Raw genomic sequence first — 220,000 nt, forward strand, 5'->3', positions numbered from 1 at the left:
AGCAAGAAAGACAGCTCAATTTATCCTGAGTGATAACAGTAATCATGACCAAAAACAAAAGTGGTCCCCCTCTTATACTGAAAAAAGGCCACCTGGAGACCACACTGGGAGCAAGTTACAGTCGAGATGTGAGCTGCTAATGCCACATCATCCCCAAAAAAAAAGAAAAAAAAGGGGAATGGTACATTTTAGGTTTTCTGAAAATGAGAGACTATTTAAAGGTGAGGAGGACAAGAGAAGTCGTGTGTCTTACCTCTCGCTGTCAGCTTCTTCGTGTTGATAATTTTAGCAGCGTATTCCTGCCCAGTTGATTTCTTCACACATCGCCGGACGATAGAAAAGGCACCCCTGTTTTTGGAATAACACAGAATGACACGCAGCATCAAAAAGTGTCGGATCTCATGTTCTGGAAGAAGCTGAGTAACAGCTTGGGGTATTTCACTCAAGGTGACATTAGTTACTAATATTAACCAATATCAATGTGTTTAGTCAGTCTGTTCCTGGTTTCATCCGCACAATGTGGATGACGAAACACTGATCAGGCATAACATTGACATTATAACATTATGAGCGGTGAAGTGAATAACACTATCTCTTCATCATGGCACTTGTTAGAGGGTGGGATATATTAGGCAGCAAGTGTTAGAAGCAAGAAAAATGGGCAAGTGGGTGAGTTTGGGCCAAATTGTGATGTCCAGACGACTGGGTCAGAGGACCTCCAGAACTGCAGCTCTTGTGGGATGTTCCTGGTCTGCATTGGTCAGTATCTATCAAAGGTAGTATTAAGAAGGAACGGTGGTGAACATGTGACAGGGTCATGGGCGGCTGAGGTTCATCAATGCATGTGTGGAGTGAAAGCATGCCCATGTGGTCTGATCCAACAGACGAGCTGGGGGACCAACCCAATATTAGGCAGGTGGTCATAAAGTTATGCCTGATCTGTGTATAACCCCAATACATATAGATGAACAGAATATTATGCCATTTTCTTTCATTAGTAGAATACACAATACCCATATACCCAGCACATCTTTGACTGGTGCTGATGTCTATGACAGGGTTCTTTTTCCATCATCTTCTACGTCTACGTGAACGACTTACATCTGATTAACTTTTTAATTGACAACGGGGCATCTTTTTTTACTCGTCGACTCGCGCTGGTGTAAGCTGTCGATCAATTCAACGTTCTCAAGAACAAACGACAGTGCAGTGTAAACGAGAACAAAAGTCCTTGAGAACTTGACAACAAAAACACGGCTAGGTTAGAACTTAGCTTACTAATTTGACAAAGTCAGAAACGGCTATGCATATAAAATTATTGATGGCCCCAATAACAGCTCTTCCATTACCAGTATGGAAAAATGCCATTATTGATCAAACTTATTCCATCGCATCATTGTACTAACTGTAGTTTTATTACTATATAACACATTTATAAGCAGTCACCTCCAAAAGTATTGGAACATCAAGACCACTACTTTTGATAAGCTACACACTAAAGTCACATATTTAAAAGCAAAAGAATGACATGAACCTGGTACCCTAGCTACTAGCGATTTGAGAGATATGAAACATACAGATATCTAAAATGTGTACTGACGGTTTAAACCCTTTTTTTCGCTTGAATAGAATAAACCAACATGAACTAAGACAACAATTTAGAACGTTCTGGATATAAAAACAAATCACTGGTGTACTAACAATCAGACATGAAACAGGTCAGCCAAGAAAAAAAAAAACGAGACAGCTGTGCAAGACACCAGTCTGTGACATCAACAACTTCCAAAGGACAGGTCCAAAAGCTTCAAGCTTGTTAGTCAGCATGGTGGAAATAATGTCCTGGTTTAAGCTTGTGTGGCACCTTCTGGCTCACTTTATATATCTTTACTCATGATGAACACATGAGGATAGCAGCAACATGATCTCAAAGGTCTACAGAAATAGTTAATCCGCCAATTTACAGAGAAGTTCGTCTATTTGGAAGGGACTTCCAAATCAATCACCAAGTCAATGACTGGCCAAGTCAATCACCAAGCCTGAATCCAACCGAGAATTAATTTCAACTCCTTAGGGGGAGACTGAGTAGGAAATAAAAACAATACCTGAAAAGAAAGTACACACCTCGAAAAACATCTCTCTCACACACACACACAAATAAACATGTAACTGTTTGGTGATGTCAGTGGGTCTCTAGATTGATGCAGCTTTTGCATGCAAGGGATCTGAAATCAGATATTATTCTTTTATTTCCTTCAAGGCTCTCTGTTCCAATACTTTTGTTAAATTAAAGATGTGTTGGTTTGCCACCAAAAGCTGCAATTCTGATGCATTTTCTTATTTCATCATTTGACGTCAAGCCAAACACTTGACCGTATTTATCCAAAAAACACAACTTACAAACAACAACCTGGTCTTGCTGTCCCAATACTTTTGATGTAGACTAATATCCATCTCTCTCATTCATATACATACATTATATATATATATATATATATATATATATATATATATATATATATATATATATATATATATAAAATAATCTCTTCAGAGACACGGGTTTCTGAGATATGGAGCCCTGGTTTAATTCACGTCCAATTCGAGTGACCCCGAACGTGCAAATGACTACAAGAACTCAATAATAAATTAAATGGCTTTGATTTGATTTGGGATTTCCTTCACTGTAACAGCACACACACACACACCCCTGACAATAGAAGACTCCTCAAACAATGTTCTAGTCTCCATGTTGTATGTCACTGAACATTTCGAGGGTGAGGATGAAGAGTGGTGCAGTAACGAACGCCTTGGAGAGGCAGGAAGAATTTCGGAGATGCAGGGAGAGCGGGGAAGAGCCTGCAATCTCACTGCAAAATGAATGCAGAGATCGAGGAGGCCAGGCTGAGTGGGCAGCAGGGGCCTTCTCCACCTCCACTGTGCTCCATGCTCAATCCCTGCATTCATCTCACTCAATAGACATCCCTCACACACACACACACACACACACACTCGTCTGTGTGTGTAGATAGATAGATAGATAGATAGATAGATAGATAGATAGATAGATAGATAGATAGATAGATAGATATAAAGAATGCACCCCCTCATCACTTTTCCGTATTAGACAAAATACCGCAGATGTGTCTTAGAGACCACACACACGCGCGCACGCACACACACACGGGCGCGCGCGCGACTCCTAGCTGCAGCACGAGCTCGCAACATTTTCCGCTTTACGGCTAAGTTAGCTACAGTTAGTCCGCAGAAAGCCCCCGTGTTGTTCCCCTCACAGCCACCTCCAGCTACCGAAAAACGGGGGGAGAAACAAAGGCCGTATATCTTAGAACGAACTGCCCGCGAGGTTACTTAACCACAAGCGGGGGTTTTTTCACGTTTGTACCGCGTCTCTTTGCTAGCGAGAGCGCCGAGCAGCACAGCCGATAGCAGGACGCGTCAGTGACTAGCGCGTGTGTCTCAGGAGCGGTGCACTGTGGCATTACGGGGGTGATGTCCGGAATTATGAGGCGCGTTATTTTTGTATTATTATTGCTATTATTATTACTAATAATAAAGCGTAAAAGCATATGCCCCGTGCTGGAGCGGGCTGCAGTCTGAGCCTGTGGGGAGGGTTTTGACAGGTGAGGCGCTACACGACCGCGAAAAAAAGCCTAACCGCCGTTCAAACCCGAGCCGCAGCGCCCGCTCGCCCTCGCTTACTTTCCGAGCTCTTCGTAAAGCTGGTATTCGTCCGTAAACCGGGTCGAGGTTGGAATTGTAGCCATGTTGTTCCGAGAAATCGCCTCTCCTTCTTTCCTCTCGTCTCTTCTCAGTGACCGCCTCACTCACTCTCACTCTCTCACACACGCACGCGCGCACACACACGCTCGCGGCTTTCGGGGGTTGGTCTGGTCTGGGGCGGGAGTGCGCACTGGCGCGCGCACATACACACCAAACTGTTCCTCCCCCTTTCCCCCACATACACATCCGTATTCAATCCAATCCCGCCCCCTGCGCTCTGATTGGCTGTCTTTGACAAAGACCGCTGCTCGCTTAGCCAATCCTGAAGCGAATCCTGCTTGGCGCAGCTCGTATGACCAATCATACTCCGGAAGGCGGAGTTTTTTGTTATAAAGCAGGAAAAACGGACCAAGCGCTATTGGGTGACGTTGAAGTGAAATCACGCGAGATTTCAAGCGGCTCGGCGCAGTTTTCATGCACGATGGTCCTTCTTCAACACCCACACTGGCAATCAGGATTCTAATCTTGAGAAATAATCAGTCTGGCATGGTTTATAGATTCAGATTAGATAACTGTTTTTCTCTCTTTTTTTTTAAACCACATAATTTGCCACGTGATTTAATTTTGTATCTGTTTAATCTTTTATCTATTCTATTGACGGTTTTCTGTCATTACGAAATGGCATTTTCATTCATTTACCATATTCGCTTTATCAGGGTTTTGCGGAGGATCTGGAGCTCATCCCAGTGGAAACTGGGCACAAGGAGGGATGTGGACATAAAACCAGTCAATAGTGACACATCGCTCTCACACAAACTTAATCACACTTTGCTGCAATTTAGGATCAATAATCTACCCACTGATATTTTTTGGAGAGTAAGAAGGAAACCAGAGAACCCTGATGAAACCCTCACCGATAATGGAAAACATGCACAAAACCTGCAATTCAGTAAACTCCCAGTTATTCCCATTAATTCCCATATATTTCTGCTATTGGCCCATATACATCCTAGCTGTAATCCGTCCATGTATACATTTCTCTTATGCTACTGATAGTAATGTACTCATATCTGATACTGTGCGTATCAGTGCACATAATGAACACCGACCCTCTATAGATAACCTTAAAGGCCAACACACTCAGGCCTCTGATGTTCCACATACCTGTTCCCTATCAGATCAATATCTGGTATCAACTCTCACTCACAAATGGAGAAAAAAAAGAAAACGCTACACTACAGTATGTGTTTACACATTTTCCGTGTTCACCACAATCCTATATTAATGAAATACACGCACAATCCCAGAGCTGCCCCTGATAGGTGTTTCTCACCATTCTAGCCAATGCCAGGTTTGTTTTATTGACAGTGGAGATGCATTAAGTATTGCATTGTATATCTGCATTAGTATATTGTATAGATGCATTAGTATATCTTTTTTACTCCATCTGCATGTTTATCTATATGTATCTTTATATCCTTACTGTACATTCTGCCCAACATTTCACATACATGTATATATGTGTATATAATGTGGATGGATGGATGGATTTGTTCATTATTAGCTTGCACATTTCTTAAATGCCATAATCTTATAACCTTCCACTTCTGCACATTCCCTCTTCAATGCCATAGCCTCAGAACAATTTATCTGTACTTCTTAACGATGTCCACACATCTCTGCACTGCTATAGCCTTTATATTTATTCACTGTACAAATGCTTACATATCACATGCTGTGAATATTCTACATATTTATCTGCACTATTGCTACATTTTGCACTTCTGGTAGATGCCAAACTGCATTTCGTTGCTGTGTACCGGTACAATGCAATGACAAAGTTGTATCTCTCTATTAAAGTAAAGAACCTCGCTGTGATCTGTGAGGGGATACTCCTCTGTTCTTTTTAAATAACAGGCGCTGCATGTTAAAGAAGGAAGGCACTGTTTCCCATGGGGGGGGGAGAGAGAGAGAGAGAGAGAGAGAGAGAGAGAGAGAGATGCACCTATAGGCCTAATTGTAAAAAATGACTTGTCCCACAGGGCTATAGGTTGAGCAAAAATCTGATCCATTTTAAGAAAAAAAGAATATAATGACCTCTTATAACCAATATGCTTTGTGTAGATCTGAAAGGTTTGTGTTTTATTAGCCGTCAGTTCATCATAATGCTTCTGATTGTACTGACAATGTTTCTTTGGAGGTTTTGCTGTGTGTGTGTGTGTGTGTGTGTGTGTGTGTGTGTGTGTGTGTGTGTGTGTGTGAGTGTGAGGGAGAGAGAGAGAGCAAGAATGTGATTGAAATAGATTAATAAGAAAGAAGCAATATCTACCACACCTCCTCAGCTGTTAGACAATGAAAGTGCTTGTCTCTGCAAATGTATACAGATTTTGTAAATGATAAACAAGTAAATAAATCAACAACAGATGATGCTTTTATTACTGTACTAATAATGGAAACACAAAGTTTGTGTCATTGTGTTGGTAAGTAAAAGTTTGTGGTTTGTGCACGGCCCCAGCACTCAGTGTCAATCTGGAAGCCTAATTAACACTGAGCAGTGTTTCTATGGCACTGTGTGTACTGTGTTTTGGAGCTGTGCACTGCTGATGGGTGGGAGGGAGCAGGGGGTTGTGCAAGCGTGGGCAGATGCATGCTGGGATGGGCCACGCTCACATCTCTGCATAAGCTAGGCAGCAGGGGGGCTCAGCGAGGGTGGATGGCTACCTGCCAGCGAGCATCTACTCCGCAATTCCACTGCAAAAGAATTACACTTCAGCCTTCACACGGTTTACTGCGTATCCCATCTGAATCCACAACCTTAAAGTGAGCAGGATTTATTTTTATGGCTCGAAGCTGCTTCAGTGCATCTCGTACACCATAAAAGGGATGGGTAGAGCATAAGAAGGATTTTTTTAAACGTGCTATTAACCTGAACTGTAACTGTAGTTTTACCAGCAGAGGAATCGAGCAAGTCATGTCATACTATAAATCAGCAGAATTAGTCGACTGTGTTAAATCCCACCTGTATATTAAAGCACGGTCTCCTGTTTTATTCCACAAAATTAATGACTGTATATATTGGGTGTGACTCCTGTTCAGCTGGAATGCAAGCTTGCAGCCACACAGGCCCTTTGCAGATATAACCAGAATCCCCTGCATTGAAGATACTGTCATTTGGCAGAAGTAGACTAAAGCTAGCAGTTTTGAAACTTCAAATCGATTGAACACAGCCCTCTGGAGACATTTCCATTTGAAATTTTTACAGATTGCCAGAAAAGTTCTGAAACAAAAAAAGCTTCAAATGTTTAGATGACTCATCCCAAAATAGTCTTGTTTGTTGAATGAAACGCTCTTGAGCTCGTGAATGCCCCACCCCTTTAAGCATGCTTTAAACAGCAAACAACATCTGTGTTGTTTTGGCCAGGCTTCCCCCCTGAAACTGTTCCCCTTTTTCTAATAATGTTTTAGTTCCCCTTTTTCTAATAATGTTTTAGTTTAGAATAAATTTGGTTAAGAGTTGATTTATCTAGAAAAAAGTTGGAATTTGAGCAAATTCAGACTCATTGTAAATTGTTCAGTGATTCACTATCAGTAAAAGTAAGTAATATGTTATCTAAACATTCAGACACCTCAATAATGGTAAAGACCTCAGTGCCCTCCCTCGAGAAATCTGAAGAAAAAATTTATAATCCCTTCAAATCCAAAAACATTCGCCATTTTATAATCCTCGATAAAAGCATCCACATTTAGCTAGTTCACATTAAGATAGTTCACTAAGTTACTGTGAGCTCGAACGCTTTTGGCTGTCGGGTAAATCAGTCTGGGAAATACACCCAGAGCGAAACACTTCTCAGGCCATTTTATTGGGTCATTAATGACACTGACAAAAACCACAATCATAACACTAAACCTCCTCTGCCCTGAATGTTTGGAATGATCCTGAGAAAGGTGAGGGATCAGTCTAGAACTACACAGGGGGACCTGGTCAATGACCTGAAGAGAGCTGGAACCACAGACTCAACGGTTACTATTAGTAACACAATACACCGTCATGGATTAAAATCCTGCATGGAGCGCAAGGTCCACCCTGCTCAAACCAGCACATGTCCAGGCCCATCTGATGTTTGCCAAAGACAATCTGGATGATCCAAAGGAGGCATGGGAGAAGCTCATGCGGTCAGATTAAACCAACTCGGAAAGATGGATGAGAACAATCCCAAGAACACCATCCCAACCGTAAAGCATGGGGGTGAAAACATCATTCTTTGGGGTGCTTTTCTGCAAAGGGGACAGGACAACTGCACCGTATTGAGAGGAGGATAAATGGGGCCATCTATCACAAGATTTTGGGCAACTACCTCCTACCCTCATTAAGAGCATTGAAGATGGGTCATGGCCAGGTCTTCCAGTATGACCATGACCCCAAACATACAGCCAGGACAACTAAGGAGTGGCTCCTTAAGAAGCATGTCAAGGTCCTGAAGTGGCCTAGCCAGTCTCCAGACCTGAACCCAATAGAAAATCTATGGAGGAAGCTGAAACTCTGTGTTGCCCAGCGACAGTCCCAAAACCTAAAAGATCTGGAGAAGACCTGTATGGAGGAGTGGGCCAAAATCCCTGCTGCAGTTTGTGCAAACCTGGTCAAGAACTACAGGAAACTTCTGAACTCTGTAATTGTAAACAAAAGTTTCTGTACCAAATATTATGTTCTATTTTTTAATTGTATCAAACACTTATTTCATGCAATTAAATGGAAGTTAATTATTTAAAAATCATACAATGTGATTTTTTGGATTTTTAAAAATATTCTGTCTCTCACAGTTGAGGTGGACCCACGATGAAAATTAAAGATCTCGCCATTCTCTAAGTGGAAAAACTTAAAAAAATCGGCAGTGTATCAAACTATCATACTAATTTGCCCCACAGTATATAATATATAATTTTTTCTATATACTTGTACTATGTATAAAAAAAAAAAAAAAAAAAAAAAGGAAATTGTGTTTACAGTGCCTCTTTATGTTTATATCACTTTATATCTCGAATTACGACCTGGTGGACTTATGACCGGTTTTTCAAACCCTATACAAGTCGTGAGCTGGGGTCTACCTGAATTTTAAAAAGTGTTGAGTTCAGTATGGCCCTTTTTGCTGCTTAAAATCATGTTCTTGTTTGACTATTTACTGTCTCACATTGTTTGTGGTGTATTTTTTCCCTGGTGAAGCACACGCCACTTCTGCACAGCTGCTTTTTAAGTTCTCATTGTGCACGTAATGCTTTTAGACTAATGCATTAGGAGTGGCTCTTCAGGATAAGTGCCAGATTCTACAAGCGTTCCAGGATGATTCATGCAGTTGGAAATTCGGTATGCGGCGTCTCTGCAGACTGACCTGTAGGAGTGGTATCCAACACGTTTCACACCAAGCATCTCATTATCGAGCTTTATTTCCTCCCAACAATCGACCCGGGCTCAATCAGTGTGAGTTATTTCATTAGTTGACTGGAGAATATGCTTGATATGATATACAATAGCAAGCGAACGGATGAAGCATGCAGTCATCGGGATTGGATTCTTCTGAGGAAAGGGGCCGGTATAAGGAGAACGGAGCAGAGATAGAGGAGAAGGCGAGGACAGGAGGTGAGAAGTGGGATGACGTAGGCAGGTTTGAGCTGATGAAACTCATTCATGATGCAGTGTGGAGCAAGTGCTGTTCTCAAACCATTTGCAGTGGCTTTTAAGGAAATAATACAGTTATAAGGCACTTACTAAAATGACACAAATCAGACTTGCAGCTTGTACACCATTTCAGGATGCTTTACATTCTTATGTTTGGGAGTGAAGGCATTAATCATGAACCACAAATCTTTACTGAGATTGATCCAGAGATGGTCAATGATTTTCTGGTGTTTTACAGTCAATACGAGTGCTGGATATAAACAAAATAAGAGTAAAATTAGGACCTGACAAAAAAACAATTACCAGATTTGACCAGGTCGACCAAAAGCTCCTGCCTTTTGTGGTGAAGGTTCTTCGTTTTTATTTTCCCCTTCCATGGTATTAGATGACAAAGCCAGATTACATGCATGAAATCCCCAAGGAAACAGGACATGGTAACAGACAACAAGATCGGGCCTGGGGACTGAAAACATGCATAATTATTTTACAGACCATTTTCTTTGTAATCATATTTTTTTCTGAAAAAATGCATAAAACGAAATAGTTTTAATCTGATTTTTTTTTTATTAGAAAAACATTGTTTCTCCTTTTGTTTAAGAGCAAAATATGTATTTTTGTATGTTATGTTTAAACTGCACGCTGTATATTCTAAAATACAAACCTTTTATTTCTTGTAATTGTCAATTATACAGCATGGTTAAAAGTAGAAGTTTATACAGTAATATTTTTTGGATTTTATCGATTCCAATTATTAGACGATCTTTTGCTGACTGTGTTATTGTGCTGGTACCTTATGGAGGTGGATAAATCTGACTCGAAATTTTTTTATACTATTTTTACTTCTTTTTTTTGTGTGGTGGTCAGTTCACGGTGACAAAGAACTTTTTTTCAAGTGTGCATCATCGTATGAGTCAAATTCTTGCATTTAATCAGTCAGTTAGAATAATACGACATTTTGGATGTTACCAAGCAAATACAATGAAAAGCTAAATTTTTTGAGAGAAAAAAACAAGTACTTTTCGTGTGATATTAATTCAGTATATGTAATGATATAAATTTACTCATTTTCTGCCCACATATCTTGAATCTTGTGATCATTCTATATGCATTTTAAAAGACTTTAAATGTGCACAAATCTAATCCAGAGATGGGATTTAATGAAGTACAAATACTTTGTTACTGTAGATTTCTTTCCCTGTATCAGCACTTTACAACTTTTTACTTTTACTCATTACAATTTTCACACAATTATCTTCACTTTCTACTTCTTACATTGTAATGTCAATATGTTTTCTTCTCACCGCTCCGTTTTCAGCCCATTACCCTGTTTCCTGTCTTTGAGTGGCTTTTTCAATCTACCACTGGTGTATCATTTCCTGGCTCTCACACATCACAGATGTAGACTAGTTTACGAAGCTCACAATGTGCAAGACAGAAGGCAGCAAGAAGTCTGGGGGTAAAGTGAATGAGACAGAGGGAGTCAGCGATGTAAACATGACTGAGAACAGACACATTCCTGATCACCCGATCGTCATCTTTTCTCTGCTTGTGTTCAATACGGTGGATGTTCAGTCTGGATACATTCATTATATAACAAACTTTAAATTCTTTTGTATTAATATATTAATATGATGTGAGGCCCAGTTACCAGCGTGACACTAAAACGTAGTAGTAACGACTACTTTTTACTTTAAAATGAGTATAAAAGTGTAGTCAGTACTTTTACCAGAGTCTTTTAAAATATGAGTATCTACACTTCTACTGGAGTAAAGAACGTGTAGAGTTTTACTATCTCTGGTCTAATCTACTAGACATCATTTAATGTACGTGTGCTTTAGGTGTATTTTGTTTGAGTTTTGCTATTATACTCAATAATGTCAAATCGCACATTGTTAAAACAATGATTATGATATTATTGTAGATGATGTAGTGTATATCGTACACCCCTAGTAATGGCTACAGAATTCTTTAAGAACCCTTATGGTTTTTGTACCATTTGGCATTTTCAGATTTTAGAACATCGTTCAGCATGGTCAGCTTTGCTAAAATTCTGAAAGAAGCATTATCTAAAATATTTTTGTAAAAAAAAATGGATTTGTACATAATAAATGGCCGTTGGACTGAAAATTTGGGATTTCTGAGCTAAAGTTTTATATAGTTTTTTGTCTCCATCCATGTATTTTTAGTAAACAGCATTATCGTTATTGCCATAAACAGTTTTGCATTCAAGTGTCCATCAGTGAACAGTTAATAACATCAACAATGATGGAACTTTAATGAATAGACATTCGGCTTCACCCAGATAAGAACGGGTTCCCTTTCAAGTCTGGTTCCTCTCAATGTTTCTGCTTCATACGTCTCAGTGAGTTTTTTTCTTTGGCACTCTCACCACTGGCACCATCAATACGAATAAACTTAGGGGTATTAATTTTATTATGGTAAAATATAACTGTAATCTGTTTATTTCTGTGGAAAGCTGCTTTGCAATGATCGAATATTCCCCTTATTTTTGGGACCGTAATCCCAGTCTTGAGAAGAAAATGCCCGTGTATGAAGGGAAAGTTCTACATCATTGCTCCATGACTGATTCGATTTAATAACAGACTCGTGAGGAGGTCAGAGAAGGTGACAGCCTGGATAGCAGCCAGCTGCACAGTTAACAGCACCATGACCTGGTTTGTCCCTGTAGGATTAGTTCATCACGACACAGGTCTCAGTCAGAAGCTTCTCATCATTAACTGCTTTTTAGGCTCCAATATGATAGGGAAGAAAATCTCTGCTTTAAATACTGAATATTTACAATCATTCTGTAATATTCATATTCCCAGAATTGGAATTCCTTAAACTGATATGCATAGAACACAGCCGATATAATAAGTTATGTAGGATGCAATGCATAAAATGGATGCCCTGTTTACAAACTGCACAAATATGGTTCATGATTTAGATTTAGACATGCGTACAAGCTCCACAACGGCCTGCAGCCATACAGCAGCTTTACTCCAGGGAGATCTTCACCATCCTCCTCATCTTTTCTCATTGTTGTGTAACAGACCGCCGCTCATATCTCATTCTCTGGCCTGATCTACTCACATAATCAAAAGAAAAAGGTGATGATAGTGGAGAAAAAGTCAATAGGCTCTGCAATATTCCTGCTAAGGTAGGCTTTATCAGCCTACAGTCAAAGACAGCGAAAGAAAAGCGGGTGAATTAGAGAGGCGTGAGGAGGAGTGCTAAGTGCCGAGTCATGTAAAGTGTGGGAGAGAAAACTTTAGGAAAAACTTTTTCCAAGCATTCCACTAACTGATTTTTTTTTTCCTGGGGGAAAAGCTTTTACTATGCTAGAAATCAATTCAAATTATTTTTTTCAACCCGACGGAGCCATCAGTAGACTGCTATAACGATGTGTTAGTTGTGTGTGATGTGTGCGTCTGACTTGTGAAGTTTAATATGAGTTCCAACCCAAATCTCAGCTCAATGTAGGATCGCTTGTCCATCCTGTAACTGTGAAATAATCCAGTCAGCCAAAACATGACAGAAAAGTAAAAAATAAACATCCTCCAGCATGCTAATGTCATGTCTAATGTCTAGCATTCAAAAAGTATACACCCTTTACCACCCATTCCCTTTACTAATATCAGAGCTGACTATGTATTTCAGGCAACAGCAGAATGAGCAAGCAAGCCCCTTACACAACCCTGTGAGCTTGAGACACATACACACACTGCCCTTTATCATTAAACAGAAAAAATTTCCTGGTTAAGCAAAAGCCAAGAGCCAGCTTGGAAGATTTTTGCCTCCCGTTCCCTATCCATTTTTGCCTAAAAGTAAAAAGCTGCTCTTTGTAGCCGTGTTCCCACCTTTCTAAATAAAGCTCTCAGTCTGCACACTTTGCAGGTTTTGAATCGAAGCTTCCATCTGCGCCTATCCGTCGCTCTTTTTCCATCTCTGCCCTCCTCATCGTTCTTTGCCAGCCATGGCATCCAGACGCCTCCATGAAGCTGAGGGTCAGCCATCGGATCATCTGGTGGGTTTCTTGGAGGCACAGCAGTGCGGTTATACTCAGCAATCCTCGAGAGCAGAAGCTTTACCACCTCAGGCCTAGCTTCAGCCAGATCGCGCCTCTCAAAAGGGTCAGCGCTAATGTTGAAGAGCCACACGGACTTCCCACGCTGGTCCTGCCTCTTCTCCATGTCCTGCCAGTGCTGTCGAGTTCCAGGCAGGATCTGCACGGGGAACCAGTCTCCATCTCCCACGTTCCCCGTCAGGAGCTTCCATTCACCCACTCGAATTGCTGCACGCACTCCCGTGTCCCAGATCCCGAAGCCGTTTACAGTCAACTGTGCGCGATCATGTTCTCCGTGGCGCCGTGAAACCGGGTCGATGTTAAACAGGATTTCGGTACGAGGGCAAGGTAGGCCCTGACTAATAGCCCCCCACACGTTACACCCATCTAAACGCCGAGGCTCGGGCTCGGGAGAACCTGCCAGATACAGCAAAGTCGGGTACCAATCCGAAACATGTATTAAAGCACGACTGATCTTCTGCTTCATTTTCAGCAGAGGGCTGTGAACAAAGCCCACCGCTCTGACTCCTCCCTCCCAGTATGAGCCTTTTCCTCCACGCAAGGGCCAATTGCAGCCACCTGACAAAGGCTGGCCTCCGTTATCCGAAGAGTAGATGAGCACGGAGTTGCGATAGTAGCCTCGATTACGCATCTCCGCCACAATCTCACCCACAGCCTGGTCCACACCAGTCAGCATGGCGGCGTAATGGCGGCGCGGCTGATTCCCAAGAGATGCATAACGCTGGAGGAGATCAGCAGGAGCCTGCAAAGGAGTGTGAGCAGCCTGGAGTGCCACATAGAGGAACAGAGGCTGGCGACGATCATGAGTCCGCAAGATCGTTTTCACCCTGAGAAGTGTGCAAATTAACCACTGATTAAAAACACACAACACACTATAAATCCATAAAATAAAAAAAATGAAAAAAAGAAAAAGAAAAGAAATCTTGATAATAATTACTAATTAAAAAAAAGTATTGCATTTAAGCAGATTGAGTTTCACTACATCAAATTAACACAGTAAGTACATTACAAAAAAGCAAACTCCCCAATGATTTTGTCACTAAACACATCATAATCTCAATCATTGCCATGATGTAAATTTTGTTAGAAGTTAATACACTAAATTAATTAAATTAAAAAACTTTCTTTCGGCTTCTCCCATTAGGGGTCGCCACATCGGACCATCCACATGTTTGATTTGGCACAAGTTTTTACGCTGAATGCCCTTCCTAACGCAACCCTCCCCATTTATCCGGGCTTGGGACCGGCACTAAGGCTTGTGCAACCCTAATGGCTGGGGTTGGTTCCCTGACCGGGGATCGAACCCGGGCCGCAGCGGTGAGAGCGCCGCATCCTAACCACTAGACCACCAGGGAACCTACACTATATGAATTAAATTAAAAGTATGAAAGTATTGTGAACACTTGAATTTTCCAGCCATATGTGCCTTTTCCTCCAAACTGTTAACACAAGTCAAAGGCACATGATTGTACAGGACGTCTTTGGATGCGCTAGCATTGCATTAACCATTCAACTGAACTAGGAGTCCCGAACCTGTTCCAGCATGACAGTACCCCTGTGCAGAGAACCAACTCTATGAAGATATGGTTTACATTGGTTAGAGTGAAAGATCTCCTGCTACAGAGCTCTGACCTCAGCCTTACTGAACACCTGAATCACCTTTGGGATAAATTGGAACGCTGACTGCACCCCAGACCTCCTCACCTCAGCCTACATCAGAACCTGACTTTACTGTGTGGCTGAATGAATCTCCACTAAGCTCCACAAGCACACTACAAAGAGTGGAGGTTATTATGACAGCAAAATAGGGACTAAATGTGGAATGGGATGTCAAAAAAAGGACATAGGAATCTCATTGTCAGGTGTCCACAAACGTTTTACCAACAGTTGAGCAAATACGTCATTATATAGGAAGAAACCTGATTATTGGGTGAGTCATGTAGGTTCAGTTTTCCTATAATGCAAGAACATGTAAATGTAATTAAACTGTTATCTCAAAATCTTTTGAAATCTGGTGACCTTGTAGTTTAGCATAGGGCTATTCTTAACCCTTGTAGTTATAAGCCAAACGAGATAAGCTTAAAAGATCATTTTATTCATCTATACATTTATGTAGAAAGTAGCACTTCAAGGTAATACTACCACCAAACTACGAGGGCGTTTAAGTCAAACTGGGATTTGAGTTTAAAAAATAAAAAAATTTCAGAAATAGAAACTGCACTTATTTTCACCCCCGCTACATTTATACACTTATCCCAGCATTTAATTAACGGCAGGAAAGTTTCATCACAGGAATGACCACTGTGTGCAAAAAAACACTATGACTGGTTTGACTTGAACACCCCTTGTATAATTCTTTGAAGACAAAGCACTGATAATTCTAACAACATAAATAATCAACCAAGTCAAATGAAGTGTTGCATCACCTCTGTGCATAAAGCCATGTAGAGTAATTCCCGCTCAATTCCCAGGCCGGCCGTTCCCCGTCGTGCAGGTCAAAGCCACAGGTTTCCGCTCCGTCACAGCTCTGGAAGTTATAATGGTCTCCGCTGCCAGTCAATGAACCCAGAAAGCTCTGGAAGCCTCGGCTAGTGGGCAGACACTCACGACGGCAGAAGCCCAGGTGCCACTTTCCCACCATGTGGGTGCTGTAGCCGGCCTGACGCAACCTTTCGGGAAGCGTGGGCGTGTCGAAGGGCAGACACAGGGGCTGGCGTGAGCGGATGATGGAGTGTTGGAGGCCCGTGCGAATTTGGTACCTGCCACATCCACGGAAGTGTTTTAATGAGACTGGAGCAGTTGCAAGAGGAATAGTTTTCGACTGAATAGTTTTCGTCTATAAAATATATCATCCGCAAAGAGTCGGAGCTCCCGCTGCTTTATGGTAACTTAATATTATCCCCTTAAGCTGTAATTGTTTCACATATTCTGGCATTTTTTCTTATAAATAAACAAATAACAAATCAAAGCATCTCATATATCAGCCTCTTAAGTTTCTGGATAATTATATAGAAAAATACACAGAATAGTACTCACATGCATACATTGCAGGTTTAAGGACAATCATGCAACAATTTTTTCTAATAAGCAAATACACTCACCGTCCGGTCATGAGCTGACTACGAGAGGGCGAGCAGATTGGCTGGACGTAGTAGTTCTCCAGCTTCACCCCTTCAGCAGCCAGCTGGTCCAGTACTGGAGTGTGGATGTCCGAACCATGATAGCCCACATCACTGAAGCCCTGATCGTCCACCATCACAAAGACGATGTGTGGAGGGATTTTAGCGTCGCTAAGTGGTTTCAGGTAGGTCTTGCGCTCTGTATTGAGTAGCAGTGCTGGTCTCAGGCATGAAAGGCAACCGAGTGCCACCCAGAATGTAGGCAAACCAGAGATCCAGATCATGGTCAAATCCATCTGACAATCCTGTGTGAGCCACTGTGGTTCGAATATCCTTCCACCTGACAGAAAGAAATACAGTGAAATCCCATTCAACTGAGTCACAACATCTGAGGATGCAGAAATTACTATCCCACAGCAGATTTGTCTTGAATGCATCTACTCTGACTAAATGAATGCTTACAGACCGTTAAGCAGAAACAAGCTCTCCCTAACAGCAGCCTGCTACATTCCTCACACAGACCAGGCGCCTCGACAGAGGGCCAACAAGAACAGGGCAAACAAGCAGGCATGGCCACACACACACACACACACACACACACACGCCACAGGTAAGAGATAAACAAAGCTACAGTTTCTCAACCTCGAAATGTTTTGAGAATAAGAGATATTCAATACATGCACTGTAAACACTACAAAAACATGACATGTGTAATGCAATATTCAGTGAAACCGCATATCAGTTCAGATGTCTAATGTGATATGGATCAGGTGAAAGGTTTCAGCTCAAAAACATTTCCCAGAAACAGAGCAAAGGAAGGCAGGATTTCCAGCTAGATATTTTATATTGCTTGCACATTATGTTAACATACAATAGACTGACCACCAAGCGTCTGCAAGTCTTGGAAGCTGAGAGATGAGACAATCAAACATGATGGGAAGATTGATGTTGGGAGATGGAAGAAGCAGATATTTTTGAATGAGGTATAATGCCCTCAGTTGTGTAGTTGAGGATTAATGGGCTCAAGGGTCCAAAAGTGGCTCATCAGACCTGGACATTTTCGATGAGCCTGTGCCCACTGTAGCCTCAGATTCTTGTCTTTTTGACTAACAGGAGTGAAACATTATCTTATTGTGGTTGTAAATCGTATGCTTCAAGGTTTGTGTTCTGAGATGCCTTTTTGCACGTTTGTAAAGAGTTCTTATGAGAGATTGAATCCTTCCTGCCCTCTAGAGGCACTCTGTTCAATCTTTGACTATACTTTCTCAGCAGCAAGGCCACCTTAGTACTAGTCTTTCATTAGTAATCTCGTTTGTCCATGCACCACTGACCTGCCAATTAATTGGCACATTTGGTTTATAAATGTGCAGTAAAGGATCTTTAACTTCAATACATCTTTCTTTGTGTTTATTCTCAGCCAGTGGACCTGCCAACAAAAGTTAGTAAGACTGCAGGAGTTACATTAGATTTTTTTTTTCTATATTTCATCTTCGCCATCGTCTTCTTTCGGCTTTTCCCATTAGGGGTCGCCACAGCAGATCATCTGTCTCCACAACCCCCTTTCCTCTACATCTGCCATTTCAACCCAACTACCTGCATGTCTTCCCTCACCACATCCATAAACCGCCTCCTTGGCCTTCCTCTTTTCCTCCTTTCTGGTGGCTCCATCCTCAGCATTTTCCTACCGATATACCCCATGTCCCTCCTCTGCACATGTCCAAACCATCTCCCTCACCTTTTCTCTAAAACCTCCAACATGCGCTGTCCCGCTAATAAACTCCTTTCTAATCCTGTCCATCGTCACTGAAAATAAAAAACCTCAACATCTTCAGCTCTGCTACCTCCAGCTCCACCTCCTTTCCTTTACTCAATGCCACTGTCTCTAAACCATACAACATTGCAGGTCTCACCACAGTCCTATAAACTTTTCCTTTCACTTTTGCAGATACTCTTCTATCACAAATCACTCCTGCCATTCTTTTCCACCCACTCCACCCTGCCTGCACTCTTTTCTTCACTTCTCTAACACACTCTCCATTTCTTTGCACTGTTGACACCAGGTACTTAAACCTTCTCCACCTCTTCTCTCTGCAACCGCACCACTCTCGTGAAGATTATGGACTTTAAAGAAGTAGATGCCGAACTCGCAAACATCCTGAACCATCTAGAGACGTATCAGTGCCAAATGGATCCCACTACATGTGTGGAGTTTTGACATTGGACCTCCTGGAGTGTTTTAAGGCTCTGGCATGGAGAAGCTGTTGCTGGATCTGTGACGATAGCAAAAAGATTAATGATCAAACTCTTGATGTCACCCAAATGAGGATGGGTTCCCCTTTTAAATCTGGTTCCTCTCAAGGTTTTTTCCTCATTACATCTAAGGGAGTTTTTCCTTGCCACAGTCGCCACGGCTTGCTCATCAGGGATAAATGCACACCATTCACCTTGACTGTTGATTTCTGTAAAGCTGCTTTGAGACAATGTCTGTTGTTAAAAAACGCTATAGAAATAAACTTGACTTGACTCCTCCCTCGCATTCACACACATGTACTCTGTCTTACTCCTACTGACTTTCATTGATATTCTCTCCAGCACGTCTCTCCACCTCTCCAGGCTCTTCTCAACCTGCTCTCTACTCTCACCACAAATAACAATATCGTCCGGAAAAATCATAGTCTATGGAGACTCCTGTCTGACCTTGTCTGTCAATCTGTCAATCTCCACTGCAAACAGGAAAGGGCTCAGAGCCGATCCTTGATGCAGTACCTTTCTAGCGGTCTCCCTTATCACTTCTGCAGTAGTTGCCCAATCATCCAGCACATCTTCACCACCACTGACCTCTTCCCTGAATCTCACACTAGTCTTCCTCCTTCAGTTTCCACCATCCTCTTTCAGTCTTCACTCTCCTCCTCTTCTTCTTCACCTCCAAAACCATCCTACAGACCACCATCCGATACTGTCTAACTACATTGTCCCCTGCCAACACCTTACAGTCTCCAATCTCCTTCAGGTTGCATCTCCTACAAAAAGAACATAGTCCAGCTGTGTGCACCTTCCTCCACTCTTATGTCACCCTTTCCTCCTCTTTCTTCTTAAAATAAGTATTCATCACTGCCATTTTCATCCTTTTAGCAAAATCTACCATCATCTGCCCTTCCACGTTCCTCTCCATAAGGCCATACCTACCCATCACCTCGTCACTTATGTTCACTTCATAAGATTATAATCTGGCCCAATCACCAAGCTTTCTTTCCTATGTACCCCATCTACCTCTTCATCTAACTCACTCCAGAATTTTTCCTTCTCCTCCATCTCACAGCCCACTTGTGGCGCATAAGCACTGATGACATTTATCATCATCCCGTCAACATCCAGCTTCATGTTCATCCACTACACTCTTACTGTACTCTTCCTTCAGAATCACTATTTACCTACACCATTTCTCTTTCCATCCACACAGTGGTAGAACAGTTTAAACCCACCTCCAATGTTCCTGGCCTTACTCCGTTTCCACTTGGTCTCCTGAACACACAACATATCTACCTTTCTCCTCTCCATCATATCAGCTTTTGCTCTCCCTTTACCAGCGGACGTCTTCCTCCTCTCCTTCTCCTCCTTCAGCTAACAGTAGCCCGATTTCCACCGGTACCCTGTTGGCTAACGATACCTGTGGCGGTTGTTGGAAACCCGGGCCTCGACCGATCCGGTATGAAATTCTGGTTCGTAATCCGCATATTTAATTTGGCACACGTTTCAACGGAACCCTTTCCATTTATCCGGGCTTGGGACCGGCACCAAGAGTGCACTGGCTTGTGCAACCCTAATGGCTGGGTTTTTCTATATTTCATACAATATATAAATCTGGGTTAATTGATACTTGACAATTCAAACAAAACTGTTATTAAAAAAAAAAATAAAAAGCTGTTGATCATTTTCTTTTCGCTAAGAATAATAAAAGTGGTCTGCAGCACAGTGCCATTTACTGAGACAAAACTGGAGCTGGTACTTACAAACTTTACAGACCCCTGCTGTATATGAGAACCAGTGACAGCAAAGGCTAAACATCGTAAATCATCAAGTTACGTAACAATGTTACAGGGCCTGTGACTGCTGAAATACACTTTTGAGTGGCACTAAACGGTCATAACCACAGATTATTTCTGTTTTCTATTTGTGCTGGGTTTAAGTGCTGTAAATCCAAACTCTGGGGCAAAAACAGTGAAATGAGAGACCCCACCTGTGAGAGATGTGCAGCACATCCGGCGTGCAAGAAGCCATCGGGGCCCATCGACCGCACCTCAGCTTTCCCCCATTGGTGTTGAGAGAAATCGATCGGGGGGGATAGAAAACAAGTCCATTTCCTACATTAGCCTAAAGTAGATGGTAAACTCAACCATTCCAAAACTGCCAGAGAAAATGAAAGAGGGACAGAAGAGGATTAAGAAGAAAATAAAGAGAGGAGGGTGAGAGAGAAATGATACAAAACCCGGACTCATTCACATTAAGGATTGTATCTGAAATTGGGTTTCATAGAAGTGGATGGATTCTAATGAGCCATCAATCTTCTCTTCTGTGGGAATAAAGCATCAGCTAATTCACCTAAGCTCCTGCTAAAAAGCAAAGCATACCATATCATAGCACTTTAAAGCACTGCAGCAATGGAAACACTCCCTCTTAAACAGTACACACCTCCCCTTGTGTAGCAAAACCAAACCAGAGTCTATTAGCAATCTGACAGCAAGATGTACCCAAGTGGACAGCACTGCAAGATATGACAGAATATAAGGGTTCACATTCGTCCCCAGTGGAAGCTTACATTGTAAAACGCAATAACCTGGCTGCTGAGTTTCTCTCCTGCACAAGACCAGATATCCATCTCTGTCACAGCAATGGCTAAAGAACCAATCGCATGAACAGAATAGTGCTGGGAATTATTCAGTCACCAGACACTCATTGAAAGCAATAAAGCACTATCGAGTGGCTTCCATGTCAGAGTAGACTTGACGTTCTAGTGGGACTGTTCGCTCGTAAGAGCCCACAGGAGACCCTGGAGACTGATAAAATAATGGGTGCCTGCATGAGAACTCCAGGACCGCCATCATGTGGACAAAGAAGGTAATACATGGAAACATGCAGTAGTACAGAAATAGTGTCCAGTTCAACAAAAACACAAATTATAAAACATAAGATCAAACTTACAGGCAATACACTTACACATTTTTTTTATACAACCTTAAAAGAGAATTATCTGTGTAAAGCAATGTCCATTGTAAAAAAAAAAAAAAAAAAAAAAAACATTTATTGAATTAAATCATTCATTCCTATGTATGAATTTTTACTAATTAAAATTGTCCAGGCAACACTATGGTCAACATTAATGAATTAATTCACTGATTCACCTTCAGATGTGGGACGACATGCAGGTAGTTGGGGTAAAAGAGGCAGATGTAGAGGACGGGGGGGGGTATGGTGAGGGATTATCCACTGTGGCGACTTCTAAAGGGAGAAGCCGAAAGAAGATGATTCACCTTCAGAAGTCAACTCTATGCTGGTTCAGGACATAATGGGTCCAGAGACTGTCCTGGGAACACTGGGCATGATGTGGGGACATTTAGATGAGACTGTGGATGATCTCAGGACACCACATTTACACTTATTACACTGAAGAGCATTTTAGAGGCATTTATCTATTTACTGGAATACGTTTAGGAGGGTTCTGAGTAAACCTGGAGAAATGATTTCAATATGGATAAAGGAAGAACTGATATTATTAAAGAAATACAGGAAAAACTTAAATTATGAAACATTAAATTATTATTTTTTTTAAATGATTGTTTTCAAGTTGTTTACTATAACGTACCATTTTTTAAAATGTATTATTTTCACATATTTCTAGCCTCCAATCAGAAGGAAGTATCTCAACTGTACTCCTTTGCCTTTATAGTATTTTCCCTCCAAATGGTGACATGTAATTGTCAGTAAAATGCAGGACAAGCCCCTTTTTATCCATTAAAAGATGAAAGCCTAATAATGGGGCACTGGTTTTGCAGCTGAAGTAAAGATATAACTGTAGCACTACAGGCCTCATTCTAAGTTTAACACCAGCATTAACCAGTGTGTCAACACCAGCAAGGACTGCCTTTCACAACGGCTTCTCCACAACACGTCATTCAACATCTGTGTAAACACAGTAGATATAGAAAGCAGAAAGAAAAGGAAACAGATGCTTTACCAACCTCTCTAAGAGTTTATTAGAGATGATACAGTGTTGGGTGTTTTAAAAGTTTTTTTCTTATAAAATAAAAAATAAAAGTAGACAGTCACTCATGTTTGCAGGGCACACCACAGGTTCATTATGCAGCCCTTCTCCTCTCTCTTCCCCTCTCTTCCTCTCCACTCAGAGCTCCTTACATAGAACAGGACAGACTTGACATTTGCATGAGCAACACTGCACCTGATCACATAGTGTACACTTAGATTCGAGATATTTAAAGTGTGTTTAAAATGTGTGTGGGGATTTGCCCGAAAGCTCATAATTCAATTCAGATGGACACTTTAGTCAACATTATGAAGGGACAATAGACTTTACATCAACTTCTTGCATAAGTTCTAAACACCTCATTGTGCATAGTCCGTGTGTGAGGAGAAGAGAGGAGCTGCACACCGGCGCTTTCCGCACGCCCTGCTTAAACTTAGCTCTGTCCTGTACAACGCCTTTGCTGAGATCACGTTCGCTCCGTCGAGATCCCATCAGACTCAATCATACCCAAAATATACAACACTTTAAAATGTACAATGTTTTACAATCATTCCATTGAAGAGATGAGCAAGGCTAGTGTGAGTGTGAATAATTTATTAGTCCCACACTTTTGAGAAACCCAACTCCTGATGAGTAACGTCTGGATTTAGTTAAAACGAAACTGCATCCACAGAGTGAAGGATTGCCAGAATTTTTCCTCATTCTTCCGAGTCCGGTAGGACCGATAAGACAATGTGTTACCATCACGTCAAGAGGATGGGCTGATTATGGCAGTCCACATGTTCCCTCTGTAGCCATGATCACACACTGCAGCTCACGGTCACTATAGAGTAGTTGTTCCTATAGTGTTGTGAGCAGTAGCAGGCTTTGACTCAGCCCCTGAGTGTATGACACTCTCAGTCCCCTGGCTCCTGCCTGTTGAGTGGGTTTGGGTACGGCAGAATCTTCTCAGCTCCAGCTGCTGCTCTGTAACTCCTCTCTGAGCCAAGAGGGAAGTGTCAGGCCGAGTCGGTTCAGCAGCCGGAGTAGCTCCACGTTATGCTCCCGGTAATAGTCGGTCAGAAAAGCACGTGTCTGTTACAAAACACAGACAAAACAAGCATTGATAGGGTTCCAACTGTTTTATTTCCTGAAAAATAAAAATCATTAGGAACAACACATGGCAACTGTTGCTCATTGACGATTATCCAAAATGTAACCCTTAACTAGAACTCTCACTGAGTGAAACACACAAAGCATTCCTCAGCTACCAGAGTACAAACTGGAGATGGGACTGACCAGGATATTACAGCTGAAGTGTACAGACCAATGACTGGTGAAGTTTGTAATGATGAAGTTATATATGAGTATGTATGTATGTATGTATGTATGTATGAAAGTTGGACAAAACATATAAACAAATTTCAAACTTAAGTAGTATTAAACAATGGCATTGTCTTAATGAGCCTTTCCCCCCCAGAAGTCTAACATAATTATTATGCTATTAAAAAGAAAGTAAAATGTAGGTACACTGACTAAGCCGGAAGCCGAAAAAAAAAGTTTGAGTAAAATTATCTTTTTTAAATATTTTTTCCTTCATTTGTCCCAAACTATTTTAAATGCCTAAAGTGCAAATGTGTAGGATGCATGGGAACCAAGAGCCTCTGAAATCACAAGCTGATCAAACTAAAACTCAGCCCTACAGCCACTTTTTAATTAATGTACTAAAGTGAAATAATATATTTAATAAACGATGATGCTTGGAAATATATGAAGGATCTAACTCCATTCTGATGGGTCTGATGTTTTGTGTATGCACGTTTAAGACCATTAGAAATATATATCCAAATAAATGTCGCCACTGCTGCACCTCAGGAGCCATTTCTGGATATTTCCTGCCTTTGCTCTTCCCAGACACTTAGGACGACTTCCATCTGTCCTCTGGCACCAGAACCCTTTACCCTCATCAAACCTGCACATACAGAGTATTCAATTTCTGTTACAGTAGAACATCTAATGTAGGGTTAAACATATATCAGATCTGAAACATGATGTATGCTCTGGATATATATACAAGGTAGGAAGACTCACATGAGAGCCTGGGTGTAGTTAAAAATAGGGGTGACTCCAAGAAACCTCTGGATGCCTTCCATCACCAGGGCAGGATTAGAGCGCAGCATCGCTCCATCCACTATGTGTAGCTGTGCACAATAAGAAAGAGATACATCACACGGTGATTAAACAACTGCATATGCAGTTTAAAGTTAAGTTTTTCTTGATGGGGTTATAGTTAGATTATATTCTTTTGATGATAAAAGTGGTAAAAAAAAAAAAAGAAAATTAAAAAAAATTAAAAAGGTTTTTAATTTGACTTGTATTTTGTATTTATTATTATTCTATTTGTCATTGATCATAATTTGGTGTGCTCTGTTTAAACAGGAAAATTACAGTATGTTCGCCACAAATATACGTTCCAGCAAGAGAGTGCCAGCAGGGGGCGTAGTTGAAGTTCTGTACCCTCAGAACTATTTTGATTAGGGATGCACCGAAATAAAAATCCTTGGCCGAAACCGAAAACCGAAAAAGGAGGAAAGCAAGGCCGAAAACCGAAACACCGAAATAAATTATGGCAATTATTATTACCATTGCATTAATGTCTATGACTGTGTACTAACCTTACTAAAATCAAGGCATTTCAATTGCATAAATTAATATTAAAGTTTCAAAGAATTAATCAATTACAAATTATTAAAATATTTATTTATAGCACATTGCAACAATGCACAGGATAAAATAAATTAAAATTTAGTCTTAAATGTTTAACTTTAATGCACTCATGTGCACATTAAATAATAATGTACAGGCCCTCTGGCCTGCTAAAAGGTTGTACAATTAAATATGTTCTTTTATAAAAACAAAGTGCACCACAGACGGAGTGCGCATGCTCGGAGGGGTTTTGCTTTTCTGTGCGTTCCTCTCATATTCAGCATAGCGATCGGATGTTTGGATTTCAAATTAAACCCGACGTGGAGAAAGTCTTTGCAGACGAAATCTCGGCATTACATGTTTTGCAAATCGCTATCCGTGGGTCTTTCTCAGATATACTGAAATACGTCCACACCGCAGACATGTTGTTTTAGACATGCATGTGCAGGCCGCGGTTTCTGTTTGCGTCATCACAACAAACTGTTTCGGCCGTGTTTTTTCGGTGATCAAAGTCTTTCGGTGGCCGAATATTTGGTGCATCCCTAATTTTGATTCTTAGTAGCTCAAAAATATATTTAAATATTAGTTTGAAATGCATTTTACGTTAAAAGTTGAAAAAGAAATCACTATTGTGATTTGAGTCAATAATATGCTGTGACTTATAGCTTCTATGGACTAAGTCTCCATCATGAAGATGAAGAGAAGGAGGGAACACCTGTATGGGTGCCAAGAAGTTTTATACTGTGTGATATATTTGACAAAAATAAAGGCAAAATGGAAGCATTGTGTGTAAAAAACTAAGTATAGCTTCACTGCTTTTAAAGGAGGTGTGTTAAAAAAAAACAACACGACTTAGAGAATCAATTGTTGTGCCCCTCAATCTGGGAAGGATTTTAAGGCCATTTCTAAACAACGTCCCTCATTCTTCAGTAAGAAGTGTCACCCCAATGTCAGAGAAATTGCAAAAGCTTTAGTTAATGTTTATGACCGTACAATTAGATAAAGACAAGTATGGTTCATTTGGAAGGCTTGCCAAAAAAAAAAGCCTCTATTGCAAAGTGACATCTAAACAAACTTCTGGAACAACATTGTAGTTATAAGGCTATACATGAATATATAAATGTCTTGGAAAACTTACATTAACAAAACATGAGCATTAACCAAAAAGCATTTTGTGAATAAAACAGTTTATTATCTGTTTCTAACCAACTGGATTATAAAGCAATGTAACTTCATAGAAACTGAAAGGTCTGAAAGGAGGCACGGATACAGATTGTGTGTATGTATGTGTATGTTTCAGCTACAGTGCACCTGTTTGGACTGAAAGTGCAGTAGCCAGTTCTCCAGGTGTGTGGCGTACTCTCCAGGCTTGAGGCTACGGTTCTGCAGCACCAAGATCTCTTTTGAGGACGAAGGTCCTGCTGTCACCACCTGATGGAAGGTGTAGTTTATTGCAGATGGGTCTTGATGAGCCCGCTGGTGCTATAAACATACACACACACGCACACACACAAAAACACCCTGTGGTGAGCTTTCAATAATGTAATGCTATACACTTGTGCAGCACACTTGAGGATGACGCAACACTATGACACTGAAGAATGCAAGGTGAATACGAAGTGACAAGCTTTCTGGCTCTAGACCAACACAAATCCTACATTATGACAGACACCTCGCAGCAAAAAAATATAATTGATATTCATAACGCAAGAAAAAAAACAAAAATTCAAGGTTGCAAAGTTTGGGAGATGTGCATGTTTTGTTGCTCATCTACATTCTGTGTGAGACAGAAAGGGCGGGCTGTACCTGGTACCAGGAGTAGGCTCTGTCGGCTGGGTTGATGAGCACCGCAATGATCCTGGCTCTGGGCAATAAGGCTGCAGCCCTCTTGGGAACAACCTCTGTGTCAAAGTAGTTAGCACTTTTCTCAAACATGAAGTCTGTGCTCGCGTTCGAGGGGAAGGGAAAGAATTCCATGTACCTACAAATGATAAAGAAAAGTCAAATCTAAAACTGACATCATATCTTAAAGACGGTAGACGAGGTGAAATAGGACAGATAATCTAAAACATTGTAGGCTTTCTTAACAGTAGGATAAAGTAACTTAACATGTAACCATTCGGTGGACTGTTTACATGAGACATTATCTAATCCGATATGGTGTTTACGGCACGAACATTAGCTGAAATGTCCTGTCCTGTCAACTTGGAGTTCTAGTTTTCTTAGGTGTGCTTTTTTTATGTAAAGTGTCGCTCTTAATCAAGCAACAGCGTGAATTTGTAGGAACTGTGCTTCTCTGAGGGGCATCTGAATCCCACCCCTCCCTCCTCTGAAAAGCAGAAGCGTGTGAGTGAAGGTTCGCAGTAAAGATTTGTGGGAACGGGTTTTACTGCTGGAATTTAGTGACCTGGAATGGAAACTAAACTTTCGCACGAGTCGCCGGTCATTTACACGTTTGTATGTACTGGTAGAGGGAGTTATGGCCCTAAAAGAAGAGCCCGTCAGAAATCCAATTCCCTTTAATTATGCGCGTCGCGGTTGTTTTATACAAACTCGGAATCTACGTGGAAAATCACGTTGTGGCAAATCAATTCGGTGTTCACGAGAGCACAGTAAAAAAAGGTCGTGTATATCTTCTGCAAGGGAATGATGAATGGGCCGTTATAAAATCTGATACAGATGCAAGGTGAAGAGGAGGCTTCTGAAATCGCACGGAGGTTTGAGGAAGCGCATTTTGCCGCTCAAGCAATGGCTCTCAACAACGGCAGTATTTGGTTTAACTTGTTTACGTGGCAGAATTTTTATTTGTTCGGTTTATAGAAAGGTTTATCCCACCCATCTCAAACCGATTACAGTTTCATTTGGTTTGGGCATTTTTATTCTGATTGAGGTGTTAATATTGAGCATTTGCGTTCTGAATTAACTTTTAAACCGATTACAATGTAAACGCACCTACTGTTAGAACAAAGTCTTTTAAAATTTTTTTACATTTTATATATAAACAGCATTCTCTCTTTAACTGAAACTGATTTGGGTGTAGGATTTTTTTTTCCATTACTGTGGAACCATGAGATGGTTTTTCGCTCTCTAAGTAAATGATTTTATGGTCATACTGAATCTATTGCAATAGTTAGAAACAACTTTTTACTGACCTATGCCAGCAGTTGGTATCGGTGTACATGTTTGCAGATATACGTAAATTATTTCATAGTTAATTTAATATTCAAGTCATTTGTAGGGTTTTGTTAAAATTTCATGATCCGCTGACATTCTATATACTGTATAAGCAACCACACTTGGTGATCATTTAGTGGTACTTCTGATTGAAAGGTTGCCAGTTTAAATCCCAGTTCAGTGTTTAAGGCTCTGGGTCACTGATCAGAAGGTCTGGGGTTCAAGCCCCAATATCTCCAAGCTGCCATGCTTGGGGCCCTTAACCAAAGCCCTCTGTAAAACAGTAACCTGCGCTCTGACCTCAGCTCCATAACATCGCTGGGATATGCTAGAAAGAATTTCACTTTGCTGTAAAATACATGTGCTAAGTGTCAAGCACATTTCTTTCTTTTCTGTCCTTTTACTGCTCTAAGGTCCTTAAACAAAAAGGGATTTTACCCTAAACTGTTCAGATGTATAAAGAAAGAGAATTGTAAGTCACTCTGGATATGTTTGTCTGCCAAATGCCATAAATGTATGACAGCATCATACCAGTCAATGCCATTGTGATAGTTGGGACCATTGAAAAACTGGATCTCCTCAAAAGTGATGGGGCTGGGGAAGCTGCTAGTGATCGCTGGGTGAAGGGTGAGGAAAGAGTGCAAGGCTGTGGTCCCTGAGGCAGACAACCAAACAAAATATTGTCAACAAGCTCAAAGTATTCATTGAAAAATAGACTAAACAATTCTGAATTAAAGAAACATTCATGTAGACAACCAACTAAAGGACTTCAAATTTCTGGCAACAACATTTTTTAATAAAAATGACTTATGATCTTACCTGTTTTCTGGGGGCCAATAACCAGAAATTTGGGCAACCTATCGCAAGTCTTCTCTTTAGACCAGATGTCTTTATGCCTCTTATCATGACAGGGATTCTGAAATAATTTAAGGGTAGGCAATGAAAAAAAAAAAATAAATAAAAATATATGTTTTGCTTAATCATTGAAGCCATATGTATAAACAAATCTAATTTACAAATTGCGGTTGGCCATTTTAAATTTTTTTTTACATTTTTAAACAAAGCCATAGATGCACTACAGTATATCCTCGAACAGGGAGGATATTTTATATAATTGCTTACATCAACAATACTTTCATTTCATTCAACACTTTCCATTAGGATTTATTTATTTATTTATTTATTTTTTTACTGCAAATATTTAAATCTTATAATTTAGGAATTTCTAAGTAAAATTTCCTCTCAGCAGTTTTGCACACTTTTTTTTTTTTTTTTTTAATAAGGAATTATAACTAGGGTTAGGAGTATAAACTTGTAATGGTAGGCTACAATCTCTTGCTAATAAAACCCCAGAGCTTTAAGCTCCAGCATTTACAGATGTAAAAAAAAAACCAACAAAAAAACCATCCTCTCTTTAAGGAACATGCATTAACAATAAATAAAGTGGCAGGCTCACCTGCCAGAGTGGGTCCCTCTCCTCTGGAAAGATTTGGAAGTACTTTTCTGCTAGCTGAAGAGGGGGCAGAGTCTGAAGTCGTAAGTTGGTCCAGCACTGTACAAACTTTACTAAAGACTCAAAGGTGTACAAGCCCAGGCGGTCATTTCCATAGTTAGACAGGTGAGTCATAAAAATGCTGATCTGTGAAGAGATAAGGGGGGGGTTCAAATAAAACTTGCACAAACTTTTATTAAGGTGTCTCAGCGGTATCACAGACTCAGAAGCAACAGGGAAACTAATAGAGGCAGTACTCATTAGTGTGTTTAAAGGACATGCAGGACACACACACACACACACACAGCGCACTCACTGGGTTGAGAAGAACAGTGAGGAAGAGCTCTCCTCCACGGATGCTTTTGTCCAGTTCACGAGAGCCTCCGGGGTACTCATTATAAAAGATAGTGTGTGTGAAGAGACCACAAGTCTGCCTGGGCAACACCTGCACAGAGAACCAGAGCAAAGCCTTCTCTCATTAGTAAGAATATTCTTTATTTTGTTGAGCATCTCTAATGGACACAGAATGCAAGCAGAGCAGAAATATTATGAAACTCAGAGAGAAGTGAAGTCTTGATTACAGGTACAGAAGCAGTAAAAGTTTCAGAAGAGTGTGGTTAGACTCAAACATTTATCAAACCTATACAGGGAATAAAAACTATTTTTACAAATACTTTATTCCTTTTTTTTGCTTTAACTATTACATATTAACATTTATTATTATAAACACACAGTCGGAACTGGTTCCCAGTTCACATTTTACACCAACCAGGCATAACATTATGTTAAGACATTATAACATCATGACCGGTGAAGTGAATAACACTGATTATCTCTTCATCATGGCACCTGTTACTGGATGGAATATATAAACCAGCAAGTGAACATTTTGTCGTCAAAAATTGTGAGTTAGAAGCAGGAAAAATGGCCAAGCGAATTCCAACGGACGTGCTCCTGTAGCTCAAATTGCTGAAGAAGTTAAGGCTTTTAATGCTTGATGAGTCAGGACTGTTTTGGCAGCAAAAGGGGACCAACACAACGTTAATCAGGTGGTCATAACGTTATGCCTGATCGGTGTATATGCACTAATTGGGGTAATGATTTTGGTGTGGTCCAAATTTACATTCCATGAATATTACACCATGTTATTCCCCACAGCAGATCATAAAAATGTGTTTTCTTCTTTCGGCTGCTCCCATTAGGGGTCACCACAGCGGATCATCAGATCATAAAAATAGGTGCTATCTGAATTCATGTGGACATACCATAATTCATAGTATTATCTAACAGTTCGAAATGTACTTCTCAAAATGAATACTGTATCACACAACTCTGTAAATGTTTAATAACCACTGATGCAACCGACCTTACTTTGAAATGTATTCAATACAGAAAGGAGTGTTCAGCATGCTCTCTGTTAGATATATCTGTAATGTGTCAGTTACAGAAATTCAGGACATTGATGTGTTTCCAGAGCACCTAATAGTAAATGAAGTGGTGTCCCTTTTATTGCTACCCCCTGTAGACGAAATAAATGAGTGACAAAGAAAAGTGTCCTTTTTGTGGCTGTTGGCAAAAACATTGGGACACAGGCAAGTTGCGAGGACTCCATCTAATAAAAGCGAAAAACTTTAATAAATAAAAAAAATAAATACAAAATAAAAAAGTGATGCTTGCCTGACCTTGAGTTGAATAAATTGTTTTTGTTCTCAATTTACTGCTTACTAAACTGACGCTCATAAATAATTCATTGGGAAATGTATTTATTAGGTTCAACATGTACGCATTCGGCAAAGCAAAAAAAACAAAAAAAAAAACCTTAGCGTGTCATCATCAAGAAATCCTAATCAAAAATTCAACACAATATTTCACAATAAAGTTTAAGATTTTTACAGATATTTTTACAGATCTCACCTGTATACCGTTGTGTATGAAGCCCCTGCGATGGCGGGCAGGTCTCAGGTGAGGATACTCTTCCGTGCTTGTCACCTGAATTCCCCAAATGTTCTTCCAGGCTTCATAGAGCTGGCTGTGTACAGGATAAACCCCGGAATGGTGTGGTGACACGGCGTAGCCCATATCTGTGGGGATTCCATGCTCCTAAAGATGGACAAAAAGAAATCTTGCATGGGTTTGGTGTATTTATTATGATGTCTGCAGCATAAAACAGGCATAGCTGCCCAGACATGGAGCGAGATAGAGCTGTAATGTATTTCATATCGATCCTTTCAAAGAAATAAATTAGTCCCAGCAGGATGCAGAAATATACCACACAAACATGACTGTGACAAACTTGGATAAAATGTGACTATTTAATACCAACAGAAACTGAATACCAGTTCAACACTTTCTCTTTCTTTCTCTCTTTCTCAGCATTTGACCCAGTCTGAGGACAGCGAGTGTGAGCGTGTGAGCGTGTCCTAGTCAACGCCCTTGCTAAGGAGACCCGTTTGCAGGATCATTAAGCTCTGATGAAGGAGCTTAGCTGTCTTCGGTGACCAGCACGGTGGAGAGAGTGCGTGTCAGTGTCTAGTGTAAGGCCGGGATGTGACAGGAGGATTATGGAGTGGAGGGGTGGCCTGGTTTGTATTCACAGCACACTCCTGCACTGTCTGCCTGTGAGCCATATCCCACTCCGACAAGCACCATTACACCAGGGTGGCCTTAATTTCAACACGAGATTCTCACAGTCTTGTCTGCAGCCAGAATAAACAATGTCTAGTGTAAAGGACGAACCTACAGATAAACAGAAATACAAAGTGAAAATGCAAACTCCATGTCAAGTTTATTTCTATAGCGCTTTTCACAACAGACATTGTCTGTGAATGGTGTGCATTTATCCCTGATGAGCAACCATGGAGACTGTGGCAAGGAAAAACTCCCTCAGATGTTATGAGGAAGAAACCTTGAGAGGAACCAGATTTAAAAGGGGAACCCATCCTCATTTGGGTGACATCGACTGTGATAATAAATCTTAAAACAATACAGAACACTTTGTTAATTGAACTCCATGTGTATTAATTGTAGGCTGAAGGCATTCAGGAAAACAAAAGCTCATACAGAATTTACATTGCCAAAAGTTTGTGCTTTTTGACCATTGCATTCCACATTTAATCCCAATTTGCTCTCAATTTCCTCCACTATTCTGGGAAGATGTTCCTCTAGATTTTGGACTGTGCTTGTGGAAATTTGTGCTCGTTCAGACACGAGGGTGTTAGTAAAGTCAGGTACTGATGTAGGTGATGTGAGCAGGTCTGGGGTGCAGACAGCGTTCACATTCATCCCAAAGTTGTTCAGTAGGGTTGAAGTCAGAGCTCTATAGCAGGAGATTTTCCACTCCGACCCAGGCAAAGCATATCTTCATGGAGTTTGCTTTGTGCACAGGGGCATTGTCATGCTGAAACAGGTTCGAGTCTCCTAGTTAAATTGTGGGAAAGATTTCACCAATTTCATACTGCATCCAGACACCCTATTATATTGTGTGCCTTCAGCTTTGCGATGACAGTTTGTGGAAGAACCACAAATTGCTAGGAAAGTCAGGTGTCCCAATACTTTTGTCCAATTAGTGAATTTCTAGATATATTTTAATTGAGTTGCTTTGTTCATGTTGTTCTGACTGATGCATTCTTTCTACAAAAATAAAATAAAAATGCAAGATTATGATGTTCCCTTAGAAAAACATGGCAAAAATACAACTCTACATGAACAGTTGATCAGGGTGTTGTGTGCTCACATGGTGGATCATTTCAAACATATTAAATCAAAAGTAGCTTAATTTTTGCTGAATATTTCCGGAGGTTAAACGCATACTTTGCGCCAACTTCGCACACACGGATCAGACCCAAATGACTTTATCATAAAGCATAAAAAATTAATATTGTTGTTGATGCACAACTGTGAAGCAGATCCAAGTCAATTTTTGGTCTCTCTGAACACACTGAGGGCTCCTGAGGGTTCTGCCGCTGTCGTATTACTGACCTGTGCGAAGAGTTTGTTGAGTCTCATTTGCTCGGACAACACGCTGACATTGTGAAAGAGGTGCGGCTGCATGTGGCTCCACATGTGAGGAAACCACCAGAACTCCGCCTTGTGTTGTAGTAACATGTCATCCCCTTCATCCTCCTCTTCAGTACCTATAAAAACATGCACCCGTACACACGTTAGACTCGCGCATCAGAAGACAGGGAGATAAGCTTTTGTGAAATTAAAATCTCATTGTCTTTACCTGCGTGGTAGAACTTTCCAGAAAAGCCGAGGTTAAAGGTAAACTTTGGGACTAGTGTGCGTAGTTTGGTTTGTGTGTTCAGGAGAGCCTAAAATTAGAAAAGCACATTGGCAAGTCAAGGTTTTCTTATCCACGTTCTTATCCAGTACATCAAGAACCATAGTGAGATGTAGCTCTACACGATTCTAAAGGTCAGTACTTAATTCAATGGGTAATTGAATGAAAAAGTGAAACTAAAATCAGCAAATTCATTATTATAAATTATAATCATATAAAATCAATAAATTCATTAGCTATATCCTTGAGCAAGTGAATGCTTCAATGTGTTTGTCCAGCCTTGCATTTTGGTCACTAAGAAACTGTACAGTTATCGCTCCCGAATACAGAAAAATAGCAGTACATTTAAAAACATACAAACAACTGATAATACTTTTTACTACCACTATTAAAAAAAATCTGATTTACAAAACCCATATTTTATTCAAGTTAGCAAGAAAATATTAAATATACACACTATACCAATAGTGATAATAATAATAATAATAATAATAATAATAATAATAATAATAATGTTACCTTTATTTATCTACACTAAATGAGCCAGTGAGCAAAATAATATAATGTGACTCAATTTTCATATCAGCATGCACCTCCACTTTGGGAAGGAGTGTGTGTGTTTGGGTGGGTTTCCCTCTAGTCGATTAAAAAACAAAAAACAAAAAAAAAAAAATACACCTTTTAAAATCTGCTGAAGGGGGGTGGGGGGGGCTAGAGAGATAAAAACCCAAAGATTTTATAACATTGACAAACAAGAACAAAAAAATAAATCATAAATATTCCAGACACACCATTTTCTTGGCTCGAAAACCTTGGCTAGAAACCTTTCTCTCTCCTTCTGATTCCACTGAGACGTAGTAAAAAGTTATTGCAACCTTAAAAAAATAAAATAAAAAATAATAAAAAATCCTTGATAAGCTATTTTACAGACACGACCAACAGATGGCAATGTGGATCTGAAACGGAGCCTGCTACAAAGAGCGTTTGAACGCTTTGCGAAAATCTACAGCGTTCTAATATGGATCTGCATTCGCATGTGTTCTGTTCACACGCAGCTGGTCGAAATACACACAGATTGACGAAGGCGAGTGTCTTCCATCAAAATAATCATGCCCTGAAGCAGCAAAAAAAAAAAAAAAAAAAAACAGCTGCAGTGCAAACAGTTGCACAGTGAGGCTTACAACACAAAACAATCTTGCCTTCAAGGTTAAAATATCCGATTTGAAAAGTGATCGAGAGTGAGTGTAAGCGAAGAAGAGCATTAAGCTGGCGCAAATGATACAGCGGGGAGAGATAGCTACGAGCGCCAATACAAACCTCGCACGCGCGCAAAGAGAAGGCTGCGATGGCAACGCAAATCGGGCCATGCTGAGTGTGAGAGACGTGGCTGCATGACAGGATAAGAGCCTTTGTTGCACAATGATTTAAGAGCCACAGTGTCCTTGAGCATGTCTGTTTGCTCTACCTCGAGTGTTTGCTCAGTAAGTCTGTATAATCCTCCAATTTGTGTGGCAATCGTAGCTCTAAGCAAAATCGGCAAGCACTGGGTGGGATTGAGAGATCCATTACTCCGCTGAATACATTTGTTCAAAAAGTACATTTGACTTTGACACAGACCTCTACACTTTTGATAACGTTTGCTAACCTGTGAGGCGGATCATTACGAATTTAGCGCTTAGAAAACATTTAACTGATCGAAGTAATGAATCGGAAAAAGTCGAACTTATGTTATTAAACGAACTGCATTGATTTAAATGCCTGAAGTATTAACAGTTAAAAAAAAAAAAAAATGATTAAGTGCCTTACATGTGCTTAATGTATTTGGGGGAAAAAACCCAGCTCTTAATGACTAAGTGAAACGAAGAGAGGGTGGGAGAAGCAGTTGGGAGGGCTCAGAGACAAAAATTAAGAATGAAATAGAAGCTGTAAACCTGAGGCCAGGGGTCAGAGCCCATCCTCAATCGCCATAGCAACTTCATCTGTCTCTAGACAGAAGTCAGAATCATGTAAGATCCTTGAATGTTGTATGAATGAGCAAAGGTTGGTGGACGATCACGTTCTAAAGCTTGACACAAGACTTGACACTGTCTTCTAGGGCAGCATAATTAATTGCATTTTAACCATGACTAGAATTTTCGCCGTGCTCAATTAATTAAATATAGTCGACTGATATGGCAGCAAAATGAGCTAATTGGCAGTCATTAAATCATTTTCAATTATCTTTGGCACATTCTTGATTTAACTGTATAGTAGTTACTTATAAATGCTTTTGACTTTCACATCCAAACAGTCACTTGTTTTATTTTGACAAAATGTCAAGGCGCAATAATTTTACAATTAATTAACTGTGACATCACCGGTCACAGTGGTTATTTTAGGCATAACCCCTGCCAGCCCTGCAGATATAAGCAGGGCCCTCGAAACAAGAATGATAATAAAGGAAACAATTACAGAACCGAGCAGAACATAATAGCCATTTCATACGCATAAGCAATAATCCCCTGCTGCATTCCTTTCCATCATTTACTTTTAACCACATTAGCATTCTTGGAGTAACTGTCCATTTAAGAAAGACAGAAGCTCCTCTTACCTGTCTGTCAGCACACCTCACAATAAGCCAGTGCTATAAGCAGGCCATTAAGGAAATCCTCAAAGTTAAAATCCTTGACTATTTATCACTAATTTTGGATTTCAGACTCGGCTAGCTGGCAACAGACGAGCATAAACTGTCTAAAAATAGTTTGTTTTTTAATTGGGTTTGATGCTTCGCCGGACACAGTTCGGGTTCTGCCCCGTGCAAGCGTGAGATCTGGAGGAATTCTACTTGGGAAATGGATGTGAGGAAAAGTTTCTGATTAACATGCATGCCTATAAAATCGAGTGTAGCTATAACACACACACACACACACACACACACACACACACACACACACACACACACACACACACACACACACACACTTATATATATAAAAAAACAGTTAAGACTTAAAAAATGCACACAGAATTTATATATATATATATATATATATATATATATATATATATATATATATATATATATATATATATATATATATATATATATATATATATATATATATATATATATAATATATATATATATATATATATATATATATATATATATATATATATATATATATATATATATATATATATATATATAAAATATATATATATGTGCATTTTTCAAGTCTAAACTGTAGCTGACCTGCCAAGAAGTTTTGGCTTTCAAGAGACTGCAATGTTATCTGCAATGGTATCTTGGCCACAGAGGATTTTAGCCGTTAAAGTGCATTTCACAGAAGTGCGTCTAACATATACAGTATATACATATTATATATATTTTTTTGCACCAAGTACGAAATGTCCTGCGTGGACGGCAGAAAATGTCTCCTTTAAAAGAAGACAATAAATCAAGCACTTTTGTTTAGGAAAGAAAGTTTTGACCTCAAAGGCCAGCATGCGGACCATGTGTGGTGTGAAATGTGTGCGAGTGGGTGGAAATCAGCTTTAGTGCTTAAGAGTCACTGCTGAACCAGCACACAGCGAAAACAGACGCGATTAGGCCTCCATTAGACAGGCTTGTTTGTGAATGCTACGCTGCTCCACTGCTTGAGCACTGATTACAGCCCACTCCTTCAGCATCGAGCAGGTGGCAGGGCACACACTGCTCTTTTCCCTTCAGCAAAGTTTAATGAAATGGAGCATGAAATCCAACAACAGGTGTAACATTGTTTTCCTTTATATCCTTCACCTCTTTAATGCAAAGTAATTATTCTCTGGAGCAATATCATAAATAACCAAGCTACACACACACCTACACCTACACACACACACACACACCTTAAAGGTCAAATTTCTGTTTTCTATACAGCAGGATTTATATGCATTATATCCTAGTGTTCATTGAACATATTAACAGAAGTCTCTGTGCAATGAGGTTTCCATAATTTTCAACCTCCTGAACTCATAAGACTAAGCAGAGGCGCTTGATAGATTTCAACTTACAGTACACTTAATCTTACTGTCATCATTCTCTCCCACAGACATACACAAAGGACCGGTCACATGCCTCCATCTCCAAATCAAGCAGCTTCACACGTTTTAGCCAACACTAAACACTGCACACTGTGAGGCTCATAGAAAAGATCACATTCATTACCATTAAGCCAGTTAAGTCGTGTATTTTATACACACTACACCATCAGGAATGAGAAACAGTCCGCATTTCTCAAGGTTGTCCACAGCTTGTTCTGATCTCAGTTCCACTCTAGCAAACTCCAACAACAATGACAAAATTATCTCAGAATTAATCCAACTGCATAAAGTGAATTTAACACACTATGCACTTTTGAAATTCAAGCAGCCTCTTTTTCACATGTGTAAACTAACCAGTGAGGCAGAAGCAGAGTTATAAGGAGCATGATGTAGCGCTGGAGAAATTCCATTATAGATATCTAAGCAAAAAAGATTAAAAATAAAAAATATGGATGTGAGGCACAGAAAGTATTACAGTATTTATTTATATACTTAAACATGTATTTAGATGCTTTCAGACTAAAGAAAGATTAATTGGTATGAAAGGGAAATCTTTGCACTGTGTTAATATAAATGCATCGTGAGGTTCTTCAGTGAAATGACTCCAGTGGAACCTCCTCGATGCTGCACACCACCGTGTCTCTTGAACTATATTTGGATTTATTTTACAAAGCATTGAAAAATGTCCAGAATTTTCATGCAGATGTTGAACATTTTCATACCAATGGAGACCCAGTCAACAAAGGGGACGTACTTTCTTTTGGCACAATTCCGCCTAGCATTTTCGAAATCTGCTGGATATAGTGAAATTGAACTCTGCGTAGTACTTCTACACTTATCTTCCCCAGCCAGATCTAACAGCTCTGACCACTATTGATCTGACATTTTCAGCAGATCGAGCTCTATAAATTGGACAGACTCAACATCAATTAACAGCCTAAAGTCAGCGTAATAACCGAGGAACTTTGTTGCATCCCCTGTGTATGAAACACACGGTGGTGCCAACTTAGTCAAACTTAATTGACGTCGGGATAATTAACTGGCTGATTGACTCAAGAAGGCTCTCATCCCACTCAGTGGGAATATAAGGGTGCATGAAAGCTGGCAGACAGCCCTTTTTCGCTGAAGCAACAACTTCCGTTCTCTTCCTTCTTCGTCTTGCGTCTGTTATATTCTGAACAATCGTGTTGTCAATAAAAATGCCTAATTAATTTACCTATATTTCTCATTAAAAAGGCATTAAGGTGTAATGACCTGTCGGAGACGGTAACCTTCAGGTGAAGTCTCTCCTGGCGTTAAAGACAAAAGCAGGCATGTTCGAGTGCTTCCCTAACGTTACGTTGTTAAAAGCCAACAGCCCCCTCAAGGAATTTTTTTAGACGCTGTTGACTTATACTTTTACAAATGATTAAAATACCTGTTCCTTTTCTTGCTATGAGGGAATCGTACAGCAGGACGCAAATATACTACCTTATCTGTAATCACGCAGAGACGGCAATAAATAGGAGGTTAATAAGGACCGTAACCAAATCAGCGTATTGTCCCTAGGGCATGTTTAAACAAGTGTAATCACTGCAAACGTTTGCTGTGTGGCTCTTTATACCCAGTCACATGCTGCTGCTCAGTGGCTTCAGCAGCTTAACCTACTGTTCTACCAATGATGTAGATTTTAAGCAGTATTGTGCGAGCAAAAGAGTAAAGTTGTACTGACTATTAAAATTTACATTATCCTGATAATTAATACAACAGTCTTATTGAGTTTTTTTAAATAGCAGTTCTGTAAACAGGATAATTATATTGTAATTTCAGACAATGCATTTGATGGTTTAATTTTTTGCTCATAAATCAAGAGGAAAAAAAACTCAAAGAAATCACTGCTAGACAGAGAAATGCCAATGAGCAGACTGACTAACAGCTTGTAGGAAGCGCAGTGATGTTTTGACTATAATGAATAATTGCTCAAATTGAAATTGTATGTACTGTACACATAGGAACGGAAAAATCAGCGCAGTGAAACGCACTAGTGCTGTTACACCACACATCAGCCTCTTGGAAATTCATATACAAGAAATTACCATCCTACATTTCATGCGTGAATGCGCTGAAAAGCAAATATCGACACTGACCTTCACATCCGACACCTTCATGCGCGTTCCTTCCTTTCCCACAAAGATGTCGTCCACATCCACAAGTATGTGTCTCTCCAGCGACAAGCATAGTCTTTTTCCGGTTAAATAAGCGATAGCATCTATAAAAATCAGTTTGTGCAGCCAGAACGAGAGGTTGTTGCCAAACAAAACTCTCTGGATTCCGTCGTGAAGGCCGAGATCCTGCACCACGGTGGCGTGCAGGACTCGCTGGGGGCCGAGGTGAGCCAGGGCCTCTGATGACTTGGTGCTGGCCAGTAGTACAGGTTCATAGGTACTGTGGTTGGATTGGAAAACAGTCCAGTCGTCACCTGGCAGTGGACCCTGCTCCACTTCGTTGGGCTTGGTGACATAGAGCAGTGGTGCAGCAGGATTTATTCTGTAATCCCGCAGGCCCAAATTGGAGTGCAGGAAAAGAGGAAAGCCCTTAAGTTGAGCGCTAAGCAGCGAGTTCTCGTTGGCCTTAAAGAAGCCGATAATACCCACACCGAACTCTGAGCAATACTTATCGAGTAGATCACGGTTCCATGCGTCCAAATTGACGTATTTAAGGACATTTTCGTAGATGACTAGTGCGTACCGGCCCCGATCACGTTCCATCAAAGTGGGCATGTCGCCCTTGCTAGGGGCAATCTCTGTGTGGTAGCGGAAGCGACTAGATTCTAGGATAGCCACGATCTCCTGCCCCAGCTGGGAGTAGATGCTCTCTATAAACACTAGCACAACAGGTTCTGTGCGAGAGTTGTCTACTACTTTGACAGTCCGCTGGCGGGCAACAAACGGAGGCAGAAAGAGAGGTACCCGCTGCACGCCATCCCCCGCTGCGACCACTTCGCCACAGTCACTGAAGGGCAATGGAGGTGCCTCCTTTATCTTGGGGCTGTTGCTGACATAGTAAGCCAGGAGTGCCATAGAGAGCAAGCAAAAGATAATGAGCACCAGGATGAGGCGGTGGAGCTCCAGCTGCCTGATGCCCCGCAGGAGCTTCCACAGCCCCATCGCCACAGAGGGAGAACAGGAGCCAGGGAGCGATTTGGGTATGCAGACCCTTGCAGCCAGAAGAAAAGGTAATAGAGGGGGAACAGAGAAAGGAAGAAAAGGGTTGAGCAGCACACACTGGTAAACACTTTAAACAAAGAGGAGCCATTTACGCTAAGTCACCATGGCCCCCATAGCCCATGACTAGCCTCCTTTCTGTAAGGTCCGTCTCTGGCCACCACAACTTAACGCGTTTGCTTTACGATCAGGTTCCTGGAAACCAACACGTGTACGCTCTTTAGCAGACACAGTGTCTCAGCTTTCTCCACAGCGTGGCATAAGACAAATGGGTTTCTCGGTCTTGTCTAATATGATAGTACGCTGCCTCTACTGCTCCCCAACGTATCTCGCTCTCTGCTCTCTCTCATGCCTCTTTGCTGCCCCAAACAGGTACGATTCGATGCGATGCAGCTCTTCTTTTTTTCCTGGTAACAGAGAAGAGCTCCTGACGCTTCTGCAGCTCTCAGCAAAGGCCGCTTTGCGGATGACCACGACACGACCAGGATGGTGAATAGTGCCCCCTGCAGAAACCCAGCCAATCCATCATAGGAAAGAGAAAATGCTGTTGGAAATAGAGAGAGACAAAGATTTAGAGACGAACACAACAGAAACGTGTAGTGCATGAAATTATAAGGTGTCTAGTGTAAGGAGCAGACTGTATCCAGCATTGGAGTTTCTCTCTCACACACACACACACACACACACACACACACACACACACACACACACACACACACACACACAAAATAAGGTTTTAACTTCAACAATAACAATGAGCAGGACTAGTACTTGTGTTGTGCGTGGGTGGACTTGGCCACCAATGAGCACGCTAAAATGAGACACTGAAAAACTCAAAGGCCTTAAGAGCTACTTTTGATCACCTGATTCTAGATTCTTCCATGCAGCCATGTGAATTTTCCATTAGGGCCCCTCCTGACACCCACCAATGTACTCTCAGTGGGTCAAGAGGGCTTTCTCATGACTCAAAATAGCTCACCATAACCTCCGTGTGCTGCCAGCTTCCTGGTACAAAGATAGCATTACAGGTAAGAGAGGACAACTCTGACCTTAGAAATCAGTGAACAAGGGGATTCTATTGGCCAGCTCGAGCTACTAACATGTTTTTGTTTACGCACAGAGCCGAGGATGGACAGTAACCCAATGCCATGAGAGACACACGCTGTAGTCCTGTTGGCAAACCCGAGAAAGGTTTGCAGCAAAATGCCAGCTGTTAAAGGGTTGAAGCTGTATGATTTGGGCTAAGCAAAGTCAGTCAGAAGGTCAGAAGTCCATCAGTGAAGTTTACAGCCACCTATATGTCTGACATGATCGATGCCAGCCAGCCAGCCTTCCACTGTAAACCAGCTCAAGCGCTTAAAGGATCAGTTTTCTCACAGATGAACAAATGCAGCAAAGCCTTCTGGTCCGGTCACCTTGTCAAAGACAAAAGAAAGTGCGGGGAAAAAAAAAAGCTGAAAAATCCACAAGGTCAGGGCAGAGGGAATCTTTTTGCATCGCTCTTAATGTGCCTGCTTACAGGGGCAGAGTATTACTGCTGTTACCTGACAAGGGAGTGCAAGGGAGTAGGAAACAGGGGAGAAGGATTCTAGAGAACCTAATTTATCAACTGCATGGCCCAGTCTAGTGAAGAGAGCATCCTGAAACTAGAACCTGGACTATTATTAGCTTGAGAAAAGCTCACCTCACTGACCACTTCATAGCACTATGAGGGCACAAACATATGACTTAATGATGAGAGGAAAAAATGCATTCAGACCCAGGGGCAGTCCTCTGTTATTTTTGATTATGATTGCATTCTGATGTTAACCTTTGGCTTCACAGATGTTAAATAACTTATTACAAGATGTGTGGGGTGTGTTTGCGCACGCACTATGATCTTTAAAATGAATCTTTTTCTTTTGCTGTTCGAGTTTGTACTGCTGTGGTTTCACACAAACCTGGCCTCTGTGGTTAGAAGTGAGCTTTAATCTCAATTAAAGAGCTTTTAATTTCCACGCTGCTATTTCTCTAATGATATTGTAGCATCTGGCCAGCGGCAGGCTAATCCCGATTTATTTTTGATAGGAGCCAGAGCAGGAAATGATCAGTAGGCCATGCATATCTTTTGCTTATTAAGCTGCAGCCCCTGGTAAACAGATACTTGTAGTGCGCATGAAGAAGAGCGGAAATTAGTTGGAGAGGAAAGAAAGAGAGGGAGGAAAAACAACAACAAAGAATGAGGGCGTGTGTGTGCATGATGTGATATGACAAGTAGAAGAAAAACAAAATCTCACCCGAGTCCAAGGTGGGAAGAGAAAGAGGAACACTTGGAAGACATAGGAGTACGTACCATATACAGGATTTTAAGTCAAAGCAAAAGAAAACTCAATAAGACTGTCATTTTCCTGGAGGATACCATGTGACCTCCACACATAGCAGTGTCTCCCAGTGGTCTCAATAAGATATGACAGCAATTAGAGATAATACGAGTTTAAGGGACTGATGCAGAGACTAAAGTTGCACTACTCTGGCATACTGACAAGATGATTGATTGCTCTCTTACACATCACTCTGCACGAAGATTTGCCTACAGAGCCAATCAGGTAGCCGTTCTGTCTACATGCAGCTCCACTTCTGGTCTCTGAGCTGAGTCAGACATTGCTTCCGTTATGCGATGTTCACTCCCTTTGCACAATGCAAGACAAACCCTATACTTCCTGTAATCAATAAACTATCAGACTCCCTTCATTTCCTTCTGATTGCCTGCCTCCAGCAGCTACACACAACCAGCCTCATGGAAAGTCCCCCATGGCTCACACGTGGAAATGAAGGAAATGAACATCAGCAAGAAAATGTATTAAAAGAACACAGAGGAAAAGCAAAGTTTCCCCCTCAGCAGTGTGTGACATTCGATTCCTCGGATATACAGCGGTGCTAATGATTAAAAGTCAGAGAGACGGACACAAACACAGGTGTGTGTGCGCCCACAAATGCACAGAGCGCACTTTCGAAATCACTGCATCACGTGCAAACAGATTTAGGTCCCTGAGTACAGGGAGGTTCAGCTGCGGACCTCTATAAATGGCCTTGCGCACCACGCGCACATCACTTACACGTTACTCACACCACCTCTCACCTTCAGTCCAGCCTGGCGAAACTCACGGGATGTGTATCGTCTCAAATTGCACAGGCTCCAGTTACTAGCACTGAACATAGCACTGAACATTCAGCGCTATTCCGTGCAGCGTCGTGAGGACAAAAACCTGACCTCTGACCACAGAAATCTTTATTACATTGATTACCAATAGTCCAAAGCAGTGTCACAAATGGCTAGCTACTAGTGGGAAGTTAGTAAACATTCAATGTTGTAAATTATTGTACAGTCGAATATGTAACAAAAAGGTATTTATTTTGCTGTGCTTCTATTTATACACTTACTAACAATTAAAGAGTGTAGATTAAAGCCTGTGCTATAGGTTGATCTCTAGAACGTTAACACGGTTTCTGCAGGTTTCACAAAATCTAATTTAAGACCTTTTTAAGACCAGCAAGGATGAAATTTAAAACCTATATCACGACATCAGCAACACGCAAATAAGTTGTGAGCAACTGGCCTTAAACAAGCCCTAAATTCAAGCCAAGTATCATTAATACTTGCACTCCCTCATAGCTGAAAAAATCAAATCCGTTCTCATGTCTGTGGTACAATCAAAGAGATTCGCACCATAACAGAAAGCCGATTGGCTGTTGCATGTTAATCTCATTTGTAGTCGAAATATTATATTAGGATTATTGAAAGAAAGAACTGCTATACCAAGCAAACAAACAAAAAAACATTCTAAAGTTCAATGAGCATTAGAGGTAGAGTTACATAAACATCGGAAGATTAAGACCTGCTTAAAATGATTTAAGACCTAAAACAGTTTAAGATCTAAAATTTCGATTTATTTTTTTTTGACTTTTTAAGACCCAGCGAAAACACTAGTTAACCATAATATCGGTTCAGGACGTCACGCACAAAGGCACAGGAGGCACATGGACCACCCTATTGCAAATATTCCTGAGAGCTCATTCAATGCAGAGTCAAGAAGGAACTGCGAGGTTGAATTTAACTGAATATAACTGCGCACACACACACACACACACACACACACACACACACACGACAGGTATTTTGCAGCCTGACATGTTAGCTGATACTTGATGGACAGTGATGAGCAGTTACGATGCAGAAAAAAAAAAAAAAAAACATCCTCAGCCTCATTTATTCACGTTTCACAGCAAAACAAATGTGACCTAAAAACATCAGCGAGGATGAGGGGGCTCGATAAACGCGCACACCCACACACCAGAAGAAGTGCTTGGACAAGTTAATCGTATGAAGTTTGGTCCGTGCAATTAGTTAAGTGGCACCGACTACAATTAGCAGGCATACCTTTTATTTAACAGCATTCCATCTGCACCCAGCACTTATTAGTTACAAACAGAACAATGCATCAAGTTAATGTTCTGGCAAGAGGCTAAATTGGATGTGCTGTAGGAGCGTTCCTGCAAACCTCACACGACGTTCTGATAAATGAAAGCTAATTAATAATCCTCCGCCTTCAACACGTTTTTATAACCGTTTATTCTATAGGAAATGGCTGCAAGCTGCCAGTCTTGTTTCTTTTTTTTTTTCTCCCCTCCATCAAAGTGTTTCAAAAAGTTCTCATGAAGGTGAGAGAGTGCTTTTATACCACAGTGCAGCGGAATGATCGATTATGACCACAAGAGGAACATTCTTTTCATACCCGAGCACAGCTACGACAGAGGCTTCAGCTTGAACATGAACAACAGGTTCATTTCAGAGCACTCGTTCTACTGCGTTATCGTTTCTATAGTAACAACTTCTACACATGTATGACATTCAATAATAATAATAATAATAATAATAATAATAATAATAATAATAATAATAATAATACAATTAATAAAAATGTTTGGAATGTAGTTGGAGACCTTTTTCTTAGATGGATTTTTTTTGGCATTTATGAAAGGATCCCTATAATCTCAGAAGATTATAGTTTCTGTAAGACATTTAACCAGGTGTCTGGGAGACTAGCGGAAGAAAAAAAAAAAAGAAGAAGAAACCCCAAAATAAAGCACCGTACATCAGGAGATGAATTTACTCCAGGCCCAAATGATGCACTGTGTAGTGTTCACTTTTCAGTCTGATTAAATATTGACAAATTTCCTCTTTGATGTTAACTGTTCTAGGTAGAAAAAGCTTAAATAGAACGAGGTACGGCTGAAAAGCAGGAGCAGTCGCGGTGTCGTCATGGTTACAGTGTGCATGTACACAATATGAACCTCTTTTTTTTCACATTGGCACAAAGGGCACATCGACCAGCGCATTCAGGGGGAAGAAACGGCAAGTGTGAAAGCAGCATGAGTCACTGTGTTCTATGCACTTGGTTCAGCACGGTTACAGAGATATTGCACACACAAGTGAGGGAGAGAAGGACACCTGATGCAGAGCCACAGGTGTGAGTGGTACTAGACGTTGGACTTAGATATGCCTATCACGTGTCATGTGCATCTAATAGCGTTTCTCAGGATGTACTTCGGGCAAATAAAATTTCACGGATTGCACTGTAAAAGAGGAAACCAAAGATTACTGCTGCTGTTGTGAAAATAAATTCAAACTCTACAAAAATCCAGCATTTAATTGCCATCCAGACATTTGCAAATTTGACTAAGCTTCTAAAAGACATTCTAATTTACATGCAAATTCAAACTGCGCATACTGCTTACAAATACATTTATCTTCAATCTATTAGAGATAAAGCAGAGAAGGTGTTTTATCCTAAAACCAGAAACATTAACCAAAAAAAAAAAAAGGAGGGAACTGATAAGAGCGATTGTTGTCTGGGGTCAAGCCCTCACTGCCCAAACAGCACAAATGCTGATCACAAAAATTCCACAAGATCCCCCCCCCCCCAACCTCGCCCTGTCATTCACCTCCCATACACACCATGCTAAATAGACTATCTGCACTCCACTGAGCAGTACACACACACACACACACACACACACACACACACACACACACACACACACACACACACACACAGATAAAGATAGCTCCTGCCAAGACCACAACTGTATTTCACATCCACCTGAATCCATAGGCAAAAGAACCCTGTTTTTTAAATCATCATCATTATAATTATAAAATAAAGGAGGCAATTAAAATTAAAATTCCAGTATAATGTTATGAATTATACATTTCCAGCTGTGTTGCTATAGAATGGTAAAAGCACTTCACAGCATGAGTCAGATGTTAATGCTCTACAGGTGGATAGAGTCTCGTTTAAAAAAGCTTTTTTTCTAGTTTCATGAGATCAAGAATCATCCGGAAAACAGAGACACTCAGGGGGTCAATAATTGTTTTAAGATTTTTATTTATTTATTTATTTTTAGATATATATATACACACACACACACACACACACACACACACACACACACACGCACACACACGCACACAAGGTGGTCTCAAAAAGTTTAGAGACAAGTTTTGTTACACACCAACAAATGGCAGCACACGGCTGCATGCACAGTCACAGGGAGCACCAACCTTCATAAGTAAGTGTGCCACACGGAAAAAGGAATACTTAAGAATTTAACACCCTGTGAAATCAATAGGCCATAGGTGCTGTGTTTAAAGAAAAGTAGATTAAATAGCAAACATCTGAGAAGAGCTCCTTACTTCGAGGTAATGTTGGCAAAAAAAGGAAAAAAAAAAATGAAGCTGCTCTATGTTCAGGAGGTTAACCCATCTCTAATTAAGGCTGAATCAATGGTCAATCAGTGAAACTGGCACTTCATTAAACACTACTGTCTGAGAGCAATAAATGGTCACCTAGCACACTAGTAGGAGAGGTGATCGACAGAGCCGTCCAGAACGTCAAATTAACGTGACCTGGCAAAAAATAAAAAATAAAAAATCACATATGTATATATAAAAATACATAACTGGAGAGCAACAGCATAGTGCATGAGTGAAGGAAAAGGTCATAGGCTTAGAAGAAATATGTGCTGTGAACAGACGGGCAAACGATGATATATCAGCATTGAGCATCTTGGGAAGAAAGAAAGAAAACCAAAATCCAGCTGAAAAAGCACTGATGACAGGTCATTACACTAAGGCTTATGTAGAAGGAGCGAGACTAAGTTTGTCCAAACGGTGCAATGGTTTTTTGCCTACAGGGTAAACCTTTCCCACCCACACCACAGAGGCTGTTTAGACAATAAACCAACAGGATCCACAGCAGGCCACCCACTGCGTGTGTATGCACGTGCTTGTGTGAGAAAAAGTTTAAAATAGCTGAGAGCATGATTTCTGGCCACCTGTCTGGTTTCTTTCAGTGACCTCACCAATATCATGGCCTGTAGTGTGCAAATAAGACCTCTAACACTTATACGGACAAAGATCCGTCTGTATAAGTGCAGATGCTAATAAGATGAGCATAAGAGCTTAAATTACTGCATTAGCAGGGCAGAGAGAGAGCGAGAGAGAGCCCAGAGTGAGAAGCTGTACTACTGTACATTACCATAAAAAAGCTGCTGGAGAGGAAATGAATGAGAAAGGAAGGGTGGAAGAGAAGTAATGTGGTGCTGGTACCTCTGGCACTGGCAGTCACTAATGAGTAACATTGAGCTCATAGACTGCACGGTCTGAGAGGAACCTTGGGCTACTGATTGACAGAGCTGATTTTCAAAGACAAGACTGCTGGTCAAACAGGCATCGGACCTCAAGGCTGCTGTATATGTAATGTGCTCAGACTGCAGCTAGTTGATGTTGGTAGGAGCTTTGACTACCGTAATTTCCGGACTATAATGCGCACCCATATATAAGCCGCACCCACTGAATTTGACAAATATTTTTATTTGTCTACATTGAAACTAACTTTATACAGGCTTTAACGAAAGACAGTGTCTGTTACACGGTGTAATATGTTGCGCTTCCTTTAGGAGCATAGCGGTATTTTGAGAATAGCCTGCGGCCCCATTTTTCCGCTATTACTGCACGTGTGGAGACCGAGGAATATGTCCTTATTATTTAATAATAATAAAAAAGCACGAGTTTTGGAAACCTGTCTGTGCTTATATGATTTCTGTTGCAACTGGAGTTAGCGAGCTCTCCCTTCACCCAGACTCAACGCGCTACAACAGCTTGTATCTAAACAGTAGCCGACCAAGAAAGTCATTGTTCAATGTCTTCCTTCTTCCTTTCACAACTATTTTTCTCTGGAGTTTATCTTTTGGCATTGTAGTGCGTTTAAAAAAAACAACCGTTTTTTTCCTCCCGATGCCGTGCAGCTCAAAACACAGCTGAGGTGCGTTTTTTCCGTTTCCATTCGGAAATTTTATTGGTCTAATGTTATGGGGTTCAGTTTTTTGGCTTTAGGTTTGTGAAACCAGGAAAAACCCAGGAAAAATTCATAAATTAGCCGTTCTTTGTTTAAGCCGCGGGGTTTAAAACGTGGGAAAAAAGTAGCGGCTTATAGTCCGAAAAATACGGTATTTCTTCTTAAACTCAAGAAGATTGTGAGGATTTGATTTATATTACTATTTATTTGATCAGTATGATGGTCTTATATTAAGACAACGTCGTGACAAGTCAACTTGGGAGTCGTTTGGAATGTCTTCTTAATTTGTCCTCAAATAAGGGAAAACAGGTCACACCTGACTACTTATTAACCTGTAAAATGGAGGGAATTATTAAAAAATTGGCTGGAATTCCTAAAGAATTCATGCTAAATGGTTGTAAACAGCCTGAATTAAAGTCTACACTTTCACATTTACATCCTGATTGCTTCTTTTTTGACGCCATAACAGGGCTCTTTTCAGGACACTTGACTACTGCCGCTGCAACCCTGGCAAAGCACGTCTTCATCAAGCTTAATGCACTGGGCCATTGTCATGTTGGTTCAAGATTTACTGTAGGACTTTTAGTACCTGTGAAGGGAAATTGAAAGACATTCTATACAATTGTGTGCTTTCAAGTTTGGGGCAACATCCTGGTGAAGAAGCACTTAACCGTTTATTAGTATTCGTTAATTTATTGAGTACCGTAGTAAAAATAGCTTTTACTGAATATATTCTTGTTTAAAGAGTGGAATGGAGCTAGCAGTGTATTAGCAGGAAATATGACCTTACTGGTGTGTGCAACATTCAAACTAACATATTAAGTAAAGATGCTTGATTCTTTTACTAGTTGGTTGGTAATAAAATAAAGAAAAAATCTGATAGTCTAAGTCACAATCATCTTGTCCCAAGTGCCCAGATTTGTGATTTGTCCCCCTTTAAAATGCGATTTACATTGCCAATATTTGTGCTGCATTTGAGTATTTATAGTCGACGCCTAGTATAAGATTCTGCATACATATATGCCAAGGGTATATCTGGGTGAATAGAGCCCCCTCATACCAGTACTGGACAGAGTGAACAAGCGGCTCGAAAAAACAAAGAAAGTCCATCAGGCTGAACATGCCCTCCGGCCCTATTCCTTTGAGATGTCTTCCTCAAGACAGCAGTTACACTGACCCTTCTGCCCTGGCCGTAACTTAAATTACTATTCCTAACAGACTTCGAGTGGACATCACAGACACATACATCCCCTGTTCTATTCAGGCTTGAATTGAAATAAGTTTTTCTATATTATTTATTAGTATTTTTACATGGAAATCATTTTTTTTCCAGATGGCACGCTGTATGGCCATGTGATCATCTGCTGCCCAATTCTTTTTGTAGCCTAACCACACAATTCCACCCAACGATGACAGTTTTTGATGTTTGGTTAAACATGGAATAAAATAAATAAATAATAAATCAAAATTGGATACTCTATGGGTAATGTTTTCGTCATACTTTAGCTTTGGATTCAAATTTCCACTAATATCTGAAGAACTTTGAAATCAATACTTTTAACTGATATTTAATTGCTTAACGCCCCGGTTTTCATTTTGTTGCAAGTCCCTGATATAGGTGTTGTGTCTCTCATGACGTGCATGTGTTAACGCGGGTTACAGAATCTGTGTTCCCTGATCTCAAGCTGGGCTTTCACACCACACTAACGCAACAGATGAATCACTCTCGTTCAGTTTGCCCAGACGACGCATGCACCATGTCCGGATGATGGTAAATTGCCAAATAAAACTCCTCCACAACAACTGCTGTGGTCTCAAACACGTACTTTATTGACCGATCTGAACCGGTACACTTAGTAATGGGAATGAAAAAACTGCTCCAGAGATAAAGTAGGTCTCTACCAAGGAATCTTATTGTACTTATTACATCAGAATTGTAAATAATCTATAGAAGCTTGAAGGAAGTCTTGGTATTAGCTGACCATTAGACAGTAGTGTGAAAAGCTTGATCCACTGCTGGCCATGTTAACATTTGTGTTGAAAGTGTAAAAGCAGTGCTCCTAGCCATAGCATTTTGTACACCCATTTGTGAGAAATCCACAAAATAGCGTGTGCAGTTTATGAAATGTTGTGGCATGAAATATGCACCATTGCAATGAAAAAAAAAAAAAAAAAAAAAAATGTTTTATATATATATATATATATATATATATATATATATATATATATATATATATATATATACACACACACATACATATATACATATACACACACTATTAAAAATTTCGAAGGGGTGTGAAATTTGACAGCGTGACACCAACAATCTGGCTTAAATTCATGGGAAATTAAGGTTATAGTGACAAACTACAAGAATAAAATGTTGAATGTGCAAATACTTTTACAATAAAATATCACATGGTTCTACACTAGGGCATGAGTAAGGAACAGGGTGAGATGTACAGAAGGAAACAAATACCTGGAATTCAAATACCTGACAATCTGCTTGAGCATTAAACATTGAATTTGTCAAAAAATCTATATGAACTCTTCTGTGAAAAAAAATACAGAAAAAAATAAAATAAAAAAAAATTATATATATATATATATATATATATATATATATATATATATATATATATATATATATAATAATAATAAGCAGAAATAAGGCAGCGTTTCGGTGTAGCACATCTCGATTGCTCCAAAATGCAGTGTGTTTTACACTAAACTCTGCACCTGCATTAGTGTTTTTACAAATTGGTATAATACAGAGCCCAATCCCAAATATGTAGAAACTAAGACTATTGTAAACATGCATGTTTACTCGATACCACTCATGTGCTGCTCCTGCATGACTGTAGGCCAAAACTATCGAGTGGAATATTGCTGTGCACTCTTTTTGTGTTATTGAAATACCATTTAATAGCAGTGGAAAATTATACTTGATTACAGCACATTAAAGACACTTACCTCTTTTAATGCAGTTATAATTTTTTTTTTTTAAATCATTAAGCAGTTCAGCATTTATGTGAATTACTTTAATAAACAAACATAAATCATAAATAAATAAATAAATACAAAGAAAAGAAATTAAAAACCACATTGAAATGCTTTAAAAAATAATAATAATTTCAAAACTAAAGACAAAACCCTGCACTAGATCTAGCGCCACCTGTACGTACATGCCTGCAGCATACTTGCATTAGAAGGCTAAACAGATTTAGCATGGTTAATTGGGTAAGGTACGGTTCTCTGGGCAGGCAAAATAGTGACGACAGGTTCATTTGCAGCTCTGAGCTGCAATGCCCAAAGGACGAGCACTATTGGTGAGTTGAGAAACAGAGTCAGGGCCAGGCAATCAGTCTTCACATTAAGGGAAAAGGCCTCGAGAAAATAAACAGAAAACCAGAAAGCAGAGTAGATAAACCAATTAACACATCATGGAGATGCAGATGAGTGCCTTGTTTGTTTGAGCATGCAACCATATTGTTCCAGATGTCATTGCAGTACTGCTGCAATAAGTCTGTGCGTTAGTGAGACTCGATTAAGTTTCACTGAAATTAAACACAAGACACTACGAGCTTGCAAACAAAACACGCCTGGTGTGTGTGTGGAGGAGGGGAGAAAGAGAGAGAGAGAGAGAGAGAGAGAGAGAGAGAGAGAGAGAGAGAGACGTTTATAGACTTAGATTGCACTACTATTGACAAGGGTAACACTGAGACGCCAAGATAACACTATTGTTATTTTAAACAGAGCAGATCACACTGCCAGAATGATAATGAGAGACTTTAATGTAGCATCACAGCGAGAGAACACAGCTTCCAGAAAAAATTTGCATGTATGACTTCATTCTTGGCTTTATATATGCTTGTACACTGTTTGAGAATAGGGCGCACGGTGCACCAGGGATGAGAGTAAAGGAAAAAAAAAAAAACAACAAAACCCCACAAAAACTAAAAGAATTCAGTGGCCAATAACGGCAAGTTCTCATCACCAGCGCCGTGGCAACTGTTCGGAGCTTTTTAATTGGTTAGGGACTACAGCTGAGTGCATGCTGAAACGCTTAAAAATTACAACAGCAGAAAAACAAGCCGACAACGAAGCTGCTCTGGCTGCCGAACAGAGTGTCTGTCTACAAACCCCACAATCCGTTCTGCTTACATACTGCTGAGATGCACAAATACAAACTGAGCCTTCACACAGCCTGTACCTCTCACACATCTCTCTGGATACAACGGTAGCGATAGCAAATCAATCGCAAAGCCTGTGTTCATAAAATAAAAACTTCCGCAGGCTCAACACGTATGAGAAGTGGCTTTACTAGTACGTGGGGGAGAAAATCAGGAGAAAGAAATATATTCAGGGAGGCCCTGTATTCTGTATTGTTTTCAAATACAGGCTTCCCACACCCACCTCCAAACAAGTACGCCTCTTCCCTCCAATTAAAATTTCTTTGGCACCGTTTCTCCCCTGATATCTTTTCACTCTTTCTGTCATTGGAAGGCCCTTCCTTTTCACCACCACCTCTGCTTGCCAGGCTTCTCAATTCGTTCTATGAGACATTCCTCCAAGCACACAAAAGTCCCAAAGGACCCCACAAGCACAAACTCTCCCTAATACACACACACACAGACAGTAGAGACAGGCAGAATGACACACCAGCTCTGAGGAAGATGCTCATGCGAGGCCCGTGTGAATGCCAAGTTGTTCACTAAGAGTCTGAAGGGAACATAACATTTCCTCTGGTCCAGTTCGCCATAGAACACTTTTCTCTCCCAAACGGACAATGCTATATCTTTAGACTGCTGTTGTGCCTGCATATCCCAAGTTGAATGAACATGTAGTAGGTCTTTTTTGGGCCTATGTGGAGCTGGCCTAATTAGAACACAAAGGGTAGAGGGAAGATGTAGAGGGGAACGCTCATTTTTCAGGCAGGACTGAAAGTACTGTAGCTCCGGAGCTGCACAAGCGTCGAGGCAAGGATGGTCAAGTAAACTTTATGAGACTCCAATTGAACAAACTTCCTAACTTGATAATATCTAGATAAGCATCTAGCATGGCTGTGTGCTGACATCAGCTACCTTTTACCACTTAACAACAAACAAATAAGACAATCTGATGTGGTTTTGTTTTTGTTTCATAGTAGCACTTCATCTCGACACACTTACTAAAGCCATTCATTTGCAGAAGTGAGAAAAAGTTCTTGTCCACTGATTTGTTAAAGCCATTGCATCACTTCGAAAGCAGAGAGCGTCTAGAGAGGTTTGTAAAAACCTGCCGATTTCTGAGCTCATGTTTCTTGCTCTGTGGTCAGATCTTCAGCTAAATAATTTACACAAACACGTGTGATTGGAAAAAACTACCGAGTATCTGCTACAGAAACCAATTAGTTCAGGTTTTAATGACTAGAGTCGCAAACTAGATCCAGCGCTTTTCCTCTATACGATTATCAGTTCAATCTCCTGAAACACTTGGATCCAAACCTTTAGTCATCTCAAGATCTAGATTTCACCTGCTATGAGGTCAATTCCTACTGGCAGGGCTGTTGCAACAACTAAACAGGTATCGCACACGAGTGAATAACGACGTACGCAGTACTACTGCTACAAATTCTAATACTACTGCTACTGTGGCCAAATTCTCTCTCTCACACTCTCCCTCTTTTGTACACACACCTGAAAGCTGTGATCTCAACAGACAAATCTCTTTGCCTGTTACTCACACTGACATACCCAACAACAGTGCTGTCTCAAACCCCCTGCAAAGCCACATGTGGAATGACAATATCCATTTCAACATCCAGAAATCAGAATCTAGTGTCAGGGAGTTTTTCTAACCTCAGCATTACTGGCATGTCACTCAAATCGAAGAATACGATAGGGAAACATTTTTTGACAGCTCTTCGTCTGGGTAAAGAAGCCATCAAGCATGTCAGGTGGACCTACGGGAAGCTCCAGTTAGAGTTGCACTCAGCACTTCTGGCTTCACCATGGAGGTTGAGAGGCTAATGGTGCTGTTAAGCAGCATTACTACTCCACTTGGGCCCCTTATTACACCTAAAACTTCACCATTTAGATCCATGTGCAGGCCAACGTTTTTTAACCAGACCTGCAGAAAACACCAAGCTGTTAATAGATACTTGGCTTTAGTCAGCACAACCAATTTGAATTTCATGGATTTATTTTAGCCCATGACGATCTGGACACACAATCACCACTGCCATTAACACATACTTCAACTGTATATTAAACATTTTCAACAACTCCATTGTCAAATGTAACACTGTCCTGCTTTAGTTACTGCATAGAAGTGAAACTCTAATGCTGGTGGCTGTATGAAATTTCAAATATGGCGAGTTGGAAATCACCAGACTGCAGCCAATTAAGATGTTACACAAAAATGTTTTTTTTTATTGAAATAAAGGATTTGACAAAAATAAATGAACATTAAAGAAAAATAATCGTTTGGCTCAGTTTTTTTAATACACCAAGCAAATGCCACACGGCTCACCTCAACGTAACATCGGTGAACTGTTGGTTGTTTCTCCTGAACATGAATAAATACACAAATAAATAAATCTCATTATCGAACTGAAGTTGACAAAACATGAACCCACGAGGAGGTACACCACTAGCAGTCATACCAGTGGCATAGACACTGTACACTTCCTGCCCAAATCAGAATACACACCTATTATGTTGGTCTGTCTAACTAATATCAGTGTCCGTACAGGAAGTCCCTGGCTCACGACGGAGATACGTACCAACGAGCCCAATATAACTTGAAAATATCGTTGAGACATGGCCCAGCCTACACAGGAATCTTGAGGAATGGTGATGAGTATGGAGCAGTTTACTGTAGCTTGTTTATAATTCAGAAAATTGCATTACACAATTTAGCAAAACAGAACAATTTACAGTAATGTATAAACTTTAGAGTATATATGTATGTGGCAGCGGATGAGACCAATCAGTGCGCTCTGTTTCAAAGTCAACCAATAAAGAGGAGAGAGAGAAGAGCTCAAATTGGGCTTTGAAACACCAAAAACACCAGCACACATAAAAAAAAACAACAACAACATGATAACACCAAGACAACTGAACTCTGTCATCCCGGCAGCTTCCAATCATATCACATAGACACTACTACGTTTGCCTGCCGCACGGAACATAAAATCTTTTTCGGTCGTAGCGCTATCGTCATTGCAAACACATTATACTGTATGTAAACCCATACAGTGTGGTTCCTGCCCAGCCAAATGTTGACTTGAGGCACAACATTCGATTTACATGCTTGAGATGAGTATTTTGGGAGCCTACATGTGTACCTTGTAGCGCTACTGAGTTAGGGACGACTTCTCAGAGAGATAAGAGCTTAGTAACAAAGAGGCTTCCAGATTAGAGGTTAAGTGAAATGTTTTGCCACCGACAAATTAGCAGACTGGAGGTCTAGGTAGTTTTTTTTTTTTAAAAGCAAGGGTTCCTAACAGCTCCCAACAAGACCAGACTGATGAGAGATACCACATGAATAACAGTGAATCAAGCTAGCTTTTATCGCAGGCGACCCTATCAGTGTTTGCTGGCGGTCTTTGTATGGCCTGCACCTTTAAAAAGCCAGACAGCAGCCATAATAAGAAACAGGGTTTACTGAAGACAAAATGAATTAAGGGAAATTTCTTTTGTGTTGCTCAGGTACGAGTAGGAGTAATTTCAGGTAAACGACATGGGCAGCGTTGGTGTTTGGGACTTGCGGAGAACACAGACTGCTCCCTGCATGTCCACACGTTTAATTGTCTGAAATGTACTTTGATATAAAAGCACCACAGGAACCACCACACAATGGGCCTCATAGAACTCGCAGTGCAGACAAATTGTTCTGCTCGTCAAAAAGCAATTCTGAATATATATATATTTTAGCCCCACTTTCTGACAATTTCCACAAGCTCTCCTCCATCACATAACGGCTAGGAACAAGGGGGGGTGAAGGCTAACGCATACTTCGTCTGAAACGCACAAAGCCAGCAAGCTGCTGTTCATACTGCGTCACAGCGCGCTAAACACAAGGAACAAGCGCTACCTCTCCCCTTCTGCACAGATGCCCAGAATGGCTTAGTATAGCTCATGATTGACAGGGGAAAGAGTAATACATTGCTTTACCTTAGTGTACACGGCCAATTGCTCTCTGTTACACTACCAGTTTACAGAAGAGGCATCATTAGGATTTAAAGTAATGAATGTTATATTGGTTTTCCATCACTCAGAAGAGTTCAATAATCATGAATAACATGAATGTGTTAACCTGTATTTAGAAATAAACCCAATTTAAATCTAAGTAGGGAAGTGGATAAGATGTTGGATTTCGAAAGTTTAGCAGCCAATTAGAGTTTGAAAGTTTGACTGCATTATTATATATAGTTTTATCACTACAGTCCAACTTATACACTAACAATACAAGCTATAAGTGAGATACCAACCATTAGGAATGCCTGAATGAACAAATCCGCTCCATGGTTGGCTCAACCTTCTTCAGAATGATTCCCTGTTTAGGTTTAAAGTTGCGTCACAAATCCCACCGCTTCTCAATATCGTCGATAAGCCTTGCTCAGCCATCATCATCTTCTTGTTCTTCTTCTGGCTTCTCCCATTAGGGGTCGCCACAGCGGATCATCCGTCTCCATACTCCCCTGTACCCTACATCTGCCTCTTTCAACCCAACTATCTGCATGTCCTCCCTCACCACATCCATAAACATCCCCCTTTGGCCTTCCTCTTTTCCTCCTCCTTGCTCAGCCATCATACTTTACTCTAATAGGGCAGCTGATATTCCATGTGCTGGAGTAGAGGTCGACCAATTGATGCTAACTACCTGAGTGGAGAGTCTTGTGTTGTTCAATTAATGTTTAATTTAAACAAGTTTTTTTTTGTATCATGTCTTAATAATTAACTGATTTTATGAGATTAAAGGGAAAAAAAAAAAAAAAATTGGCCAAACATATCGCCTTCATATATCATCCATCGGCTGCCCTTGTTTCTAAATGTGGGCATCAGCCGGAGAAAACTCTATATCGCTCGACCTCTAGGCCGGAGCTGGTGGCATCATCCAAAATGTATTTTGATGGGGAAGGAAAAGTCTGCCTCTGACAAACAGGCATCAAACTACATTGTTCACGTTTACACATAAAAGTCACATCAATGTTTAATACGCACTCCAACTGGTGCCTTCCATTATTAGTTTTGAGTAAAGTGGCTTTTCATTCTTTCCTCAGTAATGTATTTTTCCAATGCAATTTCTCACACAAAGTAATGGATAGCACTTCGGCTGATAACTGCTACTGAGGTTTATTTATTTATTTTTATATTTTTTTGAATGAAAAAAAAATTTCAACCTCCACAAAAAAACTGGCACCTGTCTGAATGTTAGTCAATATAAGAGACAAAGTACAAAGCTCAGCTCGTCGTGGAGTTACGCATGAGCCCGGCTATAAATATATATAAATACACACACACACACACACACACACACACACACACACACACACACACTGCTGCTGACTGATGACAAGAAAGATCAATAGACACATAATTCACTGAAAAAGTCAGAGAGAGCATAAAATATCCTGATCATCATCATTATGGCTTCATCAGGTCTGAAAGATAAGGGACATCATTATTGCCTTAGTCATCTATCACATGCAGATGGAACAATGATGAACAAACACACAGGGGTAGGAAAGGAAAAGGGCAAGTACATACCAAGTCACAAAAAAAAAAGAGACTGAAAGACAGGTAGGTAAACATCAAAAACAAAGAAAAGATATAAGAAGGTAAACCTTACTTCTTGTTGTGGACGGGGCTTCCTTTCGGTCAGTCACTTAATCTGTCAGCCTCTCCTCTAATTGTGTAAAAATGTGCAATAAATCCAGGTTTCTGTAATGAGGACAGAAGGGACGGCAAGGTTAGGCTTTGACGGATGACTCTCTGTGTAGCTGTGCCACCAGGCAGTCAATATTTGCTCTCTCCTTCATTTGGGAGGTCTGTGCGTGTGTGTGCGCGTGTGTGCTTTTCTCTCCTAGACTCTGACCTACAGACAAACATACCGGGGCAAAGTGGGTAACACTGGGTATCAACTGAGAATTAACACCAGCCCTCTACACCAATTAGACATATTGAGGTCATTGTTGTGCTGTATGATCCAGAGCACGCACGCACACACACACACACACACACACACACACACACACACACACACACGACGGGCCCAAGAGAGTGAAAATTTATTGATGGGAGCGTGAGAGTGTCGGAGCGATTTGTCTGGGACTTGTGATGGAATTCTAGACTAGTTAAAGCGCGCACACACACACACACACACACACACACAATTTCCCATGTAAGAGAAAACGTTCCAATGAAAGCAGAAGTATCGACAGAGGATGTGTGAGCATGTTTGAAGACATTGCTGGACTGAGAAAAGCTTTCAGGCACCTCCATGGTACGAGTGCACAATACCCAGCTTGCATCTGGTGTCCTAGAGCTCCATTAGTGCTAGCAGGTTTATTCTACAGAGCACACGGTCATGCAGAGGAAGTGGAGACAGGGGTACACGCAGAAAAAAAAAAGGGGGGGAGGGAGCATGGCAGAAAACATGACAAAGGACCCACAGGAGGGTCCTTTGTACTTGTTGATGTGGAATGAGGTTTTAAAGTTTAATGGAGCTCAGGGAGACAGTAGATTTTTCCACGGAGGACAGAGGAAGGGAGGAATGAAGGACATGCTAACAGTGCACACACAAAAATATGAGGAGGACAACAACCAATCATACACACACACACTTCCTAGATTTGTAACTTTTAGATATCACCGTCAAAAGAGCATCATTGCTTATTACTGCAGATAATGAATCTTATTTACATAAAAGCTGCAGTTTTTGTGAAGAAAAATGAGTACTTTTTATTAGGAAGAAGCCAGCCAATGGTTAAAAGCCTCACACATTCTTATTCATGCGAGAATATCTGGTCGTAACCAATGTTTAAACACACACACACACACACACACACACACACACACACACACACACACACACATTAAGCACTGTCCGAATCCCAGTGAAAGCTACGTTCCACCCTCCAGAGGCTTATCCTAATATTAATAGTGAGGCAAAACAAACTGAGGCTATCAGCAGTGCAGAACACCTAAACAGTTCCTCCTCACCCTCTTCCAATCAGTCTGTCCTGCACACATCTTATTCTTACACACAGTGATCTGATCCTCTCTCGTCAATGCTCAACACAGGAGCTAAACTGCACTCCTTCTCGCCTGAATTCAGACCTGTACTCAGCTTCAAGTTTATCAGTCGAGCCACGGTGGACTTGATTGCCTAAACTGAAATCTTTTAGCCACCAGAGTGCCAGACTGATTGGATAAATGAGCACAAATGGTGCCTATAAATCAGATATTAAAGCTTCAAATAGCTCGGGATCGATATGCTCTCGGCATCGGGGTTGCCACAAGTGCACTATCAAGCTTTTGACATTATATTGTTAATGTACTCAGACAGGCACATGTATAGGAATTTGTCTGGTCACGCACACGTCTCTAGGAATAAACACTTGTATTGAACACCTGACACATCCTGTTAGCGCAATAGGATTCCTATTATTGACACCAGCACCGGTGGACACATTATTTTTTTCTTTGTTTTTTTATATTTTATTTACAAACCAGTCGATGGGTAATTTAGGCTTGGGAGACTCTTCTGGGGCTGTCATTTCTTTTTTTTTTAAGCACTGTCTGTTGTGGAGCAGCTGCAACCCATCGTGAATATACAGATAAACCACTTAAGTCTGAATTTGTCTCTAAAGCACTTTTCACATATTGTAAGCTGTCTGATACTCATTAGTGCGTTCTGATTCATGTAAGAACATCTGTGACTCAGTAAATCTGCAGCCAGATTAACTCATGCAAGGTTGGAGCTAGTAAGCGATGCTGTTAAGTCCCTTTCCTGTGAACATCTTGTGCCTTAACAGAAGCAGAGGAACACTAAGTAAGTAACTTTTACAGAAATTACACAAATGGGTCACTTCTCCTAACTATATGTTGGGCATTTTGGCAGGCAGAGTTTACTGAATAGCGCCTTTGTATTGCTGAAACCCTATTGTTATTGTAAAGATTATTATTTTGCCGTGAAACTGATTGTGCAGACTAAAACGTAAGACCTAGAAAGTTGAAACTTCGCCAGATGGTTGAGCTCATTTTGGGAAAAGGTTGACAAAGTTTCAACCCAGTTGACCAAAGGGGGGGCGCTACAGTCCAAAAACCGTTATTTCACACATTTCTGGCCATAGCTCGTACAAGGTTTATCGTATCGACTCAATACTTTCAGATGCTTTGAAAAACCAACGAAAATGCCTATTGAGGTATTTTCTCTACGAAGTTCACTTTTTCCATAAAACTGAGTTACGTTAAATACATACTTTTTTTAAACTATTTTTTTCCTAGGTTTTTCACGCACTCGGAATGAACCCAGTTCAATAGACAGTGATTATTAATAATCATGGAGGCTCACTGAAACGTTCGAAGTAGGCGGAAATGGCTATAACTCATGAACAGTATGATATTTCCTTAGTCAAATTTAAAAACTGCATAGCTTTGCCACTTGGTGGCGCTAAAAATGGCTATAAAATACCTATAAAAGCTATAACTACACAACCGTTCATCTGATCGACTTGATACTTAGCACGCAGTGTGTCTGTCCAATGTGCCATAAGGTTTCATGAGGATATTTGCGTATCTCAAAAAACATGGTCGCCATCCACCAATGACCTTGGAGACCTGTTTGACAAGGTTAACGGAGGCCAACCAAAACGTAATTCGGTAAGCATGTTGTACCCATGGCCCTTAAAGTCTGTAAGAATTTTAAACAAACTCGGCCTCTAGGGGGCGATATGTTTTTCAAGTGTATAAATGATTGTATATTGCGCGATTTTTCAAACATACACTCTGGTATGTTTGTGAATACAAGATTCGTCATGCTGAGCAATTTTGCCTCAAGTACCACTGCTGTTAATCAAATCTTTCATTAATTATTCTTAATTTGCTTAAAAACAGTTTTATTAACTAGTCCTGGGTTTTTTGTCTGATCGGAACCACACTAGTGCAGAAATATTCGCTGGTCAGTGCATATCAATAATTATAAAAAAAAAAAAAAAAAAAAAACATTGCACTTTCTACTTACTGTTCAAAGGGTGAAAAAATAGCTCTAACTCATGAAGGGAATGAAATATCTATGAGCTCAATCTTTGATCAAATAAAAAAAATGCATGGCTTTGCCACTTGGTGGTGCTAAACAAAGGAAAAATATAACTACGCTATAACTACACAAGCATCATCTGATCGATTTGATACTTGGCACGCAGTGTCTCTGTCCAATGTAACATAAGATTTCATGAGGATATTTGCGTATCTCAAAAAACATGGCTTCCATTTGCCAATTACCTGTGTGCACCTGTTAGATAACTTTACCAGAGGCATGTTAGAATGGAATTCGGTGGGCATGTTCCTAAAGTCTTTTTCCTTATGACTGTCACTACCTTATGTGTTTGAACCCCACTAATCGCTGCTTGAAGCTATATTTATTATTATTCAAATAATTATTAAGTACAGTTTGTTAGTGCTGAGTCCTGGGCTGCCTCTGGCCTGGCCGAAAGTCTCGATGGACGGATACTGTGGTATTATATGAACGAGTCCGGTACCACAACCAGACAGGAAACATCAGGGGATAAAGAAAGTGTAGCGCAGCTCCAAGTCCAATGACAGAAGAGAAGATTAGAAAATGATTATATTTACTGTGGCCTGTGCAGGGCCAGGAGCCTGCGGCTGCCCTGTTGGCTACATCAGACCATTTCTCACCAGCTCATGAAAAGACTAGCGGACTGGGAAAAGCAACAGGAGAAATTCCTCTTAAATCGTAGCAGTCGCAGTGACATGTTATTAGCCGCGCACTGGCTCCAATCTGATCCAGGGCCATGTGGGCAGACCGTGCACAAGACTAGAGGGGGGGTGCACTTGATGGTGCTGCCAATCACAGCAGGACTAGCCAAAAGCATAGAGAGCAGATAAACACCCCAAAGGCACCAACGTTTAAAAATAAGGCATGTTTAAATCCCATTTCTGAGCAGATTGAGGAAAGAGTTCTACCTGACAGACATACGAGTGTCTGCTAGGCATCAGAAGGGAGAGATAAGATCTGTAATTCTATCAGATCCCCAAAGAACCAGTAAACCTCTCAAAAAGCATTTCATCATCCCCCAATACAAAGACAGAAGTCTCTTGAGACAGCGTCAACAGACAATCCTTTAAAAGTGCAGCACTGTTTTCATCTCATCTCTTAATCCCAAAAACCACTCTGCATCACTTCAACTCTATTCCAACTGGACAATCAGACATGTTTCTCAGACTCATCTGTGCCCATGATCTATTCATTCCTACTGCTCTACTATGCTCAGTCAGAGGCAGTAGCAACTTTTGTTTTTCAGCATGGGGGTCTTTAGTACATTGAAAGTTAAAACAAACAGAGCTTCCATGCCTCATGACACATCAAACCAGATTATCCCAAATATCATAAGGTTTGTTTACTTCTCGGAAGAACAGGGATTTGTTTTTCCTTTTGGCTGCCAGAGAGAACACAAGCACCACCACATCCACTGTTGCCAGGAAGCTAAAATCTGCAAATAGATTTTATGCACTTCAACAACTCCTTGAAAGTAACAAGGCAAAAAAAAAAAAGGTTGTTTAAGTTTACCTCCTTTACTGTAATGGAAAAGGGCCAAGATTAGTTTGTTTTTCCACTCACAAAAGCTGAGGGTTTATCAAAGACCTGAAGCATCACTCAAAGAGAGAGCATTAGTGTGTGTGTGTGTGTGTGTGTGTGTGGGGTGGGGGGAATACACAAGGAATGATAACGAGGTATAAAGAAATGCGTGGCGTTAGAAGGAGCAAGCTTTAAAAGAATAGACTGAAGTGCAAAACTGCTAATTAGAAAATCTTAGGAGGTGAAGAGAAAGAAAAAAAAAATATAACCACAAAAGCCCTCATGCATTCCAACAAACAGTTTTTTTTTTATTATTATTATTCTGTTGTGATGGAAAAAAAGCACGAATTAATGGGTCAAATTTCATTTGAATAAAGTTCAAATCAAAAGTACGGCTAGCGGAATAAACTCTTCACTTTTTTTGTAATGAGTGTAATATATTTGCGGGTATGAGCGCTCATTTTTCTGGAAAGCAAAAAAAAAAAAAAAAGCGAACAAAAAAAAAGATTATTGTATAATCAAAAATAGTAAATGCATGACTAAAATTTTTCTGTTTATACCCGTAATGATTCCATCAAAGTCTTAGATGTCTATCCAGGAGCTTCAATTTGAGAATCATATAATATAAAATAGCCTTCATAAAGCAGGACGTGCCTCCACATAAGGGTGTGCGATATTGACAATTCTATATCAATATTTTTGGATTTTCTCGATAACAATAATTAGACGATCTTTTGCTGAGTGTGTTATTGTGCTTGTACCTTAAGGACCGCTGGCTACTAAAATGTTTGATATTCGTCATATTCTGAATTGATTTTTATTTATTCATACTTCACATACTTATATTTAATCAGTCAATTAAAATAATGTGGCATTTCGGCTGTTATCAAGCAAATAATTTTTTTTATTATATTGTAATATACATATAATATAGATTTTATAATATATTTTATAGCTTTTAAAATGTAAATTTTTGTAGAAAAAATAAATCCAAGACATGATGGAAAGGATTTAGTCATTATGCAACTGAACACGTTACTCATAACCCAAGGCTTTTCCCGAGGTGGTGCAACTTGACCCATTTGCCGCTTTCCAAACTTGGCACATTTAGAAGAAAGCGAGAAGAGGTCTATGGTCAGTCTTACTGCAGATAAATAAAGGTTTAAGGACGTGCCATCAAATTGATGGCCTTCCTAAATCCTCAGCTCAAGGGCATCGCAGTACAACCCACAGTCCATAAACTGCCTGCAACACTGTAAAGCCAAGGAGTACATCGTGTGCGAGGCTTCTATCCTGCATTTACGATACCCAGCGCTTCAGATTCTATCACGATACCTGCAGTTTTTTGCGGTACACTGTACTGTCTTGCTGGTGGACAGGAGACATGTCAACATACAGCACAACTGATAAATAATAGAGCACAAGGACGAGACATTAAACCCTGCGTCATTTTGACAGCCAAAGGCGGCGCGCCCCGTCAGACAAAATTCCCACAAACTACTCGGGGAGGAAAAAAAAAAAAAAAGAAAAAGACAGAAGCATTCATCAGAAGACATAACAATAGCTGACCCCCTGACCCCGGCTGTCTTGATTGACTCTATTAAGTTCCTTCCAGAACATTCTTTCGAGGCGAGTGCTTTCAACCCTTCAGCCACATTTTACACCTTCCAAAGCATAACAAAATTCTTTTGTAAGGAACAGCTGTGGGATGACAGCTCACCAGCCAACAGACAACTTCTTTAACAGTCCTGACCCACACAAACAAGTTATTGCTCTTGTGACATGTTTAAGGTCCATAAATAACCATATACTAACATATAACCTGAACCTCAGATGGGAAATGAAAATAAAATGCTTCCTTGGGGGCTTTGGTCAGTAAAGTCTAAGGAGACCAGGAGTGGTCTTGTGGTCCCCATAAGTTTAAAACTGTCAGTGTGATGTGATTATAGGGACATTTGTTCAGAAAAAGCTAAAAACACACACACCCACAAAAATATTTAGAGACAGGGATACTTGCACATAATCTGTGATGCAGCCACAAATTTAATTTGCAGAGAAGGAAAATAAAAGGACAATTCAAGAGATAAGGCTAATGGCACTTTCTGTCTATATGTCCGTGTGTGGACGTGCCGAGACTACAGCCGCTCAGGGGGGTAAGGGAGGGCTTTGTTGCCTGGTGGACGATTCAGTCCAGCAGAAAGGCGCTCTATTCATCCAGCACCATGTAACTTCTGGCTTTAGTGATTATCTGGAAAGGAGCATCAAAACCCAAATGTGGACATCCACACTGACGTTTCCCTTTGACTACCATCAGTACTTCCCAATCCACTGTGTAGAAGAAATGTGGTGCAAAGAGCTGAAACATGGTCTCAGGGATCTAAGATATTCGAGTGGTTCAGTCAGTCAGTGCTGCAGCACAGCCACATGACACCTGGCTCTATAGTGAGCTCCTGCGGGAAACTTGTCCTGACTGCTGCAGTTTGGAATTAGAATAATATGACAATGTTGGATGATCTGCTAAAGTGGCTGGAAATGAAGTGAAGTAAATTTCTTTACAAAGCCTGTCCTGTAAAATTGATTCACCAGTTACTGCTCTCAAATGCTTTCAAACTTTTTTTTGCAGCATTTGCAGACATATGCTCTAAATTTTTGAGGTATAGATGCTCTAAAGGTACAAAGCATACCGGTGCTGCAAGAGGGCCCAGTTCATTTAGTGTTTAAGAATGAATGAATAAACGAACAAACATATACATATATACTATAATAAAACCCAAACGGCACAGAACAGTTTTCTATGCAGCTGGGTTTAACCAACATACAAACCCAAAGCTGCATTCAATAAGCAAATCGAATGCAAACGGCATACTTCAAAAATGACTCATTCGTTTCTGCATATTTTGCGAGAATGCAGCCACCTGGTGTTACTGATGAAAACATTTTTGCCAGAAATGAACAATGCGCAGTACAACGTCACAGCCAGTTTTAACCGACAAACCACAAGCAGCATAAATGACACCTTTGTTAAAGAAAAGGAAATGCATATACACCAGGGTTATTAACTGAATATAGACATACTGAATTGCTCAAACTGTTCCTGACATCAAACGAGCTGAACACTCCCTGAAAAACAACAGTGGACAATTTACACATAAACTTGCACTGACTGACAGTGCTGATAAACTGTGCCTAATGGGAACAAAAAGTTTCTTTTAGGTCTTTTATTTATATTCTGTGTGCTAGTTTGCCTTCACATACAAATATGACATTCGCTACATCACTGGCCAGGCTGTGCATTACCTGAAAGAAGATTTATACCAATTAATAACATACAAAAACACAGTAGGGTTGATCTCTGTGTGCAGGTGTTCTTTTTCAAAGCTTTTAAATCTTTGCAATGTATGTGTGATTATATATGGTTAGGTCAATTGATGAACATCTGTTTCATTAAATCACTGCCCTCGTGCAGATAATATAGATGGAAAGAAAAAAAAACAATTTAGAGGTGTCTGAACTGAATGCCAACAGCAAAAAGTATACACAGAGCCCACATTTTGAGACCCTATACAACACAGCAAGGACATTATCTCAGAAAAGTGTGTACACCCTTAGTGATAACAGCTGTACGTCATGTAACCATGCAAAGCCACATGTCATCATGTTCATGTTTTTGTCTACTTGACAAAACCATACAAATTTGTGTATCTTGTATTAGAGCAGTTACATTTTGGCACTTAGAATTAGAAGTGTTGCTCTCCACAAAGATGCAGAGGCTATAAGAAGATCTTTAACACTCTGAAACTGAGTTACAGTACAGTGGCCAGGGTCCAAGACGGGTTCATCTAGGAACAGGCCGCACAAGGGTCCATCAATGAAGTTGAGTCCTTGTGCTGAATGTCAGGTGCAGATGCTGCCTTCAAAAAACAGACGCATGAGTGCTGTCTTGCTTTAGAGGTTGCAGAAGCAGAAGGTCTGCTTGTCAGTGTTCAGACCATACGCCACACACTGCAACAAGTTGGTCTTCATGGCCGTCGTTCCAGAAGGAATCCTCTTCTGAAGCTGGCTCACAAGAAAGCCTGCTAATGGTTTTATATAGACAACCTGTCCAAGAGCATGAATTACTGGAACCATGTCCTGTGGTCTGATGAGACCAAGATAGATTTGTTTGGCTCAGATGGTGTCCAGCAGGTGTGGCCACACCCTGGTAAGGTGATTGAGTGGGCAAATGTGTCTCCAGACCTGAATCCTATTGAGCACCTGTGGGGCATCCTCAAGAGGAAGGTGGAGAAGCACCATGTGTCTAACATCAAGCAGTTCCATGATGTCATTATGGAGGAGTGGAAGAGGATCCCAGCAAAAACCCGTGCGGCTCTGGTGAATTCCATGCCCAGGAGGATTAAGGCAGTGCGAGAACAATGGTGCCCACACAAAATATTCACACATTGGACACAGTTTTGACGTGTTCACTGAGGACAGTAAATCTGTATTGCTGTACAAGCTGCACACTGACTAAATATATATCCAATTTCATTTCTATAATATTGTCCCTTGCGAACATATAATAAAATGGTTGCTGAAATGTATACTCACTTTTGTGAGATACAGTAATCTCACTCGCTCGCTCACACACACACACACACACACACACACACACACACACACACACACACACACACACACACACACACACACACACACACACACACACACACTACGTTTCTGTACTTGAGTTCCAGCTCATTTGCTTCACATTCATTTAAGCTCAACACTCACACACACACACACACACACACTGCGAGCAGGGACACAGCAACCGGAAGAGGTAAAGAGATGCAGGTAGGGGAGTGATGGAGACAGAGATTAATAGGAGAGGAAGTTTCCGGAGCACATCTGTTTGTGACCGCGACAAGGCCATTCAGGTGCTGAAAAATGTGCCCTGCCACGCTGCAGTGCCTGTGGCCAAACACACAGACAGCAATATATCTCAGATGAGTGGAACAAACACACACACACACACACACACACACACACACACACACACACACACACACACACACACAAAAAACGACACACACAGCGTGACTCTGCCACCACAACAGATGAGGCCCAGAGAATGGCTTTGTGAGCTTTCATTACTGCAGCACACCTTAATTTAGCCTCCTGGTTCAGCCAGACAATGTTCCGAGATGGAGAGAAGAAGAGTTAATACTGAGCAATGCACAAGCCCAAAGAAATAGAAAAGACTGCACCTGGCTTCTTAGTCTCCAAGGAATTTCTGTCCAAGTGACATTTGACCCTTCAAAGCCGACGTGGACTTGCACTCCCCAGACAGACCCTCATTAGTTTGGGTGGTGCTCTTAACTAATGCCACATAAACAAGGTCGCGGTCTTCTCAGTCGTCCCGTTCAAATCATGCCCCGAGGCTGCAACACCAGAGGAGCCCATTTTAGCATATAAGCAGTGGCGGGGAAGAGAAAAGGAGACAGGCAGGGAAAGAGAGCAGGCAGGATGGACTGACGTAAAGCAGTGGATGTATGTGACAGTCTTTCTGCGAGAGCTCCAGGCGGGACAGGAAAGTGATCCAGGCAGCTCCGGCTGTTGCAACAGGCCCCGTATAAACCACGAACAGAAGGAGAGAACAGCCACAGGCTGTGGAGGTGCAGCAGAGCAGAACCCAGGGGATGGAGGATTACCTAAAATATTCATTGAGGTTTTGCCCCTTCCCTATGCTGCACAGCACAGTAAATACTGGCTCCCAAAGGCCTGCTGCTTTACACACAGATTAATGCTAATCCATCTTAAAGCTGGAGGCAGCACATACACTTCCCGATTTCTCTGTTAGTATGTGTTCCTCGGAATTGTGATCAAGCACAGAACAGGGGGAAAAGTGAGACACTAACCACAAGGAGCACCAACGTCTGAATCATGGGTGTTCGTTAAACAAGTGAGAGGGGAATAAACAGAAAGCTCTAAGTAGCTGCTTCTCATTTTGATGTGTGCGTCAGTCTCTGTGGATCTGTACGACATGAATGCTGCCTGAGGGATAAAAAGTGGGCGAGCATGTACGAGACCCTTGCAGTGTGTGATGCAACCCTATGCACGCAGTAAACATTGGATTTATGCTCCATTTCTGAAGCGGTCACGCCGATGCGGTCCGTAACAGTCATCTGCGTCAGTGTCGCTGGTATTTTCCCACTGACCATTCGCTATTACCTGAACTGCGTTCCCCAGTGACAAGGTAGCAGCTTGAAGGCTTTTTAATCAAGTAGTTGTAAAATTTTCAGCTTGGCAACATCAAGGTATGTTTTTCACTGGTTAGATGGAGACACTTTATCTTTCAAGACAACATAAGGGAGTTGTTTCTTATGAAGTCTTCTAGTTTAGCTACAATATCTTTTTTTAAACAGTCTGCACAGAACTTTCTCAGCTTCAACATATGGTGCATTCTTGTTATTTTATCAGAAAACAAGACACTCCGTATTCACTGTATGCAACTCCTGAGATCAGCATTAAAATTATAGTGCATAAATGTACCAACATACCACAATGCATACTGTAGAAAATGCTATTGTAAACCCTTTTCTTCCAGGATTCCATTAATTTTTCTTACTCCAGTTGCACAGCCATGTTTTGTTTACTGGATTCAGCCAAAATTAACATTTAAAGTTCAGAAGTACACTATATACACTATAGTATTGAGACACCTGACTTTCCCAGCCATACGTGGTTCTTTCTAAGGCTGAAACGGTTCCTCGAGTAAGTCGAGTAATTTGAATAAAAAAAAAACTGCTTCGTTTAATCCATTGAACTACACATGGATCGCCGTGTTCTTCCACGGACCATAATTACTGACGCACCACCTGCTAAAATCTGAAGCGCTCTGGACAGGTGAACACAGAAGATGCAGCAGAATGAAAAACAATGGAGGAACGGGGAGAAAACAGGGAGATGCGAGGAGAAGATTCAGGCCAAATAACTGAAAGTTTGGGATCCTTTCAATAAATCAAAAAAAAAAAAAAAAAAAAAAAAAAATATATATATATATATATATATATATATATATATATATATATATATATATATAAAATCCTACAGTGCGTTTACGCTTTTTCGAGTAATTTAAAATGTATTTATTTTTATACATTTTTATTTACATTTTGATGTAAAATATCGCATTTAAATTCACTAAATGGGTTTTTCCACAGGTATTCTTAAATGCAATTTTAGCAATAAAAATGTAAATGTTTCCACAAATGACTTTTGTCTTAATTTCTCTTGTATATTTAGTGTTGCTTTTTATTAAAGAAAAAGTACTTCTTATCCGATGACTTGATTAATTCATGTGCACAAAGCTAGCTCCATGAAGATCTGCTTTTCATGGGTTGGAGTGGAAGATATCCTATCCTGCTATAGAGATCTGAACTCAACCCTACTGATTAGCTTTGGGATGAATTGGAACACTGTCTGCACCACAGGCCTCCTCAACACACATACATCAGTACTGACTTTACTAACACCCTTGTGACTGGATGAGCACAAATCTCCACAAGCAAACTCCAAAATCTTATCTTCCAATTAGAGTTGAGGAAACTAAGAGCAAATTGGGACTAAATGTGAAATGCAATAGTTTATGTGACACCATACCATTAAAAGGCTCAGCTTGTAGCCTAAACCAAAAGAATATTAATACTGTTAGCAAACTGATCTGCCCAACAATGATTCACCCAACAAAACAAACAAACATGTATATTTGCTAATATGTGACATGAGTGTTAATATAGAGATAAATGTAACAGGTCAATAATTCTACACTGTTTGGTAATTTGAGACAGCATAAAAATGACAAATGTATTTATATGATCTAAATAAAAAAACTGTTTTTTCATATTAAAATGATTTTCTAAGCCTGGCTGCGAGTCCTCCCCTGCTTGCAGCATAGTATTTCCCTCTGTCTTTGTGTCCTAAATACCTCCCATTTTTCTTCAAACCATTTCAGCTGAGGCATAAACCGGCCTTAAAGCTAATCTTATAAGGAAGCTGCCACGTTTTCTCTCGCACCGGTCGAGCATCCAAAGCCAACACAGTGTCTCAGTGCGGTGACCCAGCAGTTACAGGGGCCTTTATCTGAGCCAGGTGCTGGAGCACTGTGTGGAGGGAGGGAGGCCTCACGTTTCTCCTGCATCATTGCTGAGGAGGAGGTGAATGTGTACATCTCCACTGGAGCGTGAGGACTGGGTCAAACATGCCACGCTGTTATGGTTTTCTCTAAAGCAGCTCCACTCACAGCACGCTGCTTCCTGCTGAGAACGCTCTGAGCCGCGGAGAATGTGTTGACGCGCTGCTACATCTCACACACACACACACACACACACACACACACACACACACACACACACACACACACACACACACACACACACAGCACTTCAATTGCTACACAACTTGCATATTTAAAAACATTTTGATACAAACTGCAATCAAGTTGTCTGTCTCAACCAAACGTGAATAATATGTTGAACATGGTCACTTACTCGAGCAAAGAAAGAGGCGGTTGCTCTATAGCACACAATGACAGATATTCTTTCAGCACATTTAATTTTGTCACATTTCCCTCCCTCCCTCCCTCTCTTTCCCTACAAGCAGCTTTATTTTATTACAGGATAGTAAGAGAGTGGCAGGGCTTTGGAGATATGGTTCTGTGTGTCAGACCACAGAAGGCTAAGCCCACTGGCATGACGCATGGCAGTCACTCAAGACAACAGCCCAGGAGACAAGCATGCTTCTATGAGACGACGCTCGAAGCGCACGGATGACACAGTCATTCTTAATGACGAGCTGAATATAGAACTCCGAATGACTGCCACTCAGGTGGAGGGGAAGAAAGGTAGAAAAGGCTTGCAGTTATTCACATTGTGTGGTTGAATTCTTCATAAATCGTGAACGTGGAGGTTAATATAAAGTAACGGAGCTAAGAAGCTCTCATGTGAAGTGGATTTGTAGGGAATGTTTTATGTTTCGAAGAGTAAAGCATGATTGCAGGAGCATTTCGCATCCATAATGTAACAATAAGCAGCGGCGAGTCCACCCCTTTACCGTTCACGTGCACACAAAATGAGGGTTGTTTAAGGTGTATAATGTACTATGTAATATATTTTGCACCAATCTGCAACAACTAAAATGGCAATATTGCTAACAAAAAAATCCAAGCAGGTAAAAAAGAAAACTTTTACCATGAAAACCAGAAGCGAAAAGTTGACTGCCTGCTTGTGGTTAAAATCAGTGCAGATCATTTCAGCAAACGTAAATGCTATCAGAATAAATGTCCATCTTCCATTCTTGAGGTGAGAAGGCCTGGTGTACTTTCAACATTTCAGTTCATTACACAAGAGTTCAGGGGAGGATGAGTTCAGGGCTTTGTGTGCAGGCGACATGGAGTTCCTCCACCTCGGTCTATTTTTTTAAACTGTAGACTTTATGGACCACTAGCACACAAGAACCCCCATAGTATAACAGGTTTCTGCCCCTTTACGTCCAGTGAAAGCAAACTGTACAGAAAAATACAGTACACAGTCTCGACGATTGTGTCCAAATCTTTTGCTACAATTCAGGTGGTAACTTTCCATTCCTTTAATGCTTGTGTTAACATTTGGTCATATGTATTCGCCCCTGGCTTGCTCATTGGAAAAAAAATACACATAGGTAACACTAATTTCAGAATTCTTATATTCTGTAAAGCTGCTTTGAGACAATGTCCATTGTGAAAAACTCTATAAATATAAACTTGAACTGAATGTACAGGAAAGATTCTTACTCTATGAATCCTTCAAGCAGCTTAAGGCAGCAATAGCAATGTTGGAGAAAAATAAACCCAGAGGCAGCAAAGTGAACTACATTCCAAGTGTATTTCTGGCAAGCATATTCAGGGAGATTCTTGGAAAGGAGGACCATAAATACATTAGGAGATGCAGGGGGCCTTTAAAATAAGACACCCAACCATTTATGATTATCTATCGATCAAATTTCCCAACCAGTACAGTAAATGGTTTGGCCACGTAAAGCCTTTGCCAGGGCTCCGGGATTCTGGCCTGTCCTTTCTCATTTACAGAGAACTGTATCCTCACCACCAGGAGATTTGTAAGTGAATAATATCTTCTGCTGACTCATGATCAGATTTCCTAAAATCCATTATCACTTATCCACCGTGGCATTCACACATGCAGACACACACACACACACACACACACACACTCAGTATCTCTCTCACATACACACCTTCCCATTCATTTAGACGCTATTTAAATTTCCTGCAGGCGTAAAGTAAATTTAGCTTCCTTTTCTACTTGAGAAGCTGCTAGTTGCAAGAGATCATAATGATTTCCCATCTCCATGTGCTTTCTATCCTTTGCGCTTTATTTAATTACTCCAGTGAAAGAAGAGCAGGCTGACATATAAGGCACATGAATGGTAGAAATGTGAAAATCTATCAAATACCATTCCTATGACGGCTGAAACCTGGTGGATCTGAGGCTACAGTGGATACGAGCTTACCGAAAATGGACAGCTGAAGATTGGGAAAACACTGCTGTAAGATCTGGATTTTTGCTTCAAGATACGAATGATTGGATCGTGAATCTTGCGTCAAAAGCTTTACACTATGCCTTGTGAAGACAGTTCAGGCCGGTGGAGGTGATGTAATGTTATGGGCAATGTTTTCCTAGCAAACACTTTGTCCCTTAATACCAGTTGAGCACTGTTCGATTGTAACAGCTGAACTGAATATTCCTGCTGACCATGTGCATCAGTTTATGGATACAAATTACCCATAATGACTCCTTCCATTATGATAATGCACCATGTCACAAAGCACAAATCATCTCAAACACGGTTCATAAACATTGCAATGTGTTCTGTGCCCTTCAGTGACCTTCCCAGTCCCCGCAATCCAGCAGAGCACCTTTGGGATGTGGTAGAACAGAAGATTCACACGAATGTGCAGTTGACCGATCTGAATCAATTACGTGGGGATGTAAATGTCAACATGGACCAGAATCTCAAAGGAAGGTTAACCAAAAGGTTGTGAAATCCATGCCATAAAGAATTGAGGCAGCTCTGAAAACAAAGTCCTACCCGGTATTAGTATTGCGTTCCTAATAAAGTCTCTTTACTATAATTGCAATATGCTGAGATGGGTTTTTTTATGATTAAAATGCCAAGTATTTTGTTTCAGGACACCTGAAGTATTGTTCCTGGTTTGCTTATTAGTAATCTAAATCAGTATTAAGTATGAAAAGGTCTGCAGTTGAGAGCTGTATAAATAAACCTAACTTCAACTGAGTTCATTTAAATGTAGTACTCGTTTCATATTCATTTTCAATCAAATTTACTTGCCACAATATACAGTATAACAGCGTAATTGTCTTTGTTAAATATTGTTCTACAAAGGAAAACCTGTGCTATTGTCTTTTCCGGGAGGAGAGAAGAAATGTGTGATGTGTTTGACATTCAGGGTTGGACATATTGAAATATTCTAGAGGAGAGTATAATTCAAACTGATAGAAGAGAGAGAGAGAGAGAGAGAGAGAGAGAGAGTGAGGCAGTCTTTCACTACAGCTGCCTTGACACTCAGACAAATACAGATTGTCAAAGATTGGCAGACAGTCAGGTACAGCTGAATGATTCACTGTTCATTCCTTTCGGAGAAGCCGCCGAGAAAATGTGACTCAAATCTCGTCTGAACTCACTTCTGTATCACGATTGACTTTTATCCGAAATGCATAAACATTACCAGTATGTCTGTTGTCTCAACTGAATCGGGACACAGACAAGGCCAGTGGTTCATGCTAACAATCTTTAAATCATATAGCGTAGTTATGGCGTGAGTCTGAAGTATATATACATACACTGATCAGGCATAACATTATGAGCGGTGAAGAGAATAACACTGATTATCTCTTCATCATAGCACCTGTTTAAGGGGCGGGATATATTAGGCAGCAAGTGAACATTTTGTCTCCAAAGTGTTAGGAGAAGGAAAAATTGGCATGTGAGGGAGTTTGGGCCAAATTGATGTCTAGACGACTGGGTCAGAGCATCTCCAGAACTGCAGCTCTTGTGGGATGTTCCCGGTCTGCAGTGGTCAGTATCTATTAAATGTAGTATAAGGAAAGAACACTGGTGAAGCGGCGACAGGGTCATCGACACACGTGCGGAGCGAAGGCATGCCCATGTGGTCCGATCCTACAGACGAGCTTCTGTATCTCACATTGCTGAAGACGTTAAAGCAGTAAAAGAGAGACCAACGAAATATTAGGCAGGTGGTTATAATGTTATGCCTGAACGGTATATATAGCCCCCCTCCGTCCTCCTGTTGCTGCTGGGTGTATTTTCTTGAGAAAATCAACCACTTGGTTTTTTGGTGGGTTTTTTCTTTGCCAAAAGCAAGGCTCTGGCTATTACAGTATGCACTCTACAGCATAGGGGGAAAAAGGGTGTACACACTAGCAGGACCACCTGATAGAGAATAAAATATCTGAGCACAGAGCAGGCTACAAAAACCAGAAATCTAGGAAATAATCGATATCATTCCCAACAAAGCAAAACCTTTTTTTTGGTCCTATAGAGAATAAACAGAGGATATTCACTGCTGGACAACACACACATTCATTTGGCCAATTATGCATAACACTAATGAATAAGAAATTAATAAATACATTGGAGTAGAGCAGGGGGTTCTGCTTCATTTCCACCTGGGTAACCTCAACTACAAATGTTGTGTAATGCAATGCAACAGTAATTGACCATCAGTGTGTTGGGAATGCAGGCCATTTACTTAACCATGTCCTTTGATATCGATACAATACACAATACAGTGCCTCGAAAAGCACTTCATGGGTTCAAACTGCATACGTTATAAAGACGTTTTAACAGCCTCATGACCATGTGGAGAACAGGAACAGCAAAGCCTGGCGGTGATTGAGAGAATCGGAGTAGTTTTGTGGCGTTAAATTAACATTAATTAGACGCAAATTGATTGAGTGGGGACAGGGCGAACGCATTCTCTCATTATGAAGCAGCCATTACTCTTTAGCTGACGTGCCGCTGACATCCTTTCAGACGAGAGTGAGATCAGTCGGCGGCCCTGCTGATGGGTGCACTAACTCGCAAACCTGCAGCTACATCATAAAAAGAGCTTTAGTGTTAAAGCCCTTCTGCTACAGCTCTCGCTAATGTTACAGACAGTGTGTGCTGCATTTTAAGAGTGCAAAATCTATTGTTTTTTTAAGCTCTTCTGGTTCATAAAGCAGAGTAACTAAGCTCTTTTCAGACGTAAAGACAAAAGGGAAACGGGTGAAATCACATTAATGGAGACAGAGTGTATACAGGCTAGAGGAGAGGAAAAGATATAGCGGTCGTACTCCCACACACGGCTCCGGCGTCCATCTCAGTAAGGCCCAGGGTTATTCATTTTCACCACATGTCTTCTCCCCGTCTTCTTTCAATGGCAGTTGTCAGCAGATACAGGGCTTGACAATATTCCGTATCAGCATCACTCGTCATCCTCAGCACTATACAGCCTGTGTGCTCACTTGGTTTGGATCTCGAAGTTTTGCTTCCCCCACAAGAGACCTGTTATTTTGGGTCATTTCTAGCAATCTGAGAAATGGGCTGAAAGCAGATCATCATATTGTGAGTTTTAAAAATAACTGCCTCCCTGTGACAGGTCCGTCTGCCTGAAGGGGGGAGCTTTATGGCACATAATACTGCACTTAGAATATTGTATTACACTGGCTGAGCACATAAACATCAACGTTAGACACAGCGTGGCCATAATCAGTGCTACATAATTTAAAAGAGCATATTGCAGTGATACTGTTGCTAGAGATGTGCTAATAACCAGTTATATCATACAGTATATTGGGATATTTTCTTTCATTTATATCTACTGTAGGTAAGAAATTTACTATATAAAAAATAACAGTGAAAATTTCAAATGACGGACAAAGGTTTGTATGTGCTTTTTAAAAAACATCCTTAGTTCCTGTTTGCTGTTATAATATCCTCCACTCTTCTGGGAAGATGTTCCACGAGATTTTGGAGTCTGCTTGTTTAGGAGATTTGTGCTCGTTCAGCCACAAGGTCGTTAGTAAAGTCAGGTACTGATGGTGTGGTGATGAGACCTGGGGTGCAGGTAGTGTTCCAAATCAACCAAAGGTGTTTCGTAGGGTTGAGGTCAGAGCTCTGTAGTAGACCACTCATGATCTTCCACTCCAACCCATGGAAAGTATATCTTCAGCTAGCTTGCTTTGTGCACAGGGGTTTCGTCATACTGGAACAGGTTTTACTTTTCCTAGTTCAAGTGAAGGAAAAATGTAGTGGTGCCACATCCAAAGGCGTAATATACAATTGTGTGCCTCAGACTTTGTGGTAGAAGCAAAAAGGGCTAAAAAAACGTCAGGTGTCCCAATACTTTTGTCCATATAGTGTAAATGGTCTGAATTAATTAAATTAAAATAAACAGCTTGACTCGGCTTTTGATTTTTATGACTAAAAAGAACAAAACAAATACACAACTTTACATAATACAGAAATGTTCTTGTTTCTAGACATTTGCATGTTGCGGTCTGCAGATTTAGAAACAGTGATCATTATAACGTGAGTCTCATAAGACAGGAGTCTTCAAGCACCAAAATTATGGGCTATGATAAATAAACTTTTAATATAATACAGACAGCCATACCCTTATCTAATCCCAGAAATCGTACCTTCAGCTATTCACCTAGACCTTTACACTTCCCGACTGAAAACAAATTAGCGCAATTAAAAACTAAAAACCTTAAGACATCAGGAGGTCATCAGCTCATGGAGTGACACTACACAGCTTTTAATTAGACTGCAACCCCTCAGCTAAAGTCTGATCGTTTTTCTTTTGTCGATGGTTAGACTACCTCCATTATAATCCGGACACAGTTCAATTTCTTTTTCCAAGAAAACTGGATGGATTAGACATACACGCACTGAATTTTGACACCAGGAGTGGACCCTTAGGATAATAATAATTAAAATAAATAAAAAAAATTTAAAAAATAATTCCAGGGGCTTTCCATCACTTGCAATTATAACTAACTTTCATTTTTTTTTTCTTCCAGCTTCACTCTATGCGCTGCACGCACTACAGAAGTATTCACCTGTAACAAATGTGAAAGCTGCAGGTTTTCTTTTTGGCTCACCAGAACAAAATAAAGCATTAAGAGCATCATTGAAGAAAAATAATCAACATCAGGGTGGTGTGAAATTGCCTGATGTGAAGCAGCGTTAAGGCCGATTTAAACTTTTACAAAAATAAAATTATTTGTCTCTTTGTGCTGTGATACAAAACGGGATCCTGGGCAAATGTAGTGCAGTGTTTTTGTCAGTGTTACGAGTTTATATTTACATTTGAAAACATAAAACATCTCCAAAAATGTTTTTTTTTTTTTTTTAAACAGCCTCAATTTTCTTTTTTGTCTTGATGACCAAAAAAAACCAAAACAAAAAAAAAAACCCCACAGCTTTTCATGTCACCAGGAAACCATAAACTCCGACCAGATTGGAAAACTGTTACAAAGTGCTGAAACTGGAGACTCCTTCCATAATCAATACATTTACAGATATATAGATTGCTTCATCATATCAACAATTACATCACTGTTAAATAATTATATTACGTAAAGTGTCGCCATACATGTCCCTGTGATTGAGTTGTTACTATAAAAACGAAAACACTAGATGTAGCACGCTAGCCTCTTTCGCGGTCTGATCGCTTTCTATTTCAATTATTTCTTTTTCTTTCATAGGCAGTCTTTCATTTTTGTTTCGGAGAAAACAAACTATACCCAAGACTTAGGCTCCTTCCATAAATGTCAATAAACGTCCGAACATAATGAAACGCCGGGATGTCAACTATAAAACGTTTAATGCTGTCAAACGAAATATTTTTTTTCAAATCTGTTTATCATTAGTCTTAGTTTATGTGGACCATGATACATGTCTCTGTATACGAGATGTTACTATAGAAACAATAACATTAGAACAAGCATATTAATATTGTTACAGACAGGATTGCTGTCGGAGCCGTGCTGTTACACACACCTTCTGACTGATCAACCATGCTGTGAACTACAATTCATTTAAAAGTGCTAACAACTAATTACATAAAAGCGTTTTTTTTTTTAAATAGCCCACATTATATAGAAAATAAACAAACAAACAAGGCTGCATAGTGGAGCTTTTGACAGTGGTGTTATGCTGTTTATCTTAATTGTGTGGTAACTAAAAACTTCCAACTTCAGAGGGAATTTGATCCTGCCACAGCTGGGGGTAGAATTACCTTCGCTGCTCGTGTTTTTCCAGTGCACTGTTGTCAGCGGTGTGAATGAAGCTGAATATGCGGCGAAGCAGCACTCAGCAAGCAACAGCATGTAAATTCCCTCCCTCTCAGAGTACACTAATGCCTTCTCTTTGTTCTCTCTGCCCTCACTGCATCGTTCCCTTAATAGCAGGCCTGGAGCTATTAATGTGTTCATGTATAGACTGTGCCACAAAACCTCAGGCAGCTCCTTCTTCCTGGATTTTGCTCTTTCACCTTCTTGCTTAATTGAACTCCCCTCACACACAAGCGCACTCCATCTGCAAAAACCTTACTCCATTACTTTTTTCTAGCACATATTGCTCCTTTGTAGTTACTTTGCCTCTTTCCCTGGGGGCTGAAGACCGTACACATTCCTGCACACCCAGCATAAGCTGACGTCACAAAACTTCGGGCGCTCACCTCCCGGTTCAGCTCAGTCTACGATCTCATTATTACACGTCAGTGTGCTTGCATTTGTGCGTTTCTTTTTCCAGTGCGTGCTTCTGTATCTGGGTGTTTTCCTCTTGGTGGAGCCCTGGGGCAGTCAAAGCAACTGACCAATGGGAAGGCAAGATCCAGAACAAAGAGGTGGAGCTTTTGCTTTAAAAGCAGCACCTTAGCTCTAGTGAGGAGAAGATACAATCAATTTTTCGACTTGGTTCTTCGAATCTCGTTCAACTTTTTTATTTTTATTTTTGGGGAGTCAATTAGTTCATATCGATCCTTTTAATCAGATCCCAACATGTCTACATACGCAAACTTGACTATAGTTACATAAATAAAAAAATGACAATTTAGCTACGGACAAATTATGATCAACAAAATCACCTTGATATCTTCTGGTTTGTGTCTTCAGTTCTTTTGTCTCGTGACTCCAATATCTGATGTAACAATAAAGTCAAGATTCATACAACAAAAAAAAAAAGAAACTGATCTATTGCATGTGATAAAAAAAACGAACAACTCGGACCAGAGGACTCGAAAATAGAAAATGTTCGTTCTTCTGAATCACATGAAAATTCAAAATTAAGAAATCGTTTATGAACGCCCCATCAATACTCGGCTCACAAGAAGCTTGTTTTGATTGTTGGTTTGTTATGCAAGCCACCTAATACAGTATGATTGTGTGCGCACCTACATTTCATCATGTAGGTGTTCTCAAGACACACTGGGTTAGAGAGCAGGTTTAACCCGTTCTATTTCGTTACCTTAGTTAACTGGTTTTGAGTTTGTTGTTTCCAGCTGTCAAGTAAGAATCCCTGTAAATACAGCTTAGTGTATTCCTTATTGTCCTCGTCATTCCATTGGCATTGTCCATGTTAGAATAACTAGAAAAGACTAAATTTCATGTAACCCTCATGTAAATGTAGTTGTGTTCGGTACTTCCTGTACATAGCTGTCCTAACAAAAGCAAAAACCTCAATAACTCAACCTCCTGTCCTACCTACACCCATAATCGCCGTAGGAACAATAACAATTAAAGATTGCAGGTTGATTGGACAGTACTCACACTAGGCCCTTGCCTTTTTTGCTTACACACAGCAAGCTTTCGTAGTGCCTCTGTTATGCTTGACATCTAGTGCGTAACAAGGTTTTGCTAGCACGATATCTTTGTAACGCTACAGCATTGTTAACTGTTTAAATTTGTATAATGCTTACTGCTTTTGATGCATTTCAGCGCAACTATTGAATATATTCCAGCAATGGGCCAAAGATGCTAATTTGGCTCCGATGTGCGAGAAGTTGACAAGGAGCTCATGTCACAAATGTGTCTCTTCCCCTCACATTATTTCTAATCTTGCTGAAAAAGGCACACCGTCAATAAGTGTGCAAGCGTGTAACATATCTTTAGTGCAAAAGAGCAAACAAGTAACTTGGGTGAGAAATCTGGATGTAAAGTATCGCCTGAGCGTTCCATTCGAAGTTCATTTAGGTGCAAGCGTAATAGCTCTTCCTGTGTAGTTGCATGGTGAGGCTTCATTTGCTTCTTCTAATTGCAGTCACAAATAAATCATCTGATCATTAAGTACCATAGATATATATAAAAAAAAAAATAAAAAAAAAAAGAAGCGTGACTGTGGCATCAGATTCAATACAGTGAGTCACCTACTTGCGCATCACTAGATTTAATCTGATGACACAGTCACGCCTTTTTCATTTTCAGCTTCAGTTTGGTGTCCTATGATGATGAAGTCAACATTTGGTAGGCTTGTCATATTCCAAAGATCAGGAACATGTTGTGGAAAGAAGACAGAGCCAGAAATCAAATGGGGAAAAAAAACTGTTCCAGTGAGTGTGTGACGGTCGCTAAACTGTATGCCGCTGTAACTGAACTTGAGCTGGGTCTACAGCAGGGGTTTGGGCTCCAGCATTGTGTTCTTTAAAAAAATAATCACTACAGAGCTCCCTCTATATGAACATGGCTGCTCTTAGGCACAAGCAACGATGGTTATCACAATAGGATATGCCTGCATGCAAATCCAGCAGAAAAAAAATCATTATTCCAGAGAAATCACTGTGAATAATTATATGAAGGTAACTAGGAAACACTGTTGCATGGGTTTATTAGGTTATTAATGTGTAAAATGAAAAGCGTTTTAATAACAATGTATTCAACAGCTGCAGGCAATAAGCAGTAAATGTAACTATCACCAGTTAGACTTTTAAAGCTGTTCCAGGCTGCTCAGGTGCGTGTTCAGTCTCTTGTCATTTCGAGACTGGACTACTGCAGCACTCTGCTGGCAGGTCTTCCTCTGAACGCTATTTGTCCACTGCGAATGATCCAAAATGCAGCTGCGTGACTTGTGTTCAATCTGCTCAAGTTCTCCCACACCACCCCACTGCTGCACTCCCTCCACTGGCTTCCAGTAGCTGCACGCATCAGATTCAAAACACTGATGTTTGCCTACAAAGCCTCATCACACCTCGCACTGCACCATGCTGCATAAGATCCTCCAGCACTGCTCGACTGGTACCACCTTCTCTCAGGGTAAAATGTAAGTATACTTCAAGGCTCTTCTCTGCTTTGGCACCAAGGTGGTAGAATGAACTTCCACTAGAGTTCCTGGCTCTTCAAGCAACGGGTGAAAACCTTCCTCTTCCTGAAACACTTAAACTAGCACGTTTCCAGGTTTGCTTTGCCTTTTACAAAAACAAACAAAAAAAACTTCCTCTCAACAGAGTTGTAGGCTGATTTATCCTAAATCTGTAATCTAGTGTACCAGTGTTGATTTATTAATTGCTAGAGACTTAAAGCACTTTAGTACGTCACTCTGGACAAGGACATCTGCTAAATGCCATAAATGTAAATGCAAAATAATATTAAAGTTTTAAGCTTGATAGATTTCAAACCATAAAAAAAAATGTGCTGTCTTGTAATCAAATCTAAAATCGCATACCTGTGTTATTGTGGCAACTATTACCTGATTAACCTTATCCACACAGGATTAGCTTCACTGGGTGGTGTCTGTAATTACCTTTTTTTTTTAACGTCTCCTGTCTTACATCCAGACAGTGATTACATTCGTGTGTGTGAGATATATATATATATATATATATATATATATATATATATATATATATATATATATATATATAAATAAAAGATAGGTAGTTTTGTCTACGAAATTCAGATCATTATTTTAGAAATGCTAACATTTATTCATTACATTTATAACATCAGATGACTAGATGATGTAACTATTTATAATATTAAAAACGGGTTTAGCTCGATACAGGGTATAGTAATGTTAAAACAGCTTTATATATATGTAGCTGACTTTAAAACAGCCCCTCACGTGCTTCTGACCGACTTATTTACTTTTGCATACTAAAGAACAGGCTTTCATTGTGGATAGTATAGAAACATTATAAGATCCGTTCCACAGCAGCTTTACAATCCAAGAGGCAGCATTTACCTAAAGAATGACCAATGTGTCTACAAGAATGATTAAATGGCAACAAGGGGAAAAAAAGTAAGCAATGTGGTCTTTCTGTTCTCTAGAAGAAAATCTCATCAAATGATGACACACTCCAGGCTGCCATGTAAATCGAATCCCATTTGAAGAGGACTCAAAAGCAGAACGCATGCATTTCTGTAATTTCAGCTGAATATTTTTTAATCCACACCCCTGCACCCAATACTGGCATTCACTCAAGAGTATGAGATGTCTGGTATTAGGCAGCCTAAATGCACAATGTTATATCAAAGAGAAAAAACAAGGTTGGACGTTTTATAATGCAGTGCTGAATAGTAAGACAACTGATCCTCCTAGTCAGTACCTTTAAATTAAGCCCTGAAACGCACTCCTTATGTAATGTTCCAGCGCTAATGAAATCTTTGACATGCTTTTGGCGTTAGCAGTGGGCACTTCAATCAAGCTCTCCTCCATTTTTTCCCCTTAGTGTGGGACAGGCAGAGGAGAATGTGATAGTAGACATCGTTTTTCTTTCCAGGAATTCAGGTTACTGTGAGCCTCCTACCTGGCTGGCACTGAGCCACGTCAGGTTTTCAGCAGCTCACAATCAACACCAACGTTGCGTTCCACCCAGCTTACATACACCCACCCCATGATTCCTTTTTTATTTCCTTACCCTTTTCACAAACAAAAACAAACTGTAAGGTTCATCATGTACCCTTCCTTTAGGTCTATTATGTGTGACAAAACCCCACCCACACTAATAAACAAACTCGCACGCATGCACGCACGCACGGCTGAGCAGAAAGTGACTAAGACAGATTCAGCTCACACCTCGCATATCCTTTCCTATCACCTATCGTGTAGCCTCCTCCTGTCTCCGTGGTGACATCTGAGAGAGAGAAAGGACGGAAGGCGACAGTGACAAACGTCCAGCCCCCGCACAGTCCTGCCAAGACATGAGGGAAAGAAATATGCAGTCTCGTCTATCTTCCCACGTCCCAGAGAAGGACATCTGCACTGCACCAGACCCAGTGGCCCTGAATTTGAAACCTTGTTCATGTTGTTTTTGTTTACAAAAGAAAACTAAATAAAAATCCTGCAAAGCTCAGTATGAGTCAGCAAACTATTATACCAGCTCACGCAGCAACATTCTCCAGCGGTGTCAATTTCCATCTTATAAAAACAGCTAATGTATATACTTAATCTGTAATTTATCTAATCCTAGTTTATGAATAGTCAAGTCATTTGCTGATTTGTAATCTGAATTGAATGGAGCAAGTAAAGATAACTGGCCCTATGCAGATTAAAGACCTTTAACTCTGGATTCATCTATCAGCTGAACACAAACCATAACCCAATACATCCAGATCCGTTTAATTCACCTTGATTATCGGAGGTGGGTTTTATAATTAATATATAAATAATATGACATACTATAAAATGCTAGATATATAAAAAAAATAATTCACATGGCCATCGTTCCAATTGGATTCTTCAATTCTGCTTCTTCTTCATCGGCTGTACCACCGTCATTATAATTTAATGTTGTTAATTTGCACTTCTAACCTATCTGGTTGGTTTGAAACCTTCCCTGATTCGAAGCAAAAAAGTAACCCTGGAGATTTTAGACGTCTGACCTAACTGGGAGTTGAGAAAAAGAAATTCATGCTAAATTGTTGTTAATGGATGCAGTGAAGTCTGTAACCTTTTTTGTAATTGTGGAAAAAGCTAATTGTTTGTTAATCTCCGTGCACCTCGGTGAAATCTCGAACACATACAAAAGGTCTGCTTTCTGCACACGTCCCGAAACGGTGACATGCATGGCACCTCGTCCCGATGTGAGCGAAAGTGATCTTGAATTCATCAAGGTGAAGCAGCAGTATGTCAGACTCTGTCCATCACGAGGGGTTAGCTTTAAAGCGCTAACTCTCGTGCAACACTGGACCGAACACGGAGGCACGGGGTACGATTAGCATGCCACTGAAGCGCCAGAGTTACAGTGAGCACAAACTCATTATGATTGGCACACGGTGTAGTAGCAAACTTTCAGTTCAGGCTTGAATGCTAGAATTCAGTTTTGGTAAATCATCCTGTTTGCTGCCCAGCATAACATGTGCATCCCAGACATACCAGATAGCTTCTGTGACTACAGATGGATAAACGCCCGGACACATTTACAGCCATAGTGGTGTTGAAAGGCACACTGTTAGCAGCTTATAACAGACTGACACAATGCCAGGCACCACACATGTATGCCAATGTATTGCAAAGCCCAGCTCTGCTGCTGAGGAACAGACATGATAGAGACTTGCTTCTCCAAACACACGAGGTCTGTATGAACATAAAACACTTAAGAATTTAAAGAATTTTAGTAGGTATATGAAAATCATGCCATGTATTCACAAAGACTTCACAGCAAAAACTTATAAAATTATAAAAAAATATATAAAATTATAGCTTGACTTTCATGTTACTCTTTTTGTGTACTTGATAAATAAATATATTGGAAAAATTCCAACATCAATTTGTCATTATAAACTGAAAGAGAGCATGGTGCACTAAAACAAAAAAAACAAATAAATAAATCTAAAATTAGATTTTTAATCTGAGCTGGCAGACAATAAATAAACATCTGTTTACACAACAATCTGTTTCAATTCTGGTCTTTAATAACTGCTGCAGGTGAATAGGAGTAGCAGTAGATGTGGCAACAGAGTTACTGCAATCTAGAGCTGTAGATATTTGATTATTTTAGTAATCGAGTATTCTACCGATTATTCCAACAATTAATCGAGCAATCGAATAAGAAGTACTTTTTCTTTATTAAAGTGGAAAACGAAATATACAAGAGAAAAATAAGACTGGTCTCTTGAACCAATTTGTTTAAAAAAAAAAGGAAAGTAAAATTTAGTGCATTTAATTGCCATATTACATCAAAAGCCAAAATACAAATATATAAATAAAAAATTCTAAATAAAATATAAAAAATTTCAGATTACTCATAAAAACTGTGCTGCACTGTACAGTGATTTCTTTATTTTCAAAATCGTTTCACCCACATAAAAAAAAAGTTTGTAATTCCAACCATTTTTTTTTCGCAATTCCGAGTTTATTTCTTGTAATTCCGACTTTTTCCCCCTTCGCGCTCCTCCCATTTTTCCCTTGCAATTGCGACTCTATTTCTCGTCAACATCTGACATTTCTGGTGCATCCACCGGTAACCATGTTGTCGGCCTGAAATGTGAAGCTGTTGGTGGGTGAACGAGACTCCTCTGCTTCATCTGCCTTGTTCCGTCTCTTCCAGAGCTGATAGTTAGACAGAGACTTCTCTCCAGGAATCGAAGACTAAGTTTCATACCATCCGATTCTGTTGATTGTAGCCGATTTCCTTTTTAATGTGTAAAGATATCTGGCACGAAAGAGGGGATGACGCTGCCCGATTGGCAAAAAATAAGTTAAAACAGCGAGGAAAAAAGTCGGAACTAGGCAAACTTTTTTTTTTTTTTTTTTTGTATGTGGCGGAAACGGGCTTCCATATAAATCTTCGCTGTTCCCCTGTTCCTCCATTTTTTTATTCTGCTTGTGTTTGTAGACAGCTTCAAAGCAAATAATTTGCCTCAACGTTTCTTTTTGTATTCGAATTACTCAAGGAATCGTTTCAGCCATAGTGCAATCGTGCCTTGAGCACAGACGAACTATAAAAGGTTACTGTTGTAGGATTTCAGGGGGAGTCCAGACAAGGGGTTGATAGGCAACCTAGATTTTTGGGATTTGCTGCTGGGAAAGAAAAATAATAATAACCACCACCACTCGGATAAGGAAAGTGATCAAGTAAATTAAATAGTAATTATTAAAAAAAAAAAAATCATACAAAAAATTTTTAAATAGCAGGCAATGAATTTGATTCCGTATTTGAATAAATTTCGCTACGATGACCTACCCTGGCTAAGCATTTCATGGGGAATCATGCATTTCTTTTTGCCTTTGCTTAAGTATGCAAGAGTTGCTCCCATGAGAAGTCAGTGTGAGAGACGGGCATGCTTTAGTGTGCGCGCCTCGGTGCTGCTACAGCCTGCAGGTTGGACGGCATACAGAAAATCCATTAACAAAGCCATTTAACTCCACCAATTAATCAATCAGTAGAGGCAGGAAAATGAATTTGGCTGGCATCAATGCAGGAAGGGCATTTTGGGCAACGAGAGCCATAGCACTTCAGATGGAGGGGAAAAAAAAAAAAGAGAAAGAAAAAAATAAAAAGTCTGTGGGTAAACAGTTTCATTTGGAGGCTAACCAAACCTCTTCCAACTCAGTTTATCAGTGAGTGAGTGATGAAACAACATCTGCTGCTTAAAAATGTGAAAAATGACTTATGCCATCTATTTATTTTTATTCCATCTGATTTCCCCCCAATTCACAGTACAGGCTTCTTGTCTGTGATAGGAATGAAATATGTGAAGAAAATTAAACCACATAAGGACCTCCTCCAGGTTCTTTTGGAAAAGGCTTTCAGTGAAGTCATGTATGTCCAAGACACAACACCTACACCAAGAGTGGTGGTAGGAATCTGCTGGAAAATGTAAAGTTTTTGAAATAAATGTCTCTGTAAGTGAGTTATTTATATGTCCTACACAGGGTTGCTTGAAGAAATCCATGGAGAAGAAAGAAGTCCATTAGTGGATCAGACATTTGAAGGGTTTAATAAAGATTTGAGGGGCGTTAGTAAAGACCACACTGCATTACAACAAGTTAGTTTATTTAATAAAGTCTGTGATCTCGATAAAAACCCCGCGAAGGTGCAGATCGGCAGTAAAGGCAAAAACTCCAACGGCGCTCATGAATTGTTGTGATTGGTCAAAAGGTATTGATCATTTTGCTGTGACATACAAAGCAAATTGCAGGTATATATATTACTCTGCTCCTGCAACTACGCCATTGTTTCCATAGTAACAAGCGATTCACATGCTTGCATGGTTGAAAAGAATGTTATTATTGATTCATATTCCTGGAAAAAAAAAAAAAAGATCTGATCAACAGTTTAAACCCAAAACATTTAAATGCGAGTTGATACTGGACTTGGCTTACTAAGCTTACAATCAGTTTCCAGAGACGATTTTTAGGTTTCAAACACGTCCCATCTGTTCCAAACGAGCTCATTTTCTCCACCCCCAATTCTCTTTACTTTCCTCACCATACGTATACACACACAGATTTACAATAGTGAGTATCTTCAGGTCGCCCATCTGTGCAACGCTCAGAGGCGGGTAGCCTTCACTTCCTCCGTTCTCCCACAGGATAAATTATCGGAGAAAATCACACAGGAAGGCGCACCAGCTACACTACAGTGCTCTCAGCATGACTTGATCAATCGGATCAATGGAGGCGATCGGCATCATGAGCTTTGTTCAGGGCCCGTGTAGAGACGGTCTAATTCACTTAAGCCATTAGCTGTGTGGGACAGATGGCCCCGATGGGCTTCACTCGTGTAGACAAGCGTGGCTTATTAGAGCACAACCATATGGAGACAATAGAGCAGAACATGTGAGAGACACTGGCTGAGTGAGACGTGTGGACTAAAGAGCCAGACATGCGTCATAGTTGGGTAGAACAAAAAATTATTAAGCGTGTAGGAAAATGAATGAAAATGAAACGAAGAAATGACGTGAATATGTGATACGTGATTTGGAGAGAAATCACAATTTGTCACTTTTACTTGCACAGGAAAACATTTTGGATTATTCTGGTCTGGATCTGGGGCTGCTGTAGTTGTGTGTCCTTTAACCTGTGCTGAAGCATGTGCACCAAAACCAGCTTGTGTTTCACAAATCCATTTGCAGCTACATTACTGGCTCTCCTCTGTAACAGACTGTTGTTCACGACCCATCTGGGAGGATGCATAAGCCAGAGATCTGTTAGATGATTAGGGCAGGGGGGTTGGAAATAATAAAAAAATATATTGGTTTGGTCCTCCTGGCAGTTTGTAAAATAAACAGCATTAATAGCCACCCTGATACTGATTCCCATCTTCCATCAGTTGCATTTACTTCCATGGCATGTGCATTTCAACAGTGGTTTCTAGGGGTCAGCAGAAGCGGTAATCAAGTGTACTGCCTGAACTAAAAACTAATGAAATGTATAGTTATGTTCTTTACGGGTTCGCTCTACAGAGCGATTATAATTTTAACAGTAATGTAGCTCTTTGATGCAACTGTGAATATCAAGTGGCAGAGCTGCAATCAAATAAGAGACGAAGCCACTAATTCAAGTTGTCTATTTTTGCTGTTGCTAAGAACTGCAAGGCAAGAAGAGCACCTACAAATGAACCTCTTCATGGTGGTTTAGACTCAACAAAGCACTCGATCGCTTTTGCGAGTTGTGGCGCAGGACACATCTTAAATTTTTTTTTTTTAAATATATAGTAAACTATTGAGAAGAAAAGTCAAAAGCTTTTAAATAATATTCGGTGCTGGATCTAATTCAAATCACAGCACTATTAAAAATGCTTGTTGAAATGCTTTATTGTTTCTATAGTAACAGCTCGTTTTGCAGACTTGTATGACTGATTCAAAGACTTAACGACAAATTATCATTGATATGGTGAGAATTTCTTGGAGGAGTTCTTTTTATATTATTATTTCAAATGTTTTTGGAAGAAAAACAGATTTCCGCCGCTGTAAATTCTTCAGAACAGACAGCATTGAGCTTTTCAGTTCCTCAGTAAGAAGTCATTCTCTTTTAAATAAAGCATTAGTACTGGGGCAGTGTATAAAGAGTTAGTACTAAGTCATGTGACATCAGATTCAACCCAAACAAAACAGAACACTGGAAAACTGCAACCCAATAAAAGGAACTTTTTATTATGCAGTGGAAATCCAAACCCACATAAAAATACAAATAAATATTTTATCTGGTCCGATTTTGAAGACTGTGTGGTTACTAAATTTAATGGCAACAGAATGGATTCCCTGGTCCTCAAATAACATACTGCTTCCATCTCTGGTATTTCCTTCCTCCATTAATAACCACCATAATACAGCTTAAACACAGAAGTATCTTAATGTTGTGTAGCTGAAAAGCACCACTCAGCAGTACTGGAATAGAGAAGAAAGGAAGGTCAAGAGTACGATAAGATGCACCTTTATTAATCCTCCGTACTGGAAATTCGAACAGAATGTACCTAAGCTTTATTTCCTAGGCAAACCAAACTTCAGCACCTGTACAGAGTAGGACTGAGGAAAGCACTGTAATCCTGAAAAAGATTAATCTCTGCAACTTCACATACTTGATGTTTAGGTATCTGACTTTGCCAGACTGAATCCTGATGCTGAAAATCCCCACCCCCAGTAAGCAAAACCTTGTTTTCTCTCCTTCTCCACAGACAACGTGTTATACTTTATTTGCAGATAGATGTTTCAATAATGACCTCTTGCTGCAATGACACCACAGCGGTGTGTAAGCACTACATTGTTAAACCTGTGCAAAGATGATCACAGAACATAAGATCTATATGTTCCTCTGAGCGCGAGCTAAGTTTTGGAAACTTTACGAAGTGCCGAGTCTGCTGCTTCCACATGCAGAGTTCATCAGCACCTAGCCATCGCACATATCCTATAACCCTGACAGAGCAGTGTGTGACTCACACCTTCGCATAGGAACAGTGGTAACGGTTCTCATGTTTGACATGCGGGAGGAAAGAGGAGGCTAAAGGAATCCGGGGATGGAGAAAAGTCCGATCCGAGTTCACACCCGAGTCCCACAAATGCTGCACTGGAATTGACAGGTTAGTTTTGTGCTAATATAATGTGACGTTCATTTCTTCAATCCTCTTGGCCAATTAAAATGCGACCAGACTGCGGCAGCTTTGCTCCTTCAGCAGCCAGCACAAACTAAAAGCCTGTGGTTTCAGGCAGGAGAAGTGTTTACTTCTGGAGTCAGCTTTTCTTCTTACAGCAATTTCTAACAAATACAGACCCTGTTATTTTGACACTTTGTCCTTATTTTTTAATCTGCCACTCGTTAAACAATCAGCCAAATAAAATATTTCACATCACCAAATACAGCGCTGACTGCACAGCTTCCCAACTCACCACTACAGGCAGTTTTCCCTTTCCATAGCAATCAGGCTTTTTTTTCCCCCCTGACCAATATCACAACTATAGGGTCCAAAAATGTGAGAGAGAAAAATTGAATTAGTGTAGAAATACGTGCTGCTGCTAGTGCACCTATTAGAAATATTAGTAAATACGACAGCACGAACATCTATAGCCTTTTTAGCCAAAATGTGCATAATATTTTATGTTCTTATCTTTATTGGGAGTCTTAAACAAAAACACATTGTTGTGAGAGGAAATTAAAAATAGAAATAATGTGCTGCGTTAGGAATTTTTTTTTTTTGCTTTTTTATTTTTTTTTGATGGCACCAACTACAGCAAATCTTCGCGAACTCCCTGTGGTCATTAATCAATCAAAAGGATTTTACACCAAGTCAAATAACACTAGTGAGAAAAACAGAAAAAAAAACACATGCAGGAAAATGTATAATCTCCCTCTACAAATGCAATGAACAATTATTCTTGGCCCTTGACTGGGATTTTTCCGTTTGCCAATGACTTGATTACAGCGATTATTAAACATTTGAGATTTTCTAATAGACCTGCTGCTGTGTTGTTGTCTTGTTTATGGTGTTGCATTAGTAGCATTAACACAAACTCTCTCCACCTGCTTTAGCAGATTCACCAGTCTTTCAGCAGCTGGCAGGTGAGACCTAGTTACAGATTTTTCAGCAAGAAAAAGTTGCAATTGTTTTGTTAGCGGTACACAGCGTTTTAATCACCTGGTGCATTAAATAATGTAAAATCTGCAGTCTGCATGACTTTATAAAGCCGGAAGCGTCCAGGTCCACGAATAAACTTCACTAATTTGTTGCGGGAACAGACTCATTCTGTATGCTTACCGCTTTGTCTAAACGTGATCTGATGATGTGCCTCATTAGTATTTTCAGTAAAGTAAAAACCAGAGTAAAGTTGTAACGGCACAACTTGCAATATGCTCGTATGCTCATGGATTTTACAGATTTTTACGATCGTGATTAGCAGTGATCAGAAAGCCTTTGTCTCGAGATGAATGGCGTCTTGAGTAACCTGATTTCTTATCAAACAAGAAAAATGCAATGACGTTTTTTCCCAATTTAAGAATCCACAATTAAGAATTTATACCTAGCATGAGCATGTTCTTCTTCACCTGCTGTACATAAAGATGGTCTAAGCAGGAATTATTATTTTTTGGATAAGATTTTCTGACCTTGATATGTTTTAATAAATATAGACTTGTTCATAACATTAATACCAAGTGCTGGACTTCACAGATCAAACTTTGATCTTCCAAGTTGGTCTAAAATCTAATAAAAAAATTGGATCAAATAAGAGCAAAACAGTCTACACACTGATCAATCCAGCTACAAACTGCAGCTTAGTCAGAGGGGTTGGTGGGGGGGTGGTGAAAATGTTATAAACCTAACCAGCGTAAAGCAAGAGGGCAACGGTGCAGGTATTAACAGGAGCTGAAGACCAGTGAAACGAGACAACCCTTCCAAAAGCAGTCATCATGGACTGAACAATCAATCAGCTACAGTTCAATGCACATTGTGCAGCACCGCCTGGTGCAATAATGAGTCAGTCACACATGCAGCACATTTTGCTGGCTACATTTTCCACCACTATTATGATTTCTACTTTCACATGTTGTGTATGGAAGGAGAAGAGTTGTAATTTTACTGCATACTGTAGATGAATAGCAACACTTCAGTATCATGCCAAGGAAGAAGCAAGATTTAACCAGCAGCAGCACAGCCTGTTTACAGTCTCCAGAGAGGATGAAGAAAGAGAAAGTGAGAACAAAAAAGAAACTACATCAGCAGACCAAGACGTGAGAAGTAGCCCATCATATCAGAACCTGTGTTGAAAGAACTATATACACAAAGAGATTTGTTAAGTTTCTCTGACTAATAACTCTTGTATATAAACCTGCTCTACTTTATATACACACACACACACACACACACACACACACACACACACACACACACACACAAGCCATTTTCTGTGTATGAGTAATTCAGGATGGCATGTACTGATTTATAATAGTTTTTGTTTCCTAATGCTTCTTGACTTTTAAACAATTAAACGTTATGAACAACACATCAAGGACATATTCCCTTAACTTGTTAATACAAAATCTCTTAAGCTGTAAAACTGAAAAGTAAAAATCCAATATTTTAATATTATATATATATATATATATATATATATATATATATATATATATATATATATATATATATATATATATATATAAAATGCGCGGTATCAAAAAGTTTTGAGAGTCGAAAAGCTTTTATTGTCATTTCAACCATATATAACTGACTCAGTACACAGTGAAATGAAAAAACATTCCTCCAGAACCCTGGTGCCACATTAAACAACATAAAACTACATAAGAGAAAACACAGAGCTAAGAACTAGTAAGTGTCCTCGCCACATAAAGTCCACAGACCAGTTCTGTTCACAAGAAAGTACTTAATTTATCTATGTTTACACACTATTACCATCAAAATAGTCCACTTGCACAGCAATAGAGCACTCCCTGCATTCCTGCCACTTTTGGAATGTGTCCTGGAAGTCTTCATTTCGAAGCGTGTCAAGCACTTTCTGCTATCCACGCCGGATCTCTGCAATGGTGTCAAAACGGAGACCTTTGAGCTGGATCTTAATCTTTGGGAAGAGGGTGAGTAGGGTGGGTGTGGAAGCGATATGTTATTTCCGGCGAGAAACTTGCGTGCGAGGAGAGAACAGCAGACATGGTAACAGGACGATGTCTGACTTATGAAGGTCGGTGCTCCCTTTGACTGTGCGTGCAGCCTTGTGCTGCTATTTGTTAGCATATTACAAAACTAGTCTCGAGACTTTGATTCCACCTTGTATTGCAATTGAGGTATAATTTTGTAACTGTTTTAACATGCACACATTATCATTATTACATACACCTATTTAGGGAGTGTATAAGGAGAACAGAATCGCTTCTCAGACTCAAACGCAAATTATTTCTATCTCAGCATCCTAATCTTTCTAATAATGCCTATACATACAGTACAGACCAAAAGTTTGGACACACCTTCTCATTCAAAGAATTTTCTTTATTTTCATGATTATGAAAATTGTAGATTCACACTGAAGGCATCAAAACTATGAATTAACACGTGGAATTATATACTTAACAAAAAAGTGTGAAACAACTGTAAATGTGTCATATTCTAGGTTCTTCAAAGTAGCCACCTTTTGCTTTGCACACTCTTGGCATTCTCTTGATGAGCTTCAAGAGGTAGTCACCTGAAATGGTCTTCCAACAGTCTTGAAGGAGTTCTCCGAGAGATGCTTGGCACTTGTTGGCCCTTTTGCCTTCACTCTGCGGTCCAGCTCACCCCTAAACCATCTCGATTGGGTTCAGGTCCAGTGACTGTGGAGGCCAGGTCATCTGGCGCAGCACCCCATCACTTTCCTTCTTGGTCAAACAGCCCTTACACAGCCTAAAGGTGTGTTTGGGGTCATTGTCCTGTTGAAAAATAAATGATGGTCCAACTAAACGCAAACCGGATGGAATAGCATGCCGCTGCAAGATGCTGTGGTAGCCATGCTGGTTCAGTATGCCTTCAATTTTGAATAAATCCCCAACAGTGTCACCAGCAAAGCACCCCCACACCATCACACCACCTCCTCCATGCTTCACGGTGGGAACCAGGCATGTAGAGTCCATCCGTTCACCTTTTCTGCATCGCACAAAGACACGGTGGTTGGAACCAAAGATCTCAAATTTGGACTCATCAGAGTCCAAATTACAGCTTTCCACTGGTCTAATGTCCATTCCTTGTGTTCTTTAGCCCAAACAAGTCTCTTCTGCTTGTTGCCTTTCTTCAGCAGTGGTTTCCTAGCAGATATTCTACCATGAAGGCCTGATTCACACAGTCTCCTCTTAACAGTTGTTGTAGAGATGTGTCTGCTGCTAGAACTCTGTGTGCCATTGACCTGGTCTCTAATCTGAGCTGCTGTTAACCTGCGATTTCTGAGGCTGGTGACTCGGATGAACTTTTCCTCCACAGCAGAGGTGACTCTTGGTCTTCCTTTCCTGGGGCGGTCCACATGTGAGCCAGTTTCTTTGTAGCGCTTGATGGTTTTTGTGACTGCACTTGGGGACACTTTCAAAGTTTTCCCAATTTTTCGGACTGACTGACCTTCATTTCTTAAAGTAATGATGGCCACTCGTTTTTCTGTACTTAGCTGCTTTTTTCTTGCCATAATACAAATTCTAACAGTCTATTCAGTAGGACTATCAGCTGTGTATCCACCTGACTTCTGCACAACACAACTGATGGTCCCAACCCCATTCATAAAGGCAAGAAATCACACTTATTAAACCTGACAGGGCACACCTGTGAAGTGAAAACCATTTCAGGTGACTACCTCTTGAAGCTCATCAAGAGAATGCCAAGAGTGTGCAAAGCAGTAATCAAAGCAAAAGGTGGCTACTTTGAAGAACCTACAATATGACATTTTTCAGTTGTTTCACACTTTTTTGTTATGTATATAATTCCACATGTGTTAATTCATAGTTTTGATGCCTTCAGTGTGAATCTACAATTTTCATAATCATGAAAATAAAGAAAACTCTTTGAATGAGAAGGTGTGTCCAAACTTTTGGTCTGTACTGCATTTTAGTGTTAAAAATTGTTGCCGGTTTTGGAGCCAGTCTGATTGCACCAACGCAGAAGCTTTCACCAACATGACAGTTATAAATTGTAGTCTTCTCAATGCTTTAAAAGAAAATGCTCTACAGTTAACAGCCAAAGAGGCTTTTCTCAAATCTGCATTGTACAAAATCTCTACAAGTACAGCACAGCTCTGCTCTACATTTTACTGCAACCTGTTCACTCTTGCCCAGAGTTAAAAAAAAAAATAATAATAATAATACTACAAAAGATAAATACACCTTTCACTCATTTAAGAAAAAAAAAAGTAAGGGTCAAAGGAGGGGAATGTCGTGTGTCTCCACCTGTAGTAAATGAGGACGGAACAGACCTTAATTCACCCAGCATTGTTTGCGACATTTGTTCCCGCTAGAAGAGGCTGAAGTTCACGTGTTGACATTTGCAAACTGTCAAGCGCTTGGCCTCTCATGCTAATGCTACAACATGTAATTAATACTCACCCACGCACAGGCGGACAGAGCACAGACCACTAAAGGTCACTCAGACAGCACCGTGCATCCGTTCGGTAGTAAAAGTGAAGGTGAGACTTCGGAAAGTTTCAAAACCACACGCTGTGTCTATTTATATCTTACTTGTAGACAAAAGGAAACGCAATCTGCTTCCACATTGTTGAGAGCGTGTTTGTTTCCTGCAGCGCTTCAACACTTATATTCTCCAGCGAGCTGTAGAAGCACAAGAGCTGTACCTTAACCGGTCATTCACTTCAGGGAAGAGCGGCCCTGACAAGAAAATGCAAACAAAGGGGAAAATGCAGAGTCATGTTTCTCTCCACCGAGCATTCACTATGATAGGATCTTCTCATACAGACAGATGTAAGAATCACAATTATTTGGTTCTGTGCACAGGTTCCGACCCAAATGTTTCTTATTCCACAGGAAAAGGTTTGTGTGATAAATACAAGTAGTAATTCTTAAATGACTGTAAATTGGAACAGGGATAAAATCAGAGTGGAGTTTGGAAGCATTACGTCATTAAAAAAACCCACAGTCCTCATTCCCTCCCTCACAGTAGAAGCATAACGCTCTGGTGATAAAGACATTCTTTTAAAATACGTTTATTTATGCGTGTAAGCATACGCTCATGGAGCACTTTATTAAGAACACTTGTACACCCACTCATTCATGCAATTATCTAAATCAGCCAATCGTGTGGCAGCAGTGCAAGGAATAAAATCATGCAAGTAGGAGCCAATATCTTCCGGTTCGGTTGATCATCTCAGCGATTGTGACTGCGGAATGATTGATGTATCAGACTGCCTAGTTTGAGTATTCCTACAACTGCTAATCTCCAGGGATTCTTCCACACAACAGCCTTAAGGGTTAAAGGTGCAAAAATAAAAAAAAACTCCAGAGAGTAGCAGTTTTGTAGAAACTGCCTTGGCGATGAGAAAAGTCAACAGAATAGCCAGACTGGTTTGAGCTAACAGAAAGAGTACAGTAACCATTAAGAATGAACCATTAACACCTACATCACATCAAATACACGTACAAATACATTGTATGCAACTGGCCTTAACCGAGCCATAAATATCGTTAAACTTGCACTTTCCCATAGCTGAAAAATAAAATCCGTTTTACGTCTTTGGTACAATCCAAGAAAGATTCCCGCCAACAACAGAAAGCTGATTAGCTGTTACATGTTGGACTCGTTTGTAGTTGAAATACAGCAAATTATATTTGGACTAACGAAAGAAAGAACTACAACACTACGGAAACAAAAAAACATTCGAAAGTGCTGCGAGAGCATTTCAATGAGCATTAGAGGTAGTGTTAGATGGACTTGTAATGTAAGACCTGTTCAATTATTTAAGACCTAGAACAGCAAATTGAACACTTTTTAAGGCCTAGAATTTAGATGTTTAAATTCTTAGACTATTTAAGACTCCATGGAAACCCTGTATAAATGTGGTGAGCAGAAAATCGTCTCGGTACACACTATACACCAAACCTCGAGGAAAATTTCTTTAAAGACATAACGCCAGGTTGGGTTTCACTTTAATCAGCCAAGAACAGAAAACTGGAGCTGCACTGGGCACAAACTCACCAATCCTGAACAGATGAAGACTGAAAAACATGACCTGGTCTGAGGAATCTGGATTCCTGGCACACTTTGGCACACCATTCGTTAACTTCGTTGTTACTAAGCATCTCCTGCATGGTCACAATTTACCTATACTCCAATGGCTACTCCTAGCACGATAATGCACCATGTTTCATATCAAGACTAGTTCCAGAAAACTTAATGAGTTCAATGTTCGTCAGGGGCCTTTCCAGTCTCTGGATCTAAATCCAATAAAACAGGCAGAACGAGAGATTAACAGCATGAAAGAGAACATGAAAAATCTGCAGGAATTGTCTGATGCAACACACACACACACACACACACACACACACACACACGCACGCACGCACAGAGTTCAGAGATCCCACAGGGAATCCTTAAGGGATTACAGCAGCCTGTATTGGAAGATGTACCGAGAATGAATATAAAAGAAAATCACGAGGAGAGAACTTTCAGCATGCAGCACTCCAGCATGTATAGGCACATCTGCAAAAATCAACAGAACCGGAAAAATCCAATGAGTCACCGGTACTACAGACGAGCCTGTGTCCGTGGCAAAGCGACAGTCATTAAAGAAGGCATGGGACCGGAATAAACATGAAGGCGTCCTAGATAATCCAGCCAGGCCAGGGCTCTCTGCATGCTCTCCACGAGAACCCGAGTTAATATATGCACTGGCAGATATCCATAATTCAGTGCTACTAAATAAATATAATTTTAATGAGTGCACATGTAGCAGGAGCTGACAAACATGCACAAGGAATGGGGTAATATAAGCCAGCTATAACTTTCGCATATAGCTGGCTTATATAGCCACTTCCTGTGGCTATGAACGCACTGTAGCGGCGTGTCCACATTACTACAATACATCACTCAAATACGTACATCACAGATAATAAAACAGCACATCTATTCAGATGTAACGATAATTAAATTACATTCCTTTTTTTTTTTCCCAACCAAAAAATTTGAATTATGGAAGACGAGTTGCTTTAATCACGCTTGATTTATAGAAGAATAAATTGCTTTAGCATCCAGAGTCTGAATAGGTTTCCTATACTGCGCCGGGATGTTTGCATGCATTGCTGTGAAACTGATATTAAATGGAAGGAAATGAGAGGAGAGTTGTTTACTGAGACCACAGAGCTTAGTGTATGCTCTGGTATAAATATGAGTCTCGTTTATCATTTATGCCCATATTCTGTCGTCCATCATTCATCATTCACACCAGCTCTCACTCGGGGAGCTTTTACCAGGATGTTTCCTCTTCAGGTGTTCACTCTGGCAGGTTGTGCTCTTGTGCCTGGCTAAATCATGCTTGCATGATTTATACACTCCCCAAAACTTTATGGTGGTTTTGCCAAATGTCATCATTTTGCCCCATATCACTAGTCGGGTGCAGCTTCTAAGCCAAGGTGAAATATAAATTAGCTTCAGTGATGTATAATAACAGATGCCGTGGTGGGCAATGAGGTAATTCTATAGAAATGTGATGAAAATGCACCTAGGTAGAAGTGGGAAAGCCTACACTTACTGACTTCAGCTCCGTGTAATCCTTCCAGAAAATGTGAAACCCAAACAGACAGCAGCACAGGATTGAATCCTGGAACCTGGGGCTGTGATGCATCAATGCGATCCGCTATAACATTGTGCTGCTCTGACGTGCACTGTAATTCTATAAAGTGCAATTGTACTAATTTTTCCATTTTGTTTCTCTTCATGTCAAATCATTTTCCATTTAATAGAAGACAACAGAAAGACCGAAGAATGTCCTTGCCCAGAAAATGACAATAATTCGCTTTAAAGGACATCTACGGTGTAGTGTTCCAGCAGCTGCTCAACCTGGAACCCTGTTAAAATGGTCTCGAGCCAGTAATTCAACTGCTAAACAACCTTCTGTTTTCGGATTAGTTGTCATCATATGATGCCAAAAATAATCTAAAAGAAAGAAGCAATATTTAACAGCTAACTGTTCATCAGTCCCAGCAGTCAGTGGTTCTTAGAACCACCCACTCCCCGGCTCACGAAGACATCCACCGGAGAACAGGAATGATTCGATGCTAACGTGTCTGTTCTTTTGTCATGTGGCCCGTCTCCTCAGGTTACTGGTGGACAGTGTGTACTCTGTCTCATCTGCCTGCCCCTCCTCTTTGTCCCCATACTATTCCAGCACAGGAAATGAAACCGCCACCTTCACAGCACAAAAGAGAAGGCCACCGCATACAAGCAGAGTCAGAGCAAGAAAGATCGCAGATCGTACACACGGACTGCAGAATGTACCTGATTCTACCAAAGGCATCTATTAAATTCAGTACATCAGTGCCATTAAATTAAGTGTGTTTAGTGCATTCAGATGCCCTCCAGCAAAACAGATACAGGGCTTATCCAAAAAGGCAGAGCACCTCAAGCTGAGATAAGGAGCCATGATGGTGCCTCTCTACGGCCCCCAATCATCCTATCAGCCTTTCCACTCCCATGCTTCTACTTTCAATTAAGATAGGACACCAGAGATTTACAAGTGTCTCAAAATTGCTGAAACATGAGCCACAGGGTAGAATCAAAATCCATTCGAAAAACACACATCTGGATAAGGTGTGCTTGGCTAAAACACTGCTGAAGAAATATTTGCCTACTGAAGAAAAAAAAATAATTATCCTAATAAACATTTCCCATCAGCCAAGGGGCCTGAATCCAACAGGATTCTCATTACTTTGCTCTCCAGGCAGCAGGAAAACTATTAACACAACAGCTGGACTCAGACAGAGGGGCGGGAGAAGGAGAGAAAGACAGAGAGCGAGACACACCAACAGAGTGACAGAGACTGCGAGAGAGAGAAAGGGGGGGTAAATGATATGAATAAAAAAAAAAAACAGGAAGATGAGAAAGCTGGAGAAAAGCGCAGAACACGTCTGATTGTTTCACATGATTTTAGATCACACTTAATCTCTTCTCACACACTCGCACAGCAAGTCATGACACATCAGGAAGATATTCGATGTGTGTCTGCCTGTCAGTAGTAAATGAAAAAGATACATCAGGGTTTGAATTTTGGTTTGGTTTCTTTAACGGCACAGTGTTTTTTTCCCCTCATTTAACGCTCAGCGTTTCCATTTCAGTGATGCAAATGAGATTTCTAGCAGGATTACATTTTTACCTCTGCAGAGATGAAACCGGGATGATCTAATGCCTGGGAAACGTGTGGTTTATGTAGGTGACAGGCCTGTCATTCTGTAAGACCATTAACCCAAAACAGAATCGTGGGTTTTCCTTTTTATGTGCATGGCTTGGCATGATCAGAGACGGGCGAGATCAAAGTTTGCTGACACGCAGCTTTCCCTTAAGGAGGAACTGTTCACACAAGAACACGATGGCGCACGGTCAATGACTGAGTGAAGAAAATCATTTTCTGAACTTTGATGAAGAATCCATTCAAAGCACATGAAAGAAGTGTTCAAACACACACACACACACACACACACACACACACACACACACACACACACACACACACACACACACACACCACGGAAATCCAAAAGCACCACAGAAGCAACACAAAGCTTCAATAATTCACCTGCTTGTTCTTTTGCTAGAGCTCTTATAATTTATGAGCAGATGAGAATATAACTAACAGCAGCTTTTACAGTCCACAGTGAAAGGCAGAGAGAGAGAGAGAGAGAGAGAGAGAAAAGAGAGAGAGAGAGAGAGAGAGAGAGAGAGAGAGAAACAATGAGTGAACATTGAAGAACCATGCTAATATAAATTCAATGAAGGTGCTTCATAGGCAAACAATAGAGAGGCAAATAAGAGGAAATTTGTACTTCTAGACAATAAAATATTAAATTATATACACGTTAGAAAACAAAACACCCTAAGCTTACCTAATTATACCCAATGTATATTATAAAGATATTTGGTTTCTTGCAACCTGTCAGATCTTGTAGTAGCTCGGAATTGATTTTTATTTTTTTTATGTAAGAAGTCAAATATTATTCAAGATTATTCTTTAAAAAACAAGCCATGGAACTGTCATGATTTGATGGAGATTTTTGAGAAAACATTTCAACACCACTATTTTCCTGACTTTAACAAGCCATGGATGAATACTGTATGTTCAACAAGTTATTCACATGCTAAGCCTTTTTAAATGACAACATCTTACAAGGTCTGTGCATTTCCATCGTTTTGTTCTGGTCTTTGCTAGTGCAATGCAATGAGCCATTGTAAGATGTGTATTTGTGTTCTTTGTGTTATACAACCAGGAACTGACTAGTCACAAATAAATACTAATTACGGTATGATGAATAATCACTCCAAGCTCTGAAACATTTCTGTACTACTTATACACGTTTATGAATGGTGCTTTTTTTTGGGAATGATGATTTTTATTTAAAAAATTTTACTCGAGCCTGAGTGTTAAAAATATTTAGTTGCTGACTGCAGCAAACAGCTGTGTGCTGGAATGCAGCTGGATCCCTGTAATATGTAGACTAAGACAGCGAGCATTCAGTCATCTCAATATGCATGTTAGAATTTAGAACTGGCTGCCACGCATTTGGTAAACCATTACACGTTGCACACAGAAAACGCCAAAGCTTCCCTTGAGGACAAGAGATTAACAGAAGAACGCATTCCTCACCAACAGATCAATCACAGGTTTGGTATGCACGATTCAGACTTCCTGCACATGCAGCACGCTTTCCTTTCCTCAGAGTGAAGAGAAATATTTACTCCCGTCCTCAGTCACCCGTGTCTGCACCGGTCCAGCTGCACAGCCATAAATCTGTTGCTTTGAGAAGCATTTGTATTCTAACTGACCCTAAACTGGCTGTGCAATTGACAAGGGAAGCAGAAATGGTTGCCACAAACCAGAAACTGGGCTTCAGGGAGATGGCCACAGCGCGCTCTCTTTTTTCTCTAGCAATGTTAATGCTTTTAGAATAACGGGATCTCTTTACTGGGTAAAAGAGTAGCACCAGTCACATAGTGAAGGAGAAAGCTTTTGATGGAAACTTTGCGTATATAAACTTACATGATTTCACAAGTTTTTACAACCCTGCTGACTAAACAGGATGCCGAAAATGTAGATTAACTAAGTTTCGTCCAAGTTTTACCAAGTACATCAATGCAAACATCAATGCGACTTATTCAATTTAACAATTGAAGTTAAAGCCAGTGTGCTACATTTGCTGCATGGCTTGTTTTTTTCTGCATTACTCTTAAATCACCAAAACCATAGCTTAACTCCACATCCGGTGTTTATTATACACAACAGCACCAATTTAAAGAGCTAATATAAGAGAAAGCTAATATGAGAGAAGGCTTCTCTTAGTTATATTCAGCACGCTGCTCTCGCAGAACTTATCTTCAAGGCTTATCATTATGAGCTATCAGTGTCAAAAACAACTCAAAAAAGTAAAACGATAATAAAAGAGGTTCCTCTAGTGTGATGCCTTTGACTGTACTACTTTTAAGCATGATGTAGGAAATTAGAAGCTGAGAGAATTGTCAGGAACATTTTTCCTCACCTCACTCACTAATGTCTATTTTTTCTGAGTGTAAAATGTTAGATTTAATTTGTGAGCCTCACTCAGACCTCGGGATCTTTGAGTTCACGTACACTGACTTGTATCTTTTAAATTTATAACACTGATTATTCGACAGTTTCTGATCTGATAAAGGTTTAGTTTCCAAACATCTTTGACGGAGGAGAGCAACAAACATGCGATAGAAAAAAAAAAAATGAGAAGACAACAACAGAATTGCCACATATTACAAGAAACTCTACTGACTCAAAAATGACAACATCGGGTTAAAAGTTAAAGGTCACCGACTTTAAAGGGTACTAATGCAATCGAAATGTTATTTGGAACAGGACTGTGTTCTGGTATTAAAGTTAAGAAAAAAAATAAAATAAATAAATAAATAAATAAATCCAAAAGAAGAGGGAGAAAAAAACAAAAAAGAAAGTAAAAGAGGAAGAAAAAAAAAAAAAAAAAACTATGTAATGCATATTTTTTTTCCCCTCAGTTCCTGCACATGAACTTCTAAAACAGAAATAAAATCTAACTAAACCTTCTACAAACTGCTCGGATAACATCACTCTCAAAAAATAAAATAATTGAGTGTGTATTAGGAATAAAAATGTATAAATAAATAATATATATTTTTTTTTAATGCATTAAAAAGAAAAAAGTCTAAAGACAGTCAGTTGTGTAATTTGGATATACTTAGTTTTTCCATCCTTTTGTACCTAGAATATGTGTAATGGGTACATAAAAAAAACCCTTTTAAATATTTTTGACTGCTAAATAGAAAAAGGCTCCTTAAATGAAATAAGCAGATACGGCACAAACATCGCATCTATACAAGCTGCTCAAATTAAATAATGTACTAATCCCAGGACATAAATCATTCATTTTAGTTCTTTGCATGCCAGTAAACCATGAGGCAGGATGTTTACTAGCTGCACCTCAGCCTGTAGATGAAAGACGAAGAGTCTCTGGCGTTGTAATATCAGCCATCAGTAACAGTCTTTACCCTCACCTGCTGGGGTCAGAATTACAACTCACCTAGGGAGTTCTCATTTCCATCTGTCTCTCACTGTCAGTTTCATTCGTTCTTATCCCAAGCATCTGATGTTTGTTTTTATATTTTAGTTTTGAGAATTTTTTTAAGCATTCTTTGAACTGCTGTATTTTTTTTTGTGTGGATCTTCCGTTCTATTCAGAGGACATGTATTAGGTGAAGAGACTGAGGGCTGAGGGCCGATCAGGAGTCAGGTCAGAGCTTTAAGCCCTCCAGAGATGAGCCAGTTTGGAGGAGGCTCATCAGGATTCGAGCGCACTTGACAGAAGGACTGCAGAGAGGAGAAAAGCATATTAGACCAAGCTGAGAAAGGGACATACTAAACACAAGGTCATAAAAGAAAAAGAAAAAAAAGGAAAAAAAGAGAGCGAGCGTGATAGGAGAATGTTGTGGAGTAGAGGACATCGTAAAAGCGAATGCTGGATGTGGCTCAGATGCTGAGGAGCAGAGTGCCAGAAACGGAGAATTTAAAGCCATTAGCTAGAAGTACACTAGATAAAATCATATTCAGAGTCATCCTGAATCACTCAGAGTGCTCCTCCAACACAACACTGCGACTCGAAACAACTGCAAACCAAGAGCTACCCATATCGTGTGTGTGTTGCAGCAAGACAGCAGGTTATCAGGTGAATTGATGCACACAAATAATAATCTACTACTTAAAATGCAAATAAACTAATTTGCAACATAACCAGGCGTCTCGTTTTATGTCGAAATGTGTGCGTCACTGGTGCATCTCTCTCTCTCTCTCTCTCTCTCTCTCTCTCTCTCTCACACACACACACACACACACACACACACACACACACACACACACACACACACACACACACACACACACAGTTGAAAAAAGCACGACACATGCTGTGCTTGCAAATGGCAGCTCACAAACCTAAAAACATTAATGCTTAATGAAAATAATGAGCGAACGTTCACGTTCACATAAAATGACTATTGAATCAAAAATGATTCACCTCTACTGTGCAGATTTTGGGGAAGGATCCTACAGATGTAGAAATTAAGGGGCAGCGGGGAAAAATGGCCTCCCTCAGAGAAGCACAGAGCCGTGCGAGACAGCCAGACACTAACTCCTACTGCGCTGCTGCGACTGTATTAAATTCACCCCGGCTAACTTCATCCACCCGGTGCATCCTACGGCCATGAAAACATAAATTCTGCCTCCCTGAAACGTCTCAGCAAATGAGGCAGCACTGCTTCTGACACACAAACATGAGCAACAGGAGGATTTATAGGACTGTAGTCATGGACAAGACTTGGATCTATGTGAGGAGGGGCTTGGGGGGGTGGTAGGGGAAGCATGCTAAGCCACTCTAAAACACGACACATTCTCTGGGCATGACCCATTACTGACCCCACAATCCAGAATTAATGCTACCAATAAACACATTTGTTTTTGAATGAACACAATATAAATCTTGCCTAAAGTTTCAGCATTTTCCCATCAACACAAATGTAGTGGATTAACAAAAGGATTTGCTTCAATGGTCATAAATTTAGGCAACAGTAATACAATACTAGTCAGCAAACAATTAAATGTTAAAGGGACGACGTATGGTTTTTTTTTTCCCCCTTTTTGCTAATTATTCATGTGCACCTTGTTCCAGGGGTATTAAATGAGGCAGTCCCAATTAATTTAAAACTCATTAGAGATTTCTTTGTCTTTAAACATCAATAAAAACAGCCATAAACACAGGCAAAAGGTCACTAAATTATCTAGTGGTAGTAAGTCAAGTTGATTAGACTTGCAATATAATCTTGATGTTACAATGCTCACCCAAGAGGCTTAATCACAGACAAAAAGCTTTCAGGATTATACAGCAAGTCCAAATGACTTGATTTAATACTGCTCCTAGGCAACAAAAATTGCCAGACCAGGGCAGGATCGAGCTGTAGGTTAGGATCTCACAAGTGCTTCAGCTCTAATACACCGGTTTCCTAGATACCCTTAATTTCTCAGTGTTTCAGGGAAAGACAGAGCAGACCGGAGAACGCTTCAGCATGTTCAGACTAGCTAATGCTGGAACACTGCCACACAGCACAATCATACACAGCACTGTTTAAAAAAAAAAAAAAAGGCCTCCAAAACAGACATGACCCTCTCTCGATCTCATGATGCCACCAGGGAGGTTTTGTGATCAACAAAGTCTGCAAGCTCCAAACACAGGAAATCTCTGACCAGCACAAAAGACTACATCAGTCCTTTATCTCCTCTCAAGGAAGGTAAAAGTGAGGAAACAAATAAGGAGTTTATAAACACACAAAACATCTTGTAACTAAGGCTGCATGTGAGCAAACCCATAAACTGAAAAGCCCTTCAATTATGAGATACAACCATAAAAAAATAAATAATAATAATCAATGCCTCTCAAACAGCAGGAGAATCTACCTCTTGTTTTCCATGCTGGTAGTTACATCAGTGAATTATATTACAAATACATGACTAGTATTAAGTATTATTACCTAATTTTGGTCAGTTCTGAAAAGAAAAAGAAGTAAAGTTTTGCCACTAGCATATCTGTAGTGGTTTTTTTTTTAGCAAGTAAACGACTGACATTAGCTGATGCTTGGGGGTGGAGCTTGTGTGTTTTTTTACACTTGGTGCTAGTTTAACTGAGAAACATGCTCAAGAAGAAAATGCTGAGATATCGCCTAAAATCCTACTAGTAAATTGTAAATAAGAACCTTTTTTCTGCTTCGATAATGGGAAACTGCAAAGGCAACTGTATTATCAAATTAATCAAATTACAGTGTATTAGAGGTCCATAGACATTTTATTTTCTTAAATGTGTCAGAACATGGAAGCAGAATTTTTATTCTTGTAGAAAACAACCTCATATTTAGCACGCTGAATGTCGAGAAAACTTTGCTGTTAAACAGGAATCAGGTCAACTTTACATTAAGCTGCTTTGAACACCTAAATATATTGTGAAAATGATCTACATCCTGCAGTCATATTATAAACAATCGCTGAATATGATTAAATAAATGCATTTCACTGGGCAGCCGAATGATTTAATGTCTGCAAAGTTAAGCACTTCAATAAGAGCCCTACTGCCTCAAAATGAAACGCACGCAGAACAAAAACAAAGGCATTAGAGTGACTTTGTAAATGTTGTTGAGGGTGCAAAACACAAAAACCTTTGTAAAGTTGTGATCAGCATGATTCATTTAGCTTGAGTGTCAAGCATTTAAGCTGTAAAGATGACTAAAATAAACTTCTAAATACAGTAACTTTAACCAGAAAAGTGACCTCAGTGATTGCATCAGGTCAGGTGACGCAGACGGCGTCTGAGAACGGAGGCGTAACAAGCATAAAGGCTGCTGGAGAGGCTCTTTAATAGAGGAGGATGTAAAGAGACCTGCAGGCCGATTCTATACTCTGAATAGATACACAAAAGTATGTGAGAGAGTGTTAACTGGTAATAAAACACATACAGAAGCCAAAACACACATTTGTTTAATAAATCGTTAATAACAGAATTGCAATCGAAAGTTTAGGCTTCTTACGTCTTCATATCACATCAATGATGAACAGCCAGAAACTTGGACATGTCCTCCCTCATGCCCATCACATCACAGTTTGTCCTGACATCTCTATAGAGGCGACTATTGTCACTGGTCTCTTCAAAGATGATAAGTTGCATATACATAGAGAAATTTCAACTATGCTTAGTTGAATCGAGTAATCGTATAAAAAAGTACTGTTCTCTAATAAAGAGAAAATAAGACGGGTCTCTAAAAAATGAACAAGTAATTCGTTTTTCTTTTTAGAAAAATCTTCACATTTTTATTACATCAAAATACAAATATAGTCTGCAGTGGCCGTGTAGAGTAAGTTATGGGAAACTATTAGTTTAATGTAACTCATTTATGTTCACTCGTATTTAGTTATTCATTCTCGCTCAGTATCGTGATGTGGTATTCCTGTCTCTAAAAAAGCTGCTTGAATGTTCTACGCACTAGTTTGTTTATCACCAGCTTTAAAACTACTAATACGGCCACTGCGGAGGGACATTTTGAACTCACTGTATATAAAAATCACTTTAAAACCCGCACTTTACAGTGTTTTCTTTCTGTCTTAGTTTGAACTGACAAACTTTGGAAACTTTCTGGTGTTTTCTTTGGTCTGAATCTTCTCCTCGCCCCTCGCTGTTTTCCCATTTCCTCTATTTTTTCATCGAGCAGCTTCTTCTGTGTTTACCTGTCCAGAGCGCTCTAGGGTTTAGCGGGTAGTGCGTCAGCAAATAATGGTCTGTGGGAAACACAGTGTCCCGTGTGTAGTTGAATGGACTAAACGAAGAATGAAGGCAACCAATTTGCCTCGATTAATTTTTGCAATCGAATTACTTGAGGAATCGTTACAGCCTTAAATATGACTATGTGACAGTCAGTCATATGTTACAGGTACAATATTTTTTTACACAGTGCCACATTATTCAGTAGCCACTTTGCACAAATTTACATTTGTCATTAGTAATGCAAGACAGTGCATAAGAGATGAAACAAATTGACCAAGTACTGATAAATGCTGACAAGTGATTTTACAACAAAATGATAGCAACGTTAGGTACTGTATGTTTTTGACAGATATGACAGATATATGACTAACCAACCTTTTAACAGGGAATTATTGCTGAGAATACACAATACCGCCTACAATTTCACAGAAGAGTGTACACAATGTAATGCACACCATAAAAGCAGAATACATTACAGTGACTGGTACCCACTGTACACAAAAGGAAAAAAAAGGAAATTGCATTATTAAAAAAAAACACTATTTCATCAGGCTCAATGACAAACAAAAGACAGAATTTTACATCTCAAGCTCTCTTTGCTATCTTATGAAAAATTAATCCTAAGATTGTAATTTTCCCCTGAGTGCACAACCCATCAAAGTCAGAGCATCAGCAGACACTGAACGAGGTGGCTGGTGTTCAAGTGAGACAGACAGGGACCTTTTAGTTACCTGATATCGGTTAATGTCTAACAGTCAGTCGAAGTATCAGCATCGCCCGTATTCTCCTTAAAGCAATAATGGGTTTGATGGAGGAGACAAATATGCTAAGTTTTTCCAGAGCTTGCAGTATCAGTTATTGCTGTGCACTTGCATTCAATGTAACAAGAACATCCATCATAAGCTCATTCATATTGAGAGGAATACTCTGGCACATAGTCTTCTTTAGAAACAGCAGGAGATATGAACATATTGACCAGGCTTGTATTACACTTTTAACACATCACTGTAAAAAGTGAAACGTATCTTTAGAAATGAAGCTCAATAACTAAAGTCAATAGCACGAGCCTGAACTCTGGCAGCACAAATTATTCAACTTAAATACACTAAACTGAACTACTAATTAATCCTAATCGTTACCACATGAATGATCATAACTGCCATTATTATCTGAGATTTTAACAAAAAGTGGTTAATGGCATAGTTTTATTGTTGATTCTAGAGTGATAAATCACAAGCTCCCTATTCTTATGATTTAATCATCAGACCACACTGACTATTTTCTTGAGAATGCAGACAAATGCAATTTCACCAGTTTACTACAGGCAAAGTAAAGATTATTAGACATCAGACAAAAATTCAATTTGCTACTGTAGAGGTAGATTTATTCGTGTAGAGTCCAACTGTGTTGAATATTTAAAAGATCCAATCGAATTATGGAGCAAAGGAAACTTAAACAGCAGGACGGATCGAATGTGTAAAGAGTAAAAACCAACATGGTGCACTGATATGAGTCCTATTTGAACAGGATTGCATATACATGAGCTGCTGGAGTAATTTCCTATTTTACACTGAGATATTATTCCCATCAGGCTCAGGCATGTCGGTGTCTCTCAGTCCACCCCTGAGAAAATTGCAGGCTGAATTACATACCTTTTTTTTTTTTTTTTTTTAATTCAGTAGCTAGTCTGATCATTTCAGTTCTATCTGGGTACACTTGTCCATGACCTGCGATTCTGGTGTCATCATGTAATAAAAAAAAGAAGAGGTTTTTTTCTTCTTTTTTTGACCATTACTACTTGCCATATTTGGCTACAGTAGGTGCAGTGACGTGTATTACTGGCCCCATCTCAGATATTAAACATTTCCAAAACTAAACAATGAATGCTTTTTGTATACATTGTTAGCTCTCATACTTAATCATTATTATTGTATTTTCAAATTGTTGCTGGAACATTGGTTCACCTCCAAAATATTGAAACAAGAGCAAACGATTTTACTGTACTCCAGGACCTCTACGACCACTTGGTTGCCATGTTGTGAGAAGATTGTAGCAAGAGAAGCACGCAACACACATACAGATATTTCTAAAATACAACCTTATAGAAACTCTGTCCTCAGGTGGTATTTGAATGTTATCTGAATGCAGCGGTTTAATCACTTATTGCAGCCGTCCTCATGACTATAGGAAAATAATTAATGGCTCAGTGGCATCATACCTCAATGTTGGTTATCTTCCAAAAGCATCACCAAGTGTTTTGTTACTCTCGAACTACAGGAAATTGTAAAAAAAAGAATTTCCATTTTCTTTTATAAATGAAAAACATACAGAAAAACAGATGTTTTAAATGTTAAATTACAAGCTTTGTTTATTAGCAATCTTAGATTATGTACAGCATCCTCCCGAGTGCACGTTGTAGCAATAGAAAGAATAAGCATATTCAAATAAACCTCAAAGTTGAATTACAGAACTACTTTCAGATGCCTGCTGTTGGTGAAAAATAAACCAACACCCTCTGACCAATCAAATTCAGGAATACAAGATCACAGCAGAAAGAAAAACATGCTTTAATGTAAAATAATAATAAAAAAAAGGAAACAAAACATGCTGAGTAATCTAACACTATAGTTAGTTTTTAACATTTCAGCTTTGGCAATGTAGTCCTAGTATGTACAGTTCAGTAGATAAATCTTTGATGTTTTTGCAAAAGAAGACAAACGCTCAGTGGCAGACCCACACCAGCATGAAAATCAGGCAATAACAATACGCTGTATTGACTTCACAGCCTTCCAGCCATGCAAACACAAGTTTGAGTTCACCTGTGACTCTGACTGCTTACAGCAGCGTGGCATAAAATCAGATCTACCGCAGAGCCACAGAGCCAGAACTGCCTCAATATCATTTCTATGATAATTGCATACACACCCACAAATCAGTCTGTTTTTCCAAGGACTCTAGACTCATTCAGCAAGGCCTGGGGGCACAGAGCCAAAAAGAACAGGCTGATGAATTAGAGAGAAAGGAAAGAAAAGAAGTCTGAACTGTTTGAGAGAGGGGGAGGGAAGAGAGAAGGCAGATAAGTAGCATGGAAGCTTAGGGGACAACTCTTTAAAAGAGGGTGAGAAGCATGCGGGCAAATTAAAGAAAAATATTTAAAAACTCTGCTGGTAAGGTTTTAGGTCACCAAAGGATGCTACAACAGGTTCAGTGTGTCTCCGCATGGATTCTACAAGTCTCTGAATTTCCTAAATAAATAAATAAATAAATAAATAAATCCCCTCAGTGTTTTGATGGTGCGGGAAAGTGCCGCCACTCCAAAAATCTCCAACAGACATTCAACTGAGTCAAGATCTGATATCCTCATCAAACCATTCAGTGAGCCCTCATGTTCTGCAGATGGGGGTAGGGTCATCCTAAAAGAGACCACATCCATCAGGATAGAAAGGTTTTATCATGGGATAAAGGAGATCAGTAAGAGGAACCTTTCTTTGTTCAAACTTTTCCCCTCGAACCATGGCAGTACGATGCCTACACGGCATAACAGAGCGATCAGTTACAGACACACTATATGGCTATAAGTTAACACCTGACCATCACACCCATGCACAGAGCCCTGACCTCGACCTCACTGAACAGCTTTAATCTCATTATGCTCTTGTGGCTAAATAAGCAAAGGCCATGACAGTGAGAAGCCTTATCAAAAGAATAGAGTTATAACAACAGGCAATGGGGATTAAATCTGGAATGGGATGTTCAAAAAGCACATACTGGTGAAATGCAAAACCTCTGGTAATAAAGTGGACAATTGCCCTCAATGAGTACTTTATTAGGAACACCTGTACACCTACACATTCATTCAATTATAAAACCAGCCAATTGTGCTGGGCCATGTAGTTTTGGATTTAGGTTTCCCTCAATAATAAAAACCTTCATTTAAAAACTGCATGTTGTGTTCACTTGTGTTATATTTTACTAATATTTATATTAGTTTGATTATCTGAAACATTAAAGTGAGACAAACATGCAAAAAAAATAAAAATAAAAATCAGGAGGGGGCAAACACTTTCACACAACTGTATATATCACAGATGGGAAAAGGTATTGTTTATATCACCAATCAGAACAGGGGAAAAACGTGATCAGTGTGAGTTGGATCATGGCAAGCAACAGCCGATTATCATGCACAACAGCCTCTAGAGTTTACTCAGAAAAGTGCAATAAAGAAAACACGTCCAGTGAGCGGCAGTAAAACACGTTAATGATGAGAGAAGTCAATGGAGAATGGCCAGACTGACAGAAAGGTTACAGGAACTCACACACTATACAACTGTGCTGAGGAGAAAAGCCTAGAAGAATGCAAAACATGTCAAACCTTGAGGAGGATGGGCTTCAATAGCAAAAGACCGCATCCGCTTCTGTCAGCCAAGAAAAAAAAAAAAAGAACTGAAGCTACACCCGGCACAAGCTCACCAAAACTGGACTGGTTTCATGAACGTGATAATGAGGACAATCTATTTCAGTGGCCTTCCCAGTCACCAGAGCAATTTTGGAATGTGGTCAAATGGAAGATTCACAGCATAAAAGTGCACTAAATAAAATGCAGACACTGGATGATGAAATCAAATAGGCATGGACCAGAAGCTCAAAAGAAATGTTTCCAAGATCTTGTGTAATTCATGCTATGAAGAATAGAGAGCAAATCAACTCGCCCTATCCAGTATTAGTATAGTGTTCCTAGCAAAGTCCTCAGTGAGAGTATGTTACCGTCTGCACTGTGCGGCAGTATTTTTATTATTTGTTTTTTTAGAGCCATGTCAACATGGTTAAGTTCATGGCGAAAGCTTGGTTCTGTTATACAGTTGGATAGAAAATTTCAATAAGCTGTTTAAGATTACTTTTTTCTAAAAACTTTAATATTACGATCGGGTTTACCAGTAGTATTTTAACACAGTGCTACAGAATATATTATCCATTAGGTGCTCGAACATTTGGCCAGCGTGTAACTACAATATACACACGGTGACAGTGAGCTAAAAGAATCTAGCTGGCATGTCTGATCAAAGGAGCAGGAGCAGCGCTCTATTACTTGTCACACAAAAACCCAACCATACACTGATCCTACACATATGGCTGGGGGAAAAAAGTGTCCTATTACTGAAATATGAGCAGCAAGCCTGGAGTGTTAAGCATCCAGTCAGTGTTAATCCTATACCGCTTATGCAGATACAGGCAGAAATGGTTTATTTTGCCTCCTGGAAAAAGACAGCATGATGGCATTAGCCTCCCAAAAAAAATATATAAATAAAGCCTTAACTCAAAGTCTATCTGTAAAGCACTGACTCACAGAAGCAGGAAGGTTTCAGCTGAGACACATAAACCTGAAATATGCATGGTTTCTGTATTTCTATATTACTCTCTAGTGTGCAGCTGTATATGTAATGCCTAGAAAGATAATGCTGGATGCTTTGTTTGCATTCTCCCATCACATTTACAATGTAAAGGATACACTCATAATCATAGAGCACTTATTGCTGAGGACATCTCAACACACTGATAACCCACACACACACACACACACACACACACACACACACACACACACACACACGCGAGAAGATTATTTATTTACGCTTGTACCTCGCACATAAATGACCGAGCATGCAAAATAGTTACAGATTACATACCAGATTAGTGCAGAACCCCAAAACTAAACCCTTCAGAATTTGGCACACAGGTCAGTTTGAGTGATGCAGATGAAAGGCTGCTTTAGAAGCTGAAGAATCTCCATTGTAACATCGGCATCCTGTTAACAGCAAAAATGGGGAAACAGTCCACAGATTTATCTTCAACTCGTCAAACACAAATCAAAAAATAACTTTACTAAACTTTCCTTCAGGCCAAGCTGTGTGTGTCTTTAATGGATTACATTTTTATTGGTCCAAAAAATGCTGTTATTTGCACATTTCTGAAAAATATACCAACATCTGAGCTGGTGTTTGTTTCTTTTTTGCATGTAATTCAACCACAAGTAACGTTACAGTATTATAAAAAAAAAAAAAAAAAAAAAAAACCTTTACTTTCAAAATGTTTAAAAAAAGCAAAAAGGAGAAACTAACATTTAAAGATTCAATTTCAAAGACGACATCTCTAGCCTTATATTTATAGTCTATCCTAAACATTACTGCCAAATCTGAACGAATTATACATTTACACAGAGTTCTCATTTTGATCATCAGTACCAGTTCATCCCATTCCTGAACTGAAAGTCACTCTTGGCATTTAAACACCAGTCTCATCACCGTCACTTCAATCAAATGAGCTCAGTTCATGTTCCTAATTAATTTAGTCAGTTCTGTTCTGAATTGATTAGGCTTATGTCCATTTTGCTGTTGCATTTAGCTATTCAACTTAGATAATTGCATGAGAAACGCACACTTAGCTAGCAATGCTGAAGACCTTTTTTGTAGCTGACTGATCGTATTCAGCAGTGCATTAAACTGGCTTCTTAAAAAACATGACTTACAGTTGAAGTAGAAAGTGGCCTAAATACAAATATTTTCAATGTATGTAAGTACTGTAATTTTTTGGGCAGAAAAACTCACTATTGGTCCACACATGGTTTTTGGATTTTTTTTTTGTTTGTTTTTTTTAAACAGTTTACACATTTAGCAAAGACTGATATGTTTTTACATTTTTGTGCTAAAATTAACATAAGGCATTCTTGAGCCAAAAAACCATTTAATAATGTAGACCTATTTGGACGTAAAGAGGTCACCCTGATAAACTAATCATTTTTTTCACGAGTCTCCTCAGTAATAACTTTTACATCCAAACTGCTATAAAAGTCCCAAGGGAGGAGAAAGTTTCCTACAGTTTTTAGTTGAATTTTCCTCAAACATTTAGGGAACTACTCATTATTTTTTAGAAGATAAAAAGCTAATATTGTGCATGTGCTACAAAAAGTTATTGTTTCATACAAGTAGCTTCCATTCAGGTGGCTTTTTTAAATCAGCCTGGAGGACCTCGCTTTTTCTAAGAACCTTAATTTCTTAATGGTTGAATCCCTCTTCTTCACACACCCTTTTCTGCAATTTGTAAAGTATTTAATATCAAATCGAGGGTCACATGCACACTATGCTAAAATGATTATGCAGAACAAGGCACATCCAGGAATCTTATCATAGGAGAACAGAAAAAGATGAAGACATTGGCAAATCTGGAGGAAAGCGATAACATGTACACCTAATCCCAGGAGAGATTTCATATACTGTAGGTTGGAGAAAAGATATTACACAGGATGGACTGCATGGAGCAAGTTGAGGAATATAATTTAAACATAAAAAAAAAAAAAAAAAGTCTTAAGAATATTAATTATACTTATGACAAAATATCAGGGGCACACACTGATAACATTCACCTTCACAAGGACACAGGCAAAGTGTATCTAACTCCCAATTCAGATTCCTGCTTTTTCTGTGTGAGCACAATTACAGTCAGAGAGAGAGAGAGAGAGAGAGAGAGAGAGAGAGAGAGAGAGAGAGAGAGAGAGAGTGGGGGTGAGAGCGAACGAATCTTGCATCTGCCAGGTGCACTGAATCTCAGAAAGCAAGTTACGTACCGTAAAGTGTTGTAGGTGTAAATATAAACAAAGAGAACTGCACTCCCTATTCACCTACTAAGGCTCTCTCTTGTACACAAACACACAAATTCAAATTAGCTGAGCTTTACTTCTATAAGAGCCAGCAAATCCCATTTGTTTACATGAGAGCTAATTAAGTGCTTTGAGGACGAAAGTGCCAACAGTATTTCTCAAGAGAGCAGAGAGAGCACCATGTTAACGTGGAGCAGTCTAAGCATGCAATGATTTTCTATGTGCACCATATATTACTAAACTGTTGCTAAAATAACGATATGAAAAGGCGCGGGTCAGCGCTAAATGCAAATACAGACCTAGTGAACAGCCGAAGTAATGTGATCGTCTCGCTCAGCTACAGCATTTGCATAGTAACAGAATTGGTGCAAATTACTTGCCAAAAGGAAGTCGAGGCAAATGCCAGCAGCGGGTCTATAATAAAAAATACAAGCCCATCATTACACTACCTGGAATTTGTCCTCTTGTGAAGTAAGGACACGACCCGAGGGCCACCTCTTTCACCTCTCCAGTCACGTTTTAACAGGCAGAACAAAACACTAATAACATACCCGAGAGCTACTGTTAGTCTTTCAAGTAGTATGGAAACAATCAAACAAATCAACGTTTACCATTTACAGTAATGAACTGCTATTAGTTTAATACTCAATTGTAGGGTTGTTCGTTCCAACTGTTTAAAATTCAACTGGTAAATCAAAGCTCTTATTGCAGTACAAAATTAGACACCAGAGGGGATTTAAACCATATATATAATCTTCATTTTATAAGCTTTAGAGATCTAGGAATGCCAAATTAGTTTCAATTCCAGGTATTTATAACTCCATGTTTCTAACTGCTGAAACAAGGAAGATGAATTATAAAGCCGAATAATTATTTGGAAAAATCAATTTTTATAAATCAATTTGCAACAACATAAGTTTCTGGTAAATAAATGTTGCCTTTAAAATGTTGTGTAAAATGCCCTTTAAAGCGGTTTCCTTTCACGTGCTCCTTTGTCTCTCATGCACATTGCACGGTACTTCACTGTAATATTGAGCAACAAAGAAGGGGTTTAAATGTCCTTAAAATAAAAAAAGGACAAGTTTCTGGATTTATCATCAGATGACAATTAAGATGCGTTTCACACCACATCCTCTTGGGTGCTACCTAGAAAAGCCTGTCTGCTTGGTGGCCATCTTGGCAACGATCCTGAGTTACTTCGAGTAAAAAAAAAAAAAAAAAACTCCTAATAAACCTAATGAGGAAAAACCCACAGAAATGGTTCCCATAATATGATTTGAGCAAACACTAACAAGGTTAAATCAAATAATATAATGCACATCGTTCTCAAAATAAAGGCATAATCTACTTTATAAAAGCTGAGTCAGATATAAATGTTTAACTGTGCACAGAGTAGATCATTGGAGTCCTTCAAGTATGGTGTGCATGCAGAAACAGATAACACTGTAAAACACAGTTCGATGTGATTTAGTTGATAATACCTTCATTACAGACATTCAGGTCATGTATAAACCCAATACAGCTCCCTCTTAAAGTATGAATGCTATGAGAACTCAAAATACTAAAAATGTCACACCTGTAGTGTTTTTTTCCAGAGCTGAGGGATCATGAGCACTCTGATCCTGCTAAACACTCAAAAATATTCTGCACATAGTCAGATTTCAAGTATTTTTGAAGATCAACAAACTTTCTGAGAAAGGCGCAATTTAGTGTGCTGGCTTTTCTTAAAAGACTGTAATACAGACAGTAAGAGCAGGCCAGCATGTCATCTCCAATTTAGTTTGGATCATCGACTAACAAAACACAGAACTGCAGATGTAACCTGCATGACCCGCAAGCCCTGTTGGCCAAACTGTTGCTCACATTAAAATAGGTCCATGTATACATTTGTTGCTAGTTTAAACTTCATTCAACACTACCAGTGGACACTGCAGCGGAGCTTTATTCTTTTATTTTGTCCAGCTTTAACATCTTTTAGTTTATTTGAACAAACATTCCAACTTGCACACCAACAGACTCATTAATGAAATCCCTCATCTTGCATCTGTAATTAGCCAAGCAGGTCATTGCTGCACTGCATGCTGGGATTTTGAAAAAGACAGTTTGCTATCTCCACTACCTTTACACGGAACTTATTTAACATGACCTTGAAGTTTAACCTGAAGATGCTTGTCTTGGTTTTAAGGAGTCTTGGCCATTACAAATTACCTTCTAAATTCTTGCAATTGTTTCTGCTATTAAACGCCACTGAAACTGCACCCCTGCTTCTGCCAGACAACTTTTTACAGGAGTAACGAGAACAAAGCACAAACCCACAAATCAGCACCAGAAATGCTCAAAGCATCACAAATATTTCAATATAAGCATATTTCAGGGTGGACTTTTCCTATAAAGCCCCAAGAGTCTGAATGAATGGTTAATGTAAGCAGACCATATAAGCTATAATTATAAATAATAATACTGTATCTAACAAAACACATCATTCTGCACTTTTATTTAAAAAAGCTAACAAAATGAACAAAAAACAACACAGTGGATTCACGTTTATTATTATTATATTTAGAAAATACCAGTGTTTATGCCGGTCGTATCATTTTATTTTGTTGTATTTTTCCGCCACCCCTTAAAGACCGGTCCGTGAAAATATTGTCGGACATTAAACCGGTCTGTGGTGCAAAAAAAGGTTGGGGGCCACTGTTCTATATGAATGGAAGAAACAGCTGCACCTTTCCGACGCTCGCTTTGGGTTGGTTTTTGGTTTAAACGGTGTTCATTTTCAAATCTTTTTTCAGTGCGGTTTTAAAAGGCATGTCAGAACACATTTCTGCTTTACATCTAATAGGAAATGAGCGGCACTGTTGTCACTAACAGCTGCTTCATCATCATCATCACACACACACACACCCTCCTGTTTTTTTACGTCGATTTGGATGGAACAAGATGAAAAGCAGCCAAACGTAATATTAAACATTACCCTTGGAGAAAGCTAGCTGTGTAAAAGAGCTTCATTTTTCCCAGTAGTGATTCTAGTTCACAAAAAAAAATATCTAAGTTCATTTGATTCACACATCTGAACTTGTAATATTGAATCATAAATGCAAATGCATTTACAACACCATGTTGCCTGGTGCATCCAATTTTGTTTGAAAAGTGAAGGCCATTCACACCGAATGAAAGATTTTTTTTTTTTTTATTCTTTCTTTTAAATTGAAGCCGTGACTGTAGCTAAAAGAAATGCTCAGTCTGTCTGTGGGAAGCTCTTTCAAATAGTACGGTCACTTAACTGCTGCAGATAAGCAGGGACGAGCCGGCATATTCAAATCCTCCAGAGAGTGTGAGAATCACTTGGCTGAAGACAATATGACTTTCCTGAGCAACAATATTGTGCCAAAAACAGATAATACAGAGCTTCCCCCTAGTGTAGGCAAATGTGGAAACATAATCACATAATCCCTGAACAGACTTCTTAAATGATAACACAAAACAGAAGTTAACAACAGGCCTCTTGATTGGATTCCTCTTTAAATCTGTGAATTTGGTCAGAAATGTACTAATCATTCATATAATGGCATACAAAGTCACACAACTGACAGTCTTTTATTATTAATGTGCCCTTATGTGAAATCATTTGAAAACACTGCATGCTGAGAAAGATAGTCAGATGTTTTTCTCTCTGGTTAAAACCAGTTTCATAACGTGCACCTGGATGTGCGCGCACACACGTACATGCGCCATTTGCACTATTAGCTCATGTGCAGGAAATCCAAACCAGACCTGACTGTGAACACTGAACTACAATCTCCAACAAAATCAACCTGACTGACTCGATTAGAAGTTAAAAACAGCACAGCACCTTCTTTATCCTAGTGAAATAAACTCGAAGCCAGACCACACTTTTCTACTCCCTTGTAAGCCAGACAATCAATCCATCATAAACTGCATAGCCAAACGTTTCTGGACATCTGACCATCACACTCGTATGTGCTTTCTGAACATCCCATTCCAGATTTAGTCCTCATTTGCTACACTCTTCAGGAACGGCTTCCCATTAGATTCTGGAGCGTAGCGGTGGGGATTTGCTCACTCAGCCACAAGAGCATTAGTGAAGTCAGGCACTGACACCAGGTCCGGTGTGCAGTTTAAATTCATTCCAAATGTGTTCAGTGGGGTCGAGGTCACGGCTCTAAATAACTTCATTTCTCCCACTCCAACCTTAGAAAAACATATTTCCATAGGGGAAAGTGGTAGTGGTTTAGATGTTTGGCCTCTGATCAAAAGGTCCTGAGTTCAAATCCCTGCAGCACTAAGCGGCCCCTGCTGGGCCCTTTAGCAAGGCCCTTAACTGCTCAGCTCTATAAATTATATAATTGTAAGCTGCTCTGGAAACGGACATCTACTAAATGCTATAAACTATATTAAAACCTTACTTGGTGTACAGAAGGCATCATCATAGAACATCATTGAGCCAATTAGTTCCAAGCCAAATTGTAATGCTATAACAAAAAGATACTCTACCCAACACTCTGACTAACTGCTTGGGAAACACACACACACACACACACACACACACACACACACAGGTGCAATTGCCAGGTGTCCACAAACTTTTGGTCAAGTGGTTTGGCTGATGGATTGATGTTCCCTCTGATGTTTCCTACATAAGAAAGAATAATAATAAAAAAAACACTATCAATTTTCTGTAGTGTAAAACTATAAGGTGTTTTCCAGCCATAGTCTTCCACTCAACATTTTAGATATTTTTTAAAATATCAAAATATATTTTATAAATATTTTGTTCTCAATAAAAATGATGTTTGCATCAAAAGTAAGCTCATTTAATTGAGAAAAAAAAAAAAACCTGAAGCTTAAATGTTTAACTTATATGAGTAAATGAGTTATTTGTGTGTTTATTTAATTTAGAGGGTTAAAACAGTGCACTGGTACTGTAGTAGGGCATGTGTAGGTAATGATTTCCCCCCCTTTCCAGCCCATCCTTTCTCACAGGATGTTCTCCAGCCCATCCTTTCTCCCAGTGCCAACAGTCTTCATACACATACACGCAACTAAATTCCAATAGCACAGCTGCTCTCGACATGCTTTCCATTCAATGCGAAATATTCAAGCCACTACTTGCTGGGAAAAGGCTGCTGACTAATTGCAGTATACGTAAAAATTCAGTTTTTAGTACAATAAATATAAAATTAAATATAAAGGGCATGATTTAATGATTATTCAAAGTCATTTTCGTCAAAATCTAGCCAACATAAGTGCTTTGTCTTATTTCACTCTTAACAGAGAGCATTAACCTTTAAAATACGGATAACAAAAACATCCTGGTTTATTTTTTTTCTAATGGACAGAGAAGCACTAAACAAACAACAGTAAGCTATAAATATTTTCAGATCTCCAAAGGTGCTCTGGTGAACCTTGCTCAAGGCCCTGAAAATGTTATCTATTGTGAAATTATTGTGCTCGCTCTCGCTCACGTTTACCAAATTAGCTTACTGTGGATAAGCGGAAACATCCACTCTCTTCAAGGCCAAGCATGTTTCAGATCCTCTATGGTTCCTTGTACTAGCTTTGAGTGTGGGAAATATGGAATATTTGTGGGGAATAAATAACTAGTATAAAAATCACCTGTCTATAAGCCGTCTACACCAATGAACTTTACACAGGCTTTAACGAAAGACATGTCACACACGGTGTAACGGGAGAAATATGTTGCGCTTCCTTTAGGAGCATAGCGGTATTTTGGGATTAGCATGCCACTGCATTTTTTCCGGTATTACTGCATGTGTGCAGGACCGAGGATTATGTCCTTATTATTTTCTGATGCTCATTTCTAAGTTTCTTTGACTAACCTGTGACGCTGTTGCCAAGTAAAATAAAAAAAGCACGCGTTTTGGAAACCTGTCTGTGCTTATATGATTTCTGTTGCAACTGGAGTTAGCGAGCTCTCCCTTCACCCAGACTCAATGCGTTACAACAGCTTGTATCTAAACAGTAGCCGACCAAGTAAGTCATTGGTCACTGTCTTCCTCCTTTCTTTCACAACTATTTCTCTCGGAAGTTTATCTTTTGGCATCATCGTGCGTTTAAAAAACGTTTTTTCTCCCGATGCCGTGCAGCTCAGAACACAGGTGAGGTGCGTTTTTTCGTTTCCGTTCGGAAATTTCATTGGTCTAATGTTATGGGGTTCAGTTTTTTGGCTTGAAGTTTGTGAAACCGGGAAAAACCCAGGAAAAATTCATAAATAAGCCGCTTCTTTGTTTAAGCCGCGGTGTTCAAAACGTAGGAAAAAAGTAGCGGCTTATAGTCCGAAAAATACGGTATATGATGGTTTCTTTTGTGGGTTGTAGGTTCTGCTTACACTCGCCATCCAAAGGCACGAGGTCAAATGTTACAATCTGACATAGAGGCTTCCAGACCTTGGTTAAGCAGATAATCCACCTCTGTTTAATGCACATGTCCCAATCACATGCAAGCAAATATCAGGCTGCTGTAAGCAATTTACTGTACAGGAACAACATGCCTGCGCAAGATCCGATAAGGCGCATATATCCATTTCTGCATTCGAGAAGGAGTGCGTTTAGCAAATTCGTTTTGCAGAAACAGGCATCAGGTAAACAGCAACTGCAGGTTGTGATAACAAAACAATGGCAGCTTGTGGTAAATCATAAAAAAACAGATCAACAGGTTTTTTAGTTTTTTTAAAGTTTACAAGTCAGTCCAGCAATATTCTTCAGCTCAGCGTATGTAAGTTAAATTAAATTACTGGCTGGAGAAGTAAAGGGGATGAGAAGATTCAGGTTAATAAAAGAGACAGTGCAGTAGCACAGCAGATACTGTCACAGCTCCAGGATCCTCCGTTCAATTAATTTAAACTCAATTAATTTGTGTTTATTTTTTTCCACCCCAGATTATATAACCAGTTGTCTAGTGGCATAAATAAAGTGTCCCTAGAAGTGAATGTGATTTTGGAAGGTGTATTCGTGGCGTCTCACAATACACGTTCCAAGGAATGAAGACTGAATCCTCCGTGAACGTCATGAGGACATAACAGATGTTCGATGTGAGCGACTTACAGTAATGCTAATAGCAGAATGGGAATAAAAACTGCATGTACACAGCCAGGGAAAAAGATTTTGTTGACTGGCACAGCAAATAAAGATCATGCTTCTGAATCGCACTGCATGCCGCACTGAACAGCTCGGGTGAGGCGCAGTCTCCATTACAGAAATGTAAATGACTGAGCAAAATAATGTATGTATTAATCATGTAACTGTCCTAGCGCAAAGCATCACTGCGAGGTTAAACATGAACGGCAGCCTCGTATGATTATAGCTTAATGTGTGATGCAACGTGAACCCAACACGAAAACATTCACCACAATATGATACTTAATTTAATTTAATTCCCTCCTTGAAAAACCATACACTTCATTTTTCCATTGTCTAGATCGATGCCTGTCAGTAAATAGTTGGCCACGAAACATGGCACTGAGCAGAACATCTGGAACTTGCACTTGCACTGTGGGCAACCTACTGAATATATCCAGGCTATAAGGTAAAGCTGAAGGTTGGGAAATGACAGTGAGTGAGAGCAAAGAATTAGTTCATGAACAAGGCTTAAACAGGGAGCCTTAGGACTTGAAAGAGAAAGGATGATGCACTTTGCATGCAGCCTGCTGTTTCATCATAAAATATTGTTTTTTCACTTCGTTTGATCTTTCGTTTATAGCTAATTGAATGAAAATCCTAGATCTTCCCTCTAGAGTCAAAAGAGTCACACAACCCAGCCCACTCATTCAAAGCTGGAGCGTCTCTTCACAGCAAGCCATCATTAGCATGTTGTATAAGAATCTGCTCTGAGATAGGACACATGTAACATGTGATTTATTACTGCCTCATCAGACTCCTATGAACTGACATCATGATTAACTGCTTTAGATCTTGAAGTCAGGCCAATGCAAACTGTTCAAATCCTACTCAATTTCATATGCATTCAGAGGCCAACTTGTGTCTGTCCTACAGAAAGACTATTCCTATATGGACATTAGTTAAGAGGACAGAGTGTAGGTAATGTAAGAAATAAGCATAATTTTAAATGTGTAAATTAATATAGTACAGTGCAACCTCGATACTCATAGAGGTTACGCTCTATGACCCCTTGCGAGTAACAAAAAAATTGCGAGGTTTTGTTTTTCTCCTTCTAATTGTTCCTTTTTCAAGGGGAATTGTACATGTACTGCACTGAAAACTCAGAACTTGTGAATTACTTGTCATAAATGTTTTATTTACTACTTTAATTGAATAATACAATAATAAAATAGTTTTTAAAAATTATGTAATTTATTAGTACAAATGTTACTCCGTAATTTCGAATTTTTCGGCGATATACTTCCAAATTAAAACTCGAACTGTCGAGATGTCAAGGTCGAGTAATGAGGTTTCTCTGTACATCATATAATATATAGTATATCGTATAATACATGGTATATAGTAATATCTCAGGAGTCTATACTACTTTCTGAATCCTATTCTATTAATATACACTCGTTTTATCTGATGGGGCACAGTGCAGTATATCAGCACAGTGCAGGATATCAGCACAGTAAGAAAGCCAAACAAAAAGAGCATCCACTTTCTCCCAGTCTGCCACCTTCATCTGGTTCTGATTCAGAAATCCAGCTTCGCATATGTAATGAATATTGATCGGAATCTGAGCACTCAAACTATATTAAAAAAAAAAAAGAACTGGGTCGGAGAAAAATCATACATACACACTATGTATATTTCAAAACCAAGCCCTGAGGCGTTTTTGTCTTCCAACTGAGATTGAGGCACATTTCCGTCTCAGCGAGAAGTGTCTGGTAACAGCTACCGGCCAAAACATGACAGGAAGGCAATACTGATTGCACAGTATCTCCCAGTGCATCAGTAAGCAATAACACAGTACGCGCTCAGGACCGACTCATTTGTTTAACCAAGATAAAGTTTGTGAAAAGAAACACAGGAGAACAGCGAGTCCTGGTATATTCAAACTAGCAAACGTCCTGAAATTGTCCAGAAAAATGTGCAATATAGACAACACGGTTTAGTTCAAAGAGGCATTGTTTATGTTATTGTTAAAAAAATAAATATGAACAGTTTTATGAAAATATGAATATGAAAACTCTCTTAACTCAAGATAAAAACTTTCGGCTTCTCCCGTTAGGGGTCGCCACAGTGGATCACCTGCATGTTTTGATTTGGCACAATAATTTTTTACGCTGGATGCCCTTCCTAACGCAACCCTCCCCATTTATCCGAGCTTGGGACCGGCCCTAAGGCTTGTGCAACCTTAATGGCAGGTGGTGGTTCCCTGACCGGGGATCGAACCCGGGCCGCAGCGGTGAGAGTGCCACATCCTAACCACTAGACCACCAGGGAACCTCCCTTAATTCAAGATAAACATTGGTTATTCAACTCATGTTCTTGTTATTTACACCTAATGAGAACTAACTAATGTAAATCTCAATTTGATCAACTTCAGATCATAAAATTTGCATGTTTTACTAAACTATCATTTCTGGAAAATTATGTTTACAGCATTTATCAGACCCCCTTATCCAGAGTGACTTATAGAAATGCTGTGGAGTCTCTTTAAAAACACATTGTTAGTTCAACAAGTAGGAAACTAAAAACACCATCAAAAACATTTTGGTGAGGAAAAAAAAGACCACAAGCCAAACCAAACTCAAATTAACCCAAATGTTTAATTTTGACAAAAGAAATGGCACTGTATAAACTTGTCTGTACATAGCCGCAAGCAGTTAAACATCTAATCTGACATGGATTTAACCCTCCCTTTTATTATTAACTTTATCTATTATTGAACTTTTTTTAATGGGCATAGAAGTGAGCCAAAATAACGTTTAGCCTTTACCCTGATTGTTTTGTGCTTCCATCTGTCTGTACCCCTGGGCTTGTATGGAGTTTTGTGGGCATCACTACATGTAAATGTACATGTACTGGAAACGCACTTTGTCCTTTAAAAGAGATCGACATACGCATGCGAGTACAAAGAAAACCAACCTTTCCAAAACTTCTGTAAATAGAGAAGAGTTTATGTTTTGGTTTGGCCCAGCTTACTTCAATATTTATACACACACGTCATTACTAAAAGATAAGTAAGGCCTAACCGCCGCGTGTTGTTACGACCCATGAGAATACACTTTTTAAATCAGTTTAGGACATGCTTGGCCATTGACTTTACCCTTAATCAATACTAAAGACTTCAGTGTTTACTCCATTATTTTTACACAGCATCAGAACATAGTAACCCAATGTCCACTTTGCAGAAACCTCGCCAATTAATGGTCAAACTCAATTTCCAATTTTTTTTAATCTGCACACTGATTTTTATTTTAATGGTTTGTATTTGTAGAAACGAAACTGGAGGTCATGACTAAGAATTGAAGCACCTGAACTTGTGAAAAACGAAACCCTGCACAATTCTATAAATAAAAAGCAGATTTTATTATGATCTTAAGCACTTTTATTATGACCTGCCAGGCTTATTATTGAAGTGTTACATGGCATTCAACCATTAACAAAAATTATATCCCAGACTCTATTTTTGTACATCTAATCAAAATAGATGAGGTATTATATGAACTATTATGAATCTTAACTAAACAATTTATTACATTTATTATAAATGATGATCAACCATAACACAGATACTGACACACAGTACTGTCAGGACAAGGAAACTCTATTAAAAGCTCTTTAATGCCTAAGAAATTCATAATTTCAAGTTCTACTACTGATAAATTTGGACTGAGACATTAAGTGAATGAGTAACTAACAAATCAATCACCCTCAGTCATGTCCTTGATCTACAGGTTTGTTTACTGCTTTACTCAAAAAACAGCATAACATAACTGAGGCTTTATCTGGGAAATCGAGCAGAGCTAATTACTAAGACAGCTACAAAAATACTAGCAGGTGAAGGGACAAGGTTATAATAAATAAATAAACACTTCCATAATTAATTTCCCAGAAAAACCCAAGCACATGCCAGTTAATTTCCTTATTTATTTAGTTTGCTTAAAGCAATATAGGGGGGGTAAAAGATGAGGCAAAAATTTGGTGTTGGGAGGTAGACTTACATATTTGGGTCCATGAGGCAAAAGCTCATGAAGTTTTTTTTCTGGTTTCTGTATATGCTTTGCAAAAAACTAAACTCTAGAAACTAATGATCCCAAACACTCTTGAATATAACATTAGGTGTATAGCGATGGTAATGTCATGTCTGAAGCAGTGAACTTGCCATTAAACATAAGTAATTCAGCAAACACCTTAACATTTTAGTACATGAACTAGCCTTCGCTCGTTTTACTGCTCTCAAAGAGAGAATGATGTTCTGGTGTAATATGTTTGTAACATCAGCGACACATACACACATCATTACACAGCCATAAACATTTATAATAAGACGGATACTTTTACTGTAATCAAGATTAGGGTTAAAAAAAAAAAAAAAAGATTGATCAAACATTTTAAAGGCTAATATGTTTATGATGCGCACTTACGAAGAAAGTGTAAATGGCTGGTTTTATGTGCTTGGGCAGATTTTGCTGGTCAGCAGATTTTACTGATGATTGTAAAGAGTAAATGTGTTTCAGTGAGTCTAAACACCCCCAGCACGAGTACCACATTAACCGAATGCAAGCCATTCCAAACTATCTTGATTGAGGAAAAGGGGAAGAAAAAAAAATTTACAACACTTTAAAACAGAACAAATGCTCCTACTAAAATGTTAATGTACCTCCATAGATCACACTGTCTAAATGGGGTTTTATCCGCCTCCATGGAACCACTGATGGTTTCAGAGCCTGGCAGTTCTGTTATTAAGGTAGCCATTTAGCAAATTATGCCAATTAAACATTTCAGTCACCCTGGCCAATCAAAACAGCAATTCTACAAAAAGGGCCATTGTGTCTTTCTTAAATGAGCGACAGATCGATTATGAAAATTCTCCTAGAGAACTGAAGACATCAATTAATTGTTGTAGCCCCAGAACACCACAACAGTCAAACACAGCTGGTAAGAAGGAGTGTGGACCTCTCAGGGCACAGGGTCTACATTTCTGACATGCAACCCCTCAGTATGAGTCTTAGGACATGCATTTAAATGCCTGGACACTTTCCATTAAAATATATGAGAATTAACGAAAATATATTGGAATTAATGTGAATAAAAACTTTCTTTCGGCTTCTTCCGTTAGGGGTCGCCACAGCGGATCCTCCGCATGTTTGATTTGGCACGTTTCTATGCTGGATGCCCTTCCTAACGCAACCCTCCCCAATTTATCCGGGCTTGGGACCGGCACTGAAAGTGGCTGTGGTTGGTTCCCTGACCGGGGATGGAACCCGGGCCGCAGCGGTCAGAGCCACTAACCACTAAACCACCAGGGAACCTTATGGGAATTAATGTGAATAAACTGGGAAAAATAAAATATAAAAATAAAAAATAAACATTTAATGCAACTTCAGTTCACATTCACAACAGCACACTTACTTCAGGGCTACTGAGGCCACACCCCCTACATGTACTGTGCATTTCTCCATTATATAACACAGATAATTTAATGAATCCTGCACAAAAGATAATGTGAAAAAAATTACATTAATGAAACACATGTTTAAAACATTCATGTGCTGTGCATAAGCTACTGTGCAATAAAATTATACTGACAATTAAATCATAAATGTCATTTTCTTTTATCTGTATTAGTTTGCCTGCATGTCAGCTTATGACCAAAGTTTATATACATTTCCCCAAATTTCTAATTAATTCATCAATTTCCGTAAATTCCAAAATGCACATAATTCAGAATAAGTTATTTTAGCGTAAATATGGATCTACCAAAAATACTGTTTTTATAAATTATTACAAGATTTTAGATTATGTTTGCTGAAATAACACTGCCGTAGTTGTTTCAGAATTAGACGTTCATATTTGTCAAGCAGTCTCCGATCATTCGATAATACAAAGTTCATGATGATCCATAGCCTTCTATGACTGGGATCCGGAGGAGCAAAACTGACCGCGTTCTTTGAGTGGGAGGGAACCTACACGCTCCCGTCAATAACCGCAACACAAGCCAATCATAAGCCGTCACAATCTGTCTGAAAGTGAGCCAGAAAGCTCCGTAACAGGCATTCTGACACCCTTTAAAACAGAGTAATTCTGTTTTCTGCTTATACTTACGTGACAGACGGCAGAAACCAAAACTCAAGGAAACAAGATTAATCAGTGTTTCACGGGATAAAAGTAAGCGCAAATCATGTTTTATCTTTAACGGGTGACGTATGACATGAGCAAACACTAGCCATGATCGCATGCATAGATGTCTGACATCCCATATGAATTCATTACAAAAAGCAGATTCCCAGCCAGTCTGTAAACCTTCTCCATTTATGTCCGACTTATATAATCCAATCCAAAGTTACATCCTTATGAGGAGCAACATTTAGTGTCAACAACATCTCTGTGTGAGTTCAGCCAGCGCACCAAAACTTTTTAATGGTGCAGCTTGCTCTTAATAAGTTTTAGATTATTTCCGTCTCAGCTTAGCAGGGGATAATGATCGAACAGACAGAGGGAAGCAAAGTTTATAAACATAATGAAGTTGTTCAGCTTTGTTCAATCTCACAGTTATTTTGAATAGATTAAAATCTCTAACATGTACCACCTCAAATGAAAGAATGCATCGTAACCCACAACCACAAAGTAATCAGACACAAAAGTTTACCTGCCTATTTACCGTTATTAAAAGGATTCCCACCTTTCTAAATGGATATAGATTTCATCAAAATTGTCTAATCAAGCTACCGATTGAGGTGTTTACATAAACATTCTTACATCTGACTGAGTTTGTAGTCTGATAAGCAACAGATCATTAGACTGTCTGTAAAAATCAGTTCTTGAAATCATTTCAAAACAAGTTGATCCTGCATACACAGGTTTGAAGCTGGGTGTGTAAAAACCACCAGCTGAGTAAATGAATTTCAATCTCAATAAAAAACAGTATAATGAATGCAAGTCTAATGCAATGTTTAATTCAATTTCCATGTTCTCCTAATTGATTTGAAATTTAAATAAAAAATGCCCACTCTCAATCGCTGTCAGAGTAAAACCACCACTGTAAATTCTACTTTAACCTCCGTCCGTGAAATAGCAGTTTGAGAAGATGCCGTTTCAGCACGATCCGAATCGTCCCTCCCTGGATGGTAGTTATGGTATAATGGGCAGAGCGGGCTTTTAGGTTGGAACTGGCAGGTGACCAAATGAGGAATATGCACACACAAATCATTATCTGTCTGGCACATTCTGCTATGTATCCTACGCACGACACAGCCTTATTATTGCACCACCCAATCTTTTTAAGAATATCCTTCAGGATCGATGAACTGAATTTTATATTTGAGGTTTGTGTCATCTCCAGCATGTGTTTTTTGGAAAATCCCTTATCAGATGTAGTCCCCCCCTTTTTATTGTTATAATAACCTCCACTCTTCTGGGCAAGATTTCCACAAAATTTTGAAGTGTGACTGTAGGGATTTGCTCATTCAGCCAAAAGAGCATTAATAAATCAGGCAATGATGTCAAAACATGGAGACCTGTTGTGCATTCAGGATTCTGGTACAATATTCATGCCAATAATGTCCAGAATCTGTGCAGGCTTCTCAAACTTGGCAAACCAAGTCTTCATGGAGCTTATGTTATTGTGCACAGGAGCATTATCATGCTGGAACATGTTTGGGCCCCTCAGTTCCAGTGAAGGCAAACTACAATGCTACAGCATATAAAGACATTCTAAACAACTGCTCTTCCAACATTGTAGCAGCAGTTTGGGGCATGAACAACCAGCACCCATGCAAAGTATATACTTATCTCCTAATCTAATTTCCGGACTATAAATCGCACCCATATATAAGCCGGAATTTGACAAAGATTCTTATTTTGAACATAAATAAACTGCAGGTGTCTACACTGAAACTAATGAACTTTACACAGGCTTTAATGAAAGACAGTGTCCGTTACATGGTGTAACGGGTGAAATATGTTGTGGCTCCCTTAAGAGCAGAGCTGCATTTTGGGAATAGCCTGCCGCCGCATTTTTCCCGGTATTACTGCATGTGTGCAAGACCGAGGAATATGTCCTTAATTTTTTTCTGATGCTCATTTCTAAGTTTCTTTGACTAACCCGTAACGCTGTTGCCAGGAAAAATTAAAAAGCACGAGTTTTGGAAACCTGTGTGTTTTATATGATTTCTGTTGCAACTGGAGTTAGCAAACTCTCCCTTCACCCAGACTCAACACGCTACAACGGCTTGTATCTAAACAGTAGCCAACCAAGAAAGTCATTGTTCACTGTCTTCGCCCTTTCTTTCACAACTATTTCTCTCGGGAGTTTATCTTTTGGCATCGTCGTGCGTTTAAAAAAAAAAGTTTTTTCTCCCGATGCCGTGCAGCTCAGAACACAGGTGAGGTGCGTTTTTTTCGTTTCCTGTCGGAAATTTCATTGGTCTATTGTTATGTCACTCAGTTTTTTGGCTTGAAGTTTGTGAAACCGGGAAAAACCCAGGAAAAATTCATAAATAAGCCGCAGGGTTTAAAACGTGGGAAAAAAGTAGAGGCTTATAGTCCGAAATACACAGTAAAAATAAAAATAGTAAATAGTAAAATACAGAGAGAGAGAGAGAGAGAGAGAGAGAGAGAGAGAGAGAGAGAGAGATCCTATGAGTGAAAATTTGGGTTATTTTAAGGCCTGTCTCTTCAAAATGTCTGAAAAACTTTACCAACATTCGGCATGCCATTGCATGTCATTTCAAAAAACAGCTTTCAGTTAAACCAGGACAAATTTCATTGTTAAAGCCTGTTACATTATTAATACATTCTGAATCCATGTCTGTGACAGCTTTTGTTATTTTGTCAGTGTTTTCCGCATTGCAGAATCCAAAGTACTAAAACCTAACCTCTCTCTGGCTCGGTCTCAAACACATAACACATGAGACACACACACACACCTAAAGAACAGCAGGCAACAAAGCACAAGACGTTCACAGCAGAAGCTGTTTATCAGAAACATGCAGGTAAATAGATTTCGGTGTAAGCACATGAAAACACATTTAACACAAATGCACCTACAACTCAGGATGACATGTGAAAACACGACTACAGAACAAGACACTGTGAACAAGACACCTTTCTATTTAGGATAATACCCTCTAGGCACATATGCATGCTACATGCTTTAAAAACCTGGCACTAACACCTAGAGACTTTCATCTAGATGAAAATCGTGCAAAGTAAATCAAATCAAAAAGCAGAGAAGATCAAATCTTAAAAGTTTTAATAATCTGTTTAGGGATTTTTAATGCTTGTCTGTCTAACTCACACACTGAGCCTTTCACTTCTTTTCAAGGATACACTAATACCATATGAATGAAGGGGGACTCCTCTAGAACGGCCAGGCAGTTAAACCGACATCGACAGCAGGATTTCTCTAACTTCGCAGAAGTCACCTTCGGCATGTCACTAATTTAGTCTTCACCTTATTAGTTATTTGCGATGAGATACCGCAGCCAAACATGACAGATATGCTCCGGTTTTGATGAGCAAACCAATTGAGAAGAATTACAACACGAAGATAAGGCAGCACCAAGCACCTGCCTAAAGGGTTTAAATGAGCACTTCAAACCTCTCGAAATAAGACGTACAAGCGTTCAGATGATAACGCCTAATTATTTCAGGGAATACACCCACAATAACGCATCAGTGCACAGGACACGTACGGTACTCACAAACTGTCCACAAAGCACACCGTAAATAGAGTAAAGATGAAATATTAAAATGTATTTAATCTTTGTTTCTTTTTACTTTGCATGTATAAGCTACATGTCTGCAATTGCTGTGCATAAAAAAAACACGAAAAAAAGACAAAGGAGAAGAGAAAACTTGAAAGAGACAGATGGAGATTCAAAGACAGAGAGCGTGAGAGTGAGAGAGAGAGAGCACAATTTATCAATTGACTTAATTATGAGCCATGATTTGTGTATTGATTCCTGACTGTACGAGGAACACCCTACAGATAATCAGACTATTAGCTTTGTTTACTGTTGACAATAATGGATTACTCGTTTGGAAATCAGACCTGCATGTGGAAAAAGTCACTCAGCAGCCTAACTGCATTATTCGATCATTCCATTAGTCTATGGTGAAGTGACAAATATGAGCAAACCTTATCTAACTTTAATAATACCATATGAATGTTTCAGCATCTGAGCAAGTTATTGTACAATAACCCGTCTGCCTCTGCATTACCACATAATATTTTTCTACTTTACCAGAATGAGACAAAAAGCAAATATTCTCGGCTGATTGCCTCTGCTTCGGTCACCACACAGAGCTTTCCGGCAACACGGCATTATATTAGTTAGAAATTTCCTTATAATTACATTTCTTACATTTGCTGTTCTATGATACAGGCAAAGCAAAATAAACACTAGCTTATAATTTATTACATACACCCAAACTATGCTTCATTTGAACAATGAAATTCTCAGTAATAGTTGCTGAATAATATTAATAAGCTTTCCATGTTTGTTTATCATCTGTTATAAATAAATCACACACCTAATTTAAAAAAGGGAGAAAAAAAGATATCAGTAATGTCTGAGCTTTCAGCCGAACTGTCACTTTGCACAGAATACATGAGACTGTCACATGTAAAACACGTTCAGAGCAAATGATTCATCTTGCTTGAAAGATCTGAACAAATCAGGAGGCACCGTGACTAATTAAATCTCTACAGCCTTCTGCATTTGCTTGTCCTCTCCGTCTGTGTGAAAGAGGTTTAATAAATGATGATACCGCTAAAAGCAATGCCCAACACACTGTTGGGGCAACATGCTTCAGAGATATTGGATAGAAACACGGTCTGATCCAACATCATCATGACCTACACATCGAAGTTATATTTGTAAATATATGTACTGGAGCAAGTGTGGGTTGAACATATTCAATGATTTCAGATTTCATCCATCTGCATACTCTCCTGTCCTCTACATCTGCCTCTTTCACACCAACTATCTGCATGTCCTCCCTCACCACATCCAAAAACCTCCTCCTTGTTCTTCTTCTTTTCCTCCTTCCTGGTGGCTCCATCCTCAGCATTCTCCTACCGATATACCATATGTCCCTCCTCTGCACATGTCCAAACCATCTCAATCGCACCTCCCTGTTTGTCTCCCAACGAAAACCAAATCATCTTCAGCTCTGCTACCTCCAGCTCCACCTCCTGTCTTTTAGTCAATGCCACTGTCTCTAAACCATACAACATCTCAGGTCTTACCACAGTCCTATAAACTTTACCCTTCACTCTTGCAGATACCCTTCTAACCTGCTATCACTCTTCTTCACTCACTCCACCCTGCCTGCACTCTTTTCTTCACTTCTCTAACACACACTCTATTACTTTGCACTGTTGACCCCAGGTACCTAAACTCCTCCACCTTCTCCACCTCTTCTCCCTGCAACTACACCACTACACTTCCCTCCCTCTCATTCACACATGTACTCTGTCTTACTCCTACTGACTTCCATTCCCCTTCTCTCCAGCACGTACCTCCACCTCTCCAGGCTCTTCTCAACCTGCTCCCTACTCTCACCACAAATCACAATATTTTCAGAAGTATATGCTTAAATTCATTAAAAAAAAAGTTCAATGCACTGGCAGAAGCTAATCTATTAAGTGCCACTGACTCATGAAAGCAATTTTTGTAATGGCAGTCCACAATTTCTGCCTTCCCCAGCAAAGAGTTCCTGCTTATCTTAATGGATTCCCAAAGCAAACTTGCAAAAAATAAAAATAGATTAAAAAAAAAAAGTTAAAGGAAATGAAACTGCACTCCGACGCACATTTCGTCATGTTTTCCCTCATTTTCTTTGAGCACATTAAATACTCCGATTTCACAAGGCATTGAGATTATTTTGTAATGCTAAGAAAACCTAAACGCTGGCCAAACATGACGCATATGAAAAGAGGAACCCAAATCAAAATCCCACTGATCTTATTTAAAAAATAAAAATTTAATAAATAAAAAACATTGTGTTTTACTTTAAGCTACAAAAATGCAAATGTAATTTTGTTTTTTACAAAAAAGTACAAATAAATGTAGAAAGTAGAAGTGAATTTGATGCAGCTCAATTTGGAAACACATTTGAAAAACAAGGATGGAAACTATTATATATCCTGTACATGAGGTTGAATGTTTTCATTATACGTTTTATTAAAGTAAAAAACAACAACTATATTTTGTAAACAGACTACAAAGTAATGTTCTCTCTTTTTTTCCTAAATATTTTGAAAATCACAAACATGGCAACTTGTATTGTAATTACAATAGAGTTGAATAAAAATGCACAATTTACTTTTAACCAATAGTCAATCAAGTTTAGATTTTTGGCCTTTGTAGGAGAAAGTTTGATCACCTCTGGTCTACAGTGAAACAAACATGAACAAAAGCGGAGAATTAAAGTGAATAGTGCTCAGGCTCTGGTTTACTGACCAGAAGATCAGAGGAGGGGTTTAAACCATAAGACCACCAAGTTGCCACAGTTGGGGCCCTTGAATGTGTCCCTCAACCCAGTATCAATGCTGACTCCCACTCTGACAGAACTTCCTAGCAAGGGGAAACGTGAAAAATGGGGTGTAGCATATGTTAAAGAAATAAATGCTTTTTAAACAAATCACTTCATATAGTGCATTTACTAAGACCGTCACTAAAACAAAAGATTTCTGGGTTTGTTTGTTTGTTTTTATTAAAGGAGCGCGAATATATTAAAATGAACGTGACTTTGGTTAAAGCTCTAAATGCACACGAATCGAGTGAAACTTGAAATCTTTTTGCTCAAAAGCAGGACATCAGATTTTAACATGAAAACAGAAAACAACGCATCATGAGGATACACACGTCTCCCTTTACCTTCAGCAGGCTGCTTGTTCAACTCCTTAAACTGCTACATTTGTGAATTTACTGGTACACTGGATTGTTTAAAGACGTGTTACATTATATTTAGTTAAAAACACAGTTCCGTGCTCTGTTCAATGTATTGAAAAGAAAAGGTTTTGGTAGCTTGAAGCATCTCCGGAGTTTTTCCCTCACAGTTGCCTTGAGCACAGCGCGGTGTCGGGCGCTAACTCCAGCACCGGCTCACCCCAACACTGATTTGTTCGTCTTTACATTAAACCGCTCCGTTTCTTCGTGTTAAAATAACCATATGAGCTTTTTCTCTCTTCATTTCAACCCGCTCCGAAATCACAAAAACACATGAACAACTTTTTTGTTGTTTCCAGCCGGCTAGTTGAGCAGAGCGGCGCCTCTCTCACTCTCCCCAACGTTACTCAGGTTAGCATACGTTATTCACCGACGGACAGGAGTACGGAAATAACACTTACAACAATCTCAATAAAAGTTTACTCACACTTCCGAGGCTTCCTGAGGTCCACTTATCCTAATGTGAATATCTGTGGACACCGGGCAAGTTTGGAAAGCGCTGGTAATTCAAAGTCTTCCTGACAGCATCGTCCACAAATCCGCCATCTTCATTCGGCTGTGTGATGCTGCTGCCGCGCGACTCCTGAGGCCGAAAACTCCAGACCGAACCAAGTCAGTCCGACAAACGTGGGTAGTAGGAGAAGTTCTAGTGATGCAAACGGGTATAATGTGCAGCGAAGTTTTTACATTTTCAAATGAAAGTCGTATTATTTGTGGAATTATATATACTATCTGTGTTTTGTATAATCAAGTATAACAATTCTAGCTCGTTTTACGAGAATGAGATTCACAGCCTCCCCCCCGCATGCCGAATCTTGTTATCGCCTACAAGAGAGCGCCTCCTTTCAGCATTTTTTTTTCCAGGTAAAGCGCTCAATGGAGGAAAGTTGTGGCAAGTCGCTGGCAATTAGAACCACAATAATGTAAGCCCGGATTATACGTTATCATTTAAGAAGTGTGTTTTTTCTTTTCTTTTAAACATCCATCATATCCAATTCCAAAGTGTATACAGTGGAAAGTTTCCACATATCATGAATAATTCATTTTCATTTTAACAAAGGGGGTGTATGTCTCATATATATATATATATATATATATATATATATATATATATATATATATATATATATACATATATACATACATACACACAATAAAACACCAATTTGATCATGTAAAATGTGGCCCATATTTCATTCAAATGACTTACAATGCAATAACGAATTTTTGGAGCTCAAACCGCATCATCTTGCGCCCCCTGCTGACAGAAAGGATCAACTGCATCGCCACAGACTGCACGGTTCACATTTTTGCACGTTTCTTCAATCTTTTTTTATTATTCGTCAAATAATAACTATAAAAATTAATAAACTCCCTAACCATTTCATTCTTTGTGTTAAAATGGAAAATCTAAATAAGCAGCTAATTACAAAAACATTTTTCTGTTGTTTCAAGCACACCAGAAATTTAACATTTATTAATCAGAGTCCTTTGAAGCCATTATCAATATTTTAGGTACGTTTTCATGTCAGGCCATTGTTTGTCTGTCTGGACAATGAACTAGGAATTCTTTTATATTCCCAAATTTCCAACATTCCAAACCATAACACCATGGCAGGGATGGTATTACCCTCTTGCAAAATAGATCTTAAAAATGTCTTCCATTCATAACTCAAAGTATACTTTCCCTTGAGTGTGATGCAAGATTTCCTTCTTTTTCCTTTTGTCCTTTTTCTCGATGACTTTTACGTGCCTCGTTTTACAACGCAGATTGTTCCACTCTGAACATCCAAAACAGATTTCAATTCCAACATTAAATGCACTGTGAATTTTTGCCCTATTTGCTCATTGTGAGGTTTATATGTTCGGAAGAAAACTCAAAGCCAGAATAAGTATTAAAAATTAATACTAATCATGTTCCATCTTAAGAGGTCAGTAGTCGGTTTTCTATGCATTTACAGGAAAACATTTACATGGAAAAACCACACAAATTAGTGTTTTGAGTTATCTTTATTAAGTAAACTCTAATTTTTTAATATTGCTTTTTGTCTGTTCCATTTTCTTTTTTTTTTTCCTTTAGTCTAGATTACAACCATTTGCAATCAGCACAGTTTATATATTCATATATATTTATATATCTTCTTCCCAATCAAGCTACACTTTGAAGAATACAAAAATATCACAGTACAATTTCTACAATCATTCCCTACTAGTGAGTTCCAAAGGGGGTGCTGGACTTGAGGCTGGAGCACAGGGACCTGGGGGGGGACCATGAGGGGGTTAATGAGATCTGAGATAAAAGGAGAACACTGCTTTTGCCTGTGTATGTACACTGACATCTGATGATGAATGTACTTGCACAGAAATCAAAAACAAACCCTCTATATAGTATAATGCTGAGTGGAAGGACGAGAGCCTGTTGGCAGTGGACTTGTAAATTCTGAAAAGTCATGTACGTTTAAAAAAAATCTGGTCCAGCCAAACATCTGTGCTCCAAAACCTCAAGCCCTTGCCACCAACAGCCAGCTGGAAACGGGAACTCAAATAGCAGTCACTTTCATTCCTCAGACTTTTCTCTGCACACACCACACTATACAAAATATCAAAAGAAAAGAAAAGGACGAATTAAACAAAACGCAGAAGAATCCTCACCCGTACTTGATAATTGTATCCTATTAAATGTCTGTTTACTTCTTTTAATAAAGGATGTTCTTCCCTCGTTCATACACTGAGTATCCAACGCTGTAATCCTTTACGCCCGGTGGAGGCTCACTCCTCCAAAAGCAGAGGAATGTTGCAGTATGAGTCTGACGTTTAGTTCCCGTTCAAATTTGAATCAAAACTTCAACAAAACTAATGAAGAAAACAAAAACACTCATCGTATTTCAATAACCATACAACTAAAACTCAATGAAACAGAGCATCAACATAGAGAAAGGAGCAAAATGATTTTAAGATAAAACACTAGTCATAAGTTACTCGACGTCACACAAAAAAAAAAATGGGACACAACAATGAATTCGAAAAGAAGGGAGGGATCCTTTTCTTCCTCCTCATGAGTGATTCTCGCATCTCAGAAACCCTACGAGAATGCACATCCTGGAGTAAAACAGGACCAAGAGGAGGACTGATGATTGTGCCTCCAGTGATGGATCCGGACTTTTGCGGGGGGCGCTGTGGCTCACACTAGGCTTGGGCGAAGCTCTGGGGCGAGCTGCAGTTCAGTCAGTCTGTGCCTGCTGGTGGAGCTCTCAGGGTGAAAACGTTGCCATCTCCAGAGAGATCCGCTGCCACAGCTCCTTAGTTTGCTTCCCTCTCTTCAGGGTCTGCAGGACATCGTTGAACTGCATCATGCCCATCGGGGTGAGACAGAACGCCCCGCGGGCACTTCGAATTATGTTAACAAAGTCGTCGTAGTCTGCCGGGGTCAGGTGGATCAGCCGATAGTTGATGTACTGTTGAGAAAACATAAAATAAGGCAGAGTCACACCAGAGCAGATGATATTGAGGCCATATATGAAATATTTTGTATTAATGGCCATAATGTCAAAATCAAACTTTCCCAAGGGCTGAAGTAAAAGACATTCTTGCTGATAACAACTTGGACAAAGCCAAGCGTAAACAATGGATTGACAAGTCATTAGCTTGGACACCTGAGACAAACACAGCTTGTGTCCAGGCTTCAAAATCTCTTTATGAGACTGTGTGTCTTTTTTTTTCCGCTAGCTAAAATATTAAAAATCTGCCCACGACCTTAAATCATAAAACATTTAAATTAAAAAATTCAAATGTGCTCTACAGTATTTGACACAAATGTTATTAAATATTAATGTGCCTTAACGAGACAGAATTAACATGAACAGCAATGCTACACTGTAAAATGTACACCATGAGATCTTTACTGTGCTCATTTTCAGCTCCTAAATAACAGCTGAACGATCTTTAATGGGGGAAGGGAAAAAAAGTCCAGTGTTTCTCAAGATGGATGAGAATGATAAAGTGTTCACACTGAAAACATTTTGTATGCAACCGAAATGGAGACGCATCACAATGTGCAAACAATCATATTAGAAATCATATCCCTGTACCCTGAATTCAAAAACAAATCGAATTGGAAGGTGCACAGACTACCCACATATGGACTAAGGACTCCAATTTCAGCATGTTTATGAGCTGGCAAGTAAACAAGGCATAAAAATGTAACCGAAGGATACTGGCAGAGAACGATAGAATATGAAACATATTTCTCTTCAGCAAATCCCTCACTGCCAGTCAGGGTAGATTTTTGCCTGTGAATGCCACGTCATCTCATTAGATGCGCATGGGGAGAGTGATTTAGCACCACAGTCTCTCCTGCATATCAACAAACAAGAGTCTGGGGTAATATTGCCGGAGAGCAAGACAGCTTTTGCTGTTGGTTACAATGTCCAAGACAACAAGTGTGGGCTCTTACCACATATAAGAGCAGCATGTGATTGATCGGCAATTCAAGATTAACTACATGTAATTCTCTTAATCAACACTGGTGTTTGGTCTTTGGTGTTCTCAAGGGTGTGTTTTAAGCCAGTCTTCATTGTAGATGTCTTGTGTTTTTAAATTACATTGGACATTTCTGTATATGTTGATTTACATTCCTCAATGACTAAAAAATATCTGAACTGCATAAAAGGATAATAGGCTAAAAAGAATATACGGCCATTAGTGGGTTCTAAAACCGATGCCCCTCTTCAAGGACGTGGCTGTCATTACTTCCGAGCTCTTTTACTCTAATACTCAAGCTTGCAGTGTGTTCAGAGGTGTGAAACTCTTAATTACCGACTTCCTAAACAGTCACACTCGAGAGGATTTTCAATCCTCTGTCTTTTGTGGTTCACATTTCTTTAATCAGTGATTTAATATTTTTCAGCAGCCAAGACCAGATATAAGATGCTTCCTATATAAAAGGCAACTTCACATCTAAGATGTGCCAACTTAAGATTCTGAGAAGAGCTCCCCTGACTGCTGCCCTCAGTGCATATAAATAGTGTATGGCATAGTGTTTATAGAAGAGAGGGGGAGTCTGAGAGTGCTCGCTCGGTGGGCTGTGCTGATGAGAGAGCATCTAACACACACTGACAGCTCGTGGCCTGAAAGCTGCTGGCAGAAGCGAAAGGCGAGAACACCCTCATGCAGCTTCTGCCTGTCTCTCACACTCCGTGTCTGACTCATACTCGCTGTCTTTCATGCCTTCTCATAAGGGGAAATTAAGCAATCCGTATAAATATTGCTTCAACTTGACATCAACTCGTCACAATAGTATTAGAGATGGAGATGTTGTCAGCTGTAATGTTCTTCTGAATTTGCTGGAAGGGAATAAGAGGGATTGTGTAGATAGTAATGTCTCAGCTATTACCTTAATCTGCAAAACCATACATTTCATTTCAAATTTGTTTTCAAAAGACTGTCCACACTGTCTATACACACATACATACATACATACATACACACACACACACACACACACACACACACACACACACACACACACACACACACACACACACGTAACCTCAGGCAGTACTACTTCAAATACTACATTTTAAAAAGCTATTTGAGAAAATTAGTTTTCCATCGTCTTCAAAGGGACTTCAACAAACACGTCATGCAAATTATAGTTAGTGTATTAGTCTGTATGGTGATTTATTTTTTATATGCAAGTCACAAGAACAGTAGTATTTGTGTGTGTGTGTGTGTGTGTGTGTGTGTGTGTGTGTGTGTGTGTGTGTGTGTGTGTGTGTGTGTGTGTGAGTGTGTAAAATGCAATGTTAAATCTTATACAAAACAGAATAAGCTGCATATGGAGGAATGATCCATATATGATCCATATATTTGTTTACACTGAAGGTTATACATATCTAACGGTGTCCGTTTAATCCTCCAATTCTTTGATCTGTATATGAATTGCTAATTTCCCCCTGAAAAACACTTATAATAAAATAACCCAGTGATTGTTTCTTATTGAAATGACTATAATAAATAACAATTTGCACAATTGAACATTTGAACACAAATGTATTCAATTCCTGACTCTCTGCAGTTGCTCAGCAACATCACCCTAGTTCAAAATTGGTTTTGAACAGATGCTCTGTGGACCTGTGGAGTAAATTATACATAACTATATTTCAAAAAGTTCCATCAATAGCCCTCCTGATATCACATCAGATTTGCTTTAGTATTTAAAGTTTGTTAAATTCCACAATGGATCAGAAATGTTCACTGGACTTGCCTTTGCAATCTACTATGGCACTGGACCACAGGTCTGATCAAAACGGGGTCATTTAAGAGGCTTTCATTATAATGCGTGTATTGATTTCTTTAAATAACATTTTTTAATGGTTGATGGAAAAACATTTACAATAAAAGTGCAAGTTAATATTTCATCATTCTTTACAGATATAATTTCAGGCAAGATTGATTGTATAGAATTGATTGTAGAAAATATAGAAGAAAATTTTTTATTTTGAAGTTCAGTGAGGTAGTTATTAGGTCAGGTTACTAAAGAAAAAAAAACACTGTTTTTAGGGGAAATAATTATACTACAACCACTTTTCTTAGAGTTCAATTAAAATTTTTATTTGTATCCTTAATCTATCGCTAATCTATCCCTAATCCATCCCTAATCTATCCCTTATCTAAAATTCTTTTAAAATTGCCTTAAAGATGAAATCTTTTCAGTGCCCAAAGATTCGTGCTAGCCAACTCAAAGAGAACATACTGTAGCAGAACTAAACACTGCACTGCTGCCATGTTAACATTAGCGTTGCCAGCACATCCTGGATCTAATCAAACTAGTATTTTATCATGTCAAAATGCTTTGTAAACTGGGCAACTTTAGGTAATGAGTTTGTTTCTAAAGCTCTTGGTCCTATGTGTCATACCTGTAGGTACGCTTGCTGGCAGCGCTGCACAAGCTGGTGGAAGGCTGGAGTGCGGAGGTGAGCGTGAATGTGTGCAGGATTCAGCCTCTGCAGGGCCTCCATAATGATCTCCTGCAACACGAATGGACTGAGCACACCTTTGGCAGCCCCCACACAGAACTGATACACATAATTCACACCTGGAGACAGAAACAGAAAGAGCAGGAACAATATTCAGATGAAGCTGAATGAGGTAAGAAAGCAGACAACTCCAAACCAGCACAAACAGGCAGGTTTTCCTGAGTTACCGAGTCGTGCAGCGAGGCCAAGCAGCCATTTCACGTCCTCGGTGTAAGGGGGGCTACGGGAGAAATTGTTAGGATGGTCGTTGTGAGCTCTCCTACCCAGCATCTCCAGGGCTAGCATACCTGCATGAGAACACAAACCACTTGTATCAGTACTTATCCACCTGCGGGGCTATTTATCTTGTTCATTTGCTAAACTTTTCCCACAGGATGGTAATAGAACATCTGTCAAGCATTTATATTTCTCAAGGCTTAGCACCTGAATCACTGTCCCACCTTGACTCCACACTCACCTCCCATAGTCTTCTTGTTTGTCTACTTTCCCTCTTTTAATCGATATTCTATATTTTTTTCCCCCCCAGAAAATGTTTAAATTACAAAGCTGGCAATTTGTTATATTGTTTCCTGTGCTCCATTCTGGAATATTCTCCAGACCCCAATCCCATGAAGCAGCACAATGCCATAAAGCATGCCAGCCAACAAGACAAGAAGCTAATAAGCAAAATCTAAAAGTTAACTATTAGCTCAAATGTACCGACATTCCCCATTTGCACAATATTTCAGTAGTTTATGTATTCCCATGCTTTTCTCCCTGGAAAACAAATTGCTACTTCCTTAAGTCACCTCAGATGTTATTCAGTATGGCATAACTAAGATCTATTTCTAGAAACCTGAATATCAGTGTGTCCTTAAAATTAAAATAAAAAATAGCTTAGCAGCTGGTGGACTTTAGTGAGTCTAAATATCACAGCTGTATCACAGTCTTCCTTACCGACTCTGTAGGCAGAGTGCAGGTAGTGCAACCCCTGCTGACTGACAGGCTGACTGTGCTGCTCATCTTCCATGGGGAACGGTGCACTGACCAGTGACGGTGGCTGAGAAGAAAGGCCAGGTAAAGATGTCCCCTGAATGGCCTGGATAGCGGCGCCTGAGTGAACGCCACCGACTAAGAAAAAGCAAATACATATTTTTAAGAAAGTGTCTACTGATGAACCCTCACAAAGAGAAAACAATCACTTTTTCCAATACAGTAATCCACTTTAACAACCAGCATTCATTTTCACAGTAAATTTCACTGCAACTCGAGGAGACCCACTTTACAAACAGAACACAATTCATAACAGTTTGGTGTAGAACCAAAGGTCTAGCTCTGCTAGAAAAGTGATGTCATGTGTTTATGCTATAAAGTGAACAGGCTTTCTACCGTAAACTACCCGTTTAATTTTTCACACAGGATTCATTCAGTTTTGTGCGAGATTTAAATCTGGAAAATCATTATAAATTCTTCTTGAAAATTAAATTATTTTCTGTATCGGACATGCTATTGAATATTGCTTGAATGACGTAATAGTTTTTTTTCCATACAGCCCTCTGCCTTTAAATAAACGTACAAATACACGTCAATTATTTTATAACATAATCTATGGACATAAACTGATAATTTGAATCAACTCTATTTCACAGGCATGAATCAATCTTTCTTTCCTCACCTGCCACAGTAGTAGTGAGGGGTATCCCCGCCTCAGCGGTGTGGTAGGGGTGGACAGCAATCTGGGTCATGGACGGTACGGGGACTCCAGGGAAGGTGACTGCAGTTGCTGCCATTGGGGGATGTGGCCCAGAGGCTACAGAGAAAGGATACTGCGCACCAATAAAGGCAGGATGCATTCCCTAAAGAGAAAACAACAAACAATACTAAGCAAAAATCTAGCTAAAAATTCATAACAACATCTAATATCTAGTTGAATACAGCCAATAAGTTAGAATATCAAGACACCAACTAGTATGCCTGCTGGCTCCCACTTTTACAGTTAAGTTTCATTAAACAGCCAAGTATCAAGTGAAATACTTTCGAAAATAAGAGCTCTTACTTACCTGTGGATACGCAGAAGCAGTTACGGGGAAGACAGCAGGACGAGGGACATGTTGCAGTTGATGTCCCAGATACTGCTGGGTGCAAACAGTAGGCAGATGGGCTTGGATAGTGGTGTAGGGATGCAGGCCTGGTGTGTGTGCCATGGCTGTGCCCGGCAGTGTGTGTGACTGGTAGATGGTAGACCCCACCGATATGACGGGCATGACGGCAGCTGCACTGACCGACGCAGTAACTGCTGCTACCCCGGCAGAGTCCATGGCCACAGAGCTCTCCAACACACTGCAGGTCCCTTCCGGAGGTCTCCGATTCACTCCACCGTTTGCCCCACATCGACTTGGCCCCTCCCTCTGTGCTGCAGAGACTCCACCCACTGTCTGCTCATACAACCAGTACCACTGATGTGCCACTTCAAACAAAACCTCAGGGTAAACACCTCCACCCTTTGCCGCCTCCTCTACAGCCATACACGCCTTCTCCAGCATCACATTATCCTGAGAAAGGAGCAAAAAAAAAAACATTAAATTCTCCACATAAGAAATACAGCATTCCTTATCAATAATAATAGCTTACTGTACCTGCTCTTTGCACTGCACCAGTGCTCTCTGAATCTCATTAGGGTTTAGAGCATGAGCATGAGGTAGACAGCTCAGTGCGAGTTCAGCTGCAGCTCGTACCATGTTGGGGTCTCGGGCTCGTGATGCCCGGTCTGCCAGCGATGCCACTTCAGGAGGGGTGAGATGACCGTCCCAACATTCCACAAGGATGTTAAGAGCAGCACTGCCAATCTCCATGGCTTGGCCTTGAGGAAGACAGAACCAGTATATGAGTGGAAAAAACTTGATTGTTCAGTCAGACAGTTCAGTTAGGGCTGCAACGAATGAATGTTTTGATAATCGATTAATCAGACGATTATTTTTGTATTCGTTTTCCCCACGATTTTTCAGATACAGAAATATTGGGTGTTTTGCTTATTATAACTATAAAAAACCCTAATTCAGGGTATTTATGTAAAAATGTGTACTTAAAAAATATGTAAAAGCCACATCACTAGTTTTAATTTGGACATTTTAAAGCTTATAATGGCTACAAATTGTCTAAATAAACATTTATATTGTATTGGAGATGGCAAGTTGACAACCATGCTAAAAAAAAAAAAAAATTAAATATAGTAAAACTTTTTTTTGACAATTTTTGTTTTAAAAAGTAAAAAAAAAAAAAAAAAAGACTTCAGTTGTGAAGATAAGCATATAGAATATATAATAAATACAATTGTGTATGTATATTTAAATTATATTTGCATAAATTAAATATGCAAACACTGAAAACAAGCATTTGAAAATAAGAACGCTGAAGAACATCACGTTTGAAAACAGATGTTACTGTTGTAGTAGGTAAATATTATAAAAATAATTAAACGGAGAAAAGCAGCAAGGTAACAGGCTTGATTAAAATGCATTGGTGTACAAATGCATAAACATTCGCTGAATTTTAGTTTAGCTACAACAGTAACTAAAAATTTAATTGTTTACTGCTGCTTTTAGATTTAGTGTTTGTTCGCACCGTTTTAATTGAACCTATCACTATGTTGCGAGCGAGCTGATGATGCTAATGATGCTCGCGAGTCACGACAGAACAGATCCAGTACGACTGTCCCAAAGTTACAAACAGTTTACACAATAACACTTCAATAAACTATACTATTTTCACATGATGGGGATTCTACAGTTTCTGCTCACCGTGCTGATGTTTCGCCTTCACCCGTGACACCAGTGTGTTTTCTTTTCATGTGCTCGTGCATCACTGTGGTACTTCCATCCCTCACAAACTCCGCTTTGCATAACTTGCATAAAGGTTTCACAGTTTTACAGCCTTTTAATATAAAATGCTCCCACTGCCTTGCGTTTAATATAAAACGCTCACATGCCTCGGATGACTTGGAACACAATTTTTCCTGTTGCTGATTGACCCTGTACCTTTTTCTGCTGCCATTTTGCAGGCCGCTGTGTTACCATCACGCCAAACCGTAACATGATCAGCCCTATTAACCGTTGATAACAAATTTCATTATCGATTATTACTGATTTTATTGAATAGTTGTTGCAGCTCTCAGTAGACAATGTATTTATCCCTTACCTGTGATCCAGGACACATGAGATGAGTACGTCCTGGACAACCAGTTGGGAGACACAAAGTTGTGCAGGCCCAAGGCGTACAGGCCGATCTCGAAGGCACACAGGTGCAGGTTGCGATGAGGCCCCTGGTGGCCTCCACTGGCAGAGGGTTGTGTAAAGATGGAGGTCGAGCTGTTTCCTCCAGCCTTTACCAGCACAGTTTTGGCCAGTTCAAAGTAGAAGTGAGCTGCTGCCTCTGATGGCTGGTTGGGCACATGTGGAGCGTGGCATTCAGGGCGACGACCCTTATACCTGTAATTCAGCAATGTGACAGAGAGTGCATTAATTAAAATGATTTAAATATAATATAAATGTATAGGATATAAATATTATATAAATAATCCACAAACAAAACCTTGTGTTAGCTACCCAAGCAACAATTCATAATACATTCTAATACATAATCATTTTGTTTCTGTACTTTTAATGTTATCATTTTTTGTGCCTCACCTGCTGGTGTCGGTGCTCTTGGCTCTGGCTCCTCCCCCCGCTCTGCGCGACCCACTGGAAGATGAGGAGCCTAGTGAATCAGAAGATGAACTGCTGATGCTGTCACTGTCTTGACCTCTTCCCCAAGAAGACGCTGGCCATCCACCTCTCAAGGGACGGCGACTGAGTGTAGGGGAGCTGTCAGAGGTGGTCTCTGGAGCGCTGCTGTCGATGCTCGCCATGCCTGAGAGAGCACAAATCAGAAGAGAAGAGTGAAAACTCAAACAAGTGTTACAAATAATACTAACATGACAGTTTGTATTCAATGTTATATAAATTTCACAAAAGGATAAAAAAAAAAAAAAATGCAACTCTTTCATGATGCCTTTAGAAACATGGCTTCAAATGGGTATTCGTACCCGTGTGCTTTTTTTTCTGCCGTACAGGGGAGCCCCAGCAGCGTGATCCATAGGCTCCACGGCCACCGAGTGCCAGGCGGCTGGGCACCGTGCCCTCAGGCTTAAAAGAAGCCACCTCGTTCTGCTGCTCACACGAGGACGACTGAGCGCCATCTGCTACAAATGCAAAATAACTGTCAGCCCCAAGCGCTTTATGGGTATAAATGTGTTTGGCTGCACTTTTTTTTGTTTTTAAATATAATCTTTTATTTAAACTGCCTCTTCCTTTTTGCTTTCATAAACCCATTGAAGACTTATAAGACTATAAATAAGACTTGTCCTCGAAGAGTTTCCTGTTAGGCTTTAAATATGTAAAGCAAAAACACAAAAGCAAAGGAGGTGGGGGTCTGGCCTCATGAAGTTGCATGGCAGTTCTCGGGGTCTGGGATCATGAACAGATCTGACCATCCTTACAGTGGCTAAGCACAAGTACTGACCAAATCTCTCATAGATGGTAGCTCTGAGCCAGAGCTGTCATATACTAGTCTGGAGCAGAACAACATCTAGACTTTACACACAATTTTACACAGTCTCTGTTTATTTGACATAAAAGTCACAAGTTCTTAATTCCCAGTAAGTTGCAAAAAGTTTATTATGAATATTAAGACACTTTACAGCAGAAGCAAGCAATTTTTTATGTATTGTTTTCACTGAAATACATTTCTTAGGTGACCCAGGGTTTCTAAAATAAACCCTACCTTCCAGTCTTGATGCACAATTATTTTTTAATTATGTTTTAAATGTATATTTGTATATAATAGGCAATATATCAATAATAGCCAGGTTAGCCAGAATATCATTTTATAGGCTTTAAATACTTAAAGGTGTCTTCTAATATTCATTCTTAAAGCCCTAAAACATTTCATAATCTGTTGCTGCAGTTCAAAATATATACAGTAGATGGCAACAATGTACGAATGGTGTAGAACATTGATTCAAATAAACTGAAAATTGCACATATAAGCAAATAAAAGCATATACAAAAAAATGCCGGTTTCCTTTCAAAGAATAAAAAAACACCAGGTAAAATTTTTTTAAAGCTCACTAATAATAAATGAAGAGAAAAAAATGTAAATTGCTCACCTTGGTCTCGGCTCTCGCCGCCCGCCTCTCCTGATGCCGTGCCTTGAACTCCAGTGCCCGTCAGCCCACCCTGCTGCCCAGCTGCACCACCACCTGAGACACCTTGCACAGAGGTGGAACCTGACGTAACCGGCGCTGCGTGTTTGGACACGCCTCCTGTGCTACTGCTTCCATGAGTTGCATGTTTAGATGGGCTCTTCTGGCTACCCGTGGCTGGTTTACTGGAGTAGAATGAGCTGAGAGTCTGAGGCTTATGGGTCTGACTCTCACGGTCAAGAAGCTTGTCTAAAATCTGTAGACAAAAGGAGTGCAAACCTGTTAGATTTAGGTACTGATTAATTAGAAATTAAAGGACAGAGGCCTCACAACATTCATAAAGGGCTGTCAGGGAATATATATATGGATCTCTCTAAATGTATTAGAGTACAAAGGCCAATCCTTTTCTTTTGCCATACACTCGAGATATTTAGGATTGAGGACAAAACAGCTTTCACTTTCTAAAACATTTCAGCGTTCACTTCCTAAATCATTTATGTGTTAAACATGGCACTTTTCACTTGAACCCCCCAAATATTTAAGTGATCAAAACACTGGAACATATTACTGACAGGAGTTACTTTCAGCCCAAAACATTGCACATCTGGTGACAGATCATCTAATTTTTTAAATGAGCTAAACTTAATTAAGCCAGCATCCCACAGCCATCACCAAACCTCTATTTTAGAAGGTGAAATGCAGCTCAACTGAGTTAAGGTTTGGTCTGATATACCGCAGTTCCACTTTTTTCCCTCCTGATGAAGTACTTTGTTGGGATGGCAGTGTGCTGTGTGTCATTCTCTTCCTTCATGAAGTTTCTCCCAATTGCATTTCTCTGTAACTCTGCAGACAGTGCTACCATCATAAATTACAACATCAATAACGATTACTGGGCCAGTTCTAGAAGCACCCATGCAGGTGTTAGACACTACCTCCACCGTAGCTGACTGATGAGCTCATTATGGATCGTAAGCAGATCCTTTCTTACTTCATAATTTTGACTTTTTATCACTGTATGTAATCTGTTTCTATGTAATTCTGCTAATGTTTTCCTTGCCAGTCCTTTCAGGTTTTGTTGTACACCAGGTGTTTCTTTTTGTTTCTGAAAATTCCAAATTATTTTGTTAGCTATACCCAGTCCTCGTACTAATGCTATGATCAATGGTGAAATGGTTCTGTGATTTAGAAAGACAACTCTCTGGCCTTTATGTTGTTTCTGTCTTTTTTTACCAACAAATGCAGACTTCACCACTAAAACATAGGTCTCAGACCAAGAGTGCACATTCGGAGCTGTCCATTGTTTAAACAATCAATAGAACAGTGCACACTTGGGAAACAAGAAACCCTGGTCAGTCACATTTTCTAATCATTTTAATCACATAAAAAATACTGGAAGTTAAGCAAAAGTTGTCATGTTATTTGACAAATCTACATGTAAATATCAATTAATTTACATCATCTGAAATTCTAATCTATGGGTTTGTATTAATCTTTTTATCTCAAATGCTTCACTGTATATTTTTATAACAGATAGAAACGTTCTTCAGCATACCAAACTGTAGCTGAATCAATAATCCAAAAATATGCCTTTGTTCAGTAGCTAGAAGAACATCAGAAAAACTAGACTTTTCACAGACTTTCACAGATTTTTTTCTACCCTCTCCAGTCTGATTAGAAATCTAAAGACACCTCGTCAACAATTAAAAAATAAAGGGAGCGTTTAATGAAGACTGTACAAAGAAAAATCTGTTTATTCTCACTGCTTCAAAGCTGTCAGCAGTTCTGCATCCATTTTTAGCAATAAACTGTAATCACTAATGGTTAGGCATTAAAACATAACCACCATTTTAGTAATTTAGTTAATTTTAGTTTCTTATCCAGACATTTCTAAAGAAGGAAAATAAAACTAGACCTCAATGTTTATTTTATATTATTATTATTATTATATTTATATTATATATAATTAATTGATGAATATAATTTATTTAGTACCCCTGCTTCATAGCACTTCAATGCAACCTACATATCAGAGGCATACCCAAAATACCTAAATGCCATGAATAATCACTAAAACATTACATGCCTTTTTCAGCTTGCTCTGGTCATCCTTGTAGGTGATCATAAGAGCCAAAGCGAGGTCTCCTTTCTCTCTCCTGGTGCCCTCACACAGCAAAGGGTGTTCTGCTTCACTAACCGTGGTCTTCATTCCTGCCCACAAAAAGACAAACACTTGCTGTAGGCACTCTGACTGATTAAAAACTTGGCGAAACATATTTCAGATAAAATCTGTGGTGCAGAGTCACTACATGCAATCCCACCTAGAGCAGCAACAGCAGCCTCAAAGCCCAGCTCCTCATCACCTGGCATCTCGTTGTTACGGTTACGACTGGGAGGACGTGAACCGGTAGGAGAGACGACTAAAGGAAAAAAGAAAACAGAGAAAGGATCATTATTTAGAGCATGTTTCTATACATCAGCCATATGACCATCTATCTATTTAATCAAATTACAGAGAACTGAACTTTCTTTTTATATATATATATATATATATATATATATATATATATATATATATATATAAATATAGTTAGGCCTGGGTATAAAAAAAAAAAAAAAAGTTCAGTCATCAAAAACAAAAAATCATCATTAATGATTAGCAAAAAATAGCAGTGCTTTTAAACCACATTAGTACTAGGCAAGTAAATCTGATGTAACTAAAGGGCATCTTCAAGCAGGTTTTGTCTACGACAATTACGAGCATTCGACCCACCTGGAGTGCACAATACGTCAAAAATAAAACTGGCCAGCATTAGGGGCAGAACAGGACGATAATCACAGAAGTTTCCGTCACGTAACTGCTCCGCTCTATCCCTAATTGCGGTCATCTCGACAAGACCCAGAGGAATCTTCTTCAGCAAAGCTACCACCTCTGATTCCTGATATGCAAGCTTCACCTAAAAACAGAAACCAAATTTTATAAACAAATATATAATTGTTGCATTATTGGTTGGGAGGGATTCCATGTAAAGGCTGGTGTGTACCTCCAGAGCCTTGGTGGAAGCTGGAGGTCTCTGGAGCTCCAGTGAGAACATGCCGGTGCTAAAGGCTAGGTTATGAAACTCCAGTCTCTCACTCAGTACAGTAAGCAGGAAGGCGGCCTTGGAAAGAGTTTTGGTAGCCACTTGTGTCTGTCTGCTGGTTGACACTTTACTCTTCTTACCCTAAAAAAAAGGCAAGACATGATTTACAAATTTAACGACACAAAGCAAATATGTGCTGCTTCATCATGGATGATATGGAACATGCTGTAGTTTTGCACAGAGCACAGTTTGCAGTCTGTTTCACTTTGTGAAATATTTGAAAGTCAATATTTTGTATTAAGTTTCAGTATTTGTCTGCTTCAGACTGTTACCTTTGTCAGCGGCTGTTCCACTTTGAGGTCAGGAGGGTTAGCCAGAAGATCTCTCGCCAGTTCCACAGCCAGACGACATGCTTCATTACTGTAACCATGAGCATACAGTGCCTCTGCACAGGCAAACAGCACCTACACACAGCAGATGGTTTTAAATAATGCACACTATCGACTATGCATGACCTGAGACAAGACATCATCTTAATACAGCCACACAAGCCTAACAAATCTGCTCACCTCCATTTGACATTCCTGCTCCAAAGGTTTGATTCCAGCAAAGATGTCTGGTTCTTCCTCAAGGTTACTGTCTGGCACTCCTCTCTCAGCTCCCTCCTCAGAGGCAGCACTGAGATAGTAGGCCTGGTAATCATCCTCGCCAACTGGGTCTCCACCAGCTGCTGCCTCTGGGACCTGGGGTCCAGACGTTCCCGTTGTGTTGCTTCCTTCCCCCTCTCTTTGGCATCGAGAAGGTTTTGCTGTGACCATAGCTGATAGAGATGGCAGAGCATCATCTACTGGATCTTCATCTCCTCCATTTTCCTCAAGTTCTGCCTCCACATCCACTTCTTTGTCCACTGCAACTGTCATGGCAGCTATTGGGCTTTCTTTGGGGAAACAGTGAGGGGCCTCGGCTGCCAGCGGTATTGCGGCATGTATGCCTCGTTTACCCTCAAACGTTCGCTCCTTGGTGACGTTGCCACCACCACTACTGCTGTTGTACTTGCGAGGTTCTCTGAGGAGAGAGCTGGGTGAGGGCAGCATCTCTGGGGGTGGAGGCAAAAAGTCAAATGTGTTGCTCGCCTCTGCTCCCAATGCCAAGCTAGAGCCATCATCCAGGCTCAACTCAGCCATATCAGGCTCTAGAGAGCTGTCTTCACTGCTAGTGCGACGTTTAGCACTTGGATGCTTTCCCCCAGCCGTGCTTGAACTTCCACACGAAGTCTTGCTACTCTGCGTTAGCTTGCTTTTGCTGCTCATCGACAAGGAAGAGCTACAAGCTTTATAGGCACCCTTCGCGCTTTCCTCTATGGATATAGACATACCTCCACCTAGGCGCACCAACATCCCTCCATTGTTAACTCCAGACATAGCTTTTCGTTTGCTCACAATAGTCTCTTTGGGCCGCACAGCCACTTCCTGCTGGGGTGGGTGGGAGCTGCCACGTGATTTGTGTTCGGGAGCTCCAGATTCAGAACCTCCAGCACGTCCACCCCTACTCCAGGCTCCAGAGGTTCCCCACTCGTCCCTGCTTTGGCTCCCCTCTGTGGTTGAGCTGTCCGTGCCCAGCCAAAGGAAGCACTCTTTTTGTCTGCACTGCAGTAGGTAATGCCAGGCAGAGGGTATGCCACTTCCCAGTTGAAGTAACAAGACTCAACAGCAGGTTTGAAACCTTGGAAGAGTTTGTCCAGAGACTTTCGGTGCTGTCCCCGCTTCACAATCTCAATCACTTTAAGATGCCACTGCTTGAGCTGGGCAGCAAGCTCCAAACGCCTAGTGAAATACAAACACAAGGACTTTAGTCATTTGGGTCATATGTCCTGCCTGTATGTCACCAGTTCAGACCCTCTTATGGTACCTGGCAACCCTGGTATAGAACATAGCCCTAATCCCTACAGCACAGTCCCCTCCCATGCATCAGGTGACATTCATGGCATTAAGAAAATTAAAGATGCTCTTTATTGGAGTGAACAAAACTTTAAACCAATGGCTTTTTAAATTAAAATATAGATCCAGCATAAACTAAAAAAAGCAATAGTAATGGACTTTTTACTATTTCAAGGCCTCAAGCTATGCTTCTGGTTGCATAATTTGTGTCTCAAGTTTAAAAGTAAAGTTTTTTTTAGACCATGAGCAGTGCTTTAACCAACAAGTCTAATCAAAGCCCACTTTTTATGCTATCATAGTCTGCAGGCTGGCCAAGTTTACCACACAGTACATATAAAAAGCAACACAGTCTAGAAGCCTAGAGTAGATTGATGGAACTATACCTCTGGGGGCACATGGTGGGGTCAAGCACAGCCAGCCTCCAGAGCACCACCATTTCATCACACATGCTGGCGCATGCGTGAGCAGCTACTTCTGTCTGCCCATTACTGCGGCCCGTATGTCCACTGGCACTGCTGTGAGATGCAGATGTGCGCACACTGTACCACCAACCAATGATCTGGACCACAAAGACAGAGAAAAGGTTTGAGATATTGTGTAAAATCTAAATGGAAAATTACAATCCGGAAAAATCCAGGAAGGCATGAGTGCACTCATTTTCTTTTTTACATGGTATAGGTACAGTCTACTACCACACAGACCACAGACACTCAATTAACTTTAATACTAAACCTTGTCTGTCTGGCAAAACATAAGACATAATACTTATACATTTATCCATACTGTCTTCAGCCACAATGTGTAGTGCTGCATGAGGGTGTGTTAATGCCTTGTGTTTGAATGTATGATAATCATCTCATCAGCTAATGAAAGCACTTTCATAATGTTGTGAATACATTAATATTACATATTTCACATTGTCAATAGCGAAAACACCAATACTGTTAGCAATAGTGAGTCATAATTATACTAATGCAAGCACAGTTAACAATGTCACTAAATAATACTATCCCTACGAGCATGAAAGTAGCTTACTTGTTCATAGGTGAGGCACTGTTCAGTGAGGATTTCCAAAAGTGGAGCTGCATTACTGTCTCTCCTCTTGAACATCTCTCTGACAATGGAGAGAAGGTTCCAGATGCCCTCTGGCTCCCTGCCTCTCAGTGGCCTCAGTAAGCAGGCCCACTCTGCTGCAGCTGGAGGCTCCGTGGAGGAGAGATACATGGAGTTGACATCACTGGAGGAAACAAAAAAAGACGCACACAGTTTTGTCCATCTCGGTCACACATATATAAACATAACTAGTAAATTTGCAGGCCTGGGTTCTATAGATGTGATGGCTTCAGTGTTACACTTTTTACTTTGTCTTTTAAAACAAATATAATTCTGTTACATTATTAATTATCACTGTTTTAATCAGGAGTGTAAGCATCCTGCTGCCTAATGCTTCACAATAAAAATGTATCTTTATTAGCTATTCTAATTAATCTGACCATACCTGAAAACTACAGGGGAAGGACCACAGAACTTGTGCAGTGTTTTCTTAATGTTGTCACTGAGAGTTGATTCGTCCAGGTACCAGGTGCTTTGGTCTGAAGCTGAAGGCCCAGCTGTAGGATCTGTAAAAACACATAGTCAATCTGCAGCCATCCTACAGGGGGCGCAATCGAAGAAAAATTTGCAAGTCTATGTGGGATGCAGTTTAAAAAGTGATGATAAGCGTCTGGTCTAACATTGTTATTTATATATATATATATATATATATATATATATATATATATATATATATATATATATATATATATATATATTAGGTTAGATTGAACACAAATAATCAGAGATCATCTGTTCTATTACACAAATAACGGTGGTGAGTTTTTGTATTTTCATGTTCAGTTTTCTGCTTCATTGGTCCTCCTAAAATAATCACTAATGTTATGTGGGTTATCCTGTATTAGGAAATCTCTTAAAGTTCTAATTAGGTCTTGCTACACCAGCAGTTTACCACAGAGGAGCAACAACAGTTTCAGAATAGGTTTCAAAGGTCAAGTCTGGGGAGGTTGTCGCCTTTACCAGCTCATTATTAGAGTTGTAGTGACAGCTTGATTTGCACAGAGAGACAGCGAGATATCAGAAGAGTACAAATCACAAAGCTGGCAGTATGCTTCAAATAGAGATTAAATGAATAAGCAGAAAACCTCCTCTAAATATGCAGTTGTGTGTACTCAACATGAACTATTTGAAATGAAGTGTATGTCTTTCTGAAACACACTGCTGTGTTAGGGGCAAAGAATGGTTTTTAGAGGCTATGAGTTGGACAGTTTGTTATTGCTAACAGTCATTATAACCACCAGTATTTTTGGAAGGCTTCTATTAGATTTTTTTAAGTGTTACTTTGAGGATTTGTACTCCTTCAGACACAAGAACACTAGTGTGCATTTGCCGTTTCAACTCTGGTGTTTAGGGGGATTGAGGTCAGGGCGCTGTGCAAGACTCAAGTATTTCTACTCGTGTAAACCATGTGCTCATGGATCTCACTTGTGCACAGGGGCATTGCCATGCTGGAACATGTTTGGCCCCCTTAGTTCGGGTGAAGGGAAACTGCAATACTACAGCATACAAAGATATCCTCCAGCTTTGTAGCAACAGGTGAACAGTGAAAACCACATATGGGAGTTATGATCAAGTGTCAGGCAAAGAGTGTATTTTGGGTATAGGTTGTCCGGGGCATCTTTTTAAAACTCGCATCTCGTGTTTTGCTTTGTAAAACAAACCAGCTGATAAAAGACAAAAGGATGTGGTATATTTGAGTGTTCACCTCAAACATGTTTGTGCAGCTGCTTTCACAATGGCAAACAAACACAAACAGCAGACCCAGAAATCAAACTGCTGATCCATGCAGTGATGTAAGCAAACAAGTAAAAACTGGAGGAGGACTCAGAAAAGGGGTGCTGCAGTTGTAATTAGTACAGTGGGCACTTCAAACAATATTCTACTATCTTTTCATTTGAAGTCTACTGCCAGCATAATTGTGAAAATGCGGTTCATACCTGGGGCTCCACATACTGTATTAATTGCGGTGGACTGCGAGGACAGAAGTTCATCTAAGAGACGCTGGGCCGTGGGTAAAATCTGTCAACAGAGAACAAAATGCTATAGGATCCACAACCAGGATTTAATGTTGCTTATCTGAAGATGAGCAATATTCAGTCGAGGTGAATCTTTTTAAGCTCCATAAAATGACACATTTTAAAAGATAGTGTTCTTAAAGAGCCAAAGAACAAGGCCGAAATGGAAAGACAGCGCCATAACTGCATTACCTGATACCAAGAAAATGGCAAATCAGAGATTAGAGCTGAAATGTATTACCAAACCATCCAAAAAAAACCATGATTTTATACCTGCTGTGGAAGCTCACTAATGAGATACTGTGCAAACTTCTGCAGTTGGTCCCTCTGCAGTCTGGACAGGGACTCGGACACGGGGGCTCGCAAGCACACAGCAGACGCCTGCGGGGACGCAGAACACAAGAAAGTTAACACAGAGAACATGCTAGAAAACTATGGCAAATGACTTTCCACAAAATAGAAATATGATCAACATGGATCATTTATCATTTATATAAGTTATTTCAGAGAATAGATAAATAGGGGCATTAATGACACCAAACCATATTAACTAAATTTATGATGAATGAAAACCTTGAAGGAAATCTTTAATATATCAATAAAATCTCATGCCTGTTGATGGTCTGTGGGTAGCCTGCGAATGAGGCTTTTTCTTTGCTAAAGTAAATTCTCCAGTGAAATATAATGTTTAGTAAAAAGTTCAAGTAACTTTGAACTTCATAAAATATTATAAGTCAAGAATAAATCCATATGCTGCAATTGATCCCAAGTCTGCACAATGACAGAAGAGTGAAAATTAATGTTTTTGGCACATTCTTGGTACAAGCTTAGTTACTATTTTATAACAGGATATGCAGATGAAAATTATTGTAGCATATAATTTGCCAAAGTTCAAACCAAGCAACACTGGTTTACCAGAAGGAAGCAGAGGTGTTCAGTAACCAATTTGCATAATTACATAAATAGTTTTTTTTTTTTTGGTTGGCTATTTTTTTTTAATAGGCCTAAACGTGTTGGTGCTTGTCGGCTGACTTTTTCGCTAAATAGTAACGTATACAACTGAAAGCTTAAAACTTAGTTAGTGAGCAAGCATATTTAAATTAAATAAATGATGCATACACAAAGATATGCTCATCCGATTGACTGCTGAACTCAAAATGTCTAACAATATTCTAAAGACAAAGCTATGATAATATAATTTTGCATTAAAATAAACAATTATAATACAGTTCTCAGAAGCTTTTAATTAATTTTTTTACAAACACAATGAGTGTAGCCTATTTAATGTTAGAATTATTTACTGAATTTTCTCCTCTCGTTGAGTCTGCATTTTTTTAAGTAATTTTTGCAAACAGCATCATTCCTATTTAGTTATTTTACTAGACATTACCTATCAAGTCATGACTACATGTAGCACTAGAATTTTGATAATACACCTGATGCACATCCTGTATAACCGAATGTCTACAAGTATTCTGATAAGTAGTTTTCTATTATAGACTGCAATATATACATTTATAAGAAAGTGACATATTTATTACCAAAGAAGGCTTTTTCCACATATGGCTGTGTAAATATTTATTAAAAGAAAAGCTAGAGTGTAGTGTACATAGTGTATAGATATATGACACAATATATGATGACTTTACAGGGTTGAATACCACTCCCTGACTGCCTTTCTCCACATATACTTTTTACTGACATGCAGAAAACTGTCCTTTTAAATACAGGGTGTGTAATAAGGCCCAGGCAGAGCTGAGAGAAGCTGATTTTTTGCCTCACTATGCAGCCATTAGATGGAAAATTTGTTCCAAGCCATTAATGTAGAATGGCACTCTAATGTAGATGTCACATTTAATGAAAAGTGAATGTGTGTGTCAGAAACACAGTCCATAGCATTTAACATAATATAATAATACAAACGTGTTACTAGAAAGAGTGTATTTCCCACGTATTTATTTAAAATCACTTAACATTTTTTTTATCATAAAAGTAATTCAGTCAATTAATCCTTAGTATTAAATAACTACATTGAAATGCAAATGCAAAAAGAGCCACCACAAAAAAAAAAAAAAAAAAAAAAACACACACACACACACACACACAAAGCCCACTCACAGTCACACTAAATGTACACAGCACAAACAATCCCTCTCACACAAACACACCCACACACTTTTTTGGCTCACATACATTAACAACGCCCAATTCAACTCTGTTTTTACTATTCACGAGCCCACCTGTTGTCCAAAACATCAGCTGTAAAAAATGGATTAGACTGTACAAAGACAGAACAACAGGTCTCACTGTCTAAACTGAACCCACATCAGGTCACCACAGAAAAGGGCTTCACACCTCCAGGTCTGTAAACCGTTAATGGTTTCACAGCTTCCTCACCATATTCAGGCCTACACTGCTTAATAAAGCATGTTGGGGTTGACAGAAAGCTATGAAGGGGAGAGGAAAGCCTACATGTCTCAGATCTGAAAATGCAGCAATGCAGGAATTTATGCAGGGGAAAAAAACAAACTATTTATGCTTCTAGGAAAAAACTGCACAACAAAATGTAGTATTAACTGAAATACAAAATACATTCAGAAATTATAGTGAACCTAAGCCTGAATGAATGTTGCAGAATTAAACTTTTATCTGCAAGACGTGCTCTCAAACATCTTTACAAATGCCGACGTAAACGTGTCGCCATGCCTGTATATTTCTGCACACTAAAAATAAAACGTCTATACTGAAATATCGAAAGGATTTTGTGCATCAGTCATTACGATACAAAGCATGCAAATGTCAGAAAAAAAAAAAAAAAAAAACATTTATTCAGATTAGGCGCTTCATAATTTCCCCGTGCTGAAGCATGCAGAATAAACGCTGCCCACTCACAAACATGCAAATGCTAAAAGCCACCCACGGCCAGGGCTGCTGGGTCTATCGGTCTGAGCAGAGCCCTTCTGCAGGGGGATATCAGGACAGAGCAGATGCCCTGCCTCCTCCCTTCTGCACTCCGCAGGGAGCCTTCAGACTTTAATCAAAAGCCTCTCAGCACTCTCACACCCACATCAACTTTGCACAGACACAGATATGGGTGAGCATGCATGCTGTGGTGCTGGACAGTAATGTTTTCTTTTCTATGGACAGCTGCTAAATCAATTAACAGACAAAACAACTGGGACGCAGCAGAAGTGCTTAAAACATCCAGAATAATTGAAAAGTCGTGAATGATTCAACTCAAACATGAATAATTGCTCACCAACTAAAATAAAAACGGTTTATTAATAGAACCGTAAGACACATTTTGCACATGTTCAAAAAAAAGAAAATAAGCAACCATAATAAAAAAAATTGCACAGTGCAAAATACATACTCATTTACTTCCAGAAAAACTGCTACAAATATCTCAAATGAGACACATTTACCCACCATCAAGAAAGCTAGCAATAGCTAGGGTTATAACTCATGAATATACCAACTGGGACCTCACAAGATTGTTTTATGAATATACTGGATTTCTGCAGGACCTGATGAGAGAAATAGAATTGTGCTGATCTGAGCTATTATTTATTTTAGACTTTAGCCACAATTGGAAATGTTTTCTAGTCAGGTGGGCGAGTTTAAACGGTGATTTAATTCAACAGTCATTTCCACGACCATTACAAAAACCACAAATGCGTGCATGTTTTACACCAGTCATCATATATTTTACAAGAAGACATCCCAAAACCAATATGGAAATGTGATATGTAAATATTAAACATGGAGTGAAATAGATTTGTCACTGGTTTTCATTGAGACAGCATCCCTGAGCATTCCCTGCATACAACCAGTCTTTTTTATAGATAGAAAAAATGTAGGACAGGCTTACTATACATGATGGTAATTATAACACCGTATTATGAGTAATAATATTTAGGGGATGGGTGAAGGGGCACTAATGTCCCCAATCCCATGTGGAGTGGACAGGACTGAACAGAATACCTCTGAACAAGAGCAAAAGGAGGAATTTAGGGAACAATCCTGTGCACACCTCCAGTGTGGCTTCAAGCTCGAGGGCTTCAAGCTTCAAAAAGATCATTTTAACACTATGGCAACAGATTTGCCCCAATCTTACAGTATTAACAAAATCATCCATTCAATATGACTAGTTTTAATCATTTTTTAGAACACTAAGATATTTTCACCAAGCCAAATTGGAGCAGTCACTTAAAGACTTAAACTGCCAACAATTTCTGCTAACCTCTGCCATTTATAATCAAAACAAGCAGGCATTTTCAAAATCATTCATTTAACTTGGTTCCATACCAACCAGGAAAATTACTGCAAAGGTTTTACTGGGTCCTGAAAGCTAGCCTTGGATCCGTGTGGAATGTCTTTCCCCACCTCTTGAAAAGAAATGCACTCACATTGTGAATCCTGAAGAGGCAGAGTGCCACCACATGAGCACACCATTTGGCCCCAGCTCCACAGGTGCAGCTGCAGGAAGTGATGCGGCAACGGTCAAACATGACTGCCACATTGTAGGCACCCTTTGACTGGCCAGCTTGGGGTGAGAGGACAGTGGCACTGAGATGGAAACCTGGACATGAATGAGACAAAGGAGGAAAACCGACTTAGCAACAAATGTAACATCTGGCACACATACAGCTCTGAACATTTCCAAAAGGCGATACCACTTTAAATGGAAAGATAAAAAAATACAATAAAAATTTCCAAAAACATACAATTTAAGTGAAGCTCAATCACTGTTGAGTTTGATCATGTGTGTTTTGCTTGTGTCCCAACAAATATATTTCTGAGGAACATGCAAGAAGCCTGTGCTACCATCTTCTTCCAATTAGGTAAAATAAACTTTTTTCTGCTTTTATGTGATATATGTTGACTTTTCGGCAATGCTGAAAGCCATTATTATACTCACCTTCGAATCTATGTTAAAAATGAACAAAAAAATTTTATGCAGTGTGAAACAGTGGAAAACTGAGTGAAATGGTGAGAGACAGTCAGAGTGTGTATGTAAGGATGTTAAGCAGTGGGGGATGGATAAATGCTTTTTACCACTGGATAGCAGCCAGCCCTTTTCTAGCCAGCTAAAAGAAAGACAGAAAGGGGGGTAGTTTTAGCTCTGAGCTGCTGTTCCAGATTCAACAGGCCTCCTTCAACGCTAACTCCAGAACAAATCCATTTCTCTGCACTCTTAGTTCCTTTTCCTCTACCTGTTTGCCAAAGGCATTCTCTTTCTGACCCACTTTCCTCCTTAATGTGGTCAGCAGCAAGGCAAGGGGGCTCCAAAATGTCATATCCATTTCAATCTTAAAGTGCATAACCTTATTTTATCCAACTTGGCTTTCCCCTCCCCACAAGACGTTTGAGAATGAGAGGGTGTGGGCCACACCCTTTATTTTTCCTAATTTAGGGAACTGGCTCTTTTCAGATTGCACTAGGTCAGGGGTAGACAACAGAACATTGTGAAGGTCAGGATTAAAACGAAACTAAAAAGCCTGAATGGAGACAGAAGTTACCTTTAGAGATGAATTTAGGACTATAAATATTAGTTTCAAATGGTTTTATTTCATAGCAGTGGTTCACAGTTTCATTTTTGATTATTGCCATGAACACTATAAACTACACTTTTGGTTTAATTTTTATATATTTATATTTTAATTACATTTTATATACAGTCCATAGCATCAGTTTGCTGATCAGACCAGAGAGGGTGAATGAAATAATAAAAACTAAAAGATGTGAAACTCATTTCTTTCTGTTCTAATATCTGGAGGTCTGTAGCTAGTATCTGGTCTGATGAGGTGCCTACAAATATAAAATTTACATAAATGTATGTTATTAGAAATGCCACAAGAGAGAAATTGCTCTGGTTCAGATTTACAAAACGTGCAATTGCTGGACTATGACACATCTTTATACAGTAAATGCTCTGCAGTTCGGTCCACTGTTCTGCTACTTAATCCATAAATAATATACTCTGGAGAAGTGATGTGGTATCAGGCACCAAGACCATAGCAAATCATTTAAGTCCTGTATCTTGTGAGGTGGAGTCTTCATGGATTGAGATATGGATAATTTGGTAACCAAGTTAACACCCTGACCTCCCTCTCACGTTCCTTAAATCATTCCTGAACCATCTTTGCAGTGTGGCAAAAAGTAGACAATCCTGAGCAAAATACAATTGCTTTAAATGGTTATTATTGGTCTGTAAAAACTAACATCTCTTGCCATCTCTTCCCCAAGTAAGCGACACAAACACACACACACACACACACACACTATTGTCTACATGGTATAAAAGAAAGTGGCCACCTTCTTCTATTGCTTCATGGTCTACTGTGGGACTTAACCATATTGTCTGTCCTTCACCCTATGCACATCAATCAGCCTCGGGAGCCCATTTGGGAATCACTGTTTTCCAGTTGTCCTAATATGGACCACTTTTGGTAAGTTCTAACTACTGCACACTGTGAAAAACTCTCAAAGTTTAGCAGTTTTGGAGTTGCTCTGATAAAGTTGTCCAGCCATTACAATTTGACCTATGTGGACATTTAGAAATCATATCGAATATTGTTAGTTTTAAGAAAAGTTTTAAAAAGTTAGTTTCAAGTATGTGGTTTCTCACCTATCTGCAGGGGGTCATGACAATTTAACTCTTGTACATTACACCTGCTTTGAACACTTCAACAATGAGAATTGACTTCTCTTGCGTAAAATAACCCACGCCCTGACAGGTGCGATTGTAATGAGATAATCAATGCTATTCTAATGTTATGCCAGATCTTTCACAAACACACACAAAAAATATAGTATAAAACATAGAAGTTTATTGAGACCATACATGCAGTTTATTCTGCTTTCACTCAGATATGCTCGAAGCGATGAATGATGCAGAGAGCAGTTTACTTTCCATTGGCTGCTCCCAGGTGAAATGGCAGCAGCTTTTGGGTAATGAGCTAATAACGGACAATTTAATAGCACCCAAGAGATCCTGCACAAGTTATTGCACCAACCAGGACATAAGACTTTCAACAGCTCTTTCTGTTCTTTTCACTCTCCATGCCTCGGAATGTGCAACATGTTCAACATATTTCTATATGTTCCATACTTCTTTTTCAGAGTTGGAAATATAGAGAATAGAATTTAGAAATCGGTCAGTCATTTATTGCCCACCTTAAGCTTCTGGTGGACTTCTATTGTGTCAGTGGAGATTGTTAGCCACACAAAAGCAGTGGCTTTCTGTCTTTCACAGGAATTCTTAAGTACCTTAGGATTGAGTGTACGCTCATCCATGCAATCACCTTTTCCATTTCACTTGCGCTAATCTAAACCCAATCAAGAACACAGCGAGACGTGCACTGTCCTGGCTCTCTAGAATGTGTGTGTTTGAAAGGAAGAGTAAGGAAGTGAGGGCAGCTTTTGTCCAGCATGTCTCCTTACCAAGCCAGCTGCATGAGGATGAGTTTCTGCTGCTGTGCAGCCCACCACCTCCAACAATAGCATTCATTTACACAGGCCCTGTTCATACCAACCACACTTGCATTCATCTCTGCCAGAAGCAGTGAGTCTGAAGCAACCCCAGTGTTTAGATGTGGACTGATTTTAACAGTGGCATAAGGAAACCAGAGACACTCTCCAGCAATGCATCTGAAGAAAAATGAGTAAATTATGCATTTGGCACAGACAATATATAAGGAAGTGCCAAAAGCAAGTGATTCAGAAAAGTGAAGGGATATTTTAGCAGCAGTACCTCGAGTGTTTCCTGAATGAGAGCGCTAAATTCTTTATTTGCAGAAAAAAAATGCCTGCTGTCAACTTGTAAATGTCTGGCAATATTGCAATGCGAGTAGGTGTATGAATGCGACTTTCAGGGACATTTAGGATTCGTACCGATACTGAATACTGTTAGTTTTACAGCATGTAAAGTATGAAGTTTCTCACCTATCTGCAGGGGATCTTTCACAGCTCTCACCCGATAGAGCTGCTCTCCACGCTGGAACTCATCAGGGCTCCCATTGGCCAAGCAGGAATACAACCTACAGAGAGAGTGAAGGAAGACCAGAGAAGAAGAAACGCAAGGGAAAAAGCAAACGTTCCTTTATTACTCAGTGTTATTCATTCACAACAGGTTGCTTAAAAAACTCGAGCAGCTGCTGGCCTGAAACAAAGAGAAAAGAAAAACATACCCAAATAAAATGCATGTTCAAACACCGTGTCAGACAATAACCTCCAAGTTGCAACAATAGCAACCGGATAGTTGCGTACACACGAAATTGAAAAACATACAAACACATCTGCTCCATGAAACGGCATCAAAATGTACATTCATTCAAAAGCTAATAAATCATCTTCAGCTACGTGGATGAAAGCCCCTGTCCAATAATCCCACATTTTCTTTTTTGCATATAAAATACTCCCATATACAGAATTGATATGAAACGTGCCCTAATTTGTGATGATGCTGCGTAAAGAAAGCATTCAGGAACATGCAGTCATTTCAAGACCTGTGGAAAATTGTAAATGGAAATAAAAAAAACGCTGAATTAGAGGTATTTTTCACTGTGGATGAAATAAACGCCTCAACCATTAACAGTCATTCGTTCATTTATGACTCAAATAGTCAAAATTACTGTAGTCCATCATATACCCTGAAATTCATTCACATAGAAATTCCTGTATGGAAAAACAGTTTCCAGAAATCTTTGTTTGCCATTAATATGAAATTATATAACAATCTCCGAAAACAGATCCCAGTATCTTCGAACAGCAAGTACATGTGATTATCGGCACAATATATCACAATTCAAGTACTGACATGATCTTTTCTCTAGACATTTACATCAGGACAAAACTGGTGTAACAGTTTAAACACAAATGCTATATTACATTAGGTGCAATGAACCACATATCTGGAGTGTGATGTCAGTCTTTCCTGTATATATTAACCTAACGATCAGTGTCCAGACCAGTCTTACCTGATATCTTCCTCATTTTCAGGAAAGCTCCAGTAGGCAATGCGAAGCTGAAGCTGCTCGGGAACGGGAGGATAAACTTTCTCCACCACCTCGAACGGGATATGGAATGCCACTTGCTTGGCTGACAGCTCGACCAAAGGAATGACCTGCCCATCTGAGAGAAGAGAAGGAATATGAGCTCTCGAATTTGAACAGCTTTCGCATATAACAATACAGTTTTAGATAATCCCTAAAGTCAAACATGTTTTTGTTCAGATGCTGCAGTGTGGAGAAACCTTTTAGCAGTCCATAACATTTACTAAACAGTTTTGGTAATCACAGGAATTCCTCACCACACTCTTGTCAAAATTATTTGAAGCTGTAAATTAGTTGCTCACTGTAGAAAAGCATGGGCTACCACACGCACAAGGAAAATAAATGACCGAATAACCTCGTTTGAGGACAGAAAACTCACTGGCTCTGTGACAAAAATAAAACGGCTGTTCTTACTTTACCAATACACTTTCCAGATCATGCATCTTAGCCGGACATATCTGCAAGCTGTCAAATCTATGTAGACGGAGATGATGGCTGCAGTTCAGGAGAATAAAATGTGGAGAACATGCCAAGCCTTATAAGTGAGATTTAAGTAATTAGACCATCTATTCTCCCTTAGAGATGCACTGGCTGTGCACACAAAGGTTTACAAAGTAAGTGGAGATAGGACAGCTGCCAAAAAGTCCTGGCATGGAAAATTCAGAAGGGTTACAGGTTCAGAACTAAAATATATTCTTAACCAAATCACTTAAGTCCAAACGCCAATAAAAGAAAATGTGAATGCACAAAAAACTAAACTGAATACATTTTTAAAGACCCTTTGAGCTGCAAATAAAATTATAACACCTCTTTATGTTTACAGGTATGAAGCACACACTCTAATGCATTTATTTTCTCAAAAACTGTAGTTGCCTTAGCAGTATTGCTGATTCTCATGAGCCCCTGGCAAAACTCATGAATTTTCGAGTTTTGATGGAAAACCAATGTTCCAATTGTATAAATTGTACTGACACGATGACCACCATTCTAAATTAAGTATAAATTCATAAAATTGTCTACAGTTGGTCATGGATTGTGCTGGTATACTGAATATTATTCTCTGGCTGAATATTAAATAAAGGATCAAATAGGAAAAAAAAAAAAAATGACGTATTGGTGGTGCAGAGAAGTGTTAAGATTGAGATTAAAACCATGTGCGATTGAAAGTTCATCGGAGTAAGATTTAATGGGCTAAACCGCTTGGTTTCATACATCAGGATAACATTTGCTAACATCATGGGGTCTGTTATGACAAGAAACAAACTTAGGGCGATGTAATCCACTACCCTGGGTTACTTTAGAGCTAGAGCTGCTATAAAAGATGCTGGGACAACGCTGCATCACACAACGGCACAATGAAACCGAAAAATGTTCAAGTCAAGTTTGCTCAAGTCGAGTCAGCACTGAAAAAAGCCACGAACAGCTTGATGCTGCAAAACTGCTCTTTATTTCTAAAGGAGAATAAGAGGTTTAAAAGTCAGACAATAAATCAAAAGAAGAAAAAAAATGTCAGCAATAAGTGCTGTTTAATATTGAATGGTATTAATGTGGCGCTACTCCCTGCATCTGCAATATGGCCAAACAGATGGGCAAATTCATTTCTACATGGCATGAGTAAAGAATGAAGAAGAAGAATGTTGAATGGTAGTCACATTATTCTAAAGTAAAAGTCCCTAAATTACTAACAAACTCTCGCTGTCCAATAGCTAAGGAATTCCCATTTGTGTGCAAAATGAAGTCGGAGCAACCTGGTAGTGCAGTGTAGATGCTGGATCCAGTGACCGATTAATATGCAAGTCTTACATGTATCGTTTTTCTGCAACCCTAACCACTGCCCTTAAATACTCCAGCCTAAACGGGAAGTAGGCACTGACCCACAGCCTCTAGGCAGAAAAGATAGGCTTTGTTTATGCTAGCCTGCTCTGGTGACCATATGTAGAGAGTTCTGCCAAATATTTAGAGTTGACTATGAGTTTTGTCTCTAGATTTTGTTCAATTCCACTCTAACGTATTATAAATACAGCTGATTATCATTTCAAGTCATACTGCTTTTTCACCACATTACAGAATGCCAGCAGCCTGGGTCTGCAACCAAGCACTTGTGTGTGGGGGTCGAAGAAACTTGAAAATGTACCATATTTTATATTGTATATGTAAATGTTTATCTTCCTAGCCAAATCACAGAGCAAATTAGACAATCCAAAGAAACCCACATGGACTAATGGAGAACATTCAAAACTCCAGCTTGTGAGTAACCTGAGATGAGGATGGAAATCACTGAGCTGTGAGATGTCAAAATTACCTGCTACACCAGTATGACACTCAATGTGAAACAGTAAAGAAAATATTTTAATATCAAGTAGTACAACAAACTAAATTAGATTTATGTTGCTAATTAACTAAACACATTGCCTATGGGGTCTATGTGTGTTTTTGAGAAACTAAAAGATTTGACTTTGACTCCTACCTGAAATGGCTGAAATGCAAAGCTAATGGAAACAAAGCCCAGTTCACAAAAAAGGTCTGAAAGACAACCACATATAGTCAACTTTGTCTGTTTATTGTACTAACAATATGGGGGGGAAAAGTTTTCTTTATTTATTCCAAGGATGGGCTCTGTGAATTAAGATATGTCTTGGTCTTTGTCTGGCCAAAATACCATGCCTGTCACATGATGTTTAATGCAAGAATATCCCTCATGTTCCCTCAGGAAAGGGACACACACACACACACACACACACACACACACACACACACACACACACACACCAACTTCTAGACGAGATGATAAGCAATGCTACACAAGCAAAATTGTAACAATGACAAAGACGGTAAAAAAAATTGTGAGTGTAAGTTAATGGGTGTTGACTCAGTTACACCAGACCATGTTGTACACTCAAAGCCAGTCATAAGCTGACTAAGCCATTGAACAGGAGGCCAGTAAACATCTGTGGCTTTGTCTTATATATACACACGTACATGTCTGACAGGGTACTACTCATCAACCTCATGTCTTGAAGCTGATTAATAAAACACAAGGACAATCAGCGCCCACAAAGCCACATAAAATAATGTCTGAGTGAGCAAATTGTTTTAGGTCTTGAACCATGAAAAGCTATGGGCATGTGAACCGCCTCTGCTTTACTTCTTAAACCAAAAACGAGGGGATTTGCCAGCAGAGCGAGTACAAGTTTAGCAGCATTATACAGAATTATTAAATAGGGGGTTTACTACTTAACCACAATACCCTGCTCTGAAGCAGTGACCTGCACAAGACAAAGATCTTTTTACAGCCTTCCCTCTGCTCTACTACACCCAACCCCCACTGCTCCTTCAATCCAAACACCATACGGCCTGTGTTTCAAAAAAATACCCTCACTGACTTGCTTAATAAATATTACTCTCGCACCTTCAATTACAAAAGTTCAAACATTCTCGGTTTTGCTTTTACAACTACACAGATGACACATTTACTTCCTCCTCTGATGTGCATTACTACGTCAGGGTTTTCAAATGTTTCTCTCACACCAGGAACCTTCAGTAATAACACAACAAACTCTGGCTAATCAACAAGACATTAATACACTACAGCTACTTTAGTTCAAATACAATGAAACAGGCATAAATTATACAGTTAGTGTAAGGAAAGGTTTTAAGATAAAAGTTTAACAGAACCAGCTTTAGTTGTGCTCCAGAGGAACATTCTGTGCCCTATCATGGCAATCTTTATAAACTTATTTCCAGTTGTCTTTTTTACAGAGGCCACATGAACATTTAATTCAGGAAAGGAGGAAGTATAAATGCAACCAACAGACACTTTGCCTTACCAACAGTCCTTACCATATAAAACAAACTTATAGTGCCATTTAAGACTAATGTATTTTACAAGTATAATCCAACTATTAAAAAAAAGCAAAATGTCAACGATCATTTTCATGTGATGAGCATTTTTTTCCCCCCTCTTCACCCACTTAACCCAAGCCAGCTGGTTTAACTGTGTTAAAAAGCACATTCAAAGAATGGTCTTATTAACAGCAAGTTTACTACACTTGTTTTTTTTTTTTTTTAAACATGGCAACATTCCCAGAGTGTGTTTTAGATTAAACCTGATCCATTACAGATATTTAAATAGAGTAACATTTAACAGCTCAAACAACTTACCGGTTGAACATAATGAACACAAAAAGATGTTTTTGTAAAGAACACAACCCCCGACCATGCTTGACAGTTACCTGGGGATTCCTGGGCCTTAGTTTGCGAACCTATGCCATAAACCTTGTGGTGCTGTTAACTCTAAAAAGGGTCACTTATTAAGTGACAGGGTTGTCAGGCAATTCTGAAAATATCTTCTAAGGTCAGAGGTAAGAGCAAGGGCACAGGGGAGTGACAGGGATCGCATTACAATGACAATGACTGCTAATACACAGACTGTTTCGTAACACAACGGGGTGAACTCATTTACCTTTAATCTTAACAGTAGGTGAGTTCGGCCCAGCGGACTGTTTTCTCCATCCTCTCCAATTCTGGCACAGGCTCTCTGCCTCAGAGATGAAAGAGCATAGGGAATCTTCCTCGAAGCGATCAGAGTCCTCAAAGGAGAACCTCTCTCCGTCTTCCCACTCCGCAAACATCAGTTCCATCACATTGGCTGGTGGTGAGGGGTGAAAAAGCTGAAGCCTTTGGAGTCAGTTGCAGCTCAGGCAGGACAGCTTAGTACACACAGCTGACAAACAGTGTGCAAACTGAGTGCATGAGCAAAGACGAGCACTTCCACCGGGGCAAATGGGGGAGGGGGGATTGAAGGGGAATCAAAACACAGCAAGGAGCAACTCGCCCCAAAGTCTCTCAACTAGAAGCACACTTCTTTTTTGAAGCCTGTTTACGATGACAACACACACGGTGCATCAAAACTACCTCCATTCACTCCAAACCAGTCAGATCTGATCTTTAGGCATGGTCATGGAAAGTTAGTCCATTGTTTTTGAAATGTGTTCCCACTTTCTAGGATGTCTAAATCAGGACTGATCCTCGAACAGATCCCAAAAGCACGAAGATACGAAAACATAAACATTGATCTGCAATGCATACAACTAAAGCACAACTCAAAGTTGCACAACTGAACACGTTTTGGAGAAAACAACATTTCTGAAAACCTAAATATTTCAACTCGACTCGTACACACGAGTTGATCCCAAACACGTCACACACTTTCTTTTTGTTGAACCTTGATTGATGTTTTTTTTGCAAGGCACACACTGGTCCACTGAAAACTCCATATATTGCTTTAGACTGCCATTCTGACACTGAGTAGCTAATGTTATAATAAATATAACTCAGACAGAATAATATTATAAAAACTATTTTTAAAGTTAGTATAAATTACACAAATCTCCCTTCATTCACCAAGACATTTTTCCTTCCCTTTCTCTTCTTACCCCTACACCAGCTGAGTCTCTGTTTGTGCTCCACAAAAGCTATACTCTGATGCCGGCTAGCAAACCTAGCTAGCTAGCTAAAAAAAAAAAAAAACAAGCTAACCACCGACAGACCGGTAAAAACAAAATTTTTTATTATAACACCACGTCTGTCTATTATCTGATTTAAAACGACAAGTCGATGTTCTTTCCTTAAAAATGACGTGTTTTTGGTTCTATAGTTCAGTCAAAAGCCTAACGAAAAAGCTAAGCTAACGACCGAGCTAACTCGACTAGCTTAGCTAATTTTTTTTTCGTTAGCAGCTAGCAAATAGTTTTGAGGCTAATTCGATTTGGCTACAAAGACACCCAAAGAAGAACTAACCCCCCATGGCGAAATGTTTTACTCTCTAAAATAATCCAACAATATTCCATTCGGTGCAATATAAACCATGCCAGGAAAACACTTGATCCCTAATCCTAGTCCAGATACCAGGATGTCCTCGCTGCTGCTCGGTTGTTTATTCTGTAAGATATTTATTTATATTTGATTGTCTCGCAAATACGCAGGTTAGCGAAGCTTCACGGCGAGGTGACCAACACAATCCACCGTCCAGCACGGGCTTGACATTGGTACACCGGCACCCACAGCTCGCTAGCGCTGTATTTTTGCTTGCACTCCAACAGACCTCTCATCATTCCTCCCTACAAATGCATGGCACTGGTTTTGCTCGCCCGATCTCCCACCGGTTTCTCAGTCCTCAGCTCCAAATTCAGTTCCCAACACAGTTCCTGATTCATCAAAATCCCAAACACCACCGATCTGAGCACCTTCTCAAGTCACCCGTATCTCTCTCTCTCTCTCTCTCTCTCTCTCTCTCACACACACACACACACACTCTCACTGAAGCTTCACCACGGGGCGTGTGTTTCCTCCATCAGCTGATCTTCGTTTACAACAACACGGTTAAAGATGTAGTCATATCCATCCTTAAAGGTATAACTGTATATCAATCCAGGTACACCATGTACCATTCGTAATATCAACCAGTAGCACAACCTATGAAACCTTTAGGACTGAGCAGTGCATGCTAAACTTATATAGTTTATCTTATCATTCAGTTTGTGACCTTAGTCCACTTTGAGTGTCCATTTCCAAAAACATTTTAGAGTAAAACAAACAAAAGAAAGCAAAGACAGTAACAGTTGTCCACTGCACCAGGTGTTTCTCATGCATTTTCTTAAACATGGCTGGTGAATATGTGTGACCAATGTGTCAGGTGAAGCATGCTGAAACATGTCGGCCTAAATGATAATCAGTTTGAAGGCGTTTTACTTTGTCATTACCGTACACCCATCATATAATGTATACGATATTCAGGTTTGTGGACACCTGAGCACATGTGGTCTTAAAGGTATATTTATACCCATCCTTAAAGATGTACTGTATACCAAAACAAGTACACCATGTACCAAGTGTGATATCAACCAGTAGCTCAAGTAATTAAACCCTTAGGGCTGAGCAGTGCATGCTAATCTTAAATATTTTATTCTGTGTGCTTAGTCTACCTTTATTTTTCTCGTTTTAGAGTAAAAAAAAAAGAACGCAACAGCAACAGTCTTCCTTTGCACCACATGTATATTCTCAATGAGACTCGTGACCAATGTGTCAGGTGATGCATGCTGATACATGTCCACCTAAATGATGATCAGTTTAGAGGCGTTGTACTTTGTCATCACCTGACATCAATCATACAGGTTTGTGGACATCTGAGCGCCAGTCCTGTATGTGGTCCTTCTTCAAACGGTTGCCACAAATTAGGAAGCACACAGTCATATAAAACCTATTTGTATGATGTCGCATTTCTGTAATTTCTGCTCAGTGGAACTAAGGGACCCCAAACCTGTTCCAGCATGACAATGCCTAGAGCTCCATGGAAACATGGTTTGACAAAGGTTAAAGTGGAAGAACCGGAGTAGCCAGCTCAAATCCAAGTCCATACCCCCACTGAACAGCTTTGGGATGAACTGGAATGTGAGACTGCAAACCAGGAATCCTATCTGGAAATCAGACCCTGGCCTTACTAATATTCCTGTGACGAAATAAGCACCAATCAAAATCTATTGTAAATCCTTCCCAGAGTGAACATTAACAGATGGATATTCAAAAAAAGAGTATGTATGAGTGTTAATGTTAGGTGTCCACAAACTTTTGGCTGTATAGCATAGCATGTGTATATTTATAGTGATGGAAAGGATGGAAAGAATTTAGTCCACAGACAAACCGTACTAACGTCACTGGCTAAGGCTACTATTATTCCGTCAATTTTTCTTAGTCACTGGTGTACTGTTGTGTTTGGTTCAACAAATATTCAAAATCACCATGCATTATGTTTTTATATAATAGGGGCTCACGCACACACACACACACACACACACACACACACACACACACACACACACACACACCCATTCCTCCCTTACGGCAATACAATAGTGTAATGTGGAAAAACTACACATTTATGCAGGGAATAGAATGTAGAAACACAAATGTATAGTATGGCAACTAGTCAGAATGTGAAGACTCTGCTTTAGCCTATTGCTGATGCACTAGGGCACTTTTTAATCTTTTTCTCATGAACCATGAGACCGACAGTCAGGCGTTTTAACAGGATTTTTTCTCACCTAAACCCACACAGGTAGCCATTTGGACCACAAATCTCTGTCCACTTTGAGCTCATTTGTCATTTGTTAATATGCAAAAGCTGGACACAAAAAAAAACAAAGCAAATTCTCCATATTACCAACAATTTAAAGTACCTAAACCAAGACTGAACTAAAATATGGGTACTTATTTGTCATTTTACAATTCAAAATTTCCTAGAACAGTAGTTTCTCTACGCCTACAAACTCCAAGTGAATTTGATTTTAATTGTTCTATCACTAACCTCGACCTTTCAGCAGCATCTCTTGTCTACCCTTAGGAGACTCGGTATCCATGAAGCAGCATAGGAATGGTTTGCTTCCTACCTGGAAGGTCGCTCATACCAGGTAACATGGAGGGGGTCCACATCTGCCCCACGCAGACTCTCCACTGGTGTCCCACAAGGCTCCATACTTGGTCCCCTCCTTTTCCCCCTTTTTACCCACTCTATTGGCAAAGTCATATATTCACATGTTTTTTTTTACCACTGCTATGCTGGTGACACTCAACTCATCTTTTCTTTTCCTCCCTCAGATACCACAGCTTCCACTCAGATCTCGGCATGCTTGACAGACATATCTTCATGGATGAGTGCTCATCAATTAAAACTCAACTCCAGCAAAACAGAACTGCTGGTCATCTCAGTTGATTCATCTCCAGGTAAAGATCTCTGAATACTCTGAACTCTTCATGACTCTCTGTTCCCCTCTTCAGCCACTGCTCGTAACCTTGGAGTAACTATGGACAATCAACCTTCTCCTCACATGCTGCTAATGTGGCTTGATTTTTGGCAATTTCTTCTCTACAACATCCAAAGGATTCGACCATTTCTGTCCAGACAGGTCGCCCAGGTGCGTGTTCAGTCTCTTGTCATTTCGAGACTGGACTACTGCAGCACTCTGTTGGCAGGTCTTTCTCTAAACCCTATTCGTCAACTGCAAATTATCTAAAACGCAGCTGCGTGACTTGTGTTCAATCTGCCCAAGTTCTCCCACACCACCCCACTGCTGCACTGCCACCACTGGCTTCCAGTAGCTGCACGTATCAGATTCAAAACACTGATGTTTGCCTACAAGGCCAAAAATGGACCAGCACCCTCTTACCTCAAAGACCTCATCACACCTTGCACCTTGAGCACTGCTCAACTGGTCCCACCTTCTCTCAGGGGAAGAGGTAAGTATAACTAAAGGCTCTTCAATGTTCTGGCACAGAGGTGGTGGAATAAACTTCCCCTAGATAAATGAACAGCGGAGTCCCTGGCTATCTTTAAGCGACAGGTGAAGACCTTCCTCTACCTGAAGCCTTTAAACTTACACTTTCCAAGTTTGGGTTCTTTAAAAAAAAAACTCAACAGAGTTGTAGGCTGATTTATCTTAAGTTTGTAATCTAGAGTACCAGTGTATATTTATTCATTGCTAAAGACTCAAAGCACTAATGTACATCACTCTGGACAAGGACGTCTGCTAAATGCCGTGAATGTAAATGTAAATGATTAACATATTGAGTGAGAAAATAACAAATCACACCACATTGGCCAACATAATACACCAACAAAAACGCAGTTCTACAGATAATATGATTTATATGTCTGATGTTTCTGTAACATTATGGTGCATGACAATAGGTTATATAATAAATAATACAATTTACAAATCATCATTTGGCAGCAGAAACAGGTTTACATTGCAAAAAACCTGATAATACATTACAAATTGTAACACATTTATGCTGCCCTATTGCATGTAGGGCTCGGAAATGAAATTATTTGGTTTTCTTTCAGCAGAACTAAAACGTTTGAACATTTCCATTCTTGTGTTACTGCACCGACATAAGCTTTCTAAATCAATTGGAAGAAATCAAATAACCGCTTGTTTCTTTTATACTGGCTGTATGTAGGTCTAATAATAAAATAACCCTGGCAGCTGTGTTTGTATTGAAGACATGTCAACACACACACACACACACACACACACACACACACACACACACACACGAAAATGTACTATTTACTGTGCTCAATCTAGCTATGTAATACTTCAAAATAATTTACAAAATGTTATTTATCACGACATACAAACGCAGTGTCACCCATTATATATTGAGTTAGTAGACTAAATTCACCTTTTAGACATGCTAACTCATGAACGCACATGGTTATCTGTTTAATCCATACTTTAACATAAAAGTCTGATGTGGGCATGAATAGAAATATAACATTAGCATAACTTGTTCTATGTAACACATGTAAGTATGTGAAATATTGAGAATTTGCTGCATATAAAATAAAAATATTGTTATGAACCATACAGATATTTAGGATGAGGGTTATGTTTACGGATGCATTTTTTGTTGTTGTTAGTTTCTGTTTTCTAGAGGTTTTTTTTTTTTAGAATGGAGGACTTTCATGGCTTTCGTCTTTCTGAGGTGCACCATGTTATACATTTAACATATTTGTAAACATTCACAAGTTGATTTATCATATGTAGCTTCTGCACCATTAAAGCAACATGGTATGCACCTGTTAAAATTGCACTTGAACTTTTTTCTTCATAGACTTCATTCACCTGGATTACACAATCTGAGATACACTTATGTCATGTTGACATCACTTTTTGGCATATAAAACAAAGTTTCAACATTGAGTATGTACAAAACTAATATCAAGCTCTGACTGGGTTAGCTAACCCGGAATGTCAAAAGCATTTCATGCAAATATCACGAGCATATTCCAGAACATTCAGCCATTTTTTTTAAGTAAATTTGTAGCTACTACACTAGCATATGTGTAATTACCACACAAGAATTGCAACAATTTTCACGGTTGAGAAAAATGTTGGGAAATTCTTGTTCGAGGCAATAATAATATGATGACACATATGATGACACTTATTGATGACACAATACTGACAATTTAAAATAGAAAAATACCCGCAATAAGAGCATGCAGATTAGTGCAATATGGTTTAAAATACATACAACATCCTTTCGATCAAAGCTACAGTATTTGGCCAAAGGTTTGTGGACACCTGACCAACACAGCCCAATCTGGCCTTGAATTATTCTAGTGGACTTTGTCCCAGATTTGCTGCTAAAACAAGCTTAATTTTTCTGGAAAGTCTGTGGGGATTTGTGCTCATCCTGCCAGAAGAGCATTAACCATTATAGCTCTGATGCCAAATGATGAAGCGTGTGCAGAGTTCCAGTTCATCGTAAAGATGAACCACACCATCATCTGGTGTTGAATCTTCCACACTAACCTCGGCAAACCATGTCTTTATTAAAGAGCTTGATTTTTGTACAGAGGTATTGTCATGCCGGAAATAATGCTGGAAATAATAATAATAACTTTTTTTTTATAGTTTCAATTATGGGACATCCTAATTTTACAGCATTCTAAATAACTAGGTGTTTGTGTCAAAAGTTTGCAGAAGATTCACATATGTGTTCCACATACCATTAGCCATATAGTGTAGATTCAGCACATTCAATATACTTGTACCTCAATCGAGAATGTCAATCACATTGCTCTTCAAGTCGAAATAAATATAAACAAACATTGCATGAGTGAGCTGCAGAATGAGGAAGACAGGTGTGATGTCCCGACAATGAGCCATGATCTCAGTCCTTTGACAGGCATCTTATATTTTAAAGACACTATACTTAAACAAATGAATATTGTTTTATCCTCAAAGTTGAGCAGTATTTAATGTAACCTTCTCAATCCATTTTATGAACCTGCTGACTCGAGTGTATACACCAGGATAGCTGGGGTTTCCACAGCCATGACCCCAGGAAATAATCCCAGTTAGTGTCCAGCGCCCGCCTTCACCCTGGCACACCAGTGGGCCACCACTGTCTCCCTGGCAACTGTCCACACGACGATGGTTTGACAGGCTTCCAGCACACAACATGCGGCCAGTGAAACGGCTGCCATAGCGTTTTTTGCACTTCCAGGATGGCAGCAAGGGAAGCCAGGCCTGCAGCAAAGTACGTGAATACTCAGAGTCTTAGAAAAAAACAACACAGAGAGAGAAGACAGATTATTCCCTCTATGCTGTATATTTTCAATTATTCACATAAGTCATAGACACAACTTAACTGAACTCAACTCAGGAGCTCAGATACCTGTTATTCCCCAGCCAGTGATGACACACGCAGCAGGCCTTTTCATCCTGTCCCCATGAGCAGGAAGGCAGGCAGCACTAGTGTGTGGGTTGAAAGCTACACAGTTTCCATCTGTGCCCTTCAGCCTCACCAAGGCAATGTCGTATTCCCAGCCCTGGCTGAGGTACTTTTTGTGTATGACAATGCGCTCTGGAGAAAGAGTGCGTTCAAAGTCGTCCCTTTCCTCTGTGTGATAGTCTCCCAGCCTCAAAACATATCGGGAGGGATCTGACCCAAATCTGAGGTAAAGATGGTGTGGTTAAAAAAATGTTAGTCTTACAAACAATTTCAACTATACTTTCCTGAAAGTTTCTTATTTAAAGCTATTTACAGAACTGCATACTAAGGACACTTAAGTCTGATCCTGTTTCTACACATTACCAAATGATTCGTTAATGAATTTCAGCAGTGACTGGTTAATCTGATAGCATTATATTCCTACACATCCACTCGATTATTTCAGTAACTGCTTCCAAATCAGGATCATGTTGGATGTTGATCTTATTAATCGAACACTGGCTGTGAGGCAGGAATATTTATTGTGAAAATGTTATTTATATGAAAAATGTTATACTATATAAATCCTACTAATAATCAACAACTTGTTCTTAAAGGATCACACTTGGATGGATAAATGAATGGACATAATGGCAAAAAAAAACTAGCCAAAAATTGACCTTTAGTACCTGAAAATAAATGTATAAGTACCACCTCTGTATGAAAAACAGAACGGAAGCTCCTGAAGAAACATTTAATGTTGCTGTGTCCTGGATCAATTCCAAAATCTAATCAATTCGTCTGCTGGTTACAATGACAATTAAGATACACTTATTTTTCCAAGATGTTTTCCTAAACTGGCTACTTTGAGGTTCTTCAAGATACATTGTGAATGATGCACCAGAAAATAAAAGTACAGTATTTAGTTGTATGTATTTCTATAGACAGACATGATATAGCTGCGGCATTTATATGTGAAACCACTAGATGTCTCCCTTTTACCTCTTAAAGCAATGAGCCGCAGTGACAATCCAGCAGGAGTTGATGAGAGTAGCGCCACACAGCGGATGGTTCCTTTTAGACTGAGACCTTAGCCAAAGAGATACCTGCCATGGCCAATCCCCTCTACAAAACAAGCACTTAGATTGTTAATGATCTAATTAACTACAACAAATAATAAGATATCATAAACTTTTTCTGGATGGCACAATTAAGACTATGGATTTGAGAAGTGGGACAGAAAGCGCACTACTGCGAAATCCTTTCACAGATAATGATAAAAAAAAATTATCTACAGTACATTACATCTATACCATTTTTGTCATATTGACCAATATCAACCCTTTTAGCAGGATATGTGGGCACATGATTGACCTCTATTGAATAAAATATATGCAGAAATACCAAAAACAAAATATTTACTTTGATCGAGAATAAGACATTAATTACAACACCTTCTTTTGACTATAAAATTATGGTAGGTAAGGCTTTAAAACTGAGTTACCGAAGTGACTTGTCTCCTCCAACAATCCTCCTCCTGCGGCGCTGTGTGTTGGGCCTTAGGCCGCATGACTGGGTTACTGTTATGCCGTCAGCTACTGGCTGGGACACATAATCACATATGACCCCTGCATCCTCACTGTGCCTGCAATTATGTTTGTCCGACCAGTCAGCTAAACACTCTCCCAGAGAGGACTCTGTACCCACACACCTCACATTGTTCAGATGGATTGGACCCTGGCCCGCTCCAAAATAGGCCATTGAGCGGGCTTTAGATACTCCACTGTTTGAAGAAAAAAAAGAAGGTTCAAGCTAATAAAATAAAGACAGAACATTCTCAACCTGTGATAAAGAAAATGACTACCAAGTTATACATCTAAAAACTTTCTTTCAGCTTCTCCCATTAGGGGTCACCACAGCGGATCATCCGCATGTTTGATTTGGTACATGTTTTTACGCTGGATGCCCTTCCTAACACAACCCTCCCCACTTATCAGGGGCTTGGGACCGGCACTAAGAGTGGCTGGGGTTGGTTCCCTGCCTGGGGATCGAACCCAGGCCGCAGCGGTGAGAGCGCCGCATCCTAACCACTAGACCACCAGGAATACTAAATTATACATCTAATCCTGAGAAATTGTCTGAATGGTACAGGTAACAAAACACAAGTATCTTATAATAAATACTAGCTATGCTATGCAGTGTTTCTGTTGTATTGTAAATGTACATGTGACTCACACAAGGCCCAGCTGTCTACACACTACTGCAGCATTGATGTCATTCCAGCCATCGTCACACACGCTGCCCCACTCGCCATTAATAAAGACTTCTACACGACCCTCTTTACGGCTCTCTCCATCCACCACGCGTACTAGGGGACCTGCAAGCACAGAAATAGAGGACTCATTCTTGAGTCCAAGATTTAGGACTCCTGTGTCTAATATTACTTGCTTTAATGTATATGATTGAAATCATTGCTGAGCTGTCAGGGGAATCATGGCAGAGGAGGTTCTTCCCTTTTAACATTTAAAAAAAAATTTTTATCTGGAAAGAGAAAGAAAGACAAAGAGACCTGGTGTTGGAATGAGGAAGTACAGGAAAGCATAAGGAGAAAGAGGTTGGCGATCAGCAGAAAGATGAGAAATGTAGGTAGGAGTACAAGGAGATATGGCAGCGGGTGAAGAGGGAGCAAGAAAAAGGCATATGAGGAGCTGTATGAGAACTTGGACACTAAGGTAGGAGAAAAGGATTTGTACTGAATGTCCAGGCAGAGAGAACGAGCTGGGAAGGATGCAGAGGAAGAGCACCACAGACGCATTATTTGCTTTGAAAATGTTGATAGAGAAGTATTGCATTGTGCATTGTGTGTTTGTGGATTTAGAGAAAGCGTACGACCAGGTGCCGAGAGAGGAGTTGTGGTATTGTATGAGGAAGTCAGGTGTGTCAGAGAAGTATGTGAGGGTGGTGCAGGACATGTATGAGGACAGTGTGACAGCAGTGAAGTGTGCAGTAGGAACGACAGACTGGTTCAAGATGGAGGTTGGACTTCATCAAGGATCAGCTCTGAGCCCTTTCTATACTATGATGTTTTCCGGATGATATTGTGATTTGTGGTGAGAGTAGGGAGCAGGTTAAGAAGAGCCTGGCGAGGTGAAGGTATGTGCCGGAGAGAAGGGGAATGAAAGTCAGTAGGAGTAAGACAGAGTACATGTGTGTAAATGAGAGGGAGGGCAGTGGAGTGATGCAGTTGCAGGGAGAAGAGGTGGAGAAGGTGGAGGAGTTCAGGTACCTGGGGTCAACAGTGCAAAGTAATGGAGAGTGTGTTAGAGAAGTGAAGAAAAGAGTGCAGGCAGGGTGGAGTGGGTGGAGAAGAGTGGCAGGAGTGATTTGTGATAGAAGAGTATCTGTAAGAGTGAAAGGGAAAGTTTATAGGACTGTGGTGAGACCTGCGATGTTGTTTGGTTTAGAGACAGTGGCATTGAGTAAAAGACAGGAGGCGGAGCTGGAGGTAGCAGAGCTGAAGATGTTGAGGTTTTCGTTGGGAGTGACAACGATGGACAGGATTAGAAACGAGTTTATAGACAGCGCATGTAGGACGTTTTGGGGACAAGGTGATGGAGGCGCGATTGAGATGGTTTGGACATGTGCAGAGGTGGGACATGGGGTATATCAGTAGGAGAATGCTGAGGATGGAGCCACCAGGAAGGAGGAAAAGAGGAAGACCAAGGAGGAGGTTTATGGATGTGGTGAGGGAAGACATGCAGGTAGGTGGTTTAAAAGAGGCAGATGTAGAGGACAGGGAAGTGTGGAGACGGATTATCCGCTGTGGCGAAAGAGCCGAAAGAAGAAGCAGAAGAAGAAGACTTTTTTTTAATAATGAAAACATGAAATATGGCATGCATTAGGGAGCCTTTATTAATAAAACCTTTTAACGTCTTGAGACAATTGTCTTACCTGGAGAATAGAAAATAAATATTTTACAAAACATTTTAAAACATTTCCATACTTTTTGCAGATCTGGAAGTAACTCACACCTAAACATAATTTGCCTACCCATCAGCCCCTGTGTTGCCCAATAATGGTTGGTTGTGGCTTTGTTGTATTATATTTACTGTCCAGGTAAAAGTGTGTTGTCTGGTTGCTTGTACTGAAAGGTGCCTTACACCTTATTTTTGTGTTCAGTGAAAGACTAGTGATTTTTGTTACTAGTGATTTTGTTTGTTGATATTTTGCAATCAGAAATGTTTCTAAGTACCAATAACCAATAACCCCATTATAAAGAAATCCTTAAGTAGTCCAGAAGGTTACCCGAGACTAGAGGAACTGCAGTGATGTCATCAATATTTCCTCCTCTCTCACAGCGTATGGCCACATCTTCACTGTGGGAGCAGTCATGGCGTCCCCACTCTGCATGGCTGCACTCCAACAGGGAGCTCTCTCCCCCCTCACACTTTACTTCATCCAACAGAATAAGCCCCATGCCTTCCCCATATGCACCATCTGGAGCTATTTCTGCATGTCCTCTGTTGAACAAAAGGCTCCATTACTGTAGTTCTTATCAAAGTAAAAAAAAAGTTTTGTGTTATAAAAAAAGTTTTTTTAGGGTGGAGAATGGTCAAACATTGAATGTCTTTATTGAATTATGGTAATACAATAAACTACAAATTATGCTCACTAGATGTCTATAATCTTTACAGTTTACATCCATTCCAAATGTGAATCAACTTCACTTGCAAACCTACAGTCACATTAGCAGTGAAAAGGTGATAAATGACCATTCATTTTCTGTAGGTATATGAAACGGATACAGAGCCATAAAACAAAAGCTTGGAGGTACAAAGATCATTGGTGTCTGTGGTGAAGCCAAAAGAATGAGTTAACCTGTAATCGGATGGGCAATGTACATACAAGGCAATAACAGTAGGGGGCGATAAACACTCAAGAGTCAAACTACAAGGACATAATTAACTCGTTGCTTGCTATTTTGAACATAAATGAGTCCAGTAAACTAATAATAATAAAAAAAAATTAATTGTGATGACCAGTGCTTTGGATTTTTTTTTCTGAGTAAAGATCTGAATAATGAATAATGCCCACCTGAAACCAAGCTGCCGACATACCACTAGGGCATGTTGCTCAGTCCAGTTGTCATCACAGACTGTACCCCATTCTCCAGCATGGTACACCTCCAAACGTCCTTCCCATGGAAGAGCCGCTCCAACCAGACGCACCGCTCCATCTATAATACAGTTTATAATGCATCTCAGTTTTTACAGCTGTGTCTTCACTTGTCAGTTCTTTGTATTCAGTTATATGTCAATCTGTTATCCATGTGTTGAAGGTTTGTATTGAAGTGGTTTCCAGCACGGGTGTTTTTACAGATGAAAACTATTATTTAGCATATGAAGAATTTGACTAATAGCTGACAGTAGCTGAAACTCCATGACTGACGCTGAAGTTTATGAATAGACAGCTCTGAATGTTGGTAAGAAGCATATAGAAGTCTAACTTCCCTTTTATAACAAAATAAATATTGGAAATAATACATTTACCCTGATAACCCCCTTACACACATTTGCATATCCGTCAATTAATTGTAATTATCTTACAAGTCGATTTTGTTTAATGTACATTGTTTTATCTTATGTAAGTTATTTAATATTTGATTTAAATAATATGTTAATATGTTTATTATTAAAGTTTTAATCTTTTTGTCAACTGGTAGCATGAAAAAGACCACAATTATAGTAGGAGGCCCTATGGTATAATATATTTCTACACACTCACAGTGCCTTTGTTTCATTTGATTTTGTTTGTGTTTACCTGTATAAGGGTTACAGGAGACTCCAGCATCCTCCATGTGGTCACAGTTGTGCTGACCCCAGGGTGTGTGATGACACTCCTCCAGAGAGAGTTCATTTCCTGTACACTGTACACCGTCCAGCAGAATGGGCCCGACCCCCGGGCCAAAATGAGACCAAGTCCATGCCTTTGGAACACCACTGTATTTACCAATACAAAACAATGTATTACTTGAAAATCATCCATGACCAGTTTAAGATGCACTGAAAAATTTAAAGCAACTTCATAAATGTTATTATAGAATTAGAATTATAGAAAAAACAAATATACAGTCATTTATAGAATAACATTAAGACTGTGTGTGTTTGTGTGTGTTTATGTGTGTGTGTGTGTGTGTGTGTGTGTGTGTGTGTGTGTGTGTGTGTGTAAAGCTAAAGAGCCTTGGTGCTTAGTAAGTAAGGGGAAACTGACAGCATCAGTGATTCACTCTCTCCATCATTCATTTAATACAAGCTTCCACCTACAAGCAATTAATCATTCATGACGGGGTCTGTTTCATTAATATTAAAATATTTCACTCACACTGGGGGTGTGTGGCCGTTTTAATGATGAAATAACACCATCTCAGTGCTCTGATGTCATTACATTACACAAAACAACATACAGTGGAAAAAACACACCTCAGGTAAAATATATTTTTGAAATATATGGAACATAAACAATTAAATCAAGACAAATCATGACAGCAACCAACATAATTTAAGTGAAAAAAAAAAAAAAAAAGGAAAAAAAAAAAAGAAAAACATGGCTGAATGGGTGTGTCATCCTTTTATAATGGACCACATGTTGGGAATGAAACATTTAAGATATAATAAGATAAGATAAGATAAGATATACCTTTATTCATCTTGAAGTCTTTAAGTGATTCTAATTAACAGCAAATAAAAATATGCAGTTTCTTTCAAATGATTTTCGATATTTTTTTCGTTTCATCTGATTTCTGAGTGCTCCATTACAAGCAAAAGATGCTTTAACAAATTAGTCGTTAGGGGGTTTGTATACTTGTATATACACAGCCAAATGTTGTAATGTTCTGATTTGTTTTTCAATTACATTTTCTATATAACATCAAAGCTTTTAATAGTCCATCTATTCATATACAGTATACTATGTGTACAGTATATATATAATATGAACTGATAACTTAGCAATCCTAAAGTTCTAGAGACAGTTTAACACCTGCTATATTGGAAATTATTCTGAAATATTAAATCATTGCTCCTTACCCAAATCCGAGCTGTCGACAGACCACCTCTGCATCAATGTCATCCCATTTATCATCACAGATCGTGCCCCATTGGCCGTTATGATACACTTCCACTCGTCCCTCAAAGTCCTCCTGGCCTCCCACTAGCCTCAAGGGAGTGCCAGTTCCTAAAACAGAGAATAAAACAATAAATGCACCTACTGAAAGATTTTAATACGCTGGGAACTTGGAGAGTACAAAAAATGTGATTTATCTGGCTTCTCTAAAGCATCATGTAAATAAACATAAATCTATAATAATCTGCCTCTACAAAAACATACAGACTAGGGTGTGGTTCTGAAACTGTTTAGTGACACAAATATCCATATCTGTATTTGTTTTTTTATTTCAACCCAAAGTGGTTTTTGGCTTTTCACATCAAACTCATATAAGGAGAGATTTTTCATCCCACATACAGATTTTTTACTTTTGTTTGTTTATTATTTTGATAGATTTGTTACTAATAGTTTATCCTTTTTCCCAAAATGTGAACAAACTCGTAGACTAATTTAAACTATTCTTATTTTCTAAGGACATTTTTATATCAATAATAATGAATGTGGCCTCATTCAGGTTCATAGGACATTTTTATAGCAATAATATTGAATGTGGCTTCATTCAGGCTCTCATTTGCATAACAAAAAAACCCTTACACCACTTTTTTGTCTTTTGTTCTTTTCATACCTCTAGTTTTAACTTAATGTCATGTGAACAATTCTTGCAGAAAAATAACAAACAAAAAACCTACTTCTATCCAATCTGTATTTGTATCTCATCAGAAGACAAGAACACATCTTGAGCAAGGCCAATAAACCCTCTGCTGCTCCATTGTATAGATATCATTATTGTTTAGTCACTCTGAATAAGGGCATCTGCCAAATGCCATAATGCAAAATATCTGTTAAATAATATCTTTGAATTCATGAATTCATAAATTTATAACAATATATTTGTAATCAATTACATTCCCACATTCACACGGTAGACAATACGTAAGTAGGGTCTTTCTTTAGTGTCCTGGTGAAAGCAATGAAAGTGAAATGATGTAATGTGTAATACTGTGCTCCTGAAAATTAATTTAAAATACATTTGAGACAATTTTATTAACCAGTGAGATTCTGAAACCTACTTTCAGATCGATCAAAAGAGCAATCATGTGACTAAATTCATGAAACGAATACTATCCTTCTATTTCAGGGTTATTGAATCTCTAATGTGGCTTTAGAAATATCAATATGAAGAAAAACCATTTTACCTTCAGGTGCAGCACACACCACTCCAGCTTCATTTCCATGATTACAGTCACCAGAGACAAACTTCCTGCCCCGACAGTCTAACAAAGACTTCTCGTTGCCACGACAGCCAAGTCGCTCGTAATGAAAAAGTCCAGAGCCAGGACCAAAGTAGGAGTGCCGGAGTGCAGTACCAATTTCACTACACATCAAAATACATCAGTTCTCACATTTTTCTTTCACATATTGCAAAAGTTTGCCATACAATAATAATAAAAATGTAAAGGCTCGTACCCATGGCCCAGCTGTCGACAGATGACACTTGCATCTCGGTCAGTCAGGTGTGTGTCACACACTGTCCCCCACTGGCCATTCAGGTAAACTTCTAGACGACCACTCTTATTAGTTCTTCCTCCCATCAACCTGGCTGCACCTACAAGTACAAACATATAAGGGGTGCTTAAATGTAATCTAATGTTTCTATGCTGATAACACGAGACACATAGTGCACGCAAAACCATCTGTCATTATGGCAAGATAATTGCCTAGAAAGTTACCTTTATTCTTTGTATTAATGCCATGCAGCATACAAAAGAGGTGAAATTTAAGCTTGGCAAGTTAATGAAGACAAGTACATACAGAGACCACATACACACACAGAGCCACACATACAAATTTATCCCCTAAATCTGTGATTGTAAAAAGTGTTATGACTCCGAAAGGCAAAGTTAAATAGAGGCAGACAGAGATAATTACTGCAAACATGAGGAAGCATCAGTACCACAATGCTCAACATTAGCACTGCCACAGGCTAAAAGGTGATGTATGACAAGTCACACAAAGACAGGTAAACCACTAATGATCTACCAAATGATTCCAGAGTCACAAAGACAACACACAAAGCAGAAGACAGCCAAAAATGTACTAACATGACAGATACAGAGGATGAAAAACATAGCTGCAAGATATAAAACACAATTAATGGAGAGGATGTTTGTCATATTTAAAGTGAAATGCTCTTTCATAAAGCTTCACCACCACTGTAGCTTTACATGTCTGCTTTAACTTCATGGTGGCCTGAATTTTAGCAGTGCTTTAGACTAATACTGTATTAACAAAATGTTATGGATAGTCCGGGAGTAATTAGTAAGATTAGACTAGGGCTAATAATTGATGTTTGAATAATGGAGATTTCACAAGGGGCCAATGGAAGCAAATGGGTAGATTTGCAATGGCGCTTTATACTTGTCACATGTACTTTACAGCAAAGTGAAATTCTTTCTTCACATATCTCAGTGATGTTAGGAGGGTCAGCCAAGTTATAGCCCCCCGTCGTGCACTGATGGTTGAGGGCCTTGCTCAGGGGCCCCAGGGGTGTCAGCTTGGTGATGCTGGGGCTTGAACCCTGACCTTTTGATCAGTAACCCAGATCCTTAAACACTGATCTACACCCCCAACACACCTGATGCATGTGAGTGAAGTTAAACTGGGGTAAATTGTAATTGGTTAGACTGAGACCAAACTAAACAACTGAAGAGTTTAGGTACAGGCCAAATAAAAGTACAGGCAAAATAAAAAAAACTGACTCAAGAAGCTGGAATAGTTCTAAGTTTACTAACAAAGCTCATGGTAAATGTAGGTTTGAAGAGGAACATTGTCATCCAAAAGCTTTTAATATTACAGTACTAAAATCTAGCCTTTAATCTGTAACAATTTGTTGTCAACATTGTTTTAAAAAATAATCCATGGTTGCTTTTTGCATATACAACCTTCAGATCGGGAGCCTCACCCTGGTGGCAGTTGCAGTAAGCCCAGGCAATGGCTCCAGAGTGCTGTCTGAAGAAACACCAGGGCTGAGACTCACGGTCAGGGTTTCTGCAGTAGCTATGATCTCCAAGCCCTCTACCTGGGTACTGCAGCATGTAGTCAGGGAACTCGGTCCATTTCAGACAGGGAAAGCCTGAATCTGTCTGCCCCATGGAGCCATTGTAATAACCAAGTACTGCAAAACCCTCGAAGCAGGACAGAGGACCTAAAGGAATTGAAAAAACATGTGTGTTCATGCACATGGAAATTAATAGCCATGAGAGACAATCAAGTCACATAGTTCTGTTTTACTTTACTTGAAGCTGAGTACTCAATATTATGTGTGTGACCAATTTGCTCATCTGCTCAGGATGTTGATCCTAGTAGCTTTCTAGTTTTTCCTGGCTGTTTGTCCTTCATTTTCCATATTCTGTCTAGACATTGAGACACTGGACTATGAGTCATTCTAATGACTGCAGCACTGCACCAAAGGAATTTCTTTTCACATAGCACTTTGGCCTTTTAGGAAAATCTTGGCTCTAGGTGAATATTATGTACAGGACGATTCTCTCATAAATGTAATGTGAAACAGGCTACCACTAATACAATAATAATGACAGTTTCCATAGTTGAGCCCCAGTGTGGCCCAGCATCACTTAATACAACATTTGGCTCCTATCAACAACATTCCTGGGAGAAAGCACTGCTTTTTATTGGTTGTATACACCAGCAATGTTTTCATGCTGCTCACCTTAGTTTATTACTTTTCCACAACTTAGGTAAAAAAAATCCCTACAGCACAGTTGAGGGGAGACCTCCAGGAAAACGACCTACCTCACCCAATTTGGCAGCAACATAGCTCTTAAAATGTTAGATGTGAATATGGATGTAGCTGTCGTGCTATATAGTGTGGAAGAAAGCCAGTAGCAACACTTTACCTTGGACTAGATCCATATGTACACGGCCAATAATGAATATCAATATTATACAACTGAAATGCTATAAAACCAGCGGACAACGTGAAACACAGTTAATTCTGTAATCAGTAATGTTTAATTATACTTTCCTGTCAAAGGTAGTAGTGGACAATTTTCCACCAAGGATATAATCAATCAAGGTAAGTGTTCTCAGCCAGGTTTAGCAGTGGTTTAACACGTGGGAATAAAGCAGGATCAACACAGCAACTTTTCTCTAATAAACCCCTTGGAGGGATTCCCAACTATTTATGCTCGCAGTGGAAAATTATACAAATGATAGAAAGTGCTCCCTCTGAATTATACAGATGAAGCAGTTTCAGATCATGTGGGAGCAAGCATTGCAGGTTTAAGCATGTGCTTTTAAATCTTCACCTATCCAGTACTGAGTCTGTTCCTGTCCTTGCCTGCCAAACTTTCTTTGACATTTGCTAAATAAGAACCTAATGTAGGACATTGTTAGATTGACGTTTAGCTTAAAGAAACAACAAGTCTTTGCCGTCTTTTGCCGTCTTTACTTCAGCTAGGCTTCACAATTTCTATTGACAAATCAACTGTGAATAGAAAATCAGTAGGTATCTTTAATTATATTCCATTAAATATAACCTAGTAAGAACAAACAAACAGCATGAAAGTATACATAGGTTTATTAATAAATCCATGTAAATAAAACAGCCAGCCTAGGCTTGTAACTAGCATTACATTCACTCAGTGAAAACATTATGCATGGTGAAAAAAGTACATCATGTGTTTAACACAGGACACCCCCCCTACACCACACACTGTTCTCACTTGGAACGAGAAAACCAGTAATATAATGCATGTGAGAAAGCCTCTAATCCATCTAATCTGCCATAAGAGATTGATTAAATCCACTTTGTAAATTGTGTTAATTCCCAGTGTGACTACCATTATTTAAAACTAACTCTGAGTGAAACAACCAGAAAACACTGACCCTATCACAGAAAGATCACAAGTGAATCTGGAGCTTAGATCCAGCCTTCAAGCTCTGAGCACAATATGGAAATTACACTTTGGATTGGACACCAGTTCATGCCCTATACATTAATTCAAGCCTAGGGCTAAACTAGCATGTTTTGGGGAGGATGAGCAAAACCAGAGCATTTTGTGGTTCAAAAGGGGCTGTAACAAGACAACACTTTCCTCTGCAACATTATGCAGCTATTTTGTTACAGTTTTTGGAAAACACAAAATTACACAGTAGAAATCAGAGTTAACAAAGAGAAGTAGATTTAACAAAAACTGTATGACGCATAATATTCACTTGTCAACGAACTTCCTTTGATTGTTTTGGCTAAATGTACAAATGCTTTATGAACAGTATAAAAATTCATGTTGAAACAGTAGGAGAGTATAATATAAGGCAGAACACCAACCTGGAGCATGTACTTTCTCATAACGTGCTTTTATGTGGAGAATTTTTTGCATGCCCAGCCCAATCCAAGTTTATTATTTCAGTAATCTGCAGGTTTTTCTTGCACATGTTCAATCATAAAACCTTCCACACTGCTCATATCTTTATGAAGCAAACATCTGGCTAAAATGTCCATTCTAATTTTCACAATGAACTGGAAGCATGCATGAGGAATCATGTACAGTTCCAGCTTGAGCAAAAGTGAGTACACACTGAAAAAGAAAAGGTACCAGAATGCACCCCTAGTGATAGAAATGCGCACAGAACATCAGTAAAATGCTACGGAAATGTATCAGGATGTCATTTTAAACCACACTAGGACACAAGGTACATTTCTATAACTACGGGTGCATACATGTTCTTTTAGAGGTACAAACAAAAAGGTACAAAAATGAACCAATGTCCAGAGGTACATTGATGTACCCTGCTACGGTAGAGCTGGAGCAACAAAGCATTTGTACTCTTTTATTTTTGTACTCTTGATTTTTCTGTGTGTAGGGTGCAGGATGGAGACACTGGAAAAAAGATTTCAGCATCCAGCAGTAACTGAGGAGAAGGCTTGTGGTGAAGATCATATGATACAAATGTAATCACATTCCAATAATTACATAGGCCATTGTCATTCAGCAATTTTTTTGTGCAGGTCCAATTACATGTGCGTTTCGAATATTGTGTTTCTTTTATTAACACAACATTCTTTATTGTTTTGCTGTAGGGAAATTTGATGTTAGAAGCTCTGCGATTTCTCTCTTCTTAATGACAAAGCAAGCACTACTGGCATGGCAGAGATCATTTTTCGCATTTAATACACTTCAAATCACATCATATTAGCACATAAGTCTCAATCATGAGATGGTGCATGTTAAATACGGGTTTGATTCCCAATATAAAATATGATAAAATCCAATCTTTCTTAATACTTAGTTGGTAGCAAGCAGCACTGTCTCAGGATTGTTAATGCAAGTTGTATGGAAATACAGAGACATACCTGAACTCTGCACAGTGTCCAAGTGGCCATCTTTCTGTGCAACCTTTGAATATAAAAGTAATGTTAGGATTATTTTCTTAAGTGTAATCTTAGTAATTAAAAAACTTAAATACTACAACTATGTTAGAGTGGGAGGTAACCATCATGTAGCACATAACTTAAATACAGCAATTGTAGCTCAGCTGTTCTTTTTAACATTAAATAAAAAAAATATACAGAATTGTGTTGCACTGTTTGCACAACGTTGCACAAGATGCACTTTATGTTGCTATGACAACTTACTTTAATCCTTAGCTCTGTGATCTGTTATGTAGCTCTATGTTGTTTTATGTGGCACCAGGGTTCTGGAGAAATGTTGTCTCATTTCACAGTGAACTGCATCAACTATATAGGGTTGGAATGACAATAAAAGCTTCTTGACTTGACTTGACCATGAGGCATTAATCACCTTCTGGTTATGTTTGTCTTGCATATGCATGCTGTTTTACAACAGAAACCTGTCTTGTATATCCATGTTTCTTAATGTATATTATAGTGGTTTTATTTATTATATAGTTGTAAAATGGTGCCTATTACAATCATGCTCTTATAAGAAGATCTAAATATCCTGAGACTCATGTTTAATGAACATAAATAAAATTTTAGCTAACGGTCAATGCAATTTAGTTGCATTACAAAGTTCTATTAATCTGATGTGAAATGTTTCTGTAGGAAAATAATCTCTAAAAGCTGCACTAATTAAATGCGATGGCACGTAACTTTTTAACAAGGCTTATATTTACAAGTTGTATTAAATAATTGTGCTGCATTAATAAAGGGGACTGTTTTTTTACACTTAATGGAAAACCTCTTGCAGTATAGAGCTGGAATTAACTGTGTAGTTAAGTATGTAGTGCAGAGGTTCTTTAAAGAGTTTGTAGCCAAACCTTTATTCAACTGCAAACTCCACAAACTCCTTCAGGAAATATTTATTTCCGGAACATTGTTTAAATGTGTACAAATATATGGTAATTATATTCAAATATTTGGCTAACTGGAGCCCTAAAGCTTTCTATTCTTCAGCTGCCCACTGACATCACATGCATCCAAAATGACAATACCCAATCAATCAATCAACAAATCAACCAACCAGCCAACCAACCAATCAATTAACCCACCAATCAAATAACTATTAGAAAGTAGCAATAAATATAAAAACCTGATAGTGATGAATTGTAATTATTAAACAAACAAACAGACAAATAAAAAAAAACTAAAAAAAAAACTACCATGACTCTACTGCTCCTTGGATAATCACTGATTTAGTGGATATTAATAAAAATTTTTACAAATTACTAATAATAATATATGGGCTATAATAATAAAAATAATTATTATTATTTGTATTATTATTATTATTATTATTATTATTATTGTTGTTATTTCTTGTAATGGTGCAGTATAAGTAAAACATGGTGATTTGAAACTCGCTTTACCCTTATCAGTGTCATCGTGGATTTGGAGCGTATTGGGGAACACTGAGTGAGGAGCAGGTATACACCCTGAATGGGATTCCATTTTATTGCAGTGCATGATGCAAACACACATTTATACCTGGGGCAATTGATTCTAGTCAATTGCCCCTGGTTGTTGGGGGAAACTGGAAAACATAGCTGAAGCCCATGTGGAAGCAAAGAGAACAAAACAGAAAAAAGCGCCAGATAAAAACCTGGGACTCTGAAACTGTGAGGCTGTTCTCTGCACTGATAATAATAATATTAATAATAATAATAATAATAATAATAATAATAATATTTTTATTTATATATATATATATATATATATATATATATATATATATATATATATATATATATATATATATAAAGTAGCAGAAACTATTTGTATTCTGTTGATTATCCATAACTTAATAAACACATTTATCACAAGCTCGGTATAGTTGTGGTTCACATGTAATCTTTCGGTGACTCATCACTAACACTCATAAAACCCTTCATAATTGTTTTCATTATCATATCCAACAACAGTGCTCTGAAACACAGCTGTAAGACAGGGAATGGTTTCGGTTACTTACTTGTCCCGAAGCAAAAAACAAGAAACATCCGAGTATAAGAGGCAGGAGAGCGCCGGTGGCCATGGTGTCCTGTCAGAGTCGGCGGTGTGAGCACCTCTTTCCCATCCCTCTGTACGCTCACTAATACCTCAAACACCACAGTACCCAGTACCAACACACAGCACAAGCCCAGCTGGGTGTCCTTCAGAATCCACAGTTCAGGACGTCCTGCTGCTCCTGCACGCGAAGCGCGTTATGGATCCATGCGCTCCACGCACTCCTTATGAAACAAAACAGTTTTATTTGAGAAAAGCCAGCAAAGAAAATTCATCCGTAAAGCGTCCTTCTCATAATGCATCTGTGGACTGGAGTGTGGAAACGCAAGTAAGACACGGAGCCGCTCTCTGAGACTGACAGGGAAAATAGGCGAGGTTCAGACGCAGGCACACGTCCCTCCTTCTCCATGAGATCACGCAGTTTTCTTCACAGGTGAGATCACCTATTCTGCCTTTCTTTCTCTTCTTCAACCGACCATAACAGAACACAGGGCAAGTTGATAGACAGATCCAACTGGAGACCAGACACTATACAGTATATTACACCTGATCTGAAACTGAAACTTTTTTAAAAAAATTTTTTGAATATTATTAGATACTTTGCTAGGAAAAACAATTAGCTGCTATTTTATGGAAAACATCTGGATGCACCCTACATTCAATTACAATAGAGATATACAAAGCCACCTGTTCTTTCATTAATTCATCTGAACTGGTCAGGATTGGGTGGATCCAGAGCCTGTGCAGCCTGAGATGTGAATAAACCCTGTATAAGAGACTAATTCATTACATATGTACACCTAAGGGCACATTATCATAGCTGATCCACCTACTGGCATGTTTTTTGAGAGGTGGGAGGAGACCAACAAACCAAGAGGAAAACCGATATGAGCACAGGTTGGAAAATTGGTTATACAGTGTAAACAAATATTTTTTGAAGTGAAGGGCGGTGATAATACAACTACATTAGGATAGTGTTAAGGTTTTACCCATAGTATACTTTACTGGCAACTTCATTATACACACTCACCTTACAGATCCAACATGGATTTGTCCAGATAAAAACTCCTACTCATATTATTTTATGGGTTAATTGTCCTCTAGGCTTTCATAATGGTCAGCTTTCAACAACAATGTTGTTGGGACCTTTTATTAGCACTATATCTCAACTCTGCTATGGCATCAAGGTGTATGATACACTCACCAGCATAACAACCAATACCATGTAAGTGTCTCTGCTGCATTAACAATCTAAAAAACATCCAGACATGCGGTGGCCTGATTGTGCCAGGGCTGATAAACTGTGTATTGAAGGTATAACAGATGGGTTACAGTCAGCAATAGTGTCTAGTATGGAAGGTGTTCCTGATTTAAAAAAAAAAAGGTGTGGAGGCATAAGATAGGTGTAACTAATAATATGGCAGCTGAGTGAATATTGTTGATAATAAAGGTGGGACACAGTTCAATAAAGGTGAAAATGCACCTGTGTGTGCAGTCAGAGAGAAGCATACAGTGAGCCTCGCCCTGTAGACTTAGAAACCTAATAATGGTTATCACCTGTTTACATTGTGATCAAACATAAAAGAAAACATCTCTGTCAAACATGACCAAAGTTTCTTTTTTTTTTTACAGAACACTTTTTCTCAATCAGCAAGTTGTTTCTATTACTGTACTTTTTTTTCTTTAAAAAGTGAGATATCTAATATGCAACTAATAATGTCTGCAATTGAAACAATTGCAGACATTATTAGTTGCATATTAGATATCTTACAACACATATTCTTTTAGAAAGCCAGGAGGGTCTACACACTAAAGGCTGCTTTGTTTACATGATCTCTATCTATGAGTGTTATGATTTCTCACATTTTAGCAAAACAATTTTCTTTAGGGAAAAACCTCAATTGCAGCAGGCATCAAAGCACGATAAAAGCTTTGAATTCTCTTATCTTCTAAGGAGCGGCTGCATTGCTTATCATCAGAACATAATACAATGTACGGGTGTCCCCTTTGGTTTAAATCTACAGACTCAGATGTTATGCAGCATATTAAATAGACCGTCAGAGGGTAAAATGTCACTGTTGCAGGCTGCTTTGGGCATTTCACAAAAATCTGCACTGCCACCAACAGGTCTGTGTGTGAGCCTGTACACACTGCAGTCATGCTCCAGGTGATAAATAAATTTAGCTCTTTGATCAGCACTGAATCTTAAAGTTGATGGTTTCATTAGTACTTCACAAGGTCCACAATGCTTTGTTGTATCAGACACCACTTCCTTTCAGAGTCTAGTCACGTTATTCATAGTGAGCCAGATAAGAAGTGAGGAAATGGTAGACGGTGTTATGACAGTGGCTGGCAAAGTTCCAGCCTGTAGGACATTTAGGAAACTGGCTATAATTGTGCAAGTGAAATCAAGCTTAAATGTAAAATTTAGCCCAGCGGAATCACCAGATTGCGGTATGGCTCTGGTTGCTATGCTCAAGAGCTCAAATTGTGTAATGGAAAATATGAACAGCACTCAAGTGATGAAATCAGCATCAGTGGCCTCTAGGGATACAGCTGATAGGGTTACATACCAAGGCATAATGCTATCTACCAAACTATTTATTTATTTATTTGCCTACCAGACATTCCGTTTCCACATAAAGCACAATGAGAATGGACCAAAGCAAAAGATTATTGATTAAACTGAGTGCAGCAATTCACCAGCAATTACACAAATCAAGAACACAATAAGTTGTTAGGAAATTTATTTGATTACATCAACAACAATAGTAATATTACAAAACCACTGAAGCAAGTAACAAGCTTTCAAACATTAAACAGTGTGAGCTGCTTCTAAGGAGTGTGACGGCAGGGTGATTTGCTTTACTCCTGCGTTGACACTGACTTAGACTGACTGACATAATTAGAATGCATCCACAATCCTGTAAAATCAGTTCCTTTACTTCACCAGAATCGACTGCTCCTGATTATGATGATGTGATTAAATATAAAACCAAAAGCTTTTGAGTGGCAAATCAGTTGTGGATGTCTTATTGCCACACCCAAGCCGCTGCATCCAAAGAACGTTTTTCCAACAGTCCGGTTTGTTGAGTCATGCCGGTTTGTCTCTCATAAATTCGCTACCCATGTCCATCTTTACAAATTTGGGTACCGCTTCAGTAGTGTGGTGGCCTGTTTTGGTAAAAGCCGCCCTCCCTGGGAAAGCGTTTGCTGCTTTGTTCGAGCACGCGCCTCAGCCTGTAAGTGATGAAATTGGAAAAGGTCAGTACTATGCAGAAGACATATTTGAGTCAAATGCATCTTAGTTACTATAGATTTTATACATAAGACAAAATATAATAAAATAGGTTTCAAGCTGAGGAGGGTTAATGTGCATGTTCAATCATCCTAAAATTGTGAAATTCTGCCTGCCCTGCTAAAAAACATCAAAACTTCCAACATGCCACTAACAATATTGAGTCAAAATGGACAGACAAAACAAGAAGAGAAACTGGCAGGAAACATCAGCTTGATCTGCTGTTTGTTATGACTTCTCCCCTCCCAAAGCAGGAAACAAATTACACTGGCCATTCTTCCTAATTACCCGCTCCCACGTCTCTCTCTCTCTGTGACATATTTAATGAACACCAGAACACAGCTGACCTAAATTAGTAGGCAGGATTTTTAAGGAATATCCTGTTGGCATTCATTTACCTGTGCTCTCTCAATGCATCTGTAGAACACGGTGAGTTCATTGGAGCAGAGTTTGGTGTTGAAGTCATTCTGTTTCCAGCAAGCCATCACTACTGCCATTTCTGTCACACAGGAGGCCTCTGCAACAAGAATGAGCATGAGCAATGTGTGACAAAGGTGTACTGATCCAATTTATTGGATTTAGTATTAGTTAGTTTTAATAAAATATGTTAAATCCTATCTACTATGATGGTGAATGCATGGTCATGATTGATCCTGAATATGATATCTCAATCACACATGTGACCAGCGTTGCCAGAGTCTAATTTTCACCCCTGCCATACGAAAGTTGTGAAAAATTCAAAACATTATTTCGAAGAACCCACAAAATCACAAGAAAAACACACTTATTCTAATGTGTGCACTTTTTGTGCTAGTTTCCTTTTTTGTAAATTTATGAGATGCATTTGGGAGAAAACCTGCTGACATTTGGCAACCCATGTGACATTTCCCATATTTACATTCAAAAAATACGGCTCTAAACTAGTGCAAAGAATTAATTTTCAGGTCAATATGGTGTGATATTTAGTCAACACTTACATGACCAGCATCTTTGCACAATTCTGATTATTAGTCAGATCTATTTATGTTTGCATTCATAATAAAATACATTTCTTTAAAAATGATCTTTTCCCTGAACATTTAGCAGATGCTCTTATCCAGAGAGACCATGAACACCCTGCAATTCTTGAAATGTTCTTGTGTATCCCTTACTATCATTGGATTCCGTGCAGCTTTGCTTGGACACGTCCCCCAAATATCAAACAAACCACCAATTTCCCTATTCTTACACTGAATAATGTCCAATGGAGGACACTGCTCTTGCTGTTCATTGTTCTATAGCAGTGCGGTTGATGTTGGATTTTGACGATGAATAGAAAAATGCTATGAAATAAAAATAAAAAGGTCAAAGATTTCCAGACTGCATATTCTCATGTATGTCTCATAGATTGACTTTTGACACCTTCGGTCTACAGAGGAAAGTGGAAGTGTCCTTAGTAGTCATATGCCACTACTCACTACAGCTCACTACAGCTACAAATGAAGGTTAATTGTCAAAGAAGTTAAAAGTAAGCAAAGAGTCAAACTAAATATAACGGGAATATTAAATAAAGTGGAAACAGTAAAGTATAACGCCAGTGCATTGATGCTGTGCATTTTTAAATGCCCGAATTAAGGTCCGGGGACTCTACATACACTCTACAACAAACAAATACTTCTCCTTACCTCCTTTGTTCGGCTTGCGGTTGGCGACTTCATCTTTAAGGGCCAGAGGCTTGTTGGGTTTGAGGACGGGCTTTCCATGCTGCTTACTCAACAATCTGGCCACCTTTTCCTGAATCACACATCCACTCTGCATTGCCATAACTTTTTTTTTTTACTGCTATGCAAAAATAAATAACATAAATCACAGTTTCCTGTGTCACAGCAAAAATAAATATACACGTACAGCAGAGCGAACTAATATATGCATCTGATATAGATGTCCCCTAAACCTGTTTTATGCAGGTCGCCATTTTTGCCGGAAGACGAGTTACGTTTTCTGTTGAACGGCACTGTCGTAAATATATCGCAAATGCAGGGTTGAACTCAAATGTCTAACCCTTTATTCATAGTATAGTCATAAAAACTACAAGTGGGCAATTTTAAACGATTTGAAATCATTTCATGTTTAATTATACCCATGTTTTAAGCCCAATTTTTATTAAAAACAAAACAAAAACATTTGGCTGCTTTATTAGTCTGGTGTGAGTATTGGGCACATCCCACTGTACAGAGAAACTCAGGAAGACAGGATCTGATGAAAAAGATGTATTTTACTGTTGGTTTGGGAAATTTTAAGGATCCTCCAGGAGGAGTCTAAAGCTCCAACAGAAATGTGTAACATTTCAGCTTTCTTTTTGCTCGAGGGGGTGTTGCTATATCTTTCACTTTAAAATTCCCCAAGGTGATCCATTAGAGCTGAGTCAGCTGACATGCTCACCAGGTTATAGTTTTCACTTTTTAACTCCTGCCTGCTTATAGCAGTGTGCCATGAGTTGTCAGCATGCTGGAATTGTCCTCTTCTGCCACTTTTTTTCTAGAAGTCTAGAAGTCATTTTGTCAGGCAGTATTTTGCTACATCCACAGGCATTCATGGTGCCACCTACATACGGTACAGACCAAAAGTTTGGACACACCTTCTCATTCAAAGAGTTTTCTTTATTTTCATGACTATGAAAATTGTAGAGTCACACTGAAGGCATCAAGGGCTATTTGACCAAGAAGGAGAGTGATGGGGTGCTGCGCCAGATGACCTGGCCTCCACAGTCATCTGAACCCAATCGAGATGGTTTAGGGGTGAGCTGGACCGCAGAGTGAAGGCAAAAGGGCCAACAAGTGCCAAGCATCTCTCGGGGAACTCCTTCAAGACTGTTGGAAGACCATTTCAGGTGACTACCTCTTGAAGCTCATCAAGAGAATGCCAAGAGTGTGCAAAGCAGTAATCAAAGCAAAAGGTGGCTACTTTGAAGAACCTAGAATATGACATTTTTCAATTGTTTCACACTTTTTGTTATGTATATAATTCCATATATAATTCCACGTGTTAATTCATTGTTTTGATGCCTTCAGTGTGAATCTACAATTTTCATAGTCATAAAAATAAAGAAAACTCTTTAAATGAGAATGTGTGTCCAAACTTTTGGTCTGTACTGTATATCATCTCAACAACTTTTGCATCTTATGCATCCCCATACCATCACACTATGCATTCATTGCAGTCAGGTTCATAACATGCTGGACCCAATTCAAGTTCAACAAATGCATCTTTCGCTTATTAGAGCAAAGATTATGCTCCCACTATTCATCAGCTTATTTCATGTTTTTAGTCAAATTTAATCTTGTGCCAAAAAGCAAGAAAGAGTCTTTTTTTTATTTCTTGGAGGTCCATACAGGTTGACTTTTGCAATGTCCTTCCCACTGTTTAAACTGTCAGTAAAACTCTAATTTCCATTGATAATCCGTGTGCCAATTCTGAAGCACTTGCCTGTCTGTTTCTCATTATGCAAGTTTAGAAATCGAATATTCTGGCTTTATTTTGTGGCACTATGGCTCATTCTGTAGCGCTTGATTACTGGTGAAAATGTGTTTGATTTGTATTTGATCACATCTTCCTGTATTCGTTTCCATCTTTGTGAAATCTTACAATCAGATATTTTTATTTCTTCTGGCAATTCTTTTCCATGATGCAGACATGCTGATAGACACATCACATACTGTAAAAACTGACAACGTTCTGGTGTTTACAATAGTTTTAAAAGCATTTTCATGCAATTAGCCTAATTTGAAATCAAATGTTCTCTTGTTGTGTACTCAAATTAGTTCTAATGATCACAGTGTCTTTTTTTTTAAAACTTCACAGGAGAGTTAACTTTTCAAAGAGGTTCTACTTTGGGGGCAGTTTTTTTCAATATAGCCTTTCTGAAGTAGTTGTTCTTATGATCTGTTAATAAGAAATAATACTTGGCATATAAAAACAATGCACTTATTGAGAGGTGATGCATTTTTAATCATTTTACATGTATGTAATTTTGCACAGGGTTACACTCAGTTCTACTGTATATTGGACTGACAGTCTCAGAAAATGAAATAACAGAAAATGGATAAATGAATTATGTTGACTTGTTTTTATATGTCAACCTTTCCACAGGAAGCTTTATTTAGCCTATAAACCCAGCAAGAATGCAAGATAATATAGGACAAGCCCAAGCAAAAATGTTCCTGCACTTCATAGCAGCAGTGCCAAGTCAGGAGTTACAAAAATCCTGGGGAAACCTAAAATGTACCTAATGTTCTGTCTTGTGTTGATTGTCATACAAACTTTTAGTGGACATAAACATATTAAAGCTCTATATTCTGCTTTAAAGCAGGATCACATCACAAACCCTGAATCATTATAATATTATTATAAGGCTTTTATAATTTTCATGAAGGTTGGAGTAATGGCTGAAATACTGTTTCATGACATGCATATAACAGTTCATTTATTGCTGGTTTTTAAATCATGTTCATTGCTGACATAAACAAGTCATTCTGTAAAAAGCAGCTTTGAATTCATGCACATAAAGATGCTAAATATAAGGTGTAAGATCCTTGGGAAATATAAATGATCCTGTGAACTCTGTTACCTTCCAGCTGGAGACTTTGTTAAAAGAAAAACACAAAAAAAGGAAATAAGGGTGCAGCTGTTTGGATAGTAATCTTGCTTTTATGCAGGTGAAGTAATTTTAAATGGGGACCCTCAGGAAACAGGTCAAGGCAAGTCAGGTCTCTTTAAAGAGGTTACCGATCCTGACTTACATGTATTCCCCTATCTGTTTTAGTTACGTTCAGTATGCTCTTTCACTCCATTGTAGTGTATGCTTCCTTCAGGGTATGGTTTTAGATGGAGTGCACAAGACTCCCACATTCTGAAAATGAGCAGTATGTTCTTGGAGCTGTTCTGGTATTTCATCTCTGTCTCTGCATGCTTTTACCTGAGGTCATTTAAAACCTAGCATTTTTACTTGACAAATTTTGCACTGATAAGGTATTGCATCTGGAATATACAGTAACTCTCTACCAAAGTTTGGATTTTGTCATAAATGGTTGGTAACTCTGATATCTGGTTACTTAAGTCTGTATCATCCCAGTATTTGTAGTTTTTGACTTTTTCACACAAGATTTTATATCAACAAACATACAACAGAATACTATGATAATATTAGGTTTACTTACAATCCTAGTCTCTCAGGTTTTCATTTAAAAGAAAACATGCAGATGCTAATTTGTGCTCTGTAGAAGTATGTAAGGATATTGATAAGTGGTGAGCAAGCAAAATCTATTGGTGTGAAAAAGCTCAAGGGACAATGAATGGCCCTTCATGAACTCTGACCTCTTTGGCTCCTGTTTGTTCAACTGTCTTAAAGCCAGTGGCCTGTAAACAGACACTTTTTTTCTGGAGGTTTTGTTTCTTTCCTCCGTCTCTCGGACCAAGTATTATAAATCATTCCGCCATAGTATTTATTTCAAGCTTCGTTAAAGAAGCTTGACCAAGCATTTTCACACAGACTTGGGCCTCACCTATTCAAGTGCACACAAGTGAAACAAACAGAAGTTGTCTTGTGTTTCCTCTTTTGTTCAGAGTGAGTCTCTATACCTAGGTATTTCAGTTCCTTCTTCATCCTTTAGCCATGATCTAGCATACAGGGATTGCTTGATCGTTTCCGAACCTTGAGATTTTTTATTATTGTTAGTTAAGGATTGTAATAGTAAATCATATGTGCATAGCTTACAGTAAATTGTTACCCATTAGAGCCAAAAATATGGCACTAATTAAAAACAACCTGAATTCGAAACCCTGTTTGGATCCAATTTATAAGTTATTTGCAACTCCAGTTATAATTACCAGTGCATAAACATTTTAAACACTCTTCCCCTGTTAGTTTACCAATAACTTTTCATTATCACCTTTCATCTCTGATTTGCTTAGTTAGATTTAACTCTTAAGCTTTAGCTTAAGCTAGTCATTCAGAACTGTTAGAAGGCACCACAGTTCTTATTTAATGGATCACATATATCGCATACACACAGCAGGCACAGGGACTAAAAGACGACCTCATAGCTTTGTAAGTCGACACTCTTAAGTGTGTAACACACTAACCAAACAATATACACAAACCTGTCCCTTCAAAAACCCAAGAATACAATAGTCCTCTGTAATTTGTGTAGTTAGGTTTAATGATATAGTATTTAGTCAAAAGCATAAGCAGCAGTTGTGTATGAGCCAAAGGTTAACAGTGCATTGACTACAGTACTACAGTAAGGTAAGTGACTGACACACAGGATGACACTTGTGGCATGTTAGCTCGGACTAATCAATGCTTGACAACAGCCAAATGATACTATGTTAAATAAAACCTTTAAATAATTATTTGGCTTTATCAGGTCAATGCAGTTGACAAAACTTATTTTACAGCGACTATGTGAGAAAATCAAGTCAGAAACATAAAACCTCATGTTGTCAAAGTGCGAATTACCATGTAGGAAAAAAAAAAGAATAAATGAACTAGGGGACAAATATTGCACATGAAAAATGTATATGGAAAATATCACATTCGAAAAAAATGAAATTAACAAGCATGTGAAAATTCTGAGAACGTGTGAATGTCTAAAAACCACATGTAAAGTTCATGTGACTTTTCTGCAAGGAAGTTCACTGACCAGACTGACTGGAGTACAGTTTAATAACATCCTGGATTTCATTAGCAAGATCTTCACTGAAGTCTTTGTTGTTTTTATAGCCTTTATTCCTTTCAACTAGCACCACATAATACATCTTCTAATAAAGCTCTCTAGAGTGTTAAATATTCACTTTTTAGGCCTAATTATAATACAATTTTAGTTTCCATGACAGGGACACTGCTGAGGGACAGGGATTCCCAGGGAGATGGTTGATGAATATTTAATGAAAAAGGTTTTTTTTAGTCTGCATAGGAATAGTGAATGGCTGCTTTAGTCTGCATACGAAGCAGAAACTCCCTCCTTCTCTCTCTCTCTCTCTCTCTCTCTCTCTCTCTATTCTCTCTCTCTCTCTCTCTCTCTCTCTCTCTCTCTCTCTCTCTCTCTATTCTTTCATTGTTCTGCTGCCTGCTGACTCCAAATGTCAACTGCAGGAAGAAATCCCAGAAGGATTAGTTTACAGACAACACACACACACACACACACACACACACACACACACACACACACACACACACACACGTGCACACACATTTAGGATAAATGTTATAGTGCTTGATATATTTTATGTATTACACCTGAACCTCTGATTTGACTGTGGAAAGCACATGCTGAAATATGTCACATAATGTGGCATACATTTTAAGAATATTTTAATAATCTTTATTTAAAGATTTTAATGTATTATTTTACAATATTTATTGCCATCTATGTCCATTGATGAGCAGTTTTTGTTTATTTATGATTAATTAAATTTTATCTTAGAAATAAAGACCATATCTAAATTAATATAAAACTAATTTAACTCTGAACTATAAATTTTATTGAGAGATTAGATTAAGCAACTCGATAACGAACAAAACTATGAAAAAATCACAATATTTTAGAAATGCACTCTTAACTTTGAATGTCTCCTTTTTCATACTTCACTGTCATGAAAATCATAACAGTGCTCATGCTGTGTGATCATTAGAAAGCAGATTAGGGTTTTTTGTGTCTCTAATATCCCACTGTCACAATAAATTGGTGTCATCGGATAATGTCAAAGTTGAAAAAAGAAAGAAAATCATGTGTTTGCCCCGAGGAAACAAAACAATATGGGGAATAAAGCTGGAAAGAAGGAGAGAAGGTCGTGAGGAACCGTCTAAGCATAAGGACTGCTGTCTGGAATTGTGAATTGATTAATGCAGGCTGAATCCATTAGCTAATGAATTCTGTCTGGACAAAAGTGCATTTCATGGTGAAATTGCCTTACCTCTTTGTCCCATATCATTTGATGACGGTCCTTCAGAGAACTGAATGGCTTTTCTGCATGGTGTTTCCTAGGATCTGTCAGTAATATGTTTTTCTATTTACGGTATGTCTCTTTGGTTGCAGAGAGGCAAAATTTCTTAGAAGAGCCACATCTAGTGTTCTTCCTAATGATAAACTAATTGACTCATTTCCATGTCAACAGATATTCCCAAGGCACACAGAATCCTGCAAAGAAATGGTTCACCTGAGCCTAAGAGAGCTCAACATAAGGTTGTGACAACGGCTCACTCTTTGTCCTTCCCACATAATTGAATAGTTTTAACTGCATTTTCCATGAATGAATTCTGCTCACTAAGTGAGTTACTTGGTACCCTGAGTGTTTGGTGTCATGTTAAGACAATAGGAAAACGCTAAAATGCTTCCTCTGCCCTTTTGATACCAAAGTCTAATGCTATTTAAAATAATTTTAAAAGATTCAAAGATTAATTGTTTCAGCGACTAAATGTACGAGTTGTAATGAATTTATGAAAGTAGACATGCTCAGATACTATCAGTGAGTAGGACAATTGAAAAAGAAACCCAGAGAGAACTGATGGATTCAGATTTTTGTAATTACGGGAATCTCTAATGCGTTAATCTGCTGCATGTCTGTGTGGCTGTATTTAGTAGAAATGCCTCTGCAAAATGCACTAAAAGATCAGTAGAAGTTAAATTATTTTCTCATTACAATCTTTGTCTAGCGTAGTGGTGTTTGAAAGAAGGTCTAAGATTGATGTTAAAGCACCCCCACACACACACACACACACACACACACACACACACACACACACACACACACACACACACTACATATAGACAGAATTTTGTTGACCATATGATTTTCATAAGATTTCACACTCCACATTTAGTTCCCATTTGCTGTTATAATAACCTTCTCTCTCCTGGGAAGATGTCCTACTAAATTTTGGATTGCGCTTGTGGAGATTTGTGCTCATTCAGCCTCAAGGGCGTTAGTAAAGTAAGATATTGATGTAGGTTGAGGACGCCTGTGGTGCAGTCAACTTTAGGTCAGAGCTCTATAGCAGGCCACTAAAGGTCTTCCATTCCAACCCAAATAAAGCATGTTTTAATGGAGCTGGCTTTGTGCACAGGGGCTTGCAATGCTGGAACAGGTTTGGGTCTCCTAGTTTTAGTGAAGGGAAAATATAATGCTACCAAATCAAAAGACATCCTATACAATTGTGTGCCTTAAATTTTTTAAAAGTTTTTTCTTACTGGGGTGGACATTTATATATTATTAGCAATCATGATACGTATTTGGCAGATGCTAAAGCAAACATAAAATACAGTAGTATACAGTAATAAAGATTTTTGGTCTGAAAGAGGCAGATGTAGAGGACAGGGGGATATGGAGACGGATGATCCGCTGTGGCAACCCGTAATGGGAGATGCCAGAAGAAGAAGACAAAAATAAAGATTTTCTGGTCATTTTTGCAGATTTTAAAAATGTCCAGAGTTTGACAGTGTTGTCAGTTTTGTAAAAGCAAAAAATAATGTCACACTGCCACCTGCTGATCTGCTTGTGAATTACTGTACTATTCATGTCTATGTTCACCTCTGTCCCTTAAATTTTTTTTACGTCGTGACTATGGGATACGGTGACTAGATGTAATCCTTCCCTCCCGCTCAAAAAAAATAAAATCCCAAACCAAACCAAACAACCAACTATACAGCTTACCATTACATTTTTTTTAAAATCAATAAAGAATGTATCTGCCACCTACTGGACGATTAGTTCCGAGGCCCAACATAAAGCCAACATGGATGCCAGAGCATTTTCCTTGTAATAATTGCAATGGATTCAGATGAATTGTTCTTTGACTGCTTTCTGTTATGAAATAACAAATTCATCAGTGCATGTAAAAGTATAATAACCGATTTAAGGGATTATAATACAGCGTAGTGTGTTTGCTATGTTAAAATATGCATTAGGTAAGATTCATATATTTTTTCCCCCCCAATATATGGTCACTAGTGGGGTGTTAAATAGGTGGGTTCAGCATTTGAAGAAGTTTGCACCCTGCTATTGCTGCTAAATTTACACTATGCACCACCCCCACAAACTAGAGAAGAAAGCCCATCTGAACACAAACAACCATTTCTGTCATTTTCAGTTTTCTAAATGGGTTTTTCCAGACACTTATTACCACTGAGGTCATGGCCCAAATATTATTGTTTGAATAAATGTTCTACATATATTTTTTAGGTCTGTTCAAGTAAGAAATATTATATAAAATATCTCACATTTAAAAAATAAAGTAACATGGTAATATAATTTTTAAATTAAGCGCCATTTTCTTTTAACAAAATTGAATAAATATTTTACCATAATTGTTTTTTTTTAATTGCTGATTTAACACCCACACAAAGATGTAGAAAGAGGACCACTGACTTTCGACATTTATTTATTTGTTTATATACAGCTGCAATAGGAGTAAGATGCAAAAGATAATAATATAGAGGTATAATACCAGTATGCCCAATTTAAGATGAAATTATGACATTAACTATATTTGTCTGGATTTCCTTTAAGCAACACATGTGCAATAACAATAATTGAAAACAATATTATATATTATAATTTTGTATAATTATATATTATATAATATAATATTATAATAAAACAATATTACAAAACAATATTGCAATATGTTTGATAGCGTAATTACTTACTCGTTGTCTCTTTTTTTCTTCTTTTTTAATTATAAATTGTGTTGTGTATATACTATATACTGTATTATGTTTCTATTCTTTTTTTACATATTTGCACACTGTACTATAACTCAGTTTCAGGGTGTTACAGATCTTCTTATAGCCTCTGCATCTTTGTGGAGAGCAACACTTCTAATTCTCAAATCCTCAGAGAGTTCTTTGCCATGAGGTTCCATGTTGAACATCCAGTGGTCAGTATGAGAGAATTCTACTGGAAGCACCACATTTTAACTGCTCTGATACAAGATACACAAATTTGTATTAGGGTGTACTCACTTTTGTTGCCAGCTATTTTGACAATAATGGCTCTATGTTGAGTTTTTTCAGCGGACAGTAAATCTGTACTGCTATACAAGCTGCACATTGACGACTTTAAAATATATCCAAGTTTCATTTCTATATTATTGTCCCTTGAGAAGATACTAAAATGGTTGCTGAAATGTGGGGGTGTACTCACTTTTGTGAGATACTGTCCATCCAGGGAAGTGGTAGCTCAGTAGTTGAGTCTTTGAGTTACTGATTGAAAGGTTGGGGGTTCAAGCCCCAAAATCGCCACTCTTGGGACCTTGAGCAAGCCTCTTAACCCTCTGTGGTCCAGGGGTGCTGTATTATAGCTGATCGCAGCTTCCTAACCTGCTGGGATCTGTGAAGAAAGAATTTCTCTGTGCTGTAATGAACATGTAAAAAGTACTAGCAATTCAGCTACATCACAATATGTTAATTATATTCATTGTTAGAATATAAAGTGGTCCGGGAAAAACTGTTAGCAAAACCAAAATAGCACATTTCCCCCCTTTTTATGATAATAAAAAACTTTGTTAAGAAAACATAAATACATTTTACAAGAAGAAACGTCTTTTGCAGTCAAGGCAAGTGTAGAAATAAGTCTGATTTTATTACATTTTTTTTTACTTTTTTAATTATTAAGAACATTTTCTCCATTTGTCTTTTTTAGTTATTTATATTATATGTTATAATATTTTATATTATAAGTCAGCCTTACAATGTACCCTCTACTGATTTTTACAATTCTAAGACAATTAAGAGTTTTCTCTGGGATGCATTAACTGTGTTAACCTTGCAGGTGCTTTAACTGTGTTTTGTGTTTTGCAAGAGAGAAACTACGCAGGAAAATGAATAATGATGAGGATCACTGCTGAGAGTGTAAAGGCTGGGGTCTCAGATCCAGCGTCACCCGCAGGCTAATTGTGAACTGATGAGCTTTGGGCAGCTTTAGGATTTAGAGCGTATCATGAGCACGAGAGGGTGGGAGAGCCTGTCTTCGAATGAGAGAACAACAGTGAAGGGGGAGGGATTGCACAGGGTGACAGAGAGAGAGAGAGAGAGAGAGAGAGAGAGAGAGAGAGAGAGAGAGAGAGAGAGAGAGAGTATGCAGACGAGGAACACTGAATAAAAAATGCTATAAAAGCATGGAAAGGGGGAGAGATGTAGGCAAAGAGTGTGCGATATGATGTAAGAATGCGCATTTATTCATTAATGGAATGGACCAGTGAGGATGTCCAGACCCAGGTGCTGACTCAAGACGTTCTTGAGGCTGGTGTCTGCTGTCCTGCCTGAAGGAGGGGTACCTCTGTCGTCACACACACACACACACACACAGACACACACACACACACACACACACACACACACACACACACACACACACACACACACACACACACACAATCCACACAGAGCTGCGGCTAGAGGATAGAGACAGGGAAATACTGAGGAACACCCTGACTACCATAAACAATGGCAGATATTGGTAAGTACCGAAAACTCCTTAGTTGTATAATGTTCCATTCTGCTCTGACATGATATAGAGCTTATGTGCTTCAAGATGTTGCTATAATTCTTGTGTTTTAAGAAAGGAGAGCTGCATCTCAGTGATGCTTGTGTTTATTTTCTGCCTCACCTGACCATATTTAAACCTGGACTCTGAAAGGTGATGAGCTCCACAAGTGGACGTGATGAAGTCCTAAGCACCACACCCCAGAGTGAATTAGGACCTCTGTGTGACTGTTTAAGGTGTTTCACTCTGCCATGTGAGCTGCCTAAGCTAATGAGAACCCCAGGGCATCTCTATCACTCAGAGATTTACTCAATGTTTTTAAGGTTCTTCTAGTTTACAGATACATGTTTGTGTGCAACCAAGGCGTATTAATATATATTTATACTAAGAACCCACAGCTATTTTCATGGTATTCAAATAGTCTAGCACTCAGTATTTCTATTTTCACTCTTCTTACCAGGGATTATAAGGGTGATTACTCTCCCTGTTGCAGATCTCTCTCTCTCTCTCTCTCTCTCTCTCTCTCTCTCTCTCTCTCTCTCTCTGAATTATATGCTAGGTTTGCCTTCAGGAGAGATCTGAGCAAAAAAGGCTTTAGTGTTTAGAAATTCAACCATTTTCTCCCTTCCCCTGTCTTGCATTTAAGGAAAATAGGAAAAAAAAAATTAAGGCAGATAACTGGAAATGCACTGGATTATATAGAAGGGAACAGAGAAATTGGCTTATTAGTTTATATCAATTCAATGTTCTTGCTTGAATAAATGATGTAAGTAAAATTCACATTAATCCTGCCAAATAGATAGTCTATAAAAAAGGACTTAAGTGGGCCATATCTTATGTAACGTTTGACTGTTACTCATTGCCTGTGATGAAATAAAAATAGATTATGGATATGTCGCAGTTTGATAGTACTACTAAACGTATCAGAAATTATATATACACTCTCTCTCTCTCTCTCTCTCTCTTTGTGAATGTCTCAGTATAGAATAATTAAAATAATTATTTTATGTCACAACAATAACCTTCAATAATAATGTAAAGACTATTCTTTACCCAAATATAACTGAATAGGTTTTCTTTTCTGATAAAACACGTGTTCATGTTTCAGATGATCTGGCTGGGGCTCTGAATGCAATAAGTGTGAGCACTGAACTTGTAGAAGAAGAACTAAAGCCTCACATAGACACCATGCTGAATGTTTTACTGGAGAAGAGTAAGTCTGTATATTCATATCTATCTGTCCATTCTACCATAAATCCATCCAAATATCCATATACTGTACCATCCATCCTAAAGCCAAGTCAAGTCAAGTCAAGTTTATTTGTATAGCGCTTTTCACAACAGACATTGTCTCAAAGCAGCTTTACAGAAATCAACAGTTAAGGTGAATGGTGTGCATTTATCCCTGATGAGCAGCCATGGCGACTGTGGCAAGGAAAAACTCCCTTAGATGTTATGAGGAAGAAACCTTGAGAGGAACCAGACTCAAAAGGGGAACCCATCCTCATTTGGGTGACATCAAGAGTTTGATCATAAATCTTTCAACAATACAGAACACTGGAGAGTGAGAACTAACATGAGCACTGGAGTATAAGATTATAAGTAAATGTTCTTTCAAAAGTCTTGTTGTAGTAAAGCCTGCTGTTCATTTATATTTATAGGTCTGCATTCATGCATCAACCATTATTACTCAAACATGTTTATTTTAATCAATAAATCATTTCATTATCTATATCTCTTTGAATACATCCACTTATCATAAACTCTGTTGCCCATTTAGTCACCAATCAGTCTATCAATCAATCCCATCTATCAAATGTAAACTGCTGTTAATATTGCCATTCTTTCAATCAACAATCCATCCAATGATCCGTTTATTCTTACATTTATCTATTTATCATCCATTCTAAATGGCTAGCAATCCATCAACCATCCATCCACAATGACACCATAAATCCAGCTTCTTATTATACTACTGAATAGTTCTGATTATATGTTGCTATTTAGCACCACACCTGCTGTATTATAATATTCTTATTATGTTTGGAAGGTTGCAGTTAATGCAACCCACCACTGCTATTAAGAGTAGATGCAATTCTATTGTAGGTAGTAAAAGGCCAGCTATAATGTTGATAATCCACTTGTCCATGTGTGTGTTTGTGTGTGTGAAAGAGAGAGAGAAAAACAGCGATAAAATACTCAATATGTACAGAAACCATCCGAAATATAAATATGAAAATGATAGGAAAGAAAACGGAGAAAATAATGCCTAATCTCACCTTTAAACGCTCTTGCTTGCTCTCACCACTTCTCCTTTTACTCTCCTTTGGTGAAAATTAATTTGTTGTTACTGGCTGTCAGATTCTTAGTAATTTTAGTTGGCAAATGCATCTAAAAATGGAAAATAACAGACTCCTGCAAAGAACACAATGCAGATGTTGCTATGGCAGCACAGTCTGATCTGACAGCGTGACCTGCCTCCTCGGCTGGATAGAGTTTTTCACTTGGGATGCCCACTCTAATGAAATATTCCCTTCATCTTGAAGCTTGAAGTTGAGGAAATTTCTTCCATCATTAGAAAATTGGCCATAGCCTGCTGAGAAACTACTAACAGAGTCAGGGCAGTCTTGTGGAGCAAGGATTAGTGCAGATAAAAGAAATGGTATAAGCACAGGACATTTTGAGAAAGGAAAGTTATCAATTTAATTAGGGAGGAGAAGACATGCAGAACCCCCTAAGGCCACTTACAAGGCTTTTTTCTTAGCCTCAGCGAATACACATTTAAAACACACAGCCATCCAGAAGACCATGTATCAAATAATTGATGTCAACTTTTACTCACACACAGCATACACATGTATCGAAACAAACAATATATTCAACTCTCTTCTTAGAAACAGGTGCTGCAGAGCAGATAGCCTCCAGTGGAATACTACCCACGCTGGCCCAGACTCTGAGACAGAAAGGCTCCCTCACATCACAGGTGACGCTGTTGGTGGCTGAAATGGCCAGAGAAGGTAACAGGAACAACTAGCAACATTAACTGTTAATAATTAAATAATACATTTCCCTCTTTGGCTTGTTGCGGACTGAATTTTCCCTGTCCTGCTGCAATATAAGTTAAAAAAAACTGCTTATACATCTGTAAAATGACAATTATAAAAACATTGAAGCTGCATCACAGTAAGTAGGAAATTCAAGAATTTCTGAAAAGTCATTTTCCTTGCTTGCACAGCAAAAGAGACAAAAGCTCCAAACATCTTTAAATTTGTGATATCTAGAGATCAGTCCTTGAAATGTCTAAATAAATTATATTGCATTAGATGGAGCTGGAGGTAGCAAAGCTGAAGATATTGAGATTTTCATTGGGAGTGACGAAGATGGACAGGATTAGAAATGAGTTTATTAGAGGGACAGCGCATGTAGGACGTTTTGGAGACAAGGTGAGGGAGGCCTGATTGAGATGGTTTGGACATGTGCAGAGGAGGGACATTGGGTAAATCGGTAGAAGAATACTGAGGATGAAGCTGCCAGGAAAGTGGAAAAGAGGAAGACCAAGGATGAGGTGTAAGGATGTGTTGAGGGAAGACATGTAGTTGGTTTGAACGAGGCAGATGTAAAGAGAGGGTAGTGTGGAGTTGGATGATCCACTGTGGAGACCCCTAATGGGGAAGCTGAAATAAAGAAGTAGAAACTTCAGATTAGATTAGATTAGATTAGATTCAACTTTATTGCTATTGTGCAAGGTATATGTACAGAGCCAATAGAATGCAGTTAGAATCTAACCAGAAGTGCATAAGTGGCCTATTTATTTTTGTAAATATATGAATAAGGATATATATATATATATATATATATATATATATATATATATATATATATATATATATATGTATATATATATATATATATATATATATATATATATATATATATATATATATATATATATATATATATATATATATATATATATACATATATATATACATACTGTATATATAGTAATATGCAGTATAAGTGTGCAAAGAAATCACATGATCTGGATAAGTACAAGTATGAATTTATGCATGCAATATACAGTAGTGCAATAATAAACATAGTTATGGATGGTGCAAAAATGCGTGGTGGGCAAGCAGTGCAAGATACACAGAAAGTATTTTGACATTATATGATGAAAAATCAGCTGTTCACTGCAGTAACAGACTCAGGAAAAAGCTATTATTCAGTCTTTTGTGTGGGTTTTGAGGCACCTGTAGCGTCTGCTCGATGGGAGAAGTGTGAATAGTGCATGGTTGGGGTCGGGGATCTTTAAAAATGCCCCTCACCCTTTGCAGACAACGTTTGTTGTGAATGTCCTCCAAGGTGGGAAGCTTATTCCCGATCGCTTTTATGGTCCAAAGCAGCGCAGCTGCTGTACCACACTGAGATACAGATTGTGAGAGAACTCTTAATGGAACAGTGGTAAAAGTTCTCCAATATCCTGCAGCACAGACAGGATTTTTAAGTCTCCTCAGAAAATACAGGCGCTGTTGTGCCATTCTGATCAGCATAGAAGAGTTCAGAAACCAGGTGAGATCCTTGGAGATGTGGACTTCAAGGAACTTAAAGTTGGGTACACCCCCAATAGCAGCTCTGTTGAGGTTAATGGAGCATGATTGAGATTGCTTGTCTAAAATCCATAATGACCTTTTCCGTTTTCTAGGTGTTGAATTCCAGGTTATTGTCCTCACACCATGCTACTAGGTGCTGGATCTCCTCCCTGTAAGCCGTCTCATTGTTACCTCTGATTAGGCCTACCACCGTGGTGTCATCTGCGAACTTAACAGTGCTGTTTGAGGCATAGGCAGGTACGCAGTCATGGGTAAAAAAGGAGTATAGGAGAGGGGACAATACGAATTCCTGAGGAAACCCAGTGCTAAAAATGATAATAGAGGAGGTGATGGTGTTCCATGGAAATGGCATCCTCGGTTGACCTATTTGGGCAATAGGCAAATTGATATGGGTCCAGAGTGGGTGGCAGACAGGCTTTAAGGTGGGTAAGGATCATTATGAACCTTCTTTAATAGCTGATGTATGTTTTGGTATTATAGCTGCGGTCAGAGAGAGCTGTATCCAGGCAGGCCTGGTGACTGCACTGTTGCCTTTACTGAACAGCCAAGATCAGGAGCTGCTGCTACACACCGGCCGTGCCATCGGACGCATCTGCTTTGACAACAGTGAGCACAGCTGTTCCTGAGCCAACAGCCTTTTGTTCAAGCGTAGACAAAGACAAGCATTCTCTGTAAACAAACGAATACCCAACATATTTTACATTGCTAATGTCATTGGTTCAATCCTGTCATTACTGTACTTGACTTTCTTGTTTTTTTTTTTTTTGCCCCACATTTTCTTCCTTTCTGTTTCCTCAAATATTTTGTTTTATTTCTGTCTCTGTATCCCACACTCAGCTGGGCAGCAGACTCAGTTGGTGAAGAGTGGTGTTATCCCCAGACTGGTGGCCATTATGCACCAGTACCCAGAAAACGATCCACTTGTCAACGTTTGCCTTCTGGCCCTGTGTAACCTTGCTGATATGGGTGAGAAAGAGAGCACAGGCCCTGCTCTCAGTTAACCAACATGGTTTTGCCTTTCCCTGTACTACTCTTTTGGTTTACAAGATGGGCTATAAATGGAATGTGATGTGAAGCTAATTAAGGCTGATTCTCTGCTCATATTCAGATGCAGCAAGAGAAGCTTTGGCAGAAGTTGGTCTGGCAGATGTTCTGACTTCCCAGCTGAAGCGTGCGCCAGATGCAGAGCGCCGCCATCTTATTCTGGAGGTGCTGGGATCACTCGGAGAGAGTGGTGAGCCAGATCTGCAGTTCAGCAAATGTGAAAACAGATGTGCCTTTATTTATGGTGTTAACGGGTTCTTAACACCACAAAAAAGGTGAGATTAAAATAATGCACGCAACATTTTATTTTTGGATGAACTGCAGGAGAACACACTAGAAAGAAGTGAGGAAATAAAATAAATTCTAAATTAATACAAATAATCATTATCTTCATCATTGTTATCATCATCATTATCCAAACTATTGCTCAGAACCACTGTAAATATGTTCATATGTTCATGCCTTAGATGCCCTGAAGCTCCAATTTGTAGAGGGTGGTGTGCCTGAAGCTCTTTCTCAAATGATTCGAGGATTGCAGGGTGACTCCGACCCTCATGACCTGTGTAGTATAAAAATAGCATCCAACCTCATAGTGACACTGCTACTGGGGGGTAAGTCGCACCTGAAAGGTCTGTTGTTTTCACATTATTTTATTACAAACCTATTTGAGTTGAACCAGTATTACATTGGGCCTGATACTTTACATTTAAAAGTAAACATCTCATACATATTGCTATGTTCTTTAATTTGAGCATCAATATCCATATCTTTAGGTTACAGTTTCATAGTTTATGCTTGTTACATTAATTGTAATATGTCATGTTTACCTGTAGGCATTAAAGCATGATATACAGTATATTACCTTGTGATTTGCATAATCACATGGTAATAATAAAACAAATACTGTAGTATTTAATTAATATTTTAAAAACCTTCTTCTAGATGAATCCATGCAGAAATGTTTTGGAGAAGGAACAGGGGTTGTGTATCAGGATGTTTTGTCCTGGCTACAGTCGTCTAACACCCAACTTCAACTATCTGGAGCTCTGGCAATTGCGAACTTTGCCAGAAATGGTGAGTAATTCCTGTGATATAGAAAAAACTATTTGTATGTACTTTGTCCACAATATTTGAACTTTTGCATGATAAGAGTTATGTACCATATGTAGATTCACTTTTGTAAATCGCTCTGGATAAGGGCGTCTGCTAAATGCCGCAAACGTAATTGTGAATGTAGATGTAGATTCAAATTCATATTGCAGGACATTTTTACACTTATTCACAAAAAGGTCCATTTATTTATTGAATGCGAGCTAAATGTCATACAGCTATCATTTTGAGGTGGAAGTTGTAAAAATATGCCATTGCCTA

At 39.3% G+C, this 220,000-nt stretch overlaps 7 protein-coding genes across 34 annotated transcripts in view; 1 reads left to right on the forward strand and 6 right to left on the reverse strand.

Moving 5' to 3' along the window:
- The window catches only part of camk2g2 (calcium/calmodulin-dependent protein kinase (CaM kinase) II gamma 2), a 65,060-nt gene extending 61,109 nt beyond the window's left edge, over positions 1-3,951 (reverse strand). For 12 of the 27 annotated variants that reach the window (XM_046834330.1, XM_046834237.1, XM_046834279.1 and 9 more), the window contains exons 1-2: positions 3,718-3,950; positions 254-348 (exon numbers count right to left, since the gene is read on the reverse strand). In XM_046834330.1, the coding sequence (XP_046690286.1) occupies positions 254-348; positions 3,718-3,782 (160 nt within the window). In that variant the 5' untranslated portion in view covers positions 3,783-3,950. Of the gene's footprint in view, positions 1-253; positions 349-3,717 lie in introns of all 27 variants that reach the window. The other 15 variants (XM_046834406.1, XM_046834287.1, XM_046834348.1 and 12 more) reach the window with 3 other exon arrangements.
- An 8,815-nt stretch (positions 3,952-12,766) lies between these two features.
- On the reverse strand, positions 12,767-17,018 carry si:dkey-174i8.1 (arylsulfatase I). Its single transcript, XM_046875160.1, has 3 exons — positions 16,598-17,018; positions 15,923-16,255; positions 12,767-14,323 (listed from the first exon to the last, which is right to left on the reverse strand). The coding sequence occupies exons 1-3, from the start codon at positions 16,909-16,911 to the stop codon at positions 13,231-13,233; spliced, it is 1,740 nt and encodes a 579-aa protein (XP_046731116.1). The 5' UTR covers positions 16,912-17,018; the 3' UTR covers positions 12,767-13,230.
- A 5,821-nt stretch (positions 17,019-22,839) lies between these two features.
- Positions 22,840-139,541, reverse strand: ndst2a (N-deacetylase/N-sulfotransferase (heparan glucosaminyl) 2a). Its single transcript, XM_046872442.1, is given in 16 exon segments — positions 22,840-23,948; positions 24,724-24,767; positions 24,770-24,825; positions 24,945-25,054; positions 26,871-27,041; positions 27,366-27,540; positions 29,265-29,388; positions 29,553-29,649; positions 30,190-30,372; positions 30,542-30,670; positions 32,140-32,325; positions 34,204-34,358; positions 34,451-34,538; positions 40,699-42,319; positions 116,690-116,808; positions 139,197-139,541. Coding segments are annotated over 14 exon segments (2,664 nt in total). The 5' UTR covers positions 41,719-42,319; positions 116,690-116,808; positions 139,197-139,541; the 3' UTR covers positions 22,840-23,822.
- A 1,219-nt stretch (positions 139,542-140,760) lies between these two features.
- zswim8 (zinc finger, SWIM-type containing 8) lies at positions 140,761-175,534 on the reverse strand. The gene is given in 27 exon segments (XM_046868397.1): positions 140,761-142,224; positions 145,687-145,865; positions 145,974-146,093; positions 146,743-146,916; positions 147,461-147,641; positions 147,846-148,337; positions 148,422-148,645; positions 149,980-150,269; positions 150,468-150,690; positions 150,866-151,021; positions 151,988-152,279; positions 154,107-154,231; positions 154,342-154,440; positions 154,794-154,977; positions 155,065-155,244; positions 155,436-155,567; positions 155,673-156,650; positions 156,653-156,926; positions 157,424-157,599; positions 158,076-158,277; positions 158,539-158,659; positions 160,091-160,172; positions 160,442-160,549; positions 164,578-164,750; positions 168,116-168,210; positions 169,150-169,303; positions 173,687-175,534. Coding segments are annotated over 27 exon segments (5,796 nt in total). The 5' UTR covers positions 173,865-175,534; the 3' UTR covers positions 140,761-142,020.
- A 2,925-nt stretch (positions 175,535-178,459) lies between these two features.
- On the reverse strand, positions 178,460-197,862 carry si:ch211-51a6.2 (neurotrypsin). Of its 2 annotated transcripts, none has more exons than XM_046862208.1 (14): positions 197,118-197,844; positions 195,044-195,086; positions 191,630-191,872; positions 190,135-190,273; positions 189,864-190,042; positions 188,589-188,736; positions 187,324-187,502; positions 186,598-186,739; positions 185,809-186,023; positions 183,739-183,880; positions 183,008-183,286; positions 182,506-182,628; positions 181,468-181,745; positions 178,460-181,348 (listed from the first exon to the last, which is right to left on the reverse strand). In XM_046862208.1, exons 1-14 carry the CDS (start codon positions 197,178-197,180, stop codon positions 181,029-181,031), a joined length of 2,493 nt encoding a protein of 830 aa, XP_046718164.1. In that variant the 5' UTR covers positions 197,181-197,844; the 3' UTR covers positions 178,460-181,028. The 2 variants fall into 2 exon arrangements, with proteins under 2 accessions (XP_046718164.1, XP_046718174.1); XM_046862218.1 differs by having other exon boundaries at positions 181,046-181,319; positions 197,118-197,862.
- Positions 197,863-199,882: 2,020 nt separating this feature from the next.
- Positions 199,883-202,432, reverse strand: chchd1 (coiled-coil-helix-coiled-coil-helix domain containing 1). The gene is made up of 3 exons (XM_046834156.1): positions 202,115-202,432; positions 200,849-200,967; positions 199,883-200,392 (listed from the first exon to the last, which is right to left on the reverse strand). Exons 1-3 carry the CDS (start codon positions 202,251-202,253, stop codon positions 200,291-200,293), a joined length of 360 nt encoding a protein of 119 aa, XP_046690112.1. The 5' UTR covers positions 202,254-202,432; the 3' UTR covers positions 199,883-200,290.
- A 10,106-nt stretch (positions 202,433-212,538) lies between these two features.
- si:dkey-191g9.5 (rap1 GTPase-GDP dissociation stimulator 1) overlaps positions 212,539-220,000 on the forward strand; it is an 11,572-nt gene continuing 4,110 nt past the window's right edge. The window contains exons 1-8 of the mRNA XM_046834145.1: positions 212,539-212,945; positions 214,081-214,185; positions 215,867-215,989; positions 218,066-218,191; positions 218,423-218,551; positions 218,694-218,819; positions 219,097-219,240; positions 219,572-219,703. Coding sequence (XP_046690101.1) covers positions 212,933-212,945; positions 214,081-214,185; positions 215,867-215,989; positions 218,066-218,191; positions 218,423-218,551; positions 218,694-218,819; positions 219,097-219,240; positions 219,572-219,703 — 898 coding nt within the window. The 5' untranslated portion in view covers positions 212,539-212,932. The remainder of the gene's footprint in view (positions 212,946-214,080; positions 214,186-215,866; positions 215,990-218,065; positions 218,192-218,422; positions 218,552-218,693; positions 218,820-219,096; positions 219,241-219,571; positions 219,704-220,000) is intronic.

This window comes from Silurus meridionalis, chromosome 2 (genome assembly GCF_014805685.1).
Source record: "Silurus meridionalis isolate SWU-2019-XX chromosome 2, ASM1480568v1, whole genome shotgun sequence".
In the NCBI taxonomy this organism is placed as follows: domain Eukaryota; kingdom Metazoa; phylum Chordata; class Actinopteri; order Siluriformes; family Siluridae; genus Silurus; species Silurus meridionalis.

Coding starts and splice junctions, on each gene's coding strand:
- chchd1 (XM_046834156.1), bottom strand. CDS start 202,253: ATGGCAATGCAGAGTGGATGTGTGATTCAGGAAAAGGTGGCCAGATTG. Junction 200,968..202,114: donor CCGCAAGCCGAACAAAGGAG/GTAAGGAGAAGT, acceptor TTCTTGTTGCAG/AGGCCTCCTGTGTGACAGAA. Junction 200,393..200,848: donor GATGCATTGAGAGAGCACAG/GTAAATGAATGC, acceptor CATCACTTACAG/GCTGAGGCGCGTGCTCGAAC.
- si:ch211-51a6.2 (XM_046862208.1), bottom strand. CDS start 197,180: ATGGCCACCGGCGCTCTCCTGCCTCTTATACTCGGATGTTTCTTGTTT. Junction 190,274..191,629: donor TTACTGCAACTGCCACCAGG/GTGAGGCTCCCG, acceptor TTGTACTTGTAG/GTGCAGCCAGGTTGATGGGA. Junction 182,629..183,007: donor GGAGGAGACAAGTCACTTCG/GTAACTCAGTTT, acceptor CTTGTTTTGTAG/AGGGGATTGGCCATGGCAGG.
- si:dkey-174i8.1 (XM_046875160.1), bottom strand. CDS start 16,911: ATGGATTTGACCATGATCTGGATCTCTGGTTTGCCTACATTCTGGGTG. Junction 16,256..16,597: donor AGTCAGCTCATGACCGGACG/GTGAGTGTATTT, acceptor TGGATGTGGCAG/GTACCAAATTCGCACGGGCC. Junction 14,324..15,922: donor ACATGGCTTTATGCACAGAG/GTGATGCAACAC, acceptor CACACTTCTCAG/GGTGAAAACGATCTTGCGGA.